The 209886-nt window shown below is 37.3% G+C and overlaps 1 protein-coding gene across 1 annotated transcript; it reads right to left on the bottom strand.

Moving 5' to 3' along the window:
• Positions 1-36995: 36995 nt before the first annotated feature.
• Positions 36996-186245, bottom strand: BMPR2 (bone morphogenetic protein receptor type 2). Its single transcript, XM_069577999.1, has 13 exons — positions 183695-186245; positions 95293-95463; positions 93636-93806; positions 70415-70525; positions 69242-69333; positions 66276-66506; positions 65317-65431; positions 60268-60428; positions 58859-59006; positions 53262-53398; positions 44545-44717; positions 40063-41342; positions 36996-38786 (listed from the first exon to the last, which is right to left on the bottom strand). The coding sequence occupies exons 1-13, from the start codon at positions 183768-183770 to the stop codon at positions 38536-38538; spliced, it is 3117 nt and encodes a 1038-aa protein (XP_069434100.1). The 5' UTR covers positions 183771-186245; the 3' UTR covers positions 36996-38535.
• Between the last annotated feature and the right edge of the window lie 23641 nt (positions 186246-209886).

Here is a 209886-nt window from a genome sequence, read left to right as displayed (position 1 = left end):
AGCCTGGACGTCTTTTTGCTCAGTATACATCTAGATTCTTTTTCATTCCTTTTCAAGGGTATATAGTATTCTATCATTTGGGAGCACCATAATTTAACCAATCTTTCACTAATGGACATTTCATTTATTTTCAACTTTTTGATATAGCATACCATGGTGGAATGATATCTTTGTACATATACTTTGCATTCTTGTGAGGGTATTTTAAATTTAATGTTGCATAAATGCAATCAGTTCAGTTCAGTCATTCAGTCGTCTCTGACTCTTTGCAACCCCATGGACTGCAGCACGCCAGGCCTCCCTGTCCGTCACCAACTCCCAGACTTTACCCAAACTCATGTCCATTGAGTTGGTGATGCCATCCAACCATCTCATCCTCTGTCGTCCCTTCTCCTCTCGCCTTCAATCTTTCCCAGCATCAGGGTCTTTTCAAATGAGTCGGCTTTTCGCATCAGGTGGCCAAAGTATTGGAGTTTCAGCTTCAGCATCAGTCCTTCCAATGAACAGTCAGGACTGATTTCCGTTAGGATGGAGTGGTTTCATCTCCTTGCAGTCCAAGGGACTCTCAAGAGTCTTCTCCAACACCACAGTTCAAAAGCATCAATTCTTCAGCGCTCAGCTTTCTTTATAGTCCAACTCTTACATCCATACATGACCACTGGAAAAACCTTCACCTTGACTAGGCAGACCTTTGTCAGCAAAGTAATGTCTCTGCTTTTTAATATGCTATCTAGGTTGGTCATAACTTTTCTTCCAAGGAGTAAGCGTCTTTTAATTTCATGGCTGCAGACACCATCTGCAGTGATTTTGGAGCCCCCCAAAATAAAATCTGTCACTGTTTCCACTGTTTCCCCATCTATTTGCCATGGAGTGATGGGACCAGATGCCATGATCTTAGTTATATATATATACACAAATTAAGGAGTCAAATAGCTTTAGAAAGATGATTTTCTTAAATGGTCATTTGCTTTCATTGCCCTTCCCAAATCCTCCAAAGAATTGGTAAATGTCTCTGAAAATGATTAGTAGTTTGTCTTTTTCCTTAAAGATGCCTTAAGGGAAGCTTTTTCTCTCCTGTTCTGTTTAAATCCTAGAAATATTCTAGGGTTTCTGCCTAGCTGTCAGCCAGGATTTCTCTTCACTTCTTGGCTATGCAACATGTTCCCTCAACCCAGGAAACTTCTGTTTTTGTTTCTTTGCTTGTTCACTCCTTTGTTTTTTGTGATAGCTTCTTAAGAAAGGGTGTCTAGAGGGTAAATTTTTGAGACATTGTATGTTTGCCAAAGTTTTTTTTCCATCCTTACAATTAATGAAGATTTGGCTTGGAAAGAATTTTTCATTGTCATACACCATTCAGTGTTGATCTAACCTAGTGCCATTGTGATTTCTGATCCTTTATATAAGATCTGTTTTTCCCTCTGTGGAAGCGTTTAAGATCTTTTCTTTATTAATGGGGTTGTGAAATTTCATTATTCTGTGCTTTTGCTGGGCTTTTTTTTTTTTTTGTCACATTCTCTGGGATGGTCACCAGATGGTTTTCAGAAGGGAAATTGTTACAGTATTATTCTTCAGTAAATTATTTCCTTTCATATGCTAGTCCTGCCCTGCTCTGAGAGAATGACCCCTGTACACTATAGACTATATCAACTGGTTTCTGGTTAGGCTTGGCCAATGTGAGATCAGATCACAAAGAGAGAAGTCAGAGTAGTCAGAGAAGTCAGATTCTTCCCTGCTTATGAATCCCTGAAGTGGAGCCACATTTCTTGGGTACATTTCTTCCTGCTGGGAAGCCCTACTTCCTTGGCTGCAGTTCTCACTGGGCTCTGTGTATACCACCTCCTCCAACCTCATCCCTTTAGCCCTGGGAGTGTAACAGCTTCTCACTGTTGCTAGTCTCTGGACACTACGCATGTATGCAATGCTAAGTTGCTTCAGTCATGTCCGACCCTTTGCAACCCTACAGGCTCCTCTGTCCTTGGGATTCTCCAGGCAAGAACATTAGAGTGGGTAGCCATGCCCTCCTCCAGGGGGATCTTCCCCATCCAGGAATTGAACTGCATCTCTTCGATCTCCTGAATTGGCAAGCAGGTTCTTTACCACTAGCACAACTTGGGAAGAGCCTTGACACTATACCACCCTTGTTTTCCCTTAATCCTTCCTTCTCACATTTCCATAAGGAGTCCATTTACAGAAATGACTTTATCAGAACCATGTAGGGTCAGTTGGGTTTGCTGTTAGGACTCTGACTGCTACAATCTGCTCTCAATCTCTCTCTCTCTTTCCATTTTCCAAGAATTATTGAATTTCCTGGACTAACCCCATAATGTTCTCTTCTATTTTCTATCTCATCTCTTGGATCTACCTCCTGGGAAATTTCCTTGTCTTCATCTCCGAACCCTTCTACAAATTTCTTACTTCAGTCACTATATTTTTCATTTCCAAAAGCTCCCTTTATTCTCTGATCATTCCCCCCCTTTTTTTTTCAGTAGCATTCCATTGTTGTTTATTCGTGTTTTGTGGATATAATTTATCTTCCTGCATTGTCTCTTTTTCCCTCTAAATCCTTTTGTTTTGGAATGTGCCTTTCATGATGGAGGCAATCCTCAAAGGTCAAGTGACTTTCACATAATAGCTGATCAGTAGGTCTGTGTACTCCAATAGTGCTTGTCTGTTGGTAGGCTTTACTTTGGGGTCATGAAGCAGGAATCCACCTGCTTTATTTGTAGAGCCCCCAAATATAATTTCTCTTGAGATGTTACATTTTTTCAAAAGAGAATCCACCAATATCTTGTCTGGTATTCTTGGAGCCAAGTGTAGAAATTAGGCTGAGTAGCTTCAAGTTCAGAATAGACTTTTATTTAATGGAAATATTTTTCTGGAAAAAATTCCTTGAGGTGAAATTGTGGTATCTATGGGTATGCATTTTAAAATTTGATAGATTCCAATGCAATTTTAGAAGCATCCGAAGAAAAAAGTTTAATGTGGTTTAAAAGAACTAAGTAAATGCATTTTATAAGTTTTAAATGTCAGCAGAATTTAATAAAATGCTTTCCTTATGGAATTAACATTCCAAGAGGTAAAATAGACTGAAATAATTTTTTTTTTCCCCATGGGTCCTACTTGGTTTCAGAATTAGTGCTAATACAGGCTATTTGAAAGATAAGAATTTCTCACCTTTCTAGAAAACAAAATTAGATTCTCCATAAAGGCCATTTGCAATAGAGGCAAAAATGGAAACTTATAAAGAGGTACTTGGTCTTATTTACCTATAAGGACCTAAGGAAGTAGCAGTTAAAAAAAATTGTTTAAACCAAATGATCTTTGGTAACTGACATTTTAATTTATGACTTAATTATTTGTGGGAGATCTATCTCAGGGCAGTGATTGCTCTGTAAGTTACAAGAATAATTAGGGCAAGAAACTATTCAACCACACTCCAGAAAGAGGCAGGCCACAGAACATGAAGTTAAGTTACTTCTAAAGTGCATGTGTGCTAAGTCATTTCAGTTGTGTCTGACTCTGTGCGACCCTATGGACTGTAGCCCTCCAGGCTCCTCTGTCCACGGGATTCTCCAGGCAAGAATACTGAAGTGGGCTTGCCATGCCCTTCTCCAGGGGATCTTCCCGACCCAGAAATCGAACTTGCATTTCTTACGTCTCCTGCATTGGCAGGCAGGTTCTTTACCACTAGCACCACCTGAGAAGCCCAATTTAGCTACTTCTAAAGTAGCTAATGGAGAAGGCAATGGCACCCCACTCCAGTACTCTTGCCTGGAAAATCCCATGGACTGAGGAGCCTTGGTGGGCTGCAGTCCATGGGGTCGTGAAGAGTTGGACACAACCGAGCAACTTCCCTTTCACTTTTCACTTTCATGCATTGGAGAAGGAAATGGCAACCCACTCCAGTGTTCTTGCCTGGAGAATCCCAGGGACAGGGGAGCCTGGTGGGCTGCCGTCTATGGGGTCGCACAGAGTCGGCACGACTGAAGTGACTTAGCAAGCAAGCAAAAGTAGCTAAATTACCTCCAGGTCATAACTGACCTGTAGGATCTACCTCTACGGTAATCAAAGTAGGTTTTTCCTTTTTTAAAATTGCTGATCATCTTACCCCATAAAGTTGCTCCATATTTTGTCTTAAATTCTTCACTACATGGCAGACAGTAAGAAATTCTTCACAAACTCTACCCTGGAGAGGCCAAGTCTCAGCCAGAAATAGACATTTCCCTTCTCAAATGATTGTAAGGAAGCCTCTACATTTTCTGTCTCTATGGTGACAACTTGATGGAGATAGTTGAGGGCTGGTACACAAAATATGGTTTGCCCTTTCAAATTCTATAACAAGCCTTCAACGTGAGCTCACAGGCTACCAATCATTGCTATGTAATAGTCACTGTACCATTGCTGAACTGGAGCTGGATTTCTTAACAGAGGGAAACAGAAGAGAGAAAAATAGTCAGTTTACATTGTACCTAATCACTCCTTCTTACCTAAGCTTTTGCTTTATAGATACAGTTGAACTTTGCTGAAAGAAATGCAGTTCAATGCTGTATATTGACAAATGTACAGTCCAAGCACTGGTTTGGAGTCAACAAAATGTGAGATTTTACTAGGTACTAGTACTGTGTTCTATACTCATCGTTGTCAATAAATATTTGTGGATGGGTAATTTTAGGTCACTAATTTCACCAGTGATTACCACTCACTATCTTTGCTCAGTATCACTTAGTCATGCCAGAATACAGAACAAATCCAAACAGCAGAGTGCCAAATCACTGCTTCCTGTTAGATTCAGTGGGGAGTAGCTTAGCCCCCCATGCATGTGTCTCCAGTCAGCTGGGAGAATTAATTGAGCCATGGTACCCTGTGAGATGACTTAGGCAGTTCACATGTGAATAAACTTAATCACTTACCCCTCCCATGTAGTGAAAGCATAGGCCTGCCCAGACTTGGTCTTTAGAGAACTGAAATAAGACTGCTTGTTTGACTCAGCTCCCAAGTAGTCATTACATGGGGCACAAAGACCTTTCTCCTTAGAGATCTCTTTAGAGAGAAAAGCTGGTAGAGAACTAGCAGCTCTGACCTATGAACAATGACAATTGCCTATCATGTTCTCTTCATTGTATATATATATATTTTAAAGCTGCTGCTGTTGCTAAGTCGCTTCAGTCGTGTCCAACTCTGTGTGACCCCATAGACGACAGTGTACCAGGCTCCACCGTCCCTGGGATTCTCCAGGCAAGAACACTGGAGTGGCTAGCCATCTCCTTCTCCAATGCATGAAAGTGAAAAGTGAAAGGGAAGTTGCTCAGTCGTGTCCGATTCTTCACGACCCCGTGGACTGCAGCTCACAAGGCTCCTCCATCCATGGGATTTTGCAGGCAAGAGTACTGGAGTAGGGTGCCATTGCCTTCTCCTATATTTTAAAGCAATGTCCTTTAAAACCCACCCATAACTCCCTTTACGTACTCAGAGTTTTGAAGGGGAGTTGCAGCATGGATTACTTCTTAATATGGGCATCATCTATTAACAGTGAGGATGAAAAAGCAGAAACCAAAAGGGAAGTTAAATTCACATTCAATATGTAAGTTAATAAAGTAACAATCCCACTCCTTCCTGCCCACAAAACAGAGGCTCCACACCAACCAAAGTCTTAGCCTCCCTCCCTTTCTCTCACTTCTATATAGTTTTTCTCCAATGCTCTGAATGACTGGCATTTTCAGTTAATTCTTCTCTTTGGAACATTCTTTAATTTCTCTTCACTTCTCTCAGTATGATTTCTGCTGCTAAGTTACTTCAGTCGTGTCCGACTCTGTGTGACCCCATAGACAGCAGCCACTAGGCTCCCCCGTCCCTGAGATTCTCCAGACAAGAACACTGGAGTGGGTTGCCATTTCCTTCTCCAATGCATGAAAGTGAAAAGTGAAAGTGAAAAGTGAAAGTGAAGTCGCTCAGTCGTGTCTGACTTTTCAGCAACCCCATGGACTGCAGCCTACCAGGCTCCTCCGTCCATGGGATTTTCCAGGCAAGAGTACTGGAGTGGGGTGCCATCGCCTTCTCCGCAGCATGATTTCTACTGATCCCTAAATATTCTAACTCAAGAGCAAAGGACTTGTGTGTGGGAAGTAACTAAATGCCTCCCTTTTCTTATTCTGGCAATTATAGTACTGTCCTGCCAGGTTCTAAAACATGGGGTGATAATAACCATTTTATTGATAACTAACCTTTATTGAACACTCACTATGTGTCAGGAACTGGATTGAGTACAGCACACACTATAGCACATTTATACTTTATAGCAACCCTATACTTGGGTGCTATTATCTCTTTTTATAGAGAAGGAAAAGGAAAGGTAGACTTTTAAGTGGATTGTTAGGCATTTGTGGCTAGTTAGTGCCATAGGCAGAGATCCCAGGGAATCTGAATCTAGGGGTCATAGTCTCAACCATGGCGGTAGGGTAATTTTCTTCCTAACTTTTTTTGAATTCAGAGATGCAGCCTAGTTCTTAAGTGGCTTTGGAGCCAGAGTGCCTGGATATAAACTCTGGTTCCTTGCTTATAGTTGTATGATCTGGAGCAAGTTATTTAATTTCTTCTCAAACAGTTCTGTTGAAGTTTAAACACATTAATTCACATAGCAAGCTATTACCTTGTGACAGGCACAGAGAAAGCACTCAGTGAGGGGTGGGGTGGTCCTGATAATTGTCAAAGTGATGGTCAAGCTCTGTTCACTGGTCCATCCTATGCTTCCAGGTCACCTCTCCATTTTCATAGCTGCAACTCTAATCTGAGCACCGCTACTAGCTTTTCCATGTTAGTTTATACACAGGAGGAAGATTAATCTTCCTCAGACAATTTCATATACCATTACCATGCTTAAGAATCTCCAGAGGCTCTCTATCACAAATTTTATCAGATCCAAATTCTTCAACTCGGGCTTCAGGTATATTTCTACAAAACCCTGTTTCGCTTCCTCATTCTCTGTCTATTCAACCCTTTCCACACAGCTTGCCATGTTTGCAACTTTTGTGTTCTCTGGAATATGACTCTGTGGGGCTTTCTTTAATCATTTAAACTTTGGAAAACTGTCCCTGGGTTCTTTGGTAAGTAAGTTAGTGTAGTCTAAAAATTACATTTGCAGGGAAGTCTTCTTCTAAGAAGCCTTCTCTGATTAACTCCCCCCAAGTTTGATCTTGCCAATTAACTTCTAAATTTGTCCAGAAATACTCTGCATTATGTTAATTTTTACTTGTTTGTGTAGTACTTCATGTTTTTATGCATTCTCAAGTCTCTCCTCAGCAAGTTTTTAGTCCTCAAGGCCAGAGATCATCGTTTTTCTTCCTTTCCAACCTTTCCTTCAGGCTTAAAGGAAGTGCTTCATAAATGCTGTTGAGTGATGAATGGTGTGAAACAGTCGATGAAAAAAGAAAGTTCTGTTAGAGGCAAACAAAGTAATGTGACACTGGGTCTTATGTTCCTTTAAGAGCAGGAATCATATCTATGTGTTCTGCAGCTCTGCACATCAGGACGATTTTCAGTGTAAGGCAGGCCACTTGCCTCTGAAAAACAGGGCATCCTTTCAACAGCAGCCAGAAAGCTGATCTCTTGATTCTCCATTCCTGGGTGTGTAGGCAGAAGAAGGCAAGGGATAGGCTGCCATGACATGTCTAGGGGACTTTGCCGAGACAACACAAAGTCAGTAACCCCACAGTGGGGAGAGGAGTCAGGTTGCAACTAACTCCTTATCACCTGCTATAGCAGAGTCAGCAACCTGGCAGCTTTCCCTCCATCTACTTAGAGAAAATGTTCCCCCTTCCAGGCATTTCCCTGGATCCCTGATCCTAAGGAGACCCTATGCCCTCTCTCCCAATTGCACAAGAAGAAAAAGAAGATAGGTTCCATGGATATCTTCCAACTCCGGATGAGTAACAGATAGAGGGGAGGAGGTCTAGAGATTTTCAAAGTAACACTTGAAACAGGACCCAAAAGAACTGAGTCATAGATCACCTTTAACAATTGTGCCAATTACTTCCTTGGTAGAATGACAAATGGAAGCCAATAATTAAAACCTCTGAAATGAAATTAAATCATTCCAGTTATACCAAGCAGAGCAAAGAAGGCCTGTCAACACTCACACAAAAATGTAAGGGTGATCAAATTCCATGGAGCTTAGGTGTGGCTTTTACTTTAAAAATAGAAAACAGTTTTAATTCTTCATAATTCAGAGGTGGAAACAGGTAAACTCATAGGATTTTAGAGCTCATATAGTTCAAGTTCATGCTTTTTAAGGAGGAACTGAGGCCTAGAGAGGAACATTAACTTTCCCACAGCCACAAAAGTGTGACAAAGTCAAGGTGAGAGCTCAGGTCTCCTGACATTCCAGGGCAAGGCACTTCTACTGAACAGTAAAGATGCTTGCACCTGGGCAAGGCTCCCACATTCAACTATGGCCCAGAGAACATGAGTAAATATAAAACCTTTCCAGAAAGAAAAAGTTCCACCCCCACCACACTGGGCCACAACACAACAGCCCTGATTTTTATAAAAAGTTCTAAATTCTCTGATTTGCCTGTTGATCTCTTGTAAAAGTAGTGGGATAAAGCATGTGAAGAGAGAGAGAAAGAAGAAAAAGGAAAAAATCAAAACAAAACAGTATAAGCTAAAGCGGAAGCAGTCTTCTCAGTGGCTTTGGAGTGTTTAGTAGCAAACTGGGAGCCAGGGGGATATGCATTCTCCTGCCTCTATTTCTGCCACTAACTAGCTTTGAAAAGTCATTTAACCTCTGGGTGTCTGTTTCCCAGAGGTTAACAAAATGAAGGCTGTTGTTGTTCAGTCGATCAGTCGTGTCCGATTCTTTGGGATCTCATGGACTGCAGCACTCCAGGCTTCCCTGTCCTTCACTGTCTCCCAGTTTGCTAAAATTCAGCTCCATTGAGTGGATGATGCCATCCAACCATCTCATCCTCTGTTGCCTTCTTCTCCTCCTGCCCTTAATCTTGCTCAGCATCAGGGTCTTTTCCACTGAGTCAGCTCTTCTTCCCATCAGGTGGCCAAAGTATTGGAGCTTCAGCTTCAGCACCAGTCCTTCCAATGAATATTCAGGGTTGATTTCCTTTAGGATTGACTGGTTTGATCTCCTTGCAGTCCAAGGGACTCTCAAGAGTCTTCTCTAGCGCCATAGTTCGCAGCATCAATTCATATGCATTCAACCTTCTTTATGGTCCAACTCGCATCCGTAAACCATAGCTTTGACGAGACGGCCCTTTGTCAGCAAAGTGATGTCTTTGCTTTTAATATGCTGTCTAGGTTTGTCATAGCCTTTCTTCTAAGGAGCAAGCATCTTTTGCTTTCAAGGCTGTACTCTACAGTAAGCTATTTCTAAGGTCTACTTCATCTTTAATGTTTTAAAATAATATTAGGAGAGCACTCAAGCCTCACAACACTAACACAGTTTCATCTTACCCCAGATTAGTAACAGAAAAATATATATGTAAAGAAGGTGGTGAGCAAGTAGATAGCTGATTGTGAACTCAACCGAAGAGATAATTATAATTATTATCCCTTTGATCTCTTATCTGCTTGCTCTGTGCCTGGCCTTCACTCTCAGGACAAAAAAGATACCACCCACGCTCTTGAGGAGCTGATGGCCTAGAGGAAACACCTCTAAGACTCTGTATTCATAGATAATCTCTAATCTAAGTACTACCGGTCTGACCAAAGATCAAACAAAATTCAGTCTGTTCAGGAAGGTTTTGCCAGAGGCATCTTAGTAGGCAACTTCCTGGTTTCTTTTCTTTTCTTGCATCTCCAACAAGTCCCAAGTATTGCAAGGAGTAGGAGCTGCCTGGTCAGGGCAGAAACCCACCTGAAGAGCATTCCTAATTCATGCTAACTGGCCAGTAGCATGGTAGGTCAGACGCTGGAATATCAAAGCTGTTCACAGAGAGTACTATACACAATAGATGTAAATAGCCATTAAGTTACATTTTATCAGGGATCAAAGCAAAATGCTAGGAACTTGGAGCGCACACACACATGACTTTTCTCTGAAAGTGGACAACTTGGCATAAGCATCTCTTTCTGTTTAGGAAATTGAGAGCCAGAAGGGATCTGTGACATGTGTGCCTCTGCAGAGGATTCTTCATTCTAGAGGTAGTCTCAAGATTTTTCAGAAGTGTAAGCAAGGTGCTTAATTCAAGAGACCCTCTTTATTGTAAAATTAAAATTTCAAGTTCTGCCATTGTTGCACACTACCTACTTATACAAGTATAGTGTGCTAATCCATTGCTACTCCATGTAACAACCAGGGTAGTAGCTGCATTCTGATGGCCATGTAGGTGTATTATATTACAAAGTGAAAGCTTACCCTGTTGAGTTGTGTGCATAGGCAACCTTGAATTACTTTATGACATCTTGAACTTTTATTCAAGCAGTACCTGTTTGGAGCATAAATTACCCACGCTACACAAGTGGGGGAAAGGAAAGAGACAGGACTATAAGAAAATAAGTAGAGTGGTAGGCCCAGCCTATAAGAAATAGCAGACTTTAAAAGAAAAATGCCTATAGTCAATTCTCCCTTGAATGAGATATGAATAAGCACCTTCTGCTTCCTAAACTAGAAATCATAGAGATTAGGACTCTGAACATATCTACCCTGCTCTCTTTTTGGGAACCTACCCTCTTAAAGTTTTGCTTCTCTAAGTTTGAAAATAGAGTTCTGAGCCTGTCTGATCATAAGCTCTAAACCAAGATGAATCATTCAGTTATAATGTCACTGGCAACGTCTTATGATTACACAAAAACCTTTCCAAACAGCATCCAAAAAAGACTACACTAAGTACAGTCTGAGCACAGTGGAAAAGGGCACACTGAGAACTTCACTGAGCTTTAAATGAGCAGGCCAACCCTATATAGGGGCAAATAGAACCAGTCAGGAACATTGAGTAAGCTTTCATATCCCACTGAAACTCACTTTAGCAGCAAGAAAGCTGAAGGAAAACCACCTAAAACGTGCTTTAGGTAAAAGGTAGATTTCCTCATCTTCTGTGTGTGTGTGTGTGTGTGTGTGTGTGTGTGTGATGAGGAGGAGGAGGGGGCAGGGGGGAGGAGTTTTTTTTAAATATTGCAAAAATTTATCGTGGAAAAAATTTAAATGTACAATTAAGGAAAAAATAAGTTAACAAAAATAAAACAAAGGAAAAACACTCATCATACCCTTAATGTAATTTCTATGCTTTTGTGTATGTTCTTCACATAGAAGAGAATAATAATACACATATTAATTTGTAGCCTATTCTTTTCACTGAGTAACATACATCATGAAATTCTTTCCATGTGAAATATAGATTACTGGGGCTATTTTTAATGACAATATTAAAAGTTTGCACACGAACTAGAATGTATATCTTATGTGAATGTATAATTATGTGAATAAATCATAAAGTATTTACCTAACTTCCAATTCTTGGATTAGGTTATGATATGGGCTGAATCATGTCCTCCTAAAATTCTTATGTTGAAGTCCGAAGTCCAGTGTCTCAGAATGGGAGTATACTTGGGAGATTAGATTTTAAAGAGGTCATTATGTTAAAATGAGGATATTAGCACAGGCGTTAATCCACTATGATGGGTGTCTTATAAGAGGAGGACATTTGGACACAGACATACGCAAAGGAAAGACTATGAAGTTACAGGAAGAGGATGGCCATCTACAAGCCAAAAACAGAAGCCGTAGAAGAAATCAATCCTGCTGATACTTCGGATTTCTAGCCTCCAGAACTGTGAGAAATTAACTTCTGTTAAGTCACCCAGTCTGTGATGCTTTGTTAGGGCAGCCCTAGCAAACTAGTATAGGTTGTTTCTAATTTTTTCCTTGTATTTAATTCTATGGGCACATGTCCTGTTATTTTCTTGGAATACATTTCTAAACAGAATTGCTGGGTCAAAGGGTGAATAGCATTTTTAGGCTTCCGATATGAATTGTCAAATGGCCCAGGACAAGAGCAGATTTCAAGTTACTGTCAAGGATATTAGTCAAGGTTTCATAATTTTTCATAGGTTTCTCTCTTTTTCTTCTAATTATGTGTTTTTCAAATTTTCCATTGGGAATACATACTGCTTTTATAACAAAGTATATTTGTTTTTAGAAAAGGAAAAGAGAGCCCTATACAGTATAAATGATTTCAACATTTGACTGAATTAAAATAAAAGTTACAATGAAATTGTGGTCTGAAGAGACAAAATTGAAGATTAGCCAAGATAATGAGAAGAGAAGCTACAGACTGCAAAGAAATATTTGTAAAAGACATATCTGATAACCATTATCAAAAACATACAAAGAACCCATAAAACTCAACAATAAGAAAATGATCAACCTGATTAACATATGAGCAAAAGCCCTGAACAGACACCTCACTAGAGCAGATACATGTGTGTGTGATGATGATAAATAAGCATATGAATGATGCTCAATGTCATATGTCATTGCTGCTGCTGCTGCTGCTAAGTCGCTTCAGTCATGTCCTACTCTGTGCGACCCCATAGATGGCAGCCCATCAGGCTCCCCGGTCCCTGGGATTCTCCAGGCAAGAACACTGGAGTGGGTTGCCATTTCCTTCTCCAATGCATGAAAGTGAAAAGTGAAAGGGAAGTCGCTCAGTCATGTCCCACTCTTTGCAACCCCATGGACTGCAGCCTACCAGGGTTCTCCGTCCATGGGATTTTCCAGGCAAGGGTACTGGAGTAGGGTGCCATCGCTTTCTCCATCATATGTCATTAGAGAACTGTAAGTTAAAACAGCAGGAAGATACCATATAACACCTATTAGATAGGTGAAAATCCAAAACACTGACAACATCAAATGCTGACAAGGATGGGGACCAGCATTCATTGCTGATGGCAATACAAAATGGTGCTGCCATTTTGGAGGACAATTTGTCAGTTTCTTACAAACTAAACATACTTTTACCTTATGACCCAGATATTATGCCCCTTCATATTTACCCAAAATAATTAGAAACTTATGTCTACCTAAAAACCAGCATTTGAACTTTTATTGAAGCTTTGTTCATAAGTTGACAAGGCTTGAAAGCAACCAAGAAATCAACCAAGGATAAATAAACAGTGATACATCCACACACTGGAATATTTTTCCATGTTAAAAAAAAAAATGAGCTACCAAGTCATGAAAAGACATAGAGGAAGGTTAAATGCATATTCATAAGTAAATGAAGAGGTGGCAAGAATACACAGAACTATACAAAAAAGATCTTCACAACCCAGATAATCAGGATGGTATGATCACTCACCTAGAGCCAGACATCCTGGAATGTGAAGTCAAGTGGGCCTTATGAAGTATCACTACAAACAAAGCCAGTGGAGGTGATGGAATTCCAGTTGACCTATTTCAAATCCTAAAAGATGATGCTGTGAAAGTGCTGCACGCAGTATGCCAGCAAATTTGGAAAACTCAGCAGTGGCCACAGGACTGGAAAAGGTCAGTTTTCATTCCAGTCCCAAAGAAGGCAATGCCAAAGAATGCTCAAACTATCTCACAATTGCACTCATCTCACATGCTAGTTTAAGTAATGTTCAAAATTCTCCAAGCCAGGCTTTAGCAATATGTGAACTGTGAACTTCCAGATGTTCAAGCTGGTTTTAGAAACGGCAGAGGAACCAGAGATCAAATTGCCAACATCTGCTGCTGGATTGTCAAAAAAGCAAGAGAGTTCCAGAAAAAACATCTATTTCTGCTTTATTGACTATGCCAAAGCCTTTGATTGTGTGGATCACAATAACTGTGGAAAATTCTGAAACAGATGGGAATACCAGACCACCTGACCTGCCTCCTGAGACACCTGTATGCAGGTCGGGAAGCAACAGTTAGAACTGGACATGGAACAACAGACTGGTTCCAAATAGGAAAAGGAGTACATCAAGGCTGTATATTATCACCCTGCTTATTTAACTTATATGCAGAGTACATCATGAGAAACGCTGGGCTGGAGGAAGCACAAGCTGGAATCAAGATTACCAGGAGAAATATCAATAACTTCAGATATGCAGATAACACCACCCTTATGGCAGAAAATGAAGAACTAAAGAGGCTCTTGATGAAAGTTAAAGAGAAGAGTGAAAAAGTCGGCTTAAACCTCAACATTCAGAAAACTGAGATCATGGCATCTGGTCCCATCACTTCATGGCAAATAGATGGGGAAACAGTAAGAGACTTTATTTTTAGGGGCTCCAAAATCACTGCAGATGGTGTCTGCAGCCATGAAATTAAAAGACGCTTACTCCTTGGAAGAAAAGTTATGGCCAAACTAGACAGCATATTAAAAAGCAGGCATTACTTTGTCAACAAAGGTTCGTCTAGTCAAGGCTATGGTTTTTCCAGTAGTCATGTATGGATGTGAGAGTTGGACTATAAAGAAAGCTGAGCACCGAAGAATTGGTGCTTTTGAACTGTGGTGTTGGAGAAGACTTTTGAGAGTCCCTTGGACTGAAGGAGATCCAACCACTCCGTCATAAAGCAAATAAGTCCTGGGTGTTCATTGGAAAGACTGATGTTGAAGCTGAAACTCCAATATTTTGGCCACCTCATGCGAAGAGCTGGCTCATTTGAAAAGACTCTGATGTTGGGAAAGATTGAAGGCAGGAGGAGAAGGGCATGACAGATGATGAGATGGTTGGATGGCATCAGCGACTCAATGGACATGAGTTTGGGTAAAGTCTGGGAGTTGGTGATGGACAGGGAGGCCTGGCGTGCTGCAGTTCAGGGGGTCACAAAGAGTCGGACACGACTGAGCAACTGAACTGAACTGAATAAGTAAATATAGCCAATCTGAAAAGGCTATATACTATATATTCTTATCTATATAACATTCTGGAAAAAGCAAAACCATGGAAGACAGTGAAAAAAAGGGAGTGATTAGCAAAGAAAAGGAAAAGGGAGAGATGAGCAGGCAGAGCCCAGAAGACTTGTAGGGCAGTGAAACTATTTTGCTAAATACTATGATGCTGGATACATGTCATTATATACTAGTCAAAACTTAAGGAATGTACAAGAAGAGTGAAACCTATGTTGGAGAATAGTATGGAGGTTCACTAAAAGACTAAAAATAGAGTTACCATATGATCCAGCAATCCCATTCCTGGGCATATATCCAGAAAAGACAAAAACTCTAATTCAAAAAGATATGTGAACCTCAATGTTCATATTTACAATAGTCAAGACATGGAAGCAACTTAAGTATCCATCAACAGATGGATAAAGAAGATGTAGTATATACATGGACAATGGAATACTACTCAGCCTTAAAAGAAGAATATAGACTGCCATTTGCAGCAACTGAATGGACCTAGGGATTATCATACTAAGTGAAATAAGCCAGACAAAGAAGGACAAATATTATATGATATCACTTATATGTAGAATCTGAAAAAATGATACAAATGAATTTATTTACAAAACAGAAACAAACTCACAGACTTATGATTACCAAAGAGGAAAGGTAGGGGAGAGATAAATTAGGAGTTTGGGATTAACAGATATGCACTAATATAAACATATATACATACATATATATATATATATATATATATATATATATAAAATAAATAACAAGGACCCAGCACAAGTCCCTGTATATAGCACAGGGACTATATTCAATACCTTGTAATGACCTATAATGGAAAAGAACCTGAAAAAGAATATATCTGTGTGTGTGTGTGTGTGTATATATATATATATATATATTGCTGAATCACTTTGCTTGTACACCTGAAACTAACATAACACTGTAAGTCAACTATACTTCAATTTAAAAAAGGATTGAACACTAATGTAAACTACGGATCTGGGGTGATGGCACGTGAATGTAGATTCACTGATTTTAACAAATGTATGACTCTGGTGCGGGATGTGGACAGTGGGAGAGGCTGTGTGTGGTACCAGAAGGAATCCTCTGTATTTTCTACTCAATTTTGCTAAGAATCTAAAACTGTTATAAAAGATAAAGTCAATTAGAAAATAAATAACTAAAAGCTCATTGAGAGGTGCATTATTAGGAAACAGATCACCAAACTTCCCATTTAAGTAAAAGACACCACCTTCCTTGGCTCAGTGGTAAAAAAAATCTGCCTGCAATGCTAGAGATGCAGGAATTGCAGGTTCAATCTCTGGGTCAGGGAATTTAGAAAGATGATAATGATGACCCTATATGCGAGACAGCAAAAGAGACACAGATGTAAAGAACAGATTGTTGGACTGTGGGAGAAGGCAAAGGTGGGATGATTTGAGAGAATAGCATTGAAACATGTATATTATCATATGTGAAATAGATCGCCAGTCCAGGTTCGATGCATGAGGCAGGGTGCTCAGGGCTGGTGCACTGGGATGACCCTGAGGGATGGGATGGGGAGGGAGGTGGAGGGAAGGTCAGGATGGGGAACACATGTACACCCATGGCTGATTCATGTGAATGTATGGCAAAAACCACCACAATATTATAAAGTAACTAGCCTCCAATTAGAATTAAAAAATAAATAAATTAAAAATTAAAAAAAAATCCCTGAGTCAGGAAGATCCCCTGGAGAAGGAAATGGTAACCCACTCCAGTATTCTTGCCTGGAAAATCCCATGGACAGAGGAGCCTGGCGGCTACAGTCTGTAAGACTGCAGAGCTGGACATGACTGAGCACACTCAGACACCACCTTTCTCCTAGTTATACAAACCAGTAACCCGAGGATCATTCTTGATGACTGCCCTTACCTCACTCCCCACTTTCATCCCTCTTGCTGAAAATATAATCTTAATATTCTTCCCAATACTGTTGCAACCTTTGTAGGCCAAGCCAGACTAGAGACAGTCTAACTGTTCTAGCTTCTGTTCTTACCAGATTTTAATCCGTCCTCCACACAGCAGCCAGAGTAGTCATTTGGAAACATAAACTTATGTCATTTCACTGCTTAACATTTGAAAGGAGTTTTTTCTGCAATGTGAATAAAAGCCAAACTCTTCAAACAAAACTGGTCAGGTGTCTACTTATCTTCCAACCTCAACTCACTCCCCTCCCTGTCTTGATCATCAAACACTGAAAAATAAGCATGTTGTCTAACAGACTTTCCATTACTCTCCATCTCTGGATATGGTTTGTTTCCTTCACAGCCCTTGGAATTTATAACTTACTTGTTTACTTATTCTCTCTTGACCTCTCCCACTAATGTGGAACTCCCATGAGGACCAGAGTTCATTAGTTCTGCCTAATGTGGCATTCTAATACCTAACAGTGCAGCTTGAGCTTAGTAGGCAGCTGTGTACCAGGGATGGGCAGTGGGAAGAGTACCCTCCATGGCTCAAGCAATAAGAGGATGTGTTTAAAAACAGTAATTCAAGGCAACTAGGAGTTGGTTTGCTTTTTATTATCACCATGAGTCTTAAACAGTGTGATAGAGTACTCTCCCCTCTCAAAACTCTCAAATTCTTTTTTAAAATTAATTTTTATTGGAGAATAGTTGATTTCCACCCTCCAAATTCTTTTGTTGATATAAATTCTGTAACAATTGTTGCTGGACTTCCCAGATGGCTCACTAGTAAAGAATCTGCCTTCCAATGCAGGAACGGAAGGAAATGGCAATGCACTCCAGTATTTTTGCCTGAGAAATCCCACATACAGAGGAGGCTTGTAGATCCAGAGGGTCTCAAAGAGTCGAACAGGACTGAGCCACTGAGCACACACACAATTGTTGCTATTACTGAGTTTCACTGATGAAAGCTTCAAATTAACATATTTGTATCACTTTTGCTTCAATAAACATTTTATTTTACATAAAAGTTAATTGGGAGAATTCCCAGTTAGACATGCAGACTCAGCTATACGTAGGTACTTCAAAAGTAAGTTTACGGGACAGAGGTTCAAGAGCGAAGGGACATATATGTATATGGGGGGACATATGTATACATATATGTATATGAGGGGACATAGGTATACATATGTATACCTATGGCTGATTCATGCTAATGTATGGCAGAAACCAATACAACACTGTAAGAAATTATCCTCCAATTAAAAATAAATTAATTTAAAAAAGAGTAAGTCCATAACAGTTTAGAATTATTCTACTCATTTTGGGAACAGTTCACATTTCAAGCCCCTGTAATACAATATTCTTGAATTTAAACATTAGATTCAAAATAAATGATAGCCTGTGATTATATAGATTAAGACATGGAATGATTTCTATTCTCTCACTCTATGTGATCATTTAAAGTTTCATTTGTGCTTAAAATTCACAACAATGAAACAGAGTGCACATGGTAAGATTTTATCTGGTTAATGTATATTTTAGTTCATACATGAAATAATTTACTGAATTTGAATAATATCTTTGAAATTGAAAGTCTTTAAATCATTATTCATCAACAGATGAATATATAGGAATAAATTTAAAACATTTTTCTCAAAAAATACATTAATGCAAATAAGGAGTATCAATGACAGGAATTCCCTGGCAGTCCAGTGGTTAGGACTCTGTGCTTTCATTGCTGAGGGTAAGGGCCCAGGTTCAGTTCTAGTTTCAGTTCCTGGTTGGAAAACTAATATCCCAAAGCTGCATGGCATAGCCAAAAAAGAAAATATCAATTACTTCTTTTCTTTTTTGTACTTATGTATTTTATTATTTAGTCATATCAAGAGTATATATATGTGTGTGTATATATGTATATATACATATACACATACATACACACACATATAAAATTCAATGAAAGAAAATTTTTGCCCTCAGATTTCTTTTCTGGCTACTATTGCTCATTTTATTACATTATTCAATAAAAAAATATTGTAGAATGTATGAATTAGTCAGTTTGAAATGTCAGCAACATATGAAATTATTTAATCGCTTTCCAATATAACTAGACTACATACTATTTAACATTATACCTAAAGACAGTGACAATTTTATTTCCATCTGGTAAAAACCATTTACTTACAGAAAATTCAAGCCCAGAGAAAGCAAAACATTTCTACCCAGAACATGACACTGACATCAAGGTTTGACCTAGACCACAGTCACAAAGCAACAGTTTTAAAAGAACCTTTCAATTCTGTGAAGTAAGCCACCCATTTTGGAAATGCAGACTCCTGTGCTCACCAGACAAACGTGTAGAACTGAGAGAGCACTGATGCTTCTGCTGTTAGTTCCCTGAGAAAACGTGAGAAGAGGGTCCCCCCACCTCCTCCAGGAGAAAAGAGGAGGCAGCCTTTTCAAACCACCACCTCTTTTACCTTTGTGACTGTAACCTGCTCTTTTTCTAGGACAGTAAGTTCCCTATGTTTTATCACTTCTAACTTCTGGGTAACAATGTAAGTGAAATGGATTTTCCACTGCTCTAGGGATCAGAGGAGAAGGCAATGGCAACCCACTCCAGTACTCTTGCCTGGAAAATCCCATGGACGGAGGAGCCTGGTGGGCTGCACTCCATAGGGTCGCTAAGAGTCAGACACAACTGAGCGACTTCACTTTCACTTTTCACTTTCATGCATTGGAGAAGGAAATGGCAACCCACTCCAGTGTTATTGCTTGGAGAATCCCAGGGACGGGTGAGCCTGGTGGGCTGCCGTCTACGGGGTTGCACAGAGTCGGACACGACTGAAGCGACTTAGTAGCAGCAGGGATCAAAGGAGTTCTCGGCTTTGAGCTTCACGAATTCCAGCCACTGATACTGTTTTCTCAGTTTTCATTTTCTGTCTCTCTTTCTCTTACACACACACATAGCCGCTAGGAAATAAAGTTCCCTAATCCCAGCTTCATAGGAGTTTTGGGTGTTGGCTCACACCTTTGAGATATCAGTGCCAAGGGTGGAGCTTATCTGAAAAATTCAACAAACTGTTTGAGTTAAAGGGAAGTTCTTGCTTTGTCTGGTTTAGTTAAAATGTAATCTTAAAAAATAAAGAGTAAGCCTCTAAATCAACTTAATTATTTTGAAACTTATAAAGGAAGAGAAATTAATAAATGTTTACTTCTTTTTTTTTTTTCAATTGAGGGGTTAATTTCCTTTCTGTTTATCCACTACCTTTTTTGGGGGGAGAAGCTTATTTATTTAGGCTAGAGGACAGTAGAAATGAAGCCCTTTAAATTTCACTTTTGAGTAGAGACTTATTAAGAAAGGTGCAGGAAGATGGAAGGAAGGTTTGGGAGGAGGGGACATGGGTGTGCCTAAGGCTGATTCTGGTATGACAGAAAACCACAAAATTCTGTAAAGCAAATATCCTTCAATCAAAAAAATTAAGTGGCCAAAGAAAGAAAGAAAGAAAGAAAGGTGTAGGAAAGGGCAGTATAGAATAATTTGACGCAGAGTCATATTGGTACTTTCTCTAAAATTAGCAGTTCTTACATTGCTTCAGTTTGCACATAGTTTTCTTCTCATCATCCTCTCAAATTATACAAGTGCATGGTAATTCACACAATAAATGTATTACTGAAAAGATGATTTGTACCAGAGGAAAGCCTATCTTTAAAAAAAAAGGTCGGGGGGTAGGGGGAGGATTGGTGAATCCTTGAATCCTTTTAATTGAAGAATCTCTTTCTATTCTACAAAGCCAGGTTTTCAGGTAGTAGATTTGCTCTTAGAGAGGCACACCTGTCTGCTATATAATAAAACATACTCCTTTTGAATTCTAGCCTAAATTTTACTCAAGTTTTGGTCTAGAAAATCCAGTTTAGCAGGATTAGTAGAATCAATAACCTCCTCCAAGATGAAATTTTAAGTTATCCATTGAATGTTAAAGTTGAAGGTACTAAAGGTCTGATTCAGGCCACACGATTTAGGTGAAAACATATCAGAGACAGGTTAGCAATAAATGAGGAGAGGAAGAGGCTTACAGGAAAGTGGAAGGGGATTTTAAAGTCTGGAGATGAAAAAACTATGGGGAAGGTTTTAACTGTGAAAGCTGTTTAAAAGCATGTCACCAATTATTTTTGTTGACATGAACAACTGAAAGAATATCCCAGTGTTAAAACCAGAAAAACATTAGGTGAGCAACAGTATCAGTAGGTCTTGACTTATGAAGGTGAAGAACACAAAGGTAAGTTTCTGAGGTCAGTATCCCTGTTCTGTACTTCTCTGGTTCAGTGTGCCATGAAGCTGGGTCTTGACTTGGAGAAAATAATTTCTGAAAGCCTCTTCTCTCTGGTCCCTCCATTCTGAAAGGCTAAAGTGAAACTTCTGTCTTTCCTTTCTCAAGAATGGCCTTTCTTGTCTACTTTTCCTGACCATCTCACCTAGCAAGTTAAAAAAATTAAAAAGGATTAAGAAACAGAAGCTGTTATGAAACCAAGCAGGCTTCAAGTAGGGGTGACTGTTGATGAAATTTTCTTTGGGCTTAAAGAAGCCATATTGGGACAGGATACAGTTAAAAAAAAATATTTTTAAAAGTAGTCCTCTATCCCATGAGTGAGGATTAGCCCCATATTCATGTTCAGGTTTCAGTGGGAGATGAAGAGAGAATGGAGAAATAAAACAACAGAGGACTTGCTATGGAAGAAGAGCGCTCACCAGTGGAAAGAGCACAAGAGTTGCCTTGCTTCACAGTTTAAGCTGGGGCTGTCACTCCTCCCAAGTTTACCCCAATATTATAAGCATTTCCTCTCAGCCCTTGTTTCCATGTTATGCCTGGGACAGAAATTCCTGGAGAGGGAGCACACATCAAAGTTAAAAAGATTAGGAAGGAAACATAAATGGGTAAATCTTTGGTATAAGACAATAAGGAATTGCTGCATGTGGGGAAAGTTCAGGTCACACCTAAAAGACATTTAAATTAAAACACATTTTAAACATTATGCAGGTAAAACAGCTGGTTGGCTGAGTTCAGTTCTTGGCTCCTTTTTATTCCTTCCCTAGAGAATCAAGTATTCTCCTCTTGTGTGTCAGATATGGAAACGATATAGAGAAACAAAACTAATTAAGAGGAAGGTAGAGAGTACAATTTAGTGAACTTCTGCATAGCTTAGGAGAGGTTATTTCTAGAATTTTAGTCACACTGTGAATTTAAACCAATCCTGGTTCTGATTTATTATTTTAATTCTTCAAATCAATTTTGGGCTGAGCAATATATTTTTGTATAAACCTTTTTGAAAGAATGGAGCTTCCCCTCCTCCCCCTCAAATAGTTCAAAGTCAATTACTGCCCTTTTTGGTTCTTGCTTACACAGTCTTCATCTTTAAATTTATTTTTTAAAATTTATTTTTAACTGTAGTATAGTAAATTTACAATCTTATGTTAGTTTCTGGTGTACAGCAAACTGCTTTAATTATACATATGTACATGATCTTTTTTATATTCTTTTCCATTATGGTTTATTGCTGGATATTGAATATAGTTCCCTGTGCTATATAGTAGGAACTTGTGTATCCATTCTATATATAGTAGTTTGCATCGGCTAACCCTAAACTCCCAATCTACTCCCTACACAAGCCCCTCTCCTCCATGGTAACCACAAATCTGTTCTCTATGTGAGTCTGTTTCTGTTCATAGATAGGTTCATTTGTAACATAGTTTCAGTTCAGTTCAGCAGTCCTGTCCAGACTCTTTGCAACCCCATGAATTGCAGCACGCCAGGCCTCCCTGTCCATCACCAACTCCCAAAGTTCACTCAAACTCACGTCCATTGAGTCGGTGACGCCATCCAGTCATCTCATCCTCTGTCGTCCCCTTCTTCTGCCCCCAATCCCTCCCACCATCAGAGTCTTTTCCAATGAGTCAACTCTTCTCATGAGGTGGCCAAAGTTCTGGAGTTTCAGCTTTAGCATCATTCCTTCCAAAGAACACTCAGGACTGATCTCCTTCAGAATGGACTGGTTGGATCTCCTTGCAATCCAAGGGACTCTCAAGACTCTTCTCCAACACCACAGTTCAAAAGCATCAATTCTTCGGCTCCCAGCTTTCTTCACAGTCCAACTCTCACATCCATACATGACCACTGGAAAAACCATAGCTTTGACTGGACGGACCTTTGTTGGCAAAGTAATGTCTCTGCTTTTGAATATGCTCTCTAGGTTGGTCATAACTTTCCTTCCAAGGAGTAAGCGTCTTTTAATTTCATGGCTGCAATCACCATCTGGAGTGATTTTGGAGCCCCCCAAAATAAAGTCTGACGCTGTTTCCACTGTTTCCCCATCTATTTCCCATGAACTGATGCTAGTAAAGTAATGCTCAAAATTCTCCAAGCCAGGCTTTAGCAATACGTGAACCATGAACTTCCAGATGTTCAAGCTCGTTTTAGAAAAGGCAGAGGAATCAAAGATCAAATTGGCAACATCCTCTGGATCATCAAAAAAGCAAGAGAGTTCCAGAAAAACATCTATTTCTTGACTATGCCAAAGCCTTTGATTGTGTGGATCACAATAAACTGTGGAAAATTCTGAAAGACATGGGAATACCAGACCACCTGACTGGCCTCTTGAGAAACCTGTATGCAGGTCAGGAACAAACAGTTAGAACTGGGCATGGAACAACAGACTGGTTCCAAATAGGAAAAGGAGTACGTCAAGGCTGTATATTATCACCCTGCTTATTTAACTTCTATGCAGAATACATCATGAGAAACGCTGGGCTAGAAGAAGCAGAAGCTGGAATCAAGATTGCCGGGAGAAATATCAAGTAACATAGTTTAGATACCACATATGAGGTTGAGGTGAAGTCGCTCAGTCGTGTCCAACTCTTTGCGACCCCATAGATTGTAGCCTACCAGGCTCCTCCATCCACGGGATTTTCCAGGCAAGAGTACTGGAGTGGGTTGCCATTTCCTTCTCCAGAGGATCTTCCCAACCCAGGGATCAAACCCGGGTCTCCCACATTGTAGGCAGACGCTTTACCGTCTGAGCCACCAGGGAAGCCTACAAAGCAAACACTGATATAAGTGATACCATATGGTATTTGTCTCTTTCTGATTACTTCACTTAGTATGATAGTCTCTAGTTTCATCCATGTTGCTGTAAATGGCATTATTTTGTTCTTTTTATGGCTGAGTAGCATGCCTTTACATTTGTTGTTGATTGGATGTTGTCAATAGTGCTGCTATGGACACAAGGGTGCATGTATCTTTTTGAATTATAGTTTTATCCAGATATATACCCAGGATTGGGGTTGATATTTTTATTTTTTTGAGGACACTCTATACTGTTTTCCATAGTGGCTGCACCAACTTACCCTACGAGAATATCATTCTTGATGTTACTAAAGATTTTCATGTTGAAAGAGATCCTCTTTGAAAACAAATGGAAGTCTTAAAATTTGTTACAGGAGAAACAGTCCTCAAATCCAAAAAGATTTGAAAGATTGGGAAAATAATTTATCTTTTGAGAACTTGAGAAAATAGTGGCTCAGATTTAGATAAGACAAAATAACATTGAAAATTACCCAACATTTTTGAAATAGGTAACTGATGTCACATTTGACTCAGGCATGATCTATCTATTCTAGCCCAACGCTCTGATCATTTGGGGTATTTCGGTTTATGAGGATAGAGGCAGTGATGTCTCGTTCTTCCCTCACTATCTCATTTTCATTTTTAGTAAAGGAGATATCAATAGCTTCATTTTACCATCTAAAATTTTCAAGTAAGTTCTTAGAATTAGGGAAGTTCCTGTCAGTTTGTACATCTGAAGGCATACCTTTAGAGTAAAAGAAAAAATTGTACCCATTTCCCTCTTCTTATAATACTATACAAACTAATACTGAAAGCTGCTCAACAATTCTGAATACTGATAGGAATGAAATTTTAAGGTAGAAAATAATCAGAGAAGAGAAAATACAAGGAGGGAAAATAATCAGGAATTGTTTCCTCAAAAAATTAAATATTAAGAAAGCCAAAGTAAAAATAGTTTAAAAAAAACCTAAAAGCTAAGTTTGCTTATAAAATGCCTTTATAAAATTTTGCTAAATTTTGATAGAATTCTGGACAATGCCATTTTTTCCTGTAAGTGTTTGAACAACTTGCGATTAGTCACCTCTTCCAGTGTCTCAGGAATTGTACACCATGTTTCACTGCAGGGCTGTAGTGAAGTCATAAAGCAGGTCATGTTTGTCAAATCCAGGCTTTGGAGAAAAGGGAAACTGGACTAGTAGTTCAAACCTTAGTCAACACTGGACTCTTCTAATGTAAATTGTGTTCATAGAACCTGTACTGCTTATTCTTCATAATCAACAAGAAAACACTATGAACCAAATTTGAGATGTGTAGACACTGAAAACAATGGAGAGGCCTCTAGCTCTTGGAACATGAAATAAGAGAGCCGCCTGGTGTTCAACGTGAAATAAGAGAGCCGCCAGCAAGCACAGGCTTGCAGCTGAGGGAGTGATTTTACTATTTTATTAACATGACTAAAAAAGTAAAGAGAAAAAGACTCATCATAAAAAGCAAAAAGATAAAAGCATTTAACTGAAGGACCTATTTCCCACACCCACTTACTCTAACTCACTTTTTCTAGAACCATGCCTGCTGAATGTAGTTTTATAGGCAACACTGGTATTCATTTACTTAAAACTCTCTGTACTTAAATAGCTTAAACACCTTTAACATCTCTCTGTACTTAAACATGCTTAAAATAAAGCACATCCACATGTTCTCTCAGTGCTTATCATTTTGGTCAATTTTAACCCCAAAGGTGTGCTATGAATCTCACAAAATAACTTAGAGAATGCAGTTCAAGCACACTCAGGTGGACTAAGAAGTCTGATTAATAGAAGTTAGGTGAGAGTATAAAATATTTTTAAAACTATTTTAATTTTCATCACTCCAGGTGGTGGATCGCAAAAGATCTTGCTATGATTCATCAGAGTGTTCTGCCTATAATCTTCTCTAAAAGTTTTATAGTATCCAGTCTTACATTTAGGTTTTTAATCCATTTTGAGTTTATTTTTGTGTATGATATTGGTATCAGCATCAGTTCAGTTCAGTTGCTCAGTCATGTCTGACTCTTTGTGACCCCATGGAGTGCAGCATATCAATCAATTAAAATTGGAACTTCAGAGACAGAAAAAATTGATAAGGCTCCCTCAAAGTAAAAAGATAGAAATCCAGTAAGGAGATGAACAACAAGCAGCTATAGACTATAGATGGAATCGAGTGGTGGAAGGTAAGGCTGGAAAGGAATTGGCTGATGCATTGTAGACAATTTAGAATTTCAGGTCGAGGAGAATGAGCCAATGGCAACCTGATAAGGGTACTGACAAGATGACTGGCAGCAGAGTATAGAATTGCTTGGAATAGGGAGAAAATTTAAAAAAGGAAGACTTAACACCTATCAAAACAGCTCACAAAGGAGTTTTAGAACTTAGTTAAGAAGGTGCAGTGGGTGTTAGGAGGAGACAGAGATGTAAGAGGTTTTATTTCAGAATTTTCTCAATTACTTTTTTTTTTTTACTTTTCTAAATGTGAGAAGATGTGACTTACAGAGGGCATCACCAGTGTCACAGAGAAGCAAGTTTAATAAATGTATTTGTTTGCTTAAAAAACTAAATAACATTATTGCTTTAAAAAACCCAGGTAGTTCTGAAGTTCTGCATGACATTTAAAAGAAAATAGCTTACTTTCCTACATACATTTCTTTAGATGTCATCTTTTCTCTGACATCTTACACTGAGTATGGGTTCCATTTGTGGAAAGGTTGCTAAGAAAGGAAAACTTCCCTCTTACATGTCTTATTTATCACAATTACAAAAGACAAACACCCATTTGGGTGTTTGTTTCCTTGGATAGGAAAGTTTCTGGGTTTTCTACCTTCCTTTCATATTAAATAGAGAAGAAAGGAAGAGCTCCAGTGTTGAGAAGTTAAGCTGCCTGAGGACGTGATGGGAAAGGGAAGCACCAGGCAAGAGAAGAGCAGCTCTCCTTGGATGATCAACACAACCTCTGCAGAATCTTCCCACCACCCACCACTTTAGGATATCTTTTTGTTTGGAGAAAACAATAGCAGCCACAGTTTAAGGCTGCTTTTGATACTCTTTTTATGGGGCAGGGTAACCCCCAAAATATCCCAGTACAATAATTTGTCAACAAGGTGGTGTAATAAGGCACACAGTCAAAAAAATAGAAACTTGTGTGTGACTTACTTTGGGAAGGCCCTGTACTTGAAGTGTTTCTACAGAAAATAGGTGAAAGGAATCTGCATATATTTTTTGAAACAAAAATTTGAACACATGATGTCAAAAATGTCTATTTTAAAACCTATAAATGTAGTCTCCTCTGTTAGCTGTGTATTCCCTGAGATTCCTTTTTAATCCTGACCCAATCTGCTTCCTCTTCCCTACCATCACTGACTCAGCCTTGGCTGAGGCTCTCATATTCTCTCAAGAGTGAGTCTTCATACTCAACTCTACTAGTCTCCATACTCAACTACACTTCACTCCCTTCCTCTCAATCCATGCTTTATACTACCAGCTGAGCTATCTAATTTGAACCGTTTCTGCTTGAATTTTTCCACTGGTTTCCAGATAGGCCCAAACTCTTAGTATAGTATGCTAGCATTTCTGTGTCCTAGTCCTGTTTGGGTCATCTCTTTCCACACTTTCAGCTAGCATTCCAAACTCTACATCCCATGTAACAAGAAAAAGCTCCACCCTTTCCAGCCTCTAGGGCTTTATGGATGCTACAACTTCTGCTTAGAATGTCATTGCTCATCTGAACTAATTCCTTACATTTTAAGACAATCAGTAATCTCAAAAGGAGAAATTCTGACTCAGTAAGACTGGATTAGCCTTCCCTGCCGTATGTGCATCCATAATATCCCTAATTTTCACTCCATCATAGTACTTACAATCTCCACTATAATTTTCTTCAAGTCTACTTTGAGGGTGGGCTGTGTCTTTTATCTCCTACTATAGTGTTTGCAAGAAGAGATAAGAAAGCCTTCTTCAGCGATCAATGCAAAGAAATAGAGGAAAAGAACAAGCAATCTCTTCAAGAAAATTAGAGATACCAAGGGAACATTTCATGCAAGGATGGGCTCAATAAAGGACGGAAATGGTATGGACCTAACAGAAGCAGAAGATATTACAAAGAGATGGCAAGAATACACAGAAGAACTGTACAAAAAAGATCTTCACGACCCAGATGATCACGATGGTGTGATCACTCATCTAGAGCCAGACATTCTAGAATGTGAAGTCAAGTGGGCCTTAGAAAGCTTCACTACGAACAAAGCTAGTGGAGGTGATGGAATTCCAGTGGAGCTATTTCAAATCCTGAAAGATGATGCTATGAAAGTGCTGCACTCAATATGCCAGCAAATTTGGAAAATTCAGCAGTGGCCACAGGACTGGAAAAGGTGTTTTCATTCCAATCCCAAAGAAAGGCAATGCCAAAGAATGCTCAAACTACTGCACAATTGCACTCATCTCACACGCTAGTAATGTTCAAAATTCTCCAAGACAGGCTTCAGCAATACGTGAACCATGAACTTCCTGATGTTCAAGCTGGTTTTCAATAAGGCAGAGGAACCAGAGATCAAATTGCCAACATCTGCTGGATCATGGAAAAAGCAAGAGAATTCCAGAAAAACATCTATCTCTGCTTTATTGACTATGCCAAAGCCTTTGACTGTGTGGATTACAAGAAACTGTGGAAAATTCTGAAAGACATGGGAACACCAGACCACCTGACCTGCCTCTCGAGGAATCTGTATGCAGGTGAGGAAGCAACAGTTAGAACTGGACATGGAACAACAGACTGGTTCCAAACAGGAAAAGGAGTGCATCAAGGCTGTATATTGTCACCCTGCTTATTTAACTTCTATGCAGAGTACATCATGAGAAACGCTGGACTGGAAGAAACACAAGCTGGAATCAAGATTGCCGGGAGAAATATCAATAACCTCAGATATGCAGATACCACCACCCTTATGGCAGAAAGTGAAGAGGAACTAAAAAGCCTCTTGATTAAAGTAAAAGAAGAGAGTGAAAAAGTTGGCTTAAAGCTCAACATTCAGAAAACTAAGATCATGGCATCCAGTCCCATCACTTCATGGGAAATAGACGGGGAAACAGTGGAAACAGTGTCAGACTTTATTTTTTTGGGCTCCAAAATCACTGCAGATGGCGATTGCAGCCATGAAATTAAAAGACGCTTACTCCTTGGAAGAAAAGTTATGACCAACCTAGATAGCATATTCAAAAGCAGAGACATTACTTTGCCGACTAAGGTCCATCTAGTCAAGGCTATGGTTTTTCCTGTGGTCATGTATGGATGTGAGAGTTGGACTGTGAAGAAGGCTGAGCGCTGAAAAATTCATGCTTTTGAACTGTGGTGGTGGAGAAGACTCTTGAGAGTCCCTTGGACTGCAAGGAGATCCAACCAGTCCATTCTGAAGGAGATCAGCCCTGGGATTTCTTTGGAAGGAATAATGCTAAAGCTGAAACTCCAGTACTTTGGCCACCTCATGTGAAGAGTTGACTCACTGGAAATGACTGATGCTGGCAGGGACTGGGGGCAGAAGGGGATAACAGAGGATGAGATGGCTGGATGACATCACTGACTCGATGGACGTGAGTCTGAGTGAACTCTGGGAGTTGGTGATGGACAGGGAGGCCTGGCGTGCTGTGATTCATGGGGCCGCAAAGAGTCGGACACGACCGAGCAACTGAACAGTGTTTGCAAAACAACAGGTGTCAAAAAAAAGTTTTTTGATGACCCTTCAAAAAAGGAACTTACTGATAACTGAAACTGCATTTGGCTTTAAGTTCCTCTCATGCCTTCAGTCCAACCACCCTCCTTTACTTTATCCTGCCCATCTGTGACTGTAAACTTCTCCAAATTACTTCTAGGCCTTTCCTACCTAAGAAACTTCAACCTCCCTATTGTCTATGACAGCAAGTCCAAAACCTGGCTTTCCAAAGTCTTAATGTCTGTTTTGTTCTATATGTTCTGCTTTATATCCATCTTCTATGCTCCTTTATTTCTGGTCACTTCAAGTATTATGCCTTCATTTTCCATATTGAAATCCCATTTGTCAAGACCCAGCTCAATAATCATTCCCTCATTGAAGTCTTCCCTAACTCTTCGAACACATATTGAACATGTAGTTTATCACCATTTGGGTACTTACATGTCATCTTCCTTGATGTCACCATTTTTGGATGAGCCTTCTCTCCTCAAGATGGCTTCAGCTCCTGGGGGGCAGGAATCATGTCACACTCAGTACACAATAATGATTCAATTTTAAGAAAGTGAATATATTATTTACATTATACCAATAAAATAAAGGCCACCCTAATATGGAATTTGGCCTTAAATTTCAAAGACACCAGGCAGTGCAGTGGTAATGAATCCACCTGCCAAAGCATGAGATGTGGGTTTGATCCCTGGGTTGGGAAGATACACCCTGGAGGAGGAAATGGCAACCTGCTTCAGTATCCTTGCCTGAAAAATCTCATGGACAGAGGAGCATGGCTGCCTACAGTCCATGGGGTCACAAAGAGTCGGACACGACTTATCAACTGAGTACAGCACGAGAGCATAAAAAAATATTAGTCACTATCTAAGTTTGCCCTTTGCAGAGAAGTATATAAACTGGGAAGATGAATCACACAGGTGTAGATGTAAATGAGAGTAATTTTACTTGTGGCTAGTCATTACTAAAGGTTCAGCAGTTCATTACTATACATTTTCCCCAGGTCATATTTTCTTCAGGGACATTTAGTTAATCATCTTGAATATTACATAGTGGGTTTTACAGAGAATTGCAATGATACCCTGTAACATATTGTTAAGGTTGGGCATGTGAGTCAAAAGCAAAAAGATACCCCACACCTCTTATCGCCTACAATATTTTTTAAGGTAAGAAATGGGAGCAAATGGGAGTAGACCATGCTTCTCTTCAAGCAAAAGTTCCTTCTAAAAATACAAAGGTCTAACTGAAAAGATTATTTGATGCTGTGAAGCACAACTGCACTGTCAGGCCAATAAAGATAGTTGTTTTGGTAACTTTTCAGTAATCTCAAATTGCTTCATGTTATGTTCCTGGGTACTCTACTGAGCTACTAGGTTATTTCCATTTTTAATTTTGAGTTTCTCTTCCTATAAGCAGAAACTGAAAACTATATAGTTAAAAGCAAAATGGAAAATACATTAGAATCTCATCTTTACAAGGCCTGTGGCTTTAGGCAAGGTGTTTGACTTCTCTGAGTCATTTTTTATATAAAATGGAAATAGTAATATGCATTTTATAGAACTGCTCTAAGAATTACCAACATACATAAAATAAGTAATACCATACCTGGCATACAGTGAGTGTGCAACTATTATTCTAATGTTAGTTGATTTTTTTTGATGTATCATATTGAGTAATGAAAGTCATACTATATGAAACAATTGCTATTCTGATGCAAAATACCTAAAATATCATACTAACAATCATATTTGCTGATAACCTCATAAAATCAAGATACAATCACTGTTGTCATTAATATGATCTTTAATAAATGGAATAATGCACCATTTTACAGCAAGCCTTTTTTTAAACCTAAAGAACTCCCTTAAAATCTCCTTCTCGGATGTCTCTGTATCAATACAATCTTTTTACTTAGGTTTATATATATCAAAGCATTTACTTACAATTATTCATAGAAAACTCTTTAGTGGCTTAATGTCAGCTTTCATAGTGGCATCCATAGATAATACAAAAGAAAAGTGATTTGCTTTATTTCATACTCACACCGATCCATCAAACACAACTTATACAGCATAGCAAGGTCTCAGACGGCTTATACAAAAGCAAAATAACTGAAAGCAATTATTCATAAATTCATATATGATATTCTATTGGTAATGTAAGAGCAAAACACACCAACAAGAGATACCCGTTAACAAGAAAGAGGGTTCTGAGGAATTGCCAATATTTTTCAGCCTTTCTCATTAGAGAAAAGCATCCTCAGAAATGAATACTCTGTAGCTTATGTTTCTCCTGTCCATTTAGAAAAAGCACGGTGGCTACACATTTCCATGTTTCAGCTACTACAACACCCTAAGAGTTAGTGTATTTTACAATTATCCACTTATCTTCATCTGAAAAATTATCAACAGAAAATTAAGGATGATTCCAGCTTATACAAACACTTACACAATATGATCTCTATGGAAACATGACAAGGCATATAAAAACTGCTTAAATAAATAAACGTGACCAGAAAAAGAAAAGCCTCAGACTCCAAGCGATTTAGCATTAAACCAGGACTTATTTTTGAAGTTCATCTTTTATCAGTATTTCAGTTTTCTTACTGTTAAGCTTTAAAAATGTGTTTCCCTATAACACTTCAGAGGGTTGGTAATAAGGTGGAGAGCCTGAGACAAGAGACTTGTTACAAGTAACGTCACTGCAAGGATTTTAAATGTACAGCTTACTAATTTGGAGCTTGAACTTGTCTGGAAGAAAAATTCTATTTGGATGTGATGATGTGATAAATAGGTTACCGTAGGTTACCTTCTCAAAACCATCCAAGCTATTACTAAAGCTATAAACTCTCTAGTTCACTTTTGAAGACAGTTTAATAATGTTAAATTACCTCTTGAAAAATTTTATTTCTGAGGAACTACTTTACCAAATTCCCCCATTAAAAAATGAAATGAACTGTCTCATGTTTAACTATTTAACCAAAGAACAGAAATGAGTTGAAGACTGCGCTTCAACTCTAAGGCCTACATATGCTGCAACATGTAGCGAATTAGTTGAGTCATTTCCCTCTATTCTGTAATTATAAAACTGGGCAAGTTTCATGATTAATGAAATCTGATATCTATGTAAGTTAAGTAAAATCATAAGATGAAACATTAAATGAACTCTGTGTGTAACAAAAATTTAAATATTCAACTGTATCTAATTGCTTGTTTGCTATCAATTGAAGTTTTTCAATGTGCAAAGGGATGAAAGGGACCCTGAGTTTTTAAGTAATATTATGTCTACAGAGTGAGTCTAAAACAGGAAGATGGATTTGAAATCTTAAAGTACAAATAAAATGGAAAAAACCTACATGTTGCCTTTTAAAACATTAATGACAAAAACAAGTTGCAGTTTAAAATACAGTAATTTGCTTAAATATTGTCATAAACTGGACATGCTAATCGGTGATAAGATTCTTTGTCTCTTACCCAGATTTTAAAATCAATCTGGGTCTCAAATTAAGTTTAAAAAATTAATTTTATAACATTGAATAGTAACACGATGGATATCATAGCAATAACGGAATCAGAATTTTCAACATATATTTATTTGGGGCATAATTTTAATACACAGCATAAATTCTTAAATATTTACTTTTCAAATGTTACCAGCCATGAGATAAACCTTTTCTTTATATGTACAACACTCAATTTTAACCAGTCACTTAAAAGTTAAATGAAAGTTGTTATAGTCCAGTCTATGTTGCAAAACAATGACAAGTATTTCAAAAGTGGTCTGCAAAAAAGTTTGTAGATAATACTTGATTGTTGTAGGGTTTGCTTTCAAAAGTTAATCTTGCATTTTGTGTTTAATATTTGATGCACAGAAATATGTAAAATGTTGTGGCTCAATCATAATGCTAAGCCTGCTGCAATATAGGTTAAAAATAACAATAAAGTGATATACAATTCTGTATGCATGGCTTTTTAGTTATAAACTATTGTATAAAATCATAGAACTCCACAGTTTGATAAAAAAAAGTTAGATAATATAAACTGAAGTGCTGATTTGCTGACAATCTGATGGTTAGATCTACTATCAAATGGAAACATCTTAATTCTCAATTCTACCCTTTTAAACCATAAATGGAGTAATGAACTTGAATATAACAAAGCATAATTTTTGGTGTTCTAAATATAAGTAGGTATAAAAATAGTAAAAACTGAGAAAATGGTAAAGGAACAAAATAAATTTTGTGTGAAGAACTGAGACTTAAGTGTCGAGAAGCTTGAAGCATACTGAATAACAAATGTTGGAGAAGATGACCAGTTGGTCACTCTCCTTTTTATTTTATCTGCTGGTTAAGAGAAACAGATACAAAATTAAACAGGAGGGAAGCAGAATAAATGTGAAGAAAACCTTCCAGACACAGAAGACTGCAAGTCAGATAACCAAGGGACAGAGCAAACAGAAACTAAGAGGTGAATGAAATAAAGTAGACCCAGAGTGCCATCCTGGGATTTCCTCTTTTTTTGTATGTTAATCAGGGAACCTATAGAAAAGCCTACTTTTGATAATATTTGTAAACTAGTTCAAATAGTGATTTGCCAGATTTACTTAATCAAGGATTATCATCTAGGAGTGGATCACACAAGGTAGTTTTGGCTAAAGTTTACATAGTTCAGAATCTAAAAGTTAAAATGAACTTTTATTTGCTGCTGAGCAAACTGACAGCAAAAGATATGAATATTTAGAAAAATCTTACTCTGAAAGACTCCTGGGGTGTCTATGGGAGAATTACATAATTTATAGGGTAACTGATCTAGATAATCAACCAGCATGTGTGTATAGTTTAAGAAGTTAGCTTGGAAGATAGAGTAATATATATAGCAATCTGTGAATAGTTATTGATATGTAATAGCCTGCATACAACTGGTAGTAAGTTGAACATAAATTTATAAAAGGTTGTATAGAAAGAGAATGTAATTTCACATTCTAGGAGCTAATTACCTCCAATGAAATATTTATTTTTATAAATAAGAAAAAAAAAGTTTGTTGAATTTCATTTGGCTTTAGAAGCCAGGATGGAAAATATTTTAAACATACTTGCCAAATTTTGTGATAATTCCCATTGAAACACATACTTATTTGAGTGTTCCTACCTTTATTTAATTATTGTCACATTCAGAACCAGCACATTTTCCAGAGTGAGTGGATACACCTAAGAAGGCTATACAAATTGCTTTATAAAAACAGTATTTTCCTTCTATTCTTCCTATAGCCTCTTCTATTAGTTCTCTGGATTAGTAAAATTTTCTGAAGTCATTAAAAGTAGAAATTTTCAAAATGAAGTGCAAGGACTGATGGGACACATTAAATTAATTCCACCGCATCAAGAATGGAAACAGTTCAGGAAAAGGTCTCTGTTCCCACAATTCACCTTTGCCTTTCCCATTTAGTTTTGGAATATAAGGATGTCGGGAGTGAAGAGAAGTTAAATGATTTTAAGATTCATGATGGCACATGTGGGATTGAATTTTGTCTTGAATTAGTAACTATTTCTCAAGCAACAAACACCACAGACATGTCCGTACATCTTCTTATGTTTTCCTAACTCTAAAGCCATTAAGGTATCTGGTTTGGCTTATATTCAAGCCACAATTGTGCTGGAGTTTAATGACTAAATTTCTTACAAAATGTTAGTCTGTCATGCATTCTGTCATACAGCATGTAGGCAGTGTGGTGTGGATGAAAGAGATGTGAAGAGAGCAAGCCTAGGTTAAAAAATCACAGCTTTGTCAATTACAAGGTATAGACCTCAGGCAAACTAGTTAGCTTCTCTTAGCTTCAACTTCCCCTACTGTAAAATGGGAATGTTAACCATAATCCTCGTATGGTTGTCATGAGGAATCAAAGAGATAATGTATTTATATAGCAGCATTCAGTATGTAATAAATGGCCAATTACTATTTGTATCTACTCCTTTGCCTTCCCATAACTTTTCACACCAGTATTTTTTTTTCCCCCAACTACGCATTTAAAAAGAGGGAACTTTTTAGGGACTATCATTAAATCATTTTGTCTACATTCAATTCAAATTAAGTTCTTTCAAAGACTTAGTTCTGATATACAATTATGATAGTTAAGGGAATTATTTTGATTACCTATTATGATGCTTTTAAGGTTATAATACTTTTAAGGTTGAATTTTAGTATTTTTTTCATTAAATGAATGGCCTCTTATTCAAAGGAGCCCAAATGCTTTTCTACATGCAAATTTTTTGAATACATTTAAATATTAGATTTAAGATATTTATTATTAAATAGTTTGCAAATTAGTATTTTATATAATTTTGCTTGCTTGTATATTTGCAAACAGATTCTAAATCAGTCTGAGATAAATTAAAATGATCTATACTCTCTATTTCTCCTACTTTACCAAGAGTCTGCTAATAAAAGAGAAAGAAAATTATTTGTTTTAAGCATGCTTGCATAAAATGGGAAACTATAAGGAGTTCTTTTAATTTGGTATACCAATTTTTGAGAGCATTTTACTATTAAATACCAAAAAGTCCTGAAAAACTTACAATCAACTGGCCCAAACACAGTGTAGTAGAATGTAAGGCAACTCTTCTTCTGTCTGGAAAAGATCAGTTAGACCTCAAATGGTCATTTATCTTTGATGCTTCCAATTGAAGAAGAAATATAATTTATTTTGACTCAAAGATGTTCTACAATTACTTAAAAATAATATCCTGAAGTTCAGTTGGAAGACATTTAAAATTAAGAGAACCAAGGGAAATTTTACAGGAAAAAATATAAATAAATCATTACATAGATAAAAAAATAAATGAGAAATTTTTATGCCAGATGACTGAAAAATATATTAAGGGTCTGAATGAATAGAAGGGCCAATAAAATACAAAAGGTGGAAATCTTGGGCACTAGCAAAATAATGTCATTTCTAAGATTTCAAAACTGTGTTCAGCAATCCAGCTGAATAAATGGTTAAGCATTGTGACATCTCTCTTCATAAGATCACAATAGATGGCAAACAAAAGAAGGCTTATAGACACAAATAAGTCATACACATTTTGGATAGCAAATTGAGAAATAGAGTCTGTCTTTAGCTAAGTGATGCAGATAGAAGAATTTGAGAGTGAAAACTTTGTTCAGGAGATAAAAATCTCAATCAGGAATTTGTGTTTTCCTGTGAGCTTTTTATTTCCAGAGAAATCTTAGAACTGAAAGTCTATGAAGTAATCTGAGAATCTGGGGGAAAAAGTGAGCTCTTCACTGTTTGCAAATTGATAGAAAATAATTTGTGCTTATAAAAAAGTCCCTTATTTGACATAAAGTGCTTTATTTAAAAAGAAAAAACATGCAGAGGTTGTTTTAGAGACGATTATCAGTAATGAAAGAAGCAAAGGAAGCTTTAAAAAAAAAAACATGATCTGAATATACATGACGTTATCACTAAAAGGTACATTCTAATATAATGTAAAATCATAAAATGGTGCTCATGTATCAAAGATGATGTAAAAACTGGCAAATGGAAAAACTATGAAAATAAGATTAGTGAAGAAACACAGTTTTGAAGAGAGAGAGGTAAGTCTCAGTCTGCTCAAAAATGATAGGTTTGGCAGCAATTCTTCCTTCCACAGGGACTTGGCATGCCAGTTGAATGATTTTTCCACACAGTGTTCTAGGTCATGGGAAAAGGAATAATTTCCAGATAAAGTTACCAGGCCTCGTTTGGGAAAAGAATAAAAAAAGGTACTACAGGCTCACAACTATGAATTACTTTTGAAGTTATTTTAAACAGGATGTAATTTTACTTATGTCAAACACAGCATATTCAGAGAATGAAGACTATAATACTACATTGTATTAATGATCTACCTACTTAAAAATTCCATTAGGAGAGCTCTATAAGTTTTCTGATAAAAATGTGCTTCTTAAATAAATGAATATGCAACATGAACATATATATAAAAAATAAAATGGAAAACAGCTAATATTTGACTTGCTCTTTGTTCTGTGCTCTTACGAACTTCCAAAACCACAAACCAAGTATGTTTATTAAAATGCCCGGAAGGAAATGTTTAGGATTTGGAAGGATAAATGAAATGGCATTTCAAATTAGGTTCTGGTAGTTCCTTCTTTAGAGCCCTTTGAGACAATGTTTCTGCACTCCCCATAAGGAGAGAGAAAGCAAGAAATCAGGTAGCTGCTTTCTCTTGTGCAAAAACTCACTGTCAAAGAACTTACCTGCCAATAGTATGGAGGGTGGGGAAGGAAAATGTTCAGATCTTGGAAGAATGTGTGCTCTGTTAGGAAGAGAGCTTACGAGAAAGCTTATTTGTGGCCTATAGACTATTGCACATTCAAACAAAACACAGAGAAAAGAATGTCCAACAGATAATGCGTTCAGGAACGTATCAACATACAAACTAGCTTGTGCCCAGAAATAAAACATGGATACCAGACACCACTGCAGTCAAACCTGTCTTAATTTGCTTCTGATTTAATGACCTTTAGAAACTGGTCCAAACTGATTATCAGCAATACATTGTTTCTGCTTTTTTTTTTCTTAAAAAAATATTTTGAGACCACTTTTGATACACACACATATAATTCTGTGGTCATAACAGACAAATATAACTTTAGCGAGACTAAACAAAAGTGCAAAACTTAAAAAAAAATTAAAAAATATGGAAGCATAAGCTAAATTTTTCTGCATAGCTGAAATCTATTTAAAGCAAGTCCTTGTTGCAGGGGTAGGAGGGGGTACTGACAGGAGGATAAAGCAGTTTTTTCTTTTAATGTCTTCTGCACATTTAAATGATGCAAAAAATAATTTCACTCCATAGGTTTGAAAACATTTCACAGACAATTCATCCCTATATCTTTAGACACCATCGTCGTAGCGGTGCCTCCGTCTGCAAGGTAAACAGTGGTGCTGGATTTGGAATGCACTGCCCTGTCTTTGCCATTGTTGTTGACCTCACAGTCCAGTGGTTCAGTGGAAATGACCCAGGTGGAGGGGCGCCACCGCTTAAGAGAATAGGGAGTTTTCACTCGTTTCTTGATCTTTTCACCAGATCCTGATTTGCCATCTTGTGTTGAGTCACCTACTGAAAATAAAAGTGCAGAAAAATGAACTATACATAAAGAAACTACTAAAAAGTGAAAATTAGGATTGTAAATGGAAAAGAGATCAAATGAATGTCTACAGGAGAAGCTACCAGACGTTTCTTGAAATTCATGATGCCAGATAGTATTTTTCTAACTTTACCAAATTATTTTTGAGACTCTTTAAGCACAATGTTTCTATAATTGGTTGAATTATTCCATAGGCAAGGAAGAAAATACAGAAAATCCTAAAAAAGCAAAAACAGAGGAGAAAATTCCAAGTTCTCAACTATATTCTCAAATCCTTTGGTTACTAGTAGAAATCCTAACTTGGCAAAATGCATTTAATCTTTCTATTTCATGATCAAAGCAGGCAGCTAGAATATAATTATTTTTCAGAAGAATGACATAAACACGAGAGTGTAAATTTTCTAGTAATTTACCCTTCCCATAACTGACAAGACATTTTACAGATGTAGACCCTTGCTATAATTTATGTCAACTCTTCAATACAAGCTACTCAAGCAAGGGACTAGATTCTACTGATTTTTTGACAACCTAATCCCATTAGCCCATTTTGTAGTCTTTGACAACAAACATAAAATGTGACTTCTTCGTAACTGCTATCAGTCTAAAAGAAATATCATTTTGTACAATAATGACTGTTTTAGTGAGCTCTCCTGTCTTTAGTGAAGATTTTAGTGAGCTCTTCTGTCTTGTGTTATAATCCCTCAGGGCCATAAACCAAGTATCAAGTTATTTGTGTAAGTGGCTAAGGGCCCCATAGCACAATGCCACAGGCACACAGCTCCTGAAAAAACTGACATGAAAAACCAAGAATAACTTTGTAATTTCTTTACAGTGACTTTTCTGAATTTTCTCTGCACTTTTCAGATTTATTAAGATTAGTCTGATAAAGCCTAAATGTGTATATAATAAACAAAGTGCTTCTAAAGTTGTATTGGTATCATTTTACTCGGATGCTTTAAACTAGAAAGTGCAAAATCTCAACTATGCACAGCAAATATGTGAGCTGCATTATAAGCCAGAAGCTACATAAGATACACATTAAGTTGGTAATTATTCTGATTATTTTGACACTGACTTTTCAATTATCAGCAAAAAAATTATCTTTTTAAAAACAAGTGTCTAATTACTTTTGAAATCCAACCAAATGTGGTAAAAGTAAATAATTGCTAGCTGAAACATAATCTGTTTCTAGCTAAGTATATTTAAATGGTCTCAAAATCCCTCCATTTACACAATCCCTCCACTTACACTGCAAACTGCTGCCATCAAGGACATTGGTGGCTGAAAGATCCAGAGAATTAGGCCTCTGTGCTCTTCTAGGCTTTGATGGTCCGGGGTCTGCTACTGTGCTTGGAACACCCTGTGTGGGAACTTCTTGCTCAGAACATGGATTGCTGTTGTTGTTGTTGGAATTAGTTCGCCCGCCTTCTAGGGGCCGTTCTCTCCTGTCCACAAGACGATCCAGAACACCTTCATCATGGCCAGCCTGCTGCTCTCGTCTCAGTAAAGGTTCATGCTCATCAGGACTGGAATTAATGTTCAGCCGAGTGTCCTCACCAATGAATTGATTCTGCAGCATTTCTTGGGCTCTGTGTGCCACTGTGTTAGCTGTCTGGCCAGATGGTACTACCCCATTGGCATACTGAGTAGTGGCAGTATGGGAATTAACGCTGTGGTTTCTACCTGCCACACCATTCATAGTGACTGTCACTATATGAGGTTCTGCAGCATTGATTGTATTCATCTTGGCAACTCCAGTTTCTACTTGTTTCAAGTTTGATTTGTGCTTGCTGCCAAATTTCAGCCTGGGCTCCTTTGTCGAATTTTTGGTGTTCAAAGGCAAACTAGTAGGTCTCTTAGGAAGGTTCTGTTGCTTGGGGAGAGGATAGATCTGAGTGGGTGGGACATCAGGAATTAAACATGCTTGGCCATTTGCAGCCTGTGTGAAGTCCTGCTGCCCAGTCACTTCAACTGCAAGCTTTATAAGTGGGTAAAGCAAGCTAGAACTGGTACTGCTCAGTGGGTCTGGCCCACTGAACTGTTTAAGAGAATGCTCCATGAGATTCTCATCAGAACTTTCCTTGAGGTTTTTATCGACTTCTTTTGGGTCCAGCTTGTTGGTCTCCAAGTCTTCTTCGGTCAGTTGTAAGCAGACAGGGGTTGGCCCGACTGGCTGTGAAACATTGGTGGCATGCAGACTTGTTTCGTCTGGGTATGGCACCTCGGATATAGTGGTCATGCCGGTACTTGGAGTGAGGCCAGTGGTGTTTGTGGTTGTTGTGTTGGTAGACAAGCTGGTGACGCTTGTTTCAGGGCTGGGGATTCGAGCTTGTGCTTGCTGCCGTTCATAGTTAATTGAGTTTCGGTTCTTTTCCCCTATAGTCAAAGGTGTGCTGGACATCGAATGCTCAGAGGAAATGTTCTTCACAATGCTATCAGTGTGATGGATAGAATCTTCAATGTATGAGGAAGAAGAATAATCTGGATAAGGGCCAATCTTTGGCACACGCCTATTGTGTGACAGGTTGCTTAAAGAAAGAAAAAATTGTCACATTGAGAATACATTTATGACAAAGTGACTCTTCAAGTTTAACAACTCTGATATTTAAAGTACAAACTGCCTTCTCTTTTATTCCTAATCCACGTTATTCTTGAAGCTATTTAAAAATTCTAACCAAATGTTAATCCAGTATTGATAAATTTAACTAATAATTTGCTACAGGCTAGTTTAATGCCATTTAAGCCTATCAGAAAACTGATGGGGATCTATATGATTTTTATAATGTTCACTATTTTAGTTTATAAGAGTCATTAATTTAAAAAATCTCCCCTATAGTTTTGTAATGTTAGCAAATATGTCTTTACGAATTGTATATTTGCTCAATTAGACATAAATTTCCAGGAAAGAAGGAACCAAGACACTTGTCTTTTGTGTTTCTGTAATTCTAGATACACAGTGGCTACTCAACAAATATTTTACCAATTAAGTTCCAAATGGTAAAAAGAACATAAGCTTTTAGGCTATTCCAAAGTGCTACATTAAGTGGCATATTCTAGCAAAGAAACATATCTATCTAGGTAGAGACTGAGCCATATCAATGGAAGTCCTTGAGCCTAGAGTATAAGGCAGAATGTGACACTCAGAATAAAAAAAATTAAATAAAATCTAAGACTCAGAACTGTTCTCCAGTTTACCAAGGGTTTTACACTATCACATCTTGAGAATGATGGTTCTTGGGCAGCATACTGTAATATATTTATATTTTAAAAAATAAAAGCCAGGCCAAGATATCTGAGCTACCCAATATTGTTCACTGATAGGTGAACAAATACACTATATGATTCTACTTATATGTTGAATCTAAAAAACCAAACAAATGAACAAACAAAACTAAACAGAAACACAGGCAGGGATACAGAGAAGACACAGGCAGTAGCCAGAGAAGAAGGGGTTGGAGGGAACAAAAGGAATAGGTGAAGGAGACGAAGAGGTATGAAACTCTACTTTCAGAATGAATGAGTCATGGGTATGAAATGCACACTGTGGGGAATATAGTAAATAACTATGTGATGTCTTTGTATGGTGATATGCCATAACTAGACTTATCTTGGTGATCATTTTGAAATGTACAGAAATAACAAATCACTATGTTGCATAATACAAACAAACAAAATGTTGTAGGTTAATTATATATTTTTTAAAAACTCACAGAAAAAGCAATAAGATCCGTGCTTAACACAGGCAAAGGGGAACAGGTAAGGGGAAGGGGATGAAGGCAGTCAAAAGGTCCAAGTGTTCAGTTGTAAAATAAATAAGTACTAGGGATCTAATATATAGGATACAAACAATTAACACTGCTCTATGCTATATATGAAAGGTGTTAAGACCGAGTTCCCTGGTGACCCAGTGGCTAAGACTCTGAGTTTCCAATGCAGGGTATGCATGTTTGATCCCTGGTTGGGGAACTAAGATCCCACACATTGCTTGACATGGCCAAAAAATTTAAAAAAAAAATAAATAAATAAAATGAAAACTGTTAACAGAGTAAATCCTAAGATTTCTCATCACAAAACTGTTTTTTACCTATTTCCTTAATTTTGTATCTATATGAGAATGATGAATATTCATTGTGATAATCATTTTATGTATGTAAGTTAAATGATCATTCTACACATGTTAAATTTATAGAGTGCTACATGTCAATTGTATCTCAATAAAACTGAAAAGAAAAATAACATAAAAGTGAGGGGTAGTTTAAAATCAAGTATAAACAATCAAATATAGACAATGGGAACATTAACAGATACCAGCATTACAGGAGAAAAGCAACAACTAAAAGAAAAGTGCTATGAAGAAAAACTGCTGAAGTTACGAGGGGAATGGCAGGAAGGGGAGGAACAGAAAAGGTTCTGTATTGCACAAGAGGGATGGAGGGAAAGAGTCAATACAATGAACCCTAGCGTAGAATGAATGTGAGATGAATTATGATTTGAAGGAAAATTCCAAAGTCAAAGGACATGAAAAGCACCACATAAAGGGTAGAACTGAATGGCTCAGGAGGCAAAAATGGCCACAGCAAAGGAAAGCATCAAAAAAAAAAAAAAGACTTCCTCCTCCCAGTTAAGAAAGTTAAAGCACTTAAAGTAAAAGTAGCTGACTTATGAGAGGTACGAATAGCATACTATAAAGCACACAAAAAACACAGAGACAAGGGGTGATGGAAGCAGAAGACTATCTTCAAGGTATCTGTAAGGTGAGAAGTTTATATTCAGAAATGCTAATTTCTATCTTCCTTAACTTGCTGATATATTACTAACAGAAATAAAGGTTTATATCCTGAGGGTAGTTCAGTCCAAGCATGAGCAGTGTAAACCCAATGTGAAATCCATAGTTCAGAACAAACTTTCTTAAAAATTAGAACAACAGAAAATATCAAAGAAAATGATTCAAGAATTCAGTTATTTTTTATCTCAATTTTCCCTGCTTACTCTTTCTTTTCTGAATGCATCTCTGAAAAATTTTAACATGTTTTATTTAGATAAAATGAAAATTTGTGGGAAGACTTTATCCCATAAGACAGAATGAAGAAACACAGACTACATGGTCTGAAATGTTTCAAGTTTTAGAATTTTTTCTAAAAGTCCTTCTAAGACGTTCTAATAAAGATAGTTAAAAAAAAAATCATAATTCTAAGAAATGTCTCATAAAGTTCACGATGGGACAAAAAGACTTATGAACTGCTTTCAGGTAAAGTAGCAGCATTCTATAAAGAAAGACCACTGGACAGGGAGTCTGGAAACCCCAGGTTCCAGTGAAGCAATGGTTAGATATATATGCAAGTTCATGGTTCTATTTGCTTTAAACAAACAAATTTCAGGGGAAAAAGAAATAATAACCACAAAGTATAATCAAGACAAAATAGTATGCAGAAGTGCTTATAAAACTTTTGGAACTATGAAACTTTATTATTGTAGCGAACTTTGTGCATTAACAGACAAAGACTAATCTTTTACTGTATTGTTAGCTATAAAAACCCATGGATTTCATCTTGCACTTACACTAAACAAGAATATTCAGAAAAAGAACAGGAATACTGAAAGAAAAGTCATGATATTAGACTGCACCAATTAACCACTGTATGCTTAGACTGTTTTAATAGTATTTATTTTCTATTCTCTAGGATCAGGCTTAAATTCTGACAGACGGATTCCAAACCCTTAGTGTCTTACCGCTCATTCTGCATAGCAGTAGACATTGGATTGACTGTTGGGCTCACAGACTTGTTTCTTTCCCATATCATCATAAGTTCAGCCATCCTCTCTTCAGCACACTGCGCAGTAAGCCGAGCCTCTGCATCCTGGTCCCAACAGTCTTCGATTGTCTCCTTGAGTGATCTCACTGCCTGTAATAAAGTATATGTCAAACACTGTATCTTACCAAACATAACTGAATTTTTTTAGTAACATGAGGTGAAAGAAAAAATTAATTTTATTTAACCAATATTTTACATAGCTATAATAAAATATCTTAAGACATCAGAGATTTGTAAAGGGCCATATTCTCAAAAGGTGAGGAACAAGTACGGTAAGAAAATTTTAACTGAACTCATTGAAGAATTATCCACAAGAGTAAGCAGTTGTAGTAAGTCATATGTATCTTCAATGCCATGTGTTTATGTTGTTGTGGATCCACAGCACTGTTATTTCAATCAATAGCCACTAATTCTACTTCAAAAATGAGTTTAAAAAAATTTGACACTAGACTGTCTTCAATCTCTAAGCAGGCTCTTCCTCCTTTACTCCTAGTAGTGTGCTTCATTCCAATCATAAATCTTAAAAGCCTGATATTTTCTTGTTATTTAAACTAGTTTCATTAGCAGTATCAAAATCAGTCCTATTCTGTAACATTAATATATATCAGCAATGAACAGCAGTGTTCCGTTGGAGAAAGTCGGTGCAAACTCCCTTTTAAAAGACAGACTTTATATACTTTGATGGACTGGCATCCAGAATTCTTACTCACTTGTACTCTCATTTTTTTATTAGGTGTCAAGCTCTTTACCTGCCAGTACATTTCTTGTGTCTTCAAAACACTTTCAAAATAGTAAGGCCAAGATTGCCAGATTTAACAAGTAAAAATAAAAGATACTACTTAATTTTAGTTTCAGATAGTTGGACAAACCATTTTTTAGAGTAGGTATATTCTCGCCAATTCATAAATCAAAGTATTTTATCTGGCAAGACTGTTTTAAGCTAAAAATTCCTGTGAGGAATCTTGGTAACATTTTTAATGTTTCCTAATAATTTGTGTTCTGTAACAACTTGAACCTTGGGTCTCTGGGAAACATCTGTTGTTGCTGTTGTTCAATCACTCAGTTGAATCCGACTCTTTGCAACCCCATGGACTGCAGCACACCAGGGTTCCCTGTCCTTCACCATCTCCCAGAACTTGCTCAAATTCATGTCCATTGAGTCAATGATGTCATCAAACCATCTTGTCTTCTCTTGTCCCCTTCTCCTCCTGCCTTCACTATTTCCCAGGATCAGGGTCTTTTCTAATGAGTCAGCTCTTTGTATCCAGTGGCCAAAGTATTGGCGCTTCAACTTCAGCATCAGTCCTTCCAATGAATATTCAGGATTTATTTCCTTTAGGATTGACTGGTTGGATCTCCTTGTAGTCCAAGGACTCTCAAGAGTCTTCTCCAACACCACAGTCCACAAAAGCATCAATTTTTGGGTGCTCAGCCTTCTTTAAGGTCCAATTCTCACATCCATACCTGACCACTAGAAAAACCATACCTCTGACTAAGTGGACCTATGTTTGCAAAGTAATGTCTCTGCTTTTTAGTATGCTGTCTAGGTTTGTCAGGGCAACATGATAGTGTTCTTTCTGAATATAGGCTCACTGTGTACACGCACCATGGCCCACCCTTAATACCATTTCCCCCTGGCTCTTCTGAGTTGGCTGCCTCAGTACGGTACTGCTGATTCTCCAATCCTGCCCAGAACACAGATCAAAGAATATATCTTATGAGACTCAACTTTACTTTGAGTTTTGAAATCTATTTAAAAGTATGTTCTAGGCTGTATTGAGTAAAAGTTAAAATATGAACAATAGACATAAACAACAACTAATAATCTTTTCATTAAGCAATAAAAATCTACCTATTTCTCAAGATACGGAAGAACCGGAAGAACAGACAATGATAATCTTGCGTTTAATAGCAAGTGCATCATCTCCCTGAGGTAAAAGTTTGGTGTTTATAAGTATGGTTGAGTCTGTTATCGATAGTAGTCATGTTCTATAAAGTTGCTGTGTACTGAATTAATGATGAAACATTAATCCTAGAGGAAATACAGGATTAGGGACCTGTGAGTCTCTGAATATAACATTTTCGTCAAATGATCAATAAATAATCTCGTTTTACCTGTGTTTCTGTTTAAAGACACCTTTTAAAATATAGTAAGTTTAAGTCAGATAGAAAAGAGAAATACTAAATGACATCCTTTATATGTGGTATCCAAAAAAAAATGATACAAATGAACTTACAAAACACAAAGAGACCCACAGACTTAGAAGACAACTTATGGTTGCCTATACACACTGCTGTATTTAAAATGGATCACCAACATGGACCTACTGTACAGCACAAGGAACTCTGTTCAATGTTATGTGGCAGCTTGAATAGGAGGGTAAGTTTCATGAAGAATGGGTTTATGTATACGTATGGCTGAGTTCCTTCACTGTCTACCTGAAACTATCACAACGTTGTTAATCGGCTACACTCCAATACAAAAAAGCAAGTTAAAAAAATACATAAAATCACTTTTATTACCTTGTACTCATGATCATAGCACTACACCTCATGCCCTAATGGAGTTTATCTAGAACATGTTTTCCTTTCTTCATAAGGAGTAGCAAACCTTTCTTGTGCTTAGTAATATCACATAAGAGTTCAGTGTTATACTTAAGGACCATTTTAAATGGTGAAATCATAAAAAAATGCAAAAATAAAAATGCGAAAAATACGGCAGTGAATACATTGCAAAAAAGATACTTTTTCACAATACAAGAGATGAAACATGAAAGCCTTATTAGACCTTCAGTTAGGGACATGTACATCTGATCTCAAATTTTTCACTGTTCTGCACACATACACAAATGACTGGGACAGTGTTCTGACTACTGATTTGGGGATTGCAAACACACTTTGGCCAGCAGTTGAATTCCAAATATGAAATTCGTGAATAATGAGGAAAGACTATACTTAATGGATTTAAAAACGACTTGGATTTTAAGATAACTCAAGAAACTCAAGAATCAATTATAACTAACTTTTTATGATAAATGTACCTCTAAAACCTAGTTATATACTTACCTTAGTAGATTTTAATATTGGTTTGAAAAAATGAACTGGTCGTTAAGTTATGAACAGAGGAATTTTTCTTTTCCTTTTGAAATAATTTCAAACGTACTTTTCTTTTCTTTCATGATCTTGACATTTTAAAAGACTAGGTAGACCTAAAAGTAGCCCAGTTACTTTTGAAAATGTTCCTCAATTTATCTGATATTTCCTTCTGATCAAATTCAAAGTTTGCATCTTTGGTAGAAAATCACAGGAGAGATTTCTGTCCTTCCCACTGTTCTTCCTATCACGTACAATTTTTTATTTGTCCTATTACTAGAGAAGTTAACCTTAACCACATGACTAAGCTGGTGTCTGCCAAGTATCTTCCCTGTAAAGTTCCATTTTCCCTTTAATAATTAATCACTGTTTTGGGAGGGGGAGAGTACTCAAAGCTCCTGTATATATCTTGTTCTGCACTCAACTTTTCACCCATTGGTTTCAGCATCTCTTGCTGTTTCTTGGATGAATCAATTATTTCTGTGATGCTTGCCAGTAAGAAGACATTTAAAAAGTGATAGTAAATACAGGAATATAGATAAACTGCATATAAGTAAGAAAAACAAACACCTTTAAAATATGCTAAAATGCTCAACCTTATTCACCATGTTGAGGTAGTATAATGAAGTAGTTAAGAATATTAGTTCCAAATTTGTAGTATTAGTACCAGCTTAAACAAGATCCTGTTTTCAAATACTGCCTTTATTATTTACTAGGTACAAATCAAAATAAGATTTATTTTTACCTAACACATTAACTGATGAGAAGAACTGACTCACTGGAAAAGACCCTGATGCTAGGAAAGGTTGAAGGCAGGAGAAGGGGATGACAGAGGATGCGCATCACTGACTCAACGGACATGAATTTGAGCAAGCTCAGGGAAGCCTGGTGTGCTGCAGTCCATGCAGTCACGAAGAGTTGGACACAACTGAGAGACTGAACTGAACTGAACACATTAACAAAGACAAAATTTCATACCACCTAGTGTGAGTGATGGGAAAACAGGCACTTATATATTATTATTGGGAGTACCATCAATTTGGAGGATAAATTTGTATTTTAAAACTTTCCCATGAAAAAACCTCCATGTCTGGATGGCTTTAGGAATGAATTCCACCAAACATTTAAAAAAAAAAAATCATGCCAAGTCTTCACAAGTCTTCCAGAAAATCAAACAAGGGAGGTTATTTCCTAATTCATTCTTTGAGGACATTAGTCAAAACAAAGCAGAGCAAGGAACTTTGGGAGGAAAAGCACTGAAAACTTTGCAAATATCATAATCAACTTTACTGAAACTCTGGATGTTAGTCAAATGTTTATAGGAACCAACTTAAAAACATAAATGGAAGGAGAAAGGCCACTGAAACAGGCTAGGAGAACTCTGTCGTGTTTTAATTTAGTGCTGCCCCTGGAGTGATGGCAAGTATGAAGATGGCAGTCCGTTTTTCCCAAGACAGGCACCTGTTCCCAGAGGGAGCCGAGTAACCTTGTTTCCAAGGAATTATGCTATCTGTTTTGACATGTCCTCCCGTGAAGATCCAATACAATAGGCCTGTCTTTGTTCTGCCTAACTCAGAACTCTCTTAGCATAGGGAAGTGGCTATGACTAAGTGCAGAACATTCTTTGGAAAAAATGAAAGACCAAAGAACAAATGCTATAACCTGGGGCAAAATATAATAGTTGAGGCACACAAAAGAAATGCTGAAAGTCAAGGAAGAAAAACTGGGTGTGAGAAACTTTGGGGAATAAGGGCACTGAAAAGCTTCTGCATATACTGAAGAATCTAAAAATCCACACCCAAGTTCACGGCAGGATGCATGCTCAGAGAAGATCACAAGCTTTCAGAGCTGACTGGCTCAGCCAATGAGAAGTCTTGGCTCAGTACTAGTAGGAAGTAAAGTGTTAACAAAGGGCCCCAAGACAAAGCCAATCTGCAATGACTTGGAGAGTCTTTTCCTTTTTAGTTTCCTTTTCGTCCATAATGATATCCAAAACATGTGATTTAAAAACAAAAAACTATAAAGCATGTGAAGAAACAAGAAACTATGCCCCATTCACAGGAATGAAGAAAGGAACAGAAACTGTCCCTCAGGAAATACAGACATTGGAGTTACTGGCAAAGACTTTAAATATGCTCAAAGAACTAGAAACCACGGATAAAAAATGAAAGGAAACTGGGAAAACAACGTCTCAACAAATGGAGAATAGCAATTAAGAGATAGAAATTATAGAAGGGAGTTAAAAAGACACTTGGGAGGTCAAAAGTAAAAACACTTAAATGAAGAATTCACCAGATTGGTTAATTGAGGCTTTGAGCAAAGAGAAAAAAGAATTACTAAACATGAAGACAGGAAATAAAAATTACCTAGTCTGAGAAGCAGAAACAAAAAAAGAATGAAGAAAATGAATAGAGCTTAAAGACTTGTGAGGCACCATTAATCACATCAAAATACACAACATGAGTGACAGCCCCAGAAGAAAAAATAGAGAAAGAATATTTCAAGAAATAATAATTCAATAACTTTCCAAATTTAGTAAAAGAAATGAATCTACACATCCAAGAAACTCAATGAACTCAAAGAGAGTTCCATACTGACACATTATAATCAAATTATAAAAAGCCAAAGAAGAAGAGAGAATCTTGACAGCAGCAAGAAAAGCCAATTGAAATATACAGTTCAGTTTGGTTCAGCCACTCAGTCTTGTCTGATTCTTTGCGATCCCACAGACTGCAACAAGCCAGTTCTCCCTGTCCACCACCAATGCCCAGAGCCTACTCCAACTCTTGTCCACTGAGTTGGTGATGCCATCCAACCATCTCACCCTCTGTGGTCCCCTTCTCTTTCCGCCTTCAATCTTTCCCAGCATCTGGATCTTTTTCAGTAGACAAATATAATAAAATATATCCCTATCGTCATTTGATATGACTAGAGCCCGTATCAAAACATTTGATGACTGCATTTATGTCAAAATCATTAACTTTCTCATCTAACACAAGAGGGAGCTCTATAAAGGCGGAGGCTGTATCTAGCGCTCTCTATATTAAGCACACAATACACAGGATTCATTTAGTGAATGTTAATGAATAAATAAGCTGAATGACATTGTATTAGTTTCTTAATGATGTGCAATAAGTTCGAAATTCAGTTCACTTCAGTTCAGTCACTAAATCATGTCTGAATCTTTGCGACTCCATGGACTGCAGTATCCCAGGCTTCCCTGTCTATCACCAACTCCCAGAGCTGACTCAAACTCATGTCCATTGAGTCAGTGATGCCATCCAACCATCTCATCTTCTGTCATCCCCTTCTCCTCCTGCCTTCAATCTATCCCAGCATCAGGGTCTTTTCCAATGAGTCCTTCACATCAGCTGGCCAAAGTATTGGAGTTTCAGCTTCAGCATCAGTCCTTCCAATGAATATTCAGGACTGATTTCCTTTAGGATGGACTAGTTGGATCTCCTTGCAGTCCAAAGGACTCTCAAGTCGTCTCCAGCACCACAGTTCAAAAGCATCAATTCTTCAGCACTCAGCTTTCTTTATGGTCCAACTCTCACATCCATACATGACTACTAGAAAAACCATAGCTTTGATTATACAGACCTTTGTTGGTAAAGTAACTCTCTGCTTTTTAATATGCTGTTTAGGTTTGTTCCCTGGCAGTTTTTAAAATGGGTTTTTACATTCATTAATTTTTAGAAGATTTTGAGTTGTGTTACTACAGATATGTTTTGTAATTTCAATGCAACTATGAAGCAAAATGTCTTCATAGAAAGGGGGGATATTTCATACAGAAACTATGTATTTGCTATCTAATACTAGTACTAGACTGTCACTGCACAGAAGTAGCAGTGCTATTGACTGTTGCACATTAGATCTAAATGGATTTATTGGAAGTGAACCAAATATTACTTATTTCTTACTTAGCAACCTCATCCAAATTGAGAGTAAAAAGTTCGAAGAAAAATATGCATATGGTGCATATCCCATAATGGCAGGGTTGCCAAAAGGTACTTTAGAACAAGTAGTCCAATTTCTCTGGTGAAATAAAACCATTTATGGAAGATGAAGTTGTATTTTAGTAGATAAAATTTCACAAAGAGATTTTTCTTTGAAGCATACTCTGCTGTGAGGCTGGCACATCTAATGAACCCTGGGAAAGGATTAAGCCTCTTACCTGACATCAGGGACCTCTTTTAAAAAATCTGTCCCAGTTCCTTCAGTAAAGTAGAAAGTAGAGGGAAGGGGAGGGGAGAGAGAGGGGAGGAGGGAAGGTAAGCCTAGGGCCAGAAAAGTCAGAAAAGCCAGTGGACGGTGACTTTTAAAACACCATTCCTCAAAAGGCAGCAGCTTCTAGTGACTAACATAGGATTTTCACTTCCTCATTTATGAGTCCAAGCACAATAGTACATTGTGCCAAGGACGTTTATACAACCATAATTCTACAAAATCCCATGTTTTTATTTTATTAAAAATATTAGATCAATCTGTATACAAAATATCATTTAATATCGTATTATACTAAATTATTATACTGTATTACACAAATACACTATTATAAAACTAGGAGCGGATAAATGAGAGACAACAATAAATAAGAATAAACATAATATTTAAAGTTATAATGTGAACTTCCAGAAGAGAAAGTTTAGGAAAAAAAACAAAACCTCAGAACATTGTTAACATAAATTACTTCTAAAGATAGAAGAGGAGTAGGTAATCTTTTCTTTTCCCATTTCCTATTTTAGCCATTCCATTTAATTTAATTTTGTTTACCATATATAAGCATAACTTTAATTCTTCTAAAAGGTTTTTAAAATAATACAGGGTACTATTATTAATAAAGAGCAATTCAGTAATTAGAATAGATAATGAAATACTGAAATGGAGAGAAAGTGATAAATCTGTATATGTAATGACATGAAAAATTAGTGAAAAAACAAGCTTCAGAAATGACAGTGGATAATGAGATGATCCTACTCACATTACAAAAAATATGAGTGTGAATATACCTATTGTATGCAAATGTTTGTTAAGATGCTTTTAGAATTGTAGCAACAATTTACTGAAAAGGCAGGAGCCTCTGAAAATATTTCAGCATTGTAAACTTCATTTTTAATAAGCAGAATTTATACATGGTACTTTGGTTTCTTTTTGGTGTAGTTTAAATTTCTATCAGTCAGTGAATATTTAAGTCTGCACTAATTAACATTTTTGGTACCACTCTCAAGAGAATAAATGGAACGGAATTTCAATCATGTTTGAAATATTATCATGTTAATTATTCCAGCTGTTACCCAATGTGGCAAACTGCAGACATAACAGTTAGTCTCTCTAAGGAGTATTTTATATTTGAAGAAAACAAATTAAAACACCTCCAACTTTGAAAATATACAGCATCATACAAATCAAGTAAGTTAGATTTTTGGCATCAGACAACTCTAAAAACTATTACCATCAACAATCTATTTTTGCTTCAGGCAACATTTGAAACGTATTCAGTCCTAAGTCCTCTTTTTCAATAATTTAGTTTTTCCTTACCAGGCTATTTTCTTTCCAAGCTTCTGGGAACTTGGGTCTCTGTTTTTCCCTAGACACCAGAACCTGCATATCTTCAAAAGTGGGATGATTTCCAACCTCTGTCTGAAAAGCCATCTGGTATTCTGGTACAGATTCACCTGTGAATTTTTTTAAAAAAGGAGTAAAATTTATTATCATTTTGGGTTTCATGCATTATTAATAAAAGCTCTACTTATAATAGTCTTTGTTTGATAAATTAAATGTTGCTATAAATTAAATGGTAGCTACAATGATGGGCAATTATTTTTAAATGGTTTCCAATATTACTGATTCGGGGGGAGTGAGGGGTGGTGATGGACATCATTATATACATGATGTTTAATGCTTAAAACTATGCCTGAATTCTTATCCCATACAGGGAATTGAGGGTGGTGAATACGAGGAGAAAGTCCAAGATCTAGTACAACGACATATCTGTACAACTAAATATAAGTGGTGGGTTGCACAATCATGTCTTATCACATCACTGGCTCTATTACAATCTAGCCAAATCTATCAAATGTCACAAAAATTTTTAAGTTAATGACCATCTGACAAAATCAATATACTGATTCTTCCCCTTAAAAAACATTATCTAGATCAAAGATTTTAAAAATATCATGAACTATTCTATCACTGTTTAATAACTCTATCACCAATATGTAATAGAGAATCAGCTGTTTGTGATAAGAAACTTATGCTTCTTACAAAATTTGATCAAATTAAACAATTAACATATTGAGCCACACAGAAGACCATTGGGACCAACACTTAGAAAATCAATAGTCAAGTCAAACACTTGGCAAAAAATACAACAGAGACTCTTCTTGTCTTCTTGGGCCTCCTCCCACACCATTAAAATGACAGGATAAATTAGAAGAAAAGGATATCAGGATGGAGGACAGACACTTAGGTTGTAATCTTGGCTTCATCTCTACCTTGGAAAAGTCATTTAACTATTCTGTGTTTCAGTCTTCCTGTCAGCACAATGGCAGTGTCTGCCTTCCTTATCTCCCTCACATGGAGATAAAACTCATAATTACCCAGAGAGAAAGTACATTACAAAACATGAAACTGAAGTTTTATGCTTCAATTTGAATATTAAAAAAAAAACATATATTTGCCATCCACCAATATTTTTTGAGGAGAAGGTAATGGCAACCCACTCCAGTACTCTTGCGTGGAAAATCCCATGGACAGAGGAGCCTGGTAGGCTGCAGTCCATGGGGTCGAAAGGAGTCGGACACAACTGAGCAACTTCACTTTCACTTGTCACTTTTATGCATTGGAGAAGGAAATGGCAACCCACTCCAGTGTTCTTGCCTGGAGAATACCAGGGATGGCGGAGCCTGGTGGGCTGCCGTGTATGGGGTTGCACAGAGTCAGACACGACTGAAATGACATAGCAGAATATTTTTTTGAAAAGTTACAAAAATCAATTCTATAATTTATGTAGCATTGCTCACATTTTTTGGAATATTGCACTACCTATAAATACAAAGGATATCTTCACGTACTCTGTAAACATTTAAGCATACTTAGTTTTTTATCAATAAGCATCAACACTGAACTTGAAAGACACAACTCAAGTATTTCATCTGCCACGTAGTGTATCACCTTCTTTCATGAAACCTCATATGATAAACCCTCAACCCATACCATCTGTTAACTATACTTAGTTACAGATACTATACTAGTATCTCTTCTGTATTTCTGAGACAAATACACAACACAGATACACACTTTCCAAGCGTTATTTTTTCTTCAAAAGTTCATTCAGTAGAATAAATATTTACAATTTTACTTATTTGCTTTACTCAGATCTAAATTATAATCAAAAAACATGCTGAATGAAACAAATGCATAATCTTGTTTTGTGAATGGAATGCCATTAAGAATTATCAAATTACTACTAAATCTTCATGGTTCTCATTTGTTACTTGTATGTCTCTAAATAGTTCAGAAACTTTCTATCTCACTTCTTAATCTACACCTGTTCTTTTCCTCTTTCTTTCTTTCTCCTGTCTTTTTTCTTCCTTCCTTTTCTTCCTTTGTACAATATAGAACCAAATTTATTTGTACTGTTAATATTTTACAGAGAGAGACAGCCAGCCATCAACACAGACTGTTTCCGTTTAATAAAATGGAATAATAAAGCATGTGAGGCACTTGGAGTTCTATCACAGAAGTTTAAAGAATATTTTATAAGAATTTTACAATCAATATATGCTTTCTTCAGGTTTATTAAAATGTCTGTGGAATATTTACACCTCATTTCATTGTTAAAAATGAAGTGCCCTGTATCCACTGCCTGTGCTTTCTTAATGTTTCCCTGTAATATAATTTCTGTAATATTTCTGTCTTCTCTATTTCACAGAAACTCCTCTATGAATACCAATGATCTCCTCCTATTCAAATTTCAAGATCAATCTTCAGTTCTACTTCCTTTTGACCTTTAAATTACATATATTTCTATCAATCTTGGTACTTAATACTTTCTAACACTGACTTCACCAATTCTATCATTTCTCGGTTTCCTCTGTATTTTTATCTTCTTCACTGACCTATAATGGTGGAAGTGGCCTAACATTCAGTCTTTACTTACCAGTGTTTCTTTGTTTATTCTCTTAGGGGAGTGGAGTACATCCACTCATAAATTCTGAATTATCATCTCTATGTAGACAATTCCCAAATAAACATTTTAATCTTAAATTCTTCATTCTTAGAGTTCTTCAGCAGCTTCTCAAATGCTCAGAAGGTGCATAAGGAAAATTATAAACTGCTAAAGCCATCAGAGACCAAATTTTCAGTAGTCTATCAATACTCCATCCAAAAGTTACCATAATTAACTCATCTTTCTGATATAAACCAGGACTTTTTCCTAAGCTCCCGGCTGGCACCCTTACTATTTCTCAAACCTTTGAATATTTCTCAGTTTTCTAGACTGTCTCCAATAGCTAATGAGAACCACAGATTCCTTTTCTACATTTTATCTCACATACACTTCTTCTTCACCATTTCCATATCTAAGATTACAGGGTACCTCAATACAACTCTCTTCTTTTTCCTTTATTTTTATTTTAAATTGCGGTTAAATGTATGCAACATAAAATTTACCATTTAAACCATTTCTGAATATAGAGTTCTGTGGCACTAAGTGCATTCACAAAGTTGTGCATTCATGTCCAGGACTTTTTCTATCTTCCTAAACTGAAATTCTGTATACATTTAAAAGTAACACTCAATTTCTTTTTCCTTTTTTAAACTCTTTCTAACATTAGTTCAATTCATCTTATATCTCCATTAAAATAGTATTCTGCAAACAAGATTTAATTGCCTTTCCTGTGCAAACATTTGATATTGCACTTTATAATTTACCAGTCCAAAAGCAATAGCTATTCTTTGAATGTAGTAACTGTTCAAAAAAACGTTGCTGATAGCAATGTACTAACTTAAGCTGATACAAGAATAATTTTAGTCACACATGCTTCTAAAACACAAAAGTTCTGGATTAAGATTTTTAAAATACTATGGCCGAAGTTTTAATAATAGAAATTAAAACTTGTAAGGTTCCAATAATATGTGATACTACTGTAATCACTGCTATTTCCAGAAAAACACTTTGAGTACCCATTCAGTCAGTCATTTCAGGAGCTCAGTTGTGTCCAACTCTTTGTGACCCCATGGACTGCAGCATGCCAGGCCTCCCTGTCCATCATCAACTCCTAGAGTTTACTCATGTCCATTGAGTCAGTGATGCAATCCAACCATCTCATCCTCTGTGGTCCCTTTCACCTCTTGCCCCCAATCCCTCCCAGCATCAGAGTCTTTTCCAATGAGTCAATTCTTCGCATGAGGTGGCCAAAGTACTGGAGTTTCAGCTTTAGCATCATTCCTTCCAAAGAAATCCCAGGGCTGATCTCCTTCAGAATGGACTGGTTGGATCTCCTTGCAGTCCAAGGGACTCTCAGGAGTCTTCTCCAACACCACAGTTCAAAAGCATCAATTCCTTGGCCCTCAGCTTGCTTCACAGTCCAACTCTCACATCCATACATGACCACTGGAAAAACCATAGCTTTGACTAGACGGATCTTAGTTGGCAAAGTAATGTCTCTGCTTTTTAATATGCTGTCTAGTAACCAATACTTCTATTTAATTGCAAATATACTTCTAAATAATAACTGATTGACTTGCCAGTAATATAAATAATTATTAATTTGTTCCATTATATTTTAGAATTATAAACTGTTGATAAATGTTTACTCTTTTTGGGGGGCTGGGGAATCGCACTGTGTGCCATGTGCGATCTTACTTCCCTAACCATGGATAAAACCTGTGCCCCATGCAGTAGAAGCATAGATTCCTAACCACTGGACCACCATGGGAGGCCCAAATGCTCACTATTTTTGAAACAAGAACAACAAAAAAATCAACCGCACTACTAATCTGTTTTTATTAAGTAGTTCCATTTGTCCAATGCTGGGTCAACTGACTGCTTTCCATTTTCCCATGCTATCAATGCTGTTTTTCCTAAAATATCGAGACCACTTATACTGGAGAAGACTCTAGAGAGTCCCTTAGACTGCAAGGAGATCCAACCAGTCCATCCTAAAGGAGATCAGTCCTGGGTGTTCATTGGAAGGACTGATTCTGAAGCTGAAACTCTAATACTTTGGCCATCTCAATGCGAAGACTTGACTCATTGGCAAAGACCTTGATGCTGGGAGGGATTGGGGGCAGGAGGAGAAGGGGATGACAGAGGATGAGATGGCTAGATGGCATCACTGACTCGATGGACATGAGTTTGGGTTAACTCCGGAAGTTGGTGATGGACAGGGAGGCCTTGCATGCTGCGATTCATTTGCGTGGGGGTCACAAAGAGTCGGACACAACTGAGTGACTGAACTGAATTGATGTCAAATTATTTTTATACAACCTAGAACAGTGCAATGCACTGGTAAATACACTGGTAACTAGTTTAAATTTTTATTACTATATCACAATGACATTGATATAATCATAACAAAAGGAGAAAAATATAATCATTTTGCTATTTCAAGTTAGCCTCAAATAAATATTTACATTGAATGAGTTGTTCTTTCATGAAAGGAAGGAAGACAGACAGGAAGGCATGAAGACAAGAGAAGGGAAATTTTTTTAAAAAAGGAAGAAAAGGAGAATTTTTAAAAAGGGAGAAAAAGATAATTTAATGAATAATTCACTACTTCTAATTCCTTACTGAGTCAGTTCAGGAAACACTATGAAGTGCAGCTTCGTAAATACTCAGAGGGTGCATAAGGAAATGATAACTGCTAAAGCTATCAGAGACCAAACTGAATACACGTAAACTATTATGAGCAATTAATTAAATCACACTCAGATGCAAACCTGGTGTTCTTTCTAAAAAGTTTTTTCCGACTGACATCTTTCTGCTAATAATGTTTCTGAACACTAGATGGCAATGAACTAAAGGTTTAAATGAAAGCACAAACACATAGAAGTATACTTAATGTCGGTAGAAAAAATATGTAACTGCTTCACTTCAAAACATACGTTAATTTTGACAACAATTCCCTCACCTGGAAAGAGGTCTGTACATCTCATAAATATCTCCCAATAAATTAGTCCAAGTGCATACATATCTACTTGTTTCAAAGCTGATTCACAGTCCCTAAGGTTCACAGCTCCTTCCAGAACTTCTGGTGCCATGTATCTGATTGTGCCAACCTGATAAAAAAAAAAAGAGTGATATATATTTCAGGAAATAATGTAGCATATTCTGAAGGGCATACATTAGGCTAGAAGTTATACATAAATTTCGGGTCAACAATAGGTCAATATGCTTATTTCAACCTAAGTATGGCACTGAACCTTTTTAGACCTCATTTTTTAAAACTGTAAAATACCCTTTTCAGAACATCTTGGTTGCTTCCAGTTTTCAGCAATTATGAATAAAGCTGCTATGAACCTTGATGTGCAGGTGTTTGTGTGAATATAAGTTTTTAACTCAACAGGGTCTATATACCTAGGAGTGTGATTGCTGGAATACTATGTTTTCCAAAGTGAATACTATCTAGCATTCCTACCAGCAAGGACTGGGTTGCCATTGCCCCACATTGTCTCCAGCATTTGAAATTATTGTTTTTTTAAAACCATTCAAAGGCAATGGCATCCTGTTTTGATTTGCAGTTCTCGATTCATGAATCACATTGAGTAACTTTCACGTGTTTATCTGCCATCTATATGCTGTCTTTGGTCAGATTTCTATTTAGATCTTCTATTTATTAATTGACTTGTTTTAATTCTTACTGTTGAGTTTTAAGAGTTTTTATATTTTGGATACAAGTCCTTTATCAGATATGTGTTTTTCAAATATATTCTCCCAGTTTGAGGGTTGTTTTTTCATTTTCTTAATATTGTCTTTCATACAGTAGAAGATTTTAATTTTAATAAAATTCACCCTAACAATTTTTTCTTTAACAAAAAAAAAAAACAAAACAACCCTCTTGAAATAATTAAGGTGTGATTTAGTCATCCTAGTCAATAGTGCTTATGCTTGTGTGTGCTGCTCAGTCATGTCTGACTCTTTGTGACACCATGGACTGTAGCCCACCAGGCTGCTCTGTCCATGGGATTCTCCAGACAAAAGTACTGGTGTGGGTTGCCATGCCCTCCTCCGGGGGATCTTCCCAAACCAGGGATCAAACCCAGGTCTCTCACACTGCAGGTATGCTTTACCATTTGAGCCACCAGAGAAGTCCAGTCAACAGTATTCCTCCTAATGCTTGACAAAAATAAGGTTGAATGGCAGTGATTTCCACAATGAATTGATGAACTTCATGCAGTGTTTTCTGTATATCTTAATTCTATAATTTCTAATATGCTATAACTGGATAAGGACAACCGTCCTGAGTACTTAGTAGATTTTTAAATTCAATTTATTATGTTTTAAAAGTATGTCAGTGTGATACCTTTTGTATACACTCACCTCACTAATGGCTGCATTATCTTCCTCCCCTGGGCGCACCAGTCTATTTCCAGTCAGCTTCATGGACAACCCAAAGTCACTAATAACACAGGTTCCATCATTTTTCACCAGAACATTTCTGCTGTTCAAATCTCGATGGGAAATTGCAGGTTTATAATGATCTGTTTGGATAGTTTTCAAATATTTATTAATGCTTCAATTGCACTACTGAACACAGAATGAGCAGGAAGGTAATATAAAGAAGACTGCTTTTTTTCTTCCCTATACTTTTCTAGTAACAAAAAGTACGTAAATAAAAATTTCAACTCACAATCCTCACTGTTTTCATTGTATTTTATAACATAATTCCTTTTGCACCTATAATTAATTAAACTTTAAACATTAAGTTACAATTACTAGTCAATAGGATCTTGCTTCTAATTTTAACACATACTACTTTGGTCCTTTTTTTTTTCCTCTAGTAGGTAAAGGAGGCAATTAAAAAAGGAATATTTGGTTAAAACAAAAAGTAAATTAACCTATGACAGAAAATCCCAGTTTTGTGCTGAGGCTTAGCTATATATCTAAGCCCACTACAGTTCTTCAAATCAAACTAGAAATTGTTTAGCAATGCATTGTTTTCTGATTTTACAAAACAAAATACTATTATACTCATTCTGTTACTTGTTTATCAAAAAACTTTTATGTTCTGTGAAGGCAGAGAGAGGACATGTTCTGCCTGAATTCAAAAGGCCTGACACAGACACACACACTGCCTGAAAGAATATATCCAATCAAGGCCCCTAACTAAAATCATCATTCTTTTCCTCCTGATAAGAAAACCATGGAGGAGGGAGGAAGGAAGGAAATGATTGGGAGTTTGGAATTAGCAGATGCCAACTATTATATATAAAACGGAAAAACAACAAGGTCCCACTGTATAGCACAAGGAACTGTATTCAATGTCCTGTGAAAAACTACAATGGAAAAGAATATGAAAAAGAATATATGGGTACAGCTGAGTCACGCTGTTGTACAGTAGAAATTAGTAAAACATTGGAAATCAACTATACTTCAATAAAATTTAAAAAAGAAAACTTTATATAAATCTTATATTGAAATAAAACCACAGCTCTTAAGAGGAAAAAAAATTCTATAGTATAATACTCAAAATTAAAAATAACTCCTTAGTTATATAAAGAAATAGAGCAATGAGAACAAAGTCAATGATAAATACAAACAGAATGCTTACATTTAGGCACAAAAAGACTCAGTATTTACATTTATTACTCTCATTAACATGTATTAAACTGCGATTTCACCAACAATAAAACCAAAGACAGAAGATAATGATTCCTTTGACCAAAAAGAAATGATACAAATGAACTTACTTATAAAACAGAAAGAGACTCACTTGTAGGGCTAGGGGAGGGATAGTTAGGGAGTTTGGGATGGTCATGTACACACTGCTATATTTTAAATGGATAACCAACAAGGACTATTGTATAGCACATGGAAATCTGCTCAATGTTATGTGGTAGCCTGGATGGGAGAAGGGTTTATGGGAGAATGGATGAATATAACTGAGACCCTTCTCTATTCACTTGAAACTATCACAACCCTGTTAATCATTTATAGCCGAATACAAAATAAAAAGGTCAAAAGAAAAAAAAAAAGGATTCCTTTGATGCAGGGAGGAAAACGCAATAGCACAACTGAAAGAAACATAGCAGTTACTAGGTTTCTAAGAGTTGATTTCTTTCTCATTTGTTCCCCTTCCTGCTTCCTAGTCCAGTCTTCCAAAGTTTGTACTAACATGGCTCACTCAACTAGTAAAAAAGCTGCATTTCTTATTCTGGATAAAACCAGAACATAAGTATATATGGTTTAATCTTGAGCTGATATTTATAAGAAAATTTATAGAGATACCTGAAAATGTTTGTATAACACCAAACCAATAATTAAGCTAAATTATCTCACACTACGAAAACTAGGTTAATAATGTGAAGAACGACGCAATGAGTCAGTAAGCCAGCCAGAGAGGAAACTAGGGTAATACTTTCTGATACTATTATGAAAGAAATAAAAGGTGGAACAACTGAGCCTGGGTTCTAGAGCCCAACAGTCACAACTATTGAAGTCCATATCCTTTCCCCACTTCCCCTTTGGTAACCATAGTCTGTCTACTACGTCTGTATGTCTGTTTTGTTTTGTAAATAAGTTCATTTATATCTTTTTTTTTCTTTTTTTTTTTTTTTGCAGACTCTACATGTAAGTGATATCATATGATTTTTGTTTGGTTTAATTCACTCAGTATGATAATCTCTAGGCATGTTGCTTTAAATGGAATTATTTCATGGCTTAGTAGCACGTAACACAATATTCCCTTTATATGTGTGTATAATTTATATATATTCCCCTTTTATATATATCATATCTTCCTTATCTTCATCTGTTGATGGACATGTACGTTCCTCGGACATTGTAAATAGTGCTGCAATGAACACTGGGATACATGTATCTTTTTGAATTACAGTTTTCTCTGGATATGTGCCCAGGAATGGGACTTCAGGATAATAAGGTAACTCTATTTTTAGTTTTTTAAAGGAACTTTCATACTATTCTCCATAGTGGCTGTGCCAATTTATATTTCCACCAACAGTATAAAAGGATTCCTTTTTCTACACACTCTCTCCAGCATTTATTACTTGTAGACTTTTAGATGATGGCCATTCTGACCAAAGTGACTTGTGGAATATTTTTCAAATAATTAGGTACTAAAAATTCAAATAGCTATTATACTGATGTTTTTTACAATATCATATAGTAAGTTGTTTTTTTAATTTAAAGTTAACTATTTAGTAATAATCGGAGAAGGCAATGGCACCCCACTCCAGTACTCTTGCCTGGAAAATCCCATGGACCAAGGAGCCTGGTGGGCTACAGTCCACGGGGTCGCTAAGAGTTGGACACGAGTGAGCAACTTCACTTTCATTTTTCACTTTCATGCATTGGAGAAGGAAATGGCAATCCACTCCAGTGTTCTTGCCTGGAGAATCCCAGGGACGGGGGACTCTGGTGGGCTGCCGTCAATGGGGTCGCAGAGTTGGACACGACTGAAGCAACTTAGCAGCAGCAGCAGCAGCAGCATTTAGTAATAATATAAGGTGATGTTTAAGAATAGAATCTGTGTTTAAATAAAACTCATAGTTAATGGCAATCATTCTTTCCAGCCAGGCTTTGACTGGAAAACTTTCTGAATCATGCGAGCCTTGAAAAGGGGGATTAGGATGGTATTTTAATTTTTGTGTTAAGCCAGCTCTTTAAAGGAGTTATAATATTTAAGAATAAAGAAACATAATACAAATGGTTAATGAGCTAACACACTAAAGTAAGTGCATCAAGTTGCTGACACAGGCAATAACACTGAAAATTCTGTATTCAAGAAAAGCAAGATGTCAAGATAAATGAATTGATAAATTATTCAGGAGAAATTATTTATATATGAAGCAGCAGCTAAAAAAGATGATCCATGCTATTATACAATGGAACAAAGATCTAAGAAATTGATACATTAAAAATTCTCTTCATTACAGAGGTCAGAGAAAGTGAAAAAAGAATGTATGGCAAGAAAACTGCTGTAAGGGATGTAAGCACAAACACAGATTTTCATAGCAAAGCTAATTTTGAGGGGCCTGTGATATGATATAAGGTGTACTTTGAAACAAAGTGAAGAAAACAAATATATTTAAAAAGATACTTTGGAAACCTAGAAAAAATGTACATAAAGTCTGAATAAAACTGTAGTTACAGCACTACACTCATTGACATAATACAGTTCAGTTCAGTTGCTCAGTCGTGTCCGACTCTTTGCGACCCGACAAATCGCAGCACGCCAGGCCTCCCTGTCCATCACAATCTCCCGGAGTTCACTCAGACTCACGTCCATCGAGTCCATGATGCCATCCAGCCATCTCATCCTCGGTTGTCCCCTTCTCCTCCTGCCCCCAATCCCTTCCAGCATCACAACCTTTTCTAATGAGTACAACCACTCAGTATCGACACAATGGCAAAGACTGACTTCTCACCATGTATTCTCGTTATTTGAAGCAGCAATGCATCTAGCTAAAACTAACAAACACACACTGCATTGAAACATCCCTTGCAGCTAAGTGTGGTGGGAAAGCATGGACTAAGCTCTGGGAAAGAAAACATAAGCACAAGAGTGGGACTTCGGGAGATAAACAGGGGCAATACCTTCTATTCTCTCTTTTCTCTGACTAGCATATAGCATGATGGACAATGAGGTGATCCTGAAAACATCAGCCACATATAAAGATTAATGGAGGAGAAATATAGGAGTCTGGGACCCTAATACTACTATGGTGCTGCCAAAAGAAAATATGTAGACTGTCTCTCTCTAAATTCTTACATGAGAAAGGAAAAAAATAGTCATTCTCATTGAAATCTGTTATATTTTCCTCCCTGATAAATTTGAACAAACCTAATGCTAGCTATGGAGAAGGCGAAGGCCCCACTCCAGTACTCTTGCCTGGAAAATCCCATGGACGGAGGAGCCTGGTGGGCCGCAGTCCATGGGGTCACGAAGAGTCAGACATGACTGAGTGACTTCACTTTCAGTTTTCACTTTCATGCATTGGAGAAGGAAATGGCAACCCACCCCAGTGTTCTTGCTGGAGAATCCTAGGGACAGAGGAGCCTGGTGGGCTGCCATCTATGGGGTCGCACAGAGTCAGACACGACTGAAGCGACTTAGCAGCAGCAGCAGCAACCTTTGTTGTATGTTTGCTTTTATTTACAGGGAGAATGTTCATAGCTTTAATTAAAATCTCAATGGAATCCATGACTTGGCTGGAGTAATGAAGTTTTTTTCTCATTCTTCTCGTTAAATTTCAAATAGGTTTCCTCACACTAGATCTTTTAGACAACTGGCTAATAATTTATCTGTTGTAATACAAAACACACTTTTATTCTGAAGGTATGACTAAAGCTTCCCTTTGTGAACTGTGTGCCCGCATGGTTTGCAGCGTCTTCTTGTCACTGCCTTACCTCCCCGTGGTAATTCAGTATGAAGATAAGCCAATCCTCTAGTCACAGAATGAGCCAGACGGCAAGAGCTTACCCAGTCACTTGTATGGAGACTTAAATACTTGCATAGAGATCCCTATACGGAGGGGGGGAAAAAAAAGGGAAGGGGAGAAAAGTGGAATTACTTTATTTGAACATGAGGAGGTAAGTGAGCAACTGTAATAAACACTTGCATAGAGATCCCTATATGGAGGGGGAAAAAAAAAGGCAAGGGGAGAAAAAGTGGAATTACTTTATTTGAACATGAGGAGGTAAGTGAGCAACTGTATAAAGGGATTTGCATATGTCAGGATTCAAAGGAGGTCTAATGAATCATGACATTTCAGAACACTGAAGTAAGAAAAGACATCTCTGTGGGTAGAGAAACGAAGAGAGAACGGAAAGTAGAAGTTAGACATTATCAATTTTTATGCCTCCGGTATTAAAAATTATGAAAGGTTATTTAATTTCATTTTAAAGGCTTCTTTGATTTATCAACTTAAGATAGAAAAACTGTTTCTTTACACGGTATCTTTCACCAGGACAAAACCAAATTATCCTATTATGTTTTACAAGTCGAAAACTTTTTTACAATCAGAAGGCTTTTGTAAATATATGTGTCATTGCTACTCAAGGTCCTCATCCATAAATTCTTTACTACCAGGCTGAGATAAAGAGCGTGCATCAGAGTAAATGTCAATCAAAGCACTCCCTCCTTCATCAAGAAGTCTTGCTAAGAGAGAGACAGAGAGGCAGAGAGAGACAGAGACAGAGTGACAGAGGTTCAGGGCACTGAACACTTTCATTCACATTCTGGGATAAAATCCTTATTTCACTGTAGACCATTAATAGTTTGCAAACCAGCAACTCTCAACCTAATGGGGATCCTCTTACAAATCCGATTAACATAAATTTCAGTAAACTTTTTAAGAAGAACTTACATTGGGATAATACTCCATCACAAGCAAATACTCCATGCGTCCATCTGCAGTGACTCTCTCATCTCCAACTATAAAGCGAGCAATGTTGTCATGTTCCATCAAAGGCACTCTATAAATGTTCTTCTCATTGATAAAATTTTGACGGTTTGCAAAGGAAAACACTTTTACAGCAACTGGACGTTCATCTAAGGAACCTTTATATACAGCTCCATATCGACCCCGGCCAATCAGCTATAAGTTTGTTTTGAAAAAAAAAAAAAAAAACAAGATGTTATTTCTTCACAACTGAACAATCAAATTTACTAAATAATTAAGTATAAATCTGTATGTATCTATCAGGTCTCTAATGCTTAGTCTGAATTACTCCATTATCAATAAACTAACAAATTAGGCATCCTACACAGCTCAGAAACAAGTACCATATCCAGTCCCTCCACAGATGACAATTATAAACTCTGAACAAAATTTTTTAAAAGAAATCTAAAACAGCGGCGGAATGAACAAAAGTAGGTAGATCCTGAGAGGAGTTAACATTTAAAAGAAAGAAATGGCATAGGCTGAGATACTCATCTTATAGCGTTCAGTCTGTGAGCAGGCTGAAATCTGCACTGTGTATTGGATCAAAAACTGCAATAGAAATGTTTCTGGCCTGAGAAACCAGGGAACAGAATTTAGGGCAACCATTGCTGATGGAGAATGAAGGCAGAATCCCAAAAAGGAGAGTCAAAGAGTGGGAAATCCAACTAATGCATCGGACAGACTCCAGGTAAAGGATCAGTAACAAGAGATAAGTTTGTAATATGCCTAACTGAGATAACTGCCTACCAAAACCAACAATGAAATGAACACACTTTATAAGAACCGAACAGAATACAGAGTCTTCACAACATAACATTCACAGATTTTAGTACAATACAATAAAAAATTACTCAAACAAAACCCCCAGCAATTTGCAACTGTTCTCTTCATTTCTGGTTTCTGCAACTTCTCTGCCTTTTTACTGAAAAAAGCTTAGGAATTTACCACCATTTACTTAATGATTATTTGTTATATTTCATTCACTATTCCTAATTTAAATATTTACAAACAGATAAGATTGCCCTTTAGAAACGCTATATCAAAGCAAAGTTAAATCAGCAATGATTGAAGTGTTTCTTTTACTCAATCCAGAACAATATCCTAATGGTTTTAATTCATATTTTTTCCAATTTACTAAAATGGACATCTTATTATACATTTACTAGGCATACTTCCCTGTAGCTCAGACGGTAAAGAAAGCGAAGTCACTCAGTCGTGTCTGACTCCTTGTGACCCCATGGACTGTAGCCTACTAGACTCCTCTGTCCATGGGATTTTCCAGACAAGAATACTGGAGTGGGTTGCCATTTCCTTTTCCCAGGGAACTTCCCAACCCAGGGATCGAACCCAGGTCTCCCACATTGTAGGCAGATGGTTTACCATCTGAGCCACCAGGGAAGCCAGATGGTAAAGAATCTGCCTGCAATGCAGGAGACCCAGGTTCAATTCCTGGATCAGGAAGATCCTCTGGAGAAGGGAATGGCAATCCACTCCAGTATTCCTGCATGGAGAATTCAATGGACAGAGGAGCCTGGCGAGTTACAGTCCATGGGGTCGCAAAGAGCTGGACACAACTGAGTGACTACCACTACTACTACTAGGCATACTTACTTCTGTGAATTGAAAATTCATCTCTTTTGTCTATTTTTAATGGATTCTTTATGTCATGTTGATTTCTACCAGCTCTTTATCAATTATTTATACACTGAAATACCTTTTTTGAATTTTGCTTTTCACTTTTATTGTATTTTCCTCCCAAAAAGAAAGTTCTTAAAATGTTTTATATACCAGATCTTATCATTTAACAGTCTCTGGTTTAGACATTATAATTCAGTTATCCTAATAAATGGCATAAAAACATTCATCATGGTGAGACTTTTAACACAGGCTGAGATATTACCAAATGAAAATTTAATTTTATGCAGAACATAACATTTGTATGTACCTATACAATACATAATACATATACAAACAAGTAATGTTTATTTGGCATCTACTATGGATTTCTTCAGAGAAGGCAATGGCACCCCACTCCAGTACTCTTACCTGGAAAATCCCATGGACGGAGGAGCCTGGTGGGCTGCAGTCCATAGGGTCGCTAAGAGTCGGACACGACTGAGCGACTTCACTTTCACTTTTCACTTTCATGCACTGGAGAAGGAAATGGCAACCCACTCCAGTGTTCTTGCCTAGAGAATCCCAGGGACGGGGGAGCCTGGTGGGCTGCCGTCTATGGGATCGCACAGAGTCGAACATGACTGAAGCAACGTGGATTCCTTGCCTGTACATTTTCTCTGAGAATCTGTATCTTTATTCCCATACTCTGTTCAAATCTCTACTCAAAGACTATCTCCTTTCTGAATATACTTTCCTTACTAACCCCTTTCTGTAATTTTCTCATCTCATTTGCATTTTTTTTCTCCACAGCACTTACTACTACTTGAAATATATAATGACCTTTCCACAATGTGGGGTTAGGGACACCTAATTTCCACATAGTCCAAAAATCCACATAAAGCTTACAGGTAACCCTTCATACAAACATGTTTCTTCTGGTCCATGGTTCTACAGCCACAGATTTAGTCAAATATGGATGGTGGAATAATATCTACTATTGAAAAATATCTGTGTACACGTGGACCCATACAGTTCACACTCATGTTGTTCAAGGGTCAACTATATCTTCATTTATTTACCCTCTTGTAGACTTCTCACTAGAATATAAGCCCATGTATCTGTATTGGTCACCAACATTCTCAGTGCCTTGAAGAGGTCTTGATACAAAATTTATAATAAATGGTCATTGAATAAATGAATTAATCACGGTCTCAGATGTACTATGTGGACAGAAAGAAAAAAAACAATCTATAATCTGAAAGCAATCTTACCTCCAGCAGTTTCAGATTATCTAGGTCAAGAGAGGGCTCTGACGCTGCTGCCTCCATCATATTCATACTGTGGAGACCTTGTTTGCGGTCTCCTACAGAAATCAGAAAAAGAGCTTGCTAATTAGTGGTTCTCTTAAAAGTGAAAATATTTATTATACATTTTTATATATTACAGTTAAATAGAAGATCTGCAGAAGGACAGACAGCATAACTTATACCTAATATCAATGGGACTAAAACTATCTAGTAAACTAAGAATCATCTATAAATGAAGATAAATAATGAATAACATGAAAGCTAAACTCTGGGAGATGGTTCCAGTACACCCAGTATAAAACCCTAAGAAATGGACAGAAATATCAAGGAAGGTTTTATTAAAATTATTCAAATCAATGAATGGGTGCTCATTTCCTAAGAAGCTTATCAAATCAAACGTTTATTAGAACCAACTAGACAGATGATGCAAGAAGGCACTGGCGACCCACTCCAGTACTCTTGCCTGGAAACTCCCATGGACGGAGGAACCTGGTAGGCTGCAGTCCAAGGGATAGCTAAGAGTCGGACTCGACTGTGTGACTTCACTTTCACTTTTCACTTTCATGCATTGGAGAAAGAAATGGCAACCCACTCCAGTGTTCTTGCCTGGAGAATCCCAGGGATGGAGGGGCCTGGTGGGCTGCCGTCTATGGGGATGCACAGAGTTGGACACAACTGAAGTGACTTAGCAGCAGCAGCAGTAGCAGACAGCTAATGATTAGGATTTATTTTTAATTATTGTTATTCTTAGATGTGAAAATGGTATTGTGGTTATATATATTTTAAGTCTTTATACTCCAGACATAATACTAAAACATTTATATATTAAGGGATACTTTCAATTTATTTCAAAATAATCCAACAGCATGGAAGGGTAGGGTGAGTGGGCCTATAGATGATATACAGATGAGACAATCATTGAAGCTGGGTGATGACTATTCTGTATACGTTTGAAACCTTTCACAAAGACTAGGGGAAAAAGTTTAAGACAGAAGGATGGCTCCAGGACTACTGCAGCAAACAGATGCTTTTTACAATGAAAAATTGTTTTTTAAAGAAATTCAATTCTGATTAAACACAATGTTTAATAAACATTACAAAATAAATAATAAACAGAACAAAAACCTGCATTTTTACCTGTCAGCATCCTATATCCAAAGCATAAGGCAACTATCAAAACAGCTAATACAGAGACTGATGCCAATGCAATGATTATTGTCTCATCTCGGTTAAATGAATGAGGTGGACCTAAAAGAAAGTAAAATTTTAAAATACAGTCATCCTTTCTTTCCAGTATTTTGCTAACTACTTACAGACAGGCTATAATAATATATAGTCAAATCAGCAATGTTTTTGCATCAATGGAAAAGAAACAAAAATTAATAACAAATTTCTAATAATTGAAAATTGCACAGAGATTTAATCATACAAATTATTTTATACAGACCCAGAACACTTAAATGCCTGGTAGTTGTGCTTCTATTTTCTAGGAGAAGTTGTAGATAACCAGCATCATTTCTTCTTTAAACAGTTGCTAGAATTCAACAGTGAAACCATCTCAGCTTGGTACTTTTGGTTTAAGGAGGTATTAATTATTTATCGAATTTCTTTAATAAATAAATACCTATTCAGATTATATACTTCTCCCCATGTGAATTGTGGTAGATTGTACCTTTCGAGGAAACGGTCCAGTACATTGAAGCTATTGAATTTGTTAACAAAAAGTTGTTCATAATTTTCCTTTATGGGATCTGTAGGTATGACATTTCTTTCATTTCTGATTATTACATATTTATTTTTTTAATTTTATCTTGGAAGCCTTGCTAGAAGTTTATCAACTTTATTGATCTTTTTAAAGAAATAGCTTTTGGTTTTGTTGCTTTTTTTCTATTAATTTCCTGTTTTCAACTCAACTGATCCCTCATCTAACTTCTACTCTTTTTCTTCGCTTACTTTGGATTTAATTTGCTCTTCTACTTGTAGTTTCCCAAGGTAAAAACTTAGGAAATAACTACAGCTTATAATGAAATAATAAAAGGACATATGAAATTAAATCCAATTTCATCTAACATTTATTTATTTATTTATTTTTTAATTTTAAAATCTTTAATTCTTACATGCATTCCCAAACATGAACCCCCCTCCCACCTCCCTCCCCATAACATCTTTCTGGGTCATCCCCATGCACCAGCCCCAAGCATGCTGCATCCCGCGTCAGACACAGATTGGCGATTCAATTCACATGATAGTATACATGTTAGAATGTCATTCTCCCAAATCATCCCACCCTCTCCCTCTCCCTCTGAGTCCAAAAGTCCGTTATACACATCTGTGTCTCTTTCCCTGTCTTGCATACAGGGTCGTCATTGCCATCTTCCTAAATTCCATATATATGTGTTAGTAAAGAAGTACCTGCCTGCAATTTTAGCACCAATGTAAAACCAAGAAGGACCTTGTGGGGTTTCTGGGTGCAAAACCCCATGTCCTCTGTTCCTTGCTTGAAGGAAATAGGTTTCATTCAGCCTTTAAGAATTCCCTTGAGTTTCAAAGGATAGATTCAAACAGTTGCTAATCAATAAAATGAGAGGCTGCAGAGAAATGGAGGAGCAATCAAGAAACAATAGTGCAGTTTTGGAGCAGGGTCCTGGTTCCTCCTCAAGGAATATACGTATTAACATCCTTGAGTTCTTCAACAGTACTAAAACCTCCACCAAATGGAACATGTTAACTAGTTGAGGAAGCATTCTTCATTCCAGAGAGAAGGTCACAGTTACCACAGAATCCCAGAATCCCATCAGGAGACCACCAGATGAACCCTAAACTGAAAGAATGCAGGCCTTCCAGGAACTCAGGTCCTTATAGGCAACCCCACTCCTTGACTGTGAGACTCCTCACAAACCATCTCTCCCAGGTTAAGACACAGTTTTGAGGGCATCAGCTGGCTATTGCCCCCTTTGCCTGGCAAAGCAATAAAGTTATTCTCTTCCATTTCACACAAACTCTGTCTCCGAGATTCAATTCAGTGTGGATGTACAGAGGCAAATTATCAGTAGCAAACGTGACAGACAAAATTTATTTTTGATAGAATGAAGCTGTTCTCTAACTGGATTAATAAAATTCACAAATCTAATATGAAACACAGGTTTCCTATTTCCAAATTAGAAAGGCTAATTATTTAAATGGGTATTTATTCTTTTGTGTAATTCAAACACATACATGAGTTAATGATGTCTTAAAAACACTATAAGACATTATAAGATTATAAAAACACTGTAAGATTACTAAAATAGGCACATAATAAACCAAATAAACCGGGCTATCTACATCTTAGAAGAATCATCAACATGGGATAATCAAATTATTTATTTAGAATGATCTATAGAAGGGGAGGGAGAAAAAACCCATTTAAAAGATGCTAAGTATGAATATAATTAAACTGTTCTGCATAGCTATAAGCTGTTAAAAAATCATTGCTAGATAGATCAGACTGATACGAAATCAGTTTTGGAATGGTGTTTATGAGGAAAAGCTTGGCACTGATTATGAAGCCAACAAGAATATTGCAGAAATAAAAAAAGAACAGATTCTATAAGGAACAAATGCAGTCATAAATCAAAAAATGTTTCTCACAGTTGTGTATCTATTCAAACAGCAGCCTGTTCAGCATTATCTATATGTAAATGGTTTTGATAATGACATTTTCAGATTACAAAGCAATGGCTACCATTAGAACCATAATCAGGTAAGGTTTTCTTCTGCAAAAGATCCACATTTTATTTAGCAAAATTAATAAGCATGGCATTATCTTTAAACAATGGGGAAGATTTAAAAACAAAGGGGCCAGAAACCTAAATAAAAATCCATCTTATTCTGTAGTGGAATTCAATAGATTTTATAGTCATTATATGTTTCTTTACTATGGAAAGAAAACCTGAAATAGCTGAGAAGAGCTATGTACCCAGTCTTAAAAATGGTAGTTGAGCCACTGACAGACGTTTAAAGGGGTGTGATTTAAACATGCTTGAAAGAACATAACTGCTGAATTTATAAGTAATAAAAGGCAAGTGATACTCTCTGAACAGGCCAGATGTTGAAAAACCACAGGGATGGAAATATGAAGTACTATGTTTCACATTTGGCCTAAATGAAGACATTCTTGAACAGGAAACTTGTAGGAAGAGTCAAAATTTGCATTCTCTAAACCAATGTTGAGGAACTAGAACTCACAAGCTTTTATCTGACACAACTATTTAGCTGTGTACAAATAATTATGTGAATGCACCTTGAAAATCTCTTTGATTAAGACATAAACAGCTGATTTCTAGAATATATGAATTAAATAACTGCATTCTGCTGGAGAAGGGATAGGCTACCCACTCCAGTATTCTTGGGCTTCCCTTGTGGCTTTGCTGGTAAAGAATCTACCCGCAATGCAAGAGACCTGGGTTTGATCCCTGGGTTGGGAAGATCTCCTCAAAAAGAGAAAGCCTACCCACTGCAGTATTCTGTCCTGGAGAATTCCATGGACTCTACAGTCCATGGGGTCGCAAAGAGTTGGGACACATCTGAGTGACTTTCACTTTGTAAACAATTAACAAGGATCACAACACACTGTGGAAAATTCTTAGAGATGGGAATACCAGACCACCTAACCTGCCTCCTGAGAAACTTATATGCATGTAAAAAAAAAAAAACAAAAAAAAAAAAAACCCACACACAAAAAACCAGTTAGAACTAGACATGGAACAATGGACTAGTTAAAAACTGGGAAAGGAGTACATCAAGGCTGTATATTGCCACCCACCCTGCTTATTTAACTTATATGCAGAGTACACCATGTGAAATGCTATAAACTAGATAAATCACAAGCTGGAATCAAGATTACTGGGAAAAATATGAATAACTTCAGATATGTATATGATGCCACCCTAATGGCAGAATGGACTTCCCTGGTGGCTCAGATGGTAAAGTGTCTGCCTACAATGTGGGAGACCTGGATTCAATCCCTGGGTTGGGAAGATCTCCTGGAGAAGGAAATGGCAACCCACTCCAGTATTCTTAGCTGGAAAATCCCATGGACGGAGGAGTGTGGTAGGCTACAGTCCACAGGGTCACAAAGAGTCAGACATGACTGAGTGACTACAATTAATGGCAGAAAGCAAAGAGGAACTAAAGAGCCTCTTGATGAAGGTGAAAGAAGAGAATGAAAAAGTTGGCTTAAATCTCAACATTCAAAAAACTAAGATCATGGCATCTGGTCCTACCTCTTCAAGGCAAATAGATGGGGAAAAAATGGAAAACAGTGACAGACTTATTTTCTTGGGCTCCAAAATCACTGCTGATGGTGACTATAGCCATGAAATTAAAAGATGCTTGCTCCTTGAAAGAAAAGCTATAACAAGCCAGGTAGTATATTAAAATGCAGAGACATTACTTTGTAGTCATGTACAGATATGAAAGTTGGACCATAAAGAAGTCTGAGTGCTGAAGAACTGATGTTTTTGGACTATGGTGTTGGAGAAGACTCCTGGGGATCCATTTGGACAGCAAGATCACACCAGTCAAACCTAAATGAAATCAACCCTGAATATTCATTGGACGGACTGATGCTGAAGCTGAAGCTCCAATACTTTAGCCACCTGATGCGAAGAGCTGATTCACTGGAAAAGACCTTCATGATGGGAAAGACTGTTGGCAGGAGGAGAAGGCAGCAACAGAGGATGAGATGGTTGTATGGCATCTCTTACTCAATGGACATGAGTTTCAGCAAATTCTGGGAGATAGTGAAGGACAGGAAAGTCTGGCATACTGCAGCCCATGGGGTCTGAGAGAGTCAGACATGACTTAGAGACCAAACAACAACAACAACAATCAACTGATGTACATACCATTCCTTTAACAAGTATACTTTATATTCCCAATTGAATATTTTAGAGCTATCTAAACAACATATTCAAAACTAAGCTCCTTATTTCTACCGATTCCGAAAAGGGGGGGGGGGGTGGAGGGCAACTTACCTTGCCCAGTAGCACCAAAGTAAAACGATTAGCACAGAAGAGCAAAAAATCTTGGTAAAAGACAATGAGTAGCATGGAAGCATATATACTAACCTAAAACAGACAGACAATGGAAATTTGCTGTATGACTCAAGGAATTCTGAAATAACCTAGAGGGGTGAGAAAGCGTGGAACGTGGGAGGGAAATTCAAGAGGAAGGGGAATATGTACACATATGGCTAATTCATGTTAATGTATGACAGAAAACAAACGAATACTGTAAAGCAATCGACAATCCACTAAAAATAAATACAATTTTTAAAAAAGATAGTATCTACAATTAAATATGTTTTTTTAACTTAAAGCATTTTGTATAAAATGCTCTTAAAAGTAAAAGCGTGTATTTCTTATGCCTTCTCAAACTAAACATACTGGAGCAAACTTCTACATGATTGGACCATAATTTTGTATGTCAACTAGTCTATGGTGATATTCTCAAGGACTATTAAGGATTTTCACACCTTTGAGTTTTCCTGGATTACTGCATCTGATTTCCAATTTTTCCATCTCATCCTTTGCAATCTCTTCTTTATGTTGTCAATATACTTGCCTTAAGGTTTTTATAGTCTAGCTCAAAAAGTTGGCTTAAAGCTCAACATTCAGAAAACGAAGATCATGGCATCCAGTCCCATCACTTCATGGGAAATAGATGGGGAAACAGTGGAAACAGTGTCAGACTTCATTTTTTTGGGCTCCAAAATCACTGCAGATGGTGACTGCAGCCATGAAATTAAAAAACGCTTACTCCTTGGAAGAAAAGTTATGACCAACCTAGATAGTATATTCAAAAGCAGAGACATTACTTTGCTGACTAAGGTCCGTCTAGTCAAGGCTATGGTTTTTCCTGTGGTCATGTATGGATGTGAGAGTTGGACTGTGAAGAAGGCTGAGCGCCAAAGATTTGATGCTTTTGAACTGTGGTGTTGGAGAAGACTCTTGAGAGTCCCTCGGACCGCAAGGAGATCCAACCAGTCCATTCTGAAGGAGATCAGCCATGGGATTTCTTTGGAAGGAATGATGCTAAAGCTGAAACTCCAGTACTTTGGCCACCTCATGCGAAGAGTTGACTCACTGGAAAAGACCCTGATGCTGGGAGGGATTCGGGGCAGGAGGAGAAGGGGACGACAGAGGATGAGATGGCTGGATGGCATCACGGACTCGATGGACGTGAGTCTAAGTGAACTCCGGGAAATGGTGATGGACAGGGAGGCCTGGCATGCTGCGATTCATGGGGTTACAAAGAGTCGGACATGACTGAGCGACTGAACTGAACTCAGGTTTTAAGAACAGACAGCTTAATTTGTTATAAATGAATATAAATTTAAAGAAAACACACTTTTAAAAAAGTCTAAGGGACTTTTCTAAAAATAGAAAAAAACTAACAGAAAAATTCTGTAGCATCTATTATGGCTGCTAATAGTAAAGAAAATTAATTGATAGAGACTTGGTACTGCAGCAGTCCATAAAATTAGACATTATTAAGAGTTCACTGAAATTTGATTGCCAAATTTTCCTTTCAATATCTAGTGTGAGAAATTACCCAGGAAGTCAAAACAAATCTGCACTTTCACAGTGCAGGAAGCAAATGAAGCCTGTGTGTTTGGCCTTTACTAAAGACACAAACCTGTGTGTTACCCATGTCAAATGTATAAAATAATGCCAAAAAACATTCAACCAGTATGCTACATGTGTGAAAAATGAGCTTAAGAACCCACTCTGATGGAAAACATTTCATTCTCATTTAAAAAAAAAAAAATCCCCCCCTCCTTCCTGTTATTCATTAATTCTGAATATCAGACATTTCCCCTTGTGCAGTCAAAAAATAGGATTCCTAGTGGAAAAGTAGAGGACAGATCAGGTATTGGCAGTTTTTCCATTTAAACTTGTATGTCAATTTTTAATATAAATGTGGACACACAAAAGCACAAATGCAAGTCAAAATGTCTCAGTGAACAAGTTTTAGCAGTTTAATGTCATAAAAGTTATAAATAAACCTGTTAAATGTTTCTGGACAATGCCACCACTTTGATGTTTTTTTTTAAAAACTAAGCAAACTTCTTATTGACAGCAACTGAATGGTGTTTGTAACATTTTTACCATACAGTAGATTCCACCCATTTACTATACTTTTCAGAGCTGTACTACATGCAATAACAGATTTTTAATGTTGTCTGTCTTCTGTGCTCTTCCTATAATTTGCTATTAAAATAAAACCATTTTTAAAAGGTATTTATACTTGGTGGCTTCAAAGTCCTTGCCAAAAGTCTGTTTTTTCTTTTAGTTTTTATTTTTTGAAGGTTCAGCATTCTCTTTGCTTTTATTCTCAAATTCACACAAGTTAAACACAACAAATTTACACAAGTTAAAGATAACATTTCATAAAATAATGCAAACTCTAGAGATTATTAATCCACATAATAGTAAGGAAAAGGGGTGTTAAAATAGATTTTAAACATATTAAAATCATGCTAATGGCTAAATATTTTAAAGTAAAAGCTTTCAGGATATGTCACATGATCTAAAATATGAAATCCCTTAAAAACTTCCAGGAAAAATATTTCAATATATGTATTCACATACGTGTGTAATTTAAAAAAATGTTTACCAAAAAAACTACAAACTTTTATTTCTTTTTATAAAATATATTTAAAAGAAACATATATGCTATATATAAGCTATCCCTGAAATTGTTGTGTCCCGCTAGTTCTAATACACCCTCTTCTTCTTCCCTATTAGCCTTTGCAGTTAAATACTCAGCCAAATGTAAACACAGCTATGTATGCCTGGGTGCAATGTCTGGGCTTGTAAAAGCAAGGGCTTCCTGAATGCAGAACAGACAGGGAACTGCTGTCTGCCTCATTGGAGCCTGGGATGTTTCTGTTTACAAATCCTGGAGCCAGGCAGGGGCCACTACTGGAGGCCTGCTGTCTGCTTCCTTGCTACACTTAGCCTTTGTCTGGGTCTGTGTCAAAGAAAGAACAACATTGTTGCATGTGCAGTAAGCAACAAAGGAAATCTTAAACATAACACAAACTGGTTATGTTGTCTCCTTAATCTTTTACAACTTCAGTGCGGAAAGGCAAATTAGGGTTTAAATTTAACAAAAAATTTAAACATGTGTTTCTCATAAAAGCAGAGAAAAACATTTAAAATAAAAACAATTAATGTGATCTGAGTTAAATGAATTCCTTAGCAAAATAATTCAGATTGCTAAATACTCTTCCAGGAATGATGATATATCGTGCAGCTCAGTGTTTTGAACAAATATTTTTACAAGGAATAAACAATGTTGACTTGTTTTAATTATTATGTTTGGAATGGCAAACTATACCATAATCATAATCAGATTAATGTTTATGTTTAATGTCCCAAAAACAAACTGAGTGGAGGCAGATTTCTTATTTTTCCCAAGATGGTATTTAATATTGAATATTTAAAATCATTTTAAATTTAATATGCCTTGTTAATCACTGTACACAGAACTAGCCTGTAAGAAACAAATACAACAAATCACAACAGTAAACAAAATAGTTCATATTCTGTTGAGTTTAGGCATTCTATGACTAAATTATAAAAGGAACAGCAGGAAACTAAAGACAGAAAGCGAAACAAACTGCATTAACCCTCTTTCCTACAAAAACTTTTTAAAAGAAAACAAAGGAAAGGTATTCAAAATCTATAAAACTTAACTTGTATGTAAGTCTTTATAATAATTTTAATATCTTTAAAATAGTTTCTTTGTGATTGAAAAGACTGAATTGTAGGATTTTGCATCTCTTATTAAGGAATAAATTAAAATGAACAAAGTTAATTATATTTCACTGGAATAAAATCATTAAATAAGTCTAAAATCAACATTTAAATAAATAGGTTGAAATTCTCAGTAAATACAATTAAACAGGAGATATAGATTAATCTGTAGACTATGCTACCTTTAAAAAAAATTTCATAATAGTATAAAGAAACATCATTAGACATGTTCTCAAAATATTTTTGGTATAATTCTACCAGGATGTAATTGTCTTTATTTTTTTCAGATTTTATTTTTCAGCTTTACATGTAGATATGACAAAACAAAAGTATCATTACTGCACACAAAAGCTTTTGAAAATAATTATTTCTATTTCTTAGAAATCAATAACCTAATTGAGTTAGAAAAGATAATTTGAGCCTAAAATAGAAATCTAATCATTCCAATATTTATTATGTAAAACAAACCAAAAGCAAATTTAAATTCTCACAATACAGAATCAAACCAAAATGTCAAATCACTCAAGAGATCGCTAGCCAATTTTTCTAACTGGCATATAAATGATACTTTGAAATCCAGAATTCATACTAAAGATCCTTCAGAAAATGACCATGAAATAACCTGACTATAAAAGTGGAAGCTGTATCTTCCAGTCATTTGCCAACCAGACAACAAAACATAAATTGCATTATACAAATAACTCCTGCCCCTCTGACTGATGTTCTTTTCATTATGATCATAACTTGTGCCCAGGAAAGCAAAATAAGACATATTAAGAAAAGCTATCGTTTTTCCTTCTGTTTCCTAGTTTTTCCCATAATTGGCTTCCTTCTTTTAAAACCATTTTTATTACAAAACATAACCCACATACACAAAATTGTTCATAATACAAATGCAGTGTTTGGTGAACTATTACGAAGTAAATACTCATATAGTTACCACCTAGGCCAAGAAATAGAACATCTAGGTTCCCCCAAATCCTTGCCTACTCTTGGGTCATTACTCTGACCCTTCTTCCCAGAACAAGCCATTATCCTAACTTTTGTGGTAATCATTTCCTTGCTTTCATAATAGTATTATATTTTTTACCTGCTTAGTTTTGACCATTTCTCTATTCCATATAAATAAAATTTTGTGCCTTGAATCTGTTATTCAATAGTACATTTTCAAGATTTAACTGTGCTATATGTGCAGATGAAATTCATTCAGGGTTGCTCTTCTATATAACAGGTTATTTTTCCTTGCAACGAGCCTAGGAGTTACGATAATAATAATTAAAAGATCATTGTAGCTAATCCCTATCAAGCATCATAGAAACATTACACAGATATACACATTTGATCTTTCACTTATATTTAGTACTTTTAAACTATCCAATTTTATTGACAAGAGAATATTAAACCAAGCAGACAAATGAAAAACTCATGGTTTCTACTGTTTTGGCAGCAGAGGTAGTAGCAGCAACCAAAAAGGCCAGAGTTAATAAAAGATGAACTGGGACAGAACAGAGAAGAAACAAAAGCTTGCGATTGAGATAAACGTGTCGTCGCTCAGTTGTGTCCAACTCTTTGTGACCCCATGGACTGTAGCCTATGAGGCTCCTCCGTCCATGGGATTTTCCAGGCAAGAGTACTGGAGTGGGTTGCCATTTCCTTCTCCAGGGGATCTTCCCAACCCAGGGATAGAACCCAGGTCTCCTGCACTGCAGGCAGACACTTTAACCTCTAAGCCACCAGGGATAGGACAGAGGTAAATATGTTCTTATTGGACAGTTCATATGAAACCATCCTTAATACATATCTAAAACCTTAATTTACCTATTTCATAGTTTCCCAACTATTTCCTCATCCCTCAAAGCACCTACCATGTTATCTGAAAATTCTTTAAAGGGGACCTTTGAAACAGCACAGCTGGTCTTCCATGAAAAGATCATCAGCTCATCCATCATTGATTATTCCCACTCGCACTGTTTATAGATATTTGCTCAGTTCCTACAAACCGCACTCCTCAGTGAGAGAAGGATGGTAAAGTGACACAATACCTAGGGCAGTGATGAAGCCAAAGTGGAGTTTAGAAAAACTGTGGCTGGTACTGTACTATTCTCCAACACAGACACTTCTCTTTCTTAGGTCCTCCACTCTTCCTTTTTACAATTCATCTTTTTATCTTTCCTTCGCTTTTACGTTCCTTTCTTTCCTCTGAACATATTTTTGTCTACAAACTTGTCTTAAAGGCACTGACGTGTCCTGCTTGGACTATAAAAATAGGTGATCCCTGAAGAATTGATGCTTTTGAACTGTGGTGCTGGAGAAGACTCTTGAGAGTCCCTTGAACTACAAGGAGATTAAACCAGTCCATCCTAAGGGAAATTAGTCCTGAATATTCAATGGAAGGACTGATATTGAAGATGACTCTGATGCTGGGAAAGACTGAGGGCAGGAGGAGAAGGGAACGACAGAGCATGAGATGGTTAAATGGCATCAATGACTCGACGGACATGAGTCTGAGCAAGCTCTGGGAGTTGGTGATGGACAGGGAAGCCTGGAGTGCTAAAGTCTGTGGAGTCACAAAGAGTAGGACACGACTGAGCGACTGAACTGAACTGTCCCTCTGAGAAGCACTAATGAAATGCTGGACAATGTAAGAAGTTGCAGTTTCAGTCCAACTCTACCTAGGTTTTCTAACAAAAGCAAAAGATATTTCTCACATAATCTCTGTGAGATAAAGACAATTTGTGTTTTTATAAGTATCTCAGTATTTTATCAAATTGGAAAGCAAGACATACTACTCTTTAAATGAGTGACTTGTTTAATAGGTCTTAATCCTGTGAGTCCCTTGGACTGCAAGAAAATCCGACCAGTCCATTCTAAAGGAGATCAGTCCTGGGTGTTCTTTGGAAGGAATGATGCTAAAGCTGAAACTCCAGTACTTTGGCCACATCATGCGAAGAGCTAACTCATTGGAAAAGACTCTGATGCTGGGAGGGATTGGGGGCAGGAGGAGAAGGGGACGACTGAGGATGAGATGGCTGGATGGCATCACGGACTCGACGGACGTTAGTCTGAGTGAAGTCCGGGAGATGGTGATGGACAGGGAGGCCTGGCGTGCTGCGATTCATGGGGTTGCAAAGAGTCGGACACGACTGAGCCACTGAACTGAACTGGACTGAGTCCTTTGACAGATCTACTTCAAGAATCATCAATTTAAATTACTAACCTAATTTTTTAAAAGTATTGATCTGTACAGTAACTAATAGGCTATTTTAAAGTACGAAGGAAATCACCTAACTACAGTATCTGTAGTAAAAGGTAGCAGAGTGAAAATAATTTTGATTTATACCACTTGCAGGTATATTTTGGATGTCCATTCTTAAAAGCAACAGATTTTATTTTAAAAGAAGTAAGGAATTTATTAGGAAAAAAAGAGCTGGTGCTAAATATACAGGTGCTAAAGAAATGTTCCTTTTAAGTTTAGAAAGTAACTCTTCTTGGTTTTTAAAAGTCTCTCTTTGCTGTAACAGAAATATATTCACATTCTCCTATAGTCTCATGGTAGGCAGAATGTACTTCCCCACCTGTTGATACTGAATTTGGCCACGTGACTTATGTGGACAACCGAAGGCTGGCAAATATATAAAACTAACAGATATCTAAAATATGCTAGGGCAATTCTATTTGAGCTCTGAGTAGAATGCTGCCCCTTTATCCTGAGCCCCAGACAGTGAAGGCCTGAACTGACCCTACAGCCTGGACCTGAGTATAGTCTGTATTGGACAAATCCAGCAGATCTTCAAGAATGGTGATCATAATAAATGCTTGTTGTTAAGGCCAGTGAACTCAGAAGTGGCTTACTGAAGAAGTTTTATTGTCAAGAGTTGACAAATAAATAAATACACTTTCTAGTGTAACATATTAAACAAATGTGTGCAAAAATGCACAACTTTTGGTTATCTAAAAATTAGACATTTAGGAATAGTTTAGAAGAAAATTTTTTTCTACTTTTACCTGTTTTTCTCACAATTATAGACATATTAACATTCAAACAAAAGAGGCTATATAAGAAATACCTATAACCCTGCTATTAACTACTGACTGAACTATTAAAACTGGAAAAACAAATGGTATTTGTTTACTTAAAAACACAGCACTTTGGTTGTTTTGTGGAATAAGACATGTAATACTCCCCGAAGATCAACATTTTATTTAACTTTTGTGAGCTTCAGATTTGCAAGATGAAAAGAGAACTGGAGACTGATTGAATAACAATAATGAACTGAACTATACACTTAAAAATGGTTAAGATGGTCAATTTTAGGTTACGTGTAAGTTACCACAATTTTAAAAAACCACTCTATGAGGATAGTTCTCACCTTTTTCGAAGTTAACTTTTTATTTTTAAAATATCCAGGATATATGCATAAAGACCAGAACTCAGTAACATAATTTCTAGTAGTTATAAAAATGTTTTACAGATACTATTAACATTTATTTCAGTATATTTTTAGTCTATGATAAAGGAAATAATAAGCTCAATTTCCTTTTCCTTCACTTCTAAGCAGTGACCTCTGGTCAGCAGTTCTGGCAGCTAGGAATACCATGTGACTTGCTAGGCTGAAGGGCACTAAGATATGTCTGATTGATTTTTTTAAAAAAGGAAAAGAAGTGATCCCCTACTTAATAAAATGCACTGTGGCAGACAAAATCGTCCCCAAATTAGTATGGCAGAACTCAGGACAGATAGAAAAAGAGAAGCCCTTATAGTGAAATAATTGTAAACAATTCTTTTAAATATATGTATAAATTTTTATGGGGAAAAAAATAGGTAAAAATCTCTCTTAAAATCACACTTAAAAATCAGCAGACAAAATTCTTTTCCATGGTAACAACAGCAACAAAAACCAAAAAACAAAGAACAATAACAAAAAAACAAAGACATCCAGAAAAAACCCTCCATAAATCTAAAACAGAAAGCCTAAATTTTGAATTGAACATCAGGCTTTTAATCTCTGTGCCAATATTAATAGAAACTGAAATTAAAGAATGCCATTTTTGTATTGCCATTCGCAGCACAGAAGGAGTCAGTGATGATCATACTAAGTAAATTAAGTCAGAAAGACAAATATTATATCACTTATATGTGGAATCTAAAAAATAATACAAATGAACTTATTTACAAGATAGACTCACCGATGTAGAAAACAAACTTATGGTTACCAAAGAGGAAAGAGGGTGATAAATTAGGAGTATGGGATTAACAGATACACACCACTATACATAAAACAGATAAATGACCAAGATTTACCGTACAGCATTGGGAACTATATTCAATACCTTGTAATAAACTATAATGGAAAAGAATCTGGAAAAGAATATAAATATGTCTATATATAAACATATAATCAAATCACTTTGTATGTACCTGAAACCAGAACAGAATTGTAAATCAACTATTAGTTCAATTAAAAAAAAAAAAAGTGCCACTTTTCTCCATCATAAAACACTTCAAAATTGGGGTCAATAGGATACATATAACCATTTAAATATTGCTTTCTCATAACTTTAATCCAATAGATCTTGTTGGGTAAGCCATTTTCACCAAGCTTTTTCAGTCTTTCTATCGATTGATCTTTAATTAATTTAACAAATTACTGAACATCTTGAAATACAGAGGATAACTAGAAAAAAATAGGGATATGTAATGGAAAAGACTGAGGTCTTGCGGATGTAGCCTAGGATTAAAAGGTAATTGAAGTAACTGGCAAGAATACGAAAAAAAATTTTAATTTAAAAAAATTAGTTAAGCCTTTATAGTAGTTAGTAAATAATTGAAAGAAGAAAAAGGGAAAGCCAAAAAATGGTACAGTGATAAACATATTAGGGTGACTACATCCATGCTACTATCCAACATTTTTTATCAAAAGGACAAGAAATAACAAGTGTTGGCCAAGTGCTGAGAAAAGAACATGCTGTAAGTGCTGTTAGTGGAAATGAAAACTGGTGCAGCTACTACGGAAAACAGTATGCAGTTTCCTCAAAAAATTAAAACTAGAAGTAACATATGACACAGCAACTCCACTTCTGGATACTGATGTCTGGAGAAGATGAAAACATCAACTCAAAAAGATACATGCACCCCATGCTCACTGCAGTATTATTTTCAATAGCCAAGATACGGAAACAACTGAAGTATCTATTGCTGAATGTATGGATAAAAAAATGTGGTATATGTGTATACATACACACACATACAATATTCACCATAAAAAAGGAAGGAAATTTATTTGCAACAACATGGATGCATGCTTGAGGGCATTGTGCAAAGTAAAATGAATCAGACAGAGAAAGAAAAATACCGTACGATCTTTTATGTGGAATATTAAAACAAAAACAGAACCCGCCGGCCAATGTAGGTAGGCGTAAGAGACGCAGGTTCAGTCTCTGGGTCGGGAAGATACCTTGGGGGAGGAAAAGGCAACACACTCCAGTATTGTTGCCTGGAGAATCCCATGGACAGAAGAGCCTGGTGGGCTACATTCCACAGGGTCACAAAGAGTCAGACACAACTGAAGTGACTCACCATGCATGCACAGAGAATGTCAAGATTACTATAAAGATTATGTTGAACATATGAAACTAAATATGTTATATATGTCAATAATATCTCAATTTTTAAAAACCAACGTATTATTTTAAAGATAGCTGCTATACAAACCACAGCTGGTTTTGAGACAGGCTGGAACCTGGGACCTTTTGCTGCAGGGCCTGCAACTGGACCAGTGTCTCTTCAAAGAACAAAATACAAACCAAAAGGGCCTTAAAAATAACTGCATGCATTCACAGATGGGGCAAATTATGAACAATAAGATACAAAAAAGATGAAAAACCCAACTGCACTTCTGAGGAGGCAGAAGCAAAAGCAGGGTACTGCAAGTAACCCCTGTACATAGCGCCACCAATGGGATGAGTAAGCCACCCCATCACCCCCCCTGGCCGGACTTGTGGACCCACCCCTAAAAGGCACCTGTTCCCATCCTTTGACCCTCAGCGAAGGAACAAGGGAACATTTTACTTATTTTCACTCCCTCCTGCTACAACAGAAGTCTCAATAAAGCCTTGCCTGAATTTCGTGTCTGGCCTCTTATTAATTTCTACTGATAAAAGATTCCTAGAACCCAGTTTCATCTTAGTTTTGGATGTACTGGAAAATTTTCATGTATCTTTAACTCTACTTTTTATGATATGTTGGCATCTGAAACCACTAAATATTTATGGATTTAAGACTAATGAGTTCTTCCATATGAAAAGATGCAAAAGGTTCTCAGTAATCAAAGAGATACAACAAGAAAATGAAGCACAGTTAATGCAGGCCAATAGGTACAGAACACATATGGAACTGGAAATCATAAAAGACAAGAAAATTTATTGTAGTTATTGAAATGAAGACATAAAAATTATTTCTTGATCAATACCCACATTGATATTCTGTGGATATCAATATCCACAGAAGACATTTATTTTTAAATATCAGTCTATTCTTTTTTAGAGTTAGGGTCAAGTTGGTAAACGTGAAATGGGATGGACTTTCAATAGGGTAGAGCTAGCAAAACTTCGGAATCAAAACTGTCTGACCAAGAACATATAACATGTATAAATAGAATCTTGTTACTATAGCATTATAGTCGATTATATTCTTATCATGGGGCTTCCCTCATGGCTCAGTGGTCAAGAATCTGCCTACCAATGCACTTGGGTGTGATCCCTGGGTGGGGAAGATCCCCTGGAGAAGGAAATGGCAACCCACTTCAGTATTCTTGCCTGGAAAATCTCATGGGCAGAGGAGCCTGGAGGGCTACAGTTCATGGGGTCGCAAAGAGTCAGACACGACTTAGCAACTAAACAACACCTACAGCATTGAAGAATTAATATTTTCTACAGGAATGTATTCCTCTATTTCTTTTGTGCCACTTCTTCTCCACTAGTATTTTTTTAACATTTTAATTTATTTATTTTTACTTGAAGGATAATTGCTTTACAACATTGTGTTGGTTTCTGCCATGCATCAACATGAATCAGCCATAGGTATACATATGCCCCCTCCCTTTTGAACCTCTCTCCCACCTCCCAACTCTCTAGGCTGCACAGAGCCGGGTTTGAGCTCCCTGAGTCATACAACAAATTCATACTGGCAAACTATTTTACATATGGTAGTGTATATGGTAGTGTATTATATCTAATAATATTTTTAGTAAGTATAAAAAGGAACAACATGTTTTGTTTTGATTCTTACTAAAATGTTTCATGAAGTATTAAGCAAAAAAAATTTTTAAGACATTCTTATTACCCATTTTCTGTCTACTCAATCGCTTTAATGCTGTCACAGAAGCAGCAAAAACTGAAAAAAATCACTATAAATTCACAATAGCTAAAAACCTACCTGTGGCCCTATGCCAATGTCCATGTCTCTGAATGTAGGCTTTCGTTTCTAGCTTAGTGTGAGATAAAGACATTTGCTGCCAGATGCTGAAATTAGAATTTCTAATCTTAACAAACAGCAGAGCATAAATCAGAATTTTTTAAACCTAGCATTAGATGCAGTTCAATCTCTTTTTTTTTGCAGTTTAATCTTTATTATCAACCTGATCTAACCATCAACTTAATGAATAACATACACAAAAGAAAAGTATTCTACATTTTTATACTGACTTTCATTCAAGAACTTCAAATGCTAAACACAGTGAATAAAGTTTAATTCTTTTAAATGACAAATTTTTGCCTGCTTTTCTACTAACTTAATTATCTTGTTTACAGTTAGGGAGGTTAATTACACCAATTCCAAAAGTGTTATCAAGAAACTTTTCTAAAATAACTGCAAATACTGCATTAATTATATACTTCTTTCAAACTCTTGGGATTTACAAAAACAAAGGGTGAACTGAGGGTTTAAGAAAATAAAAGAATACTGTAGATACAAATTCATTTACTTAAAGACTGGCTTTCTTTTTAAACAGAGTAAGTACCACAAAGTCTCTCATGGTTGGAAAAAACTCAAAATAATATTGTTCACTTTCATAAAGTGCCAGACTTTGTAGGTGCTACATGGACATGTATTCGTGAAATTTCTTTCTTTCTTTTGCCTGGTTATTAAACAACAAATCTCAACTTGGTGACAGTTTAATTCTATTACCTCACAAACACAAACATTTGCTATTCTCTTCTTTTAACACAAAGAAAGCAAGCCTCAAGTTTCAGACAATTTGATAAGCAATAATATTTAGCTAATTAATTTACTTTCAACTTTTTACAATTAAATAAGTAATTTTTTAAATTTATTTTTTAATTGAAGGATAATTGCTTTACAGATGTTTTCCATCAGACCTCAACATGAATCAGCCATAGGTATGCACATATCCACTCCCTTTTGAACCTCCCTCCCATCTCCTACCCCATCCCTCTAGGTTGATACAGAGCCCCTGTTTGAGCTTCCTGAGCCATACAGCAAATTCCCAAATTCCTGATGTCTATCTATTTTACACATGCTAATGTAAGTTTCCATGTTACTCTTTCCATACATCCCACCCTCTCCTCCCCTCTCCCCATGTCCATGAGTCTATTCTCTATGTCTGTTTCTCCACTGCTGTCTTGTAAATAAATTCCTCAGTACCATGTTTCTAGATTCCGTATATATGCGTTAGAATATGATATTTATCTTTCTCTTTCTGACTCACTTAATTCTGTATAATAGGTTCTAGGTTCATCCACCTCATGAGAACAGAGTCAAATGCATTCCCTTTTTTTTAATGTTGGTTTTAACTATTCTTTTTATTGAAGGATAATCGCTTTACAGAATTTTGTTGTTTTCTGTCTAAATGCATTCCCTTTTATGGCTAAGTAATATTCTATTGTGTATATGTACCAGAACTTCTTTATCCATTCATCTATCAATGGACATCTAGGTTGCCTCCATGTTCTGGCACCATTGTAAATAGTGCTGCAATAAACAATAGGATACATCTGTCTTTGTCAATTTTGGTTTTCTCAGGGTTTATGCCTAGGAGTAGGGTTCCTGGGTCATATGGTGGTTTTATTCCTAGTTTTTAAAGTAATCTCCATACCATCTTCCATAGTGGCTATATCAATTTACATTCCCACCAACAGTGCAAGAGCATTCCCTTTTCTCCACACCCTCTCCAGCACTTACTGTTTGTAGACTTTTTGATGATGGCCATTCTGACTGCTGTGAGGTCATATAAATAAGTGATTTTTAAAGTTCTCCCTTCTTATAATACTTACAATACCTACTTACCATACTGGCTTTCCATTTACAGTTGATGAGAAATTTCCCTTTAAAATACTTCAAGTATTTTTTAATGAGATGATACAAAGAAAAATAGATGTCCTTGAATTTGGGGAAAATGTCATAAAAAAATCTTTTCATAAATGAATGAACAAACAAGTATTAATTTGTCCCCATTTGTGTGTAGAGAGTAATGGTTAAGGATAACTGAGTATAGACAGTAATGGTTATAACTAATAGAAAGTAGTGTTTAGTAACACATACGCTGGAGTCAAAACATCTGGTCTGAAATCTTGGCTCTACCACTTACTAGCTGTGTGACTTGGTAAATTACATATCTGTGCCTCAGTGTTGTCCATGTGAAACGAGAATGTAACAGTAACCATTTCATATATTTCTGTAAGGGTTAAATGTAAATGCTTAATGCATACAGAGCCCTTAATAAGTACTCAAAAAATGTTACTTAGCTAGTTCCAATTTCCCTATGTAATAAAGGCCTGGAGTCCCTTTAATATGTTTACTGAAACTGCTCTATCAATTGTATAATCCTGATAGACTGAATTGAAATTTCATTAGTAGATGTATCCCATCTGAAAAAAACATTCTCTAAGAATCTAAAGTTTACCGCAATATTTTAAGAAGTAATACTCTTGAATAAATATCTAACACTAATGTCTTAAGGCGAAAAGGAAATAGAATTAAGAACAGCATATGCAGATGGGGGAAGGAAACAAAGTACATCAAAAAGTTAACCTATCATACTGGGCACAAAACACGGACGGTTTCCTAAGAGAAAGGAAAGGGCCACAGAAAAGATCTTGAGGGAAGAAGAGTACCTAATCTTCCTGAAATCCGTAACTGTGTCTAGAACCAGGTTTACTTATAATAACGCATAAACAGGTACAGAACTACTGGATAGTGTTTTCTAAGATTCTCATACTTCGCATTTTTAAAGTACAAATAGTCAAAATCAGGTACCTAGCCCCTTAAAAGAGACAAACAACTGAAACAGACTTATTAGTAGAAGAGAAAAATCTTTGAAAAAAATGACTGAGGAGCAAAGACCTATATGAGTTATCAATCAATCCATAAATCTCCTAATCTCTAGCCAGTTTTATTTTGGAGAATTATCCGATAATGTGACTCAGTCTGAACACATGCTAAAGACTCTTGCCAATAACCTGAGATCAGGGGTTACAGCAAAATATCTGACATGCATTTCTAAATATCAGAAGCTATTTTTCTTTTCTTTTTCTATGGTAATAATAATTCCTAAAGGAGAAATACAAAATATAGAAAACTATACTTCAGATGCTGTGATTGGAGGAAAAATGCTTGAGACCAAACAGCTAGCATCTTAACTAGCTAGAAATCATTGGTGATCTATAGTCCAAATAGAATCTTAATTTTTATGGCATATAACAATCCTCATATAACTTTTTCCAACATTAATAATTAACTGCTGGATTTAATTATTTTAAAACAGACATTTCACTTATGCCTCAACAAAAGCATCAGCAGACTTCCTATTCCACTAAATTTTTTAGGAACCAGTCACACTTAACTTACAGCTAATCTTCCTGTAACTTTTTGCCTATTATTATACTGGTAGACAATAAATGTCAAATGTTAATATTTTGGGCCCCAAACCAAAAAAACTTTAACCTTTAAATTAGAGGTTATGTTAAACTTACAAAAACTCTTTATATATAAAAGAAGGGGAGAAGGGGATGACAGAGGATGAGATGGTTGGATGGCATCACCGACTCAACAGATACGAGTTTGGGCAGACTCTGGGAGTTGGTGATGGACAGGGAAGACTGGCATGCTGCAGTCCATGGGGTCAAAAAGAGTTGGACACGACTGAGCAACTGAACTGACATTTTTTAAGGGAAACAAACTCCCTTTTTGTAACAGAACATTCTTAATTTATGACTTGCCTGATTTACCTTTGTGATTAGATTCAGGATGTGCATTCTTGGCTGAAATGCAGTACTGTATTAGCACACTGTGTCCTCAGGGTATCACGGATGTGCATCTGCCCTTCATTAATGACACTATTAATACATGGCTAAGGTACTGTCCAATTTTTTCACTTCATAATTACTAATTTTTCCCTTGCAATATATTTTGGAGAAATTCTAAATTCAAATACCCTCTGTCTTTACTGACTGCCCCCTAGATTTGAGATCATTTGATGATTCTTGCCTGACCCAATACTTGGAATGATAGCTGCATAATGATAATTTTCTAACTTGGCATTCTACTATAAACAACTGCCCTATCTTCTCTCTATCAACAGAGAACCAATTCATTTTCCCTCCAATGGTTTATAACTTAATACTGTAGTTTTTTGGCACTATAAGGATCTCAAACATAGCTCATGGGAGGATCCTTCAAGCTGTTTACTGTGACAAGTCTCCATTCTTTTAGGGGGTACTTCTTTCCTTACTTTCTAGTGTTACAAGATGTTGCAGGCTTATTCTGTACCTATGCTGCACCAATCCTGGACATAAGTCATTTCCAAGGAGCTCAAGTTTCATTGACTGGGGAGTCATCAGTTCAGTTCAGTTCAGTCGCTCAGTCGTGTCTGACTCTTTGTGACCACATGGACTGCAACATACTAGACTTCCCTGTCCATCACTAACTCCCAGAGCTTGCTCAAACTTGTGTCCATCGAGTCCGTGATGCCATCCAACCATCTCATCCTCTGTTGTCCCCTTCTCCTACCTTCAATCTTCCCAGAATCAAGGACTTTCCCAACGAGTCAGTTCTTTGAATCAGGTGGCCAAAGTACTGGAGCTTCAACTTCAGCATCAGTCCTCCCAATGAATATTCAGGACTGATTTTCTTTAGGATTGACTGGTTTGATCTCCTTGTTGAGAAATGTTTATGTGAAATACAAGTGGCTTCATTTGCTTTCAGTTTGGAATTCTGGGGAGCCATAGTAGAAACGAAAACTGTGCGTTATGTACACTCATAGTTACTGGAGTGCTTTTGTTTCTTATTCTTGTCAACAAACAAATGTAAGAAATATATTTAGGTAGGTAGGTATGTATACACATAGAAATACACATGTACACACACAGCTTCATATAAATGCATGTAACACATATATGTGGATATTTTTAAAGGAATATGTCCCTAATGATATTTTGAACTACAATCTATTCACATAGGATTCTCTTTTATTTCCACATCTATGTTTCCTTATTTCCTTCCGTGAGAACAAGGGCCCTCAAGAATATCAACACCTATATTCATTTTCTTAATCCCATAAAACAAATATATCTACAATTTCAGAACTGCTTTGTCCACACTAGTGAAAATAAAATCTTCTAAAGAGATTAGTATTTATTTGCAACTACCCCCACTATCACTTACATCACATCTTGCATAAAAGAATATATACAGTCAAATATCGTTTTAGTAAAGTGGTTAGTTCTTTCATTTTCCCTTAAGTGTGATTACAATGTTTATGTGAAATACAACTGGGCTCATTTGCTTTGAGTTTGGAATTGCACCCCCTTCCCATCCTTAATGATTTAGTTATACTTTTACACACAGAGATTAGCAACATGATTCCAAAATTCAAAACTACATGCATAATATAAAGCTATGTTCACAGGACTCTTTTTCCCTGTATCCTTTTTGCTCCATTCCCTCCAAGCCTTGTAAGTAACCAACTTCACTGTTTTCTGGTTTATCCTTTCTTCACTTCTTCATGTAATGATAAGCTTTCTGTTTTACATAAAAGATAGCATATTGTATAAGCTTATTACACACCTAACATTACCTCCAAATATAGCTGTCAGTACTCCATTACACGTATGTATCATAGTGGATTTCAATCAATCTTCTATTCTTAGGCTTTTATGTGGTTTCAATACTATGCAGTTACACACAATACTGCAACGGATACTTTATGCGTATGCATTTAATACTGTTGGGGGTATGTCTTCAAAGATCAATTTCCCACAAATGGGAGTGCTGGGTAAAAAGTAGGCACGCATGCTGTATTCTTAATATTGTCACTCCCTTCAAAATATAGTTAAAAAGTATTATATTTTGATTCATATCTTGGAAATCCTGGTGTACCTTTTATCAACTTCAGCCATTAGCTAGATGTACTCTCATAATGCTGGAACTCTCTCTCTCTCTTTTACTTTGGCCAAACTTGAATATTTTTATAATATTTTAAATTCTGAAAATCTTTGGAGAAAGGAATTTTCAGGAAAAATTATGTTACTTTACTTACTGAGTGGTGTTGTGTCTGGAGGTGGAAAATTCTCAGTAAAGTTGACATTACACAAGTCCGTGCTACAGCAGCAGAACCGGTACGTTCCATTCTGAATTGAGGGTGGGGTGGTAGTTACTACACATTCTTCATAGTGACACTCCTGGGGATCACCAATGTGAGACCAACATCCTACAAGTAGAGTTTAATGTAAACAAGTTAGGAGTCTAGGATTAGAAAGAACTAAAAGGAAAACAACAAACAAATTGCAAACAATGTGATGGAGTACAAATAAGTTATACAACTCTCTTGCAAACCAAAAGGAAACCACATTTTTTTAAATAACAGAAAAAGGCAGAGCATAAAAAGGCATTCTGTGGGAGGAAAAAGCCATTAATAAAATCTTTCACTTCATAATTAATCGAAGAATTATTATTAAAACATCTATAAGAATACTTTTTCATCTATTAAATTGTTCTGGTTTTTTAAATAATGATATATAATGATAACAAGGATTCAGTAATACTCTCATACAGTGCTGGAGGGAATGTAAACATATGCAACATTTCTAGAAAGTTACATGGTAGTTTTTACAAAGAGCCTTTAAAATATTCATGTTTGATAATCTAAAAATTGTACTTCAAGAAGTCTATTCCATATGTATGGCTAAGTCCTTCTGCTGTTCACCTGAAACTACCACAACATTGTTAATCAGCTATATACCAACACAAAATATTTTTGGTGTTTAAAAAAAAAGAAGTCTGTACTGGGGCTTCCCTGGTGGCTCAGTTGGTAAAGAATCTGACTGCCAATGCAGGAGACACAGGTTTGATCCCTGATCCGGGACGATCCTGCATGACATGAGCAACTAAGCACATGAGCCACAACTACTGAACCTGTGCTCTCTGAGTCCATATTCCACAACAGAAGCCACTGCGATGAGAAGCCCAATGCACTGCAGCAGTGAGTGGGAGCCCCCGCTGACTGAAACGAGAGAAAAGCCCATGCACCGCAAAGGAAACTCAATGGAGTCATAAATAAAAACTTTTTAAAAAAGGTGTATTCGACATACAAAGAATTATGTTCAAAGATATTCACTGAAGCATTATATTACAATGAAAACCGGAAAACAATATAATGTCCAACAAAACAGTAATGTGGAAGTAAACTGAGATACATGTATACAATGAAATACCATATAGATGTTGAAGGTGTTCTCAAAGAATATTTAAAGACAGGAAAATATCCATGATATAATTTAAAATGGGAAAACTGTATATTAAATTTTTATATAGTATTACCATAATTTGGAAAAAAATTACACAAACATATAACATAGGAGTACAAATGTACTCCTGAAGGGAATAAACCAATGTAGTTTAAAAAAATTTTTATAGGTATGGAATTGTAGACATTTATTTCTCTTACAGTTTTCTGTATTTTCTAAACTTCATAGAAAGTTATTATATTATTAACACTGTAATAACATACTATTAAAATAAGCTAAAAATTAATTACCCTTTGTAAATTTGGAGCTTGTTTGTGAATACATACATGAATACATACTTTTAAATTTACTGTTCTCCTGCCGACGGTGTTATAATCTATCTCCATGCCCTTTTTAGATAATCTTCAATTGTATGAAACAGTTATTTCAGGTAAGAAAAGTATCACTTGCCTTGTTTTACCAGATTGATGTCCCCTTTTGATTTCTCCCAAAGGCCATAGCAGGTGCTACCTTTTGAGCATAATATTGTTCCGTTTTCATGAGAGATTCTACTTTCACCTATCCCAAGGTCTTGTTGATATGGATCTTTAAATGCACAGAGACGTTCTTGATTCTGAGAAGCTAAAACAAAGGAAAAAATGACAAATTTGTTATACGATAATCTTTGCAAAAAATTATTACAAAAGCCTTTATAGTCTTTTTGAAAGCCACTTTAAATTTCCCTACTAAATTCCCAACAAGGTGTGGGTAACTGAGAAATTTTGTACATACTTAGTAATATTTTCTATTAGTTTGTTAACTTCCAAACAAGAAGCAAACTTACTGAACACACATTTCTCAAAAGCCAATATCCTCTTATAAAGATTATTCTCATCACTCTATGGAATATTAACGTCTGAATTAACAAATATCAGAAAAATGTCCATGCTCTAAATTATTAAAAATGAAAAATAAAGAAATCAACAAACCTAGAAGGCTGAATAATTTTTGGAAATTCTACAGTATCCCCCTCTACCATATTTTACACCAACCTGTAAAATGCTAAACCTAATATCATTAGCCATATTAAACTAAGGATGAGGACTGACTGCAAATGGATACATGATTTTTATCTGGACTATTCCAAAATTACATGTGGTAATGTTCGCACAGCTTTGTAAAATTTATCAGAAAAAAATAACTCTTCACTTAAAATGAGTGAATTTCATGCTATTATATAAATTATACCTTAATAAACCTGTTTTTAAATATTAAGCCTATCAGTGGTCAAAAAGAAAATGATTTTCCACTATTAAAAATATCAATAAAATAGCCAGAAAAAGAGATGCTGAATAATCCCTTATACTAAAGGTTACCCGAATGTGTTTTCAATGCCAGTCAATCTTTCTCCATATACATAATCGATTTAACCAATCTCAGCACATCTGCCACATAATTTATCAGCTAACAAACATTTACCAACACTGCTGAGACTACCAAAGAAGTAAATGGTCATCAAAAGCAATGGCTGATCTTTATTTGGTTTCATAAAGCAGACATTCCTAATGGTTTGACTAGCTAGTAGCCAGGCTCTTCTGTCCATGGAATTTTCTAGGCAATTAATACTGGAGTAGGTTGCCATTTCCTACTCCAGGGGGATCTTCCTAACCCAGGAATCAAATCCGTGTCTCCTGCATTCACAGGTGAATTCTTTACCACTGCACCACCTGGGAAGCACATGTTAGCACTACAGATGATCTATTAAAATAATGTTTCTCATACTAAAGTAGGTCCAAACCCTAGAAAAGAAAGCAAAGACTAACAACTACGGGCTCAAGTCCATTCAGAAACACAGACCTGCCATATTTACTACAACAGACCACATTCAAAGTACTGGGCTAAGTAACTAGGGGATTTATAAGTAGATAACATAGAGTTCCACCCCTCAAGCATCTTAAAGTTTACTTGGAGACAGAGAGTAATTACTCAAAAAAAAAAAAGTAATTTCCACAATTAAAAATTACTTCAGGCAGTCTTCTAGAAGATATCCACTAATACCAAATAAACGGCCAGAAAATACAGTACATTTTTTCATAAAAACTAATCTTAGGACATTAGCCTGATTATAATTCTACCATATTTTATCATAAATAGTCACATATTCAAATTCCTTTAATGACAAACATTTATATTATCTTGCGTATTTAATATGAGTATTTCCTTAGATATAAATACCCTAATTTGCAACCTTTCACAAATTATTATTAAGATCAAAATAAATCTCTACATATAAAGTACATACAGCAGAGAGACTGATACTTAAAAGATGCAAACTAAAAAGAAAATTCTGTAATATAGGTCTTTAAAAAAAGCATGCCTATTTTAACTCCCTATCCCCGTTTCTTGATTAAAGTTAAAGGCTCCTTAGCTACTACCACTTGCTGAAATTATATAACCCACTCTGATTCCCTTTTTGTCATTATTGTTAGAAATTTTGTCATTATTGTTAGAAAGGTCAGAATAAATTTATAAAATAAACATCTCTGTTTTTTCACAACCAAGATAGTCTATTTTTCTCCTTCTCTTTTGTTCTTATCCATTTTGTCTAGAATTTTGTATTGAATATTGAGTTAATGAATAGGGATCTAACCATACCTGGAAGTAGAAGAAAATGCCTTATTTAATTTAAAAATAAAAAGAAAACGAATATTATCATGAAATGACACAAAATAAAAATTTTTCCTCTTCTTGGATTTCTTTTAGAATAGAAAAGCAGCAAAAGGCATGAGCGTAATGGCATAAAATTTTAGTGCCATTATTAAATAATTCAATGAATGAAACCTAGAAGACTCCTTATGGAGAAAGACAATAAACAAATCCGATCTCCTCTCTGTTTCCCTCTCTCTTCACCCCAATATCATCAAAGCAATAAAGGTACAAATGTAGGTACAATGAATCATACCTTTATTGTCTCTCAGTTTTCACTGATTTTTTTCTTAAAATTACTTCAGCCTGGACTCCCCTGGTGGTTTAGTGATTAAGAATCCACCTGCCAATGCACAGGACACGAGTTTGATCCCTGGTCCAGGAAGATCCCACATGTCCCGGAGCAGATAAGCCCAGAAGCCTCAACTACTGCACCCATCTGATGCAGCTACTGAAGCCCACAAGCTCTACAGCCCATGCTCCACAACAGAGAACCACCACAATGAGAAACTCCCAACTAAGAACAGGCCCTGCTCACTACAACTAAGGAAAGCCCGCACGCAGCACTAATGACCCAGTACAGCCTAAATAAAAAAGTCTAATTAGTATAGGGAAAATATACTTTGCTATTTTAAGAATAACTCTTTCAAATTTTGATTCAGCAAATTACCATATAAAATAAAGATGTCTAGCAAACCACCTTTTGCTCAAATCAAAAGAAAAGAAATCCGTTTCATAAAAGAGTGCTTATAGCTTTTTAAATGCTATTTGTTGGAATGTTTCAGCAGTATCTCTATAGAAAGTTTTGAATCCTTCATAAATCGTGTAGGCAAAGAAGGCATGAAATTAAAAGTATTACGAGAGAGTCTAGCCTAGCATTATACTGTCACATACAAAGACCTGATTATTTACATGTGGTTTTTTAAATTTATCAACAGCTTGGCAAATCTTGATCAGTTGAATATAGTCAATTAGCTCTCTTAAGAGACATCCTTAACCAAGTACTGTGATTAGACATGAGTCTTTTAAAAGTTGTTCTCCTCATTTTAAAGAGGTGATATTCGGTTGTAATAAGCACTAAAACAATTTTTATTAACATAACTATGTTAAAATGCAAATAGTCACATCCAAACTACTAACAGAGATATCTTCGTAAAAGATAAAGTGGACCATGCTTAAAATCTATTAGCTCCCTGAAGTTGCTAGAATGAAATTCAAGCACTTCATTTACCATTGAAGCCCATTTATAATTAAGACCCAATAGGAACATGACCAATTTTGTGGGCCCTAAGAACTTTTGTTCTCATGGGACCTTTCCTCCATTAAAAAGTATACTTTATAATTGCATTGGGAGAAAAACATTAATACTAAATATCAGAACATTTTCTTCAACAATAAATTTCATTTTCTTCCTTCTGATTCTAAAACAAATTAAAACATTTTCATGGGTCTACAAAAATACTATGGGTCCTGGACTCTATGCTTACTGTGCCTAATGGGTAATTCAGCCCTAGGACTCAATCTTGCCATTCATGCCACTTCTCCATTCTTCACTTTCCACCACACAAATATGCTAAGGGCTTTGCAGGCCTTTACACATAATATACACAATATCCAGGATGCCATTTTTGATGCTCTGCTTTACCATTATGTGGTACTATATTTTATCAATTTAACATACATATCTTCTCCACCAAGCAGGAAGGTGACTTCACTTGTTCCCAGAGTCAGATTAGGCTTACAAAACTCATTTTGTATACCATAAGTCCCCAACAGTGTTAAGGGCAGTTTTCATATCTACATGAATTATACTCAATATCATATTCCCACTCAAAGATTATATATCTAGGCAATAATCATCCAGTCCTTTCACCATGAAACTATAAATGAAGCAATTAAGACAGTATTAGTATAGAGATAACATATACTATTTTGCCTCATATATATATAAAATTGAAAATAAAGTAAACATTTTCTGTTTACATAAGCTTTCTGGGATCTACATTTGCTAATCATATGCAGCATTTAATTTCCAGGAACAGGTGTGGCATGTCTGGAATACTCAGCTGTCTTATATTTCCCACTGTGTGACATAACACTATCAAGAATGCAAGGTATAAAGGTATGGCATAGTTTCATCATGTCAGCATCAGTTAACTGTCATTACAGACATAAATCAGCATCATTATGCTTACACTGAAAAATACTACCTACTTGCTTTTATGAGGGAAGAAAAGAAAGGAAAAAAAGGCTGTACTGAAAATATTAACTCTGTGTGTACTCAGTCATGTCCGATTCTTTGCAACCCCATAGACTGTATAGCCCAACAAGCTCTTCTGTCCATGGAATTTTCCAGGCAAGAATCTTGGAAGCGGGTTGCCATTTCTTCCTCCAGGGGATCTTCTCCAGGGACTCAAACCTGTGTCTCCTACATTGACAGACAGATTTTTTACCACTGCATCACCTGGGAAGTGAAACTATTAACTATTTGCCCTTTTAAAAAACAAACAAACAAACAAATACGATCATATTATTTGACCTTTCATGAAAATATATTCATGATTACTTATATGTTTCAAAAACAAAACTTTCTGAATGATTTTTATGTTAGATTTTTACTTTTAAATACCAATCTATCCATAGGTAATTGAAAAGAAATATAGGGAAGAGAATTTGATTCACAAACTAGGTTCCCACTTCTCCATTCTTTGGCCACTGAATAAAACTTGTGCTAGTCCAGTCTAGAAAAGAAAAGAAAAATAGAGAGTAGTCCAATACCTCTCTCATCAATGCAAACATCCCAACCACACAATCACTATACAGTAGTAACAAAACCAAGAGATCGATATTAGCATAATCCACAGAGTTTAATCATATTTTATCAGTAATACATGTACTTATCTGTGTGAGAAAAAATTTAAGCAATTTTGTCATATACTATCGCAATCCAAACATTCAACCGTATTTTCACTCTCATGTTAACCCTTTAAAATCATGATCCCTTCGTCCCCCATTCCGAGTCAATAGTAACCACTAACCTGCTCTCCAACTCAATGATTGATATTTCACAGGTGTTCATATAGTACATATACTTTAGAGACTGACTTTTTCACTGAGCAAAAATTCCTTGAGGTTCACCCAATTTGCTGCACGAATCAATAGTTAATTACTTTTTATGTAGAAGCATTTCATGATGTAGATGAGATGTACAATCTGTTTAATTTCTCATCTTATGAAGCTTATGGGGCAGTTTTCAGGGTTTTTTGGCTATTAGAAATAAAACTGTTATGAACATTTGTGTATATGTTCAATTCTATCAGGATTTTTGTTTAGAGTAAAATAAGATTAAAGTCCTAGAAAAATAAAGTATGACATCAGCAAAAAAGAAACTTGACACTCTGGGTTGTGCTATGGGATCTTGGTTTAAAGAACCATTCGTATAGAATACTCTTTATATATATATATTTTATATATATATGTATATATATATAATATATATAAATACAAGGTACTTATGGCACAAATTCTTTAAGATGAAAGATTCCAGTTTGGGGATGCTGATGTTTAAAGGAAGCCTAGTTCTTTGTAACAAGGTCCAACAAGCACAGCAAAGCTCTTTCCCTTGATGCCTGGACACCCAGAGCCCTTTAATGTGGAAGCCTCTGCTGGTTAGCTTTCCCTAAAAATACAAGAATAACACTGATCCATCCATCTTTACTTCCTTTTCCTACATTAAAAACAGACACATGGCAAGTAAATTTTCACATTAAAAGAACGTGACTCTAACATGAAAATTCAAATTAAAACTGCAATGAATGATAAAAGTCAATATCCATTTAAGACAAAAACTTTCAACAAAGTAGATATAGAATGAATGCACCTCAACATAATTAAGCCCATACATGACAAATCACAACTAACAAAATACTCAATGGTGAAAAGCTGAAACCTTTTCCTTTAATATCAGGAACTAAGACAAGGATGCCTACTTGACACTTCTATTCAACACTGTATTCACAGTCCTAATCAAAGCAATTAGGCAAGAAAATAAAATAGAAAGCATCCAAAATGTAAAGAAAGAAGTAAAATTGTCACTATTTGAAGATGATATATTATATATAGAAAACCCTAAAGATTCCACCAAAACCCAAAACCTATGAGAACTAGTGAATGAATTCAGTAAAGTTGCAGGACACAATAATAACAGACTGAAATTTGCAGCACTTCTACACACTAAGAGCAAACAAACAGAAAAATGAAGAAAACAATCCCATTCACAATTGCATCAAAACAAGTAAAATGCCTTGGGATAAATTTAACCAAGGAAGTGAAAGACACATACTCAGAAAATGTTCAGTGTCTTAAAGATGATGTAAAAAAATGCAAAGAAATCCATTTATCAGTGCTTATGAATTGGAAGAATTAGTATTATCAAAATGTCCATCCTACCAAGCAACCTACAGATTCTACGCAATTCCTATCAAAATAAAAATAGTATTTTTCACAGAACTAGAATAAATAACTCTAAATCTACATAGAAACACAAAATGCCTCAATAAACAAAACAATCTTGAAAAAGAACAAAGCTGGAAGTAACACATTCCCCAATTTCAAACTCTACTACAAAAGTATAATAATCTAAACAGTATGATACTGGCACAAAAAGAGATACAGAGATCAATAGAACAGAACAGCAAGCCCAGAAACAAACCCAGGCTTTATATGCTCAATCAATATAAGCCAAAGGAGGCAAGAATATTCAATGGATACAGTCTCTTAAATAAATGGTGCTGGAAAACTAGACAATGACATGCAAAAGAATGAAACTGGACCACTTTTTTACGTCATACAAAAAAACAAACTCAAAAGGGGATACAGAATTAAATCTAAGATTAAAACTATAGAACTCTCAGAAGAAATCATAGGCAGTAAGCTTTCAGGCATTAATCTTAATAATATTTTTCGGGTATGTCTCCTCAGGCAAGGGAAACAAAAGCAGAAATAATCAAATGGGATAATATCAAACTAAAAAGCTTTTGCACAGCAAAGGAAATCATCAACAGAATGAAAAATCAACCTACTTAATGGGAGAAGATATTTGTAACTCCAATAAGGAGCTGACATCCAAGGTATATAATGAACTCATTCACCTCATAAGAAACTGTGAAAACTTCTTAAAGAGATGGGACTATCAGATCACCTTACCTGCCTCCTGAGAAACCTGTATGCAAGTCAAGAAGCAAGAGTTAGAACCAGACATGGAACAATGGACTGGTTTAAAACAGGGAAAGAATTACATCAAGGCTGTAAACTGTCACCCTGCTTATTTAACTTATATGCAGAGTACATCATGTGAAACAGCAGGCTGGATGAATCACAAGCTGGAATCAAGGTTGCCAGGAGAAATATCAACAATCTCAGACATGCAGATGATACCATATTAATGGTAGAAAGAAGAGGAACTGAAGAGCCTCTTGATGAAGGTGAAAGAGGAGACTGAAAAAGCTGGCTTAAACTCAGCATTCAAAAAGGAAGATCACGGCATCCAGTCCCATCACTGCATGGCAAATAGATGGGGGAAAAAATGGAAACAGTGACAGACTCCTGGGGCTCCAAAATAATTGCAGATGGTATCTGCAATTAAATTGCATTAATTTAATGAAATTAAAAGACACTTGCACCTTGCAAGAAAAGCTATGACAAACCTAGACAGCACATTAAAAAGCAGAGACATCACTTTGCCAACAAAGGTCCATATAGTCAAAGCTATGGTTTTTCCAGCAATCATATATGGATGTGAGAGTTGGACCACAAAGAAGGCTGAACACTGAAGAATTGGTGCTTTCAAACTGTAGTGCTAGAGAAGACTAGAGAGTCCCTTGTACAGCAAGGAGATCAGAGTCAATCCTAAAGGAAATCAACCCTGAACATTCACTGGAAGGACTGATCCTGAAGCTGAAGCTCCAAAACTCTGGCCACCTGACACAAAGGGTCATTAGAAAAGACTCTGACGCTGGGAAAGACTGAAGGCAGGAGCACAAGGGACAACAGAGAATAACTGACTCAATGAACATGAGTTTGAGCAAACTCAGGGAGATGGTGAAAGACAGGAAAAGCCTGACATAGTGCAATCCACAGGGTCAAAGAGTTGGACACGACTTAGCAACTGATCAACAACATTCAACTCAATACGCCTCACCCCCTCAAAAACCCCAAACAACACAATTTAAAAATGGGCACATGTACATCTGTGGCTGATTCATGTCAAAGCATGGCAAAAACCATCACAATGTTGTAAAGTAATTAGCCTCCAGGTAAATTAATTTTTAAAAATGGGCAGAAGTCCTGAATAGATATTTTTTTTCAAAGACATACAGATGGCAAACAGGCACATGAAAAGATGCTACACATCAGTAGTCAGGAAAACGCAAATCATAACCCCAATGAGAAAGACACCTCACACCTGTCAGACTATTCTCAAAAAGACAACAAAGAACAAGTATTGATGAAGATGTGGAGAAAAGGAAACCATTGTACATAGTGGGAATATAAATTGGTGCAGTCACTACAGGAAATAGTAGGGAGGTTCCTCAAAAAATTACAAACAGAACTACCATACGAGATAGCAGTTCAACTTCTGTTTATCTGAAGAAAATGAAAACACTATTTTGAAAAACTATAAGTACCCCTAGGTTCACTGTGTCATTATTTATATATGGAAGCAATTTAAGTATCCATCAACTTGGATGTGATATTTATATACACACAATGGATATATAAGAAAAATAAGATGTGGTTTATATATACACAATGGAATATTACTCAGATATAAAAAAAGAATGAAATCTTGCTAATTGGAACAACATGCATGGATTTAGAGGGTATCACACTAAGTGGAATAAGAGATATACCATGTGATTCCACTTTTCACATGTGGAATAAGCGAAGAGATAAACAGAACAAAACAGAAACAGCCCCACAGATACAGATAACAAACTGGTGGTTTCCAGAAGGATGGAGGATGGTGGGGTGGAATATCTAGGTAAAGGAGATTAAGAGGTATAAATGTATAATTGTAAAATAAACATATCATGGTGCTATAATATACAGTATAGGGATTATAGATAAAAATATTACAGTAATTGCAGTAATATTGCAGTATGGTGACAGGTAGTAGCTGGATTTATCACGTGATCATTTCATAACATATAAAAAATACTGATTCACTATGTTGTACACCTGAAATATAATATTGCATGTCAATTATAACTCATCTTTCTTAAAACCATGAATGAAAAAAATTTAACTACAGTGAGATATTATTGTACACCTATAAGAATGACTAAAATTTAAAAACAACAAAACAAAAAACTCTTGACAGTATCAAGTACTGACCAGGGTACTGACACAGATGGGACATATACTTACCAATTAACTTATTAGCAGTCCCATTCCCTGATACCTACAGATACTGATACAAATGTAATGAAAATCTGTGTTCATACAAAAATCTTTATGTGAATGCTTATAGTGATTTTACTTATAGTCACATAAAACTATTTATAACCCAAAAGTACCTCAACTGAAAACCAGATAAACAAAAACTACTCTGCAACAAAAAAGGAATGAACTATTGACATGAGAAAAAACAAGAATGAATTTCAAATACATGATTCTAAATGAAAGTAGCCAGACTAAAAAAGCTGTATACTATTTGATGCATTACATGACATTCTAGAAAGGTAAAATTACAGGAATGGAGTGAGATTACTGGTTACCAGAGCCCCGATGGGAGAAGGAAGGAGTAACTGATTATGGTGGTACTGAAAGAGTATTTCTAAGGGGTAGAAATGTTCTGTATCTTAATTGGGGTGGTAGTTAACATGATTATGTACTTGTCAAACTTCACAGAACTGTATAACCAAAAGAGAAAATTTAACTTAAGGAAATTTAAAACTAAACCTTAAAAATAATTTGGTGCAGATAATTTTTGAATATGTTAGTAGATTAAATATTAATTCCTTTTTAAATTCCAATTTGAATTCTAAAAAGGTATGTCTCCACATTACAAGAAGAAAAGTAAATTAACCCAAAATCTCTTCAATTTCATGAAGGCTGACAGAGGTGAAGAAGCTGCAGAAGAAGAGTTTGAAGTGAGCAGAAGTTGGTTCATAAGATTTAAGGAAAGAAGTCATCTTCTTAACATAAAAGTGCAGTGAAGTAGCAAGTACCAATGTAGAGGCTGTAGCAAGTTACTCAGGAGATCTAGCTAAGATATTAGTAATTAAGGAAGGTGGCTACACTAAACAACAGATATTTTTAATGCAGATAGATGATGAAACAGACCTATGTTGAAAGAAAATGCCACCTAAGACTTTGAGCTAGAGAAGTCAATCGCAGTCTTCAAAGCTTCAAAGGACAGGCTGACTCTCTTGTTGGGAGTTAATACAGCTGGTGACTTGACATTGAAGCCAGTGTTCATTTACCATTCTGAAAATCCTGGGGCTCTTAAGAATTATGCTAAATCTACTTTGCCTGTGCTCTATAAATGGAACAACAAAGCCTGGATGACAGTACATCTGTTTACAACATGGTTTATTGAGTATCTTAAGCCCACTGTTTGGACCTACTGCTCAGAAATTAAGAATCCTTTCAACACATTACAGCTCACTTACAGTGCACCTGGTTCCCCAAGAGCTCTTAAGGTGATGTACAAAGAGATTAATGCTGTTTCCATGCCTGCTAACGCAACATCCATTCTGCAGACCAAAGATCAAAGCAACATTTCAACTTTCAAGTCTTATTTAAGAAATACATTTTGTAAGGGAATATTGGCATAAATAGTGATCTCTCTGACAGATATGCACAAAGTCAATTTAAAACCTCTGGAAAGGATTCACCATTCTGGATGCCATTAAAAACATTTGTGATTCATGGAAAGAGGTCAAAAATTTTAACATTAACAGGAGATTGGAACAAAGGATTCAGAACATTACATAAACTTAGTTGATGAGGATTGGCTCCACTTTTGAAGAGTTCTATTGTGGGTATATTGCTATCAAAAAGCACCACATGTAACAAAGAAGTTTGTTTGTGAAAGGAAGAGTCAAGTGATGCAGCAAACTTTCTTACTCTTACTTTTTAAATTATCATAGTCAACTACTTCAGGAATCACCACCTTAATCAGTCAGCAGCAATCAACCTGGAAGAAACACTCTACTACAAAGATTATGATCTGCTAAAAGTTCAGATGATGGTTAGCATTTTTTGGCAATAAAGTATTTTTAAATTAAGGTGTGTACTTCTTTTTTTAGACATAACTTATACATGTATTAGGAAAACAAGAAAGTTACATGACTTACTTTTTTGGTGGTATTCTGGAACCAAACTCAGAGAATCTCCAAAGTTAAATAACCCAAAATAATACTCTAGGTTATCAATGCATATCCTATGTACTAAAACTATAGGTACATGGGGAGAAAAGCAGATTCATTCAACTCAAGAAAGCATTAGTTTTGGGGAGCAGAAAACGGGATGAAATTAGGGAGTGGAGTTTTAACTAATGTGATTTATGCACACACACATTTTTAAAACACAGTACAAGCATGACAAAATGTTCACACTTATTAAATCTTGGTATTCAGTCACTTCTCTGAGTGTTAATGTGTTTAAAATATTTCATAACAAAAAACTGCTAAAGCTTTAAAAGTTGGGCTTTTTGGCAATGATAGCTTAAATATTCTAGACATGGTTCATAGAACTAGAGCACTGAGAAGAACTTAGGGATTAATAGTCCAAAACTGGAGTAAACTAAAACAATGCATAAAAGTAGAATACCTTGACAGAGTTTTGAACATAGAAGGCTAAGACTCACCAGGTCAATCTACAGATGAGCATTTGGGGAAAATTTTTTAATGGGGGAATGTATCCCGGGTGTAGAAGGTTAGTTTGAAATCCAAAAATCAATCAATGTAATCTATCACATCAATACAATAAAGAAGAAAATTCATATGATCATATCAATAGATGAAGGAAAAGTGAAAAAATCCAACAACTACTCAAGAGAAAAGCCATGAATACAGAGGAACTTGCTCATCTAATTCTGATAATGAAGGAGTCTTGGTTGGGGGAGGGGGGGCAGGTATGTGGAAATGCTATACTTGCCAGGCAATTTTGCTGTAAAGCTAAAAGTGATCTAAAAACTAAGTGTCTTACAAAAAAAAGGATGGGAGATAGGCATTGGAATGGCACAATGAAAAATTGGGTAAAACATGGAATTACTGAAATAGCTGCATTTTAAGAAAAACCACCACTTAAAATGTATTTTTTTTTAAAAATGTATTTTAAGTGGTGGTGGTGGTGGTTTAGTTGCTAAGTCGTGTCCAACTCTTGCGACCCCATGGATTGTAGCCTGCCAGGCTTCTCTGTTCACGGGATCCTCCAGGCAAGTTAACACTCTGAATGCAAATCAACAGATTAACAGTCGTTCCTAATTTGGGCAGGATGGCCTGTGATGGGAGGGTAGCAATTTGGAGACAGGTTAAAGAGGTATATTTTGTTTTCTTTTGGTTGTCAGAATGATTGGGGGGGTTTTGGTGGCTTTCAAGTCAGTGGCCAGGGCTGCTAAATATTCAGCAATATGCAAAACAGCTCTGCAGGCAAAAGAATCATCCCTTCCAAAATGCAATCCCACTCCCACACTAGGGAGGTACAAAGGGAACTGATGGTATGATTTCTGACATTTAAGGAAACAAGTATAACACAGACAATTAATCCACATTATGTGAATATGCTTGCCAAATAACTAAGAGGATGTAAAAGAAATCTTTTTCTTTGCTTTACCATTAGGTAGTCAACTGCAGTCAATTCTTATTCTCAGCCAAGTGAATTGTTGCTTCTGATTTCAAATTCTCATATTTTCTTCCTTCCCCTGAATCCTGGAAGCATCATTTTTATGTCAAAACTGTTCATAGTGAATGTCAGATTTTCAAAGATGAAGCTTGATTTTAATAGTTCCTTTTCACCAACCTAGGATGTTGGTGGACTAATTAACTGCTTGTTTTTCTCTCTTTAATTCAATAAATTTATTAGCATGAGTCTAAGTATTGTTCTCTTTTCATTATACATTTATTGATACTCAGATAATCCTTTCAATATAAAGAGTACAGTCTTTTATTCAGATCAGAAAAAGAATACTGTCTCAATAACTGTTTTCATTCTTTTCCCTTGTTTTGAAAATGACAGTTATATTATGAACCCATGATTCCCAAATTCAGTACAATCTATATCAGCAATTCTTCCACTTTCTTCTGTGACAGCTTTTTGGGGTATCATTCCAGACCTCTTGAATTTTGTGGTACCACATCTTTTAAAAATATTTTTATTTATTAATGGCTATGCTAGGTCTTTTCCCTTTTTTGGGGGGTGTGTTAAGTCTAAAGGGTCTTATAGGTCTTCAATGAACTGTTCAACTTCAGCTTCTTCAGCATTACTGGTTGGGGCATAGACTCGGATTACCATGATATTGAATGGTTTGCCTTGGAAAATGAACAGATTTGTCGTTTTTGAGATTGTATGCAGATATTGCATTTCAGACTCTTTTGTTGACTATGATGGCTACTCCTTTTCTTCTAAGGGATTTGTGCCCACAGTAGTAGATATAATGGTCTTCTGAGTTAAATTCACCCATTACAGTCCATCTTAGTTCGCTGATTGCTAGAATGTCAACATTCACTCTTGCCATTTTCTGTTTGACCAATTCCAACTTGCCTTGATTCATGAACCAAACATTTCAGGTTCCTATGCAATACTACTCTTGACCGCATGGGACCTTGCTTGCTTTTACCACCAGTCACATCCACAACTGGGCATTGTTTTTGCTTTGGCTCCATCCCTTCATTCTTTCTGGAGTTATTACTCCACTGATCTCCAGTAGCATATTGGGCACCTACCGCCCTGGGGAGTTCATCTTTCAGTGTCCTATATTTTTGCCTTTTCATACTGTTCATGGGGTTCTCAAGGCAAGAATACTTAAGTGGTTTCCTAGTCCCTTCTCCAGTGGGCCACATTCTGTCAGATCTTTCCACTATGACCCGTCTGTTCTGGGTGGCCCCACACAGCATAGCTTTCATTGAGTTAGACCTTTTAGAACTAACACCCAAAAAAGATGTCCCTTTCATTATAGGGGACTGGAATGCAAATTACGAAGTCAAGAAACACCTGGAGTAACAGGCAAATTTGGCCTTGGAGTATGGAATGAAGCAGGGCAAAGGCTAATAGAGTTTTGCCAAGAGAACGCACTGGTCATAGCAAACACCCTCTTCCAACAACACAAGAGAAGACTCTACACAAGGACATCACCAGGTGGTTGATACTGAAATCAGACTGATTATATTGTTTGCAGCCAAACATGGAGAAGCTCTATACAGTCAGCAAAAACAAGACTGGGAGCTGATTGTGGCTGAGATCATGAACTACTTATTGCCAAATTCAGACTTAAAGAAAGTTGGGAAAACCACTAGACCATTATACAGTGGAAGTGAGAAATAGATTAAACGGACTAGATCTGATAAGAGTGCCTGATGAACTGTGGACGGAGGTTCATGATACTGTACAGGAGACAGGGATCAAGACCATCCCCATGGAAAATAAATGCAAAAAAGCAGAATGGCTGTCTGAGGAGGCCTTACAAACAGCTGTGAAAAGAAGAGAAGCAAAAATCAAAGGAGAAAAGGAAAGATATATCCATTTGAATGCAGAGTTCCAAAGAATAGCAAGGAGAGATAAGAAAGCCTTCCTCAGCAATCAATGCAAAGAAATAGAGGAAAAACAAAAGAATGGGAAAGCCTAGAGATCTGTTCAAGAAAATCAGAGATACCGAGGGAACATTTCATGCAAAGATGGATTCGATAAAGGCCAGAAATGGTATGGACCTATCGGAAGAAGAAGATATTAAGAAGAGGTGGCAAGAATATACAGAAGAACTCTACAAAAAAAAATCATGATCCAGATAATCGTGATGGTCTGATCACTCACCCAGAGCCAGACATCCTGGAATGTGAAGTCAAGAGGGCCTTGAAAAGCATCACTACGAACAAAGCTAGTGGAGGTGATGGAATTCCAGTTCAGCTATTTCAAATCCTAAAAGATGATGCTGTGAAAGTGCTGCACTCATTGTGCCAGCAAATTTGGAAACTCAGCAGTGGCCACAGGACTGGAAAGGGTCAGTTTTCATTTCAATCCCAAAGAAAGGCAATGCTAAAGAATGCTCAAACTACCGCACAATTGCACTCATCTCACACGCTAGTAAAGGGATGCTTAAAATTCTCCAAGCGAGTCTTCAGCAATACATGAACCATGAACTTTCAGATGTTCAAGCTGGTTTTAGAAAAGGCAGAGCAACCAGAGATCAAACTGCAAACATCTGCTGGATCATCGAAAAAGAAAGAGAGTTCCAGAAAAACATCTATTTCTGCTTCACTTACTATGCCAAAGCCTTTGACTGTGTGGATCACAAGAAACTGTGGAAAATCCTGAAAGAGATGGGAATACCAGACCACCTGACCTGCCTCTTCAGAAAACTGTATGCAGGTCAGGAAGCAAGAGTTAGAACTGAACATGGAACAACAGACTGGTTCCAAATAGGAAAAGGAGTATGTCAAGGCTGTATATTGTCACCCTGCTTATTTAACTTATATGCAGAGTACATCATGAGAAACACTGGGCTGGATGAAGCACAAGCTGGAATCAAGATTGCTGGGAGAAATATCAATAACCTCAGATATGCAGATGACACCACCCTTATGGCAGAAAGTGAAGAAGAACTAAAGAGCCTCTTGATAAAAGTGAAAGAGGAGAGTGAAAAAGTAGGCTTAAAGCTCAACATTCAGAAAACTAAGATCATGGCATCCGGTCCCATCACTTCATGGCAAATAGATGGGGAAACAGTGGAAACAGTGGCTGAGTTTATTTTTCTGGGCTCCAAAAATACTGCAGATGGTGATTGCAGCCATGAAATTAAAAGACACTTACTCCCTGGAAGGAAAGATATGACCAACCTATACAGCATATTAAAAAGCACAGATATTACTTTGTCAACAAAGGTCCATCTAGTCAAGACTATGGTTTTTCAAGTAGTCATGTATGCATGTGAGAGTTGGACTATAAAGAAAGCTGAGCGCCAAAGAATTGATGCTTTTGAACTGTGGTATTGGAGAAGACTCTTGAGAGTCCCTTGGACTGCAAGGAGATCCAACCTAAAGGAGATCAGTTCTGGGTGCTCACTGGAAGGATGATATTGAAGCTGAAACTCCAATACTTTGGCCACCTGATGTGAAGAGCTGACTCATTTGAAAAGACCCTGATGCTGAGAAAGATTAAGGGCAGGAGGAGAAGGGGACGACAGAGGATGAGATGGTTGGATGGCATCACCGACTCAATGGACATGGTTTGGGTAAACTCTGGGAGTTGGTGATGGACAGGGAGGCCTGGCATGCTGCGGTTCATGGGGTCGCAAACAGGCACAACTGAGCGACTGAACTGATGCTAGGTCTTTGTTGCTGCACGGGCTTTTCTCAAGTTGCAGCATGTGGGTTTCTCATTGTGGTGGTTCCTCTTGTTACAGAACATGAGCTTCAGGGCGCATGGGTTCAGTAGTTGAGGCACATGGGCCTCAGTATAGTTGCAGCTCCAAGGCTCCTAAGCACAGGCTCAATAATTGTGGCACAGCGGCTTAGTTACTCCATGGCATGCAGGGTCCTCCCAGATCATGGATCAAATCCATGTCTCCTGCATTGAGAGGTGGATTCTTGACCCCTGAAGCCACCAGGGAAGCCCCACTTCTATCCTTTACTTCCTTTAATACTATTTTTCCTATTGAATTGTTTTATTATAAAAAATTTCAAATCACGGAAAAGTATAACATCAAGCATAGTACTCACCACTCAGATTTAACAAATGTTAATACTCACTCATATTAGATTTGATCTAGTCTAAATGTTGGAAACTTACCTGATCTTTCCCTGATCTTATCTCCTGAGGAGTAACCACATTCATCAAATTTGTGTTTAACTCTCAAATGTATCTTTTTATATTTCTATTCCAAATATATGAATATATGGATCCCAAACAATATTCAAGGGTGTTTTAAATTTGCAAAAAATGTACTTCATAGAATCCTGAAACTTATTATAAAACATTATACTTTTGTGACTCATCAAATTTTACTGAATTTTTAGTTATATCTCTTAAAATATAAGAATGTTCTTCCTCTCTGCTTTCAAATAGTCTTATGGTTTTATTTTTCTTAATAGCAGAGTTATTCTAATGCCAAACGCCAAACAACTTAAACATTGTTGTGGTTTTAATTCTATCTAGTTTTCAGATGTGAATCAACCTCTGAAGAATTCTAAATAATGTTCTATTTTTCATAGTATGAGTTTTTATTAGTTTTATTCACCAGAACTAAGTAGAGCTCTATTGATAAACCATGCGTGCCAAAAAACTAAAAGTGGATAAAAGGAGGAGTATGAGGAGTCTGAGGAATCAGGTGGTAGCTGACAAAAGTTTTGATTAACAAGTATCAAAAAAACTAGAACTTTAGGAAAGCAAAGGAAGAGTTTGCTTAAAGGGGAATGCTTAAAGAAAAATAGCGAGAATTCTAGCACAGACATGAACACAACAGTATATTTGGCAGCAGGACATCTTACTTTCTCAGTCCAACATTTTGAGAACAGCCTACACTTTTTCTATCTTTAAGATACAGCTTGCAAGCTAGATCTATAAATGTAAAACTCTAGAAACTGAACACCAATATAGAGAATTACTTTTTTCAAATTAACTCCACAACAGCTTTTTAGAACCTAGTGATAACCAATTTATACCCTGAGATTTGAGAGACATGAAAATTGTAGTTATAAATAACAGACTACTTTATAGGCACAAACATATTGGAGAACAAAATAAATAAGAAAATTCGTTTGAATAATGCAGAAAATTCACATCTCAAGTAAAAGGGAAGGCAACTTTTAAACATAAAATGAAGCAAACTGTGACATGAAAGAAATATTTACTGTTTGGTTGGGATTTACATTGAATATCTGTTAAACTCAGAGATACAGAAACGGGCTTCCCTGGTGGCTCAGGGGTGAGGAATCTATCTGCCAATGCAGGAGACACGGGTTCAGTCCTTGATCCAGAAGATCCCATGTGTCATAGGGCAGCTCGGCCCATACACTACAACTACTCAGCCTATGCTCTAGAGCCTGGGAGATACAACTACTGCATTCACATGCTGCAGCTACTGAAGCCTGCCAGCCTAGAGCTCCACAAGAGAGGCCACCACAATGAGAAGTCCACAATGCAACTAGCAAGTAGCCCCTGCTCTCTGCAACTAGAGACAAGCCCATGAAGAAACGAAGACCCAGCCAAAAATAAAAATAAGTAAATAAAATTATTTTTTAAAAATTCTAAGAAGCTGATCAAAAACATTTTTAAAGAGAGATACAGAAAGAATAAAAACAGTTTGAAACAACAGAGCCAAGGTCAATACCTTCTAACAGAAAATAGTAACAAAGAAAACAAATATAAAGCATTCAAACTTTTTAAAAAATAAATTTTATAGATACGGCAAATGAATGCTTTCAGCAGAAAGTATCACTACATAGAACTGGCCATGTGTTGTCAAGCAATTTAAGCAAAAAGTGTCCAACTGTTTGCTTTAAAAAGTGAAATTTGGGGACTTCCCTGGTGGTCCCAGGGTTAAGAAACCACCTTCATAATGCAGGGGACACGGGGGAGATCTCTGATCAGAGAACTAAGACCCCACCTGTCACAGGGCAACCTAAGCCTGCATGCCTCAATTAGAGAACTCGCACAACGCAATTCCTGAGCCCGCCAGTTGCAAGTAGAGAGAAGTCCACGCATTGCAATCAAGGGCCTGCAAGCCACAATTAAGACCCAATGCAGCCAAAAACAAATACATAAAGTTTTTTTAATTGAAATTTTGTCACCTATGTTTTGTTCTTGGAATTAAAATGTCCATTTTGACACTAGAAAGATTTTTAAAAAACACTTTGAAAAAGAATGAGCATATGTTTCTAATGGTCTCAATGGCTTATCTATAATGCCTTAAGAAATATATGAAACAAAGCTTGCTAAAAACAAAAATATTTCTAATTTGTATTACTTTCTCACCTTCTATAAAAATCATTAAATATACACACTGCCAAAGAAATCAACAAAAATGTGATTGTCCTGAGAAACAGTTATCTTATAGCCATGTAAATGAGCTATACTAATAGATATTCACTAAAATAGAAGTAGAGTGTTATACTAATAAGAGATTCACTATAATAGAGCTAGGGTTTCCCTGATGACTTAGTGGTGAAGAATCCACCTGCAATGCAGGGGACGAGGGTTCAATCCCTGGGTCAGGAAGATCCCTGGAGGACAAAATGGCAACCCACTCCAGAATTCTTGCCTGGGAAATCCCATGGACAGAGGAGCCTGGTGGGTTACAGTCCAAGAGGTTGCAAAGAGTAGTACAACTGAGCACCCACACAGAGCCAAGATAAGATTTATTAAGTGAGACTTTAGTATAGAAATTTATTATGTTGAAAGTTTTACATAAGAAGTGGTTAAAAAATTTTCACATATTATCTGCTGTTATAAAACAGATCTCCACTTATGATCTATCTTGAAATCAATGTCTTACTACAGTACATATAGGGAACACATATTAATAAAAAAATACTGATTTGGGGGCAATATGTACACAGTACTACACTAGATGCCATAAGAAATCTTAAAATACTTACAAGATAATTGTCATGTGCTGAAAGTTTGTTAAATAACTACGGAGCACTTTCTTCATGAAAAAGTTGTGTCAGATACTGAGAATGAAACGATGAACAAAAACCTCCATCATATGAAGCAATAAATAACTGAAACAGGATGTGCCCCTTGGCACTTGTGCCCACAATGTGCTATTATTCTAGCTCAAAATCTCACAACATGAAGTTTAATCTCATTCATTATTTTGGATCAGATGCTAATAATACTAGGGTCTATAGACAGATGCACAAATAATAAATCTATTCTGAAAATAGGAGTAATTTGGCAGACACTGGTGTACAGGGTACCAGAAAAGCATATTCTCCCTCTAAAATTTCAAACTGATATTTAACACTTTTAAAAAAGAAGGGAAGGAGGGAGGGAGGCGAGGGAGAATATAGGTCAATTTATATATTTATTGCTATCAGAAAGGAGAATTTATACTACTCTGAACTTTTCAAGAGATGCCCACATGTGAAGCTATACATACTGTATAGTTTACACAATCTCCAAACTCATGTTCACCATGGTTTACAGAGATACGTGAAAGGGCTTTGAAAAGTATTATATATATAGAAACGACTTTTCTGAAGAGATCTTAGACAAGTAACTAGCAATACTACTTTGAAGTAAATAGTATACAAAGAACACACCATGATAATAATACAGCAAATAGAAGTTTAAAAAACCAACTTTAAAATGAAACGAACCACTGCTTCCAAACAAAAACTCTCTACTTCTTAAAAAGATTAATTGCAGTGGATTTTTACTTTGTTTTCTTAGCCTCAGAGCAAGTACTATAAAAGTGTTCAGTATCTTAACAAGATACTAGGTTACAGAAGGTCAGACTGTCACCAAGCCTCTTATAAATCAGGCCTCTTGCCAAAATGATTTCCTGCAAATAAACTTCTGTTACATATATGAAAGTTTTCAACATTGGTATTCTAGTAGTATCTTGATTAATTTATCAGAAATAACCAAGAAAATTAAATAAGTAGTCACCTCAGTCTTACTCTAACATTCTGCTCATCTTTCTAATAGCAATCCTTACCAAAATTTAGGATTAAACCTTACATTAACATTAGACTAAAACTTGATTAAAAGTAAATAACAGAATTAAAGATGGCAGGTAGAATTTCTGGAAATGAAGAGATTATAAAGTCCTTACTCAAAAAACTTGATCACATCACCTACAATTTGACCTTATCATTTCCTTGATTTTCATTTCCAAAATTCTTAAAATGATGTAGAAGGACCTTCTTGACTAACTACTGACACTCCCAGCTTCATCCAGACAGAAATGATAGAGTACCATTCTCTTTCTCACCTTATCATGCATTCTATTTCTTTTACCTAGAAGGCCTCATTTACTCAACCTCTATTCATCTTTACATTTCTTCTTCAAAGACTCTCTCCCTCCCTGTTCAACCCAGACCTGCGGCGGGGGGGCGGGGGGGGGGGGTCCTGCTTTCATATTCTCCATAACATTCTTTACACAACCTCCAAGTCTTATTCCTTTTATGCGCCTGAATTATTCATCAAATTTTAACTTCTAAATAAGAACAGGGGCTGAGTTCTTGTTCACCACTGTGACTTTAGCACTTGGGACTGTATCAAAAACATTCAATATATGTTCATTGAATAGGTGAAAGATTAATGTGTTTCCTTCCCTTATTTTTTACCTAGGACAAGAAGTACAATTTTTTTAAAAAAGTGGAGCACACCAGCAAAATGAAACCCTATGCCCAGGCAAAAACAAGTATAATATCAGCTTTGTTTACAATGGCCCCCAAATGGAAACTAACCAAGTGTCCATAAATTGGCAGACAGACCAACAAATGTAATATATCCAAATAAATATTAATGAGAAGCAAAAGGAATAAACTATTGACGCATGCAATAATGTGGATAAATCTCAATTATCACTGTGTTAGTGATAGATACTATATATGATAACGTTTCATATGATTTCACATATATGAAATCCTAGAAAATAAAAGAAATTTAAAGTAGATCAGTGCTTGCCTGGTAGTAGTGGTAAAGGAAAAAAATGACTACAAAGAGCACAAGGAATCTTTAGAGGATGATGAAAATTTTCTCTATGCTGATTGTGGGGGAGGGATTTTATAAGCATACACAATTATAAAACTTTATCAAACTGTACAGTTTAAACACATGCAGTTCCTCAACTGGGTCTACTTTCAAAAAGACAAGTACACAGAGGAAAACTGAACAAGAACAAGACAACATAGCTCAGAGGAATTTTTTCAGGCATGTTGTGAAATGATATATACAAATGTTTTCCTGAGTCACAGAATCTTGTGCCTAATCTGTAATCCTCTTAAAAGCTGGTTCTATGAATGAATATAAATTTTCCCTTGGTGTTGTTGGCAGGAATTTTTTTTAAGACCTTCACTGCTTATCCCACATAACATCCATTTTTCAGTAGCTGTAATATATTTATCTGTACTGGAAAAGTCTAAATGCCTTATCTTTACCCTGGAACAAAGTTCAGGGACTAGTTCTGGGTATGCTGTGTGTTTGGCTTCTGTTTATCTAAGTGTCAAAATGAACTATCTAAAATAAACAACACAGGAACCTTGCAGTAATGGGGCAAATTGCTGAGTAACTGAAGCAACAGTATCCTGTTCTTGGAACACAAATTTCTCAAGGCAAACATAACTGGGATTTCAGAGTATCACTACAAAAAGAGTGTCTTAACCTAACAGAAATGTTCCTAAAAAATTTGGTGTAAACTCAAATTTCTAAATTCAATTACAGTACATCAAGTACTGACGTTTCTTCTTATGAAAGTTAAACAATTACCTTTTAATTTATACATTTGTTTATCCAGATTACAACACATTAAATTGTCATTCTGCTGTGCATTCCCATAATGTCACAGAGAGAAGAGTGGGAAGATTACAGTCTTCAAAAGGTGCCTCTTTAGGATGTTCCTGAATTTGATGCTATAGTGGGAGTCCTTGAAACTACGCAAGGACTCACAGGACTCAGCACATCATCGTACTCAGGGGTATAATTGACTAAAGCAGATAATCCAGAAACAAAGTCAGCAAAGGGAAAAGCTCTATGAGGTGATGTCTAGAGGAAACCAGGTACAATCTTCCAAGGGTCTTCTCCCCACAGAGCCACAGAGGATGCACTTAATTCCTCCAGCACCAAACTGTGACAACATGTGTGGAATGTCTAACCTAGGAATCTCATTAGAGACTCAGTGTCCAAAGTTTTTATCACAGTCACGTACACAGCCTCTGCCTGGCACACAAAAAAATGCCACACTCTGAGAAGAAAAGGAGGTGCTCGCAATAAACCATATTGTTGTGCAAATAGTTCAAGCATAGTAAACCACTCTTATCAGTCATGAAATGGTGAGAACACTCCCAGAATTCAATTTTGTTTCTCAGATGCCGGCCAAGGGCCAATCTTATAAGCAGATCTCTCTAAGGACAGCAATCTTCCTGTGTTAACTCCTTTTCTGCATAGATTCTGAAAAATAAAGGCAACCAAACACTGATTAAAATACACACAAACATTTTGAGTACTGAGTTGCAAGGCCAACCAGCTGTCTGAACAGACATGGGCCTCAAGACACTGTGTTGCCAGATCAACCAGCTGTCCAACTGGACATGGGGCTCCAGGTCACTAGTTCAAATAATCAGACATGGGGCCCCAGGCCACTAATTCAAATAATCTCCTGGTGAAACATGGCTGAGGTGAAATATTATATAACTTTAAAGGTAAATCACAGAATATCTCAGATAAACTCTCTTTCAGAAAACAGTCACGAAATAATAGGTTTATCTTCACTGCAATTATTACCATCATTTATTAATGTTTCAATGTCGTAGACTGATTGTAAAACAGACAAAAGAAAAAAAACCCAGTAAAGTTTCTCTGTCCACAAAGATGCCCACCTGACTGAGGGGAAAAAAAAGCGACACACTCAACAACAACTCTGGACTGACAAAATGCCTAAGGTAATCCAAGCGCTTCAGAACAGCAGGGACATACATTGTTCTCCCCTAATTCACAGCAACAGAAAACCACAGATTGCATAACAATCAGTCATTAAAGAGTCACTCAAATATTTATTAACTACCTGTTAACATGCCAAGCACTATTCTAAACCTGGAGATATGTTAGGAATAAGATAGAGTATATACATATAAAGTAATAGATAGTGAGTCTACCTTCAAGATGCGTATATTCTGGTGATGGAAATATAGAATAAATATGTAAGAATTTCATAGGATGGTTCTGAATGACTCAGTTTTTCCTCCTAAGTTGCAATCAGTGGTCATTCTCAGTAACTACTCGTTCAGGAGTAAATTTAAAAACATTCTAAAAGTAGTCTTAATCTACATACTTTGCCAGTTTTCCAAAAGAGCAATAGTGTTTTACATAAAAAATTTTAATACAGATGTTCTTAAGCCTCCAAATTCCCTTTCAAATTTTTATGCTAGGAAATAAAGAACCAATATGTAAGGATGTAAAAAGAAAACTTACTGGAGCATTGTTTGTAATAGTAAAAATTGGAAACAATCAGTTCTCTGCTGATAAACATTTAAGTTACCAAATCAGATACATCCAAAAATAAAGTACTATGCAGACATAAAAAATTATTCAGATCTGATTTCCTAATATAGGTGCGGGGGGGACGATGATCTATTTAACAGAAAAGATGATATTAAACATTGGTGTATCATAATTTCATTTTGGAAATTTATGTGGGCAGGAAGAGGAGGAGGAGGAAAGAATGTGTGTATGTAAAACTGTCTGGAAGGATATACTCCAAAATACTGTGAGATTATGACTTAGCATTGTTAACACACTGTACTACATTAAACTAATAGGATATCAAAACTGAAGACCTAAAAGACCCATTATTAGGTTTTATAGAGACGATCAATCAGCAAAAACAGAAGCAGGGGTAGTATTTCAGAAATTAAAAATTATAGTGAACATATTTAATTCTGAGGAATTTTCTCATGAGTATATTAATCTTCAAGTTTAAAATTCTTCACAATTATGTTTATATATCCCTGGTGGCTCAGAGGTTAAAGCATCTACCTGCAATGCGGGAGACCTGGGTTCGACCCCTGGGTCGGGAAGATACCCTGAAGAAGGAAATGGCAACCCACTCCGGTATTCTGGCCTGGGAAATCCCATAGATGGAGGAGCCTCGTGGCCTACAGCCCATGGGGTAGCAAAGAGTCAGAGACAACTGAGCGCCTTCACTTTCACTTTCTTTTTTAAAATTTTTTTAAATTTTTTTAACTTTACAATACTGTATTGGTTTTGCCATACATTGACATGAATCAGCCACAGGTGTACATGAGTTCCCAATCCTGAACCCTCCTCCCACCACCCTCCCCATATCATCTCTCTGGGTCATCCCAGTGCACCAGGCCCAAGCATCCTGTATCCCGTATCGAACCTAGACTGGTGATTCGTTTCTTACATGATAGTATACATGTTTCAATGCCATTCTCCCAGATCATCCCACCCTCTCCCTCTCCCACAGAGTCCAAAAGTCTGTCCTATACATCTATGTCTCTTTTGCTGTCTCGCATACAGGGTTATCGTATGCGATACCATCTTTCTAAATTCCATATATATGTGTTAGTATACTGTATTGGTGTTTTTCTTTCTGGCTTACTTCACTCTGTATAATCGGCTCCAGTTTCATCCATCTCATTATAACTGATTCAAATGTATTCCTTTTAATGGATGAGTAATACTCCATTGTGTATATGTACCACAGCTTTCTTATTCATTCATCTGCTGATGGACATCTAGGTTGCTTCCATGTCCCTGGCTATTATAAACAGTGCTGCGATGAACACTGGGGTACACGTGTCTCTTTCAATTCTGGTTTACTCGGTGTGTATGCCCAGCGGTGGGATTGCTGGGTCATAAAGCAGTTCTATTTCCAGGTTTTTAAGGAATCTCCACACTGTTTTCCATAGTGGCTGTACTAGTTTGCATTCCCACCAACAGTGTCCAGAAGACCAGAAACTATAAAATTCCTAGAGGAGAACATAGGCAAAACACTCTCTGACATAAATCACAGCAGGATCCTCTATGATCCACCATCCAGAATACTGGGAAAAAAAGCAAAAATAAACAAATGGGATCTAATTAAAATTAAAAGCTTCTGCACAACAAAGGAAACTATAAGCAAGGTGAAAAGACAGCCCTCGGAATGGGAGAAAATAATAGCAAATGAAGCAACTGACAAACAACTAATCTCAAAAATATACAAGCAACTTATGCAGCTCAATTCCAGAAAAATACATGACCCATTCAAAAAATGGGCCAAAGAACTAAATAGATATTTCTCCAAAGAAGACATACGGATGGCTAACAAATACATGAAAAGATGCTCAACATCACTCATTATCAGAGAAATGCAAATCAAGACCACAATGAGGTACCATTTCATACCAGTCAGAATGGCTGCGATCCAAATGTTCACTTTCACTTTCATCTTAAAAATACTTGTTTACAAACGGACACAGATAGTATTTTAAAGTATATGGTGACAAACTGTAACTAGGATGTCACTTAACTACTACTCTTAAAAATGTCTAATTCACTACAAACGTTACTTGTTTTTGCTTTTTAAAAATTAAAAAACCTAAGGTATATTTCTAAATGGAGAGTTAATTATAGGGGTAAAGATGGGTAAATAAAAAAGGATTGTTCAATCAAAGATTTTACTGATCAAATTTCTAGTACTCAAAAACACACACACACACACACAAAAAAACAGAACAAAACAAATAGTGGTACCCTTCATAAAAAATTTCTACCCAAAAGAGTTTCACATATGAACATACTAAGGTCTTCAAAGTCATGATATATATAAACCGACACACCAAAAAAACAACCTAGGAAAGAATGCAGAGCAACTGGAACTCTCATAAATTACTGGTGAAATGCAGAACAGTACAGTCACTTTGGAAAAGTTGAGCAGTTTACCAATGTACACAACAATTTCTGTCCTCCGTGAAATGGAAAACATACCAGTATTCAAGATATTCATTTATAACAACATTATCTACAATGGCTTTAAGAATACTACTCAATAAAGAAGGAACCATATATGCACGCAATAACAAGGGTAAATCTTATATATATATATATACACATATATATATATAAAATACTGGGGTCCCGGGTGGCACAGTGATTAAGAATCTTGGGAAGATCTCCTGGAGAAGGAAATGGCAACCCACTCCAGTATTCCTGCCTGGAAAATTCCATGGACAGAGGAGCCTGGCGAGCTACAGCCCATAGGGTCACAAAGAGTCAGACACGATTGAGCAACTGAGTACACATGAAATACTAGAGACAAACTAAAAATGTCTAATCACTATCAGAATCATTTATTTTTAAAGATGAAAAAGCATAAGATATACTTCTGAATGAACAGTTAAATTTATGATACTAATCAATAAATTGATTTCACATATATTAAATACTAAAGATAAAATCATAGAAAATATATCAATAGTAATCTGGAACAAGGGTTGAGAACATGAAGCAATGGTAAACAGTAAAGAGGGAAAATTTTGAGAATGATGAATGTTATTCTTTGAGGTGATAATCACACAAACATATTCATTTTCCAAAACTTATCAATCTGGGTACTCTAAAGAATTTTATGTACATTAAACTTCAACAATACTACACACACAGACAACTCAGCCATAACTTACTATTTACTACACACCAAAACAAATTCTACCAAAAACATCTCCAAAGTCTTAAGTAAAATTCATATGCTAATGGGTCAAATGTCATTATATCTACATTATATCTACAATATACATTATATCTACAATAGCCACATGAATACTTAAGTATACATATACCCATGTGCCCAGGTATCTAAGATAAATTCTTAAAAGCAAGTCCTAAGCTTTTACTGTAAGTGGTTCTTCATTCATATAAAAATTTCTACCAAACCACTTATTTATACACACAAGTAAATATTTCATAATACGATCTATTCCAAAACAAATTAAATTGGTCAGAGAGAGTTTATTACTTCAATAAAACATGGTATTATAGAGAAAGTACTAAACTGGGAACCAAAAGAACAGGACTTCCTAATGATATAATAGAGTACAGAAGTTTTGTTTTGTCAAAAACCAAAGAGGCCCAACTTTTACTTTTTCAGTCTATCAAGATTTTTTTTTTAGTTTATTTTTCCATCACACTAAATACAGAAAAGCCTTTTCCTTCCAAAGATATGTGTTTAACTTTTAAAAAAAATTGATTAGCTTGGTTTTTTTTTAAGATCAGCTTTAGAAGTTGAAAGCAAAATTGAGAGGAAGTTATGGAGGTTTCCATATGACCTCTGTTCCCAAACATGCCTCCCCTATTATCAGCATCCTCAAGAAAACTGCCGCATTTGTTACAACTAATGAGACTACAAGGACTCATCATCATCACCCAAACCCTATAGTTACCCTAGGGTTCCCTCTTCTACATGTGAGGGTTTGGACGCATAAATGACATGAATCCATCATTAAGTGCTCTAAAATGCTGACTTAAATATTCTCTCATTGTCTCACTTTTTTTTTATTTTTACAAAATTGTTTTTTTTTACTGTTTATCACTATATTCCATCTATCATCTATTTTACAGGTATGATATTTAGTAAGACTGTAAGTTAACTTTTACCCAAAGGCAAACTGATCCTTCCATCCCCATATACCAAATAATTTACCATCTCCACTAAAAAACAAACAGAACAAAACTCAAAAAACAAAGAAGTACACCTTTACCTCCTACCCACAAAATACCGCATGTCTTTTGATCTCATTTCTGTCATCAGTCAGGTTCGGATGGTACTTGAAACAAACTACATAACTTCTCTAGGTTTCATTCTAAATATCAAAAAATATGCTAACTTAAACCTTCCTTAATGTCTCATGTAGCTCAGTATCTAGGGTTATATAATTCTAAGAATTTCTTCAGGAGCAAAATCTTTACTTCGAAAATAAATTTTCTAAGGAAAAAAAATGCAGATACTTTATCCTACAAATCTAACTTCAAACTCATTGAGGAAAAACTTCCCCAAGAATTATCTAGCAAGTTTTTAGGCAACAATCCACTTTTCCTATTTGAAAGATTAAAATTCTGCTGAGCAAAATTAAATATTGTGAATGACAATAACAGGAAAATCCACACTGACAAAAAAAAAGGATATGAACAAAGAATAATGTTTTCTTTCTTTCTCTAAGGCAGTAAAGTTCTCAATCAGGGGCAATTTTCCCCCAGGTGACTTATGGCACTATCAAGAGGCAATTTTAGTTGTCACAACTGTAGATGATGGTACCACTGGTATCTGCAACAGAGGACAAGGGTCCTGCCAGAAATTTTAAAATTCACATATACTTCCTCATACAAAAAAAAAAAAAAATCATCCGGCACAAGATGTCAATAATGCCAAGGCAGAAAAGCCCTGCTCTAAGGATATTACAATGCAACAGATCTTCTGGGCAAAGATTTACCTATTTGGAAATACAAATAAACTCAAAATCATATTCTTTATTGCACCAATCTCAAAATAACCTTTCTATGTGAAACATCCAGAAAATTACAATGGCATCTACTAGGATGGCTATAATGAAAACAACAAACAATAAGTGTTGGCCTATCACAACACTGTTAATCAGCTATACTCCAATATAAAATAAAAAGCTTAACAAGAAAAGGATTGATTCCATGCAGATACAATGGAACTCTCATATATTGCTCATGGGACTATAAAATAAGCAGCTTTCTCAAAAGCCACTTTGAGAAACAATCTGGCAGAGGCTCAAAACTCTCCTAGGTATGTACCAAGAGAACTGAAAATATATATCACATAAAAACTTGTATACAAATATTCATAGCAGCATTAGCCAGAAGAAAAACAAACTTGGAAACAACCCAAATCTTTATCAACTGATAAATGGATAAACAAAACGTGATTCAGCCATAAACGGATTTTGGGATAATATTTTTAAAATGAAGTAATCATATGGAATCTCAAAGAATCCTGAATAACCATAACATTCCGAAGAAAGAACAGAGCTTAGAAGCCTCGTATTTCCTGATTATAATACACTACAAAGCTACAGTAAGTAAAATGGTAGGATACTGGCATAAAAACAGATATATACACCAAGAGAACAGAAAAGAGTGCTTAGAAATAAACCCTTCCAAGTCATCAAAAAAAAAAAAAAAGTCATCAAAAATCACTGATGTCCAACGCATGGACTGTCATGCTTAATACTGATAAAATGCTCAGTTCATTTTAGTTGCTCAGTCGTATCCGACTCTTTGCAACCCCAAGGACCGCAGCACGCCAGGCCGCACACCAGGCCTCCCTGTCCATCACCAACTCCCAGAGTTTACCCAAACTCATGTCCAATGTTTAGGTGATGCCATCCAACCATCTCAGCCTCTGTTGTCTCCTTCTCCTCCTGCCATCATTCGTTCCCAGCAGATAAAATGCTAAAACTCCCCAAATTGATCTATTGATATATATTCAATGTATCCTTATCAAATACCAACATCCTTTCTGCAGAAATGATAAGCTGCTTCTAAAATCATACGAAAATGCAAAAGGCTCAAAACTATCTTAAAAATACCATAGTTGAAGGGCTCACATTTCCTGGTTTCAAAATTCACTACCAAAGTGACACTAATCAACACAGCATGGTACTGGCATAAAGACAGACATACATATTAATGAAACAAAACTGAGAGTTCAGAAATAAATCCTTACAGGTATGGTTAATAGATTTTTAACCAAGGGGTACCAAGACAACTTCAATAAGGGGGAACTTTTCCTTCCTTTCCCATTTCCAAGAAAGAAATGGGATCCTTTCACATCACACCACATTCAAAAATTAACTCAAATAACAGCATCTAAATATGAGAGCTAAAACCATAAAATTCTTAGCTGACACCAAAACAGCACAGTAACAAAAGGAAAAACAAGTAATTTGAACTTTATCAAAATTAAAAGCTTTAATGTTTCAAAATACACATCCAGAAAGTGAAAACACAATAAAAGAATGATCCCCAAAAATGCAAATGATGTTTCATAAACGTCTCAGTTCAGTTCAGTTCAGTCGCTCAGTCGTGTCCGACTCTTTGAGACCCCATGGACAAAAGCATGCCAGGCCTCCCTGTCCATCACCAACTAATAGAGTTTACTCAAACTCATATCCATTGAGTCGGCAATGCCATCCAATCATCTCATCCTCTGTCGTCCCTTTCTCCTCCTGCTCTCAATCTTTCCCAGCATCAGGGTCTTCTCCAGGGAGTCAGATTCGCATCAAGTGGCCAAAGTATGGGAGCTTCAGCTTCAGCATCAGTCTTTCCAATGAATACTTAGGACTGATTTCCTTTAGGATGGACTGGTTGGATCTCCTTGCAGTCCAAGGGACTCTCAAGAGTCTTCTCCAACACCACAGTTCAAAAGTATCAATCCTTCTGCGCTCAGCTTTCTTTATAGTCCAACTCTCATATCCACACATGACAACTGGAAAAACCATCGATTTGACAGAACGGACCTTTATTGGCAAAGTTATGTGTCTGCTTTTTAATATGCTGTCTAAGTTGGTCATAACTTTTCCTCCAAGAAGTACGCATCTTTAAATTTCATGGCTGCAGTCACCACTGGCAGTCATTTCGGAGCCCCAAAAAATAGTCTGTCAGTTTCCATTGCTTCCCCATCTATTTGCCATGAAGTGATGGGACTGAATGTCATGATCTTAGTTTTCTGAATGTTGAGGCTTAAGCCAACTTTTTCACTCTCCTCTTTCACTTTTATCAAGAGGCTCTTTAGTTCTTCACTTTCAGCCATAAGGTTGGTTGTCATCTGCATATTTGAGGTTAACGATATTTCTCCCCGGCAATCTTGATTCCAGCTTGAGCTTCATCCAGCCCAGCGTTTCTCATGATGTACTCTGCATATAAGTTAAATAAGCAGGGTGACAATATACAGCCTTGACGTACTCCTTTCCCAATTTGGAACCAATGTTCCAAATGTTCTGGACATCCAGTTCTAACTGTCACTTCCTGACCTGCACACAGATTTCTCAGATCTTTTTCAGAATTTTCCAGTTTGTTGTGATCCACACAGTCAAAAACTGTAAACAACCTAAATGTCCATCAGCTGATGAATGGATAAACAAAATATGATATACCCATAATGGAATATTAGGGAACAAAAACAAATGAATTACTGATACCTGTTACAACACGGATGTACCTTAAAAAGATAATACTAACTGAAAGAAACCAGACAGAAAAGGTAACGTATTTTATGATACCATTTACATGCAAGGTCCAGAACAGGCAATTTCTTAGAGACAAGAAAGTAGTTTTAGTGGTTGCCAAGGACTGGGGGAAGGAATGAATGAAGAATTATTGTTAATGGGCACAGAACCTTTTTTGTGGGGGGAAGGGGGATGATAAAAATGCTCTAAAATTGCTTGTGCTGACAACTGAACAACTGATAAGCTGCTACAGAAAATATTAGATATGAATAAAATGATATCTGTGAAACAATATACAATAAGTGAACATCTATTTGCAACAACTAAAAATAGAAGAAGCAAAGATATAAACAGTCAGTTGAAATTCCTGAGAGGTAAACTTAAGGCTTTTGAGAGAAGCTCCCAAAGAGATGCTAATTTACTAAAAAGAAGAATTTCCCATTTGGATAATATGAGAAAATGTGAAAATAAGAAAACACAAGCTGAGTAAAGCACAATTCCTCCAGTAAGACAAAATATTTTGCAAAGACTTAGTAAAGAATTCTATAGTCATGTTTCTTGCAAAACTGCCAAGTTTGAAATAGCCAATTTGGGCTGAGGTTATTTTAAGTACAACTGAAAAAACTGTAAAAAAAGAATACATCATTTTCTAGGAACAGGACCTTAAATAAGCTAGAATCACAAAATATTACTTGGAAAGAACCAAAAAAGTCAAATTTCCCACAGAAAAGGCAAAATTTCACCCTATATGTAACATCTTTGATCAATGATCTCCTTGGATGTTTTCAGAGCTCTCTAATTCAAAAGATAGGGCATGCACTGTTGCAAATGACAATGCCAAGAACCAAATGAAATTTCTGTATTTCAAGATAAAATTTTTCATGAAAATAGCCAATCTATTAACACTATTAACAAATGATGTGTCATTTTACAGTTACCTTACAACAGTGTACAAAATGCTTTTTTTTAGCCATATGCCCTAGTACACACATACATACACATACAAGTTAAACAAAAAATTCATGAAACAATACTTTTTGTACTATGGACAATGCACTATAATGCAAGTCACAGATAACTCAAAAGCTCAGAAGATAAAACTCTCCAAATCGCAACAGGTAACGTGCAGGATAAACTGTATCCTTTTGAAGGAAAACATGGCAGTAAAGCATGGATTCTGACTGTCCCCAACCCATTACTGGGTTAACTGCAACTGATTCTGCACTTACCCTTTTTCAACAGATTGGGGGCAGGAGGAAAAGGGGATGACAGAGGATTAGATGGCTTGATGGCATCACCAACTCAATGGACGTGAGTTTGAGTGAACTCCAGGAGTTGGTGATGGACAGGGAGTCCTGACACGCTGCAATTCATGGGGTCGCAAAGAGTCGGACACGACTGAGCGACTGAACTGAACTGAACCGTTTGTGTCTTAAAGGAGATAATCATTCTGCCCTTAAGGATGCCACTGTCTAATAAGTGAGAGAAACAGAGTACAATGTGCTGAATGCACTACTGAAAGCAAAAATAAAAGGATGCAGACAATCCTAACACTGCCTCATCCTTCCAGAGAAAGTCAAGGAATATTGTTAAATGTCCACATCACAGAACTGTAGCTTGAAGAGAACTGTAAAAGAAAAGTGGATTTAAAGGGCAGACCAGGAGAGAAGGAAATTGCATACAAGGGGAAAATTCCAAAAGCAAAATCTTGATGAGAACATGTTAAGTTCCAGTAACCATTAACAGCACAGTGTTGCTGGAATGCAGACTGGGGAAGGGAGAGTAGTAGGAAATCATGTTGAAAATGTAAGCAGGAACCAGATGATGGATGTTCCATGATAAGGAGTTTGAACTTCATTTTGTGGGCCACAGGGAACAACTGAAGAATTTTAAGCAGGGGAATAAAATGAACAGATTTGTATTTTAGAGAAGCACTCTGGCAGAGTATGAAAAAGAGATTGCAGGAGGGAAAGAAGAGAGGCATTGTACCAGTTAGAAAGCTATTGCATATATTCACTATTGGGTGATATACCACAATGAAAAACTATTTTAAAAAAGCTACTACAATAATTAAGAGAAAAATGATAAAAGCAGTAACAGAGAGAAAAAAAGAGAATAGATTAGAGAAATATTTATAGGGCCAAATAAAACTAGCATAGGCCTTGAAGTCACATAAAAATGTTAACATCTAACCCTAGCCTCATTGAACCTGGTTCCCTCACCTGTATAGTGGAAATAAGAAAAATTCCTCAAAGAGCTAAGAAAATAATTTCTCTATGCTGTATATGCTACAGTTGTTTCTAGATGATGTCAGTTATTTCCTTAGAAATAATACAATTACCTTGGTGTCTAATTTGATGCTCTGGTGGAAATGGACATGGAGATTAAGAGAATAATCAAGAACCAAAGATAACCCCTGTAATATGTGGCCTAGGCAACAGGGTAAATAGTGGTGTCAGTAACTTATGGAGGAAATAAAGGAAGAACAGTTTTGCACGGAAAAGTGCCATGACAGAAGTAAACAGAATTGTACAGACACATGTGAAAACTTCTAGCTAGAGGCATGAGGAATGATGATGGATTTGTGATGGACTCAAAAAACTTCAGTAAGATATCAAGAGGCACAATGGCATTCAAAAACAATAACAACAGAAGCAGAGAAATAGGAGCATTTCATGGCAAAGAGATGGGAAGCAACAGAAACAGTGAGAGACTTTATTTTGGTGGGCTCCAAAATCACTGCAGATGGTGACTGCAGACATGAAATTAAAAGATGCTTGCTCCCTGGAAGAAAAGCTATGACCAACCTAGACAACATATTAAAAAGCAGAGACATTACTTTGCCAACAAAGGTCCAACTAGTCAAAGCTATGATTTTTCCAGTAGTCATGTATGGATGTGAGAGTTGGACTATAGAGCTGAGCATTGAAGAATCGATGCTTTTGAACTGTGGTGCTGGAGAAGACTCTTGAGAGTCCCTTGGACTGCAAGGAGATCAAACCAGCCAATCCTAAAGGAAATCAGTCCTGAATATTCATTGGAAGGACTGATGCTGAAGCTGAAGCTCCCATACTTTGGCCACTTGATGCGAAGAACTGACTCACTGGAAAAGACCCTGATGCTGGGAAAGATTGAAGGTAGGAGGAAAAGGGGATGACAGAGGATAAGATGGTTGGATGGCATCACCGATGCAACAGACGTAAGTTTGAGTAGGCTCCAGGAACTGGTGATGGACAGGGAGGCCTGGCATGCTGCAGTCCATGAGGTCGCAAAGAGTCGGACATGACTGAGTGACTGAACTGAACTGAATATAAATCATTAAGTTCTGATAAAGTATGAACTACAGAGAGCAAGTATATGTATGTGAGAGAAGGGGGAAGAAGAGAGGAAGAGGGATGAGAGAGGGAGGAGGGGAGACGAGGGAGGAGGGTGTGTGTCTTAGGGAAGGAGTTATAGGAAAAGGCAGAGGAGGGAGGGAGGGAGGGGGACAGAGAGGGTGTGTGTGTGTGTGTGTGTGTGTAGAGGAGGGAGGTGTGGATGTGTGTGGGGGGATGTGGGGAGATGTCTGTGTGTCTTAGGGTAGGAGTTACAAGAAAAGGTAAAGTGGAGGGTTATACTCTGTTCTATAAAACATTGGCTTACAGATAGGAATCTACTACAGTTGTTGGTGTGTGTGTAAAAAAACTGCACTGCAATTACACTTGTGCAAGATCAGACTGTTCAAAATATGGAAGAACTGTAGTGGGAACAGACAGAAGGTGGGTGAAACAATAAAAGGTATTTCTTACAGTGATGCAGTGGGGGGGGGCAAAATAAAATTCTTCACAGAAAAGTGCTATGAGAACAGAAATAAAGGTGCAAATGAATAAAGAAATCAAACTACCTAATAGAACTGAGAAAGTTTTAAGGCTCAGAAAATAATGGAATCTTATTATAATATAGGCCTGCCCTTTTTTTTTTTTTTTTTTTACTTAATAACTGCCAACTAAAGAATGTCACTTGCCATCTGGTTCTACAAAAATTAAATCACGAAGTCACTGCAGTCACTGACATTCAGCAAACACACTCTGAAAGGAGTTCTGAAGGAGATCGGAATGAAGCACTCTGTGCTCTGGGAAAACTAGAAGAACAGGCCTCCAGAATACTTTCAGGAGAAAATTTTACGAACCCAATTGTTCCTTCTTCTCATTCTTAGAAAAATCACTAAAATCATTAACTGAGATATGTGTTCCTTGTGACCAGCAGCAACCTTCTACTGCAACGCATTCTTGATTGCATGTACCCTTTCTCCAAAATCACTGATATCACCCTCCACCTCTTTGGAACAGTTCTTCAGACCTGTGTTAGACACTGTCTACCAGGCTATAGTCCCCAGTGAAAGTGAAAGTGAAAGTGTTAGTCACCCAGTTGTGCAAATCAACTCTTCGCGACCGCCAGGCTCCTCTGTCTATGGAATTCTCCAGGTAAGAATACTGAAGTGGGTTGCCATACACTTCTCCAGGGGAATCCTCCCACCAGGGATTGAACCCAGTCTCCTGCATTCCATGCAGATTCTTTACCATCTGAGCCACCTGGGAATAGTCCTCAGTAAGATCCCAAATAAAACAGAAACACAACTCTCATATTGTGCATTTTTTATTTCAGTCAACATAACTTCATTTTGATAGTGAAAGCTTGATATAGGCCTACTTCTTTAGTTTTTACTTAATCACTTTATTTGGGACCCATAAATGTATTATATGCTCACTATAAAATTTCCACTGCAGAAATACATAACATCCAATTCATCACAGAGTGCAGTGAACTCTACCTCAAAATATCTCTAGACTCCATCTGTCTATGTTACTCTGTACCCAACGCACCATCCTAGTTTTGGCTGTCATCAACTCCTGCTGAAACAACTTTCATAGCCTCCTTACTAGTTCCTCATCTAGTCTCTACATGATACCAGAGTAATTTTATATTTTAATATAATACATGTGCATAGTAATTTAAAGGTATACCAGGACATATACGTCAGTCTCCCCTTCTTCCTAGGCCCAAAGCCATTTTACTGCCTCTTTTTACCAAAATAAACTAGATTATATGCAGTAATAATCCCAAAATCTCCATTGCCTTAAACAACACATTCTAACTCAGAGCCTAAGTGATATATTACTTCCAGCCACTTGAATTGCTAATGTCAGACTCTCCAGAATTTTTATCTTCTTTCTGGCATTTCCTTGATTAATCCTGTGGCTTTTCAGAAGCTTATTAGCTACCTACGTTCCCTATGCTGTGAATGCAAATCCTTTCCCATTTTCCTTTTGAACTACTTTTTTAATGTTTTTCTTATTTTAGATAATAATCCTTATTTGATTATATCTTTCTCAACCTGTGGCTGCTTTTTTCACTTTTGTGATATCTCCAGTTGTACAGAAATAAACAATTTTTAACTGTTGGTGGTTTTTTTTTGTTTTTTTTTTTTAATCTTTGGCTGCTCTGGGTCTTACCTGCTTTGCAAGGGCTTTCTCTCATTGCAGTAAATGAGGGCTACTCTCTAGTTGAGTTGCACAGGCTTCTCAAAGCAGTAGCTTCTCTTGTTGTGGAGCACAGGCTCTAGGGTGCATGGACTTCAGTAGGTGGTGCACAGACTTTCTTGTTTTGTGGGCATTTGAGATCTTCCCGGACCAGGAACTCAACCCATGTCCCCTGCAGTGACAGGTGGATTCTGAACCATTGGACAATTAGGGAAGTCCCAGAATTTTTTTTGTTTTTAGTTTTTTGGCCATGCCATATGGCATGAGGGATCTTAGTTCCCTGACTAGGGGACACCCCCTGAATCGGAAGCAGAGTCTTAACCAATGGACTTCCAGGGAAGTTCCCTAGAATTTTTAATTTAATGCAATTACATTTATTAATTTTCCTTTGTTGTTTTTTATACCTTTTTAAAGAAATCCTTTTCCAGACCATAGTCAAAAAGGTACAGATTTTCTTCAAGCTTTTTCACACATAGATTATTTTTCCACATGTAAGTGTCACTTCTAGTTCATTTCTAATGATCTTCCTCAGTCTTAGGTTTTCCTCGGATGTTTTGAGATTTGAGTTTGCAGCCTCAGACTTCTTGTCTGTCCTCTCTCTCCCCCACAACTGACTCTCACCATTTCATCTCCAAGAGACTTTCAGGTATTTTCCCCCAGATATCTATACTTTGCTCATAGTCCAAAACTATAATGTCATTTTGAAACTCCAACCCTGCAAATATAAGGGGGATGCTGCACTTCCAGTCACAGATCAGAGACCCTGGCTAAGTTCTGGCCATAAAGGTGAGAGTCTTCATTCTGGTGCTCCTTAGGTCCACAGTTAATGAAAAAAATCAAAAAAATTTTAACACTGTGAAGAAAGAAGCTGCTTGTTTTGCCTCCTTTCAAGAAGAGAGAACACCTGGGATCAAGACAAGCCTAGTTCTGATGTTGTCACATGGTCACTTTTGGAACCTGCTAACCCTAAAGGAACCTATTTCATACTCATCACAGCCAACTTCCAGTCCCAGAGCTTGGCTATTTACAACACTTTTCTCTTCTACTCCACAGAGATGTTACACTTGTTTTTGAGCTTATGCATATTATCTTCTAATATTATACCTGTCAATGCTGTTTTTGGAACAGAAGTCACATATCAAACTATGAAGTTAGAAACACCTTCACTAACAGTGATATTTTCTGCTTTTTGAAGTGAGCTTAAGACTTCCCTGGTTGTCCAGTGGCTAAGACTCCAAGCCTCCAACAGCAGAGGGCTGAGTTAGATCCCAGGTCAAGGAACTAGATCTCACAAGCCTCAACTAAAGATCCACATGCCTCAACTAAGACCCAGTGCAGTCAAATAAATAAACATTTTTTAAAAAATAAAATGACAATACATGTTATTTACTATACAGTCACTTTTCAAATTCTTGAGTTTTCCTCCTCACACCACCTGACATGCAAAAAATCAACAGGTGCTCCTACTGCTGCTTTCCCAACATCTGTAACTTAGTGGAACAGTCTCTTTTCTTAGGGAGAGAGAGTGGCAAAAAGGGGGCATTTCTTCTCTGTGGCTGAACTCTAGAGATACTCACCCTTATTGTCTCTAAATTTCTAAACTCCCCTCCCTTAAGCACATTTCAGTATTAAAAACTCATTTAGAAATTTGTTTGAAGGTAATATTTTACTACTAAATACTATAGAAAGTATTAAGAGTAGTAATTACACAGACTTAAAATTCTGGGGGAGAAATCCTTCAGTGATACATAACTATGTCTGTAAATATACCACTGCCTGATTTTAAAAGAAAAACGCAACTTTTTAAAAAATGAAATGCTCATTTTTTCTTCTATATTGGATCTCATATATTAAAAAAATAACTAAACATTGTCATTAGACTCTTTCACTCTCCTATAAATGTTTTCATACTCCAGGCAGGATGTAGGGTTACAAATGCACATTCAGGAATGTCAGCAGGCCCCGAGTGTGTCTGTGTGTGGGTGGGTGGGTATGTACACACACAACTCAGTTATGTCCAACTCTTTGCCACCCTCTGGACTGTAGCCTGCCAGGGAAGAACACTGGAGTGGGTTGCAATTTCCTTTTCCATGGGATCTTCCTAACCAAAGGACTGAACCCAAGTCTCTTGTGTCTTTTGCACTGGCAGGCAGATTCTTTTACCACTGCACGGAAAGTCCTGCAGGTCCCATCCTCCAACTTAAACCCAGAACACTTAATTAGAAGCAATATTTGAAAGGAGTTTCTGGATATGTATGACTAATCAATAAAATTCTCTAAGTTTGTGTATAAATTAATTTCATTAACTGTGCTATATATTTAGTAAAAATACTACCTTCAAGCTTAATTTTGCAATTGCTCAATATTTCTTAGGATATGTGTATCTCAAATAGACATTAGACCTTTCCATTATTGTCTATGGTAAGTCTTATTTTTTCTTAGTCTTTTATTTTAGAGATATCCTAATTCCTCTGTTTATGGTAAGCAATAAGCAGCACTAGGCAATTAATTAACCAATTCTACCTCTGAGAGAAAAAAAAGGGATAAGTAAGCATTGTTAACAGAAATATTCTGATTCCTTTTGAAGGAAATGCATATCATTCCCTTTTATTTATATAATAAATTGTTTTCTACTGTCTCACTGTACTTTTTGGAAAACAGATAGTAGTGAAAAGCTTAGGAATCAACAAGATACTGTTTTCTTCTGGAGACATTAGATACACTAAATATGTAAGACCTTACTTACAGAAACTGAAACTCTAATATTTCCCATTTTCTACTCTAGGCTGTACTTAAAAAGCCCAAAAGAGAATCAACGAAAATTACCTAGAAAAATTCTAATTGTCCTAATTAGAATATTCATTTAAATAAATCAATCACTAAAGAAAAAGGTATTTGAAATTTAAAACAAAACAGTACATGATATTCAATTTTACCTTAAAAATCAAGGCAATTTAATTATCAAATAGAAAGATGTGAGGGGAAAACTCACTGTTTCTGGAATCTAACAATCAGTTTTTTATATGATATTTCTTAGGCAAAGCAGACAGTAAGAATCTAAAACAGAATTTGGACCCAGATCATGAATTTTGGCTATTATATTGCGTCTAAACACATTTTTTTCATTCATAAGAGTATGGATGCTTTTGTAGGATTTGGTGAGAGCAGAATATATATAACACATATATAAAATATGTAATATCATTAATAATATATGTAATTTATAACACAGAACACGGGTATCATAATAACACGCACACACAGAGAATTGATTCTTATATGTTCTATAAAGTTGCTGCAAATACTGCATTAGCAAATAATGAACTGGAGGAAAAACAGGGTTAGATTCCTAAAGCCTCTGGTCACAACGTTTTCATCAACCAAACAATATATAATACTGTTCAGTGTCTGTATGTCTCTGCTTAAGAAACCTTATCTAATATATATTAAACCTTTTTTAATATATAATGTGGCTACATTAACACCGAACCAACAGCACTACAACTAATGTCTGAATGAAGTTTATCTAGTATTTTCTCCACAAGGAGAAAAGTGTTCTTGCATTCAGGAACACCAGACAAACACAGGACTACATCTGCAGGCCATTTTAAGCAGTGAAATCATCAACAAAAATGAGAAAATGTGGCAAATAAACAGACCACGGAAAGGACATTTGTTTATAATTTAAGAACTGAAACAAGGCAGTGCATTGCCTTGTCTGACCTCAACTGGGAACATTCATATCAGATGATTCAAATTTTTCACAGTTCTGCGTATGTCCACAAGTGACCACAAAAGTGCCACAAATATCCATTTGAAGGGTTACAAATTTTAATGAGTAGATGAATCTGTAAATAAATCACTACAAATAATGAGGATCAACTGTCCTATACTTACATAGAGGCAAATGATAAATACACATGTAAAAACGTCTTCTTCATGCTTCAATTACATAATCCTAGAACTACCCATGAAAGAGTAATTACTGAAGACACTGGATCCATCATAGGTAGAAACATAGAAAAGTAAGTTTGAGAAAAAAAATTTTAAATAGTGTGGTTAGTGCTTATATAAAGTATAGTTTTCCTTCAATATTTATTATCTCCTGATTATAAAATTTACAGAACACTTCTTGCCTGTATTTTTACTGTAAATTATTGGTGATACATACAAGTTACATCTTAAAACTATGACAAAACATACCTTAGTAAGTGATGACAGACTGGACTACTATTCCCACCATAGAAAACGCACTGATATAACCTCTAGCAAATGAGGAAATATGCAAGAACACTTTGAATACTATAAAATACTACCGAAATTCAAGGTGATAATTGTTGATCTTGGCAAAGCTCCTCAGAAATATAATGGATATTTTCTTTATAAGACTCCAAATAAAATAAGGGCAGAAAACCCATTCCATTTGGCACAAAGCCAATAGGACAGTAGCACTGTTGGAAATTATCCATTTTAAAATGAGGTTAATAAGTAACGGGGGAGCCTGAAGTACACTGCAGTTCATTTCCATAAACACTTAAAACACATTTTAACGTGTAAAATACACTGGCCCACTATGGAGAATATTCAGAAAACTATCATTTGTACACCCAGGCAGGCTCTGACAAACGTCATGTAAAGACAAAGATAGTAGACAGAAATATATCATAGGATAATTTTAGTATATATAACATTAAGTTAATAATATACAAATTACGGAATAATAGCTATACTCTAATGATCTATCTCTGGACATGTACTCTAAAGAGAAAAGAGTAGAGTTCTAAGTTCTTGATCATAAATATAAAGAGTATTTGTGATACTGATGGGGTTCAAAACACCACTCTAAAATATGGTACCTTTGCATACTGAATATATTAAGCTGAAGGAATCTGACTAACAGATGCAGGAAGGACTTTCTGATCTCCCCCATCTCTTCTGAAGCAGGTCAAAAAACCTCTAGATGAGAGATGGCACCCCTATACCTGGAGGAAAAAAAGAGCATCCTTGACTCAAAGCCACAGGGACAAAGGAACAGGTCTTACTCTGTTTCCCCCTAGTTTACTACCTTCATAGCTCATATCCCATCGTCCTATCACATTTCTCACAATTCCCCACGCCTCATCAAACCTAGTGTAAGACTGCTCAAGCTCTTCTACTTCTCTATATATTCATTCTATTAATTTTTGAGAATTTGATACTGAAACTCCAACTAAAAATCTTAATTTATCTACTTAAAAAAATTGTAATATAAAGTGAAACTATATGTAACTTTGTTCCTTATCTTCCAAGTATCCTGTAAATGTGTTATATTTTAATAATTTTTAAAAATTAAAATTTAAAAAAAAAACGTAGAAAACATCTTTGAAAAAAAAGAATGCCCAGGCTTATCTGCTTCTTGGGGTCTTCATTTCCTTATGAAAGCTCCTATGTCACGTATAACACCAAATACATTTTTTTAATTTTTAAAAATAATAAATGTGTATGCTTTTCTGCTGTTAATCGGTCTTTAGTAACAGAGCCCTAGTCAAGAACACAAAAGGTAGAGAAAATGGCTTTTTCTTCCCTACAATACTATCCTGTTTGCAACATGTGATAGCCTCAGCCTCAACCTAAGACTTCAAGTCAAACTGAAAAAAAGCCTGTGTAAACAAGGATAAACCAGAAAATGAAGTAAACTCAGAATTCAGTATCTACAATGACTCTCATACCAAACAGTGCTACAAACTGTAAAATCAGTAACATACTGGAGGGACACCAAGATTTATGAGAACCAACACCAAAAAGATATCATTTAATATCTTATACTGGGAAGATTACTCTCCTGCTGTGCAAATACCATATCAAAGCACGGTTTTTCCAAAAGCTTTAATTTAAGCCATCCTAAAATGATACAGGGGCAGCACAAAGACACTTGTAAGTGTGTTCCAGTACAGATACAATATATAAAGTATGACATGCCCACCCAGGTAGAGCTTTATTATGTCTGATGTACTGATAATATTTTTACTTATTTGTCCAATACAAGTATACATTAAAAGTGGAAAGAAACTAACAGTACAGTATCTGGGTATAATATTTTTTGTCTTTAACTTTATGGTTTTTCAAAGTAACTTAAAATTATTCTTTTCCTAATCCCCCTCAGTATGATTATATATTACTCATTTATAATACAATTAGGTTATTACTTACATATCTTTTTGAGTTCTTTCCACATCCTGTATGATCTAAATGATTTGTTTTTTGAATCACATACCTGCTTGCATGAGGATTTAAGAATACTTTGTTCCTTTGACTAATGAATGGGAAAGGAAAGAAAACTTATCTCCTTGACAAAAAAAACATAATGTTCCTGATATTAATGAATCAATTCAAGACATTCCAGGCATCCAGACACAGAATGCTCCATCCCCCATATTCTAAAATAAAAATACAAAACAAAGTAGATAAAGTGATAGATAAAAAGAAAAAAAATCCATATACAACTATTGTCTGATGCTTTACCCTGTGTTTCCAAGATACTTCAAGTGGAATGTGAAATAAAAACATGGGTAGACTTCCTGTTTCCTTTTAGGTCCGACGCCCTATTTCCTGCTTTCAAATCTAAAAGATAGGAGACTGATTAGAGTCCCTAATATAATTAATACTAATGCTTACAAGAATCTAAATTTTTATTTATTTTCAAAACACTTGCTGCCCACATCCTCTGTGCCATGCACAGTGCTAAGTGCATCACATACATTTATTTATTTAACTAAATGAAAGCTTTGGGAAGACCCACTAACTCTCCTATATTACTGATTTGTTTCTTCCCTAGATTTCATACACCACTGTGCCAGTACAATTAATATCCAATGATAATAAAAACCAAACAACAAAATTTGTCAAGATTAATCTGTTATGAGAAGCAATTTAACTGATCAGTGCAGATGGATGGATATTTGATAGTTAGAAGTAAGAAGCACCCATAGATATATGATTTCTATGAGAAAATGAACATATGGAATTATTTCGTAATGTAAAATTACAAAGCTTTTAATAAAACATTTTTTAGAAAGTATTTTATACAACACAATCCACAGACTTCTGGACACCAAGACCTGGCATTACATCTTTTCGCATTTTATTCATCATGCCAGCTAACTACAGTCAAGAGTTATGCATTATTTTTAGATAACAGATTTATTTTCCCTCAGTGAATTCTATTTTCCTTATGAAATTCTGAGTTAAATAAAAACCTCTTTAAGGGAGTTCCCTGATGGCCAGTGGTTAGGATTCTGGGTTTTCATTGTCGTGGCCCAGGCTCAAACCCTAGTTAGGGAACTGAGAGCCCACAAGCAGCGCTGCATGGTGCCACTCCCTCCCCAGACTCTTCAAAACATTAGCTGTGTAACTCCTAGGTATAACATATATGCAGAATACAATGTGAACACAGTAATATTAAGGAGAAGTACCTGAACTAGATGGATCACACCAATATTTACAATCGCAAGGTGCCACAAATGGGCAGAACAAATATAAGCATGGAGAATGGTGTCTGCACAGGACCCGCTCAGATAGACTAGCCCAGACCTCAACCACTACCAATACCAATTACAGCATCACCATAGCTGTAAGTTTATTAGAACACTGTTGCTGCCCCTGTGTAGGAATCAGCACACACTGGTGATAAGATGAAACAGTTGAATTACCAAGTCACAGCCTCTAATACCATGTCTAACTTCAAATTTGTAAGACACCATGACCCAAAAAGTCTCCTAATCTCTGGCACAGAGATTGACTTACTCCTTGATGTTCAATTTTGTTTGGTTTCCATTAAAATCAGGTTCAAATTATAATGGATTAATTAACTGCATGTAGAGAGAAATTTTAATTTGACAAACATATTCCACACTCATGAAACTATGTTCATGTCCCAGAAAACAGAAAAATAAGACTTGTATTCTGGTTCTTCCTATTAAACAATTTAATTCTATGCACAAGGTTAATATCAATTTCCTTAACTCACTGGTTACAACCTGGGGTCCTTCTGACAATGATCTATCAAAAAGGACTAGCAAGGATCCTCAGAAAAATAAAAGTTTCTTCCCCAGCCACAGAGCACAAAGACTACTCTAACAATTATTTGGAGAAGAGGGAGCTCAAGAGGCCACAAGAGGCCCCCAAGAGGACACAGTTTGCTTGGAACTCAGAAGGCGATGGTGTTCTATGAAACATGAACAACCAAAGAGCACTATCATATCCTCTTTTACTCCTGTTACTTGTCCATTTTAGGCAACCATTAATGCAGAATATGATGACAAAGAAGGAAAGGCAAAGACAGAACAACCCGTAATTTCTATTTTCTCTTAGGCCTTCCTTATTCATCAGTAAGCCAATATGCATTGTATCAAGAAATAAAAACAGCTGAGTTAGTTTTGTGTTTCTACTGTTTTGGTAAAAACTACACATGCAAGAACAAGTTATAAAATATAACTGCATAATTTAAGTGATTCCACAAATAAGATAAATACTCTTTTATTTTCATTTAAATGGGCATCGTGCAAATATTAAAAATGAATGGTAAAATATATAACGATTTAAATTTTTCATTTTTATTTCCTTAAAATGAGATTAAACGAAAAATTTTAAAACCCTATGGCAACTCAAAGGAAAGACATGGAAGAAAAAACTATGTATTTTACTACCTTTAGCAGCTTTTTTTTCATTCTTTTTGAACAAAGGGACCCAAACTTTCACTTTGCCCTTGGTCCCACAAATTCTATAGTGCCCTCAACCTTCCCATGTTTGGACTTCTAATGAATGAATAATAGCATGATAGCAGAGGAAACTGCTTAACAGTTAAACAGTACTAACTACCATATCTGATTTTCTCTTTAGGCTTCAGGAACACAAACTTCATTAGTGTTCAATTTATGGTATAAGAAAAAGCTGGGAACCAATACTCTAAATCGAGTTAAGTAGTCAGACACAGTCTGACATGATAAAAGATAGCTCTGGAGGGAAGGTGACAGCCTTTGACACAGCCTGAATTATAATAGTCTTTTTCTATCTATTATAATACTTCTTAAGAGTAAAAATTTTAACCAAGTCACATTCTACAAAACATAATCCTATAAGCAACTCCATGAAGCACATGCCTAACTATACAATAACAAAATATTAAAACATACTAGGTCAATTTTAAAGTTAAAATACTATCCTTATAAATAGGTCATCAAGTCAGATAGGAGTCACTACCTTTTAGAGTTAGAAAGGACTCAACTTCAACTTCTCATTTTAAAAGAACAAAGTCTAGAAAAATTAAATGACTGAAGTCTAGAAAAGTTAAATGACTTAACAAGTTCACACAGTAGAATGGCAATCTAGACCATTTGGATCTTAAGTTTTTTCTGCCCGATACACTGTAGTGAATTAATTGAAAACAGATTGCTAAATCAAACTGAATCACTATTTTATATTCTTTTAATTTTCTATAAGCAGAAAAAAGTTTTGAATTTTCTGATACTGAAAAAGTATCAAGCAAGTATAGATTAAGATATCCCAAAGCTAAAGCATAGTTCCCCATGGAAATTACTCTGGCCAGTGTTCAAAAGGTGGTGTGAAACTTTAATCCTGGCAAAGAGATCTAAATTGATTTGCTAGGTCCATTGAAACAAAAGTACCACAAACCTGGTGCCTTACCCAACAGAAAATTTATCGTCTTCTCAGTTATAGAAAGCAGAAATTTGAAATCAAGACATCAGCAGGTTTGGTTCCTTCTGAAGACTATTAGGGGAAAATCGGTTCCGCTTTTCTTAACTTCTGGTAATTTCCTGACAATCATTAGTAATTCCTTGGCTTACAAATCTCTACCTTAATCTTCACGTGGTACTCCCCCATACGCACGTCTGTGTCCAAATTTTCCCTTTTTATAAGGACACAAATCATACTGGATTACAGTTTGGCCTTATTCTAGTATGGCCTCATCTTAACTAATTACACCAGCATTAACCTTATTTCCAAATAAAGGCATGCTCTTAAGTAAAGGAGGTTAGGACTTCAATGCATAAATTTGTAAGGGACAAAACTGAACCCATAACAGAATTTTAACTAGAAATCCATGAATGTGCTCTAGGAGACCAATCACAAGCTCCTAAATTGTTCACAACTTTGAGTGACAGTGTGCTTATGTGACCCTGTAAGTGTTTGAGTACATATGTGTGGGTCATGTGATAAAAGAGGATACACAGATTTCATCAGATTCTTACATGTATCAGCCAGTTCAGTTGCTCAGTCATGTTTGACTCTTTGCGACCCCATGAACCGCAGCACACCAGGCTTCCCTGTCCATAACCAACTCCTGGAGTTCACCCAAATCCATGTTCATTGAATCGGTGATGCCACCTAACCATCTCATCCTCTGTCGTCCCCTTCTCCTCCTGCCCTCAATCCTTCCCAGCATCAGGGTCTTTTCAAATGAGTCAGCTCTTCGCATCAGATGGCCAAAGTATTGGAGTTTCAGCTTGAACATCAATCTTTCCAATGAATGTTCAGGACTCATCTCCTTTAGGATGGGCTGGGTGGATCTCCTTGAAGTCCAAGGGACTCTCAAGAGTCCTCTCCAACACCACAGTTCAAAAGTATCAATTCTTCAGCACTCAGCCCTCTTTTGGAGAAGGCAATGGCAACCCACTCCAGTACTCTTGCCTGCAAAATCCCAAGGACGGAGGAGCCTGGCAGGCTGCAGTCCATGGGATAGCGAAGAGTCGGACATGACTACTTCACTTTCACTTTTCATTTTCATACATTGGAGAAGGAAATGGCAACCCATTCCAGTGTTCTTGCCTGGAGAATCCCAGGGATGGCAGAGCCTGGTGGGCTGCCATCTATGGGGTCACACAGAGTCAGACACGACTGAAGCGACAGAGCAGCTAACTCTCACATCCATACAAGACCAACGGAAAAACCATAGCCTTGACTATAAGGACCTTTGTTGGCAAAGTAATGTCTCTGCTTTTCAATATGCTGTCTAGGTTGGTCATAACTTTCCTTCCAAGGAGTAAGCATCTTTTAATTTCATGGCTGCAATCACCATCTGCAGTGATTTTGGAGCCCAGAAAAATAACCTCAGCCACTGTTTCCCCTGTTTCCCCATCTATTTGCCATGAAGTGATGGGACTGGATGCCATGATCTTCATTTTCTGAATGCTGAGCTATTTAAGCTAACCTTTTCACTCTCCTCTTTCACTTTCATCAAGAGGCTCTTTAGTTCTTCTTCACTTTCTGCCATAGGGTGGTGTCATCTGCATATCTGAGGTTATTGATATTTCTCCTGGCAATCTTGATTCCAGCCTGTGCTTCCTCCTCGACTTTCAGTGAAAAGGAAAGAATCATTGGCCTAAGTGAAAAATCATTGGATTGAGGGTTTATAATGTTCCAAGACTCCTACAACCTTTAGCTTATAAGAGCAATTCATTACTTCTAGAAGAACTGGATCCCAGTATATATCATCATCCTTTGGTATGCAACAGAAATACCTGTGCTTCCCATTTTGCCACACAAAACATTAAAAAGGCAATTATTTAATTAAAGACTAGATTTAATAAAACTAATTTCTGTAACTTCAAGTAAGTGATATTAAGTCAACTGGGTGGTTCTGTTTCACTTTTTTTTTTTTAGTGAAGATCACAGTGAAAGCTAGAACAGCCTGGTGTCAACACCTTGAGTTGTGCTAAGGAACCAGCTGTTTTACTTTCAATTGCTTTTACAGTACAAGTTATCAATACAGTGAAAAAAGCAAATAACATCCCTAGAACTATGGTAAAAATATGTTTGACCTCATAGATCCTCTGAAAGGGTCTTAAAGACTCTCCAGAGATCCTTACTTAAAGCTTTAAAGACTTAATCTAAAAGTCTGCTAAACCCATCTGATACAATAAATTACACAATAAGTTACTGTGTAAAAGTCTCTTCTACCACCCATTTCCACCTCATTCCCTGTACCACCTGCTCCTCTTGAGACTCAGAGAAGGCTGAGGGAATCAACCAAATAAATGTCTGGCTATAATTAGCACTAGCTAAATGAAGTCCTGGCAAATTTTAGGCATTACAGCCTTCCCCTAAATGAGAGGAACCACAAGCCGAATTGTGCTAATGATAGAGAATTTTACAAAAAAAAAATTCCTGAATTCTTTTTGCTGCATGTTCATTTTAAGCAACCACTGTATTTTCTAACATTTTACTGCATCGTAATTACAGAACAATCCTAAAAGTAAAATGTAGATAGTCTTGAAATCATTTAGCAACAAAAACTAAACTATGTTTGTTTGTTAAGAAGCTAGGTTAATATATATGAGACTCCTTGGTTGCTCCTACATGATTTCTTAAACCAGCACTTGAACAATTTTTGGACATTGTATGTGCTGAAGATTAACATTTGGCTTATCTTTCGACTTTAAAAAATAAAACTCTAAAAAATTCTGCTCACTTCTATCAACTGAAATGTTGCATAATAAAGATTTATCATGTTACTGACTTCTACCAATGAAATCACTGACTAAATACGTATGTATTCTAAGGACTGGCAACCTATTCAAAATAAAGAAGATGAAGTTATTTTCACTGGCATGCAAAACTTGGAGTAAATGTGATCTTACTGAAAGATATCTTCAAAATTAACAAAACAAAATCACTTCTATCTCTTCTCATTTCAGAATACTTTTCCACTGAAATTCTTAGTACATTTTATCTGTACCAGCTATCAGAAAAATTTGCATCCACTATAGTTTAAAAAAATCTACAACTGACAAAAAAAACAAAACTCTCTAACTCACTTTTAGAACCATCATCCTTTCAGGTACTGCCACTACATGCCATCCAACTTTATGATTACACAGTTGGGGGGGATGAGATGAGAGATACTGCTGGCAATCTTCACTAGTTTCCCTTCACTCACTGCTGATGAGTGGGTGCTAAACAAACAGACATCTGTATACTCAACAGGTCAAGTGACATCTAACTGAAATAAAGCTGCCAACATTTGCCTGGCTTAGATAATAAGAATATTATAAAAAGTTCATTTCATTGTATGCACTTTCATTTAACTTCCAATTTTTTCATTATGGCTTGTATTCTTTTGAACTAGTTTTATCTTAAGTTAATGATTTAAAACTATTTTATCTAAATCAAGCTTAATTTAGAAACTTTAAAATTCAGCATTAGAATTAGAGAATAAAGAAGTAGAATTAACTTAAATATGAAAAAGTTTGAATTGATTTACACGAATAACACAAAAAAACTGATCAAAAATAAGTCTCACAAGTAGTAACTAATAATTGAGAATTTCTAGTGATAAAGCTAAAGATTTCTGACACTATGTCAGTTATGTTCAGTTGCTCAGTTGTGTCTGACTCTTTGAGACCCCATGGACTGCAGCATGCCAGGCTTCCCTGTCCATCATCAACTCCCAGAGCTTGCTCAAACTCCTGTCCATCGAGTCAGTAATGCCATCCAGTCATTTCATTCTCTGCCACTGCCTTCTCCTCCTGTTTTCACTCTTTCTCAGTATCATGGTCTTTTCTAATGAGTAAGTTCTTCACATCAGGTGGCCAAAGTATTGGACCTTCAGCTTCATTATTAGTCCTTCCAATGAATATTCAGAATTGATTTCTTTTAGGATTGACTGGTTGGATCTCCCTGCAGTCCAAGGGCCTCTCAAGAGTCTTATCCAACATCACAGCTCAAAAGCATCGACTTCTCGGAGCTCAGCTTTCTTTATGGTCCAACTCTCACATCCATACAAGACTACTGGAAAAACCATAGCTTTGACAAGAGAGACCTTTGTCAGCAAAGCTTTTTAATATGCGGTCTAGGTAGGTCATAGCTTTCCTTCCAAGAAGCAAGCATCTTTTAACTTCATGGCTGCAGTCACCATCTGCAGTGATTTTGGAGGCCCCCCCCCCCAAAATAAAGTCTGTCACTGTCTGCATTGTTTCCCCATCTATTTGCCATACAGTGATGGGACCAGATGCCATGATCTTAATTTTTCAAATGTCGACTTTAAAGCCAACTTTTCACTCACCTCTTTCACTTTCATCAAGAGACTCTTCAGTTGCTCTTTGCTTTTTCCCATAAGGGTGGTGTCATCTGCATAGCTGAAGTTACTGATATTTCTCCTGGCAGTCTTGATTCGAGCCTGTGCTTCATCCAGCCCAGCATTTCGCATGATATACTCTTCATATAAGTTAAATAAGCTGGGTGACAATATACAGCCTTGACGCACTCCTTTTCCAATTGTGAACCAATTCTTGCTGCATGTTCAGTTCTAACTGTTGCTTCTTGACCTGCATACAGATTTTTTCAGGAGGCAGATCAGGTGGTCTGGTATTCCCGTTTCTTGAAGAATTTTCCACAGTTTATTGTGATCCACACAGTCAAAGGCTTTAGTGTAATCAATGAAGCAGATGTTTTTCTGGAATTCTCTTGCTTTTTCTATGATCCAACAGATGTTGGCAATTTGATCTCTGTTCCATTACCTCTTCTAAATCCAGCTTGAAAATCTGGGAACTCATGGTTCAAATACTGTTGAAACCTGGCTTGGAGAATTTTGAGTATTACTTTGATAGCGTGTGAGATGAGTGCAACTGTGCGGTAATCTGAACATTCTTTGACAATGCCTTTCTTTGGGATTGGAAATGAAAACTGACCTTTTCCAGTCCTGTGGCCATTGCTGAGTTTTCCAAATTTGCTGGCATATTGACTGCAGCACTTTCACAGCATCATCTTTTAGAATATGAAATAACTCAGCTGGAATTCCATCACCTCCACAAGCTTTGTTCATAGTGATGCTTCCTATGGCCCACTTGACTTCACACTCCAGGATGTCTGATTCTACATGAGAAATCACACCATCGTGGTTATCTGGGTCATGAAGATCTTTTTCTGTATAGTTCTACTCTGTATTCTTGCCACCGCTTCTTATCCTCTGCTTCTGTTAGGTCCATACCACTTCTGTCCTTTATGGTGCCCATCTCTGCATGAAATGTTCCTTTGGTATCTCTAGTTTTCTTGAAGATATTTCTAGTCTTGCCCACTCTAATCTTTCCCTCTGTTTCTTTGCATTGATCACTTAGGCAGACTTTCTTATCTCTCTCCTTGCTATTCTCTGGAACTCTGAGTTCAAATGGATGCATCTTTCCTTTTCTCCTTTGCCTTTCACTTCTCTTCTTTTCTCAGCTATTTTAAGCTATTTGAAACTATGTACTATTCAGCTAATTTATTTTTGAGACTTGGGCATAACTATTGTCACCATGTAGGAATAAAAACAAATTTTAAAATTCTCATTACATGAGTAAAACCATTACATTTATTAACCACAGAAATACAACAAAGTATGTTGCTATTATAATATTCTACTAAGATGTAAGACCACTTCCCGACAGTACTCTAAAAAACTTACTTTTCAGTCAAGGCACAGGTAAAATCTGTCTTTGTATCATATATGAATTTAATTCTGCAGTCACAGAATACTATATTAAACACTAGCTAAAGTCACTGAGTAGCTGAGGAATGTCAGGATATTCTTTATTCTGTAGTTGAATAGATTCAAGGGACTAGATCTGATAGATAGAGTGCCTGATGAACTATGGACAGAGGTTCGTGCCTTGTACAGGAGACAGGGATCAAGACGATCCCCATGAAAAAGAAATGCAAAAAAGCAAAATGGCTGTCTGGGGAGGCCTTACAAATAGCTGTGAAAACAGAAGTGAAAAGCAAAGGAGAAAAGGAAACATATAAGCAGCTGAATGCAGAGTTCCAAAGAATAGCAAGGAGAGATAAGAAAGCTTTCCTCAGCGATCAATGCAAAGAAATAGAGCAAAACAATAGAATGGGAAAGACTAGAGATCTCTTCAAGAAAATTAGAGATACCAAGGGAACATTTCATGCAAAGAAAGCCTCGATAAAGGACAGAAATGGTATGGACCTAACAGAAGCAGAACATATTAAAGAGGTGGCAAGAATACACAGAAGAACGGTACAAAAAAGATCTTCACGACCCAGATAATCATGATGGTGTGATCACTCACCTAGAGCCAGACATCCTGGAATGTGAAGTCAAGTGGGCCTTAGAAAGCATCACCACGAACAAAGCTAGTGGAGGTGATGGAATTCCAGTGGAGCTATTTCAAATCCTGAAAGATGATGCTGTGAAAGTGCTCCACTCAATATGCCAGCCAATTTGGAAAACTCAGCAGTGGCCACAGGAATGGAAAAGGTCACTTTTCATTTCAATCCCAAAGAAAGGCAATGCCAAAGAATGCTCAAACTACCGCACAATTGCACTCATCTCACACTCTAGTACAGTAATGCTCAAAATTCTCCAAGCCAGGCTTCAGCAGTATATGAACCGTAAACTTCCAGGTGTTCAAGCTGGTTTTAGAAAAGGCAGAGGAACCAAAGATCAAATTGCCAACATCCGCTGGATCATGGAAAAAGCAAGAGAGTTCCAGAAAAACATCTATTTCTGCTTTATTGACTATGCCAAAGCCTTTGACTGTGTGGATCACAAGAAACTGTGGAAAATTCTGAAAGAGATGGGAATACCAGATCACCTGACCTGCCTCTTGAGAAATCTGTATGCAGGTCAGGAAGCAACAGTTAGAACTGGACATGGAACAACAGACTGGTTCCAAATAGGAAAAGGAGTACGTCAAGGCTGTATATTGTCACCCTGCTTATTTCACTTACATGCAAAGTACACCATAAGAAACGCTGGGCTGGAAGAAGCACAAGCTGCAATCAAGTTTGCCGGGAGAAATATCAATAACCTCAGATACTCAGATGACACCATCTTTATGGCAGAAAGTGAAGAGGAACTAAAAAGCCTCTTGATGAAAGTGAAAGAGGAGAGTGAAAAAGTTGGCTTAAAGTTCAACATTCAAAAAACGGAGATCACAGCATCTGGTCCCATCACTTCATGGGAGATAGATGGGGAAACAGTGTCAGACTTTATGTTTTTGGGCTCCAAAATCACTGCAGATGGTGATTGCAGCCATGAAATTAAAAGATGCTTACTCCTTGGAAGGAAAGTTATGACCAACCTAGATAGCATATTCAAAAGCAAAGATACTACTTTGTCAACAAAGGTCCATCTAGTCAAGGCTATGGTTTTTCCAGTAGTCAGTCATGTATGGATGTGAGAGTTGGACTGTGAAGAAAGCTGAGCGCCAAAGAATTGACAGTTTTGAACTGTGGTGGTGGAGAAGACTCTTGAGAGTCCCTTGGACTGCAAGGAGATCCAACCTCCATTCTAAAGGAGATCAGTCCTGGCGTGTTCTTTGGAAGGAATGATGCTAAAACTGGGCCTACCTCATGCAAAGAGTTGACTTATTGGAAAAGACTCTGATGCTGGGAGGCATTGGGGGCAGGAGGAGAAGGGGATGACAGAGGATGAGATGGCTGGATGGCATCACGGACTTGATGGACATGAGTTTTGAGTGAATTCGGGAGTTGGTGATGGACAGGGAGGCCTGGCGTGCTGTGATTCATGGGGTAACAAAGAGTCAGACACGACTGAGTGACTGAACTGAACTGATCTGAAGTAGGCAGAGAGGAGAAAGAGCACTAGGAATACATTAGGAAGAGCAACCAGCTCAGCAGTAAGAATGGAAAAAATCACAAGGGAATCTGATTCCCTAGTTGTATTTAAAACAGGACAAGAAAATACCTTATAGCAAAGACACTGTTGCATTTTCTCCGTATTCTTTGCTTTTTACCCAAAGCTGAAAAGACTACTCTAATTGTGTGATAGTCTTGGTTACTACTATTGTAACTATTAGCATCAATTTTTCCAACTAGATTAGTTGGGTAGTATCAATGTATACTCACAAATAAATAGAACCTCTCTGGTACAACAGGTCCTCAAGCCTTTATATGAAACCTTTATAACCAAATGTGATTTACATTTTGAACTTTTCCAGGTTTTACAAAGTATCGATATCATGTGCATATGCCACAGTTTACAACATTCCCAGCAGAGTCTGAGGAAGTTTCCAGTAATTAAATCTATCAGTATATAAATATCTTTATAGTTTTCAAATTTATTTTGCCACCAAATGATTATGCTGCAAGCTAACAAAACAGTTTTAATTTGAAAATTTCATAAGAGAATGTAAACCTATAATAATTAACATTTGACTAGCATTTTCACATCTTTCATTGCATTAAATCATTATAACACCTTAGGAACTGAGGCTTAACAGACTTAAGTGAACATCACACATATTTCATTAGAACCTAAAAAGCAGGTCTCTCTTCCATCACTTTAGAAACGCATAACAAAATCCACTGACTAAACTAAAAACCCATCATTCACATTGACATAAACAAATGAATAAAACAAATAAAAGAAAGTTCCTCCTTATGGTAGAATGACAATTAATAAACGTAGAAAAAATATTAGGTTTAGGAAAATATCACTAATTCTCAAGAATCATCAATGAATGATAAAACTAGTCTGTTGAGGAAAAGTCCATTCACAAAGTCCCCAATATCTCTTCACAAGTTGCTTTTTAATTACAAATAGGAAAATACTAACTTTCTCTGGCAGGTTATCGCCTTAACAAGTGATAAAAGTTAACGTTCACAGTAGCGAGGAAAACTGACATCATATACCCCCAATAGGATGGGCTGGAATGGCAGAACCCAAATTATTTAGAGTTTCTGCTAAAAATCCATAACCCAACTGTAATTATGAAAAAAACACCAGCTAAATTCAAACTGAGGGATATTCTGTAAAATGACCTGTATTCTTCAAAACTGTCAAGGTAATAAAAGACAAAGACTAAGGAACTGTCACAGATTATAGAGTATAAGCACACGTTAACAACTAAATGTAATGCATGATCTTGGATTTGCCTCCTGGACCAGAAGAAATTTTTCTTTGGTTAAATGGACATTATTAAAACAATTAATGATATTTGAAGGTCTCAGTATTAGAAAGTGGTATTGTACCAATTTGATCTCTGATTCCTCTGCCTTTTCTAAATTCAGCTTGAACATCTGGAAGTTCACAGTTCACATACTATAGAAACCTGGACTCGAAAATTTTAAGCATTACTTTGCCCTCGTGAGATTGAGTGCAATTGTGCAGCAGTCTGAACATTCTTTGGCATTGCCTTTCTTTGGGATTGGAATGAAAGCTGATTGTGTGGATCACAACAAACTGTGGGAAATTCTTAAAGAGATGGGAATACCAGATCACCTGACCTGCCTCCTGAGAAATCTGTATGCAGGTCAAGAAGCAACAGTTAGAACTGGACACAGAACAACAGATTGGTTCCAAACAGGAAAAGAAGTACGTCAAGGCTGCATATTGCTACCCTGTTTATTTAACTTATATGCAGAGTACTCATGCAAAATGCTGGGCTGGATGAAGCACAAGCTGGAAGATTGCTGGGAGAAATATCAAGAACTTCAGATATGCAGATGACACCACCCTTATGGCAGAAAGCAAAGAACTAAAGAGCCTCTGATGAAAGCGAAAAAGACTGAAGAATTTGGCTTAACACTCAACATTCAGAAAACTAAGATTATTGTATCCAGTCCCATCACTTCATCATGGCAAAGAGATGGGGAAACAATGGAAACAGTGACAGACTTTATTTTGGGAGGGCTTCAAAATCACTGCATGTGGTGACCGCAGCCATGAAATTAAAAGACGCTTGCTCCTTGGAAGAAAAGCTATGACCAACCTAGACAGCATATTAAAAAGGAAAGACATTACTTTGCCAACAAAAGTGTGTCTAGTCAAAGCTGTGGTTTTTTTCAGTAGTCATGTGTGGATGTAAGAGCTGGACTATAAACAAAGCTGAGAGCCAAAGAATTGACTCTTTTTAACTGTGGTGCTGGAGAAGGTTCTTGAGAATCCCTTGGACTGCAAGGAGATCTAACCAGTCCATCCTAAAGGAGATCAGTCCCAGATGTTCATTGAAGGACTGATGCTGAAGCTGAAACTCCAATACTTTGGCCACCTCATGCGAAGAGTTGACTCATTGGAAAAGACCCTGATACTGGGAAAGACTGAAGGCAAGAGAAGGGGACGACAGAGGATGCAACGGTAGGATGGCATCACCGACTCAACGGACGTGAGTCTAAGCAAGCTCCAAGAGTTGGTGATGGACAGGGAAGCCTGGCGTGCTGCAGTCCATGGGGTCGCAGAGAGTCGGACACGACTGAGCGACTGAACTAAACTGATTGTACCAATGTTAACTTCCTGACTTGGTTAAACTGTATTGTCCTTATGTAAGAAAATGTCTTCATTTTTTAGGAAATACCTTGACATATTTCGGGGTATCTGAGCATCATGTCTACAGTTATTCTCAAGTATTTCAGAAAGAGAGAATATGAACAGAGAAAAGAATAAAGCAAATGTAGTAAAATTGGGGAAGCAAGAATTCCTCCCAATACATACAGGAATTCTTTGTATTATTCCTGCAAGTTTTTAAGTCACAAAATAAAAAACTTAAAAAAATGTTACTGCCAACAACATCATTAATAGCTAGACCTACAAGAGCAGTCCCTCCACCAGTGCAGTGAGACTCTTTAGTCCAGAAACAAACACTCTATGTCAGGTGAGTAATCAAGGAATCAGTGCATATTAAGGCTCAAGAATAAAGGCATACTGGAGGGTATTACTGTTACAGAGCAGGATACATATGGATAGTTTTAAGCAACATTTCAAACTACAGTAGTTAATAGATTATGAGACAATAAAAAGGACTGGCTTGGTGGCAACTGAAAATGCAATAGCTTTCACTGAACAGAGAAGTTTAGATGGACAAACAGCAAGTTGCAAAAGAGTTCAAAATAGCAAGGATATGGCAAATGATTGATTATGCCTGAAATGCATTTTGCTTAGAACTTGGAAGGAGTCTGGCATCTTCTAAAGAACTCTGTAGCTCTCTTCATCTAGGTATCACGCATACAGTGAGCATGGGGTAGAATACGGTCTTCAAACCTGAAGTCAAGTCAAAAGTCCAACATATAAACCGTGGTAGCATCTCACCACTAGTAATTACTGAACCAAACAGACAGGCATCAGGCCAAGTTTCTAAATGGAGCTTCTGTGCCCTCCTGAAGTAAGATGCAAACAAAGTACTACTCTTCTGGAATACAGGGAAGGCAGATGGCAAATAAGACTAACAACTCTGAGATTTATATATTATTTTCAGGATCTAAAAAATTACTTCACACCTTAAAAAAGAAATTCTCATATATGCTGCAACATAGAAAAATCTTGAGGATATTATGCTAAGTGAAATAAACCAGTCACAAAAAGACAGTGTATGATTTCATTTGTATAAAGTACTGAGAGTTGTCAAAATCACAGAGACAGAAAGTAAAATGGTGGTTGCCTAGGACTAGGGGGAGGGGAGTTACCATTCAATGAGAACAGAATGCAGATTCAGTTGGTTTCAGTTTCACCAGAAGTAAACAGTTATGGAAACGGATGGTGGTGATGGCTGTACAATATTCTGAATATATTTAATACACGTGAACTGTACACTTCAAAATGCTTAAGATAGTAAATTTTATAACTGCTTAACACTTTCTAAAGACTATTTTAAAAATGATGATTAATTGATGTGTTCACTTTATGAAAATTCACTGAGCTGTATATTTAGGATCTGTGTGCTTTTTCCCATTTATGTTATACATCAATAAGCATACTTAATAAATAGTTTACTTACAAAAGAAAAGCAACAGTTACTAAATGGTTCCAAATACAGTTGTTACTTCAATCAAATTTCTTTCCCTTCAACCCCTTGTTCAGTGTGGCCATCTTAGATGTTTGGGAAAAGTGGTTGTGGGGAAAGGTTGTTTTAAATGAAAATCAATAAACGAAAGAGGTAATTTAATTTATGATCTAAGGACTTACTTAAAATGTTAAGGGCTTTTATTTTTAACTTTATTAAGTACTACAGAAGTCAAGACATAGCTATTATTACTTTTTAAGATAGGTGAATAAAGCACTGGAGTCATGTACATGAGTTCTAATGACACCTGTGATACTAATCAGCTGTGTGACACAGGGTTAGCCACTTAACCTCTCTGGATCTGTTTGGGTTTTTGTTTTTGTTTTTTTTTTTTCATTTTTTAAACTGACAGAATTTAAATCATCTTTAATAGGATTCTTAGAAAAAGAATTTCACAGTTCAAGGATCTTAACATAGACTTGTTTAAACCTACGCTTGAGAGTTTATCGCTTATCTTCTATTCTTTGATGTCAGGCCAAGACAGGAGAGTTTTCCTGTGCCTCTCTCTACCCAACAAAATAAACTGAGAATTCCCTAGTGACCCAGTGGTGAGGATTCCGAGCTTTACTGAAGAGGGTCCAGATTCAATCCCTGGTCAGGGAACTGGGACCCAACAAGCCTCAAGGCACAGTCAAAAAACTGATCAAAGAATTTGTTTTGAACCTATATAATTTGATTTTTACTTCAAAATATTTGTGTCTATGTATTTGTGTGTGTGGCTTTTTTTTTCTCGTGAACAACCATTTCAAATCTCAAGGACAGAAATTATCTCAGACACCAATTTGTAGTTCAATCGCAAAGTCGTGTCCAACTCTTTGCAACCCAATGGACTGTAGCAATTCAGGCTCCTCTGGCCCTCCACCATCTCCCAGAGTTGGTTCAAATTCATGTCCCTTGAGTCAACGGTGCTATCTAACCATGTCAATCTCTGGCACCCCCTTCTCCTTTTGCCTTCACTCTTTCCCAGCATCAGGATCTTTTCCAATGAGTCCAGCTCTAGGCATCAGGTAGCCCAAATATAGGAGTTTCAGCAACAATCCTTCCAATGAATATTCAGGATTGATTACCTTTAAAACTGACTGCTTTCATTTCCGTGCAGTCCAAGGGACTCTCAAGTCTTCTCCAACACCACAGTTCAAAAGCATCGATTCTTTGGCGCTCAGCTTTCTTTATGATCCAACTCTCACATCCATATATGACTACTGGAAAAACCATAGCTTTGAATAGACAGACCTTGATTGGAAAAATTATGTTTCTACTTTTTAATATGCTGTCTAGGTTTGTCATAGCTTTCTTTCCAAGGAGTGTCTCTTAATTTCATGGTTGCAATCACCATCCACAGTGATTTTGGAGACCAAGAAAATAAAACCTGACACAGTTTCCACTCTTTCCCCAAATATTTGCCATGAAGTAATGGGACCAGATGCCATGATTTTAGTTTTTTGAATGGTGATTTTTAAAGTCAGCTTCTTCATTCTCCTCTCTTAACCTCATCAAAAAGCCCTTCAGTTCCTCCTTACTTTCTGTCATCAGTATGCTATCATCTGCCTATCTGACATTTTTAATATTTCTCCTGGCAATCCTGATTCCAGCCTTTGATTCATCCAGCCTGGCATTCCATATGATGTACTCTGCATATAAGTAAATAAGCTCGGTGACAATATACAGCCTTGACGTGCTCTTTTCCCAATTTTGAACCAGTCCATTGTTCTATGTGCAGTTCTAACTGTTGCTTCATCCCCTTCTCCTCTTGCCTTCAATCTTTCCGAGCATCAGGGTCTTTTTCAATAATTTAGCTCTTCTCATCAGGTGGCCAAAGTATTGGAGCTTCAGTTCAGTTCTTCCAATGAATATTCAGTTTTAAGTGATGACTATTTCTTTCAATATTAACTTCCTTGGTAAAGATAAATTTTAAATACATAAGATCACTCCTGATAAAGATTTACTTTCAATCACTTTACCTGTCTTCTCCATCTTAGTTGTAAATATTATGTACTAGGACTTTCCTGGTTAAGAATCCCCCTTTCAAAGCAGGGGATGCAGGTTCAATCCCTGTTCAGGGAACTAAGACCCCACATGCTACAGGGCAACTAAGCCTCTAAGCCACTACTACTGAGCACATATGCTCTGGAACCTGCAGACAGCAACAAAGACTTAGCGCAGCCAAATAAATAAATAAAATATTATGTATGAAGGTTATGAATAAGAACATACTTTTATAGAGGATTTAAATTAAATCCCACCTTTAACATAAATACTATTTTTGTAGTAGAACTAGGTTCAAAAGAGAAAAACTCAATCTTGAGAAAGAGTCATACTCCCTGACTTCACATTATACTACAAAGCTACAATAATGAAAGCAGTATGGTACTGGCACAAAAACAGACACAGAGATCAATGAAACAGGATAGACAGCCCATAAATAAACCTATGCACTTATGGCCAATTAATCTATGATGAAGGAGGTAAAAATATACGACAGAAAAAAGTTTCTTCAACAGAAGGTGCTGGAAAAACTGGACAGCTATATGAAGAAGAATGAAATTAGAACAGTCTCTAATACCATATACAAAAATAAACTCAAAATGGACTAAAGATCCAAATGATACATGCCTCAGTTCAGTTCAGTTCAGTTGCTCAGTCATGTCCGACTCTTTGCGACCCCATGAATTGCACCACGCCAGGCTTCCCTGTCCATCACCAACTCCCGGAGTCTACCCAAACCCATGTCCATTGAGTCAGTGATGCCATCCAGCCATCTCATCCTCTGTCGTCCCCTTCTCCTCCTACCCTCAATCTTTCCCAGCATCAGGATCTTTCCCAATGAGTCAACTCTTCGCATGAGTTGGCCAAAGTATTGGAGTTTCAGCTTCAGCATCAGTCCTTCCAATGAACACCCAGGACTGATCTCCTTCAGGATGGACTGGCTGGATCTCCTTGCAGTCCAATGGACTCTCAAGTCTTCTCCAACACCACAGTTCAAAAGCATCAATTCTTCAGCGCTCAGCTTTCTTTATAGTCCAACTCTCACATCCATACATGACCACTGGAAAAACCATAGCCTTGACTAGATGGACCTTTGTTGGCAAAGGAATGTTTCTACTTTTTAATATGCTATCTAGGTTGGTCATAACTTTCCTTCCAAGGAGTAAGCATCTTTTAATTTCATGGCTGCAATCACCATCTGCAGTGATTATGGAGCCCAGAAAAATAATGTCAGCTACTGTTGCCACTGTTTCCCCATCTATTTGTCATGAAGTAATGGGACCGGATGCCATGATCTTAGTTTTCTGAATGTTGAGTTTTGAGCCAACTTTTGCACTCTCCTCTTTCACTTTCATCAAGAGGCTCTTTAGTTCTTCTTCACTTTCTGCCATAAGGGTGGTGTCATCTGCATATCTGAGCTTATTGATATTTCTCCCAGCAATCTTGATTCCAGCTTGTGCTTCATCCAGACCCAGTGTTTCTCATGATGTACTCTGCATATAAGTTAAATAAGCAGGGTGACAATATACAGCCTTGACATACTCCTTTTCCTATTTGGAACCAGTCTGTTGTTCCATGTCCAGTTCTAACTGTTGCTTCCTGACCTGCATACATGCCTACTATTCATCAAAAATCATCTTTAAGGTATTTTAAATGATGGCTATTTCTTCAAATATTAATTATCCTGGTAAAAGTAAATTTTAAATATCCAAGATCAACCCTGATAAAGATTTATGACAGGAAACCATAAAATTCCAAGAGGAAAACATAGGCAGAACAGTTTTTGATATAAATTATAACAATATTTTTTTAGATCTGACTCTGAAAGCAAAGGAAATAAAAGCAAAATTAAACAAATGGGACCTAATTAAACTTAAAAGCTTTTTCACAGCAAAGGAAACCACTGACAAAACAAGAAGACAATCTACTGAATGGGAGAAAATATTTTCAAGTAATATGATGAATAAGAGGTTAAGTGTGGTGTTGGAAAGGACTCTTGAGAGTCCCTGGGACTGCAAGATTAAATTAGTCAATCCTAAAGGAAATCAATCCTGAATTTTCATTAGAAGGACTGATGCTGAAGCTGAAGCTCCAATACTTTGGCCACCTGATGCGAAGAACGGATTCATTAGGAAAGACCCTGATGCTGGGCAAGATTGATGGCAGGAGGAGAAGGGGAAAATGGAGGAGATGGCTGGATGGCATCACCAACTCATGGGTGATGTAAGTGACGGAGTTTGAGTAAGCTCTAGGAGATGGTGAAGGACAGGTGACCCTAGAATGCTGCAGTCCATGGGGTCACAAAGAGTCAGACATGACTGAGAAACTGAACCACAAAAAGAGGTTAACATACAAAACATATAAACAGCTCATACAACTCAACATTAAAAAAACAAAAAACGCTTCTGCCACTAAAAATGAGCAGAAAACCTGAACACACAGGTTTCCAAGAAGGAAATGCTGATGGCCAAAAAGAACACGAAAAAATACTCAACACCACATTAATCCTCAGGGAAATGCAAATCAAGACTACAATGAGACATCACCTCACACTTGTCAGAATGGCTATCATCAAAAAGAATATAGGTAACAAATGTTGAGAAGGATATGGATAAAAGAGAACCCTGTACACTGCTGATGGGAATGTAAATTGGTACAGTCACCGTGGAAAACATGATGCAGGTTTTTCAAAACACTAAAAAGAGAACCATCATATGAGCCAGCAATTCCATTCCTGGGTATCTATCTGAAAAATAAAAATAACCCATTAATTTGAAAAGATACATGCACCCCAATATCATAGCAGCATTATTCACATTTGCCAAAATATAGAAGCAATGTAAGGGCCCATCGACAGATAAATGGATTAAAAAAATATGTAGAAAATACATACAATGAAATACTAGTCAGCCATTAGAAAAGAATGAAATTTTGCCATTTGCTACAACATGAATGGACTTAGACGGTATTATGCTAAGTAATAAAAGTTAGAGAAAGACAAATACCCTATTAAACCCTGCCTGACTGAAATCCACAGGTTGTTTGGTGAGCAGTGTAGGCATGTTGTTGTTTAGTCACTAAGTTATGTCCAAATGTGAAGCCAGCCAGGCTCTTCTGTCCAAAGACTTTCCCAGGCAACAATATTGGAGTGGGTTGCCAATTCCTCTTCTTCCTAACCCAAGGATCAAACCCATGTCTCCTGCTTGGCAAGTAGATTCTTTACCACTGATCCACCAGGGAAGCCCAGTACAGGTAAGGGGTGACTTAATGAGCTACATAAACCATAATGAAATATCACTTTGAGAATGGGATCTCAGGTCTTTTTAAAACTGTGAATTAGGGGGAAATCTTCTGACTAAAGTAAAACAATTTAAAACAAAAAATAACTAAGCTTTATTCACCTGCAAAATTGTCAGATTTTTATACCCTGTGGAAATGTGAAATTTTTGCCATTGTTAAGCAACAACTGACTATTTGTGTGTATTCTTTACTCTTACTGCTTTACTTCCCTCAGAAGTCTCCCAAACACTGATCTCCAGGAACTTTGAAACTATGGGAAATTTAAGAAACAGGCCTTTTTTCCTTCTATCTGCTTGGTTCTATCTGATGTTAATTACTAACCTTCAGGTTTTGCTTCATATTTTCAAAATCAATCAAATAGTCCATTATGCCCATTTTGTTTCCTTTTAGTAGAAACTCTGCAACTGTTTATGTCCCTCATCCCCAGGAAGAGAGCTAAATAACATGTTCAACTGTCAAGTAAGTACAGAAATAACTGCAGTAACTGTAAGGCTAATAGAAAAATGAAGAAAAGAAAGTTAACAGGGGGGAAAAGTTGGATAACTAGTCAATATTACCCTGAAATTGGCAGAGCCCCATTGCCTGTCTGCTTACATCGCTCACAAATGTCCTATATTAATAAATATACCTCTTTGTCAAAAAAAATTCTAAAATTAAGGAAACACAGTTAATTGCTTTTGCCTATTAATACAAGTTCAGGAAGAATTTTAATATAAGACTAAATTAGTAGAAAAACTAAACATTAGTACTTCAATAAGTGCAGAACAGTGTGATGAGTACCAAAGTTAATAATTACCATTCAGCCTACATTAAATACAAAGCCACAGTATCACAGGTCAGGATGGTGACAGAAAAGGCACAACAGGGCTTCTGGAGTTCTGTTACTGTACAGGGTACTGATTACTATGTGTGTTTTCAGTAGGTGAAAACTTCTTGGTGAAAATTCATCATACTTAACGATTTATGCATTTACAATATACCTTAGAAAGTCAAATATGGACAGCATGTAGCTCTTAAAAGGTAATCTGCAATTTGTTTAGACCTGTTTTTCTTTATGAGTCTAAATATGCTTTACCAAAAACCATATTTTTCAAAATTAAAAGTCTGAGAAACGAATAGTAAGGCTGCTTCCTTCCCCACAGAAAAGTACTAAATTTGTAAATAATTATCTTAGTTCAAGATCATTTTTAAAGAAAGCATATGAAAATTTCCAGTAGAGAAAATAAGAAAAGAATTTTAACATGTTGGGATATTGTAAGCTAAAAAAGCTTCTTCTGAGAGGTTTTTAAAAAAAAAAAACAACTCTGATGGAAAACCTTTCTTTAAATTTATACTCCCTGTACATCCACTAGTTTTTAAATAATAGAAGAGAGCAAAGCAACTAAAGATACATCTCCTGTGAATTTTTAGATATCTACAAATTAAAATAATTACTGTAAACTTCTGCTGCTGGAGTATCAAATTAGAAAAACAGACTCTGCCAGCTATGTCATGTCTTCCAGAAGTTAGCTGTAAAATCTTTACTTCATTTAAATTCTACCTTAATTCTGCCCCCAATTATTCTGTTACTTTACGGAGTTTTCCCTTTACTATAAAAGAAAAATCATTGTTCAAATTCTGTTATTGCTCATAATTTAAGGTCTAGTTCAGAAAAAAAATTTTGATGAGACACTATAGACTGCAATCACACCAACTATTCTAGAGTCCAAGTATAAAAACTAGAAGCCTCCAGTATTATTTGAATGTAACCAAGAATGAGAAAACTACCCTGACCAAAAAAAAAAACTACTAAGGACATATGAATGAGCACTTCTCTGTGATAATGGGGAGAAAGAATATCAACAACAACAAAAATCTCAAAGTGATGAAATACAGACTATGTACCTATGTGAGCAAAGAAAGACTACATGTGCTTAAAATGAGAATACAAATGAGATATGACCCAAGTCTCCAAACATTGCAATAATAAACTTCTTAAGAACAGGACAAACAGGAAAGTCCTGATCTACAAAGGGCCACGGGACTAGCAATTATTCTTCTAGTCTGTATTTTCTGCATCATAAAGGAGTCCAGGAAGATGGACTCTACCCCTATTCTTTGAATCATTACTTGAGGCAAAATACTTTCCATGTTTACATTTTTCCAATAAATGAAAAATACAGATAATACTAATACATATTTGTAGTGCTTCCTGAAAATTTTAAACAACATAGATCTCTAAAATAAATGTTTGAGGGAAACAGGTTTTTAAAACTAATTCAACTGTACATTCCAAATCCAAGAAATGGTACCTGCTATTTAGAAAACAGTATACAACAGAAGGAAGATGTGTAATGATACCAAAATGTAACCTGACAGTACCAGGGGGAAAAATGCAACCTGCCATCTCCCCTGTCCAGCTGGACTACTACAACTGCCTAACCAGGATTCTGATTTCTCCTCTCTAATCTTTCTCCACATAGAAGCCAAAGTCATCACTGAAAAATAAAAATTAGATCATGAATTGACCTGCTTAAACTCTTTCAATAGCATTTCTCATCTTTCTAGACTAAAATTCAAACTCTTCATCTTCCACCATGGCCTAAAAGGCCCCACATGATTTAGCTCCTGGCTGCCTACCTAACCCCTTGTCATTGCTCTCTCTCCCTAGTTACTATACTCTAGGCCACATCAGTTTCCTTTTTGGTTGTAAAATACCAAACTCTTTCCCACCTTCCAGCCTTTGGACTGTCTGATCTTCTTCCAGCAATTATTCACAAATTTGACTCATTTTAATTCTTCAGAAGTTACCTTGTATGGACGGCTTCATTAACCACCTTAACCCTTTAAATATAGCCCTGTTGACATTTACCATAATCTCTGTCTTGGGCATTTACGTATTTACGTATTTACTTGAGCATTTACGTATTTACTACTTACTTATGATCTATCTTCTGGACAAGTAAGTGCCATTAGAGGCAGAAATCTAGATGCCTTGTTCATGGTCTCTTAACCTAACCTAATTTTCATAAATACAACAGGTAAAAACTAGATTACAGAATGTAAGGTCTCCTACATATTTTGCTCAATATCTCCTTTCAATACTTTTAAATGGTGCTCAAAGGCCAGAAAATATAGGAAAACCATAATAATATTCAAAACTCAGCAGGTGAGTCTTTGATCTTGGTTCATTTCAGGAGTGTTTCACACTTGCCTTCTCCTTAAGCCTATGATGTCTTCAAACCTATTTTAACAGTTTCCCTATAGAAAAGCACTAGGCTGAGTTGCCTCCCTGGATAGCTAAATGGCCTCCTTGGCAACACTGGGTACATTACAGCATATAATTTGCTCCACATACAGCCCTTTTATTTTAGCACCAGTTTTATCTTTTCACATGTAATTAGAAAAGAGCTAAATGAAACATTTCCCCAAAAATAATGAAAAGAAAAATCTCTAAAGATGTAATATGAAGAATTCTGAACTTAAATTATCAGTGCTTTTCTCTACAGAAATGTCATCATTAAACACTGAAACCAGAAAATCATTTTCTCTTACTACTGTTACCTGCTTACATGAAATTATAGATCAAAAGTTCTTAGGTTTACCGGAAGGGTAGGATGGGGAGGGAGGCAGGAGGATGTTTAAGTGGGAGGGGACATGAGTAAACTTATGGCTGATTCATGTTCATATTTGGTAGAAACCAACACAATACTGGAAAGCAATTACTCTTCAATTAAAAATTTAAAAATTACTTTTAAAATGTTCTTAGGTTTCCTATTTGCAAAAAAGAAAAAAGTTCTTAGGTTTAGTGAAACAGTATTTTTTAGGGGAAATGTTACTCACTGGAAAGATTTAAAATATCAATAAAACTTTCTTGCTCAAGAAAACTATAAGGCACTCCAATCAAAGAGATATACTGTGGTTCTATCTGTTTAAAAAAAAATCAAATGTACAATATCTCTGATGAATTATTTAGTATTTATCATATAATACATTACCAAATGATTAAAACGGGGCTTCTCTTCCTATATTGGTTTATGACACCCTCTGCTTTCTTTTGCTACTTGCTTTTCATTTTAAGTGCTTCCTCTTACCTGATTTAAATTCTGTCATCAAAGCAAATGTTGCTAGATACCTCAAAAACTCCAACTATCAAGAATAAAAGTAGTAGGAGGAATGTACGTGAGAAATGCAATCCTAAACAGTATCAGTGAGCTCTTCCATATGTCTGTCTCTCTCTTCTGGATTGCTACTTTTATGGTTACCTCCTTAACTATCTATACTCCTCTTACAACCCACAGGGATGGTAAGCCATTAGCCAGATTTCAAGACTCTAGAGCTCAGTATAGCACATGGGCCAATGGTGAACAAGACAGAATATAACACATCAAATAACCTCAGCCTTCATCACACTTCACCACTAGGGGCTTAGGAGGATGACCATCAATCGAATATAAAACTCAGTGGCCACAGGAAAGACAAAGGACTACTCAGATAGCTGAACTTTCCCCTCCTCCTCTTTTTTGTACAGTCTAGGCCACTTGACTAGGCCTCTGAGCCTCAGTCCCTGACCCTCACGGTTGTCTCACACCTATGTTTACCACACATTTGGTTACTGAGAGATGCTACCCTCAATAAAATTCTTTTTATTCAAGTATTACATTATTAATGTCACATTTTTGGGAGGAGGTAAATCTTACACAACAGGTTCCTTTAACAATAATGAAATATTCATAAGCTGCAGAAATTCACTGCTTCTCCAACACAATTCTCAAGATAATTACTGAGGATATGACTCAGTTGAATCTCACAGGACTCTTCTCTCCAAACACCTTAACTAGATGCAATCTTCTAAACAACAAATTCTATAATTAGTGACCGAAATAAGTACAACGGGCTGAGAAGATTTCAGCAATCAGTTCACCTAAGTGACAAGATGATAAACAAACACACAGTAATTTTAGTACTCATGACTGTATTAACTTCCTTCTGATAGTCATTCATTTAATTGTTCAGAATTATCTTTTCAAATACAATTCTTTGCTCCCAAACTTTCCAATATCATGGCTACTGTTTAAAAATATCCGAATTCACAAACCTAGAGGAGCTTACACAAAGAATGGTATGCTGCTTTGGAGCCTATACTAATTCAGAGAGAGAACGCAAGACCAAGCTGGGGAAGTTTGGGTGGAGAAAGACAGACAGTTTCCTCTTACTTAAGAGGAAATTAAGTAAATTACTTTTTCTCCCTTCCCTCAGACTCCCCCCAGACCTGTCCCCTCACGTTTTTCTACCACTATTCTTTTCTACATTTGTACCACTCCTGTGAAATATGACCACTGGAATGGAAAACTAGAATGACAAAAGTATTACACTTAGTGTAACGTATTTCCACACAATGTATCTGGTACTGCAAAGAACAGGTTCTAACTCAAACTCGTTCAGAATACATTAAATGAATATACATGCTGAGGCATTTTAAGACATTGATATCAGTCATAAATTGACTTACTCGATGCTCCCTCAACTTTTAAGTTAGAAACCCAAACAACTAGAGTTCTTAGAAACTTTTAAATTAAAGTAATAGGTAAGGTGCTAAATGAGAGCTAAAATGTCTGGGTGCCGATGCTGAGGCATTGTAAGCAACTGATATTAGTCACCTATTTATCAGGACAAGCAAAAAAATCTACAAGTTAGCAGAAGTACATTCTATACATTCCAAATAACCTGCCCCTTAATGATGCTCTTCACAACCCAAACAAAATACTTTCTCTACTTGGAATTCACTGAATAAAAGACAATTTGGCTATATAAGAAGCAGTAGAGTGCAGCAGTTAAGAGTATGAGCTGTCCATGTCTATATTCTCCTTATCACTTGTTCACTATATTGCTTTGGGGAAGTTTCTTAATTTTTCTGTGCCTAAAACTGCTTATCTGTAAATGAGGATAATACATATCTACCACGTTATTGAGTTAATAAATGTACATACAACACAAAGAACAGTTCCAGGTGGATTAAAATATCTAAACATTAAAAAGAAAACAACTACAGATTCACCTACTATAAGATAAAATTTTTGGTAACTGTGGATATATTAACGGCTTTTCTAAGATAACACAAACCCAGAACTCAAAAAGCAAAAATAAACAGTTCTAATTGCATAAAATCATTTTCTAATATTAATATCACCCTAAAACTAGTAAAAAAAGAAATAAATCAGAAAAATTAATCTGATGCCTGAACACATAATTCAAGAGAACCGTTAATTGTCCAGTAAGCATACAAAAAGAAACTTGGCTTAAGCAGCCTAAATGTCCATCAAGAGAGGAATGGATAAAGAAGGTGTGGTACATATACACAATGGAATATTGCTCAACCATAAAAAAGAACAAAATAATGCCATGTTGCAGCAACATGGATGGAGACTGTCACACTGAATAAAGTCAGACACAGAAATATATGATATTGTGTATATGTGGAGTCTAAAAAAAACAGGGGGTACAAATAAACTTCTTTATAAAACAGATGTAGAGTCATGAGTGCAGAAAACAAACATGGTTACCAGGGGATAAAGGGAGGAGATAAATTGGAAGATTGGGACTGATGTATACATACTACTACATACAAAATAGATAACTAATAAGACCCTGCATTATGGCACAGAGAACTCTACTCAATACTCTGTAATGGCCTATACCCTGTAATTTCCTATATGGAAAAAAACACTCTGTAATTTCCAATATGGAAAAAGAATCTTAAAGAAAAAAGGCTGGATATATGTATTCACTTTGCTGTTCACTTGAAACTAATACAACATTGTAAATTTACCATACTCCAATAAAAATTTTCAAACAAATATAAAGCTTGGCTTCACTAACAATGAAAACACTGCAAACAAACAAACACAATGCTTTGGCTTTGGCCAAAAAAATTATTTAAAAACTCACATTATAAAATATTTGGAAAATGTATAAGAATGTATATTTGATATGCCATTGGTGGAAATGAAAACTGCTACCATCTTTTGACAGGAAATTTCAAACTTGGTATCAAAATTTTTAAATGTGCAAGCTTTGAACAAATGATTTTACTTATAGAACAATCCTGTATGATAATCACAAAATCTGTGTTATACAGTACATAATGATTCTACCTTTGTTTAAAAAATAAAATCTCATTATATCCATATATTTATTTATAGCACATACAAAAAAAGTATGAAATACACCAAACTAGTAACACTGGTTGTATTTAGGGAATGGGATTAGAGAAAAAGTAAAGAGGGAATGGATCTTTTTATTTTCTATACTTTATTACCTATAGAAATATTTAATGATTTTTTCTTACAACTTCAGAATTCTAAAAAACAAAGATTCTTTTAAAGAAATAAAATCAAAGTCCAGAAGCAAAAACAAGTATTAAAATACAAAGCAAAGTCAATACAAGTATATCTTACTACTTCCTACAGTCACTATCAGTTCAGTTCAGTTAGTCGCTCAGTCGTGTCCGAATCTTTGCGACCCCATGAATCGCAGCACGCCAGGCCTCCCTGTCCATCACGAGTTCACTCAGACTCACGTCCATCAAGTCAGCGATGCCATCCAGCCATCTCATCCTCTGTCATCCCCTTCTCCTCCTGCCCCCAACCCCTCCCAGCATCAGAGTCTTTTCCAATGAGTCAGCTCTTCGCATGAGGTAGCCAAAGTACTGGAGCTTCAGCTTTAGCATCATTCCTTCTAAAGAACACCCAGGGCTGATCTCCTTCAGAATGGACTGGTTGGATCTCCTTGTAGTCCAAGGGACTCTCAAGAGTCTTCTCCAACACCACAGTTCAAAAGCATCAATTCTTCGGTGCTCAGCTTTTTTCACTGTCACATCCATACATGATACTATTACCCAAATTACTTTTGTAGACACTTGAAAAGATCACATTTCCTAGAGGTTGGGAGACCATGAGGCTAAATAGTTACGAAAGTAGTATAAGTAGAAGTGGTGTGAATCTCTTCTAGGCAGAACACTTAAATGCCAAGAAAAACCTTTTACTTTACCTCTGGGAACCAGCAACTTTCAAGATGGTGGCCCTCCACCATCCCAGATCCCTGAATGATGAGCAGAATATCCCTGCCAGTCTTCAATGGATAGGTAGCATGAGCAAGAAATAACCATTGCTGTTTTATAATAACCTAAATTATCCTACTGATACAATTCCATAACTAGAATTTAATCTTTTTCAGTTACTGAATTTAACCTATTTTCATTAACAGGATGATGTAAAGTATAAAACTTATTAGCTGCTTAGTGTACAAATCTAAATTGACTACAAATTTAAGAGTACTGCCTTGCTCCTAATAGGTCTTAGCAAAAACCAGTAAAACTGAATTTCTCATAAACCTAATGGACAAAATAATAATTCCTGGAGGAACGCTGGATAAGTGGAAAAAGTTGGTGCTAAAGTGAAAATGAAAGTCACTCAGTCATATCCAACTCTTTATGACCCTATGGACAGTAGCCCACCAGACTCCTCTGTCCATGGAATTCTCCAGGAAAGAACACTGGAGTGGGTTGCCATTCCCTTCCCTAGGGGATCTTCCTGACCCAGGAACTGAACCTAGTTCTTCCACACTGCAGGCAGATTCTTTACCATCTGAGCCACCAGAAGAGGTAAAGACTAAAGTGAATTCATAGTTTAACATTCTTGATAAAATTTCATCAAGCTAACACACTGGTTTAGCCAAAGAAACAAATAATTAAATATCCCAGAAAATTATCTCCCACCAAAAACTGTTTCAATAAGTAAAATAATAAATTCATATATTGACATTATTTGACTTTTTAATCTTACCTTTCTTGTCACCATAATATGGCCCTTTGTGTGGTAACTGGATATAAAAAGTTACTCTTCACACTAGACTGGCCCCTAGGAGTTCTAATCACTAACAACAGATGGAAACACTGAAAATTTATCCTCAACCAAATATTTTATCATCATTCTTCTGATCTAACTGATTTTCCTTTCCAAAACTTAAAAACTTTGACTCTTCAATGAAAATTTGTATTATCTACCAATACCTAAATGCTATACAACCAAAACCTAAAATATCTGCTGTCATATAATAAAATAAATCATAACTAAGAAACAGTTTAGTCAAGGCAATTATTTCTGAATTATTAAAATGCCAATAAGATTTTCAGATGCTTAAAATATTCCAAGTATTTTACACCTTCAGGCTAACACTGTATCTATTATATTAATGCTGTGCTTTGGAGGTATAAAGGACTTTATTTACTCATCTATGAAATCAGGAAAATAATAGTAGTGATCAGTCTAGTTTGAGACTGATGAGATAACACAGTAAATATGTAAGACATTTAATGGATATATTAAAGGCTTAAGAAATATTCATGTGGAAAAAAAAAAAAAAGACTCACCTGGCAGTCCACTAGTCCTTCCATTTACCCCAAACATCCAATTCCATCTAAAATTATTACAGTCAATGCCTCTATCACAGTTTTATCATGTTCCATAATTCCCTTTTTTTTTTTTTTTTGGTTGCACCAGGCTTTTGATGCTGCAAGCTGGCTTTTTCTAATTGTAGTGAGCAAGGGCGGCTCTCTAGTTAGCGCACAGGCTTTCTCACTGTGGTGGCTTCTCTTGTTGCAGAGCATGTAGGCTCAGTAGTTGTGGCACGCAGGCTTAGTTCCCTGGCATGTAGAATTTTCCCGGAGCAAGGATCGAACCTGTGTCCCCTGCATTGGCAGGCAGATTCTTAACCAGTGTACCACCATGGAAGTCCGAATGTTTCATAATTCTTCCATCAAGTCCACAGTCAACACATTTCAGGTAAGAAAGATAACACAAATTTTGCATTATAGCTTGATAATCCATGCAATGCACCTTCAGTGTTTCTTAATATGGTCAAGGCAAGGTTAATGAACAGTGTCGGACGCCAGGACTCTAGGTACATAAACTTTTATGTATCTCTTTCGGTAATAATTGCCCTTATAGCTTATTCTATGTAATTTGACATATCATATAGACTCTTAAAGTCACATCATACCATAGTAGAAAAATGTACTTTATATCTACCAGTTCCTCACACAGAATTTCTTTAAAAAGAATTTATTGGGATTTCCTTGATGGCCCAGTGGTTAAGACTCCATGCTCCCAACGCAGAAGGCATGGGTTTGATCCTAGTATGGGAATTCCACATGCCGAACTGTGTGGCCAAAAATGAAAAGAAAAATAGAATTTATTGAGTAGATTGCATAATATTTCAAAGAAACAGGATATTGGGCCCCTATTTTAAAGATGAAAGGACTGCCTTTTGTATAAATAAAATATACTATACTTTCAATACACCCTGAGAAAAATATTCAACATATATGAAGAGTCAGTGAGAATATATTCAACAAGTTTTAGGAAAAAAGCAGGTTTCATGGCACAATTTTATGTATTTGTGTTGTGTATACAGCGTACAGTGTCACTAAAATCTATGTATGGAAAAGGGCTTAAAAGTATTAAGATTCTTATATTCAAGTAAACATGATAATGAATTTAAAAACTGTCTTTCTTATTTATTGTATTTATATGAAATAAGCATGTACATTTTTCATAAACTTATTTTTGGACAACTTTTGTTTTACAGAAAAATTGCAAATATACAGAGGTTTTTCTATATACCACTCACCCAGCCCCCACTATTATGAATATCTTTTATTAATATGGTATATTTGTTACAACTGAGAAACCAACAATGTTACATTACTATTAACCAAACTCCACATTTTATCAGGATTTCACTAGTTTCCCCTAATGTTCTTCTTCTTTTCCAGGATAGTTAGTAGCACATTATTTACATCAGTCATGTTTCTTTAGGCTCCTCTGGACCTAAAGAAACTTTCTCAAACCTTCTGATAACCTTGCCTCTGATAACCTTGGTAGTTTTAAGGAATACTAGTCAGGTATTTTGTAGACTGTAGCATATTTTAAGACTGATATTTTTCTCCTGGTTAGCTAAACTAGGACTGTGGGTTTTATGGAGGAAAACCACAGAAGTAATGTGCCATTCTCTCATCTCACATCAGTATTATCAACATGACTAATCACTGATATTTATCTTGATTAACTGAGGTAGCATTTGCATATTTCTCCACTGTAAAGTTAATTTCCCCCTCTGCACAGTTTTGGTAATAAGAAAAATCTAAGTATTTAAATTTTTCCTAACTTGTAATTTCATATTAGTTAATGGGTAATGATCCAAAATTCAAAAAGTGCAAAAGACACAGAAAAGGACTTCCCTGGTGATACAGTGGATAAGAATCCACCTGCCATGCAGAAGACTTGAGTTCGATTCCTGCTGGGAAAGATTCCACATGCAGCTGAGCAACTAAGCCCACTCATCACAACTACTGAAGCCTACTCAAGTTTTAGAGCCCATGCTCTCCAACAGGAGAAGCCACCTCAATGAGAAGCCCACTCACCACCACTAAGAGAAAGCCCATGTACAGCAACGAAGACCCAGCACAGCCATAAATAAATAAATAATGTTTCTAAAAAATAAAAAAGAATGAAGTTGGACAACTTACACTTCCCAATTTTAAACTTACCACAAATTTACAGTAATCAAAACAGTCTGGTACTGGCATAAAGAGAGACACGCAGACCAATGCAAGGTGCTATAACCGCACATGGCAGAAGGTTTCTCTGGATTCTCTTCCATAAGGAGACTAATCCCATTCATGAAGCCACAATGTTCATGACCTGATCACCTCCCAAAGGCCTCACCATTTAGTATTATCACCTTGGGGGTTGATTTTAACATATGAATTTGAAGGAGAACATGCAGTCCATAGCATTTGAAAATCATCTATCTGATAAGGAATGGGAATATATAAAGAACACCTACCACTTGACAACAAAGACAAACATGATTAAAGAATGGGCAAATGCCTAAGAGTACCAACTTAGGCAATCAGTTGATAAAGTATTCCTGGAAATATAATGCATATCATAGTGGACTTAGACAATATCATATTAAAAACTTCAAAGTTGCTGAGAGACTAGGTCCTAATTGTTCCCACCACAAACACACACAAAGATATAGGTGTTAGCTAAATCTACAGTGGAAATCACGCTGCAATATATAAATGTATCAAGTCCACATGTCATTCACCTTAAACTTATAAGCTGTTATATGTCAACTATACCTCAGTAAAATTACAATTTTAGTGAATTCTCTGGGGGTCAAGTGATTAGGACTCAGTCTTTTCACTGCTGTGGCCCAAGTTCAATCCTTGGTTGGGGAACTAAGATCCCACAACCCACGTAGCATAAAAAAAAGTAATTATTTAAAAATAGTGGACAAAGAATTTGAATAGATATTCCTCCACAGGAGATATACAGTCAACAGGCACATGAAAAGATGCTCAACATCATTTATCATAAGGGAAATGGAAATCAAAACTACAATGAGACAATACTTCAAACACATTAGGATGGTTATAATAAAAAAAAAAAAAAAGATTGGCAAGGATGTGGAAAAGGTAGAACGCTTGTACACTGCTGGTAAATGGTAGAGCCACTGTGAAAAAGAGCTTGGCAGTTCCTCAAAAAACTAAACACAGAATTACCACATGATCTAACAATTACACCCACAGATATTTTACATAGGGCTTCCTCCATAGCTCAGTTGGTTAAAGAGTCTGCCTGCAATGCAGGAAACCCAAGTTTGATTCCTGGGACAGGAAGATCCCCTGGAGAAGGAAATGGCAACCCACTCCAGTATTCTTGCCTGGAGAATCCCATGGACAGAGGAGCCTGGCGGGCTATAGTCCATAGGGTTGCAAGAGTCAGACACGACTTGGTGACTACACCACTATATATGTATATATGCACAGGTATTGAAAGCAGGGACTAGAACATATACTTGTTCACCAGTATTCACTGCATTCGTTGCCCATCAACAGCCAAAAGGTGAAAACAACTCAAGTTTATCAACAGATGAATGAACACATACAATGAAATGTTTTTCAGCCTTAAAATGCAATGGAATTCTGACACATTCTCCAACAAGTATAAACCCTGAAAACATTATGCTAAGCCAAATGAGCCAGTAACAAAAGGACAAATATTGTATAATTCCACTTACATGAAATATCTAGAGTAAGCAAAAATCGCAGAGACAGAAAATAGATTAGAGGTTACCAGGGGCTGGGAGGAGGAGAGAATTGGGAACTATTGCTTAATGATAACAGAGTTTCTGTTTGGGGTGATGAAAATGTTTTGGTGATAGCTGTACACACTCTGAAATACCACTAAATTGTACAGCTGAAAATGGTGTAAATGGCAAATCTTGTTATATACATATAATATATATATATTTTAACCATAATTTTTATAATTAATAACACAATATACCCAAAGCTGATGCTGGGAATGACTGAAGGCAGAAGGAGAAGAGGACATCAGAGGATGAGACGGCTGGATGGCATCACCAATGCAACAGACATGAACCTGGGCAAATGTCAGGAGATGGTGAGGGACAGAGAGCCCTGGAGGGCTGTAGTCCATGGGGTCACAAAGAGTTGGACATGACTGGGTGACTGAACACCACCACCCAAAAGAACTGAACTGTAAACGTCAAACGGGTGAATCATATGGTACAGGAATTATATCCAATAAAGCTGTTAGAAACAACTTACTAACCTAAAAATAAAATGAAGTCAAGTGAAGTTAAAGTCACTCAGTCATGTCTGACTCTTTGTGACCCCATGGACTGTATAGTCCATGGAATTCTCCAGGCCAGAATACTGGAGTGGGTAGCCTTGCCCTTCTCCAGGGGATCTTCCCAGCCCAGGGATCAAACCCAGGTCTCCCGCATTGCAGGCGGATTCTTTACCAACTGAGCTGCTACTACTGCTGCTAAGTCGCTTCAGTCGTGTCCGACTCTGTGCGACCCCACAGACGGAAGCCCACCGGGCTCCCCCATCCTTGGGATTCTCTATGCAAGAATACTGAAGTGGGTTGACATTTCCTTCTCCAATGCATGAAAGTGAAACGTCAAAGTGAATTCGCTCAGTCATGTCCGACTCTTTGCAACCCCATGGACTGCAGCCTACCAGGCTCCTCCGTCCATGGGATTTTCCAGGCCAAAGTACTGGAGTGGGGTGCTATTGCCTTCTCCAATCAACTGAGCTAATGGCATTAATTAAATATCACTAGTTTAGCATTTATGATAACTGGGTAAAGGCTGAGCCAAAATTGACCTTGGCATAATTATTTTAAAATTAACATGAAAGTCAAGATTGTAGAGAAGTCTAACCTTCTTAATTAAACCTCTACCTATTTAAAGTTTACTCTAAGGTTCTTCCAACTCTAAAATTCTAAGATTTCAACTATTTAAAAAGCACTCTTTGCAGCTTCCCTGGTGGCTCATTGGTTAAAAAATTTAAAAAAAATCCACCTGCCAATGCAGGAGACACAGGTTTGATCCCTGGTCCAGGAAGATCCCACAAGCATCGAAGCAACTAAGCCCATGCACCACAACTACTGCGTCTGTGCTCTAGAACTCAGGAGCAGCAGCAACTGAGCCCAAGAGCTGCAACTACTGAAGCCGGCCTGCCCTAAAGCCTGTCCTCCACAACAAGAGAAGCCACCACCATGCGATGCCCACACCACACACCTGCAACTCGATAAATGCGCACAGCAGCAAAAACCCAGTGCAGCCAAAAAATAAATAAAAAGCACTCTTTAGTTATAGACTTTTTTTTTTTGGTGCCACACAGCTTGTGGGATCTTAGTTCCTAGACAAGAGATTGAACCCCTGCCCTCAGCTTTTAAGGCAGAGTCCTAACCACTGGACCACCCATGAATTCCCTAAAGAGATCTTCTTTACACCACTTTTGTGGTCCTAATTCAACACAGTCAAGATACTAAATGCATCTGCAAAAAAATTTATATTTTCTTCAAAGTAGTACCTACATCAATTTCAGAATACTCCAGTTTCCCCTAACCTAAAAGTACCATATACTCCATAATAACCAAATCTATCAAGGTGCTACACACTTACTAGTAACTAAGCATAACACTGGCTTTTCTTTGTTCATAAGCAAAAGTGTTTTAAGTACGAGGCCAACCTCCTCACTTTACAAGTGAGTTAGTCCCTCAGTTCTGTAGACTGTGACCCCATGGACTACAGCCCGCCAGACTTCTCTATTCATGGATTTCTCCAGGCAAGAATACTGGAGAGTGTAGCCATTCCCTTCTCCAGGGGATCAACCCGACCTAGGGATTGAACCCAGGTCTCCTGCATTAGAGGCAGATTCTTTTATTTTAGAGGCAGAGTCTTTACCATCTGAGCCACCAGGGAAGCCCCCACAAGTGAGGATATTGAGACCAAAAGAGGTGCTATGTCAAAGTAAACAGCCAGGGACTACCCTGGTGGTCCAGTGGCTAAGACTCCACACACCCAATGCAGGAGGTCCAAGTCTGATCCCTGATCAGGGACCTAGATCCCACATGCAGCAATTAAAGAATTCGCATGTTAAAATTAAAGATCCTGCATGCTGTAAGGAACACTGGAAATCGAGTATACCACAACTAAGACCCGGCGCAGCCAAATAAATAAATAAAACAAAGTGAACAGTCAACAATACCACTAATAAAGAATTCAAGTCTTTCTAGTTTCCAATTCTGGTTGCCTATTAAATTTAGAAATCTCTTTTCCAGGATAATTAAAGCCTGAGAGAGGAGGAGCAATAAGAGAAAATCAACAAGAAACAGAAGTAGCAATAAAAGAAAAGTATACTCAAGACAATCTAAGGGAAATTTAAAACACACACACACAACCATTTAGAAGGGGAAGTGAAGATGGAGAAGATATAGAATAGAGGAAAAGGAAAGTCACTAGTCAAAAGAGGAGAGTTGTAAGCAAAGAGTGATCAACCTACCAAATTCGGTAGAAAAGTATAAGAGAACAGACTGAAAAGCGACTGGATTTGGCAATTAGGAAGCCACTGCTCACCTAACATACAGTGTGGGGTTAGGAGGGCAAGCAAAGAGTTAAGGATAGGGAAATCAAGAAGTGTTCACTGCTCTTTCTTTAAGAAGATTAACAGAGAAGAAAGATATAAAAGGAGAGTTCTCTGGCGGTCCAGCTGTTAGGATTCCAAGTTTTCAGTGGTTGGGAAGCTAAGATTTTGCAGAGGGCAAACTCACCAAAAAAAATTTTAAAGTGTGGATCAGCTAGAAGACACACAAGAACACAGTCTCTTCTCCTATATTGGAGAATATCTACAGGAATTTCTCATCCTGAAAGATAGGCAGAGAGAGAAAATAATACAAGGCTAAAGGGTTTACAAGATAGCAAAATACCTACCCATGCTTACAACAGCATGGGATTGAATTCCCTTTCATAAAGTGGTATAGGTTATGGCATGAGACAGTTGGAGAAGGGAAGCAGCATTTCTTATTTTTCTTTGAATCCACTAACATTTAGAAAAGAACTATGCACAAAGGAAGCACTAATAAATATTTGTTAGCTGGACATTTTAGTTCTCCTTCCGAAAGTCCTATTATCTGTCCTATTAATGTCCCCATACCTTTCTAGCTGCTCCCATGAGTGCATACTGGAATAGAAACTGGATCTAACACAAAACACTTCCAGTCAAACAATTACTGTATTGCAATTAAGAGCAAGCAATAACTGTTGTGTTCTAGTATTCCTGATGAGGTAATGTATTCCAAAATGTTCATATCATTTATTTACAGGCTTATTTCTAACCTTACATAGACTACATATATATGTATTGTTGTAATCCTAGCTGTCATATCCATCTCACAGACCGAACAAAAGTTTAAAAAAAAAAAAGTCAAGTTAAGTCTACTGCACGCAAATGTCTACCAAAGTCACCGTTTAGAAAGCAATTAAAAACCTATTTAGATTATTTAACTAGGAGGAGGAAATACTTTGATAATATGAGTCTCTTCGGCATGTGTAAGTGCTATGCAAGACGGTCAAATCGCATGCATTTCTAGATACTGTATTTATTTTCTTCATATTCACCTATACTTATTTTCTTCTAGAAGGTATCAATCAAATATTTCTTCTTTAGTAGACAGAAATTTCATATATGCAATTTATCCATCTGGAGGTCTCCATGTATTACTAGTTTGTAACTGAAACCAAAACAATGTTATATTAATATATTCTAGTTTAGCTTAGCACTAATTTTTTTTTCTAAACTTCATCAACAGTTCTCACCCAAATTTACTAGGAAAAAAAACTTCTTTCTTCCTTTTTGGCAGAAGAAAAAGGAAAATGGCCCAAATAAAAGTACAAACTAAATAAACATAATACGAGGTAAGACACTTAATTAAATAACATACCATCCTTAAGACTAAGAATAATCAATAAAGAAAAGTGTGCAAATTTTAAGAAAAAGGTTTTGGGTAGTTACTGAGAGCATAAAAATAAGAAAATTTGGTTATCAGTACTGATTAGAAGGTCCAGAATAGGTTACAACTGGCACAAAAAGTAAGAAAATAAATAAAGTAAAATCTAAGAAAAAAATCTTAGATCCAGTAATTCTCAAACTTTTAAGGTACATAAACTTTACTTAGGGGAAATTTGTTTAAAATGCAGATTCTTAAAACTCAATGCCACTCAATATTAAGTGGGTCTGGGTTGGTGTCCAGGAGTCTGTATTTCAAATATAATCTCGTCCAATTTCATAATACTGCAACTTATGTTAAATAGTCTATTTATCCAGAATCACACAGAATGCAAGTCTCCTTAACTCAATACAGTACTCTTCCTAGTAAACCATTTAAACTATTCTGTATTTAAAAGGCCTGAGACAAAGAAAGAATAAGTTACTAATACATAATCTGCTGTATTGAGCAATTTTAGAATTCTTTATTATTAATTCATTTAGTAACTCTTAAATTATTGTATGTGCCTAGCAATATGCTATATTACAAAACAACTTAAGATATGAACCCTGTCTTCTAGCGGTAATTATCAATTAGGAGGACAAGTGAAGTGAAGTGAAGTCAAAGTTGCTCAGTCATGTTGGACTCTGCAATCCCATGGACTATATAATTCTCTAGGACAGAATACTGGGGTGGGTAACCCTTCCCTTATCCAGGGATCTTTCCAACCCAGGGATTGAACCCAGGTCTCCTGCAGTGCAGGAGGATTCTTTACCAGCTGAGTTACAAGGGAAGCCCTAAGAGGACAAGGCAAATACACAAAACTAATCGTCAAAAGCAAGGCAATACATGAGTAAGCACCAAAGTAAGTGGTACGGCCACTACCCTAAAGCAATCTACAGACTAAATGAGATCCCTGTCAAATTACCCATGATATTTTTCACAGAACTATAAAGAATAATCCTAAAATTTGTAAGGAACGATAAAAGACCCAGAATTGCCAAAGTAATCCTGAAGAAAAAGAAAAAAAATGGAGGCATAACCCGCCAAGACTTCAAACAATACCACAAAGCTAGAGTAATTAAAACAGCATGGTACTGGCACAAAAACAGACATATAGATCAATGGGACAGAAGGAGAGCGCAGAAATAAACCCACATACCTACAGTCATTAATCTCTGAGAAAGGAGGTAAGAATATACAGCAGAGAAAAAGAGTCTCTTCGGCAAGTGGTGCTAGGAAAGCTAGACAACTGAAAGTAAACCAATGTAGTTAGAACACTCCCTCATACTACACAAAAATAACCTCAAAATGGCTTAAAGACATAAATATAAGACATGACACCATAAAATTCCTAGAAGAGAACATGCACAAAACATTCTCTGACATAAATCCTAACAATGCTTTCTTAGGTCAGTCTCCCAAGGCAACAGAAATAAAAACAAAAATAGGGACTTCCCTGGTAAACTAGTGGTTAAGACTCTGCACTTCTACTCTAGGGCATGTGGGTTCAATCCCTGGTTGGGTTCAATCCCCAGTCAGGGAATTAAGATCCCCCATGTTGTGGCCAAAAAAAAATTAGCAAATAAAAGCAAAAATGGGATCTAATCAAACTTAGAAGCTTTTGTACAGCAAAGGAAACCATAAACAAAATAAAAAGACAAACTAAGAACTGGAAGAAAATACCTGCAAGTAATATGACCAATAAGGACTTGATTTTCAAAATATATCAACAGTTCATGTAACTCAACAACAACAACAACAAAAAAATCAAAAAATGGGCAGAAGACCTAAACAAACATACAGATGGCCAATAGGCACATGAAAAATGTTCAACTTTACTAATTACTAGAGAAATGCAAGTCAAAAGCTACAATGAGGTATCATCTCACACCAGTCAAAATGGCCATCACTAAAAAGAACATAAAAAATAAATGTTAGAAAGCATGTGGAGAAAAGGGAATTCTCCTATACTGCTGGTGGGAATATAAATTGGTGCAGCCACTAATGAAAGCAATATAGTGGTTCCTTAAAAAACTAGAGTTGCCATATGATCCAGCAATTCCACTCCTGGGCATATATCCAGAGAAAACGGTAATTTGAAAAGATACAAGCACCCCAATGATCACAGCACTATTTACAATGGCCAAGATACAGAAGTAACCTAAATGTCCAACATCAAACTAATAGATAAAGAAGATGTGATATATATACAAATAGAATATGACTCGGTAACAGAAAAGAATGAAATAACGCCATTTGCAGCAACATGGATGGACCTAAAGATTATCACACTAAATGAAGTTTAAGTCAGGAAGAGAAAGACAAATACCATATGATATCACTTGTATGTGGACCCTAAAACAGGATACAAATGAATTTATTTACAAAACAGAAACAGATTCATAGACTTAGAGAACCAAAGAGAAAGGCAGTGAGGGAGAGATAAATTAGGAGTTTGGGATTAGCAGATACAAACTACTATATATAAAATATATAAGCAACAAGGTCCAACTGTATAGGACAGGGAACTATATTCAATATTCTCTAATAAAGCATAATGGGAAAGAATATGAAATATGTACAACTGAATACTTTTCTGTACATCAGAAATCAACATAACACTGTAAGTCAACGACAGTTTTTTTTAAAAAGTGATATGGCCAGTTATAAAATTAACTAATTTACACTGACTTCATTCTGTACCTTTTATAATTAAAACTTACCCATCAGAGAACAATAATCAATTTTTTCCCTTTCACGGTTAAGAAAGTTGGCCTTTAACGTAGTAAAGCTGGAATAAACATCTCTCTCCCCACATTTTACACACACACACACCTACACCCACTCCAACAATACCACCATCACCACAATCCATATGCCATGATAGCTTTTGTAGACATGTGTGTTGCTGAAGAGATGTATGTAAAACTGAAACCTAGTCAAGTGAACTATTTCAAATGCAGGAAGAATCAGCTGACACCGCTGAGGCAGAATCAGCTAACATGGGTGCCAACTAGAGGCATGGACACAACTGAGCCAGACAAGGAGAGAGGATTAAGAAAGGTTGTAGGTCTCCTGAACTCCTTTGGGTCCTGGAGAACTTTCCAGGTTTGGATCCCCAAAATGAGACCATTCGAAATACCATGAACTCCCGGGCCTCCGAGGCCAACAAAGATGGCAGGAAGGGACAAGAAGGATGAAAACAAGAACAAAGACTGGAGGAAAAAAGAGTAGCTGAGTCTGCTCCCTCATATGATGGAGAAGGATACAGGGTTAGATCTGTTATTTGTAACCATTACAACCTAAATAAACAGCTTGGCGACTTAAATTAAAAAAAAAATTTCAACAGAAGCGGACTCTCAAATAAGTATTGCATTATATCGCATCCTTTTATTAAAATTAAGACTTCATTTACAAACCAAACAAGCATAGTACTTTCTATAAATTCTAATTTCTGCATACCAACTGTTCTTAGAATTAAGGATCCAAGAACTACCTAGAATAAGTGGGAAAGAGGAACCCAAAAGAAATAGGATTTATCCATGACCCCACAGAGGGATGTGATGTCAATCTTCCAGTGTTATTTTCCTGTTCAGCTGCACCATGTGCACCTGTCTAGTTACATCATTCCATCTGTACATCCCAAGTTCACACAGGCCCTCTCTAGCTACCTTACACTTAATGAAACTGCACTAACCACTCCAATATTAGGCAAAGTTTTACACATTTAGAACCATGACATCTGCATAACAAGTGCTGTACTAAGATCCTCTCAAGAGTCCAGGCTTCTTTTCAAAGGTTAATCTGAAGACACTAACTCTATCTCATGTACCCAATTAGACTGAGAAGCTGTTGCCTACATTAACATGGTAGGTAACATGGTAGGTGCAGGTTGCAATTTTAGCTCCACAATTTACTGTGTGGTGAGTTATTATTTAAATTCTCTGTACTTCACTCCAGGCTTCCCAAGTGGCTCAGATGGTAAAGAATCTGCCTGCAACGCAGGAGACCCGGGTTCAATCCCTAGGTGGGGAAGATCCCCTGGAGAAGGACATGGCAACCCACTCCAGTTTTCTTTCCTGGAGAATTCCATGGACAGAGGAGCCCGGTGGGCTAAAGTGCATGGGGATGCACAGAGTACTTCCCTCTCTATAAAAGGAGCATTACTGAACCTGGAGTTAAGAACTGTCAAGAGGATCAAATGAGAAAATACATGTAAGGCTACTAGAACAGTTCCTGGCACATAGCTAGCACTCAGTAAATACTGTTGTTACTGTTATTGTTACAGATCTGAAATCCAACTTCACAAATTTTAGCATCTGGTAATTAGTAATACTGAAGAAAAAAAGATGACTATTATCACCTTTAAAGTGATTAATCTATCCCTTTTAAGGACCATTATTCTAATATTCCATTTACCAAACAGAAATCACATTTTTTTAAGTCAATTGATCTTTCCCTTACTTTTATCAGTTCTAATCACAAAATAATAATTCTGTCAACTATAAATAAGAATCTGTGTTGTAGAAAAGTCAAGAATAACCAACACTGAAAAGTGTATGCTCTGAGATTTCTGCTCTTAGAATGACTGCTTAAACGTAAAGCCTTTTACTGTCTTCATATTTTACAGGGACCAACCACATGGCTTATTACTAGAGAATTTAAAGAGGTAACACAATATAAAGTAATCTACAGAAAAATCATTCACTTTTCCCCAAAAGGAATTGTGATGATTAGTAATATTAAAATATCAGTGTTAAAATACATTCAGAAGTTCATATTATTTTAACACAACTCTCATAAACATAACAGACATCAATCAACAATATCAAAAGCACAAAAGTTCAAAATTTTTTTCAGTGTTTTCCAAATGTAAACATGAAATCTCCATATCTAACACAAGAAATGAGAAATTTACTGAATGTGAAAATATGCAGTTTTTAAATGGAACTATGCAATCTCCGAATCTAACACAGCATTGAGAAATTTACTGAATGTGAAAATTATACTTATTAAGAAAAAATAACTGGAAAGGTGTTATGTTGTCCTCTATTCATTTCTAAATGTATAATCTATCTGGCCATCCTAAACCCAATTTAAGAATTATATGCATAATTCACTCCCTAAAATTTCTAAAAGCAAATCACCAAAAGACTGCTGGGAAAGTAATTGCAAACAAAACGAGGTTTTTTCCTAAAGGTGTCTGAGAACTAATAACAAAATATCCTAAAGAAAGGATTTCCCTTTAAGCTTCAGTAAAATGTCAAAAGACTTTCAGGACTCAAATCTCCTAGAAGTCTTGATGCGAGGTCAAAGTTGCCTCAATGACAGGAAAGCCAACAGAAAGCCAGATGACTAAATGAAAACTTACCGAAAATACTTCTAAGCCCAAAAGTAATTCCAAAAGTATACAAAATATATGTCCAGATTGAAAAGACGAAAATTACTAATATACTTCAAAACAAAATAATGGTAATAACGATTAACAGTAGTATACAACGTATTAAGAATCTCGCAGTTCTGCCTTCCACAACATTTTTTGGAATAATCAAAGTACCAGGGATTCTCAAAGAGTGATCTACATCTAAAAATAAGCTTCAAGTGCGTGTTCTACAGTGGATGTTCTCTCTACTTACAGCCAAATCTGCTTCTTTATATTAAAAAAAAAATCTACAGGTCTGTTCCCAAAGATCTCCTGATAGGCACTGTTCACTGGTGATTAAAATATTATTTTTAATCCCTGCATTACCTCACAGCTAAAAATGTCAAGATACCACACCCTACGTGTCTTTCTTCCCCCCCGCCCCGGTGGGGGGAGTAGGGGGTGGGGAATACGAGGTGTGGGGATTTAACGTGAAATGTTAGCTCTCCCGGAGGACGGGGAAAGGCGCGCAGGTCCGGGGCGATCAGGGGACGCGCGGCGAAGGGCGAGCGCAGGCCTCGGCCTCTGCGGGCTCCCACCCCGCCAGCCGCAGGGAAATGGCCCGGACGCGCCACCCGGGGCGACTCACCGGCCGCAGCGCTGACCAGCAGGACGATCCACAGCAGCGAGGGCACCCGCCGGGGCCGCCGCGGCGACGAAGTCATCCCTAGGTCAGCCGAGGAGAGCAGGGAAAAAGAAAGACGGAAAGTGAATACGGGCGGAAAAACGCGGCCGGGAGGCTAGTCCTCGCTCCTGTCGGACTTCTCCGGCCCGAATTACAATGCAGTTTGAAAGGACAAATGGCAGATGAGAGGACCGAGCGGTAGAGTTTTCATTCCGCTGCACAAATTCCCTTCATTTCTCTCCCTCGCGGCTGGGGGTGTTCATTCGCCCAGGACTGGGTGCCTTGGCGCCCCAAACTGAAGGCATGTCCGTGGGGAGAAACACGGAGACGAGAAAAAAAAGCCCCGCAGTTATTTCCCCCGTAGTTTCACGATATCGAAGAAATATCCAGGTCTGGGAGAAAACATATCCAGGGTGCCGAAGGGTGGGCAGCGGGCATTCGCGGGGCGCCGAGGATCAGAACAAGTTCCCGACTGCCGGGAAGGGCGAAGCCGGACGGCCGGCGGCGGCGCCCGGCAATCCGAGGCGCATCGCCTGTGCTCCGGGAGGGCAAGAATCCTTTTAAGTTTCGCTTCGGTGCTTCCCTTACTCCGATCTTGAGCACAGCAAATCCTCCTCCTCGACTGGATCGAAAAAGGTGCCTGCCTCCATGGACAAACCCACCGCCTTCACGCCTTCGCGGAACAATCCTGCGAGGGTTGGGCAGGTCCCGGCCGGAGGGCTGAGGGGCGGTGGGAAGCGGGGGAGGGGAGGGGTCGGCAGGCTGCCCTTTCTAGCTCTCCCGGGTGCGCTCCTCGCTCTTTCTCTTTTTATTGCTGCCGCTCCATCTTGCCTGAGGTAAATTCCACCGTAAAAGCTTCGTCTTCTTCCTTCAAGGGCTCCTGTGAGCGAATCACAACCCCCTCCCCAGAGGAAGCCGCCGCCGCCGCCGCCGCCTCCTTTTCCCGCAGCTCTAGGCTCCGGGCGGAGCTCGGGTGTCGCGGGCCGAGGGCGGGGGGCGGCGGGAGGGCGGATGTAGGTGGCTAGGGAGGGGGGTGGGCAGCGAGGCGGCGAGACACCCCGCGCCCCTCCGGGAAGCACTTCCAGAGGCTCCGAGCAGACCAGACACAAAGGGGGGAGTCGCCGCAGCTGCCAGTCTGCGGCGCTCCCGGTCACCGGAGTCGCCCCGCCTCCGCCGCCGCCTCCGCCTCCTCCTCAGTCTCCAGCTCTTCCCGGCCCTGTCTGTCTCGGGCCTGTGGTGCAGCGCGGGCGGCGGCAGCGGCGGCGGCGGCGGCGCGATAAGACCCGCACTGCGCCTGCGCGCTCGCGGCCCCGCCCGTCCCCGCCCCTCGCTCCCGGGCTCTCGCACTGCGAGTCTCCCCCCAGCCACCGAGAGCAGGGCGGGGCTGGCCGCCCGCGATGGGCAGCAATGGCCTTTCTCTTTGACGCTCACATACCTTCTAGACTGGCACGCGTGGGATTTGTGTGCTTAAGAGAGGGCAGCCGTGTCTGTTGTCCAACCTTTGGCAAACTCTTCCGAGCTCGGTTGATTTAGGCTCTGACTCCTCTGGGACTCCTGGAGTAAAAGCCTGGAGGGGCAAAACTACCCCCTTTGTTTCTTGGGGCCGGCGCCTGCCTCTCCGTAGCTCAAAGAATCGGGACGGACCCGCCTTTCCCAGAACCAGAGACTTTGGCCTCCTCGGGCTACCCTCACTGACTCAAACAAAAGCCGGAATTGGAAAGACCACCCCTGTATTGATGTTTTTTGCTCTAATCGGTGGCCTGCTTCCCTCAAGTACCCATTACCGGAACCCTTCTTGGCTAACAGGAATATTGAACATTCGAAAGGATGCAAAGCTAGAAAGAACTCATTCTTTTGCAATTCTGTTCGCTGTCCTGCTGTCTGTGCATATTTCTCTATGCAGCGAGGTTTCCACTTCGAGGGTGGGCCTTTATTCACAAAGGCTGGGAGCCTTGGAAGCCCTTAAGGCATTTGAAAGGAAATTTGCGGTGAGGAGTAGGCTCTCAGGGTAGAGTGGGGTCGAGTCTACGCACCCAAGGGAAAGAGCAGGTCTTGCTGGTATCTAAGCCTCCTTTGAATCTGGCTCGGATCTGTTTAGCAGGTTTTTTTGAATTGCAAAACCCCAAGCAACCAGGATTGTGGAAGGGAATTCTCCCCCCGCCCTGCAGCTTCTACACACTCCTGCAGGATCTGGTCGACTTGGGTGGGATTTTGCTAGGCGAAGAGGGAGAAGGTGACGTGCGTGGCGCCATGATCGGAAGTCTGGGTTTAATTCTTAGCTGCTAGGGGGAAAATCTGCGTGGGAGGGCGATCTTAGAGGTGAATTCTAGCCTTCCCTTCTCCTACTAAGCAGAAGGGTTATTCTGAAGGCTGGTTTTACTGGTCTTTCATTGTAGCTAAGGGGCAGTTCCAAAGATACCTTCAAATATACACTCCTGAAGTCCTAATCTTTGCCTGCTTATTCAAGTCCCCTTTTATCTCTTTATCTGAACTTGATGTAAATAAATCTCCACATTCCTTACACTAGTTGGTGTTATCATACTAAGTATCTTATATAATTAGGGGTTGTGGTAATCCCAGCTCAGAATTCTCAAACCCTTTTTAGTGGAAATATTTTTATACTGTTTACCCTTAAGGCAGAGAGGTTTTTTTGTAGTAAAATCCTTTAAACAGAGAAGAAAAAAGGAGTATATGCCTTGATTCACTAGCTTTATGGTGTGTGTGTGTGCGCGCGCGTGTGGCTTCCCAGGGGGCTCAGTGCTAAAGAATCTGCCTGCCAATGCAGGAGAGGAGGGTTTGATTCCTGGGTTGGGAAGATCCTCTGGAGGAGGAAAATGGCAATCCAACCCAGTATTCTTGCCTGGAAAATTCCATGGACAGAGGAGCCTGGTGGCCTAGAGTCCATGGAGTCACAAAGAATCAGACACAGCTGAGCACACACGCCATAAATGTATGTATGTATATCTGTGTATATGTGTGTGTATATATATATATTGCCCAAAGACCCAAAATTGTTTTACCATTTGATTTTCAAGAAATAAATAAGACTGAGCACTCAGAGTAATAGGAATTAAGTACGTCAGAGGTGTAGACAGTGGTAGTATACTGTTTTACTTTCTCAAATTAGGATTAAGTATTTGATTACTCTTTATTTGCATAAAAATTCTCCTAAGAAACAGTGTACCCTTATATATATTATAAATATATAATAAGTTATATAGAAAAGAAGAAAGAGTCCTAGGAAATTTACATGAAAAAATTATGCCACCGACTTGATATGAATAATTAGTAGATAACTAGATATACAACCCCCTTCCCTTTTCTGTTGTTCCTTGTAATATCTCAGTTGGGACATGGCTGTTCACTCATGATGAGAAATAACATCAGAGAAGAACTAGAACTTGGCAATCAATCTGTTCAAAAAGACAAGACAGACCATACAAGTCAAACTCAGGCAAGAATAAAGATACTGGCAGGGCAGGAAAGTTTGTTATCTGTACTAGTTAGGATAAACTGGGTTATAACAAACAGCAGCTTATTACAACAAAATTTAGTTCTCACACATATTACATGTTTGATACAAGTGGTTAGGAAGCCTATCACAAATATGGTTCACTGGAAACCAAACCACTGAAACAGATTTGCACATAGGAGGTTTTAGGGTAATGCTCTCAAGAACAATCTCTGAAGACTGCGGGTTACAAGATCAAGCAGAGGGAGAAGTTGTCAGCATAGTTACCACTGAGGCTTCAGGCAGTTCTGCAGAGAGCTCTGGCAATAGCATGGCCCTTCAACATTGTCCTAAATAGAGGCAAGGGGCTAGGTCTTTATATCCTCACATCAACCCATCAGTGGATACGGGCTGCACCCAGGGAAGGGAGGTGCTCCTTGGGTGAGAGGGCTGTCTTTATCCAAAAGCAATACCTCCAGAGAGGGACACAGCTGAGGACCGTCAGCTACCAATATTTCCAACAGTTGGGAGAGATGGTGTATTGAATGGTGAATCTTGGAGTTCAGTACAACATCCACTTCATGGACTATGCTCATTGTAATCACTTAAGTCCCCAGACTGGTGGAGGCTTCACTGAGATACGTGCTTTCAGGATTATCGCAATAGGGATCATAAAATTTAACTGCTAGTTTACAGTGTCTTGTATTAGCCATTAAAATGCTTCCTCCCAGAAGCAATATGCTTCACTTCCACTCACATGTTATTGGCCAAAGAAGTCACATGGCTAAACCTAACTTCAAGAGAAAAGGGAAATGTAATGCTATCCAACATGACTAGAAAGAAGAGAACATGAAAATCTGTGAACAACTCTAATAACTACCATGGTGTCCAAGGGGAGGTTAATCCTCGGACCTCTAATCAAAAGCCCAGCAAGTAGTATAGGAGGGTTTTCTAACACATGAGAAAAACTCTGGGGTAAGAAACTGTAAAATGAAGGGAGCAACATGGACATTCAGATGGACAGATGGATTATATGTTTCCTCTGAGGTGGAAGACTTGCAAAAGCAAAGTAAGGCCCTTGGTCTAGGAGGGGCCTGGGGGGACTAAGCAGATGATTAGAACTAGGATCAGAATAAGGACAGAAACCCTATTATGCTCTATGAGGACTAGTAGGAGTTACCTGGGCGCAGAGATACTGAATACTTTTAAGAACAAACTTTATCATCATAAAGCAGTGGTGTCAAAGAAAAATAGAAGAAAAACTCTTAGCTCTAGAATAAAAAAAATACAGATGCCCAGAAGTTAGCATTGAAACATTTAGGGTCCAGTAACTGAAGGCAACTTAAAGCCGCTTAGACACTTTAAGATTTAATCTTTAGGATATAACTGAGCAATATGCAACATGGCACTGTCTCCTATTAAGACTAATTTATTTCTGGGGAGAGGAGAAAACCCAGATGTGAAATATGAGAAAAATGAAATTGGAAATTGACCTCCATTCACCCCAACATGCTCTGGATCTAAAAGCAAACTTAAGTCTCTCTCTTTCTGAAACAAGCAAAGCTTTAAAAATAAAACAAACAAACAAATTCAGTGTTTGGAACATAGATCTATTGCCCCATCTCTTTCCTACTCTTTTTATGTAACTTTTGAAATATTAGTTAGCCTAGCTTCTGGGGTAACCCTTCCCTGTAAGTACAAAATAAAATCATCTGAGCCTCCCATCCTGAGTGACACAACCGGAGAACCCAGCCTCTCCCTAAGCGTGTGAAAGATCCCAAACCTGGAATGGAAGGCTTATGTTTTCCATATTATCTGATTTGGTCTGAACTTCTCTAACACCTTGTAAGAGCTTTTTCTTGCAGATGTCAGACACTGAGCTCTGCTTTCCTCCAAGGAGTAGCAACGGGACCCTTTCTTTATTTCCTAAGCTACTCTAAAATACGGTTAAAATTTTTACTAAGACTTAAAATTTTTTTGAAGTTTAACATAATAAAGGAAATCTTAGACTATCAGATATCCTGGCTCCCTGTAGTCTTTGAAACACACCAATACCTGCCCAGTGTATCCACTTCTCCCTTTGAAAGTAGTATTCCTTAGCCTATAGCCACTAGCCATTTTTCTAGGATTCAGTCTTGTCCTCTTGCTATATCTAGCTAAAGTTCATCCATTCATCCACCCATCTGTCCTTTCATTCCTTCATTTATATAATCAATAAATAAACATTTCATTGAACTATATTCCAGTTGCTATTCTAGAAATAATAATACAGAAATGAACAAGGGAGCTAGGTTCCTTATGCTTATCCTCTCATAACACTTGTGGTTTTTTTCTATTGTTGTTTAACAAATTTCCATAAAATTAGCAGCCCCAAACCACACATCCTTATTATCTCACAGTTTCTGTGGATCAAGAGTCCAGGCACAGTTTAGCTGGGTTCTCTGCTCAGAATCTCTCAAAGTTGCAATCACGGTGTCAGCCAGGCTGTGTTCTCATCTGAAGGACTGACGGGGGAAGAATCTCCTTTTAAGCTCATTAACATGTTGACTATCTGCCAGGGACTGCTGTCAGCTCCTAGAGGCCCCTGCAGTTGCATGCCATGTGGCCTTCTCCATAACTGTTTTCACAGTATAGTAACTTATTTATGCAAAACCAACAGGGAGAATCTCTCTTGCTGGAGTCTGCTAAGGCTGAGTCTTGTATAAATAACGTAATCATGAGAGTGGCATCCTATCTCCTTTGCCATATTCTATCAATTAGAAGTACATCATAGTTTCCACCCACACTCCAAGGGAAGGGATTTTTAAAGGATGTGGATAATTGGAGGTCACCTTAGGTTGTGTTCATCACATTACCTTTTACCAAGGAGAAAAATATGAGAAGGAGAGTCATATTCTACCTTAAAATGACTTATCAGAGAAGTCTTATCTGAGGAAGTGTCACTTGACCTGGGATTTGAATGATGAAAAGGATTCCACCAGAATGATCTCTGCTAGAGATCTAGTAGAAGAGCCTTTTTGGCTTAGGAAACAAGCAAAAGCCCTGAACTAGTTAGGACAATCTTGGTATATCTGGCTAATGAAAAGGGGACCCATTTATTGGAGCATAGGAGATACAGCTAAGAAAGGTAGGCATGCCTTACAAGGTTAATAGGCCATAATAAGGATGTGGATGATGTGCCTATTTGTTCTCAGTTCCAGTCTCTCCCCTTTTCTCCTTTGTCAGAGACTGACTTCTACAAATTAAATTTTCATGACTCCATTGCACACTGGCTTCTTATTAGGTTCAGCCAGTGGGAGGTATAAGATTCAGTCCAAGCTCCTCTCATTTACTCCTTTGTTTATATTGTCTACTGTACTCCAGGATCTGTACTATGCTAGTAAGAACTTCTATTCTCTAGAGCTTTATGCTAGCAAAGAATTTACAGTTCCTCAAACACACACACACACCTTTGTGTCTTTACACTTAACTTTGTATCTACCAAGAATGCCCTTTTCCCTCTTGTTGTCTTATTAATTTTTGTTCATCACACAACTGTTATGCCCAAGTTGCGAAATCTCCCAATGACCACCAGGGAGCCAATATCCGAAGCAAAAGCAAGAGTTTTTATTACCAAGCTCAAGCTGGGGCTCCCACCGTTACTGACGCAGTGGCTATAGGGAGGAGCCCCGGGTTTTGGATTCCATAGCTTATATGGGGAGTGTACATGGGAAAAAAGGATTTCTAGGTAGGGGGACATCTGATTGGTCACTTTCTTTCAAAGGGTTGTATGTTGGTTCTTGATTGGTCCCTATTGTCTAGGTAGACCACAAGTTCCTGAGCATTAAGTCAGGAGATTTTGGTCTGGGGTCTGATTGGCTCGTGGGTGGTGGGGTGAGGTCAGGGGATTTCCAAAGGCTCTTTTCCCAGAACCTTACAAAACGGAATTTTTCTTTTAACAAAATGGAGCAGCTTAGGTTCTTCAACAACATCCAGGTCAGACAGTACTACCTTTAAGAATATTTCCCAGACCCCAAATCCCAATCAGAATTATTCCCTCTTTGTGTTCCCTTTGTGCCTTTTATAAGTTGCTAGTGTTGCACTTTTCAGGCTGCATTTTGATTATCTGCTTTCCTTTCCTCCCTTAATAGATTGTGAGCAATTTAAAAAGAGGGATGAACTCTTATTTATCACTCTATCCCCAGCAATAAGCACAATACCTAGCGCAGAATAGGTTCTCAATAAAGACTGTAGAAATGAATTGAACTGTTTATGATCACCCTTATGACAGTGTTAACAAGGAGGTGGGTGTTGAGCTCTTGAATTTTCTAGACTCTATGAATCTTCCTTATAACCTAGGAATGGGGTAGTTAAGATTAACAACTTATCCTTATGAATACCATCCTTTTGCCTCTCCTTATATCAATGTAGGGCTTCCCAGGTGGCCCTAGTGGTAAAGAACCTGCCTGCCAATGCAGGAGACATAAGAGACACTGGTTCAGTCCCTGGGTTGGGAACATCCCCTGGAGAAGGAAATAGCAACCCACTCTAGTATTCTTGCCTACAGAATCCATGGACAACCTGGTGGGCTACAGTCTATGGGGTCGCAAAGAGATGAACATGATTGAACAGCTAATAATTCTTCTCATAGCAATACATTTTAAGGATACTTTTAGGTTTCCTTCTGCACTAAAGTAGCCTTTTTCAGGTTAGAATCACTAATGATTTTAGACATTATTAATTAGAAACTATTAGTTCTCAAGACCTAAGAGTCTGAGTTTGCCTGTTACTCCAGGTGTTTCTTGACGTCCTACTTTTGCATTCCAGTCCCCTATAATGAAAAGGACATCTTTTTTGGGTGTTAGTTCTAAAAGATCTTGTAGGTCTTCATAAAACTGTTCAACCTCAGTTTCTTCAGCATTACTGGTGGGGGCATAGATTGGATAACTGTGATATTGAATGGTTTGCCTTGGAAACGAACAGAGATCATTCTGTCGTTTTTGAGATTGCATCCAAGTACTGTATTTCAGACTCTTTCGTTGACCGTGATGGCTACTCCATTTCTTCTGAGGGATTCCTGCCCGCAGTAGTAGATATAATGGTCATCTGAGTTAAATTCACCCATTCCAGTCCATTTTAGTTAGCTGATTCCTAGAATGTCGACGTTCACCCTTGCCATCTCTTGTTTGACCACTTCCAGCTTGCCTTGATTCATGGACCTGACATTCCAGGTTCCTATGCAATATTGCTCTTTACAGCATCGGATCTTGCTTCTATCACCAGTCACATCCACATCTGGGTATTGTTTTTGCTTTGACTCCAACCCTTCATTCTTTCTGGAGTTATTTCTCCGCTGATCTCCAGTAACATATTGGGCAGCTAATGACCTGGGGAGTTCCTCTTTCGGTATCCTATCATTTTGCCTTTTCATACTGTTCATGGGGTTCTCAAGGCAAGAATATTGAAGTGGCTTGCCATTCCCTTTGATGTGATCACTAATCTAGAGCCAGACATCTTGGAATGTGAAGTCAAGAGAGCCTTAGAAAGCATCACTACAAACAAAGCTAGTGGAGGTGATGGAATTCCAGTTGAGCTGTTTCAAATCCTGAAAGATGATGCTGTGAAAATGCTACACTCAATATGCCAGCAAATTTTGAAAACTCAGCAGTGGCCACAGGAATGGAAAAGGTCACTTTTCATTCCAATTCCAAAGAAAGGCAATGCCAAAGAATGCTCAAACTACCGCACAATTGCACTCATCTCACATGCTAGTACAGTAATGCTCAAAATTCTCCAAGCCAGGCTTGAGCAATACGTGAACCATGAACTCCCTGATGTTCAAGCTGGTTTTAGAAAAGGCAGAGGAACCAAAGATCAAATTGCCAACATCCGCTGGATCATGGAAAAAGCAAGAGAGTTCCAGAAAAACATCCTTTTCTGCTTTATTGACTATGCCAAAGCCTTTGACTGTGTGGATCACAATCAACTGTGGAAAATTCTGAAAGAGATGGGAATACTAGACCACGTGACCTGCCTCTTGAGAAATCTGTATGCAGGTCAGGAAGCAACAGTTAGAACTGGACATGGAACAACAGACTGGTTCCAAATAGGAAAAGGAGTACGTCAAGGCTGTATATTGTCACCCTGCTTATTTAACTTCTATGCAGAGTACATCATGAGAAACGCTAGACTGGAAGAAACAAGCTAGAATCAAGATTGCCGGGAGAATTATCAATAACCTCAGATACACAGATGACACCACCCTTATGGCAGAAAGTGAAGAGGAGCTAAAAAGCCTCTTGATAAAAGTGAAAGAGGAGAGTGAAAAAGTTGGCTTAAAGCTCAACATTCAGAAAACAGAGATCATGGCATCTGGTCCCATCACTTCATGGGAAATAGATGGGGAAACAGTAGAAAGAGTGTCAGACTATTTTTTTGGGCTCCCAGATCGCTGCAGATGGTGACTGCAGCCATGAAATTAAAAGACGCTTACTCCTTGGAAGAAAAGTTATGACCAATCTAGACGGTATATTCAAAAGCAGAGACATTACTTTGCCAACAAAGGTCCGTCTAGTCAAGGCTATGGTTTTTCCTATGGTCATGTATGGATGTGAGATTTGGACTGTGAAGAAGGCTGAGCGCCGAAGAATTGGTGCTTTTGAACTGTGGTGTTGGAGAAGACTCTTGAGAGTCCCTGGACTGCAAGGAGATCCAACCAGTCCATTCTGAAGGAGATCAACCCTGGGATTTCTTTGCAAGGACTGATGCTAAAGCTGAAGCTCCAGTACTTTGGCTACCTCATGCGAAGAGTTGACTCATTGGAAAAGATTTCGATGCTGAGAGGGATTGGGGGCAGGAGGAGAGGGGATGACAGAGGATGAGATGGCTGGATGGCATCACTGACTCGATGGACGTGAGTCTGAGTGAACTCCAGGAGTTGGTGATGGACAGGGAGGCCTGGTGTGCTGTGATACATGGGGTTGCAAAGAGTCGGACACGACTGAGCGACTGAACTGAACTAAACTCAAACCACTAGAGACTGGTTTAGAATGAGTGGTTCTGACTGCTAGATAGAGATTGGTTTAGAATGAGTGGATCAAGGGATCAGCTGGAAGGCTACCTAGCTCAGGAGGAGAGATCTTTATGTTAAGAATCCCTTAGGGGATTCCTTGGTGGCTTAGTGGTAAAGAATCTGCCTGCCCATGCCAGAAACACGGGTTTGATCCCTGCTCAGGGAAGATCCCACAGGCTGCAGAGTAACTAAGCCCATGAACCACAGCTACCGACCCTGTGCTCTAGAGCCCTCAAGCCACAACAAGAGAAGTCATCACAATGAGAAGCACTGCGACGGAGAGTAGCCCCGACTGGTTGCAACTAAAGGAAAGCCCATGCAGCAGTGAAGACCCAAAACAGCCAAAAATAAATAAAGAAATAAAAATTATTAAAGAAAAAAAAAGAATCACTTAGACCAAAAGAGCTATGTAACCAGAAGTTAATAATAGAACCAATAGTTCATGATTGTAGCTAATTACTAAAAACCAGCAACATTTTCTGGTATACTTCAGCTCTACTTTAGACTAGTTCTTTGTATCAGCCTCAAAATTACCAGTTAAAATAGGAATTCAGGTACAAGGAATAAAATAAGGATGAAACAAGACACAAGGTGGCTACTCTACTTTCAGAAAGAGAGAGAAACTTAAACCTGGAGTGAGTTTTAACCCAAAGGTTAAAATGCTAAACCCCAGGACGATAATTGCAGAATCCCTTCTTGTCTGTGCTCATGGGAAAAGGTGAGACCAGGCTTGTAGCTGGAACTCAGGTAAACTCTGGGGCGAAGGATGGAGAGTCTGGACAATAGGTGACTGTCCTATAGGAAGTGTGGCTACTTTGTCATTAGCAGCAAAGACGTTGGTGCTCCACAAACATGTTATCTGCTCCCCAGTTTTTCCAGCTCCTTTGTGAAGCTGTAGTAGAAGTAATGTGTGTCACTTCCAGCCAAAGCACAGAAGAGTCAGTATTATACTCCAGCCTTTCCCACAACAACCACGAAGGTCAAGTATTCCAGGTAGTACAACTACAAGATGAGGCAGCCTCCATTACCTCAGTTCTCTTATGACTAAATGGAAGTCCACATTAACCTTTGCTGGACATGCATCTTGAGTGAAAAATATGCCTTTATATTAAGATACAGAGATTACAGAATAGTTATCGAGCATAACCTAGTCTATGTGTGTATGTGCTCACTCGTGTTAGCTTCAATAGATATAGTACTCAAATGACAAGCTACATCAGTATAAGACTAGTATTAATATCATGTCAGTGCATTTTTACAAAACACTGTCATAATTCACAAATAAGAATCATGAAGGAGAATAGCTTTTTTTTTTTTTTAATTACTGAAACGTCTCATTAAAAAGTACAAAGACTACCTGAGGATCAACCTAAGGATCTGGAACAACTGACCTTAGTCATGGGTGCCAAGGGAACATCAGATACAGGCAAATTACAAAGACTGACTATCAGAAGAAAATCATCTGAAACTATTATGGTTTGAAAGAGTCACAGTGGGCGATGGAAGAATATGAAAGTGGAATTTGGGGGCAGTTTTGCAAGTTTAGGATTTGATTGTTTACGTAGTAAGAGAGGGCTTCCCCCATGGCTCAGTAGTAAAGAATCCACCTACAATACAGGAAATGAGAGTTGGAGTTGGATCCCTGGGTCATGGAAGATCCTCTGAAGGAGAAAATGGAAATCCACTCCAGTATTCTTGCCTGGGAAATCCCATGGACAGACCCTGGTGGGCTGCAGTCCATGGGGTCGCAAAACAGAGACTTAGCCACTGCTGCTGCTGCTGCTAAGTCGCTTCAGTCGTGTCCGACTCTGTGCGACCCCAGAGACAGCAGCCCACCAGGCTCCCCCCGTCCCTGGGATTCTCCAGGCAAGAACATTGGAGTGGGTTGCCATTTCCTTCACTAATGCAGGAAAGTGAAAAGTGAAAGTGAAGTTGCTCAGTCGTGTCTGACTCATAGCTTCCCTGTGGACTGCAGCCCACCAGGCTCCTCCGTCCATGGGATTTTCCAGGCAAGAGTACTGGAGTGGGTTGCCATTGCCTTCTCTGGACTTAGCCACTGAACAACAGCAAATAGTAAGAGAACCATATCAAGCTATCAATTAACCAGACAAATTCAAGCCATACCTTTAAAAAAAGAAAACACTAAGCCAAATGGCAAAATTTGGCAACTGTAGAGTTTTACCTCCTTACATCAGTAAGCTGTTGAAATCTCTCTCATTTGTGATTAAAGGAAGCAATTAGATGTAGTGGGAGAAAAAACATTAACCCAAAGCTTTAGGAACAGCTCTACTGTCACTGATTGTGTGAGTGACATCGAGCAAATCATTTCACTTCTGTAGGCCTCAATTCATTATCTGTAAAATAATTGTGGACTATCTAGCCCTGTGTCTCTTCAACTTTAAAATCCATTATTTATTTACATCACTGACTTTCTTATATTAAGAAAATTATTTATGACAGGTTTCATTTTTACCCTAAATGAAATAAGTTGAAAACAACGTTTGAGAAAAAAGCTTTTCTACTGTATATTACTTTATATTAGTGAAAAATGTAGTGATTTTTAAAAAATTATTTCACAAAATAGTTGGAGCTATTTGTATAATGTTAAATCCTGAGTTAAGCAACTTATAAAAAAGAAATTGTTGTTTCTGCATTTTTCTTCTTAAAAAAATCATGATTCTTGCTGTTCATAGCCAAAATGTAGACGCAACAGATTTGCCCAGTTATGTTCTAATATCTGCTCAGAGTACACAATTTGCCCTTTATGATGCCCAGAAAGGTACGAATCATACCTCACAACTTCCTCAGAAATACAAAGACTTGGAAATTCCCTTGCAGTCCAGTGGTTAGGACTCTGCCCTTCCATTGCAGGGGGCACAGGCTTGATTCCTGGTCTGGGAACTAAGACCCCTCGAGTAGTGTGGCCAGTAAACGTGTATGTGTGTGTGTGTGTGTGTAACACACATCTATATATATCAGTGAATGTTTATTGAATCCCTTTTGGGTGTGTAACTTTATACAAATGCTATAACAATACTAATTTTTTTTTGGCTGTGCTGGGGCTTTGCTGCTTTCCACAGGCTTTTCTCCAGCTGAGACAAGTGGGGGACACTCTTTCCTGGGGTGCGCAGGATTCCCACTGCGGCGGCTTCTCCTGTGGTGGAGCACAGGCTCTGGGTACACAGACTCCAGGAGCTGCAGCGCTCTGGCTCAGTAGTTGCAGCTCACGGGCTCTAGGGCACTGGCTCAGTAGTTGTGGTGCATGGACCCAGCTGCTTCACTGCATGTGGAATCATCCCAGCCCAGGGAATGAACCCGTGTCCCCTGTATTGGCAGGCAAATTCTTACCCACAGTGTCACCAGGGAAGTCCTATAACAATACTAATTTTTAAAGGTCTCTATTTTAGTATGGTGAGCATAGCATAATGTTGTCAAGAAATTTAAAGGCATGAGATATTCTTAATTATTTCATGTACAATTATTTGACATGTTAAAGTCTTATTTTCGCAGAAAGACTCATAATACTGGTGGTGGTAGTGGTTTAGTCGCTAAGTTGTGTTGACTCTTGAGACCCCGTGAATTGTAGCCTGCCAGGCTCCTCTGTCCATGGGACTCTCCAGGCAAGAATACTGGAGTGAGCTGCCATTTCCTTTTCCAGGGGATCTTCCCGTCCCAGGGAATGAACCCAGGTCTCCTGCATTGCAGGCAGATTCTTTGCCAACTGAGCTATGAGGGAAGTCCCGTAATACTGAAGAGCAGTGGCTAAATCATTTGCCACTACATACACAGTAAACATTCAATAGATAGTAACTTAAGTGAAAAGCCAAATGACACAAAACAAGGCAAAAATATTTGACCCTACATAGCTTATTTGTATCTTGAGGATTAGGGAAAAAATTAGAATTATTTTTTTTCTTATTGCACATTTTCAAAACTTTAATGCTTTTTCTATACTTTTGTCAGTTATTAAGCATATCAATAGTTTCTAACTTAGATTGCTAAGGCTGTTGCATAAGCATTAGAAATACACTGATGTTAGACAAAAAGACTGTTTTACAGCCTTGTATTCTAGTTTTTCTGACTTTTGATAAATATTTATCTGGCCTTTCATAATGACCTCCAAATAACTGCATTACATTATCTGCTTGCAGAAATTACACAAATAATTTCAAGAGCAGCTGAAGCTACTGTAATACTCATCCTGACAACCTTCACCCTGTGCCAAACAAGTATATATTCATCCTTTTAGATGCCCCTGAAACACAGAAATAGCCACATCAAAACTTACTTTCTTCTATCTTAATCTTTTTTTTTCTTCTATCTTAATCTTGAATTTCCCTAGTTAAAAACTGATTAGATATTTAAGACTAGATTCTAAACAAAACTAATCATGCTTTAAAATTTGAACTTCTTTCACTTTAATATGTTCCTTTTCCCTTCACCTAAATGACCATTTTTAAGTGTATAATTCAGTGGATTTTATTATTTTATTGAAGTATAGTTGATGTACAATATTATGTAAGTTACAGATATGTAAAAGAGCATTTTTAAAACCTCTTTTCCAGTAGGAAATCAAGTGCTACAATAAATTTAGGATAAAATTTTTGTCTCAGTTTGGTCTCAAAAATGTTCAAAAAGCAAGGTGACTACCTATTCTTTTTTATGGCGAGAAATCCAATTTTCAGTTTTTAAAAATAACAGTTTAAAAGAAGGTTGGATGTATATTACCAGATGTAAAATAGATGACCAGTGCAAGTTCAATACATAAAGCAGGGCACTCAAAGCTGGTGCCCTGGGACAACCCCGAGGGACTTGGGAGGGGGGTTGAAGATGGGGAGACACATGTACACCCGTGGCTGAGTCATGTCAATGTATGGCCAAAACCACCACAATATTGTAAAGTAATTAGCCTTCAATTACAATAAATAAATTTTTAAAAAAAGAAGGTTGATCATGGGCTACTCTCAGGGCGCATCACTATTTCACTCAGCATGAGGCTTACAATATTTCTGGTATCTTTGATATTCTTTTGCTTCAGAACCATCATTGCCTTCCGCTGGCTAACTGTTGCTCTTCAGGGGACGGTTTGCCCATATATAGTTCTCATATTAATCATTTTTTTCAGAATATATCTGCTATCATACAGAAACAGGCTCTATACATTTATTCTTCTTAAAGCACAGAATTTAAAAATATGGAACTACCAGACTTGTGGATTTTTTCTCTTCTAAATATTGCAGAATAATCTTTCCATATACCAAAAATAAATACCTTTAGGAAAATGCACTAAACACAAACTATTACTAGAACAGTTTCACAGCTAAGGATTACTCATATGCATTTTGTTTGCCAAGTTTTTATGTAGAACATCTGTAAGAAATCTTATTTGCCATTGTCTCGCCTTCCTACATCTCCCTAAAAGGAGTTTTTTTCTCTTGGCCAGGAAACTTCAGTAATAGAAAAATGGGAAAGGAGGGGTAAATCTGATGGGGTGATTAGGCTAAGTAACAATTTTCTAATTAAAAGGCTAATGATCAACATCGCATTTCCAGTTATCCTTTACCTCACTTATCTCAGTATAACTAAGGACAATTCTGTAGCCTTATGAACAAAAGTCCTCACAGTAGTTCCAGCTTTATACCTCTTTTTTACCCCCAAGAGTACAGAAATCCAGACAGACTAAACCTCTTACAATTTGCTAAATAATCCAGGCCCTTTTCTAAATCTTACCTTTTTTATAACTTAATTTTTTAAAATTTTTCAAAAGGTAAAGAGACATCTATAATTTTCTAAAGATTAGTTATTTCATTGGCAAAGCCTTTTCCTGCCCCTTCTTCAGGCAATCTCTATGCTTTTCTCAAAACCCAGTCTAATTGTTACATCCCAGGTTAAGCATTCTCCAATTCCCACGTCAACATTACCTGTCTTGTCCTCCCTTCACAGTCTGGAGCAGTATAACATTCCTCTTTTATTTATTTATTTTTAAAATCTTCTTCTACTTTTATTGCTCCTAATTTTGATTTGGGAAGGGAGGGGATTGTGGGTAATTTTATTTTCTTCTTTATGTGAAAGTGTGTGTGTTAGTTGTCCAGTTGTGTCTTTGACTCTTTGTGACTCCATGGACAGTAGCCTGCCAGGCTCATCTGTCCTTGGAATTCTCCAGGCAAGAATACTGGAGTAGGTTGCCATGCCCTTCTCCAGGGGATCTTCCTGAACCAAGTTTCCCCCACTGCAGGCAGACTCTTTACCATCTGAGCCACCTGGAAAACCCTTTCTTCTTTATACTTTTTCTATATATTTTGACTTCCTACAATGTATTGTATTTTTAATTAGAAAAATACAAATATGACAATAGTTCAGGACAAATAAAATAAAAAAACAAGCAATTTTTGGCATCCAGAACAAAAATTACACTCAAGGTAAGAAAATTGAAAAAATTAAACAAATTCTCTGCATATCATCAAAAAACAAATTACTTTACAGATAATACTTTTTCATTGGCACTGTACCCAAATATTTATTTAAATCTTCTGGATATGTTAGTGTCATGCGAGTGTATGTTCCTTGATTCTTTGTCTCATCACAACAAAGATTTGGAGTGACAGACATTAAAGCCCCTTGGCGTGTCACAGCTCTCAGGTCTTGGATAGACCGTGTTATACCTCTCAGGTCTCGAATGGGCCATGTTATAGCTCTTGGACAAATCAGTGTTACAGCTCAGTGTTACGCTCTATTTTATTTAGAAGACAGCAGGAAAATCCATCCTTGAGGTGTGAGGGCACGTCTATCCAAAGACAGGAGGAGATGAGCGCCCCAGCACGCGGCGGGGGGGAGGGTGGAGCTAGCTTTGGCTCCTCTATTTATGTGTTTCTCTCTCCCTGGGCCTGTCCTATGTAAATTGGGCCAGCCAGGAGTGTTGTTTGTTTTACCTGAGGTCCTCACTCCGGTCCTAGGACCTTCTTTTGTTCCATTTTCGCGGGCTTTTCCCTTCCTTGTCTTGTAGCCACCGCCATTTTGGACTCCTTTTCCCTGTTCTACCTACCTAATAGTTAGCATTTTATTTAATATTATGGTTTATTATTAGTTACATGTGTGATTTTATTTTTATTTTTTTCTATTCTATTGTATTATATTGTTCATGTATTGTATCATTCCTCAAGCCCTTGGTGGAATAGAAAGGGTATAAATAAGCCACTGGGGACCTAGAATTTTAACTGTCCCTAGCAGGTTCCACTAGATCCACATATTTAAGTGGAATGGGAATGCTTCTTCAGAGTAAGACATCATGAACACAGCAAAATAACTATCCAAGTGGCTAAAATCCTTAGTTTAAAAGAGCTCCTGTTAAACATAAGCATGTCTATATGCAATAAGCCATACTGATGTGTAAATAATTCCTATATTTATTTCTGTCTCGTCTTCGTTATAGAACTGGTAAAAACCCTTAGCCATAGATGACTGTCGTGTTCTCTGTTTCAGTTTATCTTCTTGCATCATCCAGTGCTGATTTCCTTTCATGTACACTGTTCTTGCACAATGCAGATCTGACTGGGATGCAAGGTGGCATCTGAGATCAATGAGTTTATTATTATTTGCAAAAGCAGTGATACTTTAACTTGTAATTGCTGAATGATCACTTCAAACAGAGACTCTATCAGTTGTACTGGCCAGGAGGCTAGGCCAGTGCTCTGCCCTGCAAGCTCTGCTCTATGCCAGGGTCTCTTACCCAGCTGTCTCCAGGCTTGATGTGATCAGTACTTTCTGTACTGACTGGTGAGAGGTGCAATATGTGTATTTTTACTTTTTCCACCTTGAACAGAAACATAGTCTCCATAATATTTACTCTATAACATTAGTTAAAACATTCATGTCCACATCCCTGCAAGGATATACTGTAGAGCAATTTTAATCTTTCACTGTGAGGTCCATGATAGCACTTACACCATTGTATTGCAAATTACCTCCTTAGGAAGCCAGGAGATGATCAATTCCTTAAGGAAATGGATTTTAGTCTCAGGATTTAGCATAAATCTGACACATTTTAGGAACCTCAAAAATTCAGTACTTATTTTGAGTAAATAAGTGAACAACTAAATCATACTCTTTAAGACACAGTTAAGCATCAGGAGAATTTTTTAATTAATTAAAGATATAAAATGAGGGAGAAATTCCCTAGCAGTCGAGTGGTGAGGATTCTGCAATTTCACTGTAGAGGGCACAGGTTCAGTCCCTGCTCAGGGAACTAAGATCCTATAAACTGCACAGGATGACAAATATATATATATATATATACATATGAAAAGTGAAAATTGTTAGTTGCTCAGTCATGTCTGACTCTGCAAACTCATGGACTGTAGCCCACCATTCACCTCTGCCCATGGAATTCTCCAGCGATAACACTGGAGTTGGGGAGCCTTTCCCTTTTCCAGGGGATCTTCCCAACCCAGGTATCGAACCCAGGTCTCTGCATTACAGACAGATATATATATGTATAATGATTTCCTGAACTAAAAGACAAACAATTTTTATTTTTATTTTTATTATTTTTTTGACAATTTTTAAAATAGGCAAAGGAGCTATATAGACATTTCTACAAAGAATATACAAATGACCTTTAAAACCATGAAGAGAAAAAATAATAATAATAAAACCATGAAGAGATGTCAACATCATTAGCATTCAGTTCAGTTCAGTCACTCAGTCATGTCTGACTGTTTGCGACCCCATGAACTGCAACACACCATGCCTCCCTGTCCATCACCAACTCCTGGAGTTCACCCAAACTCAGTTCCGTCGAGTCAGTGATGCCATCCAGCCATCTCATCCTCTGTCATCCCCTTCTCTTCCTGTCCCCAATACCTCCCAGCATCAGAGTCTTTTCCAATGAGTCAACTCTTTGCATGAGGTGGCCAAAGTACTGGAGTTTCAGCTTTAGCATCAGTCCTTGCAAAGAAATCCCAGGGTTGATCTCCTGCAGAATGGACTGGTTGGATCTCCTTGCAGTCCAAGGGACTCTCAAGAGTCTTCTCCAACACCACAGTTCAAAAGCATCAATTCTTTGGCGCTCAGCTTTCTTTATAGACCAACTCTCACATCCATACATTACCACAGGAAAAACCATAGCCTTGACTAGACGGACCTTTGTTGACAAAGTAATGTCTCTGCTTTTTAATATGCTATCTAGGTTGGTCATAACTTTCCTTCCAAGGAGTAAGCATCTTTTAATTTTATGGCTGCAGTCACCATCTGCAGTGATTTTGGAGCCCAGAAAAATAAAGTCAGCCACTGTTTCCACTGTTTCCCCATCTATTTGCCATGAATTGATGGGACCAGATGCCATGATCTTCGTTTTCTGAATACTGAGTTTTAAACCAACTTTTTCGCTCTCCTCTTTCACTTTCATCAAGAGGCATTTTAGTTCTTCTACACTTTCTGCCATAAGGGTGGTGTCATCTGAATCTCTGAGGTTATTGATATTTCTCCTGGCAATCTTGACTACAGCTTGTTGCTTCCTCCGGCCCAGTGTTTCTCATGATGTACTCTGCATGTAAGTTAAACAAGCAGGGTGACAATATACAGCCTTGACATGCTCCTTTTCCTATGTGGAACCAGTCTGTTGTTCCATGTCCAGTTCTAACTGTTGCTTCCTGACTTGCATACAGGTTTCTCAAGAGGCAGGTCAGTGGTCTGGTATTCCCATCTCTTGAAGAATTTTCTACAGTTTATTGTGATCCACACAGTCAAAGGCTTTGGCATAGTCAATAAAGCAGAAAAGGATGTTTTTCTGGAACTCTCTTCCTTTTTCGATGATCCAGTGGGTGTTGGCAATTTGATCTCTGGTTCCTCTGCCTTTTCTAAAACCGGCTTGAACATCTGGAAACATTATTAGCACTGAAGTGAAGTGAAGTGAAGTGGCTCAGTCGTGTTCGACTCTTTGCGACCCCGTGGACTGTAGCCCACCAGGTCCTCCGTCCATGGCATTCTCCAGGCAAGAATACTGGAGTGGGTTGCCATTTCCTTCTCCAGGAGATCTTCCCGACCCAGGGATCGAACGCAGGTCTCCAACATTGCAGGCAGATGCTTTAACCTCTGAGCCACCAGGGAAGCCCAGTACAAATCAAAACCTTGAGATACTATTTCACGCTCACTAAAGTGGCTATAATAAAAGACAGATAAAAGTGTTGACAAGGAGAAATTAGAACCCTGACATATTACTGGTAGGAATGTAAGATGATGTAGCTGCCTTGGAAAGCAGTTTGACAATTCTTCAAAAGTTAAGCACAGAGGTACCACATGACACAGCAATTTCATTCTTAGGTATATACCCACGAGAAATGAGAACATGTCTACACAAACATTCACCGCAGCACTATTCATAATAACCATATGTCCATGTGTTATATTCATGCAGTGGAATGCTGTTTTAACTATAAAAGGATTGAAGTACATATACATTCTACAGCATGATGTTGAATGAAAGAAGCCAATCTCCAATGACCACAAGCTTTATGATTTCAATTATATAAAATGTCCAGAATAGGCAAATCTGGAGTTAGAAAGTAAACTGATGGTTTCCTAGGGCTAGAAGAAAAAGGGTGTGTATGTGTGCGTGCTCAGTCACTAAGTCATGTCTGACTCTCTGAGACCCTTTGGGGTGTAGCCTGCCGGGCTCCTCTGTCCATGGGATTTTCCAGGCAGGAATACTGGAGTGGGTTTCCATTTCTTCCTCCAGGGGAGTCTTCCCAACCCAGGAATCAAATCTGGGTCTCCTGCACAGCAGGCAGATTCTTTACCACTGAGCAACTGGGGAAGCCAGAGGAAAGGGGAGTTGGCAATAAATGGGGAGTGACTGGTACTGGGTAAAGAGTTTCTTTTTTGAGATGATGAAATGTTCTAAAACTGATTGTGGTGATGGTTGCACAACTTTACAAAGATGCTAAAATTTATTGAATTGTCTGCTTTAAATGGATGATTTATTCTATGTGAATTTTATCTCAGTAAAGATATTTTTTTAAAAAAGGAACTAAAAAACATTTTGCCAGTAACAATTACATTGCTAATCCTCAAAATTTTCTTTTGCAGAATATTTTCAAATGACATGAAGATACTTGAGAAATACAGCAGGTTCTTAAAGGAAAAATCTGTTATCGTAAGAAATTCTGCTTGTATCACAGCTCTAGCTCTTGCTTAATATACCATTTACTTATATAAGAGTTTGAAGGAAGTAGAAAGGCCATTGTTAATTTAAGGAAAGCTTACAAATTCTGGTATTTACTTTAAGACCAAAGTTTACAGATTAAATGTTTCTCTCCCCTTCGTATATCCTAAAGCAGCTTAAGATTTCACACATCGTTTTCAACAAACCAAATTGTTTATAAATATGCTGATAATATCAGCTAAAGACCCATGGGGAGTAACAGATCCAATTTCATCATCCTAATTTTATCCTGCTCTTAAAGTTGTATTAAGAATAACAGTGTACCTGCACCCCTGCTGAGATATCATTGATTTGGTGAGACTTGTTTTAATTTTTCTCAAAGAACAGCCAGCCATAATACTGTCATTCAATCCCATGCAACAATTACAGCAACCAAGATGATGAAACTGATAACCAACAGTATGACTTCATTACAGTGTCAGTGTTGGACTCTGCATCACAGAGGATTTGAGTACTAGGACTAAAGAAAAAGAAAGTGAATGAGGTCAGAATGGAAAGCAAATAACAAGAGAACAGTGAGTGAGCAGTCACTATCTCACTAGGAAATACTGAGAAAGTCAGATGAAGTCTGCTAGCAATGGCACCCCACTCCAGTACTCTTGCCTGGAAAATCCCATGGGCAGAGAAGCCTGGTAGGCTGCAGTCCATGGGGTCGTGAAGAGTCGGACATGACTGAGCGACTTCCCTTTCACTTCTCACTTTCATGCATTAGAGAAGGAAATGGCAACCCACTCCAGTGTTCTTGCCTGGAGAATCCCAGGGACGGAGGAGCCTGGTGGGCTGCCGTCTATGGGGTCACACAGAGTCGGACACGACTGAAGTGACTTAGCAGCAGCAGCAGCTTTGCAAATAACTCAAAACAAGAAGACGAAGGTGTTTGCCTTCTAGAACAGTTCCAGGAGGATGGATTTATATGATTTGTTTCAATAATTAGTAAAGCGACGTTTACTTAACTTTTACAGATTACAAAGCACTTTCATATTTATATTTTTCCGTTTGAGTGTCTCACTGTATAGGTAGCTAGAGCAAGTATTACTTGTCTCATCATCCATTAACATAAAAATGACCTATATTGAATTCTTCTACCTAGCAAAAAGAGATATTTTGACTCTACCATGTTAACCCAATGAATGTTTTGGCTGGGTCACAGAGAAAAATAAAATTTCATGGAATGGGTGAATTTAACTCAGATGACCATTTTATCTACTACTGTGGGCAGGAATCCCTTGGAAGAAATGGAGTAGCCATCATGGTCAACAAAAGAGTCTGAAATGCAGTACTTGGATGCAATCTCAAAAACAACAGAATGATCTCTGTTCGATTTGAAGGCAAACCATTCAATATCACAGTAATCCAAGGCTATGCCCCAACCAGTAATGCTGAAGAAGCTGAAGTTGAACGGTTCTATGAAGACCTACAATACCTAGAACTAACACTCAAAAAAGATGTCCTTTTCATTATAGGGAACTGGAATGCAAAAGTAGGAAGTCAAGAAACACCTGGAGTAACAGGCAAATTTGGCCTTGGAGTACAGAATGAAGCAGAGCAAAGGCTAATAGACTTTTGCTAAGAGAACGCGCTGGTCATAGCCAACACCCTCTTCCAACAACACAAGAGAAGGCTCTACACACGGACATTACCAGATGGTCGACCCTGAAATCAGACTGATTATATTCTTTGCAGCCAAAGATGGAGAAGCTCTATACAGTCAGCAAAAATAAGACCGGGAGCTGACTGTGGCTCAGATCATGAACTCCTTATTGCCAAATTCAGACTGAAATTGAAGAAAGTGGAGAAAACCACTAGACCATTCACGTATGACCTAAATCAAATCCCTTATGACTATACAGTGGAAGTGAGAAACAGATTTAAGGGACTAGATCTGATAGACAGAATGCCTGATGAACTATGGATGGAGGTTCGTGACATTGTACAGGAGACAAGAATCAAGAACATTCTCCAAAAAAAGAAATGCAAAAAGGCAAAATGGCTGTCTGAGGAGGCCTTACAAATAGCTGGGAAAAGAAGGAAAGCCAAAAGCAAAGGAGAAAAGGAAAGATATACCCATATGAATGCAGAGTTCCAAAAAATAGCAAGGAGAGATAAGAAAGCCTTCCTCAGCGATCAATGCAAAGAAATAGAGGAAAACAACAGAATTGGAAAGACCAGAGATCTCTTCAAGAAAATTAGAGATACCAAGGGAATATTTCATGCAAAGATGGGCTCAATAAAGGACAGAAATGGTAGGGATCTAACAGAAGCAGAAGATATTAAGAAGAGGTGGCAAGAATACACAGAAGAACGGTACAAAAAAGATTTTCATGACCCAGATAATCACGATGGTGTGATCACTCACCTAGAGCCAGACATCCTGGAATGTGAAGTCAGGTGGGCCTTAGGAAGCATCACTACAAACAAAGCCAGTGGAGGTGATGGAATTCCAGTTGAGCTATTTCAAATCCTGAAAGATGATGTTGTGAAAGTGCTGCACTCAATATGCCAGCAAATTTGGAAAACTCAGCAGTGGCCACAGGACCTGAAAATGTCACTATTCATTCCAATCCCAAAGAAAGGCAATGCCAAAGAATGTTCAAACTGCCGCAGAATTGCACTCATCTCACTTGCTAGTAAAGTGATGCTTAAAATTCTCCAAGCCAGGCTTCAGCAATACGTGAACCGTGAACTTCCAGATGTTCAAGCTCGTTTTAGAAAAGGCAGAGGAACCAAAGATCAAATTGCCAACATCCACTGGATCATGGAAAAAGCAAGAGAGTTCCAGAAAAACATCTATTTCTGCTTTATTGACTATGCCACAGTCAAAGTGTGGATCACAAGAAACTGTGGAAAATTCTGAGAGAGATGGGAATACCAGACCACCTGACCTGCCTCTTGAGAAACCTGTATGCAGGTCAGGAAGCAACAGTTAGAACTGGACATGGAACAACAGACTGGTTCCAAATAGGAAAAGGAGTATGTCAAGGCTGTATATTGTCATCCTGCTCATTTAACTTATACGTAGAGTACATCATGAGAAACGCTGGGCTGGAAGAAGCACAAGCTGGAATCAAGATTGCCAGGAGAAATATCAATAATTTCAGATATGCAGATGACACCACCCTTATGGCAGAAAGTGAAGAGGAACTAAAATGCCTCTTGATGAAAGTGAAAGAGGAGAGTGAAAAAGTTGATTTAAAGTTCAACATTCAGAAAACAAAGATCATGGTATCCGGTCCCATCACTTCATGGCAAACAGATGGGGAAACAGTGGAAACAGCGGCTGACTTTATTTTTCTGGGCTCCAAAATCACTGCAGATGGTGATTGCAGCCATAAAATTAAAAGACGCTTACTCCTTGGAAGAAAAGTTATGACCAACCTAGATAGTATATTAAAAAGCAGAGACATTACTTTGTCAACAAAGGTCTGTCTAGTCAAGGCTATGGTTTTTCCAGTGGTAATGTATGGATGTGAGAGTTGGTCTATAAAGAAAGCTGAGCGCCAAAGAATTGATGCTTTTGAACTGTGGTGTTGGAGAAGACTCTTGAGAGTCCCTTGGACTGCAAGGAGATCCAACTAGTCTGTCCTAAAGGAGATCCTGGATGTTCATTGGAAGGACAGATGTTGATGCTGAAACTCCAATACTTTGGCCACCTGATGCAAAGAGCTGACTCATTTGAAAAGACCCTGATGCTGGGAAAGATTGAGGGCAGGAGGAGAAGGGGATGACAGAGGATCAGATAGCTGGATGGCATCACCAAATCAATGGACATGGGTTTGGGTAAATCCGGGAGTTGGTCATGGACAGGGAGGCCTGGCGTGCTGCAGTTCATGGGGTCGCAAATAGTTGGACACAACTGAGTGACTGAACTGAAGTGAATAGAATAATAGTTACAAAAGAAAGTTTACCATTGAAGTTGTTAAAATCGACAGCTTGGTAAGGATGAAAACCTGATGACAGAAACAAATCTGACTGTAAAATATACATGGAAAAAGTTGATCCTGAGCATAGTCATTTCAACATAATAAAAATGAGACTAGAGAGTGTTCCCTGGTCGCTCAGCGGTTAAGAATCTACATGCCCTTGCAGGAGACACAGGTTCAATCCCCGATGAGGGAAGATCCACATGATGCAAAAATACTAAGCCTTTGTGCCACAACTATTAAGCCTGTGCTCTGGAGGCTGGGAGCTGCAACTACTGAGCCCAAGTGCTGCAGATACTGAAGCCCTCGTGCCTAGAGCCAGTGCTCCACAACAAGGAAAGCCACCAGAGCGAGAAGACCATACACTGCAACTAGAGAGTAGCCCCACTCTCCGAAACTAGAGTAAAAGCTCATGCATAAACAAAGACCCAGGGCAGTCAAAATAAGTAAATAAATATTTTTAAAAATGAGAACAGAAAAAGTGGAAATAGTTTCACTGTTCGGCAGAGAAACTTG

The sequence above is a fragment of the Ovis canadensis genome, chromosome 2 (genome assembly GCF_042477335.2).
Source record: "Ovis canadensis isolate MfBH-ARS-UI-01 breed Bighorn chromosome 2, ARS-UI_OviCan_v2, whole genome shotgun sequence".
NCBI lineage: Eukaryota > Metazoa > Chordata > Mammalia > Artiodactyla > Bovidae > Ovis > Ovis canadensis.
This window is presented reverse-complemented; position numbering and strand designations above follow the sequence as displayed.

Excerpts from the sequence above, each read along its gene's own strand:
- BMPR2 (XM_069577999.1), bottom strand. The coding sequence starts at position 183,770 with ATGACTTCGTCGCCGCGGCGGCCCCGGCGGGTGCCCTCGCTGCTGTGG. Across the intron at positions 66,507-69,241 it reads ATAATCTGAAACTGCTGGAG|CTGATTGGCCGGGGTCGATA; the intron begins GTAAGATTGCTT and ends ACAAACTTATAG. Across the intron at positions 38,787-40,062 it reads TGATGGCAGCAGTTTGCAGT|TAGGTGACTCAACACAAGAT; the intron begins GTAAGTGGAGGG and ends TTTTATTTTCAG.